This window comes from Rhea pennata, chromosome 1, assembly GCF_028389875.1.
Source record: "Rhea pennata isolate bPtePen1 chromosome 1, bPtePen1.pri, whole genome shotgun sequence".
Taxonomy (NCBI): Eukaryota; Metazoa; Chordata; class Aves; order Rheiformes; family Rheidae; genus Rhea; species Rhea pennata.
In genome coordinates, this window is record NC_084663.1 from 201,454,623 (window position 1) to 201,742,980 (window position 288,358).

At 37.9% G+C, this 288,358-nt stretch overlaps 7 protein-coding genes and 1 long non-coding RNA gene across 21 annotated transcripts in view; 4 read left to right on the forward strand and 4 right to left on the reverse strand.

Annotated features, from left to right (window-relative positions):
• The first annotated feature begins 12,910 nt into the window (after nucleotides 1-12,910).
• MMP7 (matrix metallopeptidase 7) lies at nucleotides 12,911-16,892 on the forward strand. The gene is made up of 6 exons (XM_062577667.1): nucleotides 12,911-13,053; nucleotides 13,657-13,880; nucleotides 13,994-14,142; nucleotides 15,365-15,490; nucleotides 16,005-16,166; nucleotides 16,717-16,892. Exons 1-6 carry the CDS (start codon nucleotides 12,958-12,960, stop codon nucleotides 16,737-16,739), a joined length of 780 nt encoding a protein of 259 aa, XP_062433651.1. The 5' UTR covers nucleotides 12,911-12,957; the 3' UTR covers nucleotides 16,740-16,892.
• Nucleotides 16,893-34,932: 18,040 nt separating this feature from the next.
• On the forward strand, nucleotides 34,933-52,518 carry TMEM123 (transmembrane protein 123). Of its 2 annotated transcripts, XM_062567296.1 has the most exons (6): nucleotides 34,933-35,029; nucleotides 40,804-40,869; nucleotides 45,623-45,671; nucleotides 45,708-45,898; nucleotides 47,743-47,896; nucleotides 50,488-52,518. In XM_062567296.1, exons 1-6 carry the CDS (start codon nucleotides 34,969-34,971, stop codon nucleotides 50,510-50,512), a joined length of 546 nt encoding a protein of 181 aa, XP_062423280.1. In that variant the 5' UTR covers nucleotides 34,933-34,968; the 3' UTR covers nucleotides 50,513-52,518. The 2 variants fall into 2 exon arrangements, with proteins under 2 accessions (XP_062423280.1, XP_062423279.1); XM_062567295.1 differs by having other exon boundaries at nucleotides 45,623-45,898.
• Nucleotides 52,519-59,077: 6,559 nt separating this feature from the next.
• On the reverse strand, nucleotides 59,078-69,378 carry BIRC2 (baculoviral IAP repeat containing 2). 2 transcript variants are annotated; one of them, XM_062567293.1, is made up of 9 exons: nucleotides 69,242-69,378; nucleotides 65,704-67,718; nucleotides 65,500-65,599; nucleotides 64,244-64,322; nucleotides 63,475-63,523; nucleotides 62,263-62,505; nucleotides 60,813-61,067; nucleotides 60,642-60,683; nucleotides 59,078-59,843 (listed from the first exon to the last, which is right to left on the reverse strand). In XM_062567293.1, the coding sequence occupies exons 2-9, from the start codon at nucleotides 66,575-66,577 to the stop codon at nucleotides 59,650-59,652; spliced, it is 1,836 nt and encodes a 611-aa protein (XP_062423277.1). In that variant the 5' UTR covers nucleotides 66,578-67,718; nucleotides 69,242-69,378; the 3' UTR covers nucleotides 59,078-59,649. The 2 variants fall into 2 exon arrangements, with proteins under 2 accessions (XP_062423277.1, XP_062423278.1); XM_062567294.1 differs by lacking the exon at nucleotides 69,242-69,378 and adding an exon at nucleotides 69,076-69,152.
• Nucleotides 69,379-70,292: 914 nt separating this feature from the next.
• Nucleotides 70,293-76,428, forward strand: LOC134141439 (uncharacterized). The gene is made up of 4 exons (XR_009958620.1): nucleotides 70,293-70,348; nucleotides 73,049-73,174; nucleotides 74,900-75,096; nucleotides 76,224-76,428. It is a non-coding gene; the product is annotated as an uncharacterized LOC134141439 (long non-coding RNA).
• A 24,543-nt stretch (nucleotides 76,429-100,971) lies between these two features.
• On the reverse strand, nucleotides 100,972-196,677 carry YAP1 (Yes1 associated transcriptional regulator). 8 transcript variants are annotated; one of them, XM_062567284.1, is made up of 9 exons: nucleotides 196,088-196,675; nucleotides 192,935-193,182; nucleotides 146,526-146,641; nucleotides 137,824-137,937; nucleotides 124,565-124,746; nucleotides 122,954-123,001; nucleotides 111,663-111,793; nucleotides 105,710-105,822; nucleotides 100,972-105,097 (listed from the first exon to the last, which is right to left on the reverse strand). In XM_062567284.1, exons 1-9 carry the CDS (start codon nucleotides 196,403-196,405, stop codon nucleotides 104,859-104,861), a joined length of 1,509 nt encoding a protein of 502 aa, XP_062423268.1. In that variant the 5' UTR covers nucleotides 196,406-196,675; the 3' UTR covers nucleotides 100,972-104,858. The 8 variants fall into 8 exon arrangements, with proteins under 8 accessions (XP_062423268.1, XP_062423267.1, XP_062423272.1 ...); XM_062567283.1 differs by having other exon boundaries at nucleotides 124,553-124,746; XM_062567288.1 differs by lacking the exon at nucleotides 137,824-137,937 and having other exon boundaries at nucleotides 196,088-196,677.
• A 627-nt stretch (nucleotides 196,678-197,304) lies between these two features.
• CFAP300 (cilia and flagella associated protein 300) lies at nucleotides 197,305-218,706 on the reverse strand. 5 transcript variants are annotated; one of them, XM_062577697.1, is made up of 7 exons: nucleotides 218,463-218,706; nucleotides 217,701-217,782; nucleotides 216,197-216,269; nucleotides 210,669-210,835; nucleotides 208,074-208,246; nucleotides 202,317-202,383; nucleotides 197,305-197,743 (listed from the first exon to the last, which is right to left on the reverse strand). In XM_062577697.1, exons 2-7 carry the CDS (start codon nucleotides 217,776-217,778, stop codon nucleotides 197,612-197,614), a joined length of 690 nt encoding a protein of 229 aa, XP_062433681.1. In that variant the 5' UTR covers nucleotides 217,779-217,782; nucleotides 218,463-218,706; the 3' UTR covers nucleotides 197,305-197,611. The 5 variants fall into 5 exon arrangements, with proteins under 5 accessions (XP_062433681.1, XP_062433665.1, XP_062433688.1 ...); XM_062577681.1 differs by lacking the exon at nucleotides 218,463-218,706 and adding an exon at nucleotides 218,200-218,314; XM_062577704.1 differs by lacking the exon at nucleotides 218,463-218,706 and adding an exon at nucleotides 217,984-218,024.
• A 26,744-nt stretch (nucleotides 218,707-245,450) lies between these two features.
• Nucleotides 245,451-277,754, reverse strand: CEP126 (centrosomal protein 126). Its single transcript, XM_062577725.1, has 11 exons — nucleotides 277,674-277,754; nucleotides 276,466-276,585; nucleotides 267,382-267,527; nucleotides 265,921-266,026; nucleotides 264,190-264,388; nucleotides 255,419-257,543; nucleotides 252,531-252,655; nucleotides 252,156-252,243; nucleotides 251,443-251,652; nucleotides 247,619-247,683; nucleotides 245,451-245,805 (listed from the first exon to the last, which is right to left on the reverse strand). Exons 1-11 carry the CDS (start codon nucleotides 277,745-277,747, stop codon nucleotides 245,755-245,757), a joined length of 3,309 nt encoding a protein of 1,102 aa, XP_062433709.1. The 5' UTR covers nucleotides 277,748-277,754; the 3' UTR covers nucleotides 245,451-245,754.
• Nucleotides 277,755-281,134: 3,380 nt separating this feature from the next.
• ANGPTL5 (angiopoietin like 5) overlaps nucleotides 281,135-288,358 on the forward strand; it is a 12,075-nt gene continuing 4,851 nt past the window's right edge. The window contains exons 1-5 of the mRNA XM_062577738.1: nucleotides 281,135-281,298; nucleotides 283,009-283,156; nucleotides 284,117-284,220; nucleotides 284,791-284,884; nucleotides 285,798-285,898. Of these exons, the coding sequence (XP_062433722.1) occupies nucleotides 281,200-281,298; nucleotides 283,009-283,156; nucleotides 284,117-284,220; nucleotides 284,791-284,884; nucleotides 285,798-285,898 (546 nt within the window). The 5' untranslated portion in view covers nucleotides 281,135-281,199. The remainder of the gene's footprint in view (nucleotides 281,299-283,008; nucleotides 283,157-284,116; nucleotides 284,221-284,790; nucleotides 284,885-285,797; nucleotides 285,899-288,358) is intronic.

The following is a 288,358-nucleotide window of genomic DNA, read 5'->3' on the forward strand; positions in this document are numbered from 1 at the left end:
GTCAGCCTGCAGATGTTGAACTGAATACTGAGTATTCCTTCGCATGAATGCAACTTTGAGCGTATATATAGATACATTTGTGTAGGGTCTTTCAGTGTACTAGTACCTACAGCATTGCAAAAACTGATATATGCAAGGTTCATCTGCTCAAACAAAACAGCACCTGGAAAATCCCTCTCTTGCCATTGTAGCTTAGATCTACAACTCAGACACTTGAAATTCTGGTGATCTTGCTTTTGACTCCTTAAAATCCAACATGGCACTCAGAAATGCAGCTTCAATTCTACTCCAAGGAGAGTATTAAATAAATGACTGATGTCTTTTTAACCCTGTTATTCTTAAAAGTTTGCTGTAATGGAGGTTCTGAACTCCCACTATTGTAATGCTCAGCCATTCTCACATCGGAATATTTTTCCTAACTGCCAAAGCTAAGTTTTTCTTGCTACCATAAAAGCCCAATATTTCTTCTCCTGCCTGCAGCAGACACTGAAAACTCTTCCTTCCTTCCTCTTTGCTGCTACTGCTTATGTAGATGTGGAATAACATCATATCTTTCTTCGCCCTCGCTTCTCTAGACTTAGCAGCCTCACTGCCTTGAAACTTTCCACATAGTTCAAGTCTTTAATAACGTTCTCATTGCTCACCTTTGTGCTCTCTTCACATCCCTTTCCAGATGCATGATAAGCCTCTCTTTTAAGAGACTTATCAATGCCATTTGGAGCAGAAATATGGTTTGTTTGACTTCCAGGATGATGTTTGCCTTTTTCATAAGAGCATAACATCTTTTGACTTCCATTCAGCTCATGATCAACTGTTAAGTAGTTCCCCATCCTGTATGTTAATGTGCAATATTTAACCACAAGCCCAGTACATGATTTCAGCTTAATTTTAAACCCTGTTATGCTGGGTCTTGGAGGTCAAATTACATTTTCCACCCTACATGTGTGTCATAGTCTACTTTATTGTGCACCTGCAAATTCTAAAGGCTTCACCACTTCTATTCATAACATCTCTACTTAAATTAAATGTTTGATTCAGAAATAATGGGCTTAGCTGATTTTGTTTCCTACCTCCAGTATTTAAAATAATCTTTTTGAATGGTTATATCAGTAAATCCTTATTTCTAGTATTAATAATTTATATATCCCACTAGAAAATGATATTCCTTGTGTTTATTCCAAATATGAACATATAAACAATCACAATACTAGGCAAAACTTCAACAAAACAATTATTGCCCTCTGTGCTTTCTTCAGGTGTCCTTCGGCTTCTGGCACGTCTATGCAGAATGCCAACATGAAAACCCTGTTCTCAGCCCAATATGGGAAAATAAGCCATGGAACTCAAGTTTGTTTCTAAGAAAATAAAACAAATCACTTTCAATGAGATACTAATACAAATTATCTCAATTTTTATAACATGGCCAGAATGGACTTGGCTAGATCTGTTTTGTTAAAATTTGATAGCCTAGCTAGGTCTAATATCACACCTGCTCATTTTATTTATAACTCTCACAATAGGACCTTGTTATCAGATGAAACAAGCAGTTAAATTCACAGTTCCAATCTAAGCCAAAGATTGAAGGCAGAAAAGACTAACTTCTTAACAATAACTCAGTTTAGTAATGGTCTCTAGAGAAAAAGTAATGTGCATTTGCTGGTAAAAGTCAATGCCTATTCATACAAATTCCTTCCTAGAGGGCACCTGTAGGTGGTACCTTTTGCTTGATCCTAAACGGAATTATTGCATTGGGCCAAAATTTACCCCTTCAGAACAGGACTTCTAAACTACTTAACAAAATTTGTAAGGTACTCAGCTTATTTTCTCTTTAGGCTTCAGAGTTTCCAGGGATTCCCTTTGCTCTGCTCAGCAGAAGGCAATGTAGAATGTATTCATCTCCTTGAAAGCCCAGGAGGAGCTAACACCACACATGCAGTACTCAATAGTTGCAGTAGTAGCTACTACTAAATCAAGCTCTGGTCTGGGGAAAGAGTGAGTTTACAAGCGCAGCTCTGAGTGCTACACAGCAAGCTGCCTGTGGGCACTGTGAATCATCTGCTCAACAGTGACCTGTCTAGGGGGTGATTTTGTACTCTGGGAGATTGGTCACTGCGGTACCTAACAGAGCCTAGCTTATAAAAGATGATTTGATCCCCACAAAGGATGTGAATGATATAAGCTTTTATCATTTATAAGTTCCACCAGCCTCTGCCTCAAAGTCATATTACCACACTGCATATTAACTAGATTACTCAATTTTCTAAAATTGGTGCTCTCAACATCTAAGGAACAAATATGGTTGTTTTGTGATCTCTCCCTTCAACTTGCAGAGTTGACACAGATGCAGTTTTACCAAACTTCCTCACACTTCACATGACTCCAGCAACTCCTTCTAAGGACAAATTTGCTCTAGCATAAATCTGTTATTTCACTCTTACTGACTGCAATGATCATAGACTCATTTATTGCTAAAATTTCAGTTTTACTAGTACTCAATCTTTTCATACATTGCAAAAGCACTGAACTAGGTGAATATATATTATGCCTTCTACTTCTGTGTATGTCCTTTTAGAAAGAATTGAGTCCAACTTAATCTATGTAAGATTAGCTCTCTCCCAACTGAGACTTCTCAGTAGTAATCACCTAATGAGGAAACCACAAAAATCAGCAAGTAGGCCAGAGAATGCAAAAGCCGAAAGAGAAAAAAAAGTGAAGAATCAAGTTGCAGTAACAGGCCTTTCAGTCAAGTGATTAGTAGGGTGAGAACAAATAAACTCCTGTAGAACTTTTAGGAGCAGGGTTACTGATATGCTATGCTATTAGGAGAAGGCAAGGCTGAAGCTCTATGCTAGATTTCAGTGTGTTGTCTAGATTTGTTGCAATCCTGAGTTGAACTAGATATGTTATGAGAGAGGGTGAGTGTAACAGTACCAGTTAATAGAGAAGGTTAAAACTGATCAGTCTTCCATGCTTAGTGTTCTCGGTCTCAAACAATCAGGAGAAGTGCCAGAAGCCAATATCCCTTGTTCTGGAAAAAGGACTGGGGATGCAGGGAAGGGCTAAGAGTGAGATTATCTTAGGCAAAGTTAGAGTTTGGGCTATACATGTACATATGAGGTTTTTCTCAGTACATATTCTCTTTCTTTCCTGCTTTATACTGCACTCTCTTTTCCACTTGTTATAAAACTTTTGTGTGCCACTTCTGCCATAACAGTAATAGTTTGAGATGCTGTTTCTGAGTTACAGTGGTCTTATAATAGCTATCTGCTATTATAAGATTGTTTTCTCTGTTCCACAGGGATGTACTCTCTAATTTTTAGAAGTTAATGTAACTTAAACAGGTTATTCTGTATCACATGAAAGAACTAGAGTTATAAAGGAAAGAGTCTGGAAGCTGTAAACTAGTCTGATTAAAGTTCTAATCTCACAACACACAATCTGTAAGTACATCACAGTATGTAGACTCAGCAAATCTAGCCCTGCTGAACTGTGTGGATTGCTTGTCCATCTTCATTCACCCTCAAACACACTGTGATGCTATAACTGTACTCTGCCTGCACAGTAACCATAGTGTGAGAATAAGCTGGCTGCATATTTTTAACATGTTCCATTTTTCCATGAAAATTCAGTATTTGGGCAGAATGTACCAGCTTTGGTTCTGCCTTACCTCAAGACAGTGATTTTACTCCTTGTCAAACTAGAGAGGATATGCAGTTTTGAGAAGGAGGTCTCTCATAGCCTGCTTCTAAGTCAGAGACTTTTCAGCTATCTCAGCCATTGCAAGAGCAGATTAAGCTGTCTGAGAGATCCATCTGCTAGTTTCTTCCTTTGTCCAAACCTCTCCCATCCCACAGCTATAATGGTGAAATGAAATTTTAATTATATTTTGTTTGGTAATGTTCAAAAGAGTTAGTGGCAGCAATGTAGCTTTGGTTAGTATATATAAAATAAGCAAACCTCTCCTCCCCTAAGAAGATATGTTGTAGTCTCACGGTTGCATATTGGCTAGACAGCTGCTGAAAAAGAAATATTCATTTCAAGTGGGTTGGCTTGTTAGTTCATTGAGGAAGTGGGGATAATTTCCTGATTTCTGCAAGGGCACTTTAATCACATGATAGCTAAACCAAGTGGGGCCTTTACGCAGATTAGTTTGTGGAGTTACTATGGGCAAGTCAGTATGATTTCATGAAGTTACAGCCTGAAAATAGAAGTTTCTCTTTACATAATTAATCATGATATTTTTCCATTAAATGTAGGCATGTTTAAATCATTGCCTCAGCAATATATTCTTATATATTTTCAGTCATTATAGTCTCACCATCCTTGTAGATTAGTATTATCTCAGCTGCCTAGTGTATTCACTTACTTTTTGTTCACCACATGCGTTGCCATCTGGAGGTATATTCATGACACACTTTCCATTCCACTCAATAGCATTATTCTTTATCTATTTTGCTTACTTATAAATACACATTTTACAGATTCTCCAATGGTAGAACATCTTTGTTTTTCCATTATACTTAGTTTGCAAGTTAATGTTATTCTACTGTAAACATTACAAGAGCTATCCTCCTAGTATGTACTCTGCAAAAAAAAGTAAATGAGTAATATCTCTTCTGATTTTACATTTGCTTTCGCTTCAGTTTAAATTGCCATTACAAGACAAAGTTGTAAAGAAATAAAGCCCACAGAGTTCATGAAGGTTACAGTAAAAGAATTCTGGGAAATGTCTTATTGCAACAGAGTCTGAACTCTGCAGAGGTATAAAAGACACTATAAGCTCTATATGACGGGCCACCCATCCTTTGGGTCCAAGACAAAAAATTGTCAACCATAACAGAAACAGTTGATCAAACATAGATCCAAATTATTGCATCGTAAAGACGATGCTCTAGAATCAGCACGTGAACTTCACTTTCATACAACAGCACCTAAAATTTGGCTTAGTGGGCAAATATAGAGCTGTTCTATGATCTGCTGCTGTTTTCCTCCCGGCATATATGACCTTTCTTTCCTCTTTTTTTTTTTTTTTTTTTTTTTTTTAAGACCTTTGGATTGGTATGACAAAACCAGTTTCCAGAAGCTAACTCCTGCCCATGTATTGTTGTAATTAATTTGACAGACCTCAGTAGTTTAGGTCAGACATACCAAATGAAAGTGGAATGAGTGGTTTTGTTATATCTCAGGAAACTATGTTAACAACTAAGGCAAGGAATGATACTATTTAATGAAGATTCTAATAATTCTACAAATACTGGGGTCATGAAAAATATGATGCATTTGTTCTTTTAATGACAAATTGTCATGGCAATATTGACTACGTTAACCACAAGAAGAGCCGTTCTTGTTGCAAAGAATATTTACATTATTTGACAAGTTTTTTTCTCAGTAGTTGGGAAACCATCATAATCCACAGTGCAATAGCTGTGACAGCTAATACAGTCTAACATCCTTGTGTTGTGAATTAGACAGAAAGCCCAAAGTCATTCCTCGTACTTCACCTCTCGTTTCACTGTATATTGCTGTCACATCAGCAATGAATTCAAACTAATTATAAATTACAGAAAAACTACCGTATTAAGATCATACAAAACATATGGGGTCTGATCTTTTTTCTCTTTGTTGCAGTATGGTCAAAGACAACCGCAAAAGTGATCTGTTATCACTGCTACAGAGTCAAATTCTTTCCACCCTTTACACAGCAATAAATGGCAACTACATACAGGGCAAGTCAGAATAACATCAGGGAGAGAGAGACCATGTTCAGCTAGGGAGCAAATATTAACTGGAAAAGGTAGTACGTTTATAGCAAAATATTGTGTAGTTTTCTATGCATCAGTCAGGTGAACTACACTAGTTTCCTCCTCCACTTAGGTTATACAAAAATGTAAACTTACCTTATGTAAAAACGCAAACTGTGAGGCTACTGTAAAGTTTTGGAACACAGAGTCAGGACTAGAGAGTCTTCCTTTAATGTGTAATCCTCTTTTGTTGCACATTAATACAAAGAATTATAAAGGATTAAAGTGCACAAAAGTTTGTTGTTCCAGACCTGTGGTCAGCCATCAATTAGTCAACAATTATAATTGTCTTCAGAGAAAATGTAATGACATCAAGTTGATTTTGAAGGGCTGGGACGCTGGGTGTGCCTCTGTTAGCATTCCACTTCAGATCAGGAGTGCGCATTTGAAACTAGTCTCCCAGCCGTCTCCACTCTTCACACTTTGGTTCACACTGGGGAGCAGTCTGGGCATGAGCAAACTGGCAAAGGCAAACCTTTTGAATGGTACTAAGCCAGAAAGTGCACCTACCCACTGATGGACATTCAGCCTGCTGGACCAGGCGTGGAGCTGTTGGGAGTAACCCTGAGAGGTGTCCAGGCCTCAGTACCCTCTGGTTCACCCTCCAGATCCACTCTCATTGCATCAGTTAGGCAGACTTTTGGCAACCCAAAATTGTGACACAAAATTTCCTCTTCCTTTTTTTGGCCTGAAAGAGCTCGAAAACCTACCTACATCCTGCTTCAGATGCCCCATGTGCTTCCTAGTTCTGGCTAGTGGCATTCTCAGAGAGGGCAAAAACATAAAAAAATGGGGTTTAGAACAAAGAAAAATGAGAAGAAAGAGAGAGGAACAAGGTCAGTGCTTCATTTGAGTAATGCCTTATCTGAAGTGGAGTCACTGCCTTGTAAAAGGCTAGAGGTTGTATTTACAGGAAATGATGAAATGACATTTAAACACTAATTTTTAGATAAAAATCCCAGTACCTTCCAAGTATGTAGATTAATGTACTTATTTAGCTTTTAACAAATTAGATACCATCAAATTACTGCTAAAGCCAATTGCAACACCAGAAGGTCCCTAATTAACATATACATTTCATATACTATTGTAACATACTCATTTGTCAAATCTTCTGGAGGCAGAAGTAGCTCTGAAGCACGGGTAAACTGTTAAATAATTTTGAGAGGAGATCTTCGGAGGAAAAAAAAACAAACTGAAATGTAGAAAAGTAGGAAGGTGGAAAGATGGAAGACCTAAACTAAACAACAAAAAAGAAATCACAAAGAAAATTCCAAAAGAAAGGTGAAAGGATGTTCCAGTGCTCTACAAATAACCATGACACAACAGGACAAGAATGTCATAATGTGAACTGTAATATGCTTTGTTTTCATAAAGAAAATTCTTTTAACAGCAAATTAAAGATCAGAATTGCTTTTAAATTATATATCCATCATAACAGACTGAAGAGAAATGTTAACAGGTCTTGTGGCTATATCAGTTTGTATTTCTTCTCTCAGTTTTGAGGAAAAATCTAGAATAAATGCATTGCAGATGGAGTCATGAGCACGTCTATTAAAACATGCTGAAATTATAAGAATATTTTTTACAACTAAGGATGACCATCTGTGAGTGAGAATTATCATACTTCAGGTGTCTTTAAGTAACTATACTCATCAGCTAACTAATCAGCTAAATGTTTTCCTGATAGATAATGACAAGATCAGTAGGCAGCTACATGTCCAAATAACCCAGTCTATTTTAGGAATCTAGTCAGAAGTGTTGTATCTCAATCTCAAAGAAACAGAGAGAAACATATTTCTAACAAATAGGACAAAAGTAGTAAAACTTACTGGGAAATGGTTTTCATGTCTCCTGAAGTTTTTCAATGTCAAAGTCAAAATCTCAAACTGTTTTGAAACAAATAATCTAAAAAATGATTTTTAAATTAGGTTAAATGAAATTGTTTGCTTCAGCTTTTATATTGCTCTCTTTTTTTTTCGTCAGTGAACAAATTCTGAAGCAAGTAGTTGTTTTAAACTGGAAAAAGTAATCCTTTTTTTGGTAATGTCAAAATTGATTATTTTGGCAACTTCAAAAGATATTTTGCCACACTGCCTCTGGCCTCCAAGACCTGGGAAACATGAGGGTACATCTTACCAGTAAAAACAGAGAAATTTATATTCTTAGTCACCAGACTTTCTGTCCCACTGAGTGGGGCAACCACAGTTTCCTTAGTCTTTCTTTTGCTGCCAATATACTTATTGCCCTTCACATCATCACTAGTTTCAACTCCAGCTGTGTTTTAACTTTCATAATTCCACCCCAGCATGCTTGGACAAAATGTTTAAATAGCCCATCCCCACGTCTATTCTCTGTGGGCTTTCTTTTTTGCATTTGAGATCACTCATGAGTTTCCCACTGAAGCAGGCTGGCTTTCTTCCATGCCTGCTTGAACTTTCACACATCAGAGTGGAGCCCCATGGCTAAGTCCAATCTCACTCAATGGATTCAGACATAAACAAACTTTAGATTGAATTCAAATCTCAGGGTTACTCTCCCCATCACAGGCCCATGCCTTTGATGCTGCTGCATAACAGACAGTTTGTGTAAAACACAGCAGAATAATATGCCCTCCCAAGAAATAAGACTATACTTCAAGAGAATCAGAATAGTATAGATGGCTACGCCATCTCAGCACTTTTTGTTGGTATGTGATTGAATGGACTTCACTGATTTTCTAAAATTTCCTCTCTGCCCTTTCCATGTGTTTGTGATTTGCTTAGTCACTTGGAATCCGGTTGAGCAACCACTCAGGCTGGTGAGCAGTTACATGAACAACTGTTCTACTAAATTTTAGTGAGACTGTTTGACTCACTCTTTACCACTTGACAGCAAGCAGTCCTTTTTTGGCTATGCAATTTTTCAATAGTGCCAAAACCAAAATGCACCATTCTGCAAAACTCAGCATAATTTGCTTTTTGTGAAATGAGGCTGCAGCTTCTGGTCTAGGAAAGAATATAATGTCTTGCTGTCTCTACTCTGTCTTTCAAACCTTGACCTCAGTCATCATGCAAGCCCAAGCTCACTGTGCTGTCCTGATCAGATATGGATATGAGCAGATCTCCAGGAAAAGCATCAGACATTGACTGTTCCTTAATTTGGGTTGCTGTAAATCTTTATGTTTACTGTGTATAGCCGGGTGTAGAATGCCTCTCCATACTACCAGAAGGTACTCTGTCTGCCCTTGAAACACCATTAGATGACCAGGATGACTAATCTCAGTCTGTTTTGCATGGGACTCTGCTTACCACAGAGATTTGCTGTGGGACTTCAAAGTCCTCTGAGGTTGTATTAGTCCAGGTACTAAGTTAAAGGGTTTCTACATGAAAGAATACGGTTTTGACAGGACAAGACATCCACAGGGCTTTAGATTGTGTCTTGATCCCATCTTTCAAAGGTAGTGTTGAGTCAGATTTGAATGAATGTGGACAACAAGCTAAAGAAAGGTAGTTCACACATGAAAGATAACTATATGAGGTTATGTCATTGCTCCTGTTCCTGGCTAGGTTTGGCTCTATACCGCAGTGAAATGCAGCTGACCAACCTTTTATTCTTTTCCTTTCCCTCCATCCTATGTCTTGGCTTCTGGAGGAAGGAAGGAGTGCATATACTCAAAGGTTGTATCTTATGACTTCAATTTAAATTGAATAAAGAAAATTACTCATATGAAAAATTCTGATAGATCCATACGTGTCTGTCACCTGAAGGAAAGAGAGAATCCTGATCCATGGCATTAATCAAGGAAGTAGACATGAATGATGTTAGACCTAGCACAGGCAAATAACATTTACAGGAATGCAATTTCCCTTGTCGCTTATTGCTCAAGATGATTAATGTAAAAACTTATATCTATATTTACATAATTTTCCCAAGCAATTTCCCAATTAAACCATTCTAGATACAAAGCTGTTAATGCAATGTAACTGTAGACACCATAAGGGAATGGTTAAACCCACAGGTTGAGATATATTAAGCCTGACTGATTAATTATTAGCAACTGCAGTGTGATAGTTCTTGTAACACTGTTTGCGCTGAGCTTAAAGATCTAATCCCTTCCTCAGGCTTTTTCTTCCATAAGGCTGTGGGGCATGAGGTGTATCCAGTAGGGAAATGGCTCAGCACACTTGGATGCAGCCAAGGAGGAGGGAGGAGCTGGACTGCAGCTCTGCAGGGACGGACTGACAGCTGGCCAGCACCTGGCCTCAGGGTCACAGCAGCTGCCTCAGGCTGAAAATTTTGAGTTTTCCTCCCTCGGGCAGTCTATGAAAGGGATATATAGCCCAGAATTTAATATGGATTTGGAACCCCTGGCTCCTTCGAAGAGAACTCCCAGAGGGGTATAATCTAGGGAAATGGCACACACAAACCATGGAGATGTGCCTCCATCTACTGTCTAGGTCCCAGCCAAGAAAAACAGCCAGTAATAATCATCACAGGACTCCAGATTTGTGTTGCTCAGAGGCAGTTTTGTATTCAAAAGCATGGAGCTGAGATAAGAAGAACGAAGGCTCATTCTTTGCAAAAAACAGAAAGTTCAGGTTCTGAAGCAGGTTGTGCCTCATTGGGACTAGCCTCAAGCAACTGCCGTGTCAAAGAAGATTTCAATCTGCAGAAATATTTTCCAGGTTCAAATTTTTTTTTTCAGTCGAGATAAATATCCAGATAATAAAGCAGAGGAGATTGGACATCTTAGAGATGATAAGCCAGAACTACCTAGTTTAGTAGGTGCTCAAATACAATATTGCCTAATTCACAGACGATACAAACAAAGTAATTCCCAGGAATTTTGGCCATTCCTTTTGCTTGTTATTCACAAAGACATTTGAGCAACTCTTGACTTGCAATAAAAGGCTAACTCGCCTGTTGGCTTCATTCAGGTTGGCCAGAATCCAGTTAAGCATCCTGTCCGAGTCAAATGACCAGCAAACAATGATCATTCACCACTGAATCATTCCATTCTACTTCACTTTTTCATTCTGCTTTGAGAACAAAATTGCTTGTGTCCAAAAGAGGCTCAGGTTTTAGTTTCTATGCCCATGTGCAGTTTTCTCTAGACCATAAAGGCTTTTGGATCCTCATAGGACAGTTTGATTAAGCATCCTTATTCACAGCAGGATTACCCTCCTCAGAAAATGTCAAGTTGTAAAATTTCAGTGGCAATATTGTGAATTTTCTTCATAGAATTTTACAGCATGGAGCACTTTTATGTTCATTGTGGCAACCCCTGTTATTAAATATCTGTAACAACTTTTTTTCTGACTTTTCTTGAGCTTTCTCTACATTTTTGCTACACAGACAATATTTTTTCACATAGGGATAGGTTCTTTGCTGAAGACGAATGATGTGACTATAATGTTTGGACAAGAAATTATTTGTCATTCCAGATCAAGGAAAAAAAGTAAAGTCTGGAAAATTTCACACACATAAGATATTTGAAGATTAACATTCATTTCATTTTGCTATTGATCTTTTTATTAGAATTACTCGTTTCCATTGATTTTGAACCAAAAGAAATGAAATTTATTTTCAATGAAAGATTTTGATTTAACATCTTAATGTTAATCTCTTTTCTGCAAAAACAGAGGGGAGCTGACAAATTCCCAGCAAAAAATACAATGCAACATGGTGTCCTTTCTCAGCAACCTTTAGTGCTTACATGGAGTTCTTCTTTCCAGCTTTGCTCATGGCCCAGTTAAAGAAACTGAGTTGCTCAATACTCTGTCAGCTGAAATGGAGCTGTGGTGGCCTTCAAATTCCTCTAACAACTTCCTGTAGGCCTATCAAAAATATACAAAAATGACCACATTAGGGGTATCTGGGCTGGTTCTGATATTTAAACAAAGCCTTATACCTTTGATGACTATGTGATATATTACTTCTGTTCTGCATGATTGGTAGCATCATGGTATAAATCATGTCTGAAAGCAAAAGTCTTTTCTTCACATCAAACAGAAGTAGGCTTGACTTAAGCCAGTAATCTAAAAACTCTTCCACACATGCTCAACTATACCCATGTGAGCTATCCTAATATAAGAAACAGTCACAGTCTATTCCCAGTTATGTACCCTTTCCTTTGAGGGTAATATTGTCACAAAACTGCACATTCTGAAAGAAATCATAATCCAAGCTTGGGGCTGATGTTTCCAGTCCTCAAAAAATATCACTTCCAGTGGTGTTTGGTGGGGTGCAGTTGAGATTAGTTTTTGTCTCAGGGGACCAGGGAGGTTCTGGCTGCCCAGTTCAGCCCTGGTTTACTCCCTCAGTGCTTTGTGGAGCTCCAGCAGGTTGTACTGGTACAACTGAAGGTGGATGGCATCACATTATTTAGGATAAGCCCCCCCTTCTTTTTTCCTGGTGGATTTCCCACATTGTTGTAAGCTATGATTTATATCCATTGTCTAATGTAAAGAGAATCTCCTCAAAGGCCATCTCATTTAGGATGAAAGGCATAAAGGCTTCCCACAACCTCCTATTTCTAATGGTACATTTAAAGAGCTCCTCTTCTGATCTCACTGAAATCAGCATAAATCTCTTTAACACCAGTGAACTAGATTTCCTGGAGCAACAGGATTCCTGACAACAGAATTTGAGTCGAAAATTTAGCTAGACAGTCTTATGCAAGCTCCCTAAGAAATGCCAGTTGTTTGGAAGACATAACTCTTCCATCTATCTCATCTCGTCATCTGCATAAACCAATACAGGCAGACTGTCTGGCCAAATAGTTGTTTTAAAATGTCTTTGTGTATAAAGAACTTTGGAGGAAGTGCAGTAAGAATAGATTGTACAGTAACTATTGATGAAGCTACAGAAAGTGAACTTCCCTATACCCCTGTGGTTTCACTGCTGGAATAATAAGAAAACAGAGAGCCAAAGCTGGCTGCTAGCTGTGACATGACATCAACAGGGAAGTTAACAGAAAGATTTGTTTAGCATAATTTCATTTACCTCTTAGAATAATGATGCCATTACAATATCACCACCAAAAAAATGAGTCATGTACATGATTGCCACATGCAGCTCTCAGGATTTATATAAGCATTACAGCTGTGGTCTTGGGAGACAGCAGATTGAACACTTTCGGCTTCTGCAAGGGTCATTTGCAAGGCTAAGCACTATGCAATACTTCTTACTTTGTGCTGCCCTTCTCCTACCTCAGAGTCTTACTTTTCCAACACAGTCATGGAGCTCCACAGATTTGGAGAATATAAAGGTATGTTACCAGTGGGACAACATAGCTGTATTGTGAATAATCTTTTTTTTTTTTTTTTTTTTTTTGGTATTTGACCTAATTACTACATTCCTTTCATGTTTGTTTATATTATCTTATCTTACATTAACAGAACAATTACAGATACAGTCATAAACTTTGCAAAAGTGACAGAAAACAATTTAAAGTTGCTGTCTGGTTTAGACTCCCTAAATCTCATTTGCAAAAGAAGACAAGTTCCAAACTAGTAAATTAAGAAATTAAGAGAGGCATGTCATTTTTAAAACATCTCAGAAACATTACACATACTACTTTGGAAGGCTGTGGATATGAATGCTCAGTAAATTGCATTTACTTAAAAGATTGCTCTCTTACAAAGCCTTCATGTTATTGCCTTGTTATTGACTTTGTTGTTGTTGTTGTTTGTATACATGTTACTCTATAATACAGAGAGAGAATATTTAGTAAATCTAAATTGGAAGAAAAAATATAGATAAAACTAGCAATGATTGCAGGACTATGAAACAACACAATCAAATATAAAATGCAATTACTGAAAGATCACAGCGATACATATTGACTTTTACTTTCCTTTTCTTCTTTCAGACATATCTCGATAAGTTCTTTCCACTTCTTAGAAAAACAGATAGCCAAAGCTTAGAAGAAAGGATTAAAACAATGCAGAGGTTTTTCCACCTGGCTGTAACTGGAACATTAAATACAGAAACAAGGGAAATAATGAACCAGCCCCGATGTGGAGTCCCTGATATAGCAGATTACAAAACATTTCCTGGAAATCCAAGATGGAGAAACAAGCATTTGACTTACAGGTTTGTGATGTTTCAGGTTTTATAGGAAAAGGGGTTGTTTAGTATCCAACTATGAGGGGTTCCTTCATACTTAAATGCCTAAATGGCATTAATTTGTTTCTTTTTGCTGCCAGGATTGTTAATTATACACCTGATTTACCCAAAGCAAAGGTGGATGAAGCAATAAGTAAAGCTTTCATGGTATGGAGTGATGTGACTCCACTGCAGTTCAAAAGAGTTTATCAGGGATATGCAGACATTGTGATCGGATTTGCACGTCGTGGTGAGACTACTTCTGTTATTTTTAAAATACAATGGTCCATATTTGATTTACAGCATGCATTTTGCAAAATGCAAAAGCTCACTTGTGATCCAAAGTAATACACAGATGAGGACATACCTTTCTCTTGTGTCTGGCATCTAAGCTAACTGAATTTAGCCAAGCTAAAAGCCTACTGACTCAACAAGTCAGCTTGGCTGACTTATTCTCTAGATCCATTAACTATATGTACTAGATCTCTGTTGAGTATAAGGGAAAATAGGACACCTTGCTCACATGCAGACAACTGCAAGCAAATGCTGAAGTCCCTGCTTCATTCATTTGAAGCATATTATATTGCCATGAAAATTCTGCTAGCATGCCAGTCAAAGTGAAAAAGGATCCTGCAAGCTGGAATAGGCTTTAATCCCTCTTGTCATGCACTGAGACAAGATCTCTTTTGCCTGTGTTAACCCTGCCCCAAGGGGTTGTCATGCCCACTGGTCCATCCATGAGGTGTAGGGGAAAGACACAAAATGGTATTCAAACCCCCAAATATATCTGAATTGAATCAGCCAGATGGGTCTCCTAAAGGGGAAAGGGAATTTTCTAAAGTAGGTACAAATATTTTATCCTGTCAGCTTTTGCACTCAAGGTACGAAATGATAACATCCCACATACATTATCACATGAGTACAGAATAGAGCCTACCCCTAGGCTGGAGAACAAATGAACTCAGCTCTTTAGTAACATGGTTATCTATCCAAAATTTCTGACTTCCACTAAAATCAGTGCAAGTGTGGGTGTTTACAACTAAAGCTGCCTAGCACCTTCCAACAGTGAAAACTTTTAAGTCCCTTTACCATTATCAAGCCTTAAGTATTGTTGCTGAAATAATTGCTTAATGCTGTCTCAAAAACATATTTCTGGAAAAGGTTCAGAAAAATTGTTCAGTGTTTTTGAATCACATACAAAATGAGGCATATTTCAAAAGGGAAAAATAGTAAATAATTATGCAAGTAAGCCTGCATTATCATATGTAAGTTTTGAACTTCAGTCATGAACTTGGGGAGTGTTTCCTAATCCTTGCTCCTTGATTTTAAAATCTTAACTTTCTGCTACCATAGGAAACTTTTTAAAAGAATAGTAATATACAACTAATGCAAACAAGTGATATACACCAAACTGCTAATTTAAACATTACAACCGATACCATCTGATGACATTTCTTTCTTTTCAAATGCAGAGCATGGTGATGGAAGTCCTTTTGATGGAAGAGGTAACACATTAGCTCATGCGTTTGCACCTGGAACTGGGCTAGGTGGAGATGCTCATTTTGATGAAGATGAAATGTGGTCAGAATACAATCAAGGTAAAACCCATATGCGTATATGAGAAATGGGAGAGCAAATACATATATCACAAGAACACAACCATAGCAAATGCTTTCCACAACATTTCATGTATTTCAGTACCAACATTTCTTTCTTTCTTTTCAACTCTATTTCTGAAGTGCTTGTGCTTCTTTAGCAGCTACGTAATGTCTGTTCTGTTGCGATTTTAAAGCACTTTTCAAGGGCTAAACAAGTACTATAACCCTCTGTTTTCAACATAAAGTATGAAAAGGTACAATGACTGTCTTGTGGGAATAAAGTTGGCTAAGACGACAGCTGAAAAGAGACTTAGGGTCTTTGCATGCCTACTCATGCAGTGTTTTTATTAAAATATTACAATTAAATAGGAAAGTCTTGTAAAAACCTAACAAAACTCCATAGTTTCATTCCAAGGGAATGAAAGGTGCAAATTCTCCTGCTTATTCAGAATCTCCGTATGCTAAAAAGTAATGCCATGTCTTTAACATTGTTTTCTATGCTTCTGTGCTGTAGGAGTCAATTTGTTCCTTGTTGCTGCTCATGAATTGGGCCATTCCTTGGGACTTGCCCACTCAAATGTCCGTGGTGCTCTGATGTACCCTATATATTCATATGAGAACCCGAAAACCTTCCAGCTTTCAGAGGATGATAAGCGAGGAATTCAGAAGTTATATGGTAAATTCACGATGAGATTTGATTTTGAAAATATAACCTGCTGGGGTACAGCTTTCACTACTCTCCCTGACTGCAAGGGCCTCCTCATATTACACAAATCAAGTAAGAAGGGAAAACTTGGGAAAAAAAAAAAAACATTCTGATACACTCTATCCACTATCATCTCCATACTGCAGCTCATGGAGCAGCAGTGCAGACAGCCTGGCACATTGACTTCCTCCACAGCTGTACACTGCAGAACAAATTCTGTGCACCTTGCTCAGTAAATGAGCCATTTAAATGAGTGGGGCTGAGTAATATGTTGCTCCCTAGGAAAATGAGAGATACTGTCCCACTCACCAGATCAATGGCACAGCTCAGGGAATGTAGAAACTTCTCAGCATTAGCAATGGGGTAGAACTGGAACTGACCCTGAGGTGCAGATTTTGCCAGGGGTACTTTTCTTTAAGCATTACCTTCCTCGGTGCATGCAAGAGGAAAACAATGAGGATAAAATATAGTTTTCTGAAATGTCCCTTTCCAGTTTATGTTTTATGTTTCTTTCCAACAGGGCGCAAGTCTGCAAACTCTTGAAGATAATATTTCAAAAAACAAAGAATTCACATTTAATACTTGTAGATGTTCCAAAAATATTTTACTCTTCTGGATAATCAAGGAGAAGCTCTTGAACTGCACATTATGTCCCTGAATTTTTACACAGACTTATTTACCCTTCATACAATTTGATTTGATAATTAAAAAAAAAAAGAAAAAAAAAGAAAAAAAAAAAAAAGCTTGGATATTCTGTTGTCTGATGTATTTTCTTGGGGATGGCATTTCACTGGTGGATTAAATGACTCCTGCACATGCAATACAGACAGACAAATATCCTTCTGAATAAAGGCTTGGGCACCTAAAGGGCCTGTGTACATCTACTGCTAGAATTACAAATTGTGCTCCTGACCCATGGTTCCCATGTGTGCCCTGTTCCTTTCCAGTCCCTGCTGATGTCTCCCCAGAATCTCAGGGAAGGAGAGTGAATTAGAGCTCCAGGCCTGCTAGATGAAAGCAGTTTATTTTTTATTCCAGGAAGAAAAAAAACTCTTATTCTAGTCCACCCGTCCTAATAATACTGGATACTCTCTCTTCGGTTGTTTGGGTGGAACTCAAGAGTTCACTTTCCCTATAGTAAGAACCCGACAATCAGTATTTCCATCAATGTGATATGCTAAAGAATTTGCTAGTGGAAAGGTTTGGGGAGAGAGAAATGGTTAGAAAAAAAATATTCTTAATGCAAGAAACAACACTAGGTGGTGGGATGACTTACTTTAGTCATCCTGCTGATTGACACATCCAGCATGTCAAGAACATGTAAGCACAGGGTATGAAGTGCAGCTCCTTCCTTCCCCTCAGAAAGGTTTTTCACCTCCTGTGAGAGAGAAGTTTGAAAATAATCCCATCAGTTACTATCCACATTTTCTCCACAGAGAGCACAGGTCTCCCAAGGTAGGAGAAAAATAGTCCCAGACCTAGCAGAGAGTCAGATTCCAGACTGCAGTAAAGGCTATGCAGAATGAGACTAGTGAGATCCACTGCCTGTTTGGATGATCAGCCAACTTAGTTAACTTGTGTCTCAGAAATACCAAGTGCTCATTGGACCCAGTTCTGTTTTCACAACACCACAAGAAATGTCAAGAACTATGTTCTTCAGCGGAGTTATATGCAATTATAGTGCTTACAGGGCAGCACAACTTGCACAAGGGTGAGGAGGAGCCACTTTGGGATTTCTGTACATCTTTCTCCTCCCCTCAGCAGCAGCACTTCCCCGGGCCCTGTCAGGGCTTGATGGCTCATGGTAAGGATGGGAAGCTGGAGCCCAGGCAGATTGTCTATCAGCCCACAGGATTTCCATACCCTCCCAAAGCAGTTCTCACATACCACCATCACACAGGAAGATGAACACTAGTTTTACAGCTGCTTCCAAAGGCAGTATTAGCAGATTGCATAACAGAGGAAAGGGTATATTTTGTCACAGATCCATGCTTCCAAGTTAAAGGATAGGCCTGAAAAAAACAAATGACCATAACAGTGTGTAATGAGCTGGAGGAGTCCTGGAAGAAGATGCAATGCTGACAGAAAGTATCCTGCTCTTTTAGCCTAGGACTCCACAGAGAATGTAGCACAAAACACAGACACACCAAGATCTTTATTAAGCTTAAGTCTGCACTGTGCCACTCAGTAGCACTTCTCAAATAGAAAACAGCCATAGGAGACAGACTTGATCATAGGAAAGACTGTGTAAGACACTAGGAAGACTCACTGCTAAGAACACAAGAGATCCTGCATGAGGTGCCATACTGAAAAGCAACAAAGGCATGAGAACAAGCACTTGCCTGGAAGGAGCAGATTCATTTTCTATTGTACAATTAATTTCCATATGAACTGAGAAGAATGGGCTAGGAAGACTGTCTTGACGGTGAGACTCATCTGACAGTCAGCCTTCAGTGAGCACATGAGCTGACCAGTCTGCAACAGGACCAGCACAAGTTGGAGCAGGTTAATTTTGTGTCTTGAAGGAGGCATCTCTGACAGGCAGCACAGCCTGGCTGCCATCTCCAAAGCATGTGAAATACAGCAGGGCACAGAAGGCAATGGTACCACTGATGAGCTGTCCTGCATCTCTCGCAGAGTTTTTGCTGTGCTCCATCTGCATACAGAACCTCTCCTTTGAGAAAACAGCTGCTGCTGGCACACTTCATGTCCAACACACTCCTTACTCTGCTTCCTAAATGATGGGAGAGACAGCCAAGGAAAAGAGATGGAACTCAGTCTTTTGGAACAATGAAACTTACACACATCAAAAGAATAGGAAACACCTGGCTGGGGCAACCTACAGGTTGGGATAAGAAAAGGAGAAGATGGTCCACGCAGTCTTTCCTGTTTCTGTCTCTTAGGACTCTCTTTGCTGTCCTGTGAGAGGGTGGGTGCAGTATTTGCGGGTCTCAAGGCACTTAGAAACACTCAGCATGAGGCTGGGCCCCCCTCTGGCTCACCAGCCCAATGCTGTTCGCTCTAGAAGAGGAGGCACCGCTCCCTGCAGCCAGACCCGCTGACTCATCAGTGGGAAGCTCCAGCCTTCATCAAAGGGAGCATCCCAAGAACATTACTGTTCACTTTAAGCACTTTTAACTGTAACTGAACTATGCAATATCTGCTTCCATCTAGTGGTACAGCTCTGCAAACTCTGTACTGGCTCCACACCCTTTTGTAATATACATTTTATCAGTTTACAAGCCCACAGCAGTTCAAAGAATACATATCACCATTAGGGGAAATCAGGGACAAGGACAATGCTAGCAAGGAGCTGCTCCTCTTCCTTCTTCACTTCATTCTATTACATTCAGTGTAGATTTTTATATGATATCTTAGGACATATCTGAGGACCTTTAATTGTATTCAGTTTAAATTATTTGTTTTTGAAATTATTATTTATTTAAATAATATCTGCTATTTGGAAAGCATGATGTCTCCTTCTTCTTTGCCACAAAAGGAGAAACGAGTAATCAAATAGTATTTTGTTTGGATAAGGCTTTGATTTTTTGTTTGGCTGCACTACTGCCCTGTTAAATAAAAAAGATGGCCAAACATAGGTTTTCTATTCCAGGTAGTACAATGAGCAGCAAACAAACTCTGGCTTGGGAAAGAAAAGTGGTGACATTTATGACGGTCCTTTGACCATCAACATAGAAAGAATAAGCTTTACTCTTACTGTAAGAAAGTCAGGGTTCCTATCATAGAGCTTTTATTGGAATGAATTTAATGAGTTATTTGGGTATCTTGAGCTTACTCCATCAAACATGGAGTGAAACTCCGAGACTACTAAGTTGATGTACTCGTGATCAGAATTCTATACAGGAGGTGCATAGAGCCTGTAGGTAAAAATTAGCTGTAATTACTTAAAGATTAGTTTTAATTCATATTATGTTAATATTCCATCTAACTAGAACTAGTATCTGCTGTGTAATCAAAGACTAAGTCAAAATGTGTATGTTTGGAGAACTTTAATTGTACCACTTATTAATCGTTTTGTTCTTAGAAGCATTTTTCAGTAAATTTGTCATGTACAAATTTATATATACAGACCTATGTACAGTGATTTATATCAATTTATATTGATTAGAATAAATTGAAACAAAATCACAAGTTATTTTATTCTTTTGAAAAGAGGACAGGGCTAAGCTCCATCTCTTTCATTAAACAGATTTTAAATATTTATTATTTTAAAAGCATTTGAAGCTATTGATCACTGAAGGCATCAAAAGAAGTGATGAAGTCTACAGTTTCCTACACTATATATATATATTCCTATAGTTTCCATTTTACTTAAAGCACTAGTAATTTCCATAGTTTAAGTACATTCATGACTTAATCATGACTCCCGGTGGAGGTTCTTATTAATCTCCGAGAGTTTTCTAGTCACAACTTTCACCTTTTGTTCACTTTAATCTCTCTAAATAACTTCTCTCCTTCTTCTAAATATTTCTTTAGTTACTGCTTCTAGCATTATCTCCTCTTCTCATTAATGACAGTAACAATTTTTGGCTATACTGGAGTAATGCACATTCAAATGTGACTTCAGACATTTCTTTTAGTCTACTAGGATACTCAGTGAAGGAGAATCATCTTTAATCCAGAGCTTCCCTGTGAAATGGGTGGTACTGTGTCTCTGAAATTAGTTTCATTTGAAACTCTAGAAATTAAAACATTTCAGGGAGGTATGGGAGATTAAATTAGGCATAAAGGTGCCTTCATTTACCTTTTGATTTAATTTAATAATTTTCCCAACCTATGAAAAAGGGAAGTAGTGGTGAAAAAAGCATAAAGACAGAGTATCATGGATGGAGACAGCTGTCACACTACGAAATACACCTGGTTCATGTTCTCAGCTACAGGATGATGGTGCTCCAACACATGAAGTGACAGCTAAGTCCAGCTCTAAATTACATAGTAATTTTCAACTCTTTTCATTTTCTGTATCTCCATGCTTGAGATTATATTATGAACAGTGTATGTTTCCAGAACTTCATTTCACTTTTCAATTAGATATTTCTGCACACGGTATTAATAGCGATATTCAATAAAACTTTTCTAATTTAATTCTTGAGCAGATTTTCAAGTTTAGTATCAAATTATTTTAAGCTAAGTAGTGGGAAATTGATATTAGCGCTCATTTTTAAAAGGGAGTGGGCATTCAGCAGAGGAGCCGGTCAATACAAATCCATGTTCCAAAAGGTATCTGTAATCAGAACATTTTCATTACTGAATTCATTCTGAAATTTGTGCTTTTAAATATTTTTTAAAATTATTGCCCTAGCTGATACTAAACTGCATTTGCACAAATAATAACATATGTCATGCTGTCATACCTTGAGGTTTGACTGTGTCAACAAATCTGATTACATGTATAGATATTAGTTGAAATCTGATTACATGTATAGATATTAGTTGTTCATATATAATAACTGAAAATGTAACTAAAAATATATGATGATTTTACTAGGCAGATGTCCTTCACTGGTTGACAAATTACATATTTTAAAACTCTAATCAGAAACCAATTTAAATGTTTGGTACAAGCAGAATTCAACGTATTTATTTTCCTCACGCAGTCTGCTTCTGAGTTAAGAAAATTAGGTTTAACATTTGTAGTTCTCTGTTGAAGCAGGTCTATGCTTCATTTTCAATTATATATAATAAAAATTCACAATATTGTTACTCTTTTTGTCCCAAACAATTAAACAATATTTGTGGTCCTATACTAATTTGTGGTCTTGCAAGACTCCACAGACTTAGTATAAGACCACAAATATTGTTTTAGAGAAAATCTTACCTGCTTTTCTACCTTAAATCTTACCTACCTTAAATCTAACCTGCTTTTCCAAGCTTCTCTGCAATCAGTACACTAACTAAATACTCTCTCTTACACTTCTTTTACAAGATTATTTTACCAACCTACCTCTCCCTACCTTCACCTGACTATTTAATAACTCTGACTTATCTCACCACTTTCTCAACACTTCTTTTTCTTTCACATTCACACATAAGGGGATGTATCCAGGGCCCTTTTTCCTCCTCAACTGAAAAATAAAAATATGTTTGCCTCTGTTGACTGCTATTCCTAAGAAGAGAGACAAAGCTACTACTGCAGCAGCCTGTCACCCAAGAGGCATTCAGAGCCAGGAGAAGCCTTGCCATCAGACTACTCGGCTCCCACTCCAGGTCTGCGCGGGAGCTAGGCTTTGCACAATGGCTCCTATTGTTTCCACTTTTCTTTTGCAGTGGGGATTAATTACTGCACACAGTAGATGAAGGCTAGGGACACCCACTAATAACAGGGGAATGAGATCTCCAGAAAATAAATTTAATGACATCAGCATCAGAATTTTCAGCCTTAGTTATATAAAGCTGCTGCAGGTAAAAAGCTGACAGATACATGATGGGAAAGAGCTGATGAGCTACAAAAGAATGAACTATGCCCTGTTGCAGTACCATCCTCTTGGCTCTCCCTCAATAGTGTTAGCTGGAAATTTCACCCGATCTGAACATGCTTTTTTTCTCTGTTTTTACAAAATTCTATCTTAGACACTTCAACAAATCTCACCTCAGACAGGATGTTCTCAGTGGTATGATGCTTTCAGTTTCAGCAATGTCAGTCTGAAGTAACAGCATTGACGTCAATGGAGCTATTTTGGATGTATTTATAAGAGTAAAAATGTTAGCAAAGGACTAGAGAAAATATTATCTGTTTTGATTATTGCTACAGCAGGAACTAGAAGCCAGAGAACTCCAGATAATCACTGCTTGTTGGAAAAGGCTGAGGAAAATTACTGGTGGTGGGTAGAATTGTTAATGTTTTCTATCAGCTCTATAAATAAAGTTCATGGAGAAAAAACAAGAAGCATAGATAAAAGCAACAGCTGATCAGGGATACAGGAAAATATGGAAGCTCTTCTATATCAGAAAAACAGAAAACTACAGTTCAGGGAGACTTCAAATGAGGAAAGAGGTACTTTTTTGCACAGCAAATATCCCAGTTGTGGAATTTACTTACATAGGGCACTGTGGAGGTCCAAATTATAAATGGATCTGGAAAGGTCTTATGTAGGATAAAGGCTATTAAACATGAAGGCCTAGTGGCAAATGGCAGCTCACCAAGTACCTATCTTACTGATCAGCAAAGGAAGGATCAGTGTAAACTCATTCAGTTCTTTTATACTACAAATCTGGCTATAGGTGAAAGGAAACACACTTTGTCTGCAAAGTCAAAAATTGTTAATGTAACAGAAATTTTAGCAGTCTAATCAAAAAGTTACTATTATTCCAAATTAAATTATTCCAGAAAAAAGAAAGCAAAAGAAAGAAAAGAATACTAATGTAAAATAGTCTCAATAATAACACAGTTAAAATGTTCGTGCACATACTTCCTATACTTACCCTTTCCCTGCTGTTGTGCTCCCCCTTGCCTGGGTCCTTTGGACCCCAAGGTTGCTAGCATCAGTCTGAGGGTAGCGTTACAGTAAGTTAGCACTGTCAAAGGCTTTCAGCAGAATGCCCATGGTGCTAATGCTGATAGTTTCTTTCTCTTGACCCGAGGTGCCACTTGTGGCTATTTTTATATTTTTGTTAACACACTTTCATATTTTGATGTTTCTTCATTGGTCTGTAACTATGCATTATATCAAAATGCACTATGTACGGTGATTTCATTTATGCCAGACTTTTGATCTTTGTTCTTTTTATTACCCTGTAATACTGGTCTTGCCCAGTTCCCAAGGCAAGACCAGTCTGTTTCTTTAACAGACTGTTGGTGAGCAGCTTATAGCCTGGGGTGTCTGGTGTTATCCTTTGCCCCTTTTCTTATCATGCTTGCATTCCTCTGCACTGTATCCTGTGTTCCCCCTTTTGGGCCTCTGCTATCATACCTTATCTGTATTGCTCTATACTACACCATTATGGTAGGGTCACAAATACTTCATGCTACACAGAATAACTCCTTGTAACTGCTAACTATATAAAATAAACCACACACTTTTACAAAGATAAGCAAAAGTAAAACAAATTAGGCAACAGCCACCTGGCCATTAGAAAAAATATCCTGTTAGAGCTCAGTAAACCAAAACAAAGCTTCAGGCAGGCAAAAACAGGTTCATACAACGTTCGACAAGTCCTAAGGCTCTGTAGAATTACCAGCAGTGGCTGTGCTGTATTTAAAGGGCTAGAGTTTCTAATCCTGCTTTCCTGTGGTTCCACTACTTACCATGGCAGACATGACCAAAGGTTAGACGGTCCTGACCCCAATTGCTAGTCTCACCTTGCAACTTTCATACAGAAAGTAGAGTGTACAGAGAGACCTAGAGGTCCTGTGGCAGCCAGCCTTGGAAAAAGGTACCAACTATAGCACTGGTTAGATTATTGGTACAGCATACCTGCTCCTATAAACCAAATAAAATGTTTTCCAGTATTAGTAGATGTAAGGTACATGGATATTCTCCAGAGAAATGGCTTCTAAGTATTTACTATTTCCCTCAGAAATAGTAAATCAGTTATCTCCTTTATCAAGGAGATAAAACAAAACATCTGCCCCAATGACATTTCAGAAGACAGAAGTTGCAGCAGCACAGCAGGATAAACAGGGAGGAGATTTGGTACTGCCTCTTTGACAACACTGCTCCCCAAATACGTGTGCCTATATATCAAGCAAAGCCAGCAAAGATAAGGAAAAATATTCACAAACCTTTCTATGGAAAAAAAAAAAACATTTCTATATCCATGAAACTGAGTTTCCCACCACTGTTCTGATACATTAAAAGACAAGAATAGCTGACTTACACATCAGCTTGAACTAAGGAGTACATCCTTCTTTACTTTTCACTGTTTTTCCCAAATTCAGGCTTTTGCCAGGAAGCATATGGTTACAGCACAGGCTCCAGTGGCAGGTAGCCTGGCAGGCTACGTGGAGGAGACACAAAGCAGCTAGCTCCCGCATCCCCAGGAGCAAGAGAGGGTGGTGGCAGTGGAGGGACTCTGACTGCCGCTGAAACGTCAGAGCCAAAGAATGGTTTCTGTCTTTTAACAGCTCATTCACAGCTTGACTCTGCCAAAACTACTTACATCAACTGTTGCCTCACAGTCATAAAAAACAGTGGGCCAACTGCCTTCATGGTAGGAGGTATCCTAACAAGGGGATGGATCACCTTCAGAAATGGAGACTGATAAATGTAATTCACCTCTAAACTCAAATGCCAAAGAGTAGATGATTTTTTTTTAATTTTCCAGACAGCAAACACTGATGAGGGAAGACCAAAAGGAGACAAGGAGACTGAGATAATGCAAAAGAGGCCAGTCACAGGCTTCAGTAATACCATGTCAGGTAAACAAGAAAAAAATGAGACCAACAAGCAGAGGACTAAAACTGTTACGCTGGAAATCTAGGCTTGACATGTGAACAAAATAATAAACGGTTTGGTTATGCCATCACTCTGGTCCATTTGAGGATCTTAAAAAGCATGTTGGGAAAAATGCCTAGGGAAAGCCATGGAGAGCTTCAGGCTCTTCACCACTGAGCTCGAGGCCAGGTATTGTTCTTGCCAGTGGCATGGGACAGCAGAACCGTGGCCAGCAGGTCTGCGGCTAGGTACACTGCAGGTCCTCCTGCATCCACCATCTGCCTCCCCCTCTGCTGCAGGAGTGGGCCATGCAGTCAGCTCTCACCAGATCAAGGCTGACTAGTGAGCATGGAGACTTCACCATACTAAACAGAGAGCAACCAGCTGCCAAGGCCAGCGTGCCATCCCAGAGCACCTACTCAGAGCTATCCAGCTTCTTGGACTCTGATACCACCAGCAAAAGCAGCTTGCCTCACCTCTCTTTACTGAGCATAATAATAATGATTTATTATTACTTTATTATTGTTCATTGCAATGTTACTATATTTACTATCTCCTCAACTTCTCCAGGACTGATTGTAAAAAAAAAAGAAAAAGTAGTAATCATCATGTTGATCAACATACTACTCAGCAGGGGAACAGAAGCACAATTGTTTTACAAAAATATACTACACTGTAACATACAGAGAGCAACATGCTTTAATAAAGTGTACTCTGTACACTTCTGTTTCTATTCTAAACTATTTCCTGTTTCTCTTTTAATCTTATGATTTCTACTCAGTGAAAACCCTTGATGGCATTGATTTTTTAGCAGGTTTGCTATGGGGTTGGGTCAATGTCTCTGGAAGGAGGACCTCTTCATGTGTTTTTTTTTTTTTTTTTTTTTTTTTTTTTTTTGTATGGTGATCATATTTAACTTTCACAGATCACAGAATCATAGAATGGTTGAGGTTGGAAGAAACCACTGGAGATCATCTAGTCCAGACTCCTGCTCAAGTAAAGTCACTTGGAGTATGTTCCCAGGACCCTGTCCAGACGGCTTTTAAATATATCCAAGGATGGAGAATCCACCACCTCTCTGAACAACTTGTTCCAATGTTCAGTCACCCTCACAGTAAGGACTTTTTCCTCATGCTGACAAAGAGCTTCTTGTGTTTCAGTTTTTGCCTGTGTTTCTCATCTTATCACTGGGCATCACTGAGAAGAGTCTGGTCCCATCCTCTCTACACACTCCCTTCAGATGCTTCATATTGATAAGATCCTCCCTTAGCCTCCTTTAGGTTGAACACTCCCAGCTCTCTCAGCCTTTCCTCATATGAGAGATACTCCAGTCCCTTCGTCATCTTACTAGCTTGTCACAGGACTCACTCCAGAAGCTCCATGTCTCTCTCGAACTGCGGAGCCCAGAACTGGATACAATACTCCAGATGTGGCCTCCCAGGGTTGAGGAGAGGGGAAGGATCATCTCCTTCAAGAGCATCTCTGTCAATGCTCTTCTTAATGCCCCCAGGAGACCATTGGCCTTCTTGGCTGCAAGAGCACATTGCTGGCTCATGGTCAACTTGTCATCCACCAGGACCTCCATGTCCTTCTCTGCAGAGCTGCTTTCCAGCAGGTCAGTCCCCAGTCCATACTGGTGCATAAGGTTACTCCTCCTAGGTGCAGGACCCTGTACTTGCCTTTCTTGAACTTCATGAGGTTCCTCTCCGCCCAGCTCTCCAGCCTCTCCAGGTCTCTCTGAATGGCAGCACAGCCCTCTGATGTATCAGCCACTCCTCCCAGCTTGGTATCACCAGCAAACTTGTTGAGGAGGCACTCTGTCCCTTCATCCAGATCATAACTTTCTGGAACATCTGTTTCATAAAGATCAACACAACAACCTGTTCATAAATGGCCTATATGAACATGTAAGAAAAACAAAAAGAACAAAGGATCCTTCTCTTTTCTGAACAGGCTGAGAAACGAGGGCTTAAGCACAAGCATGCACTCTTCAAGTGCTAGACCTCAGCCACAATACGAATACAAACAGGTGAATGCTGCCTGCGAACTACCTGGCCAGTGCCAGGGCACAAGCCCCTTCTATCTCATGATGCTAAACACACAAACTGACGAGTTCTCAAGGAAATCACATCACTTCCAGCAATGGATACACACCATTACCAGTATCACTCCACTTGACTGTATGCTTCCCTGGTACAGTCCTTTTAAAAAAGTATGCCTCTTAGCATCTGTTTAAATTGCATCAAGTGAATGTGATTTAAAGCAGTTGATTTCTGGGAACCCTCTATTTCCACACAAAACTTCTATACGTGCCTTCCAGAGGCATGATGGGACTCCTTAGTATTTTTTAATAAAGAAAGATTTCTGGCCTAGAATTACAATTACATGATAAGAACAAAAGGTATCTGCATGTATTAGTCCCTTGTCAAATATCATAAAACAGGGAATTCGTTCTGGGCTCCCCAGTACAAGAGAGACATGGAGCTACTGGAGATTCCAGCGTAGGGCTACGAAGATGATCAGAGGGCTGGAGCACCTGCCCTATGAGGAACGGCTGCGAGAGCTGGGCCTCTTCAGCCTGGGGAAGAGAAGACTGAGGGGGGATCTGATCAATGTGTACAAGTATCTGAAGGGAGGGGTCAAGGGGACGAGGACAAACTCTTTTCAGTTGTCCCATGTGACAGGACAAGAGGCAATGGGCAGAAACTGAAGCACAGGAAGTTCCGCCTGAGCGTGAGGGGGAATTTCTTCCCTGTGAGAGTGACAGAGCACTGGCACAGGTTGCCCAGAGAGGTTGTGGAGTCTCCTTCTCTGGAGATGTTCAAGGCCCGCCTGGATGCAACTCTGTCTAACATGCTCTAGGTGCCCCTGCTGAGCAGGGGAGGGTGGACTAGATGACTCCAGAGGTCCCTTCCAACCTTACTGACTCTATGATTCTATGATCATATGAATTCCTTATTCCCTGGGAGGGAATAAGGCAAATTCCTCAGAAGATATGATTGGAAATACTTGGTTTTAAAGTTTATCTAGAAGCATAAGTGTATTCCAATGATAAATGTACCAAAAGATCAGTCTACACTGAGAAAAGTTACATTCTTTGGTGATATCAAATAGAAATGGCCTGAACAAAATAGAGGAAGACAAATTAATCTCTGACTCACATCTGTTTAAGTCCAGAAAACCTCCAGTGACATATTTAAAGTCATCCTGGATTTAACTAGATATCATAGAGTAAGATTTAGCCCATCCTACTGATAATAAAAGCAATACTTCCTAAACTTTTTATTCTGTATTTTGAAGTATTTGCATGGATTTTTTTTGGTGTATTCATACATACTCACTACAATCAAATACATCATATTCCCTACCATTCTTACTTTTTCAAAAGACTAACATATTATAAACAGCTCTATTTCAGAGAAAAAGGAAAACTATCACATAGATCTTTTTAATTCATATGAGCAGGAAACTATGACTCACTAAAACTTCTGCAATTGTGAAACCTATTGCAGTCACCAAAAAGAAACTTTGATTGATTTTGAGATTGTTCATCTAGTCTTCTGCGTCAGCTTAAGGAAAATTAAGGATGCTTAAGTATTTCTGGATAAGATGCTTTTTCTCCTCGTATTTTTTAATAGAAAGCACTCTAAAATAAGGCTCCAAGACTCAGATTGAATTTTAGACATTCAATTTTAAAAGCCTACTCTTCTTACAACACATATATAGTTCTTTTTAAATTTTTTACTACCTGTGTGGCTTCTGGCTAAATAGGCAAAAAGGGGATTCTTTTCTAGAACTATGTTTATTTCTTTACATATGAGCCAATAATTAACAATTTCTAACAGAAAAGTTCACAAACACAAAAATTCTAGTTTCTTATATTAAAGAATGCCATGCACTACAGTAAATTATCTCAAACATTAGTGCCAAATACTCTGTTGCTGTATTTGTGTTAAATTCATTCCTCTGGTGCAAAGATATTGGCATGAATGCATGAAAAGACACATTTTCATCTTTTTAAAAATTGTATTTCTGCTCATCTCAGAGAATGTTCTGTAATGGCCAAATTTTTCTGCAGTACTGAGAGCTATGTTAATATCTATTGCTTTAAGTGCCTTCTCTTTCCATGTATATGGACTATGCCTATATGTAAGTTTAAATCAGATCTCAGAAGCTAGTTGGGGTTAGTTAGCCTTAATCAACAGTAGGAAAGACATGCCCAAGGGGTAACTACCAAATACTGAAGGAAGCAGTATCGTCCTTTTCCAATGGGTAAAACTCCCTGCCTCGGTGCAACTGATGCTCAGCTGCCCCAAGTGCTGCAATACTGGGGGTCCACATGGGTCCAGAGGTTCTGTAATGGGTTCTGTAATGGATTAGGGGTCATTGTTTTTCAATCCTGTTGATCTGGCCAGGCTCCAAATGAGCTACTAACCATTGGATCATTGAAACCCACCTGAAGTCCCATTTGGATTTTTTTTTTTTTTTTTTTTTTTTTTTTTTTGGGGGGGGTACTATTTCCTGGTTCACACTGCTACAAATAGTCATTGTATTATCTCTGCAATGGGGCTGCATTGCACCTTGCAAGGGGAACCCGTTGAATGTTGCCATTTCTGCAACAGGAGAAAAGTGAGAGGTAAGTCATTTTACTGGGGATCTTAAACTCCCACTCACCACCACAATATGAGTGCACTTTCACTGTAAACTGAATATTCAAAATAAGAAGTCCACTACACTTGATTTTCATAAAGAGTTTTGATCCTTGTGGGAAAACAGCTATAACAGATTGAAGCATTGTATTTTTACCATTAAATAATCCATTCAAATTAGGCCAGTGATGACTGAAAGTTTTTTTCCTTTTGATAATCAGCACATTATATGAAAGAAGCCAGCTGTTGCAGTCAATTTCTTACTCATCAGAGTGCAAAATAACAGATAAAAGTGGCTAAGAACTAAAACAGATATGGTGTCTGAATTACCTGTCAATATGTAATCAAGACTCCTGAGCACCCTCTGCAGCAGCTTACATGCTGCTCCGTGGTGGAAGGGCTCTATGTGCCAGGAATGCGATTCTGGCATTTCTCACCGGGACTTGCTTCAAATCTCTGAACAATCACAGTATTCCATTTATTATCTGCATGCAAAATTAAGCCCTAGGCACACTCATACATATACATGGGAGATATAACAATATATGGTTTTAGTACAAAATTTCATGTATGAGCTAGCATCGCAAATTTTGAAAATACCAATGTCACCAAGAGGCCCACACCTACAAAGAGCACATTACATTACAACAATTGAATATCTGGTGTATAGATTGGAAAATCCAAGTCTACCCAGGAATAGAAATTTCATAGAATTAAGGCTTTTCAAGCAATGATGTCCACAGATCTTTCTAATTGAAATACTTAAATTATGGCTGCTTTTCATCACAGCTTTTTCCTTTTGGCCAATACAGATCTCAAGAAGATGCCACTGTGCATTCAAAAGGTGCTGGTGCTTCATGTGGGAACAGCTGTCCAGCAAAAACTGGCTAACCCTGTTAGTGCCAATGCAATTAAAAAATTTCTTCCTTATTCTTGTTTTAAAAATATAAAAGAAGAAACTCGAATGCAGATATGCTAACACTGACTAAATGGGTTGCCATTTTGGTCCCCCTTACCCTTATCAACCTTCAGGGCAGCTTTCTGTAGGGCTTAGGTAATAATCTTGCAGTGCCAGGAAGCATGAGTTAAACTTACTTTAGCCAGTATTTCAGCAGAACAGGTTGCATGTTCCTGAACAGAAGTACTTTGCTTAGCTAGTAATATTGCTGTAACTCTGGTATCTATGGATATAAAAGCAGCAAGATTTGTAAAGCTAGTTGTCATCTATTATATTTGGAATAAAACATTTTGGGGGAGAGGAATAGAAAACTTTTCACAAGTCTGATCTAGGCACAGCAGAGTGGAATGACTGTTCTGAGTACAACCTAAATTAAATTACTAAGATGTCTTGAGAGAGGAAGTTGGTTAACAAAGCATGTTAACTGGGAGAGATGACACGCCTATAGAAGTGAATGCCTGTGGAACAGCAATGGTTTAATAATTCATGGGATTTAGGGAAAACTATAATGGTCATAAAACTTTTATTGAGTAAATATTCAGAGAACTTCTACTTCCCAAGTTCATCTTTGAAGCTATGTTGTAAGTCATTTTCCTTGTTTCAACTTGTTCTGTCCTCTCCTTATTGTCTTTGTAAGTTAGCTATGCTCTGTAGTTGTTCTTTGGCTTTGCCTACACCACCTCCACAAAAGCGTTTTCATGTTTCATGGACAACGTGGATCTGAGATGCATAGACGTAGGATCCATGCATTTTGATGATTCAGTTTGGGGATTTTTATTTGTAATACTTATACAGATGTTCTAGCACTCATACATCTATCTCACTAACATAGGAGAATCTTTACCAACCAATCAAGGACATTCCTCTGAGAGGTCTGCCTGTATCTTTGAAAGAGCTGCCTAAATGTCAGTACCCTGAGTACACTAACAGGCCTTAATTGCCCCGACCATCTTCACTTTGCATCTCCATCCACTCACTGATTCACGAGCTCCATTTCAGCCCACACCTGGACCTTCAGTCTTTGCCAGAGCCATACGGTAGGTGTGCCTTGTGCCCAGTCTACCTTAGTCACAGGTTTTCATGGACAGACTCCAGACTTAAAATGTGGGAGCCTTGTCTCCAGTACAGTCTTTTTTATCAATGTTGTCATAGTCTTGTTTTCAACCCATCTCGTGCTGTTCTCAAATGGACAGTGTCCTGGATGGACACTGGATCAGACTCATCACCTTGCTTTGTTTAAGACTGCTGGTGGACCTTGCCACTGTTACCACCCTGGCCCTACTCAGGTCCTGCAGGATGCACCCTGGTCAGTTAGGATGCTGCTCCTGCCTATGCTGCAGTCATCCTCTGGTCCAGCTCATCCTCCTTACAGGGTAATCTTCCTCTTGCTGCTCTCTGACACTGAATACCACATACAAATTTAGAAAAACATAAACATTTCCTCACCAACCCTATTTTTATGCAGAAATCTACATGGGAAATCATTAATTATACTATATACTGAAAGGAGATTACAACTTTCACTAAATATTCCCAGAATGTTATCTTTTCATCAGCATACACATGAACAACTCCCAGCCACCCTAGATATACTGTCAAAAATACACTTCCCACAGAACAACAAATACCAAAGGGAACATGATAATGCCAAAGCAATAAATACAATACTTTCCAAAACACCAAAGTTAAGGGCCCATACTACTTTTAAACACACCTTAGTTTCTGCTAACTCATCACTCTTCTACTGGAATTACCTACCTACCTACCTACCTACTTACTTCTAACTCTGTTTCACAAGTCTAGGACTTTTATTTCCACATATTTTAACTACTCTTTTCCCACAGACAGACAAGTATGTGGTTATTCCCAAAAGAAATTGCTTCCATTCTGCTCTAAGCCTGATGCTTGTTGGAATGGTGTTAGAGCTGAAGGAGAACTTTGCTACCTCATGACTTACACACTTCTTTACAAGCTTTGTAGCTGATTTCACAGTTAATGATATATAAGACTTTCCCAAAGGCATAGGGAAACTTCAAAATACTTCTGTCTTTAATTCTGGTTACCTAACAGCATAAAACACAAGCAGAGACTACATAATTATCAGTACCTTTTAAATGGAGTGTGAACAGTATGACACAACCTCAGCCATAATCTTATGAAGGGAACAGTGAGCCCTTGTCAAAAAGAAAGTATTGCTAAACAAATACTATTCAGATCAATATTATTAACAAGGAGAATAAACGTACTCACTCTTGAAGCTCTAGAATAAGATTTTTAAATGGTATTTAGAAAATTGTTTCATGTTAAAAAGTGTGAGAGATGTTTGCATGTAGTTTTGTCTTTTTTGTTAGTATTCAATATCCCTAGAGCTTAGCTTGTTTCCACTGATGCATGCATCCATACATATTTGCTATTCCAGCATCATCTCTTTGTACCTATTGTGAAAGTATAATTTTTTCCACTTACTATCTCTTCAGGCTTATATTTCCTCTGTCTAGATACCGCAATACTTTGCTGTTCTGTCATCTTTTTAACACACAGGTTACTGTAAAACTAATACACAGACTTCTGCACAGCAGGTAACAGCAGCCCTAGTCCTACAGCGAGCTTTGGCAGGGTGAGCCCTGGCTCCTGCGAGCGGCTCATTTGCAATATCCTCACATCAGCACATGTAAAATCCCTTTGCTTTTCTCAGAAGCATGAGAAGAAGTGCAAGCTTTTTGGTGAACAGTAGGATTAATAGTCCCAATTTCCTATAAATTTGTCTTTACTTGGCCATCTATTTTCCCCCAAACCTGTAACTTAAATTAGGTTTCAGAGAAACACCTCTGCTACTCCTAAAATGTAGCTGAAACTGGCCAACAAGCTCAACAACTATGGTTGGGACAGACAAAAAAGCTACACAAAGGAACAGGTATCCAGAGCAGAAGCTTCACTGATAACTACACTTAAATCATCCTGTCATGTATCTGCTGTATCTTCCCCGTACCCATGGCTTTTTTGAAGCACAGCTCAGTGTAACCCATGGCTACCGGACATCTCCATGCCCAGTTACACGCCCTTCGACACAAGCCTGGCTCTTCCAACTAGTCCCTTGCTTGGTGAAGCACTGGGAGAGGCAGATACAACTGAATTTACATTCAGAGTGGCCTGTGCCTCATGAACCACCGCCTCTACTGTTAATGAAGCCTCTCCTGTGAAAAGACCAGTACGACACAGGCATGACACAGGGCAGTGAAAATCTGGAGAAAGAGCGATAGCAGAAAAGGAGGCAGGTATTTGAAACCACACCCGATTTTTTTTTAAGACATAAATAATTCTGATGATTTTTAAAGAAATGATAGAAAACAGCTCAGAGAGTGAAAAGGGCGTAAGTGGGGAAAAACAAAAACAAACGAGCTGCCTTATGATCCCTGAGAGAATCTATCCGGACCGCTCGGGAATCGCTCGAGGCTTCCCGGCCTCTGCGTGGAGCTCTAACAAGCCTCCCCGCGGCCGTACGGCCCTTTTTTAATTTATTCTTTCTTCCAGTCACCGCATGCGGCGGCCTCGCGGCCCCGGCAGCGCACCGAGCCCCGCGCCCGGCGCCGTTGGCGCAGGCGCCGGCGGGGGGCGGGGCGAGACGGGGCCGCCCGGGCCTCGCGCCAGGGGCGGTGCTGGCCGGCGGCCCCGCCCCGCGCAGGCCCCGCCCCGCGCGCCGCGGTGGCCCCGCCCCGCGCCGCCCCGCGCGGCGGCTCCGCACCCGCGCACCGGCGGCGAGCGCGGCCGCCATGAGGCTCCCCGGCGGCGCGCGGCGGGTGGCAGCGCTGCTGCTCGCCGCCGCCTCCTTGTGTGAGTACGGGCCGCGGCGGGAAGGAGCGGGGGGCGCGGGCTGCGGTGTGCGCTCGCGCCGCGCCTCCTGGCCGCGGGCGGCCTCCGTGCGCTGTCGCTCGGCTCGGGGGAGCCCGGAGCGGGCTGGTAACCGCCCAAGCGCGCGGAAGGGGAGGCCGAGCTGCCGGAGCCGCCCGCTGCGGGGGGCGGAGCGCCCCACGCGGCGTTTCACGGCTCTGCTTGGCGAAGAGGCCCGGAGATGGAGACCAACATTAACTTGGCGTAAGAAATGCGGAGGAATATCAAGCAAGCCAGCAGTGTTAATACCCCGTTGTTTAGTTTGGTGAAGCTACAATATAAATTGATATGAAAAAGGAAAATGAGAAACGTAAACAGCTTCTCAATTTCCGTATACAAAAAGCAACTTTTGGGGAGGGAGAAACTTATTCATAGCCTGCTGTATTAATATATTATAACCTCCATTTTACGACAGAATATTGACATTTTACTTGATGCAAAATCGGCCTAATTTGTCTTTATAATGGTGCTGCCTGATAACGTGTTCTGGTTTTACGCAGCATACAGTAAGCGCTATAGTAAGGTGCACTGATCTACAGCATAGGAAAATGATCGGAGAGGCAATGGAAAGACTCCTGGGACAGGGTTAATCGCATCTGACTTGAGGCAGTCCAGTGTAGCCATCTGTCTGCAAACTTGTTGTGGAGACTCCCTTTGTAGTAAGTTGAATTGTGACCTTTTAAGGCTAAGGTCAGTGTATTTATTTAACTACCGACTTTAGGATGAGACAGGCTAACCCTCTAGAAGTAGCTGTTTCTCCACTTTGGATGGATACACTTGGTTAAATGAAGGCTATTGTGGAAACTTAACGTTCAGGTCAGGCGCTCGTGCTTATTTTAGGTCAGACTCCTTAATACAGTATGTTGAAATACAGACTTCAGATTTAGACTGCAGTAAAAAATGCATTATTCATTTAAGTCTGAATTTTCAGTTAGTCATAGAATAGCCTTTATGTTATATGTTCTGATTTTTGATTTTTTTATTCTATTTTTTTATATAATTGTGTTTGCATCTTTGTTTCTGCCACTTTATTCAGAAACTTCTGAAAACCACTGCTGAGGTTTATATTGGTTTCAGCATGAGTTAGTGATTCACTAATTAACGCTACAGGAGAAAGTGTGAAATGCATCAAATACTATGAATTGCAAAAAGTGAGAATGACAGTAGATTTGTCCTCATTGTAGATCTTTGGGCTGACTGGTTATTCCAGTGCAATCCTGTTCTTTTCCTCTGCTACTAGGTTTATCTATATGTGTCAAACAAGTCTGTGGAAGAAATATTACCAAAATGTTATGGTTTACAAAAAGTCCTTCCTTGCCACTGTGTAAAATCCAGCTGGCTTCATGACATCTGAGAAAGGAAGGAGAATCACTGCTTCCCAGCAGGAGAGTCCCTGCCCCCTATCCTATTCTGTTCAGCAAAGATCTGGCAGCATCTTCCAGGAACTTACCTATGTACAAAGTTACTCATGTATACCAAAATGACTTGCAATACTAAAAATGAGCAGCAGTATCAGCCTCCAGACCAGTCACCCAGAACTAGAAACAGGCATGGCATTTCAATTTCAGCATATATCCTTACTTCCCTTAGATTCTTGGGTGACAGCAAAAGGCAACATTGTTCTTAGTCTCAGATTGACCAGGTTGAGAATCAAATACCTTCATCCATGTTGTTTCAACTTCTGTGTAATTATGTGTTTGTATTCCCTCTGTAAGACTGTGAGGTAGGTTTCACAATGTTAAGCCATGGAGACCTGTGTGAAGAGCTGCTAAGATAATTTTGCCTGATTTCTGTAATAGGCTAAAGCAATAACCTTCTTGGTAGCTAAAGAATGTCACTTTAAAAATAGGTACCAAATGCCTTTGTTAAAGCAAAAAGCAAAGAAGTACAGAGTTTTTGGATGATAGGGTCTTTGATTTATAGTTTGTAAAAATTGTCTAGCTAATATTATAGTAGATTTGGCATTGGGGATTGCTTTTGTTTTAATCTCCAGAATTTGGGTTTCATCCATTCCTACTGGGAAGAGCAAATACTTGAGACTGTCTGTGGGATGGTCGCATTCATATGTCTACTTTAAATTCTCTGATTTACCCATTCCAACCTCATCGTTTACTCATTTGGATTGCATAGAGGTAACTGTGTAAGTCAGAGATCTCTCTGAAGCACTGTGTGCTGTCAGGTTCTCTGTACTTTTTGTACTTAAAAAAAAAAAACACAGAAACAGACTGACTTTGGGATGAAACTCATCTACTTGCCTGCTCTACATCAAACTTGAAAAGAGAAGGTTATCAGATAGAATTTAATATGTGACTTTTGAAATGTCACCAAAATGAATGTCTAAAATTGCTTTGGAAAATGAACTTATTTATCAACACCTCTCTGTAGCGCTATGTTTAGTTAGACTAGACATAAAGCCTGACACAAGTACTTACAAATTTGTTTATCTTAATGGTGAATGCAGGAGTGGGCAAATTGACTTTTGCCGCATGCTAGGAATTGAATGATTAGTACAACTAGCTCATTAACATGTGGCTATCCTCCCTGTTCTGATATGGAGGACAGCAATTTGGAATATGCATGAGCTGGAGAGAACATATTTCTAACTTTGCAGGTTCATGGATGTTATTCAGTACGTTGATTCTTGCAGGATCTGATAAAATTTAAGATTTTGTCTTGTTCATTTTCAACATGTATCAGAGCTAGCTGTATCTCATTTACCTTGCATCTCTGTTTATCACAGCCACAACTCTTTTTATATCTGAATGACACTTCTGAAATGATTTCTAGGAATGATTTGTGGGCTTTTTACATGTTAAGCTGGAAGAACTGGACAATTTTGTCCCTTCTGAAAGTTCATTTATCCAAATTAGCATTGATTGATTTTTAAATCAGGTTGTCTCAAGCTCACGATCATTTATGCACTAGTAAAACAAACCCACGGACGGGCCATGTGGGTGTTCATCGGAGCAGCGCTGAACCGTTCTACAGGAAGCACACTTGCCTTCAGATACGCCCCTGGCTGACCACAAGCAGTTCTGTTTTTTAGCTGCATCTGCACCTAGCATTAATGAAGGAAAGCATCAGGCTGCCTGACAGAAGTGTTGTTTATCCCCTCCCTGTTCTCTCTCGGTGTTTGGGGCTTGGGTACGTTGTTTTAACTTGGAGATTTCCTTTGTTCAGTTCTGTTTCACCGGGAAAAGTGAACAGCAGTCCCTCCTTCCCCCCGGCCGATCATGATGGGAGCAAGCAACACCGCAGAGTTTCTCCAATTTAAGATTACAAGGCCTGGCTTTGTGGCTAATCTTGGGCCCCAGAGAGCTTTATCTCTGCTCGTGCTCGGAAACCTCCATTTTGTAGTCACCTGCCAGGTTTCTTCCCCACCTCCCTTCTGTCACATGCTCTAGCATAGGCATAGGACTGATTTGGGTCAGTCAAGACTTCTGATCCTTGCACTGCCCTCCTCTGGTTTAGAGGAAAAGAGTTGTGTGAGAAGCTTTGCCCTTTGTTGTAGGTGATGCTGATCCTGTTACTACTTAAGAAAGGTGCTAGATTTTGTACTTCTGACTTCTTTGTTGGCCAGGTCTGCTGTCAGCTCCAGAAAGGGGAGAACTTGGGATACTGATTAGGAGGAAGGTAAAGCTGAGGATGGGAGGGAGTTACTGTTTGTTTAATGGTTGGATAGTGCAACAGTTACTGTCATTTTTAATGTGCTAAAAGCAGACTGTTATAGTACCATGCTGTTACCTTGTCATTACATCTAACTCTTGTCCACAGTAATTTAGTCATTTGCAGTCTCTACATCCGCTTAGGTACCCTGAGCAACAGTGTATTACTACTTTGCAGAGTGAGAAAAGAAATAAAATGGAGAAAGTATATATGTAGAACCAGAAATATTTGCAAACATCAATTTAAAAGAAAAATACCAGCTCAAGAAGTCTGCTAGACTGTTGGCTTCAGTGTTGTTGAGAAGAATGCAAAGCACTTGTTCAGCTGATTTTTGATGTGAAAAAGGATTCCAGGTCCACAATCTGTGTTCATTGATACAGTACAGGTTTATTTTATAGCATAAGAGAAAATTTTGACTGCCTTAAGCTTCACAATCTTAAGTACTGTGTGGTATTTAAGCCATCCATGTGAAGAGCACATTCTTAAGACACTTTTTTCTCTGTACTCCTTCACTCCTCTCGTTTGCTGTTGATGAACAAGTGGGATATATATCAAATACTCTGCTCATTGACTCACTATACCTGTGCTAATTGCATCACCAACTCGCACCTAAATTCCTAGCAGTGCACATGGCTTCGCTACTCCTGGATGAGCATGCAGCCTGCATCCAGATGCGTTCCCAAGACCACAGAAATAAGCACTCGAAACTTGGGGAAAACCCAAAGCTGTATTCTGGTTACAGCATTGTGCCAGTATGGAGAAGGTTCAGCCCCACGCACATCCATGGCTTATGCTGCTGTAAAAGTCAATATAGCTGAGAAAAGAGTTTGGCATTTATTGTGCAGTTGTTTCTCCAAGGCAATCTAATCTGCAACTTAATATCCCAGGTTGTTGTTAAACATGAGCTTGCTGATAACATACATGCAGGTTCAAAGAGGATTGACATAACTTTGTTCCAACAGACTTTTTCTTGGTGTTAAGAACAGCAGATCTGTTCAAAGGAGGTATGCCTGCTTCATGTTTGTTGTGATGTTGCTATTCCTCTTGTCTCAGAGGTTATGCACTTTGCTTTCTAGCCATGATGAAAAGCTATAGAACTGCTATTGCTAGGTACCCAGCACTGGCAATATGGGAGGGTGTCCTGAGAGACCAGGGACTTCAGAGAAAAGAATAGTTGCAGAATGGGCATAGAGCAGGAGATAGAAGGGTGTGAGCAGTGGCACTATCAAGAATAGGAGTCATGGAACAGGCCAGCAGATCTGTGCAGGGAGAAAGAGACCATTAAGGTGTAAGAAATATTGAATAGGGATACAGTGATGAGGGCAGAAGTGAGGTTGGGAAGTGGCCTGAGAACTTAGAAATAACATGAAAAGGGAGGGAAAAGCAGAACTGGAATAGTAGAAGTGAAAGAAAGGAGGGAAGGACAAAACAGTTTTTTAAACTGAAAACTGAAACCCATTTTTTTAAAACTGAAACCTAGTTTGTATTAAAAATGTCTTTTGAACTAGATACATTCATAGAGCCTTTTTGTGTAGGGACAGCATAAGCCCACAGGAAGGGGCTACACAGTATCAGCCCATGTGTACTTCACGTCACTGTGATATGCTCCTAGTATGAGCCCCGTCTGTAACAGAAGTGCAGCAAAAGGGAAAGGGAGAAAGGCAATTGAGGAGCAGGAAACAAAACTGAAATAGAGAAATAAAAAATAGAAAAAATCCACAATGCATAAGCAGATCAAGAAGATAGATGAGTATTTGGCTGTTACAGCAACTGAAAGCTGAAGAGAGCAAAGAGAAAGATGTAGAAAAGATCAGATATAGACCATTTGGATAGCACTGTGCATACAGTACATACCATGTTCCTGCTGCACTGAAATCTGGAAGCATTTTGCAGAGGGAAAAATCCATCTGCTTTGGACCAGTGTATTCTCTGTTCCATTCTCAGTTGTAGCTTGCACACTTGGATATCCTGAGGAGGGTATTGTGCTTCAATTATAGTATGTTAAAAATGACATAAGTAATTCTTTTCATATTTTCTTTTTGTCTTTGAAGGTATTAATTGTTCACCCAGTCTTGCTGTTGCCTCAACCACACAGTTTACAGCACCATCTATAGCAGGTATGTATCTGTTCATTTGTCCACTACTATGAACCTAGAAGCTGGTTCCAAATTACAGCAAATTCTAAAGAAATGTGGATCAAAAATGAGTATTTGAGAGAAACATTACTGTTTTAGGAGACTGGAAGGCAACATGTAAAATAACTCAAAAATGAAATCCTACTGTTTTTCAAGTAAGTATAGCAGAGCTAGGGCAATCTGTCAGTGATATTTTTGCCTTGTTCTGATGCTACCATTTTTCTTTCACACCTTGGCAAAAGAATTGTTAGTATGAAAGATTGTTAAGGCAGTGCTGTTGCAGTTATGATGCTCCAGCATAATATGTTTACAAAACACATCTTTGTAGAAAGAAGCAGTAGTTTTATTAGATCAACTAGTAGAGTTCGAAAGCAGATTTTTAATCTGACACACAGTTCTTCCGCTTGAAGAACTGGCTGTGTCAGTGTGAGATTATTTAAAAAAAAAAAAAAAAAAAGGAAAATGAGAAATTGGTTTTCTGAAAGAGCTTGTAGAAGCATATTTTACCACATTAGTGAAGACTGAATAAGAATTAATACCATGCAGGTGTTCAGTCTGATGCACAGATAAATGGTTGTATCTGAGAGTGGAAGAGAAGAAAAACTAGTTCCATGCATGAATTGGGTCCCTTTTGTACTAGGAGCTGTATAAAAAGAGAGCAAGAATATTGTGCCTATCCAAAGATACTTTGCATATTTGTGGTGTTTTATACTGACCGTAAGATCCCACCTATGTCATTACATTTCCAGCTCACCTCTCACTGTATGTTTCTATAGTCTCCAGATTGCCTCTGAGCCACTATGTTTAGCTCGTGATTCATTCAAGAATAAAGTATTGTTTATTAAAAAAAAAAATAAGAAAAGAAAAAAAACCTCACCAAAAACCTCTGGAAAGCAAGGAAATGGTGCATATTTTTATTTCATTGTGTGCACTATACCAGTTCAGACATGTCTAACTGGTAGAGCGGAGAGGTGAGATTTTTGTATCCTCTTGCTGCCTTAGTATTTTCCCCACGTTTGAAGCCATTGTTAAACACAAATGTGGTATCCACCCTTCAAATAGTTTGAGTCTCAAGTTAATTGCAGAGTAAAAGAAAGCTTTACTCTTTCAAGGTAATAATAGTAAAAATAATAAAAATATGCCAGAGCCCTTTACTATTAGGCACTCTACCAACTTAACACAAAATGATATGCCTTACCTCACACAATTAGATTCACATCCTTCTTTTTTTTTAATTAAAAACCTTATAGATTTTAAGACAACTAGTTTGATCATGTCTTGACCCAGTAAAGATTACTGAATTTATGTACTTAATTCTTCTTGAAGAATTTTTTTGTTTTTGCTGGGGGGATGGGGAATCTTTTTCTGGCAGAAATAAAACTGTGTCTGGTATTTTGTAGGAAAATGCTTTTCCATCAAAAGGAGAAGATATATGTATTATAGGAAGAACATCCAATAATCATTATTTTATATATAAACGTGGTGCTTATAATTGTGTATGAGGTTTGAGTTGCTTGTTTTGCTCCTTCTTGATGGGTTATAACATAAGGGAATATTGCATGACTCTAATAATTCCTAGTTTGATAGAATATAGCATAACTATTTGAACACAGGTAACATAAAAAGTAGAGTAACTTTTTTTTAATGAAGTATCATAGTTCAGATCTATGTTACTGACATGTATCCTTTTTAAATAATAGAAATTAACTTGGGCAGTCTGGGTATGTTTAACACGATGTTTGATGAAGCCCAGCTAGCCTTTTGGGGGCAAAGTAATTAGGGAAGTAAAAGGCAAAAGGACAGATGTTGCTAGCAAATGTTCTTTCATCTTGAGTCTGGCAGAATACCACAGGTAAGATTTTTCAAAGTCAGAGAAGAACAGATTGGTGCCGAATTCATGTCAGCTTCCCTCATTCCTCAGATACCTCTTAATGCCTCCCACTGATGTTTTGAAATGATTGGTGCTAAGTACATTGCAAAAGATAAGTCTGTAGAAAAGTAACCAGCCTTTACTTTTAATATAAATGTTACATCATTAAGTGCTGTAATATTACTAACATAAGAAAGAAGGGTCAATAGTAGGAAAGAGAGAAATAGTAATGTGCAATTCTGCTGAAACTCTTTTATGCTAATAGCTTGGTATTTTTTGTGCTGACTCAGTTTTCTATATAGTGGTTTGATGCTCATGGTATAAGTACTACTTTCTGTAATATCACTCATTAACGTTACACCTGGAAGCATTAGCTGTTATATTGCTTAGAAACATGAGCCACTTTGACACTTAGAAATCATGGCTTCTAAAAAGCTTATGATTAGTTGACACTTGAATTCAAATTTGTCTTTTTTTTTTCCTCTTGGTATCTTTAATATAAGAAATGTTGTTACCTCTGATGTGTGATCTTTGTCTCATGTAATTGTGGACGGTTTGCCTATAGACATCCATATCTTACCTTTTTCCTACAATGAGGAGTCATTTGATATTTATAAATAATTGTGCCTTTGAATAGTTTGTCTGTCAGTATTAAAATGTGCCCTGAATTTTATTTGATGTATTTTACACATGCTTCATAGAGGAACTGAATTTCCTAGTTGTAACAAGGTAAGCACATGAGTGTAGTACTCCAACTGTTCCATCTCAATGCATGTTTCTTTCAGAGTGTTTCCTAGGGTTATATCAAAATACAATGATAACATTAAAGAGTGAGGAGATAAATAATGCTTACTAAGGGAACTATAATGGCTTTTTTCAGTAGTTCAGTAGAAGTACTGAATGTCTCAGAAAACTGTGGTTTCTACCAGTTCCTTTCTGATGGCTTGCATTGTCTTATTGTTATTTGTTTTTGATGTTCACATCTGTACTGGAAACAGTGATTCTTATATTTTTAGTGAAGACATCATTCTGCGTATGGCTTCTCACATTTTAAACCGTACTTTTAGGAAGATCATTCTATAGAAGCATTTTAGATACTGTACAAAAAAAAAAAAAAAAGCAGAAATTGTATATTAAGTTTACTGATGAAACTAGTTTTTCTTTATTTATTCTAGTTTTACACAATTTCAAGAAAACATGGGTATAATCAGACATTTGAATGACATGAAGTAAAAATCTAATCCAAAAATTAGAACTTTGAAAATGAAAAGCCATTGTGGTATGTAAAGCTTAATCCATATCCTGTGAGGTTATAGAAATAATACAGAAGTAGACAGCAGCAAAGGGAGCTTGTCCTCATAAAATTTGTCTGTATATAAAAGTGACTCATCTGCTTAGAGAAATTTGAGTTACATAACCTGTTTATGTGTCTTGTTAATTCCTTCTTGGAAGAACACTTAGAAACAGTTAGTTGTTCTTAAGATCATTCTAGCTGGTTACCTTTAATTAAGGTTTTATGGATTTTGTTATAAATATCAATCCTGTATATTAGTGCTCTTGGATTTTTATCTTACAATATTCTTATGCTGAACAGTTCATAATTTCTTTAAGTGAGGAGGGAAGGAAAAATGTTAGGTAAAAGCAGAATAAAAGTTAAAAGCATTTGGTTTCAACCGAGCTTTTGAAACAGGATTACATTCTTTGTTTTAATCTTGGCAAGATAGTCCACTAATAAACAAATTATGTAAGCTAGCAGCTTTGCTTTAGTTGAGCTTCCGCCAGGTGTGAAGACCTTTTGAACCTTAAGTTTAATATCTGTTCGTTGAGGGTGTTCTTCTGTGTCTCCATAAGTGCATGCAGTAAGACAGAAAAACTATTTTGTAAATATAAATCTCAGCAAAATACCCATCTCTCGGACACACTCACGAAGCTATTTGTTCTCTTCAGGAACATGTTAAGTGTCTAATTAATTCATGAGCTAAAGCGCTCTCCTAAGCTCAGATCAGAATTTGTGGTTCACAGACCCCTTTTTAACATTTATATGAAACACTGTGTTCACTTTTAGCCACTGTTCTGTTCCAATGGGACAAAATTTGATCACAAAGTTTTGTCTGATAGGTTTAGTATCTATGCAGCCTCGGTAAAGTCAGTGTTTTGTTCAAAAGGAAATTAAAGATTAAATCATGACTAGAATTTTGTTGGGAGAGAGGAAGTTTACATGCACAATCTATTCTTATTAAAACAGATTGGTTATCTGAAAAGCTGGATGCTTCATAATAAATTATTCTTCATCCAGAGTTTTATCTCATTTTAACATATTTTAAATTAGGTGCAGTTCTGTGGAACTCAATAATGCTATCCAAAAAAACTAACATTTGTAAAAAGTGGAACTTTTTGTTTAATGATAATGGATTTATTTTTTAAAAAAACAGATATTATGCAGTTTTTCTTTACAATGTTTTCTTAGAACCATTCTTAACCTTGAGCCCTAGAAATCAGAGGTTAGATCTTTTCAAAGGAAAGGCACCAGAGAAGAATTTGTATTCCAGCCTGGATATCCATGTAATAACAAATTCATTGCTACTGTCTCTTTCTGCTTGGGTATGATAAATGTAATATACCATTCTAGGAGAATACTTGGAAATTTCATTTCTGTAAGGAAAAAAAATGCCTAGGCTCGTTTACAAGAAGCTTACGATCTGCATTACTAAGAAGTCGCTATTCTGTGAAAAACTGTTATATTCTATGAGTCAAATCAAACAAATTATGTCTTAATGTCTTAAACATTTTCAAATTTTTTGTTTTATGTATAATTATGTATTATATTCTTCTATATGATGTCACTTTGCTATACAAATTTTACAGGTACCCTCCCAACTACCACGCAGCCCACCAACACCACAGAGCCCGCCAGTGCTACGCAGCCCGCCAGTGCTACGCAGCCCGCCAATGCTACGCAGCCCGCCAATGCTACACAGCCCACGAATGCTACACAGCCCACCAACAGCACTGTATCTGCCCCCACTACTACTCAGTCCATCAAAACCAGCAAGATAATAGCGTCAACCACGGTTTCATCAGTCACGTCTTCACAGCTCAACATTACAGAGACCACTTCCAGATTTTATACTTCTGTAACAGGTATGTTCACATTTCAGGAAGCTCATAAAGACTTAAATATATGTTGACGTGCATGTTGCACAGTTTTAGAATTGTTTGTTTTACAGTAGTTTAGCAAAGAAAGAAGGTATTTGCGTGCTGAAACATGAGAGTAAGTTTTTATTTACTGATGTAGCTAAATAAATGCTCCACGTACTTAATAAGGGTTCACTTAAACTAAGTGACCTGGTGTATTTAGAAATAAAAATGTGATCTTAACCAGCAGCTACCAGCAAAGAGATTAGTGATGTTAAGAGAAAGACTGTTAAGACTTTGTGATAATAAATACAACTTTTGTTATTTCTTCACTTCTCCCTTCCACAGCTTACTTGAACTCATGTTTAATACTTCCTTTTTGATGACAGAGACCGAATATAAGACCTATGGCTGAAAATAAAAGTTCTTCCTCTGGCTTAGCAGAGAGATCTGTTAGCCAAATTTGTAGCAACATTATGATGATAATGAATCCTTCCTGCTGGAGGATAGAATGTGACTATGAATGAGTCATGCTTTAGGTAAAAATTATCAAATACAGTTATAACTGTAAACATCTCCTTGCTGATAGCTTCTTGTTCAGACCACTTCATACTTTCACATCTAAATAGATCAGATTGCTCACATTTAAATGAAGTCATATTAGATGAGTTCAGCTCTCATTAGCAGAACATTAATTGGTAATAAAGCTTTCCTTGTGGCAAGTACAAATAGAGACAGGCACAAACTGTGTGTTTTGGTGGGAATTTGTAGCAGATAAAAACAGTTTTAAGATGGAATTTGCCTGGGTAACAGTTAATACTGTAGAGTAATACAGCTGCATACATGATACCTATGGCAGCATCTGATCTTCAGGGGAAATCCGACTGTGTTGGGCTGAAAAGCTGATATCGGTCTAGCTGCTCGTGCCTGGAGAGTGAGGGTACAATTCCATAAGACAAGGTGAACCAATCCAACAGCCCATCACCATCAAAAATGTTTTATTCCCTTTGCACTATACTGACTAACTTAAATGATTGTTGGACTCTTCTCTGTGCTGATTCAATGTACTAATCTGACCAAAAGCATTTTTTTTTTTTGCTTGGTTGATTTCAGGCCAAGTTGTTGACTTAAATCAGCTCAGGGAAGGTCTGAAAAACACAAAAGCACTAGAACTGGCATAAGAAGGGCAGGAGCTGCATGAGTGGAAGGCATAGAAAGTAAAGGGAAAAAGTGGCAGGGGAAAGAAGGAGGTGGAGAGGAGAAGTGACAATCTCGGTCTTGCAGAGACAGCATGCAGCTGGATCAGCTGCTCGTAAAACCACCATCCTTTGGATTGATGCTGGATACAGGAATCACACAGTTGTCAACCAGCTCCTAAAGAAAATCAGTGATAAGAATAATATGCTGAACAAGAATCCAACCTTAGGAGTAAGACTTAAGTTATGATAAACGTGGTCTTACCGTTCCATTATAGTAGACCTCCAGCTTTATGGATGGTACAAGTTCTTACTATATTATTCTTTGTGTCCCTTGCCAGATTTATTACTAGTTACATCAAAGGAGTTGATTGCCAATTGAATTTTTAGCAGTTGTTCCACATAGTGGGGAAGGATTCTTCGTTCCCGTGTCTTTGTTTGTTATATGTGCCATAGTCACCAAAATCTGGCATATAGAAACTTAGCTTTAGGTTTCTGTACTTTTGGCTCAGTATTTTGGCAGTTGATGTATGTAAATTTGTCCAATTGAGTCTGTTAGATAATGTGTCAATGGGGGAGGACATGATAAAAAGGAGTCCTTTGAAACAAAATTTGCAAGCTGCAAAAAAAACTTGTTTTTTTTCTTCTTTTCAGCTGCACCAAAATCTGAGGCTGTCATAGCCAAAACCTCCAGATTTGATGCGGGCAGTTTCATAGGTGGCATTGTGCTGACACTTGGAATCCTAGTTATTCTCTACATTGGATGCAAAACATACCACTCTAGAAGAGGCATTCAGTACAGAACCATGTAAGTTTTAGACAGATACTCTTCTGTCAATTTATTACTTTCTTGAGGGGAACAAGGGCAACCAAAACAAGGAGAACAAACTCTGGAAAAAAAAATATTTGTTATTTTTTTTCCAATGTAGTGAAAGGTTTTATTGTGATATTTTGTCTTTTAGCCCTTCAGCTGTTCATTATTATTCACGTGCCTCTATTCTGTATGGGCTTTTCCTCTGATCTGTTATATAATAGATCCTTTCTTACACTCTTGTACTTCAGCTAATGCAAGTTCATGTACTATAGTTTTGTTTGTTTTCTTTATTTATTTCTTTGGCTTGTTCGGTTCTCCTTTCCACCCCATATTCCATTACAGGACTCCCTTCTTCCCCATGCCAGCTTATTGTGAGGTTAAGCTTTAGCCTAGAGTCTATAATAGATGTGGATGCCTTCTTCTCTATAGCATATTTGACAAAAGAATTGCTGTCCCACAACTAAGGTGTCTCTTACATCCTGATTTGTTGTGTGATATACACAAGATTTCTTCATGGCTGAGTGTTTGCTTCCATGAAGCCTGATGGCAGAAGGACTTCTTATATATGCATGCATGCATATTTTCATCCTTACTGTTTGCTAGCACTATAAATACTTCTGCCTACATCAGTGCCCTTCATGTGCTGATTGTTCACAACAATTTTTGTGAATTATTTGTTACGTTTGCAAGATATGTATTACTGGCACTACTTCCTGGACTCCACTTAGCTATTTATCTCTGACATTTCCCCCTTGCTATTAATTTTCTAAATAGCTGTATTTTCTATTACCTAAATGACGTCATACTGGAACTCCTTTACTATCTCTCTTTTATACTACCTTTTACCTGCCTCAAAGCCTGATTTGAGCAGGTGATTTTGAAAACAGATATTTAATATTCCATTTTCTTAAGCCACTTTTGTTCAACTGATTCGTTTATTTATTATTATGGAAAACATTGAAATTGATATTTTTAAAGCACAGTATTTGATTATGGTCAGTATATAAACTGAAACTTTTGTCCTGCCTTGCAGTGTAAGCAGGCCAGTTGGTTGATTTCTAGTATTTAGTTTTTCTTGTTATCTTGCTTGCAACTCCAGAAACCTGGCCATGAAATTGTATGTACTCAATCTACGTTCAGTACATTTACAAGTCCATGAAACTAGAGGTAGAATTCATTTAACTGAATATAGATATATGCATCTAAACTAGTCATTTCATATCATTTATGTCACCCTAAAATAGATGCTGAAAATATGCAAGATGAATCAGCCTACCCATGCATGTTTGTCTTCATCAGCTATGAAGGCAGATAAAGTCTTAGAACAGAAGTCTATGATGTAAGTGTCTAAAGGTATGAGCTGGATACCTCCTTAGGTCACTTTTTATTCGGACTAAACCAGTGACTTTCAACCTTCTTTGAACTGCAGACTGCTAATATTTTTTCTGTGAAGTGTAGGTCCCTGAAAGCCTATTGAGAGTAGGTTTGCTTTTCTTAGTTATCATGTTAAAATCCCTTAGAAGTTGTCTATGAGCTTCAGACAGTCTGTAGACTACAGGTTGAAAACCCCTGGATTAAATATATTCCTTAAGTGTTTTCCCAAGTGGACTGAAACTAAGGATACATCCACCAACTTCTTCCAGACAACTGATCTCTCTCAATTATGATATGAGATTATTGGTGGGGGGTTCTGTCTTGAATATCGTTCTTCCTTTTGGAGCATCTTAGTAATATAACTGGTCTCTTTCTCTCCTGCAGTATTAACTTCTGATAGTACAGGACCAGTCAGACATTTTAGTTTCTTAATGTATATCACTTCCATTATAATGAAAGCTACTACTTCAAGGGACTAAGGAAATACTAATTGCTGTTTAGCTTATTATCCTACTGTTTTGCTGCAAAGTTATTTCTTTTGCCATTCATACTCAGCTCTACTCTGCTTTCTTCCAGGCTTGCCTCCTTGTCTCAAGTTAAGAATTGGAATTTCTTAAAACTAGGTTGCTTTTCTTTCCCCTTTTTGAGTATTATCCATCCCAGTTGAAGAAGTTTATTTTAACTGAGGTGATGTCATTGGACTTGCTGAGTGTTCAGGTCTTCTGGTTTTAATCCATCTTTGAACTCTTACTTGCTGGTCATGGAATTGAGCAAGTTCCTGCCGCATAACTTTGCTAACAGTAGTACTTGAACAGATATTATAGAGGTGAGATTAACAGTATCTTTTAAACAAAAGGACTGGTAGCTGAACTTGTCAGCTGGCTTTGATTAGCTGGTACTACTGGATATAGGCAGGAAAAGGTAGGATTAAAATGCCTCAGGAACAGCTGTTCTAAACATACCTCCTTGAATACAATATGAAAGTCAAAATGTTCATTAGGCTAGTTAGCCTTAAGGAGCGTTGACAAAGTTGCCTTGTTCTTCAGGCTTCCCTCAGAGAGAGCTGCAACTCTCAACTGTGTGTACTTAGCACTTACAGCAAAAGAGTCTTTATTCATGCGATAACCTTCTTAGCAGCAACTGAATGGCTGTCGTCTCATGTTGACTGTTGCTTTCACTGCAGAACATTAATTACTGTGTTTCTGTTACAGTGATGAACATGATGCCATCATTTAAAGAGACTTCAGGGAAGACAGTGATGGAAACCCAACCTGTCACAGCTGTTGTAACTTATGCAAAGAGTTTCTTTTACAGAAATGATCACAGTCTGTAAAGCTGTTTGTGGGTCTGATCTTGCAGAATGCTGAGAATCTCTTAAGCATTCCTGATTTTTTGCATTGGCTTTGAAAAGAGCAGGAGGAACTTGGCACTTTGTAGAAATAGGTTTTTTTTCCTCCAGTATTTGTAATCAAATTTAAGAAACACACACAGTGTCATTTAAAGATATGCAGACTTGTGTGAGATACTAAATCACTAGCAGAATGGTAACATAATTAAAATTCTAAGTAAGCTCAATTACAGACTACACTGGATTTATAGGAATATGTGAGCAATAATTAGAATGGTATGCTAAATAAATTAAGTAAATTTAAGTCCCATTTAAGACCAAGCATAGATGTTTGCAAGTAAAACAAGAGTGTTTCTTCCTACTCTTTTGTATTAAATTCTATTTATTTTAAGTTTGATGTTAACTTGAAGAAATTTTGGATCTCAAACAATTAAGTTAATTTTAAGCTAGTAGAGGGACATAGTGTGCTAACTGTATAGAAGATGATAATGAACACCTGTATTTAAAACTTCAGTCATTAGCTCACTGATCTGCAGAGACTTTGCTTAACACTGTACACAATGAAAGTAGCTGCAGGAACCTTAGACAGATTGGAGATATCCATCCACAAAAGAATATTTGTCTCTAAATGATCTTGATAGGAAAACAGACTATATACAATCCTTAGCTTCTTCGATATAGCATGTCCTACTGTTGTGTTCAAGATAAAGTCAAAAGCAAAAATAGTAATAATTGCACCCATCATGAATATGGAGAGTTCTGCTAAAAATAGCTCTTGGTTGAATGTAGCCATCATTTCACTGTTGTTGTTATGAGGAAGCTGTGTTGAGTGTTTTTGCATGTGTTTAAGCATTGAAAGTTACCCAAACAGAAAATCTAGAGGATATCATTTTAAAAGAATATAGTTGCCTGCATTTTTACAACTATTTTCATGACCTCGCACTGCTGCACACATGTACAGGGGCCTGGTCAAAAGCCCACTGAAGGCAGCAGTGGCTCCCAAGGGCTTTTGGAGTAAGTTCTAAGTACTCTTGGAAACAGCTGTGCTGCTGCTTGCCTTGCCACTCTTGCATTTACACTAGGGTAAACCTACTGACCTCAGTAGATGGTCTCTTGATTTACACTGGTGTTAAGAAAATTAGAATTAGGCTGGAAAAAAATACAGATCTGAATCTCCCTTAAGTTAGCGAGTGATTGTTTAGTCCTTCTCCATTTCCTTTTGTGGCCATCTCTCAGGTAAAGAGTGCTGGTTTTCTGGGATTTGCCCTCCTGGCTATTGCTGGCAGAAGAGGGAGAACAGGGAGGTGGTGACAGCTGGGGAAGGTCAGGAAGGGAACTGTGCATGCGGGGCAGGCAGCTGTCTGGGGTGAATGCATCAGGGGAAATAAATGCAGCTCTGGCACTGATTACTTTTTTGTTAAGCCACAGTTTATTCTTTTCAAGACTTGCACTTTCATGAACCTTTAACATTGCTCTGTGATTTGTTTTTTGTCTTTTTTGTATAGAGTAATAAAACCTTTCTGTCAGAGGCACAGCAAACTTCAGCAAACTCTAGTTTATCTGAGCTCATTGGTTCATTGCTTTATCCAGTAGCACAACAACTCATGCAAAACTGGGGTTGCATGACTACTTTGTTCTTTTTTTTTTTTTAATAAGATTGAAGATATGGAGTAGTGAATGATTTGATGCAAATAGTGTGTGTACAATTTTCTTTAGTTTCACTGTTTTGGGGAAAACTGCTGTTTTTAATTTAAACAGTTTGGAAATAATTGTTCCATAGAACTAGTTTCTTACTTTCTTCGTAGAAATTAGAGTATTAAGTGCAACTAAGTAGAGTTACTGGGACTGTCTCACCTCTATTGTACAGATAAATAAAATGAAGCTTTTGCAGTTACTTGTATCAGTTTGGGTTTAATTTTTATTTTTAAAATGTTTTTATAATTAATTCCCTCAAACACTTCCACAACTGAAAATACCAAATAAGATGTTCACTATCTACCTTTTAAGTCATAACCATAGCATTTTTTGTCTAATGCTGGTAGTTTGAAACATTTTGTAATCTCATCACTATGTTAAAGTGAAACTGTTAATGCAAATGCAAGGTTAGTAAGATGTTAAGAAAGTAAATGAAACTGTAACTGTTTGTTTGAATCAGATGAGTAAGACTGTTGTGGTACAATACAGTAAAAAGCTATGTACATATTTAGGCCTCAAACCTGAAAGTTGCTCTATAGAGATAGACCTGAATTTGGCAGTTCCACACAAGCACAGGAACTGACTGTATTAAATAGCACTCAAATTCTGATGATTCTAGTTAAGTTACTGCCTGAAACAACTAAAATATTGTCACTGCTTAGTTTCTGTACGGAAGGAGTATTTCAAAGAATTTGCAGCAGGAATACAGAAATTTTAGACCAGCTCTTTTCTTGTATTTTGCCCCAGTATTTGTCTAAGCTAGCTCCATCACAGGCAAGTGTTATATAATCCTTTTATACAATAACCTCAGTACCTCCTTATGGAAGTCTCTTCCAGGTCTTTAGGCTGCTGATCACCAGGGAGGTAATTTCCATCATAAGTTTGTGTTTATACTCATTTTGTGCAAAAAATAATATTTTAGCTAAAATAGGTCCTCCCCTTACACTACGGTCAGAGTCCTTCAGCTGTTCCTTAACTAAGCAAGAGTACAGAGCCCTTCTTTACAGTATAAATGAAGTTTCCTGCTTTGACTCTTTGTAGTTCTCTAGAGAGAATTGCACATTTTTTCCTAGACTTACTCAATGGTGCCTGTACAACACTGAGAACCCCTCTGGTGCCATATCGTGGAACTGCATTTATAATGTCATCATTTAAGCCCGTCAGCATCTGGTTGACAATCACAGTTCTTTAACACTTCATACAGTCTCTGTAAGTATATGTAATCCTTAAAATTCAGGCTCTTGAGCATCATACTAAAATTGGTCTCTTTATTACTTCAGTCCTGGAAACTCATCCACTAGTTACAAAACATTATAACAGATTCATGAGACAATCTTAGGTTACCTAGGGTAGTAATGAAAATTAAGCAAGATCAGTCTCAAATCCCAATCTCAAGACTTCTGTATTCTGTCTCCCTCCTGCATAGTTTGGGTTTTGGTTTTGTTTTTTTTGTCCATGCCTGTAACTCTCTTTCACCCTGTACTCCAGTACAGATTTGCAGCTCTTCCAGCTTAATTTTTCCATGAGGTCATGTATCAGAGGCTCCAAAGCAGTCCAGAAATACTATGCTGCTATATTAACTCAGAAAAGTTATTAACAAAGTAAGATCATATTATTCTGATAATCTCTAACAACTTGCCCCTTCTCTTTAAACCTACTTTGATAACTCTCTTCTTTTTTGCTCAGACTGTTAAAAACCCTTGCAGATTCATGCCACTTTAAGTTTTTTTCTGCAGGCATGACATTCCTGGCATGCTTTATTTAAAAAAAAAAAAAAAAACAACAACAAAATGGTATTGCTATAGATCAGATATTGCTAAAAACAACTAGAACAAATTATCAGAGACCAAGAATTTGCATAGATGATTTAGGTAAGAGCTGTGATATAGAAGCAGAAGAATCCAAGTGGGTCGGCGTAGGATATCAGTGTTCTCTAGGCTGAATCTCTAAAGGACTCCTCACTAACTTTCAATCAAGATGGCAGTTTTACTAAAGAGGTGAAATTAATCTTCAGTATCAGGTCATTCCTGTTCATGTCAAATTCAGTAACTCTGAAAATGGGAAGACTAAAAGGGACGCTAAGTTCTGGGTGCCTTTGAAGCATCCTTTTGTTTTAGGAGACCACAAGGGAATACACATTCTCCCTCTCATTCTCCAGGTGTTTGTCTATTATTAGTCATCCCCTTCCCCACAGGAAGTTTAAAACAGCTTAGAGTGGTGGTGCATCTGTACAGCACTGAGATGAAAGGTGCTTCTAAGATGTTAAGCTACATAATTCAGTTTAACTACTTGAAGTTGCTTTCATTCTTGACTTGCCCTTTGATCAAAGGGCATCAGTAAGTTAAACTAAGCAAATCAAAGGAGGAGTTTTTTCTTCTAAAGTGTTATTTCTAACTTAAAGGAAACAAGCTAGAAGCCTCTGGCAAGTCTCTGCTCCAGCATTTCTTCTAAAGAAGATCACTAGGCCAAAACTAGATGCGAAGGCTGCTGCTAGAATGTTCCTTAGTGTACAAACAAGTTCATGGTATGTACTTAGAGGCAAATTACCTTTTGAAGAGCTATTTTGACCTTTTCTTTTCTGAAAGTAGTACAGCAGAATCCACTCTTACTCATCTTGTATGAGGAAGCGAAACTCCACAAAATACTCCAGACTGGCTTTGAAGGGCCCCAAGCCAACAGTAGTAAGCGATAAAGCTGCACTGGAACTCCAGTGAGTTAATCATTTGCTGAAGGGGGAGGGGGGAAGCACACACACACACACAAAAAAAAAAAAAAAAAAAAAAAAAAAAAGAAGAAGATTTAGCATTTTTTTCCAGGAAGTTTATTCCCTTCTCAAGTAACTGCTGGAGCAAATGTGACCAATAATCCTGTTATAACTGGTTCAACAGACCAAAAGAACAGAGAATACCTTGTCTTTTTCAGAGAACATTCACATACCTGGAATGGGGCATTTTGTAAACAGCTAAAAGTAAGAAAATTGAGTGTGCAGGTTCAGTCCATCTGTGACATGAAATACAACACTGCATACCCCAGAAACACTATACTAGAGTTGCCACAAGGAATAGCTTAAGGCAGATAAATACACGAGTTTCATCTGTCCCTTTTTTGAGGTCTTGGAAGGGGAGGCTGAAAGCTTAAGAATCAAATTCTGAGAACATGGCACTGTGGAGTTACTAAACAGCAACTAATGTTTTCAGTCACTGCAAAACAGTACAAAGGTGGGTGGGTTTTTGGCTTTAATTGCACTAATGCAGTTCTAGATACTTCATACATGGCCATTCATTTCTGCAAAGAAAAGCAGGGCTGTCATGATCATCTGTTAGTCTAATCACTCATGGATACTAGGATTGCAATGCTGCCTTCATTTGAAGTCTTCAGGCCTCTTGGTCAATGCTCAAAAGTGAACTGAGAGGAAATACATACATTCAGTTAAGAAACAGGAAAAGGCAAAAAGGCATCATTATCATACAGCTTCTCAGCAACTGCATCACGAAACATGCAGAATAGCTTCACAAGCAGCAGCTATCTTGCAGCATCTCAGACCAGTATCAGAAACTGCAGCTTCTCTGAGCTAGGTTCTTTGCAGATACAGGTAGCATCACTCAAGTAAAGGATTTGCTGATTGCAGTAAGCAGAAACTATTGCCTATCATCCTACAAGAAGTCTGACTATTGAATTAAAGTGATAAAGATTCTTTCTTGTAAGCAATGCAAACGCACTAGCTGCCAGCTCAGGACAAGCAGCAGGCTTGGAAGCCTGACATTTGAAAAGTCGAGTTCAGCAGCAGAGCTACAAAGGAAGTTGGGGGGTGGGGAAAGTGTTTAACACTATTAGAAGACTCTATACAACAGGTCACTGAAAGTTTAATTGAGAATAAACTGTTCCCCTTGTTACTGTATCAGCACTGCCAAAAAAATACTGCTCTTAAGCATTTCCAAAGCTTTGACTCAACTTTTAGAGGAGATGTACACAGCATGAAATGCGAACAACATGGTCAGCAAGTTCATAAAAGCAGCAGTCATTTGATCTTCCTCAAGTATTACTTAACATTTTGCCAAGGTTCTATCTGCAATGCAGTTCAGACAAGTGATTTTATGCTTTTTTTGTGATAGCACTGAAGACTGTAACTACAAGCCTGCAGTATTACAGATCAGTGCAACCACAACTGACTGAAGGGGCAGGGGGGTAGAAAGCAGTAACCTAGATGTGTGGGTGCATCACTCATCCATGACACTAGATTAGTCTTCCTGCCAAAGTGTTGTCAGAAAATGTTTACCTAGTAGTTTCTAAAGTTCTTCCACTTCTCAGAGTTGTGTCAGGTACCTGACACAGGTGGCTGGTGCCATTTTCAAATCTCTAGTACATTCAAAACATTTACCACCCCATCCTGCCAGATATATCACAGGTCCTGTGAGATGCCCTCAGATATCAGACACTGGACACCTATGTTTGAGTACCTGAATTACTCTCTCAGTTTCTGAAGCTATGCATGTCCTGCCATCTGACCTATGTAGTTACCACAGTGTTTGAAGGAAAAAAAAAAAAAAAAAAAGTGGCCCCACATGGTTTAGATGAACATGCACAGCTTAGAACATTTGTCTCCTGCTACATCTTTGCTATGTTTAAACAAGGGCTATTCCTCAGTCCCATATTCAGACTTGCATGCTAAGACACATTCTAGAACTTTTGAGGTGATCCTGACCTCTCCACCTCCCCCTGCAGAATTTCACCTTAATCTACAGAAAGCACACTTGGTTCTTCTATTGTTTTTGAACATCAAATTTCAAGACATGTACCTTAGTCCCTATCAAGCTTTTAATCTTTGAACATAAAGTTGTTACACAGGACAAGAAAGCCTTGAGAAACACTTCAAAACAGGAAAAGTAAAGAGGTATTAATCAAAGCTGTTTAAAACAGCTTGCTAGGTTTGAAGCATTTACATTTTTAATAGGAAAAAATAAAGGGACGTGTACATAAAGCTGCAGATAAGAAAAAAAAAGACTGTCATTTAAAAGAATTACAGAAGGTTAATCTACAGTTAAAAGTCAAGAATCTTATGTACTATATATTATAGAGTATTTAAATAACTATGCTATCAGCTAATACATAGGATTAAACACAGAACTACAGAAGATATGGAAGAACAGATGAAGCCAAGAATGTTGTTAAATTCACATGAAAAGTATTTAAGAGTAAAGAATCCAGATGCATTCCCCTCCCAAGACAAAGCAAAGCTATTTCAAAGCTATCATCTCCAGTACTACTTTGAAAGGTATTCTAGCCCAAGAGGTACTGCACAGAAACACAGGACAAAGACAGATAACTTGAATGTATGTTTTTTCCCCTTGGCACAATCACCCTCAGCATTTCAGCCATTTAGGTTATTACTAATGGAAGCATCCAATAAATGCTAACAAATCAGTGTCTCAATCACACAATTAACTCAATAGTAAATTTTTTGGCCCATTTGGCTAGCCCTGAAGTTTGATTCAATCCTGTGGCTGAAACTATACTAGAAATAAAACATACTGTTAATTCCAAAGACAATTTAAATTCCAAGCCTAGTGGACAGATTTTCCAAGATGGCAGGGAATTAAACTAGGAGACTCAAAACATTCTTTTACAGACTTAGAGACTTGTTAAATTATATTTCAAATGTATACTAGGAAAGATACATACAGATGCCAAACACCCCTATAATGGAAATTTGTTTGCTAGTGACAAAGCACTAACTTCACTTAGTATGGGCTCTAAATTTAACACTCAGCAACATTACACAAGGACAAGTCCCAATATCCAGTCAAATTATACAGCCTACAAAAGTTCACTCCAAATTACATACTTAACCTTCATGCAAATAGGGTGCTTTTTCTAAAAAAATTAAGACCCATACAGGTAGGAACTACATATGAAGTGATAAGAGCCAGTTACATACACACAACTTGCAAGTGACACAGCCTGAAGCCTTACAAATAATATATTCTCGAGTTTGATAAGAAGATGCTAAGACACCAAAATAACGTTAAAAACATCTTATCTGTGGCCAGTCTGAAGACTGAGTGGTCTACACTTGAGTTAAGCATATGACTGAGGAAGACTGACTTCAAAAGATACACAAGTTGAAAACACTACAAGACTTGATGGCTTAAATACTGCCAGGATGGCTGCAAAGTGGAAATCCTACAGAATTATCCATGAACACACTCTCCATAGGTATCCATTTCGCAGACCCTGTGATACAAAAGCAAGGGTAAAGCAGAAGTCAACCACTAAAAAGCCACTAGATTACCAGCTTGCAAAACAAAATCAAGACTTCAGAGGGGGCTGGAAGATCATACTATTAAAAATGTACAATCATTGTAAAGTTTCAAATGCAGAAAAGCAGCTTTTACATTTTAATCCTTAGCATGAAGGTTTTAATTGCTGCATAGCTGTGCTATGCCTTGTTCCTAAGGTCAAGGAAACCATTGCTCAGCCAGGATTTCTGTTCTCTAAAAATCAGGCAGGAGAGTACCCAACATTGTTATTCTTACTTCTTTTAATAGTAAGAGTCTGAGGCCCCTAATTTGCCAAAGGGAGTCACCAAGCACCAAGAAGTCCACTCCCCTGTTCAAAACTAATAGAACACTTAAGCAGAATTAAAATTCTTATGCTTCTGTTAAAGTTAAAAACCTATGTCAGGAAAACAGCAGTTACTAGTTGCTTACAGCCTACAGAGAAAAGCCAACAATAGGAACAACTGAAAACACGCACACTCATTTGAAAAGTGAAATATTTTAATTCCGTCTTCATATAAACTATTATTAATACATATTACACAGATATAAACATAATTTTTAAAAAAAATCTTGCTGCTCTTGCAATGGTTAACCTATCTTTCCTCCCCCAATGCCACAAGAAAGCCAACTCAGAACCAGAATCGTAGCTGAAGTTTACTATTAATAAACAAGCTATTATTTCCTCACATCTATGTGGAAGGGAACTCATGAGAACTGGTATGCCAAGTTCTATTTTTAGGAACTTGATCAGAAAATACTTTATTCAAATTGTCATAAAGGCATACTTATGGAACTGCTTTACCTATTTCAGAGAGGAGAGTTACTGAAAACTTCACCTTACTATTAGTTCTACATACAGAAGTCATCTTTGGCAAGGAGGAACTAGTATATGCATAATGACAATATAGTTTACTAGTATACAACTGTGTTATGGCAGATGATTAATCAACTACTTATCACAGTTTTCCATTAAGACACTGGTGGCTTAAACTTCAGCACTTGGACAACAGCAGGAACACAGGTGTTATTTTGCAAGTGAGAGTCTCCCTTCCTTATGAAAGGAATGTACGTACTGTACCCTTGATTGTCCCCCTGCAAATAGGGCATTTCCTAAGGGAAGGCGCGCATTCTTTGCACACCACTAAGTGACCACATGGAATAAAAACAATGGAAACTTCTTTGTCCATGCAAACTTTACATGTTCTTTCTTCTTGTAATCTTCTTAATTGTTCTTCCATAGGTAAACCTGGAAAAAAAAAGTGATTTAACATTTTAGAAGCTTGAATACCTGCACGTTGATTAGAAAGTGGTCAAATTCCATGCCAATGGCACACCTTCCTTCCTAGGTGTATTCAGTAATAGACTGCAGTGAGAATAAGCACATTTTCCAGAGCTAGGAAAAGTGACATGCAAGGAACCACCTAGTCCTTACTTCCCACTTCTGTAAGACTGAAGAAGCCCCTCAGGAACTGGAGGCCAGCTATAGCTCTTGAGGCTAAGGTCTGCATTTCAGCATATACCGTACTTTTCTTATGTGGATATTAGAAGCACAAGTACAGTCTGATTAGTGGAAGTCAGCTATAGGCAGTCTAACATATTAAGCTTCAAATACATTTATCCTACAAGAGTGAGAAAAGACAAGCAAACTCAAATCCATGGCTGACAAGTTTTGCCCATCTAGCTGTTGGCCCAGCTAGATTTTAGGATACCCACAGTCTACATTGGAAAAAGTAAAGATCTCCACAGAATGCCTAAATGAGAGCTTGTACTCAGAATTAGAGTACGTGAATTCAAGCTTCAGGAAGCTCTCCTTTCTTAGTGCTCAAGCATTTGCCTATGGCAAAGACCATACCTTACAACAGATACACATTTGCAGGTCTGCTATGCACTTAACTTATACAGATTAAGCTCAGCTTACCAAAGCAAAAGTTAGGGATGAGGTGAAGCTTAAAATTAATTTCTCACCCCAAGAGGGTTTTGTTTAAGAATGGCAGCTATTGTCCTACAATAGCCTTTCAAAGTAAGAAAGCAGAATTAAAGATACCTGAAACATCTTCTGTGGGAATGTACTTCACACTCTTCTCCACTAAAATAAGAGGAAAAGAACACTTAGTCATTTGGCAAGACTATATTCCAACAGAATCCATTTTTTCATCTTTATCAAAGTCTAATCTGCATTGTCAGAGCAGTCTAAACTGACACACTTGAGACATACCAAATAAATCTCTGTAGAGTAAAGGGTCACAGTCTCGTAGACAGTTTCTGAATATGCTGGCTGCTGCATTTCCTTTCACTAAAACTGTATCTATCAACTCCCTTGCTTGCAATGGTGTCTGAGTCTTTTGCTTAATAACATCATGCTCAAGTTCAGTTATTGCTTTAGCCGATAGTAAACTCCCAAGGATTGGAAGTACACATGTCAAGCGTTGAAATAAAGCCATTCGATTTTTCCGGATTAAGGACAAATCATCTGAAATAGAAAGCAGATTAGATGTTCATTAGGAATGCAGTACTCCAAGTTACATTTTTACTAACAACAACTGACACTTAAGTTTTTTAAACTTTTCACTTATTATATATCATCAATAAAAACCTCAGTTTCACTAGTATTTACATGCAAGAATGAACTTCAGAAAAACCACATAGCAGTTTTTGGAAATGAAGCCCTTTCAGTGAAAGCCTGTGTTCCCCTCTCTAAATGAAGGCTTGAGAGGATCTTGTCTAACTTCACATCCAACAAAAGCTGTATTCTCTGCAGAACTAGAAGAAAAAAGCAAGAAGCCTCTGTGTAAGACCACAGCTAACTTGCCAAAAACTAGTAGGGTAACTTCAGCCAGTGGCAGCCAAAAGCATTACTGAAACAGTTAGAAAAAACTTTCTTTTAAAAGCGTCCCGAAACAATTACTTGCAAAAAAAACAGAGGTATGCACAACTACAAAACTCAATTTGTGGAGGGTTTTTCCCTTCCAAAAATTCAAACAAGAACATCTCATGAAGGTTTAATGGTCAAACCCATATCCATTTCTGTTGACAGAATACAAGTGTAGGAAAGCAGACATTTAATTCAATTGTAAATGAGAAGTTTCATTACTGCTTCAGACTCAAAAATTTGGATTTTTAAGCATTGAAACAGGACCATTTACATGGTCTTAAAAAATACAGAATGTTAAAGATGCATCAAGTAATGAATGTTAAATAGCTAATCTACATGGTTATAAGTTGAATAGAGAAGCTGATCTCCTGTCACCTTACAGGAGACATTTATGAAAGTTTTCCAGGAGGCGAGTATGTTATGTTAGCTCAGCGCCATAAGAAGGAGCAAGCTTGTCAAAAGTGTGTTAAGTAAAGTCTTTGTTTCATCTATTTTTGATTAACTGCAATAAAGGCACACAGGAAAAAAAAAAAAAAAAAAAAAAAAGGAAAAAAAGGGACTTTGTTCCTGTGGAGAGAATCAAGTGAGTCTAAACACCCGGCACCTGTATGAACCATCCTCCTCAAAACAAAATACCAGACTGATCTATTTCCATGCAGATACCTGAACAATCCTTTTACAGAAGTTCATCCTAGTAGCCAATAAATTAAATCACTTAGTGAATAACAATTATAAGAGGTCAAAAGCAGATGTATACAAGCCACTCCTGGTTTTATTCATGCCTTATGTGTACCTGATGCCACTTCTTCAGACTGCCTTTCTTTCTCTTCTTCCCTCTTCTCATCTTCAGCAGTGAGGAGATCAGACACAAGGTCATTAACAGTCTTGTAGTTTTCTCCAGTCGCCAAGATTTTACTTTGCACTGTTTGCTTTATTAGCCTTCTACTAAATCCCATCTCCAAGGCAGCATTAACCACAGGTGTGTTCATCATGATTGCATCTTCCGAATGACTTTCTCCAGGTTCAAAATGAATAACTAATCAAAGAAAAGCAATACTAAGTTTAAAAAAAAAAGAATGTACACAATGCAAGTCAAACACATTCAACATTGTCTACACACACACACACTCATTTTTAATCCTAGGTATTGTGCAAGTTCAACGGTTAAACAGGCCTTTTCAGTAGCCAGTTTTAAATGGAAGCCAGCCACTTGGATTCAACTGAGTTGAACGCATGATAAGCCTTTATCAGTGCTAAGCCTTCACTAAAAGTCAAGGATAAACCAGAAAAGACAGAATTCCATTGTGTCTTAGGTGTTTTTTTATTATTAGAAATAGTCAGAAAATTTCTAACTTCAGCCTTGAAAAAGTTCTCTTTTAGTATCTGGCAACTCAAATTAAGAGCTTGTTACACAAACAGAACTGTTCTATTTCAGCTCTTGATCAAAATTTTCCATTCAATTTATTAACCACCAGGCACACGAGACTGAGTACGTTTCAGTGGTTACAGCACATGCTGATCTGCAGCAGTGAGTCACTCTTTGGTAGTTTATTGCCACCTCAGCTAGGCTTCCACTCTCGGAAGGGAACACAGAAAGGCTTCACTTAACCAGCTTTCCCTGACCACTGCAGCTCAGCATATTTGCTCAACTATGCACCTAAAATGGATTCCCATGATGTGCATGACATGCTTCACCATTGCGGAGCAAGTGCTCCACAAAGTTCAAGTCCTTAGCTCACTTTAGCAAATGCCAATTGGACTTGTTTTGCTTAACCCAACCAAACTTTGCTTAACCTAACAAAATAAACACAGCAGATGGCAACCCTTCAAGCTTCCTGAAAGTCTGTTCATATAACAATGCTAAAGCTACATAATTGCTAAAGAACAATACTGCTGTTTCCAAGAAACTCAGTTGATAGAGTAAATTTTGGATAGCCAAATAGGAAGTTTGAAAAGACATTTTCAAACTTCCTATGCACTTTGCAAGTTATATTAATATACATACTTGGAGGATCAACATTTTCATCCACAGGTGTATCAGAGGTCGACAACAGCTGTTGAACATAATGGAATTACATTAGTGTCAAAGTATCCCTTTCCTCTCTACACACCTTTCTACATTTCTTCTCATCAAGAATGCCAAGCTTTTTATCTGAATAGTATCTGTCAAGTATTTTGCACATACCTACACAAGTCTAACAGTTTGTGTAATACAAAACCAATATAACTGGTGCTGACTTCTATGAAGAGAAGCTTTTCTGAGTCACTCAGTTTCCTTTTATCAGAAGAGCTACGGTTAAAAATAGGGGGAGCAGAGAAGACAGCACAGGGAATTAAGAGATGTCTGGGGCTGACTTTTGAAATAACATTTACTGGTCTTCATTACTCACTGGAACTTACATAAATAAGAACTTCCCTCTCCTGACAAGGGGACTGGAAGGCTTTCATTGCCCCATAATGAGCAGTACAAGGTTTGTCTTTAAATGATAGAATGCTGTAACCCTTATATTACTATAACACTATACCACCCACTTTAAACTATCAATTCTCACAAAACACTTTCTGTGACTAATTATGTACAGGGTATGTTCTAATGCTCCAACTCCATTAGGCTTAGCTCAGTATTAATTTCATTTTTCTAAAAGGATTATTTACCCAGACACCTACTACCCACATATGCAAAGATTAGGCAGAAGGCTGCACCCAACTCCCCAAAACAATACATTACTCTTAGTAGCTGTTTGATTTTTTCCAGTTTGAAAAGTAAAGTTTACCTGTTCAAGAAGATGGGGGAACCTTGCCTGAATTTGACTTACAAATTCTCTTCCTTTCACATGAAGTAGATATTCACACCTAAAAGATTAACAAGTGCACTAGATTTTACTTTCTAGTTCCAAGAATAAACAATAATAAACACCTTACAATAACAAAACATAATTTAAATACATGCTCATCTTCCTTTACTGAAGCAGAAGAGTTCTCTGCATTGGAAGCATGAAGCAGCCTAGTGCTGGACAACACTCCAATAAAGCTCTTGTGATGTTCAGCAACCCACAACCTTAGGTATATAAAGGCAGCAGTTAACATTCTACTACCACCTCTGCTTGAAACAGCCTAACAAGAGAAGCAACCACGCCAGCTTTACTACAGACTGTATGATAAAGTGACTGTTTCACTTGCATGATCTCGCCATTTTATCTCCTACACAAGTCATTCAAAAGAGTACATAAAATGACATCACCATCAAAACAATATCTGCTTCATTAATGCAGATTTCTCTTAAGTATGTTTACTGACAGGTACAACACAGAAGGAAATAAAGATTTTTTTATTTACATACATCACGTAACTCAGTAAGAGATGATAAATTACTTAAAAGATCTATAGTTTGAAGAATTACTATTAGCTTTCTTGAAATGAAATTAAATGCAACTATTTGTCATTAACATAGGTGGAGATTTCCATAGACAGATAGCAATTATGTATGCAATGACTATTTAATTACAGGGAATTGTATTCAAAGTTGTCTGCCATTTTTTCCAATACATATATTAAAAACAGGAGCTTCTCCTTCACAAGCCCTTCTGTACCCAGAAGGCTAAACCAGATCAGCAAAATGCCAGTTTCAGGAGTATTCAGCATGGGTGCAGAACCAGATCAGTGAAGTTCAAAGTTTGTTTTGCTGCACTTCTCAGCAGCTTTTGCTCCACTCACCCCCCCTTTCTGATTTCTCGAAGTGTGCTCATCAGCAATGCAACAACACTTGCCAGCAAAGACTTGGGGGTGTGCACAGCTTATGAAGTGGAGAGCATTAAGTATCATGCTTAATAAAGAAATATTTTAATTGAGATGAATTTTACACTTCAGTACTTTTAGACAGAAAAGCATGAAATAAACTCTTCATTTGAGTGTATTTGTACATGATACGGTGAAGTTAAAAGAAAACAAACTAAGTGCTATACAGTATACATCAGTCAAAGGTAAGTTTTATTTAAGCAGTGAGACTGTAAGAAGCATTTTTGCAAGTTACCTTGGAAACCACTTTGCATGCTCAATCCATGGATTATCTCCAGATTCCCAGCACCTTAAACCACCATCACAGCAAAAACACTTGACGTCATCATTGCGCCCTTTTGAAGGAAAATAAAGTATCTAGCAAACATTCACAGAAGTTATTTTTAAAACAAATGTTGACATGACAACATGAATTATATCAGAGGTCAGCTTTTCTTACCTACATAATAAAAACCAGCATCTGCAAGCTGTTTAGGCTGAACTGGAATTCTAGTTGGCCAGTTTATGAATGTTTTAACACGTGCTTCATGGGTTTGCATGCTCACATTAGAAACATTGAAGTTTAGTTGGTCTCGAGTGAGATTTTCCACAAAAGGACAGCTAGGAAAGTGTCTTCGATGCTCTGATATGGCGTTATCTTTCGGTTCCCAGTTACTCAGTTCACCACCACAGGTAAAACAAGCAACTTTGTCTGCTGTCCCCAGGTAATAAAATCCAGCCTTTGCCAGATCAGTTGGTGACAGAAATGTCAGGGGCCATGAGTGAAAAGTGCGTAGTCTAGCATCTTCTGTGCTCATGGATGGACTGTGAAGCTTCAGTCTCAAACATGAGAGGTCTTCAACAGCCCTAGTAGTTATGGGGTCTTGAGGAAAACTAGAAAAAGAGCCGCTGAAATAGCCAACCTGCTCTAAGCTTGGAGTAAAGTTCATGGAATGTAGAGATGGCAATAAACTGTTGGTGACCAGAGGCGAAAACGCAGAATGAGAGGAGAATCCAAGGTTGTTAGCTGAAATTAAGTTCTGAATAAAACTGCAGCTAGGATAGAAGTGTTTATGTTTTTCCATAGCATTATCTCCTGGCTGCCAGTTGTCCAACATTAAGCCACAACAGAAACACTTAACTGTGTCTTTCAAACCAGTGTAATAAAACCCAGCCCGGGCAAGACTCCGTTCTGACACTGGCACATTAACAGGGAAAGTAGAAAACGTGGACATCCGGTAGAGTTCACAGGATAAGTCATACTTCAGTTCATCACACAGAGTGCTATGCTTCATCATGTTAGCCAAGAAAGGGCTATTTTCCATTATGTTCATAATGGATTGTTTTTGGAAGAATGGGACAAGTCTTCCTCTGGGAGGTAGTTGTGTGCATTAAAGGTAATTCTGAGTAACCCCTACCTACACAAAAGTAACAACCTGAAAGTGAAGTATTTTGATGTGCAACTTTGAATGCACAAATAAAAACTGTTAATCATACAACTAATTCTGTTTAAATACTGAGCATGCTCTCCTTTCCTTTTTGACACGTTCTCCGTACTTCTTGACAAATTGGAAATAACTTTTGCACTGACAGCATTTTTTCTTGAATTATCTGCAAATACTTTCCTTGCACTATATATTTGGGAGAACAGTATCAATTAGCCAGGCTGGTAGAGGTAGGGTCCAGAGATGGAAAAACCTCAGATGAGTTTATCAAAATCCTTCATCCATAAAGAAACTAAAACAGGGGGCAACCAAATCAACAATTTTGACTAAAACACATTAATTTAAAAACTATTTCAACCCAGAGATCCGATAAATATGCAGCTCATACCTGTAAAGACTTTAGTTTGCAAATCTCGTTAGAAGGTTGAAACTGTGTGTCAAGCTCAAAAGGCATTAAAAAAAAAAAGCCCCTGAATATCACCCAATATAGTTGTTAATATCAGACTGCCAAGAAACCCTGACTTCTGCATATTACATTCAAAATTAAGACTAAAAAAGTCCATTTATATTTAACCTTGCATATATCAAGAATCCAGCTACAAGATAAATAAATCCTGTACACTATCACTGACAAGGATGAACTGTTTTAAGCAACAGGCTTGAAACAGCCCCAGGCTTTTTGACCTATAGCATTCTCAGCACATTTCAGTTTTAACCTGGTGTCTTAGTTACAGGTATACAGTTATCATATTTAACAGAGATAAACTGGTTTATATTGAGACATTCTAATGTTCTATGTTGATTAATTATATTTTTTCTGTATGCCATGTTTATAAAGTGAACAGAATCCTCAAATAAAATAACCTTTAATGTTTTAGTTTCTTTATTTGTGCACAAAACTACCTCCCAGAGTTCAGACTGAAGTCCCTTCTAAGGGGCCTACACCTCCATATTGATATTGGCTGTTCACAAGAAGAAATTTTAAGTATCTGTAGTTTCAATCATTTAATTCCTTTGGGCAGAACACAACCTGCAAGGAAGAAAAAAAAGTGTTTCAAAATACACAGCAGAAGTATATATGATATTGCTGTAACAGAAGATACAGAAATTGAAACACTAAACTCGCAAAGCAAAAAGAGCTAGAAAATTTAAAGGAGTAAGCATTACATACTTCCTTATGCAGTGGAATTCACACACCTAATTGATTTACTATTAGCACACATGCAAGACTTCACCCCACAAGCTGAAGTGTTTGATAGATGAATCAGGCTGCCTGTTCACAAACTGTATCCGGGTAATTAAAGGTAAGATCTAGTACTGACAAAGTTACATCTCTTTAGATTGGATTTGTTGTACAACAGCCTGCAAGCTTAAAGACAATTTAAACAGATTTTAAAATTTGATTTTTAGAACTGATTTAAGTTAAGGCTACTGTAATTTCTTATTTAATCTAATACAGTGATACCTAAGGAGTGTAGGACATCAGTGAAATTCTGAACTTGTTCAGAGTTCTTAAATTAAGAGCCTTTTTTTTAAAGCAGTATATTCTGAAGAATCAGCTTCTAAAAAGTTCTTCCAGGAAAGACTCAAAACAGATATACTTTTCATAATGACATAACCCTAAAAAACACCTACAGGAGAACAGTAAAGCATATCCTCATTTCAATAGCTCTTAGTAAATCTGTGCTTAATATGGTCATACTACAACTACTTTTTTAACCATTGAGAAAACGGATTAAAATATTACACTAAATCAGTCCTTTAACACAGTTGTTAGGACTGGGGTATCAGATGTGAAGAAATCAGTCCAAAAAGTTACACTAAGTCTCCATGCTGGTCAAAAGTCAGGAACTTCGAAGAAAATAGCAGAAACGTCAGCACACAGAGACCCTGACAAACCCAACAGAAATAGGATGGTTTAAATCTGACATCCTGAGACAGTCTTATCTGCCAAACACTCTTAATAACATCCTCTACAACAACCCTGAGTATCTTTGATATTTACAGTTATCCAGCCTCTCTCAATCTCGTTACATTTTTTTCCTCATTACTACGTGGTGACACTGAGCAGATCTTTAATTCCAGATATCTAGTGTTTACTTAAAAAAAACAACCTGCAGTTTCCACGTTTCCAAATAGCTGTTTGGTACCACTCTGCCTCCGCATGGCAGGTCAGGCGGACCGGGTTTCCCCCCGCCCCGGGCAGCCTCCACCTGTTGTTTACAGCTCCGCAGCCGGCCCCAGCAAACCGCCGCCGCCCTCAAGGCGCGCCGGGCCCTCAGCCACCGCCGGCCCCCAGGGGCCGCGGCCCAAACCCGCTCCCAGGCGGGCTGAGGGCCCCTGGCCGCTTCCACCACGTCCCCCAAGCGCCTCTGGCCACCCCCTACCGCCAACAGCCGCTGTAGCGCCTCAGGAAGCCGCCGGCATGACGCAGCCCGCCGCGGAGAAGCGACCGCCGCCCGGGAAGGAGCCTCGCCGCTTGCCCCTTCCCCCCCCCCCCCCCCAAGCCAGCTCGCTCCTGGCCGCGCAGCGCCGCGCTCCCCGCTGACTCACACTCCCCGCGCAGGCTCCGCAGTAGCCGAGGCGCCAGCGAGCCCCAGTCTATAAACGGCGCGGAGAGGGGGCGCCGCCCCCGGCCGGGGAAACTCCGGCGGCGGAGGGAGCGCAGCGCCGTGCCCCGAAGCCGCGGCCGCCCTGCAGCGCATGCGCGGCCACGCGGAGGCGGGGCTTCAACGGTCGGCGTCGCCGCGCGCTGCCGCTCTGTGCGTAGACGTCTCTAGCGGTCGGCGTCGTCGCGCGCGCGGCCCCTGTGCGCGCGGCCGCGGTTAACGGTCGGCGTCATCGCGCTGCCCCGCGGGCCGAGAGCGCTGCGGCGGCCGGGCCCAGCGGCTCCCCGTGGGGATAAGGGCTCTCCCTTCTGGGGAGACTCGTTCTGTTCCCCTTGGAGTGAGCTCCGAGGTCTCTGGCGAGGCGGACTTAACTCGGGGGAGCGGGGGGGTGTTTAGCCTCAGTGCCCCCTTGCTCATTCGAGTAGCAGCAATGAGTAAGGGTCTAGCCTGCCGCCGCAGTTGGCGGGAACGCTAGGTGCTTTCCGGCGCGCAGGGGAAACCCGCGGGGCGCGGGCATCCCCGCGCCGCCCGGCACAAGGGGAATTCCGGCCGCGGCTTCCGGGCGCCGCGCCTTGGCCTGCGCCCAGCCCGGGCCTGCGCCGTCAGTCAAAGAGCTCTGTTTTCCCGGCGGTGACTCCTTTATCTGTGTCCTGAGCCTCTGTCCTTCCCAAAAAGGACTTGTCTGATCAGTTACCAGTGGAAAAAAAGCACAGTTACTTTCAGGACAGCATGTCCTAGCAGAATGGGGGCCTTGCTTTGCGGCCAGCCCTTTGCTAACAGAGCTGTCCTAGCAGAAGTCTGTACAGATCTATCTCATCAGTAGGATTTTGCTACCTCCCTATGTTGGGTGGAGGAGGGGAAGCAAACAGGTCTTGCATCCACACTGCAATTTTTACTTTTCTCCTTTATGCTAGCATAAGACAGAAGTTGCTTAACTATGTTTCCCATTACAGGTTGCACTGTAGCATGTGAGAGGGGAGGCATTGTGACCAATTACAGATTTCAGTCAACCAAATCATAGGGGAAGAAGAGGAGGACTATAAATAAGAATGTAAATTTCCACTGGAATCATTTAAGGCGTTATGTGTGCATGCAGAAATCTGAAAAAAACTTCCTCAGAGGGTCCAGAATACAGTCTGGACTTAAAATCTCCCAACAGAATCACAATTTCACTTTTCCTATAAAGAAAAAGAGCAAATGCAAGATGAGAAAGCCCCACTTCGTGCATGTATGAGCAGAGAATGACAGTAGGGTGTTTACACAACTGGGAATAGAAGACTAAAAATGAAGGAAGTGTAACTGAACAGCGCATTATGACACTAAAGGGTAATTTTTTGTTACAGACTGTTCCAGTAAAATGAATTTACAAAAGACTCACTCATAAGTGTTCTTTCAGGTTTCCTGTCATACTTGATACCATTGGTCATTGTCAAATTCCAAATATCTACCTGAATAAGATAGCACTATAACACCATTTAACTTCTCTTTGCCTAATTGTTAGCATAGAAAAATTATTTGTTTTGACAGTTAAACATACATGCACACAATCTTCTTCTAAAAGTTTGAAATTGTTACCAGATCACTGTTGAGTCATTTTAAGGAAGCTTGATACTGAGAAGGCAACACTAAAAGTTGAAATACTGAGTCAGATTCCCAAATACCTTATCTGAAGAGTTATGGAGGAGTGTGGGACTTGAAGTTCACTGGACTTAGGCCTATTTAATATTGCATAAGGAAATGAGCTCTGTGTATGAGTGCATGGCTGTAATTGCAGGCAAACATTTGCTTTTATGGAGCAAGGTGATAGTATTCCCAGCTTCAGGACTTCAATAGGAATCTCTGAAGAAAGCAAAATTGTCCTTATGTTATAGATTATGAAGCTTCTTACTTTTTACCGTGCATTCTCTCAAAGTTAATTAATTCAGTGTTCCTCCTTAACTCTATTCCTCCGTTCTGCCACTCCACCCATAGCCACATACCTGCCTTTTGCCCCTGTGTACACTTTGACCTCCTCCCAGTTTGGCATTACCAGCTGCTCTTTCCTTCCCTCTGAGGCCTCAAGGCAGGGAGTTTCAGGCCACTTCATATTGTGAGGAGGAGGAAGGGAGAGGAAGGAACAAAAAGAGGCTAAAATTCCAGGATAATATATAATATATAATAGCAGGAAAAGGGGTGTAGCTGCTCTGAGCTGCCAAGCTCTTTCTGATTCCTTCATCTCTGTGAAAATAGTAGCAACTTCCCCAGTTCTCCATTCCCAATAGTGACTTTGTCTTTCATGAAAAAGAGATATGAAGGCCTTATATAGCAGCAGTGATGGATGGTACTTTCTCAGAAGGCCATGAAGTAAGAAAGTAACAAAATGTTTCTTGGACAGAACTGAAATTCTCAAGGACCATACACTTCCTTCAACATGCTGACTCTGGCTTTGACATGGAACCAAAATAACTCTGCAGAGGAAGGGAGAGAGGAGAGTAGTCATGTTCTGATTGTACCCAAGTTGAAAGCAGAAGGCATATGATTTGGCTTTGGTTCTCTGTCTGATGCTCAGACTGCTCTGTGGAAGTGATCCTTATTCCAGCCTATTCAGCTGTTACATCAAATTTCAAAGATCAAAAACTTAGCCTAAAAAACAGATTTATAAACTAAGACAAGATACTGTACTTTGCAGACTCTGCTCTGGAAAGGGGGAAGGGAGGTTGTATTCAGATCAAGTTCTCCTCAACCAAAGGAAATTTTACTTTATCTTAGAGTCCCATATAATGACAGAGGTCACAGTGCTATTAAAAGTGTGACTATCACATTACCAGTGTTTATCAAGATAAGCTTGATGACATTACTGACTGAAACAGCGAAGGTGAAAGAGCAAATTTCTGGAGGTTAAGGTGGAACATAGTTACCCTGCAGCATGAGTACCAATAATAAATAGGATAGATAGCACTGATATCTGAAAGTATCTGGAACAATTGCAAAGTCTAGAAGACTTCCCTAAGCAGACTGTGGAAGGTCAGTCCTGTGATCCTTCTCGGATGCTGTGATCCTTCTCAGATGCCCCCTCCAATTTCCCATCTTCCATAGTAATGAAACATCCCGCTTTAATGGTACCTCTGTAACACACCCCTTAATGTCTCTGAAGGAGGAGAGAGAAGAACAAAGGACATTGCTATTTGCCTTTCCAGTGCTACTGCCTTTCTCTGTTGTGTACTAAGTAGGTTCCTGTTCTTTCCAGATCTTCGTAAGAAAGAATAGCAGCTAGAATCTTTAAGTGTAATACAATGTTTAATCAGACTATTTGAAGATTGAAGTAGAATAGAAGATTAGCAGTTAAATCTTATATCCCTTCTGAAGCTGGAACCCCCGAGGTGATAGCATCAGGCAGACCTCTCAATTAAGGCACACAGCACATTGTGCAGACCTTATCTGTAGTGAGGCCCTTTTGTCTTTAAAGCTCTTACAGGATTTTCTTAGAAGAAAACAATTGTATTTGTCATTCCTAGTGTTGAGCAAAATGTTCACATAAGAATACACTGCTTCACTTTTAGGTAAAGACAAGGACATGCAAGTGATATAGTCATTGGACCTACAAGCTCCTCCATTATGATTAGGTGGCTAATTGTTCGACAGGGAGCCATGCAACTCAGTGAACAGAGAAATGGAGTCTCCTTTTGTACCACAAATCTAAACCCACGTATAAAACTTTGTACCCATATTTAAAAATAAAAAGAGTTGTCTGGCTAATTCTCACATTTTTCAGGTAGCGAAAGGTATCAAAAGGAGCCATGGAGCATCATCTAGCAGCTGCGCTGATGCTATTTATTTTGAATTTTGGAGGTATTGACAGTTCATTGGTAGCATCAACCCCCTTTCTGGCAGTAAAGAGGTAGGCAACTTCTGTTAAATCAATCTAAGGTGGTAATTAGCATCCCAGATAAAATTGGTGAACAAATTTTATTTGGAAGATGTGACTCATCTACTCTTTCAGGACATCATCCTCTATCAGGAGGATAATGAACAAAGAAACAGGAAAAATATGTTAAGGAAAACTTAGGGAAAGCGAACTTGAGACAGAAAATATCTGTAGATGAAGCTGAAGTACCTATTTATTTTAAAAATGAAACCAACTCCAAGAGCAGAGTAATTCAGACTTCTTGCTGACAGGAGATAAACTTTTGATAATTTGTGCAGATGCAAACTATTTCACACTTAGTTCTGATTACACACAGCATCTACATGTAGACTAGCAATATCTATGTTTCTCATTTTTTAATGAGACTTCTGTAATTGCATTTGAGAATATAGCAAAAATGGGTAAATATCATATAACTGCTTAAAAAGAACAGATACCATCATATTAAGACATTAAGGGCATCCATGACTCATAATCTAAATGTTCAAGAAAAAAAACCCTGCATCTTGTAGCTCCCTTACTGAAGGTCAGTACATGCACAATGTGGAAAGTTTCCATTAGCTTTGCACCCAGAGAGTTTTGTTTTACATATCCTCCTACGCAAAGGATCACAAGTACAAATGTTAAACTTTAAATCTGTTGTGGATTTTCTTTTCTCAGATTTAATGGTCAGAGAAATTCTCACACAAGCCATAATTAGCCTCAAGAATATAGCAAAACCATACTGAATAAGTTGAGGCTTATGAATCAGTCAGGAACTTTCTTGCATTAGTATTTATTTGGAGTTTTAAAAAGAGTTGGAATGATTGAAGGAAAATCTTGGCAAATGTCAAGTTCAGTTTTCTTTTTAGATTTGACAGTGTGCTTGCTTTTCCATGTTCTCTGCTTTTAGGAAGATAATTTTTTTTCTGCTAATGGTATAATAAACATTATATTCAGCAGGGGAGAGGAACATGAAAAATGCCAAAATGGAGATGATTGGACTAAAATAAGCCATATCTGGGTGGAAAGAAGACCACATACATATCAAGAAAATCAAAGGGCTACTGTTCAGCTGCATCAATTTGTTTAAATTCAGAGCTTCAAATCCTTGGTTCTTCCAAAGGAACTATCTTTCAAAAAGTTGCTTATTTTGACTCAAAGTTATTTCCCACTGTCACAGAAAGAAAATTTATTTAAAACTACCACTTATATCCCTCACTCCCCATCATCTCTCTGCAAATATTAGATCCTTCCTAAGGTGTCTAATTCACTTAAGTTGAACTAGTTATTGCTATTCACATTCTTAAGAAATGTTAAAGAATCTGTTGTGCTAGTACTCCTTCAATTTAAGGGGTGTCTGATGTGACCCCATTTTACTTCCTGAGTACTAAGGTAGAGGTGTATTATTAAGGCTCTTTGGTTTAGTAAGATGGTTTATGAATCATACCAAATATGGTTATATTATACTTTACTATGAGTTTGAATCATAGCTGTGATGAGTGTTTCATTTAAAAGGACAGTCATGTCTTCAGAGGTTACAGATACAAAGTGGAGTTTCCACATTGCAAATGTCACATAAGTACATGGGAACTCACTAAGATCCAAAAGGCTACATGCAAAGAGGAATTAAAGCTTTATATTGTCACATGCAATGTATGAAATATAAGTAATTGCCACATGAAATACACCTTTATTATTATTTTGTGTACTTTTCAGGAGAGAGAGACTGAGACCCTTTTCAGCTCAGGGAGCACTGTCCTAAAGATCGCTGAAATCAAAGAATGTGAAAAAGAAGGAACAAAATAAGATTCCTCTATCCCAACATTGTATGAAGTTAAAGAAGCAGAAAAAAATACCCCATTACTAACACACAAAAGGAGTAAGAACATATTTGTCTCCAAAAGGAAAATCTGGTAAGTTATTCTTGTACAACATCTGGAAGATTAGGCTTCAGTCTCTCAGGCTTTAAGATGCCATTATTTTACAAAATGTTAATGTCATAAATAGACATAACATGTATTTTATCCTGCTCTGAAAATAAGGAACATATTAAGAAAAGACAAGACCACCACTGCTAACATTCAAGATGCTATTCTCTGTTCAGACTAGGCAGTAGTGGGGATTAAATTACTGTCTAGGGACTGGCATAAAGGAAACCAGCATGTCTTAATATCAAATGTTTTGAAGCCTGAAATGCACAGGATCATTTATAGCAACAGCTGCACTTTGAGAAATGCAAATGCAAGCGCTCAAATGGAGTACCTTGGGTTTTAATACTGACTTTCTTGCCACTTTCTTATTACTTCCTTATTTTATTTTAGAGAAGGATAACTTTCAAGTTATCTCAAAGGTCTTCCTAATACAGTTTGAATGGGTATTTAACTATGAACATGGTTTGTATCTGAGCTTTATCAAATACATTCTGTAGGTCTCCGGAGTGCTGTTTCCTTCACTTGGACACTCAATTTTAATAAGCATAAAAGAGGCTACTATGAAAATATATCCAAAAGTAAGTAGGTATTCCTCTGAAAGAATATATAGTAGTTTGCAATTTACTCAGGACTATTGGAATTTCTCTGTTTTCTGTGGATATGTTTTTGGTTTCTCATTTGGAAACAGTTGCAGTAGCCAGTTCATAAGGTTACTGGTTCTGAATTTGCATTTCTCAATATGCAGGCAGTCACTATAAAAGATATGGAGTGTTTCAGACATTAGCTATTATGACAGTGATTTCCCTTCTATTGATTTCTATGAAGTAATTCAGTTAAAAAATAATGTATTTTGAAGTGAAGCATTACATAAACGTATGAAGCTGTTCACTCTTGAAACCAACACATGTAGATTTTCTGGCCAAGACTTTGTAGACTGAAATGCGAATACTGTTCTTCTGTTTTCATCTTTTCAGAGCTCCCTTTCCCTTTCCAGTTATTTGCTTTCTAGCCAACACTAACCTTTTGCACGCAGAAAATCCAAATCAGTAAGTATGTTTATGTCATATCCTTGTTTCAAACTTTGTTTTATATCTTTTGTTTACACACAGGTACTCTTCAACTGACAAGTAGTCAGCTGCATCATTTGCAAGTTGTCGGACCTCCTGCATGACAGCAAGTTTGCCCAGTCCCAGCAAGAAACACTGTGTTTTTTTTTCAGAGGCAAAGATAAGCCTCTAAACTCATTGTAAACCCCTGAGACTTTGCTCAGTAAACAGTGCAACAAAAGACAAGCCCCTGCAAAGCAGTGTGTGTTTGTCTTCCGAATTATAACACTATGATGACAGGCACTACAGAAAGGTACAGGAGACGCATGCTACAGCAACTCTGAAAACAAAAAGAGCTGTTGACTAGGAAAATTCTTAGGAAATACCAAAATCACAGGTGCAGAATTTTAATTTCATGCAAGAGAAGGACAAAGGTACCAGTGATGCAATTAGCAAGTGAGCGATCCATGTGATAAAAGGCAATGAGCAATAAGATAGATACATACATCTGAGCTGATCAGTCTTCGTAGTCAAATGGAAAGAAAAGAGTCCTTTTAGGTTGTGTTTTTCACTGAATCCTGAAACAGTCACTGCAAATGGGTTACATGAACCATCCCGAGGTACCTTTTTTACCTTGTTCATTGTAAAGGAGGTAACAGCATTAACTTGTTAGTGAACCTATTCTGAGTCTATTAGGACAGATAGCAGGAAAAAAAAATCTGTTTTTAATCTTAAGTTTCTGTAACACTGTAGGAGACTAACATAACTAATACCGGTGCTCTAGGGAAAAAAAAGATACGGCTGATCTACATGCTTTTCAGTGTGTGGTTATATGTATTGAAGGCAGGAACCTAACAATTGCTAGGGTGAACCAGATATGTGGTCTGTTTAGTGTATTCTGCTGCAGTTTCCGGGACTAGGCAACTCAGAAAACAGTATAAGAAATTCTACAGCAGGAAGTTATAAGCAAACAGGATCAATGGATTTGAGAATATGTTTATTTTGCATGATCTCTGTCAATTTTCATTTTTTTTTTCCGTCGAGGACATGATTAGCTCAAACTGCAAAGAAATGAAACTAGATTTTCCACCTCTGGGGGAGGGGATCAGAACAAACAAGCTACATTTTTTTTAACTGCCCTGCTTTGTGTTTTGTGTTTTTTTTTTTTTTTGTTTTGTTTTAGAAGATAATCTGGGAAAGGTCAATGCTTTCCTGGAATGATTAAACAGAATGAACTATGGCAATAACATATTTCTAGTAGGACACCAAAAATTATCTGTAAAGATAGTTTTTGACATGATAGTTTATGACATGGATTGATTTGAGGTTGGACTGGATGGGCTGCTCCTCTCTGTTCTTCTGACATTGCTGTCCCCACTGCTTTTCCGGTTTGGCTCTATCAGGCAAATCTGCAGTAATCGGAAAGAGGAAGTACAATATGTCCCTTGTTCGTCTCCCTCCCCTCTGCGATAAGCAAATACGTGACTTTCCTTATCTGTCTTAGAGCTGAGGAATACCTGAATCTGCAACATTAGTTTTCTCTTTTGCCACATTTCATTTTTATTCTCTAAGGAAAAACTGAAGGAATTTACAGAAAAAAGAGAGGTAAAACCAACACTGGAAGTGCTCTCAAAATCTTACTGGTGTATTAATTCCTTCTTTCCTTCATTATAGTCATAAAGCACCTCATCATAGTGCGTTATAAATAGGTCACATGAATTATGGTAAAAAGAGCCTATTTCTCTCCACTAGCTCTTAAGGGAACCATGGTGACCAGCTCCAAAGTGGGAGCTAGCGGCTCACCCCCAGCTTGCCTGCACTGGAGGCAAAAATAAATGACACTCATCAACTGTCACGCTTTGAGTGTGGAACCCTGTTGCCTGCCTACTGTGGTCATTGTATCCTGTGCATCAGCAACAGCTCTGCAATCTCAACCTCGTTCTGTGCTCCTGACAAGCAAACTGCAACTGGTGCCTGCTGTTCCGGCTTCCAGCCTGGGCAAGAAGACAGAGTGATAAACGGCTCATCAGGAGGGCGGCCCTGCTGAAGAGCACAGAACTGTTTCGCACATCAGGATTTTGGAAAGCTAAGCAGTCTCCTGGCTGTTTTCAGTCACGCAGAAACTTTTAGCTTTTGACACGCTTACAAAGTGCAACACAGTGCCAAATTTCACAAGACAAGTAGTTGATCTAATCAAAATGATCTGGCTATTCCCACCAAGGAGTACATTTTCCAGAGCATGATCTATCATGCAGCATGACAGTAGCGTTTTATTGCCAAATAGGCTTCAGCAAAAATTTAAGTTAGGTTTCAGAGTGCTTTCTGGGGAACAAGCTTTCCAAGGAGGCAGGAAGTTTGGCAAGATTCCTCTCAAAGTTTGTGGGAATCAGCTTCTGAGGCTACAGGGATCTGAGCATTCATGAAATGAAGGTGGATCTCCCCAGTCTGCGGAGCCAAGGATTCAGAGGACAGAGGCACGCCACTGTTTCAGAGCCGGGGCTGGGGGAGGTTTCCTGTGAACATCTACTTTTCCAGCAGAAGTGCAGTCAATTGGGAGTGGCCATCCTTGTAGTTCCTCAGTGGTAGCTGTCATCATCTCAAAATCTACAGACCATACACATCCATGGAAATATGCTGTAAGGAGAAAGCAGTGATGCAGCCATGTGCTCACCCCTCCACCTTCACCCCAGCACTACTCTTGCCCTTTAAGCCCTCATCCCAGTGGCTGTGGTGGCCGTGAGGACGCCTGCCCTCTCTTGGCCCTGTAAGGCCTGGCCCTGGCCTGCAGACAGAAAGAAGGAAGTTTGACTTGTCAACCCCAAGAAAACAGGCCTGCCCCATCCTATCTGTCCTAACTGAGATCCATTCAACCAGCCCACACTTCAGGTTTGCAAGGTCTCTGTGTACGCAGGGCCCTGCCCATCCGTGTCTGCATCAGGACCCTGCTGCACAAGCAGAGCCATGGCTCATCTGAAGACATAGTTGCTAGGCAGCCCACAAACTGCAAGGATTCCTGGCTAACTGGTTCCCAGAAGCAGCCTGCTACTGCTTCTGGGACCAGCCATGGCAGACCGCAGACGTTGCATGACTCGTTACACCCACAGGCATCGCTGCTATTACGCAACATGCAGACAGCTGCTCATGTGCCTGGCACATGGTCATGCTGCTGGAGCATGTGTTGGCTCTCAGCCTTTTCACATAGCTTGAATTTAAACAGTTAAGCCTCCAATGCATACCTAAGCTATAGATTATGCTGTTAACCCCCCCGCCCCCCGCCAGCACTGCTCCTGATGGCAGGAAGATGATAGGCTAAAAACTGATATGAATAAGAAAAACAAAGTACTATGCTGGCTTCAAAGAATTAATTGTCCATGTGCTGGTGAGTGCTGGGGATCTATAGTTTTTGTTTTTGTTTTTTTTTCATATAATCAGAGTTTAGAGATACTATTACAATTGTCTGCACAGAGCTGTATTGCAAAATTACTGCTATAAATGTAATCACATAACATGATAGATAGTTTCCTCTCACTAATTTTTAACTCCATTGCTGTTCAGAGATTCTTTTATTTCAAATATACTGAAATTTCCCTGAGCTACCTGGCATTTTATGCATGTTAATTCTGAGAGTTAGAATACTTTTCTAGTTGCTCAAATTCTGATCCTTCTCTCTTCCCTCAGGGGATGGGCTCTGCACTGGATGCTAGGCTCAGGCTGGTCGTCCCTGAGTGTAACAGGCAACTCCCTAGCAACGCAGATTTCAGGCAGGCTGAATTTCCCTCTGAAGTAGCTTCTCTAATCACCTAGGGAGCCTAGTTCCTGACTAAGAAGCCTCAGAAAGAACCTCTAGCTTCAAGGCCCTTTTCTTGAGCCAGGCATCACTATCTGGTCCTTATCTTGGCTATACACTCTGAGCCGCTCTGCCACATTTAGTCTACATGGAGAAGGCAAGAAAGGTGGGAAACTTTCTAACTGCCAGTTCATCTGTCTTTAGATGTTTTTAAGTAGCACCCAGAACACACAGCCCTTTATAGCAGGACATATCACAAACTAATTTAAAAGTAAGGGCATTTTGTTTTTAGTGGCACAAACTGGTTGTAAAGTAACTTAATCTGTAGGAGTTGCATGTTCCAAAGTGAATTGTGTTTTTTCATCTATATTTTTCATATCAGTCCATTAACAGAAAAATTATTTTCTCCACAAACTTTGCATTATACAACTATCCTTTTTGGTCGGCCCTTTCTGAAAACAAAAATAATTTTTATATCTACATTATCCTATTTACTTTTTCAAAAAAAAGCACACAGAATTGCTAATTAATTAAATTATAATCAACCTTCAAGAGAAAGATTGTGAGCTTGCTAATCTCTTACTGTGTAATTAGGCATGACGGATCTTTTGTGTCGCTTATCTCCATTGCGTTTAAAACAAGAATGGCTGAAGAGCCAAAATACACAGCTATAGAGCGAGAGAAACTAATTAGGTTCGCCAGCTATTGAATTTGCAGGGGTAGTTCTTTAAAGCAGGGTTTTGAACATCCCCTTAAGAGACCAGACACAGCTTGACTCACTGCAGTGAGAGCAAATGCCAAAAAGGCTGGTGTTGTTTTAGCACCACCGAGTGGACAAATAAGAGAAAAAAAAAGTTCATTTTTGATACACTGTGACCCCCAGGTCTTTGCGCAAGCAGAGAGGTACAGCCAAGTCTCTGTGCCCAGCTCTGCGTCCACCGGCGCCTGCAGCACACACTGCCCCACTCTGTGAACCTCACTGCTTTCCAAATCTGTCCTGCTATGGCATCTTTTCAGGAGCAATCTGGTGGTAACAGTCTAGTTATGAAAATACCCTGTACATTCATTTATTCTCTGCAAAAGAGTCTGAAGTACCTCAACAGTCCTGTAGTTCTTATTAATGGATTAATTGGTGCAGCTTCAACCAAATTCTTGTCATCTGGAGTCCTTTAATATCTCAAGAAACTTTCATGTGCCTCACCATGCACATGTACCTCATCATGTGCCTGTTGCCAGCAGGTCGAGGGAGGTGATCCTGCCCCTCTCCTCAGCCCTGGTGAGGCCTCATCTCCAGTTCTGGGCTCCCCAGTCCAAGAGAGACATGGAGCTACTGGAGAGGGTCCAGCGTAGGGCTACGAAGATGGTCAGAGGGCTGGAGCATTTCTCCTGTGAGGAACGGCTGCGAGAGCTGGGCCTCTTTAGCCTGGGGAAGAGAAGACTGAGGGGGGATCTGATCAATGTGTACAAGTACCTGAAGGGAGGGTGTCAAGGGGATGGGGACAAACTCTTTTCAGTCGTCCCGTGTGACAGGACAAGAGGCAGTGGGCAGAAATTGAAGCACAGGAAGTTCTGCCTGACCGTGATGGGGAATTTCTTCCCTGTGAGAGTGACGGAGCACTGGAGCAGGTTGCCCAGAGAGGCTGTGGAGTCTCCTTCTCTGGAGATCTTCAAGGCCCGCCTGGACACAACCCTGTCTACCATGCTCTAGGTGCCCCTGCTGAGCAGGGGAGTTGGACTAGATGATCTCCAGAGGTCCCTTCCAGCCTTACTGATTCTGTGATTCTGTAATCACTAAATGAGCCTTTTTGGTTATGCTTGGACATGGTCCTGGAGTCTGAAAGCTCATTTAAGAGAACATTACATCTGTAAATATAAACATAATATCTGTAATAAACAAGTATAACAAGATAAAAGCAAACATAAAATCTGTAATTTGTAATACAGGATTTCATTTGTCTCAGAAATAGCTCAGACACTGTTACAATTTTCTGCAAGTATCTAAAATCCTTAGCAGCGTATGTTTAGATCCATCGTACAAAGCTTGCAGTTGAGCATCTGTAATACTGCTGCTCTCTTTGCTCACTTTTGGATGAAAGTCTTGGACTAGTGCATTCCTGTTTGTGCAGGAATGTTCAGATGTCTTAGAGAAAAAGGTCACACATTTGTCCCACTCTCTTAAAAGTTTTTATGAATCATCTACCTTTATTGAAATCAGTGCCTTATTACATAAATGAGTGAGTTGCTCCCTAAACCACAGGAAAAAAAAAACTTAGTGTAATGTAAAAAATACCTGAACTGTTCTACATTTCTTTGCACAGTAACTCTTGTAGGTGGCTGGTGATTGGTCAACTTCCTTCTGTCTTTCTCACACTGTTCAAAATGGAGCTATGAAGACATGAAGCGGCTGTAACTATAGTTGACTGATTTCCTCTAGTACTAAATAGTGCCAGTTTATTAAACTAGATAAAAACTACAGTCATTCCCCCCACCTATATTTTCTGTACTTCCGTGTAATACTTCTGCCTAAAGCTTTTGCCAGCTCAGTCTCTTGTGACCTATCTGTTATGGATCTATTATTTGGATTACACTAGAGTCCTTTGTGCTACTCCAAAAAATGCACAGGATCTCTCTGTCCTGAGGAATTTACAGCCTGCCTAGATAAGACAGTGAGAAAATGAAAGCTTGGTTTGCTTTCAAACCACACAGCCACTCAGCAGGACTGTTGCAATGGCTTGTAAGTAAGTATGCAAGGGAAGATCCAAGTTATGGGCTGTGTGTCCTCTGTTACAGAACTGATGAAAAGTAGTCAAAGCTGACTCCTTCTGAAAAGTGTATCTGAGTATTGATAGGAAGAATGACAGTTTTTGGCATTATGCCAAGTTATCCTATAATCTAGTAGCCTAGACACATTTAGGGTTATGCTGGTTTTAAGCCTTCAGAGTTAGCGGGAAGTTCATATCAGGTCTCCCATGTCCCAGGTGCATGAGCTGGGCATGGGCTCAGCACCAGGCATAGCGTAAGTGCTCTACGTGGGTGCTGCAGCAGTTTGTGGGGCTGGACACCTGAACATTCTGAGATGCACAAATTTCTCCAAATCAGTAGTGTTATGGAATAAGTTTGTCAGACCCTATCTGACTTGTCCACATACCCTATCTGACAACTCCTACCACCTTCTCTCTTTATTCTAACAGATCTTTCTTGTAAGGAATGAATTCCGTCCTGTCAAACAGCTTAGTATCAAGTGGGTCTTGCTCTACATGCTGGCAGTTTTGGATCTCTCTGAGATCATCTGAGTCCTCCTAAATATTGCATATTGGCAGAGTGGGTGCCAAACACGATGTACAGCTTACATGCCACCTGGGAGCTGCCTTAAAGTCTGGCTTTGCAATGTTCTGTTTGTAGGCACATAAATCATCTTTTACGTCTGGTTCTCAACATCTGAGACACCTATTATCAAGCTTGTTTAGAAAGTATATTTGATCTAAGTTGTGGTTGGAGCTCAGTGTCTGCATTTTGTCTCTCACCATTCTCCCTTGCCCAGCTGTTTGTGTAAACAAACCTGCTGCTGCCTGATCTGCTCAGCAGTTTCACAGCTCCGCATCTGTGACCTTGCAATTCCCAGGCCTCCCCTGGAACAAGGCTGATTAAAAGAGAGCTTGTACTACCTCACAGCTGTCTCAGTATTTCACAGTGATGGGAAAGTGAATACAGAAAACTAGCACTATATATTCATTTGAATACAATAAAGATAGTGTTCAAGCTCTCACAGCTGTGGCAATGACATTAAGGAAACTAAAGAGTTTATCTGATGATTTTCATAGTAGGAGCATAAAAACTTTAAAAAGCACAGGTACCATATATTGCTCAGGTCTCTCATCCCTGTTGTTACGTGGTTGTCTCAAGTCCCCAGCCTGACTTATAAATCAGAGTACTTTTTAGAGGTGTAGCAATGTGTTTTATTTCCCAGCTGAACTGCAAAAGAAATACAGCCGAGGTGGCTTGGCCTGGCTGACTCAGCAGCCCCAGCCATCTCCCTGCACCTGCCCTCCCTCTGCCGTCTTGCTTGTTGCACTGTCCCCCCTGACCTGCTCTGGACTCTTGGCCTCTCTAGGAGGCACCGATTCACCGTCCTTCTCCAGAGCTAATGGCTACCACAGCCTGCAGAGTTGTTTCTCACAATTACCATCCAATATTTGGGTAACAAAAAACAGATATGGAAAAGGAACAAGATGAGACACAACAGACAGCTTCCCACACTCATTTGTATCATTTATATTCGTGTCACATCACATCCCTCTAATATGGTGTACTGCCTACTGTCCACCCGAGTACATACACCTTCTCCAGAACACAGGGAATGAAGGTAAATCATGGAAGACCAGTTTTGAATCATACAATGTATAAAGAAATAAAACTTTGAAATTCCTACAATTTTCTGATAGCTCAATCACAGTTACTTTTACATGGACTTCTGCAGACTCTCTCTGGGGCTGAATTCAGTAGCTGTGTGGAAGCAATATATTTCTTTAGTGCAACACGTTTCATTTTCTCAAGGCTGTTGGGATAAGGGAGGATTTTTGCTAATACAAAATCGAGAAAATTCAGTTGATTAGTAGACTGCATGTGGAGCCTGCTATCCAAGTGTAATAGACATTTTCAAGATAAATGTTTAACCTATGTATTACATAGAACAGTTCACATCCTGGCAAGGAAAATGAGATTTTCTTAAGGTAACAGAGGCAGTCATTGCTATTCAACTGCTGGTCAATAGCTAGTAGTTGGATAACTGAACATCAGAGAGTTTCATGATCATTGAGAAGAAGCTAAGTGTGTAGGTAACATATCTTTAATTAAACTCGTCTGAAACATATAGATGCAAAAACTAGGGGCTCATAAGGTCCTACGTGTGAAATGCCTTGAGTTACCATAAAGTTGTCCCTGGATTTTGTTTTATGAAGAAGCTTATGCTCTAAATTGAGTAACCATCAAATCAGGGAAGCCCCACAGCCTGCGCTATGCAAAACATCAAGTTAGATTAACAAAGCTGTGTCCTGGATTTACAGCTGAAAAACAGCTGAATCCTTCCTACAACCGACTGGGCACAATTCTGATCTGCTGCAAATCTAAGAGCTGACTGAGCAAGTCAACCTGTGAATTCTTTATACTGCTTGGTGAGCAATATACTCTAATAAATACGCCATTCATAGCTATAAGTTTATTTTTAAGGTTATATCTAGTATATCATATTAGTACAAATGAAATGCAAACAGCTTTCACAGATGTGGGGAATGATTATATATAGTTATATATGGTTATCTCTTTTTTATCTGGCTTTATTTGAATCTTGTTTCTTATGCTAAGCTGAAAGTTAGTACTTCTCCCTTGTTTCTCACATGCTGCAGTGTCAGCAGTTAAAAATAAGCAATCATCAAAAATAGGCAGTAAGCATCTATTAATACTTCTGATTTTGGGAACTGACTCAATTTTAGTAAAGTTCTCTTTTCAAGATGGAACTATTCTAGTCTAAGATGTCCACTGCTTTTGCCAATTGATTTTTTTTCCTCTAATTTAAGTAATGGTTCTTACAAGCCTTGTATTAGAGATTGAAATATGAAAATGGCAGTAAGTCACCAGTTTATGTGCCCACTTTCATGATCAGGTCATAGCCTTTTTGTCAAGTGTCCAGAAAAACTCACTGGGATGTGTCAATAGTGCTAATGCATTCAGGTTTACATGTATTTGTAGATTTGCCATCTTTTTATAATACTTTTAAAAATAAAACTCAAATATTCTAAAATTAAGTTGAATAAACTATTTCAGAGCTAAATACTAGCAGAATGAGGACAAAAGTAAGAGAAAAAGACAAGGGAACTCAGATATCTGTTTAACAGAAAGCTGAAATTAGAGAGCTGATAGACTACAAGAACACTGTTCCAGATGGCAGGAACTGCAGAGGAAGAAGAGCATGATTGTATGAAGCAATGAAAGGAACCTAATGATTGATGAAGTAGGATGAGAAACACACTCTCCAAGGCACGCATCCAATTCTTCAGGTTACGTAAAATTATCTTTACCATTTATGCACTTCCCTCTTTTACCGGGTGATGCACATTACAGATAGAGTTGGTAGTGCTGCTTGTAATTACCATTGCCTGACAGTTCTCGTTATATGATCCTGCTTTCGGTTGCTCATAAGTTTGTTAAATGTTACTCATCCAGGCTGAAATGTTCTCTGCCAAGTATCAGCCTCAGGCTGATTCTTTCCCCCTCCATTTTCTTTTAGGAGGAGGAGAAGAGGAGGGCAGTTTCAGTAAAAATGGCCCTGTGGTTTTCAAGGCAAGATTAGGCAACCATTCTTTTGAGCAAGAGCTTGAAATTTGGCAAAAGGTGGGAGGTCACGCTGATGCCAGAAGATACAGCCAAGTTATGTGTTTTTAAAAAATCTCAGCTCACTTATTTTAGCAGAGGCTGTCAGCTTAGCAGATGCATTTGCAGAGGGCTGTGTTGGCACAGGGCATGCTCTGTCCCCTGCCAGCTCCAGGGCCCCAGTGCGGCTGTCCATGCAGGGCAGTAGTGCCAGCATGGTGGTGCTAGTGCCCCCGACCACCCCAGGCCACCGAGTGGGAAGGCAGCACATCTGCCCCAGCTCCTGCACAGCGTGGAGGAAGCCGACTGATGGGCTGCAGCAGAGGCTGGGGAGGCTCATAGTGGGGCTGGAGGTGGGAATGCTGAATTAGTGGCAGAAAGACTGAATTAGAAACCATGATGAAATAAGGAATTAGAAAGCTAAATACCAGAGACCCAGGCTAGTAAAGAGCCCAAGACCAGAGGTAGGGTGACTGGCAGGACAGGAGGAGAAGGGTAGTCAGGAGAAGAAGGAAGGAGAACAGAAGGAAGAAAAAAATCCTAGTGACAGCAAGCATGTGGTCCTTTCCACAGCCAAGGTCACCCTGTTTCTCTATTATTAGCAGAAATGGGGAAGTCTACTAGCTGACGTAGTTCTTACTGTGGTCAGGGGCTCATGCACAGGATGAAAAGCTATTACTTCTCTTACTTGGTTAGATGTACAGCTACAGTATCTCCACGAGGGAAGTGCACTAGTGCATCTCACTGGCGGAGAACCGCAGCTTGGGACAGGGCAGACTTCTCTGCTGTCTGTCACACCCTCTGTCCTGTAATGCTGTGACCTAGATGAGGAGCAAGGCATGGTGCACAGCCAGACTGGCTGTCTCTCTTTTCCTGTTCTTGCTGCTTGGTGCAGAAGAAAGAGCAGCTGTTGCCAGGCTGGGCTGCATTAAGGGCCTAATACCACATGTTGCTACAGACTCTGAAGCATAACACAAAGGAATAACTTAGAGAGAGGCAAAAAGAAGCAATAGCCACAAATGGTATCATTACTCATACGTCCTAGTGACCTGTCTTCTCCCAGCCAAGTCTTCTCTCACACTCCTACCAGCTCCTGAGCCCGATGTTTTCAGCACTCATAACTGTAAACCTTCACCCCAGACATGCCAGCATGCCCACATGCTGCACCTCAACATCCTCTCAATGCCGTTGCCCCCCCCATGACCAGTATCACAGAGCCCTCTGATGCCCACGATCACCTCAATATCGCAGCATCCTCCCAATAAGTCTCAGTCCCAGGGACAGCACTCTGGAGCCCTTCTAGCCCTCGTTTTAATCCTGGTGCTCTGCAGCCTGTGCACCTTCATGCCTCAGTTCTCCCCACATCACCAGGCACTCTGATCACCTTCGGGGATATCCGTATCAACGCAATCAACTGTTTCTACATCAGTTCCCTTGTCCCTGGGGCCACCTAAGTCTCCAAGGATTAGTTTCCAGTATCTTCCTACACCCCTCTCCAGCTTCCTTCTCCTCTCAAGAGCAATGTGAGAAAATCCCTCACTGGAGAAGAAACACTGTGCTTTTTCACCTTCTCTAGCCAATTCAGTCCCGAGGGGTCAGATTCTTCCCGGCTAACCTTAGACACCTACATCCAAGCAAATGATCTTCAACTTCCTTCACAGTTAATGGAAAGAAACAGACACTTTGGGGGAACCATTCATCTAACTCAGTTTAGACATTTATTAGGTACCCCAGAAGCACCCATTTCTCTCTAAACTGTAAAAGGAGTTAAGGATTACTAGCTCAGTTTAGATATGTCCCTTGTTGACATCTAACATTTGTTGAGATGATTCCGCTCCAAACAATATCGTTTATTTATTCTTATTTCTTCATTTGTGCTCAGTGATAGTCTTTATTTTCCTTCAAAATAGTGCTACAAGTTTACAGGCAAAGCACACTGCATCGTCGCTTGATCAAGTAAGCATGGCTCAGGAACAGCAATCTTGAGATTTGACCCAATCGTTGCCATCAGCATGCAGCAATATCACCTAGTGGTAAGAGATTGGATCTCAAATTACAGTGTAAAAATGAGTTTATAACACACTGCTAGGTACAAAGCATTATTGAAAGGCAGGAATAAGAGAAAGGTCCAGTAATTATTTTTCTAACAAAAAATAACCATTTCCACTCTTGTTCCTAGAAAGCATTGACCTTGACTAAGTGTTATTTAGAACAAATTGAAGTAACATCTTTTGTTAAGGTCAGTACGTTCCAGTGTGATTGTCTTGATCACAATGAGATGAAAGTCGTAGAGACCAGAAGAGAGAACAGCAGCATGCACAGGATAAATACACTGTGTGCGTGTATCTTGGATTCTCTGTGCAGTTTTCTGCCACAAAAATGAATTGTAGGTAGAAATGGTAAGCTCCAAAAAAAGGCAACAGGGACACCAAGGTTTGTGACCTTGTTGATCTGAATGAGAATTTCAGTTGACTCTGAATAGTCATTTTCAAAGTTTTTGAATAGTAGAAAACTCTAAAATAAATTTCATTGTGCAATGAAAAACAAAAATTGGAAATAACAATATCCTTCAAAAATTAATCTTGGCTCCTGGCTCCTTTATGTACTACAGGATGGCTGCTTAGTCAGGGAATATTGTCAGAATGTACTTCTGTAGGGAAAATGATTTGTAGCTATATTTATTTGAGGACTATATAATAATGAATAAGTATAAAGAATGTATATGAGACGCCAGCATAGGACTGCCTGGCAACCTTCAGTATGTCATTTCCGTGGCTGCTGGAGCTGGCAATCTTAACATAGTTCTTTGCATAGCATAAGTTATAAACCAAATAATCCTGAGGTAAGACTTTCACCGTACGCATGTTACTGAATGTATTTGTTTTTCAATTCCTTTGAAGTCCCAAGTACGGTCAGAGTGCTAAAGTTTCAGTCAATATGATTTTTCATACTGAAAATCTTCTTTGTTTAGTTTAAAACAGAAGTGTCACATCTCCCCCTTGCGATGACTGGGGCAATGGCTTTCACAGGGACATCAAAAACTATTAAAACTGTTCAAGGTCTCATCAAAATTTCCACAGCTAGACAATGCCGTCCAGAAGCACTGAGTCACTGCCACGTCCAGGGCCAAACTCCCTGTGGGCCGACAAAAGACATAGTTATCTCTTGGACTTTTCTCTTTCTCTGCAGTGATTTACTAGGCGACGTTGTCCTGAACAAACACTGCCACGACCACATCCTGTAGCCGAGAAGGGAACCGTGCGGGAGCAGGAACGTAAAGCAAACACGGCCTCTGCGGGCTCAGCGTTGACTCGTTATCACGGCAGGACGCTGCTCCTGGACGCATATCATCCGCTCTCCGAGGGGGAAGGCAAACAAAGCGCTTCGGCGCTGTCGGAGGATCTTTCTCCCCTTTTTATACGAGCAGACAGTGCTTTACCTGGGAGTTGAGGAGTTGATGGACCTCCTAACAAGCTCCAGAAGTTCATTCCCCCTCTGTCTTCTTCAAACATGAGGGAATAGCAGGAGGGGGAGGAGAACAATTTTAGAGACATGCAGCAACTGAAGATCCAGTTTAAGTTACCAGGAAGATTTCTTAATTATCCGCTATGGCAGAGCAAAATACAATTATCAAAGGATTGGTTAATCTGTCATAAAAAACTCAGTGGACCCTAGGCTTTTCTTTATATCAGTACAACTGGCCTTTTGTTTTTAGGACCGACACGTGAAAGTTCTAATGATTAAAAAATAAAGTATCCATGTTAAATTTGTAAGTATGCTCCATAAACAAAATAAAAATAGCTTAGGAGGCTAGAATCATTCCAAACCAAGCACAACCTAAAAATAATAAAGCTGAAGTTAAATTTAACAGAAATCAAATATATTAAGATCCAGAAAATCATAAACTAAAAAAAAATATTTACTCTGACTTTTTAAAAAGTTATTTCAGGATCATAAACAGCTACTACTCAGATTTGTACTGAGCTGGGATTTTCTGGATGTCTTATTTATGTGTTTTCCTCTATTTGAGAATCTGGCCTTTAGAAGTGTTTAAGGTTGGATGTGTATGAAAAAACAAAGCATTTTAAAATGGACATTACCAATTTTTATGGCTAGACTTTTTTTTCCAGGAGGCAAAGGATTGAGGACAACAGAAATTCTTCAATCTAAGACAGAGTCAGTTTTGGTATAAAAATTTCATTATTCAGCTGCAACTCTCTCATGCAGGGCAGTGCTCAGTTTTTGAACTAGGAAATTTCTACTGCCATCTACTTCCCCACTGCTAAAAGCAGCGTTCAAGTGCACAGACCTTTGCTTAAAGCTCCTCTGATCTTCCAAACCTCAGTAGGGTGGTACTCAGGCTGTCCATTTTGAGCACATGCTGCTCAATTACCCTTTTAAAATTAATTTGTGTTGTTGCTGTCAATTCTCTTGGGTGCTCATCAGAGCACCCAAGTTTCTGAGTCGCTGTTGAGGTGGTTGTGTTCACATTTGGGTCCCCGATTCAGTGGATACATTAGCTAACACAACTACGTGTGATACCTTTCCTTTCCCTTTTGTAATTGAGCAGCTGGTGTGAACTCCATCTCTTCCGAAGTTAGACATCAAGTATTTCCTTCGTTCCTGGGAGATGACTTTTATTCATCCCTTCATTTGCCATAAAGAGTCTTCTCACGTGAGCAGCACCGAAGGCACGAGACTGCCTAACCAGCAGGAGCTCATCGGGCCTCAGCGGAGCCCGGCAGAGCCGCCTGTCCCTGCCCGCTGCCGGGAGGTGCGCAGCACGCGCATCCCGGCGGAGAGGCAGGCGGTTCAAAACGGACCGGCACCATAAGCACGTGGGTTGGTTTTGGATTGCTCCTAGATCCTTTAGCCCAGAGGTGGATGTTACAGTGCAACGGGAAGGTTAAAGATAGGAAAGCGTTTATCAAGCAAAACCGAATTTGGGTCGCTGAAGGCCCCACGCGCGGTTCTGTGATTTACTTTAGGCTGGAAGCGACGTTTGGAGTTCGCTGTCACGGCTCTTAATCACGTTGTGTGGAGTGCCAAGATTATTTAAAACTGAAGCAGACCCGTATCATCCGCCTGTTTAGGACCGGTGTGATTTACTCAACCACTCAAGAAACCTGTGGTCTGCGCTTCTCCTCCTCTGAGCCGTGCTGGTAAAGGCAGGGGGCCGTCCCAGAGGCAGTTTCTGCAGATACCAACCCCAGCTATTCAATTACCTTGTTCAGATCCAAGAGCAAGGAGCAGCTCGGAGGCATTACATCGATTGCTTTCTAGAGGCTCATTTGCCTGTGTGATTAGATAGCTGTTAACACTGTACAGCGTCATGGTGGGGGACAACTTTCATCAGGTCATCCTTCTTTCTTCATCAGTTCAAAAGCTTCACTTCCATGAAAATAGTATAAGATGTACCTATACAGAAAAAAAAATCCAGTATGATAAGAAAATACTTTTGTTGATGAGAAAAAAAAAATACAGCTAAATGGGAAAATCACTTTTGGAAGATTTACCTTCCACTGCCCCTTCATCTCTGCTTTAAGACAAAAAATAATAACAACTAAAAAAAAGATGGCAGGTTTTTAAGACAGAAAAATTAAATCAGAACTAAAATAACAATTATCTATTTTCAATTTATTGCATACCAATAATTCTTTTAACTGGCTCTATATTTTCTTTTATCCATCCATTTGCTGAAACGATGCACTTGAGTTCGGTTTGTCTTAAGTTTTAAATATGGTCATGCTCTAAGAATTGATCTGTTCCCTAGGAGTGGGATTTGTATATATTTTTGACACCTGGCCATCACGGTCTCTACTAAAGAATCACTCTAAGGATAAGTTAGTGATTTATCTGTAAGCGATGAAGAGACTGCACTGAACGGACGAACCAAACAACTTACCTTTCAGCAGAAACTTCTTGCGGTAGCTTTTCAAGATGAGTAAAATTCATGGGGAATAACAAATTAATGGCTGTGCTTTCACTGATGTAATTGTATTGGGCATGACTGGATAGTTAGTTACTGCTGAAACAACTATTGTGAAGATGCAATACTGACTGCAGCCTTCTGCTCCCATCTTTTCACTAGAGAGCAAAGTTTTAATGGGTTAGAGAGTGTCATGGAAGCAGCTAACGAACATCCTGGGGAGATTATTTTCAGTGATTGTACTATATTTGATAATCCATTTCTGTATCTGTGATCTGACTTGGCAACCTGTTGCTTCTACTTTTCATAGAAAAAAAGTGCATAGTAGCTAAAGCAATACATACTCAAGCCGGCCTTTGGTACAAACTGAGAGGTGCCTGGCCTACACGAGAAGGGGAAAGGCATGCCAGAGCTTAATTTTAAATTTTTATTCTCCATATCAAGGAAGCAACCAAACCAGTGCGTAATATAGATCATTCTCAGGCTTCGTAATTGCCGGCCTCATGCATAGGCCAGGTATAACATCAGTAGTAACCTCAGGATGATGGTATATTGCCCTCTGTGCAAGATTTAAGCACATGTTAAGCAGTTCTCTGCTGGCTTGACTCAAATGCCACTGGAAGGGAACAATCTGTTCCCATCTCTCCATCCAAAAATAGAAGAGGGAGAGACGTTACTTCTTCAAGCATTTGCCAAAATGATAAGGGAGACCAACAGAAATCGCTTCCAGCTCCAGCCCCCTGCTCTGAGCTCACCAAAATGCTGCTCTACCTAATGCAGTGCCAACACCGCTGATCCCAAGTGCCCCATCCATCCCACCCAGAGCCAGGGAGAAGCAGCAATTTCAACTTGTCCCTATTTTAAAATAGAACTATGTGAGGAAAAAATGCTAATAAACTTACAAAGGAAGTGACAAGCTCTTTGATGGTCTCAAGTAGCTTGGCATGCCTGGGCTTGAAATTCCCCTGCTCGCACGTTGCTCGCTGTGCGTTTAGTTCACTGAAGTACGTCTTCAGGGAGGAGCTGTCTCCTGAAAGCTGCAAGATATATTGCTTCCTCTCTCCCTAATCAGCTGTGCAGCAGCACAAATTTAGAAACAAAAGGCAGCGCAGCAGTACCAGCAAATAGGTTTAGAGCACATTAAAACATGTTTTGGAAAAGTCAGAACAGGTCGTGCGTGTCTCCAACTCAGCCAGAACTGGCAGACCCTGAGCAAACTAGTAAATGACTTGCGTGCATTTGGCACCTTTCATCATGAGCAAGCCGGAAGTATTTTACTTAATATGAGTTATCGCCTACCCACCCGTGAAAGAGGCACCTGTGGACTGCATGCTGCACAAGCCAGGTGGTACACAAGCATCTTCAAGAGGCAAGTGAGGACGATCTCCTCTATTCAAAAATGCAGGAGGAATTTGGGTGGGCATAGAATCAGCCAAGCTGAAATTTAGCCAGAAAAAGAGTGTATGAAATAGTCCTTGCTTGGCAGTAAGTACAATGAATTATTTAATGACCCTGAGCCAAATTCAGAGCATTTCATCTTGGTGAAATTATTCCAGAGTCCCAAATAGATCTATATCCCCCAAATTCTCTTTCAAGTCTCCTATAATTTGTTTATTTAAAGGTGGTATTGCAAATAGCGAAAAGTCAGCTACAAGGAAGTCATTTTTCCTCAACAGAGAAAAAAAAAAATATAATAAAGAGAGAGTTTTGAGGTGTAGAGAAAAAAAGAAAAACACCACTCCCTTAGAAGAAATATATGCCAGTAAACAAGTGATGCTGTAAGTCTGCAGGCCATAATTTTTTACCACACCGCACTGCACTGGAGAATGTACAAAAGACTGTTCCATTACAAAAGACCACACACTTCTTATGCTGGATTTTTTCCCCTCTTACCCAGTTTGATGCTTTTGTTTTTGCCAAGATTGGTATCTAGGCTAAGCTTCAAGCTCATCAGTATTTCCCTTAGTTTCAGCCAAAAATACATCTTTTTCCACAAAGGCTGGATGATTTTCAAGATGATTTTACTTCTCTGCAGGAGGTTTTTCTCCTACTAAGTGGGAACTGTGCTCAATCTTTCGTATCTTGGCCACACTCAAACTCTTCTAGCTCAGTTAATTCACAGACAAATTGAACACATGCAGTACATTTACTCAGAAGACAGATAGCACTAAAGTGCCCTTTTCCACACTGGAAACATTTTGTCCAGTTTAGTAAAGCGGTCAAACTTAATTAAAGTATGTAAGTATTTCCAATAGAAGAAAAGAGCAGGTACTAAAAGACTTCTTAAGCAGAGAAAGGACCAACAGATGGAAACCAAAACTGGACAAATGTAAACAGCAAGTAAGGTTTTTTCCATTTTTAAACGGTCAGGGTGAATAATCATTGGAACAAATTACCAAAGGAAGTGGTAGATCTTGGTAGATCCCCATTCTTGACACGTGAGTCAAAGCTGCCTGTTTCTGAAGTGTTTACCTTAGCTAGAGACAGAAACATCAGGGGTTACTGGTCGAAATGTGGACATAGAACGGGTCCACTGATCTTCAACTTTATGAACCCAAGTTTTCCAGCTCAGTGCTTAAACTCCAGCAACAGCCCACAATTCTTTGAAAATATGAATGGAAGGGAAACTCAGGGGTCATCTGGACAAGCCACCTACTACAAGGCAGGTTCAGCTCTATCTTATTTCTGAGAGCCATTTGTCTAGCTTGTTCTTTGAAACCTCTCCTGATGGAGATACTAAAACCCCTACAGGCACTACAACTGATTGCACCCCTAACCTTAAAGGTTTTCCTAATCTTAGTTTATCTTAAAAGTGAGCTTTTCTCTACATAACTGTCCCAACTACTCCAAACTTCTCCTCTTTCATTTTCTCCTTGACTTCTGATCATCATCATTACTCTTCCCTGACTCATCTTCTGTAGGTCCACAACTTTCTTGAAATGTTATGTCCAAAAAGTGCACCAGCAGTCCAGCTGCTCACTAATACTAGCTAGGGCAGATTGGTTTTTTGTCTATTTTTGGTTATATTCATGTTTGTGTACCTCATGAGAGCATATGCATTTTTATAACAAAAATAGAGAAATCAGTCAATTTTGTGCTGTTCTCTTGAATCACAAAAACAATTTCACCTTCTGAGCCACCAGTTCTCCATCTTCTATTCCTCTTAACCGAGCATCTCTGAATACATACTCATCTCTCTGTCCTTACTGGTTTACCTCCCTTTTGTCCAGTCACTTCCCAGTCTTGTCTTTTAGCATGCTCAAAGCACCTGTAGTTTTTGTGCAGTATTTCTAAACACAGTTCAGAAATTACTCAAAAGTATTTATATATATATATATATATATATATATATATATATATATATATATATATATATATATATATATACACACACATAGAACAAAATTTCCTATTGAGATATCAGAGCATTTGAATAACAAGGTAAGTATATCATACATTTTTAACAGTTGACTCAAAGGGGAAAAAAGAGGAGCTGAAAGAGTAGCCATGAAAGTCAGTGGCAGAATCAGCTAAAGCACTCAGTTTGTCTATTATGGGATACAAAAATCTCTTCTTTGTTCCAGTAGCAGACTAGATCCTATGCAAGCACAGCACCCAGCCCAAAGGGCAGATACAAAACATAAGGGCAAAGCTTCTGACTCAAAATGCACATTGGATCAGCTTCAAATCCCTAGACATCAGCTTGTCCTGTTATATTCCAGTGCTACTGTTCCACCAAAAAGTGTTTAATAAGAGTTGTGGCACAGAAATAGTTATACTCAAGCATGGAATAAATCCACATGTTAATACATTTTAAAATAGTCTAGGCCCACACATGAAGACAGCTTAAATCTTCAAAAACAAAAGAAACCTCAGCAACTGTCATGGGATCTTGGGGATAGGGAAGTAATCCAAAAACATCTTAATGTCTGTTTAAAAGGAATAACTCAAGCAAGTAGTGGAGTATGTGCTGTGTGCCAGTGGAACACAAAGCTCGGCTGCATCAGGCACCCATTAGAGGTTTAATCCCTGTTAAGAGTGAACATCTTACTCCGTAGCGTGCTAGTTCTCTGTCTCCTTAGGCACACACGTACGTGTCTGCAAATGTGTGTGTGTGTGTGTGTGTGTGTGTGTGTGTGTGTGTGTGTGCTTGTGTGCGCACACACATGGCTGTGCAAGTACAGAATGTGCATACACTGAGATGCACAGCCTGGATCACGCATTGGACTCGAAGGTAATCTACAGGGTCAGACAAATCTGAAATCAACTTCCCTTTATCACACTGCCACAGCATAAACACAACGGGGTGTACGATATCAGAGGGAAAGGGCTAGCAACCCATCTTCTCTTTTTCCTAGGTGCCTTTAAGTACCAAATAGCTAAACTAACTTGCATATGGGGCACTGTGGCTATTTTAGATTGGTTTCTTGAGAGGTTCTATAGCTGAATAGCGTGTGTGTTCATGCTCCCTCCCATTATTTATTTCCTTTTTAATTATGGTTGAAAGGTTCCCAAATAGCACCTCAAATCCTGAAGATTTGAATATAAGCAAGTCAAAGAGACTTCATAATCAGGATGACACTCTAATTACTTTTTTCCTTATGAATGAGACCAAACATCATAATGCTCATGAAAACATGAATTGCCTTTAGACAGGAAATTAGTGTTATATAAAATATGTGCATGCATGTGTGTGTACAAATGCATGCAGTATTACTCCGTCTGTGTGTATATGTATAATGACTGAAGACTTTTTTCAGCCTTCAAACTCAGAATCAATAGAAGATACTTTTACACCTAAAGATTACTTTAGTTTTGCAGAAAGAAGGCTGGATAAAACTCAGTATGCAAGCTGGATCTGAAGGTTTTGGCTAAATAGCTAAAACCTGAGGACTTAGGCACAAAAATTAATAGAGAATGACAAGCTGGTACATATTAGTCTATTGGTGGTAACTGTATGCTTTTATCAGCAAATACAAGGTAATTCAAGATAATTTTGTCTTGAGTCAGCTCATCTTTCCCACCGGCACACAGGCCAGTGAGAACTATCAGTTGATATACACTTACTTTACAGGAACGTATTTGTGGGTTTATTAGACAGGATAGGATGTGTATCTCACACTTGATGGCAAAAATCATATCCTTATGTCTTGGTGATACCACCCAGTTAAAGACCCCAACAACAGCAGCGATTTAGAATATAGGAGTAGGAAGCACCTAAAAACCACTTTACCTTCAAAGCACTTCGCAAACATTAATTAACATTTCAGTGCTCCCAGGAAACAAGCAAAACCATGCCATCTTGCTTTCCTGTGAAATGGTAAAACACCTTGCCTAAGGCTAAGCAGAAAGTCAGATGTGCCATTACAAGGTGGGAGTCCTGTACTCAACCAGAGCACACCTAACATTGCATTTTAAAAAGCATTTTTAGCCTTTGTTTCATTTGTCACCAATGGACTCGCTTTGATAACATGGCCATCTGTTAAAAGTTAGCAGCACTAAAAATAAAATGCAAACAAATGTGAAACCAGCTCAAATAAAGCAACAAGTCCACTAGATGCCTTCACTTCATTAGAAGCAAGACAGTTCTAAGAGCAACTAAGAATCTCTGCCCTAACACAGCAAGACAGATCTGCTTCCTTCTGATTTTCATGGCCTTCATCAGACTTCACTATTTTATTTCCAGCATGTCCATAAAACAAAATCTGTATGTCACAACAGCAAACTTCACCTGAGAAGAGTTTATAGTTATGACGAACCTGACCTCACCATGGATTTTCACGTAAAACAGTAAGAACAGTTTGCTTTCCAAGCCAGGGCCAGTACAGAGATTAACTCACATGTTGATATTACTACTTGGCTATCAGGTTTTCTAGCATTTTCGCCATGAAGCTGCAAAGAGAAATTTCAGTTTCTCAGTGATCTACTGGTGCACATCCCATCTGGAGAAAAATTATCTTCACAAAGTTACCAAATTTAACTTGTTCAGTGCCCAAAAAGGCTGCGAGTTAAATGCCCGTGGGTCAAGGTCCTTTCTACTTGGATAAGAATCTAGAGAATGCTAAGATTAATGATCTCCTTGTCTCTCTCTGTTTTAAACTGGAACCAGATGCATTTTTCAATACCTATTTTAATAAATGTTTTTGGAGAAGACCTCTGGGCTATTTATCACTGTAAGCTCTGCTTTCTCTGAGCATCACTGTGTGCGCAAAAAGCTGTTTTGATCTTGCAGTTGAGAAATGAAAGATCCTGAAAGGTTGTAACAAGAGCAAAGACCTTTTAAAGAGAATCACACAATTAAGAAAAAAAAAATCACAAAGAGTTTTAAAAATAGTGGTATATAAATCTAAAAGACAGGGCTTTAAAGCAGTTGCTCATCAACTGGGGATGGGGAAAAAAGTGGTGGCAAGGGAGACAAAAAAAAAAAAAAAAAGAAAAAAAGAAAAGAAAAAGAAAAAGAAATCATGCTGCCGCATGGAAGGTTTTAGTTAGTCTAATAGTTGTCAACATCTTTTGTTGACACTAAGCCAGTCACGCAAGCCCCTGTACAGCAAGTGTAAGCCTGTAAAACAGGTTCTACTTCTGTTAATAACTTTTTTGACTAAGCAGATATTCTAGCACCTTGTAGCCAGCAAATCACAGGTTGAAAGTCACTGGTGTAATCAGAAGGCATCTCATAGCTCTTACCATTTGCTCTGAGGTATCACTATTTGAATCATACAACTTCTTTAAAGTGTGGGCTTGGGGTTTTGTCACAGATACGACCAGGATCTCTTTTTAGCCCAAACTATGAGCTTTGAAAGTCCGGAGTTGCAGCTGGACCTCTTGGAGTCACACTGTTCATCAGTGGGTGGCAGATATGAGAAGATTATGCCATCAAGCGAAGGCTGAAAAAGTCTGTCCGTCAAGAAAACTAAGACAACTGTGTTTGTGTGTCTAATGTAATTATGAGTGAAAGACTGAATAAAAATGTCAGCTTTAAAAATCACCATTAGCATCATTTTGAAAGAGTGCTACTTGGGCATGCCTAGCTGGCACAGTGGCACTGGACTGGAGAAGACTCTGTGCTGGCCGAGTCTGCCACTGAGCTCCCAGTAACGAAGAAAGCAAGCTGACCTTTTCTAGGCTCTGGGAAGTTCAACTGGAGTAAGCATTCACCATCACTCAAAGGAACTTGCTTACCAAAAATCTATCCTGTAAGAGTAGCTGCGTAGCATGTTTGGATTCAGACTGCAATTTCTGCTTTATGCTACATACCTTGAAGAGCATGACAGGTGAATACCATTGGGAGGAACGCTTTCCTCCTTTACGGATGAACTGCACGTAGCACTACAGCTCCCAGTCTTGAGCAAAGCCTTTAGGTGTTATAACAAAACTAGTAGATGGCTGATACAATAAATAATTTAGAAATACTAAAGGGAGGAGCTAGAGGAGGAAAAGGCATTCCAGGTGGGAAGTATCCTCCCATTTTGATGGAGCTCTGTTTCGTTATTACATGATTGATAAGTGAGACAGCCTCTCGGGCTACTCTTGCCCGTTCAAGTCTTTTTGTAAAAGGAAAAAAGACAGGAAAACATGATACAATAACCTTGCTCCTCATATTCTTATGCAAGACAGTTTAATATACAAAATTCTATAATCTGACTGACCTTTATTCCCATATAGAGGAGAAGACACCAAGTACTGGGTATGATATGCTGGTACAAAGTTCTGCCCTACATTTTAAAGACAAGTTGATTCTTCCGTTACTGTTGGCTTTACCATTTCATCCAGGTCAGCAAAAAGTTCTTACGTGGCACAGATGCCTTCCTATTTTAATGACATCCAAATAACTTTATTGTTAACAAATGGCGATAAAATGGGACAAGCAGCACATTGTAAGTGTTCTTCAGAAAAATATAAACTATGGAGGAACTGATGTGGTAACTGAAACTGATGTGCCTATGCTGCCTCAGAATGAACCTCCAGAGCTAGAGAAACTAGACACATTGCAGCCTGATCTCAAATAATTATTTGTTAACGATCCAAGGCGATTTTTTTTTTTTTGGACACTCTCCTGTACATTAGCATAGGGAAGACTCAAAGCCTCCTTGGAAGCACACGTTTTCTGGCTTAGTAAAACCAATACTTCTTATTTATAACCAGGTGTTGAAAACATTTAAAAAAGAATTCCCAAGCGAATCTGGAAGACCTGGACCTGATATCCTGCTTTGCTGTAATACAGCCTACTTAGGGCTGCCTCAGAAGGTCACTCATACTTCAACTACTGCAATATGTCACCACCTTATAAATGGCAGATAGTGATATCAGCATACAAAATTGGTGCCTTGTCATGCTTTGGCACTGGCTTTCCACTCCCAGGGGCAAGGTACAATGGGTTGGGTTTAAATTTATAAAGATCTGAATGACTAAACAGAGTTTCTGCCTTTTATTCAAGGGTTCATAGCTGATGGAAGCATAGGGCTCTGAACCTTAACTAAGGAGACACTCAATTTTACAGGGTTGAGGCATTTCAATGCTGAACACTAGCACCTCTGGAACTGCTAAAATGCAAATACTGTAAGACTTCAGCCATCAAGAATTGCACTGCATAAAAAAATAATAATAAAAAAGAATTTCTCTTCCAGAGAAAGTCAACATTAAAGAATTGCACCAAAACTTTTAAACTAAAAGCTTCAGAACATTTTCAAGGTATGTCATTACATATTTCACAATTCATAAGTCAAAACTTGGAAATGAAAATAGCATCTCTTTATTGATAGTCTGCCACAAATCATTGTATAAGCTTGGAGTTAGCCAAAAGTATCTGCCATGTGGGAAGATTCTGAACACTGCAAACATATCTGCAATAAAGTGGATGCTTTCTTATAGTAGGTAACAGATTTTCTGTTACCAGTTTGCAATATACTGCCATATGCAGTAAAAGTTACTTTGCTGTATTAACAGTATTGTTCTACACAAACTACACGAGACTCAAGAGAGTCATTTTCTCTTCAACATTGCAAACGCACTTAAGATGTATACTTTAAAGTTAAGCCTCCACTGACTTCAGTGGGACTCCTCTGTCTTATAGTTAAGCTTGTACACAATGTTTGCAGGACCAGAGTTTATGATTACAAAAACTGCTACACGGGGGTGAGGTGAGAACAGACAAACTAAGACAGGAATTCCAACAACTCAATGCATCCATCTTACTGAAGGAAATCAGTATCTATACATATTATTGAATGTTAAAAACAAACAAAGATGTTTAAGCACAAAGTATATATTTATACCAAATAAAACAACTGAAAAAGTATTACATAAAGAAAAATAATGTAACAGAATGTACTTAAGTACCTAACTTACAGTCATGCTCATATCTAAAAAAGTAACATTGGTAACTAATATATATAATTTTTGTCAAGGGTGCATTTAAGAGTTCTCTAACATATAACATTCTAAATGTGGAGAGTATTTTTTCCAAGATACAAAAAACAAATTACTTTACACAGGCATGCCTGCTAATTTGTATAAAAAACATGCTTGTAAGTGAAAAGGTCACTTTAGTACTAATTTATCAGAGGTGTGAAAGCTATGTCGTGTTAATCATGTTGAAATTGTCTCTTCTCCTTTTGCATTGGTGAGCGCCAACACTGAATGGTACAATATTTGATCCATATGGTTTACTGACACTGCAACCTGTTTCCAAGCAGTAGCCCTGCCCAGATGTTGAACAGCACAGTACTGTACAGCTCCATCTGTCTTCTGCATGTAGTGTATTTATAACTAAAAGCTATTACAATTATTACAATGATTTGTTTCAATATATACATCAGTATAAAATACTACCCAAAACACTTTCGCATTTCAAACAATTTTAACCACTTCATCAAACAATGCATTTGCAGAAAACAAACAAAAAAAATCCAAATTAATGTCGATTGCCAACAATACAGCATCTCTATGGTATGTTTCCTAACAAAAGAACGGAAATGTATTAAAATCAATTAAAATAAGTATCACAAAACTGAATTACTGTTAGAGCAGTTCAAGGATTCCCAGTTTGTCAGTATCTACCCTAAGCAGTGCTACCCAAATACAGTATAAGCCATTTAGTGTTTCTACAATGAGAAGAAAACATTCAAATATTAAAGCTGTGACAAACACACAAAAGCAAGGAAATAAAATTTGTTCTATACTCATCTTTATTGTACCTTGGTACAGCATGTCAGTTTGCACTCAGTGCATTATGTGCTATTATACCTAGATACAGCTGGGGAAGACGACTGAAATGGACACAATTCTGAATTTCCTTGCTGTTGTGGTTTTATGTCAGACCATTCAAGTTATATTTAACAGCTTAGTGTCATTTTTTTCCTGAAGGGAAGAAGAGGGAATTCATAATGAAACTGTAAAAACGCTACTAAAATCCCTATCTTGGACACAATATACTGCTTTAAGAGCTACCGTGTCATTGCACAATATAAGTGGCCTATTAATCACTGAATTACTGGTGTAGCAGAACATATTTGTCATTGTGGATGTGTTTTGATTACTGGTGTTTAAAAACCTGCCTGTATTCTAGTACAAGCCACAGACAGTTTTGCTTATTTCAAATACTAAAATACTTATGTAAAGTAGTAACTGTACATACAGAGTGGCAAATTTCAAATCTCTGCTTCTGCTGCTTCAGTTTTTAATAAGAGACTCTTATTTCCATTTTTAATGCCTTATTCTAAAACATATCTGTCTCTGAAGCACAAAAAATTTTCAAGTTATAGTAATGGGTTATTTTTTGTTTTACTGATTCCTAAATTGAAAAATAAACAATTCCTTTAAAAAAAATCCCCCCCCCCTTCTCTGAAGAAGTCCCTGCTAGCTGAGATTTTTCCAAAACCAAGCTTCACACTTTCACACAATATCTTTACAGCCTTGTTAAACACCCTTGAAAATAAGGGCTCATGCTGGGAATGGTGACAGGCCCTTAATTATAGAGGTGCTAACCGGTGACACCATTTTTCATCAGAAAAAAAATAAAAAACTCACAAAACTTCTTAGCTTATATTGAAAGTTTGATTCATGCTCATTTTGTTCATTTAAAAATACTCTTTGGAAATGGTGTCAGCTCCTGCAGACAACTTAGTGATACATCTTTTCCTGTTAAAATAAAGATAACTCATATTCACCTCTACCCCATGCTAAGCTCTACTACTAATATACATGTCATTACCTGCTCATGTCACCATCTAACACATATCTTTGCAGTCTTCTACATATACTGCCCAGGGCTTATTTTTCACCAAACAGAACTTGATAACTATTTTACTGAAGAGTTTGAATGAGCATTTTTTAAAAAGTGTTCCATCCTTGTCACTGCAATGCAGAGTGAAAGTAATAGTTTAAACTATTTTTCCATGCCATGAAACTTAAGAGAAGCTTTCAGTAAGGTTTTCTTCCATGAAGGATTTTAAAATCTAAATTCACTTAGGTATCAAAACTGAAATCAAGAAGAGAGATTAGATGCATCTGTCATTTTAAAACAATTTCTGCTACTTCAAAATGCATTTAAAAATTGTACATACCATACTAAGGATCCTAAGTTTTATACTGCTGCAATCAGATTCTAATTCAAAATTCTTGCAAATAAACATGAAAAATAAGCCACTGGTCATGAATTCTAATGATTACATTCAAAGCTAGCCTTTAAAAAATAAAAATGTTACAGGCAAAACATACTGTTTTATGTACTCACTAGCTTATTAGGCTACAATAGGCATGTTTTAGGTATAAAAAAGTAGACAATTCAAATTTAAATAAGACTGTGTGAAATCAGAAAAAAACCCTTAGATTTCACTATTAAAAAAAGGAACACCTATAATTACTTCCCATCCTACAGCTACAGTTAAAATAACTAACAAAAATAATCGAACTATTTCTGACAAACAAAAGTTAGGCTAGAATACGTGGCAACAATCAAAGTTCATATATGTTTCTATGTAAAATGACTCATGATTTACTATAACATAAAATATGACACACACAAGAGCACTTTGTGACTAATGAAAGAGCTATTAGTAGAAACACTTAATGTCAAACAGTCTTCAGCCCTCCTTTAAGTCATATTTCCAAATCAATATTGACTTCTTTTGACCAGATATATCATTTTTGGCTTGTCACCCCAGTAATGTCATGTTTTACCACTTGCCACAGGCAGCAGGAGACAACTAGCTGAGCAAACTACAAGCAGTGACATGCAGAAATTAACTCGCAAAAATCTGAGTACTTAGATAAAATAATATGCAAGCGCACACTAGGACAAAAGGAATGGCATTCGTCATCCAAATAGGCTCATCATCCCTCCCCACCCCCCTTGAACAGTAGTTGCAACAGCAATAGAGAAAGATCAAGAAGATGTCTGTTCTTCAGAGTCAACTGTGGAAAAAAGTCAGCAATATATAACAGCAGCGATGGACAAGGAAGAGCAAAACGAAAGAATCTTGTTGAATATTTGTTCATTTACTTTTTCTGAACACAAGCCAAAGTGTGCCACACTGGCTTGTTCTGAACTTCAGATACAGGTGTCCTATTCTCCTTAGATCCTTCACAGATTTAGAATTCAGTCTCCCTGAGGCCTCTATAACCAAGTAAGAAAACTCTCTTTATCTAGCTTGGTGGCTGCCAAGACAGATTCCATGTCATTAAGGATGTCAGAGCTCAAAGCCTCTTGCAGACTTGGCATCAGTTCTTCTCCTTCTATATTCATCCCATCTCCTTCCAGTGTCCCAAGGTCCACATTCGTCCCTGGAATGGCTTCAAGGTAGTCTGGGAAACGGTTCTGATGGGATGGTATGTTACTTTGGCTGATGCTGTCACCTAGTCATAACACAAAGTAAAATGGATATTAAACACATTGGGAGTACCAAACCTGTAATCTACCAGGGCAAATAGTTAAAAAATAAATAAATAAATAAATAATCCTGTCTCTCTCACATCATACAAGCAATCGGATTCACAGAAGTCTATCCCAAATATCGAAGATGACTTGACTGCAGAGGCACAAAGAACATGTCTTTATTTCAACTTCTTCCATTTACTGACTCTAATCTCTATTAATCCTTGATGTTATTTATCTTTTTTGGTTATTTTTATATTTAAAAGGAAAAGACAACATTGATGAGTCCTGTGTCGTTTTGAAGCAATATTACATATCAGTACTGGATAAGGTAGCGAACAAATGAACATTCAAATTCCATGTAGCTACAGAAGTGATATTATTTATGAACCCCCCCGAATAGAATTTAATACACATATATTCGTCACAAATCCAATTATAACATTTCTGTTATAAAAACAGAAGAAGGTAAAACAATGGGAGGAGTACTACCACTTCTCAGAATTGCCTGTTTTCATTGCAAAGGGGCTGAGCATTCAATGGACACAAACATTTTTGGAAAACATGCATTAAGAATGTAAACAAAAACAAACCTGTATCCATCTCATCAACACTGTTCAGAAAGTCATCGGGGGTTCTGGGTACACTATAACTGCTCATGCTAAGTCCACTGTCTGTGCTTTCATCTCTGGAGTGGTATGTTCCACTATAACAGAAGAAAAGCAGCAAAAAATGAGGGTAGAGTATTGAGGAAAAAAAGAGTAAGTTAAAATGATTAGACATATGTTTTAGAAGAAATTTGAGGGCTTTGATGGCATTGCTATCACAAGAAATGCTGTATTCTAATTAAAAGCTGAAGCCTTTGTCTGTGTGAGACACTTGTTTTTTTTATGCAGGCTTTTTCCAACTAAGACCATATTATTTAAGTTCAATTTAACTTGATGAGAACATACTTAAGCAGCTTTAAAAAGTGCCTACCAAAGCTTTGCATTATTTTAAAATCAGTTTCACATAAACCCACAGCTAAAAACTGTTACAAATATATTACAAATAGTCCCTAATGATTATAAAACTTCATAATGGTGTAGCATTTCACACTTTTATACAGATAAAAAAAATATGCATGTTAATGTCCTGTTACTTAATCATCCACTAAAATGTATTTTTAGTTCTCTGCTGTTATAAATAGGAGTTAAGAGTTGGAACTACTTTAGCAGTTCTTCAATTGCTTCCCACTGTTGCATTACTACTCGTTCAGCTTTACATGTCATGGCAAGAGAGCCCCAATATAAATCAAATACTGGTACAGAAGCCATCCTGTAAACAAACTCTGCTCTGAATGGTCTTGTTGACAGAACAGTTAACAAAAAGGATGGTAAGAGGCTTTATATACATTAGCTTTCATTATTGCCATCTCTACCACTGGAACAAGCAAAACCAAGACCACCACAGTGGGAAATTTAGAAGACCCCTCCAGCCAACAAAAAGCAAGCCAGCCAAATGACCAACAGCAACCAGTGCACTGGGGGGAATCCCATTTCTAGCTGACTTCCTTATAAGTTAGATGAACTATTTCTCTACAAGTAGAGCAATAACAACAAAAAAAATGCAAGACTGCAAGTCATTATCTTGACTAATTATTTTCAAAATCCTTTTTTTAAATTACTTGTTACACAAACAAGACAGATAGGCACAAGTCTGCAAGTCTTATGCTCCGATAGCCAAAGATGAGAGCAATCACATTGGACAAAATGGTTCTTAGCATAAGCAGCTGCATAAACACTACCTTATCTCCCCTCTCCCCCCACAACTACTATTAGCAAGCTTCACAATGCATTTTCAAATCTATTTCTTCAGTTACGGGAGCATTCACTGAGAATCCTTATCATTTTCCATCTTGAACATGAAATGAAGTTCAGTTTCATGTACAGCTCAAATTAGCACCTGAAGATACACTGATCCTTCTTGTAATGTGCTCATGATATGTATAACCATAAACCTTGTGTTAAGTATAAAGAATCAAACACAAGACAGCTGAACAGCTGTTCAACACTGGATGCAAGTAAAATGCCATCAAACCATGAATACATAGATCAGATTTCACAAGGTCATTTTTGCATAGTATCACTGCACATTTGATAACCACCCAGTATATTATACCTTTTTTTCTTAATTCTGCAGAAGTCATATTCAACAAAGTAACTATTAAAAACTTCTGTTAAAAATGCTCTTTCACTTTCTGAGGTGAAATGCTAAAACCAGAACTGGAACTGAGATGTCAGTCTAGCTGAGGTTTTTTGGCTGCTGCTATCACACTTCAAATGGCCGATACTTCTCTTTCTTCAAATCACTCCTTAACACACACTTACTTCCTCTGCCCTTCAACATAAGATACCTTCATTTAACAGTCACACCACCCAAAGTCATTGCATGCAACTTAACAGCATTATCCAAGTTAGAGTCAATGCTTCTTAAAGAAAAGCTTGTTAAAAATTATGCATATACAAAAGAAAAAAAAAAGCACAATTTAGAATTTAAACAGAGTATTATCACTACTACCAATATACAATAGACAGAAATATATAAACAGAGTGGTAAATCAGAAGGTGAAACAGCCTAATAAGGATCACACTGCTGAATGCCCCATTTTAAAAATACAATATACCACAAATCATAAATACTAAAGACACGGGCAAAAGATTTACTGGATAAATTAAGATACCACTGTACATCTTCTCAAACTGCTCTAAACCAGCATGGTTTCCTGATACTCTTTGGATGTTCTTTTTACATAAGCAGTGGAAAATATTCAAACTACTTCAACTCTGGATCCAGCTTTGGCACCCAAAATTAGAAAGACTGTTTCATCAGGGAATTTATGTAGTTTATAAAGAGAGGAGCATTGCTGGAGGTCTGAAATTTAGTGTAAGGGACACTGAGGAGATCTCTGGGGCAAAACTATTGCACTGTTTTATCTGGTACAGAGACAGCTACTCATATCCACAAATGTCCTTTTAGAAGTCCCCTTTCCATTAGCAATATGCAATAAAATGCAGTGATATACAGAATATTATCTGGAAGAGGACAATGCTCAAAGCAAAATGCATATTGAACTGAAGTCAGACACAGATTTTCAGGATTTTGTTTGGGGTAAGATCTACCAAAAAAAAGGCATGGTTAACCATTTGCAACTGGGCAAATTGTAACTGCGCTTTACAGTAAATAGCCCTTGCTAATTATCAATCAAGTAAAAAACTTGAATTTGTCCCTTTGGCTTTCTCTTCATTTCTAACTCACAGAATCACGCAGCAGTTCAGGCTGGAAGGGATCTTCAGAGATATCTACTCCAACACCCCTGCTCAAGCAGGTCACCTAGAGCACACTGCCCAGGATTGTGTCCAGATGGCTTCTGACTGTTTCCAAGGATAGAGACGCCTCAAATTCTCTAGGCAACCTGTTATAGGGATCAATCACTGTCACACTTAAGTTTTTCCTTATATTCAGACAGAACTTCCTGTAAGGTCACCCCTCAGTCTTTTCTCTTCCAGGCTGAATACTCCCAGTTCTCTCAGCCTTTCCTCTCATGAGAGATGCTCCAGTCCCTTCATCACCTTAGTAGCTCCTCACTGGACTCGCTCCAGTAGCGCCACGTCTCTCCTGTATTGGAGACCTCAGAACTGGACACAGTATTCCAGGTGTGGCCTCACCAGGGCTGAATAGAGGCAAAAGATTACCTCCCTCAACTTGTTGGCAATATTCTTCCTAACGCATTTCAGGACACCACTGATCTTCTTGGCCACAGGCGCACGTTGCTGGCTTACGGTCAAACTGTCCACCAGGATTCTCAGGTCCTTCTCATAGCTGCTTTCCAGTAAGTCAGTCCCCAGCCTGTACTTGTGCATGGGGTTGTTTCTCCCTAGGTGTAGGGATCTGCACTTGCCTTTCTTGAACTTCATGAGGTTCCTCTCTGCTCATCTCTCTAGTCTGTCAAGGTCTCTGTGAACGGCAGCACAGCCCACTGGTGTGTCAGCCACTCCTCCTCATTTTGTATCATCAAACTTGCTGAGGGTGTACTCTGTCCCATTTTCCAGGTCACTGATAAATAGGTTGAACAGGACTGGACCCAGTATTGACTCCTAGGGTACCCCACTTGCTGGTGTCAGGCATCTAGCTAGATTTTGTGCCACTGATCATAATCCTCTGAGCTCTGCCATTCAGCCAGTGAGCCAATACACCTCACTGTCTGCTCATCTAGCCCGTAGCTAAAGATTCATCATTTTACATTTTGTGTGTATAGACACAACACAGAGAAATTACATTAGCCCACTTCTAGAATATTTGGCATGTGAGTGAATACAGTGGCACCTGAAACCAAAAGCTGCATTTCTTTCTCATCAAAAAACAAGTTTTGAAGATGTAGGGATACTACATCATTTAAAAGCACATCATGAAATACAATCACATACCGTGTGATGCCAAAAGCTATCCAGAAATTCAAGCTAGTACATTACTCCACACATCAAGGCTGTCCTATTCTCTCTACAGAGGCTCCTTTCAGGTGAACAGGTCAGTTTTAAGATCCCTTGTCCCTTCTGTTCCTTGGTAGAAGGTCAGCATGGGTAAGGATCACACAAGACTCCAGAGTAGATTCCATGGAGAACACTCTCCCTCTAACAAAAATGAGGTCTTCAAATCAGATTTGTCTGTGTAGGAGATAACCTTCCTGAAGGACAAACCCCAAACTTTGAAACAGTAATTACTTCCTTTGGGAGTTTAATCACATACACCACTATCTTCTTCTCAAAAGGCAAGGTCTACTTGTTGATTTGGCTTTCTCTGATACATACAAAGCACTGGGTACCTTGAGAAAGAACCTTTCTCTGTCCCCCAAAACATTAGCATATGCAACAATTTTGTCTGTGTCGGGAGAGAAAGAATCTACTTGTTACAGATGTTATTTACATCACCTGAACTACTAGAACGACTAGACTCCATTGGCAAGAGAGTACAAGATCATATCCTCTGCCTTGACTGAATTTTACTTGTTTTGAGAATTAGAATGAGGATAGAGCATAAAGACAGATGGAGAAGTCTCCTGGAAAAGGCAGAAAATTAAGCAAAGGTAAGCTAAACTGACAAAATACCAGCAACTGGAAAGGTTACATACACTGAAAGTACATCCTTAGGGATGAAAAACCTAAATGTGAGAGAGAGCAATACTCAAGTTATTTAAAAAAAAACACAGGAAGTGATTTCACAATTGCACAAAAGGTAGTAAAAGACAGTAACAGTTCTGACTATCTAAAATTACGACAGGTATCTAAGCTTGCCCAATTGTAAAATCACGCAAACTCTAAAATCATGTGGACCTCTTACCTTACAAGTAGGTTTCAAACCATATTGATAGCAAAAATCATGAAAATTATGACTTACATGTAAGGACAATGAAGAATCTTAAGTCTTTTTCATGAATATAATAATGTACCATCAAAGAAAAGGATGAATATATTGTTATAATTCCTGGGCACTAACAACAGGCATCCTAAAGCCAGGCTAACATTTCAAGGTAATACAGGAAAGTAATGCAGAACTCTGGTCTGAATATATAATTTCTCTCTCTTACATAAGGGGTTATTGAGTTGTTATCAGTTTAGAGTGCTGACACAATAGTTCGATGAACTACTACAAAATTAACTACTTTAACACCACCACCACCACCTCCAAAAGAATCCCTTAAAGTGACTGAATTTCAACTGCTTTATACTCTGGAGTAGATTTTAATTCCCTTAATTAAAAAAAAATACACGGTTCATAGATTTGATGCTTTTATCAATTTGATCTTTGTCTTTTTTCCAGTTGCTACACAGAAAATATGGATGTGACCTATCTCAAGCTGCAGCAGTTTGTCCAAAATTGAAATAGTTACTGTGAACCATTTGCAAGCTGTTATTACAACAGTATTTCCAACAAAACAAACACTCCTTAAGGAAAAAGTTACTCAAATAACATGAGTCTATATTGTAAGAATTGTAACTCTTGAATTAAGAGAAGTACTTTAAATAATACAGCATTTAAAAGAAAACATGCTACTATTTGCAGACCTAACATTAGCTTAGCAATATTTTGACTATGTTAAATACCTGAAGTAAAGGGGAGGGGTGAAGGCAGACACTTTACAATGAACCTCAAGGTGTAGTTCTGAATGTGCCTCACAGTTCGTTTGATCTCATAGCAAGCTATTCACAAATTCTTCTGAGTCAGTAATTTGAAATGACTGTTAGTCAACAGATTATGCATAGGCAAACATTATGCAGAGCAAACATGTTATGACTTTGAATAAAAAACTTTCCTACAAGCCTGAACAGACTACTTCCTCCCACAGGAGACAGCTTTTAATCCTCAACTTTTACTAGACTTGCCATTTAAGGAAAGATTCATTTACAGCTGTGGCTTTTGGCACAGACAGATGTTCAAAATAAACTATTACATGTACTGAACAGAATCTTAAATCAATTTTTTTCCCCTCCTGTAGCTACTCCTACAAACCTGTTAAGAAAGGGATCAGAACTATTTGTAGTCATTGTTCTCAGTTCCTGAGACATTCCAGGAGATGACACGGGATTTTGAGAACCACCATCTTGTTCCATTGTTGGAAGCTGGCTACGGAGAGCCAATTCCTAAAAATGGGAGAGGAGGGAAAAAAAAAAAAAAAAAAAAAAAAAAAAAGATCATGTTAGACACTCAAATGCACTTTTCAAATACACAAAATGTGACATTATAGGGTAATTGATGCTTTGTTGTTTCCAGTTACCAAATTTAAAGAGAAATAAGTTTCTGAAGACAAAGTAAGAATTTTCACTGACTTCAGTGAAAAAAAGTTCATCCTGTCATGCCTAGTATTACTTCACTGTAAATATGTATATAAGTATTTTTATGTTTACATACATATGTTCCAGTTTACTTTACTTTTGCTAAGTCTTTTCTTAAGGTCAAAAAGAGAGCTGTCAATACTTTCTGACCCCTAAGATATAGCTGACTGTCTCTTTTTTCCCCATTCCTTATAGAGTCTGATTAGTTCTGATTTCCTGCTTATTCATTCAGCAAAGTTTAAGAGTCCTTCCTTAAAAGCTCCTGTTCAATCCTCCTTTTCTGAGGTAAGCATTTTGACATTTCTGATTGATTAAATCAGTGATTTCTTCCATCTACAAATCTTTAAAATCTTCAAATCCATAGCAATTTCTTAGGAAAACTAAGAGAGCCTGCCCTTTTGAAGTTAAGAATCTCAGACTACACATATATTTTTTATTTATCTTACTGTGAAACAAATAGAAGCAATGTATAACCATTTGATTCATGAATATAAAAATTTTACCATCACTTTTTAACGTAAAGCACACAAAACTAAAAGTAGATGGAGCTAAGAGGTAAGCAAATGTTCGTATTACCTCCCCTGCCCCCTTCTCCATCTTTCTAAAGGAGGTAATATATGAGCAGCACACATGAAAAATATACTGATTTTTCTGAAGCAACTCTCCTAGATCATAAATGGCTCACCAAGTCTGTGTTTTGTTAATATAGAAATTAGTAAAGAAATCTATTGACTAGCTTGTGATCACTATTCGGGGTATATTATTTTCTATCTCTGCTTAGGAAGATACTCTTTTAATACACAATACTCAAGATTTCTCACTTTTAAAATTAGAGGTCTTCATTCATTCTCAAATATTAACCTGAAGACCACTGCAGTTTTTCAAAATACAGAAATAAACATTTCTCCACTCCCCACTCTCCAATTCTCCTCCAAAGAGATTTCATTTTAAAAAGTCTGAGGTAATTTTCTTTTCCAGTAGATTGTACAAAACACACAATGCTTCCCTACCACCTGTCTTCTTTTCTAAATTGCACGTGCTTCATTCACATTCTTGTGGATTATTATTCCACATATTCCTTTAATACCAAGTTTCATATCTTGCACTGGAAGTTTTTCTCACTCCAGGTGCTCTCCCGCAAGGAGTGCATGAATGTACCAACTTTCTTTTTGTTCTTTTTTTTTTTACCCCCATCAGCCTCATCCAACTATCTATCCCAAGTAAATACAGTCTTTTCATTCAGATTATGCAGAGGCAAACATGCCATGTTCTAATATCATAAAATTCCTTCCCCTCATCTTCAGATAATAGAAATGGATAAAAGGTGCATAACTTCCTATAGGCTCATTCATATGACTTTTTTTTCTTATGAATTAGAAATTAGTGCAGAATACAGAAAGATTAGTTTACAAGCTTTATTAGTCACATCAGCCTTGATCCAAGAAGTGCCTGACATCTATCTGATATACAAGTGAAATTACATTTATAGTAAGAGGGGAACAGAAAGAAAAAAAAAAAAAAAGAGGGGAACAGAAAGGGTCCAGGAATGCTTCCCAAATGGCGATCTGAGGAAAGCCTTTAAAACATCCAACCAAGAGAGGACTTAAGAACTGCTCTTTCATCACATATGTTATGCCCTTCCTTTGGAGGTCAGGAGAAATCCTCCAAATGTTACCTGAGCCTTCCCTTCTCTGAATAAATTCCTTTATGTGATACAGCTACTTTCAGTTAATTACAGTTTACTATTTTCCCATTGAAAAGGAGGAAAAAAAAAACACTTTATTTTGCATCACTACTTTTAGATTCTTCTCATCTGTGAGTTCACACTTGGCAACCTTCTTCCTGGAGTATGGCAGAGTTCCCTTCTTCACTGTGACATTAGAGCAGTCAGTTAACAGCCCCCTTGGTTCCTATATTCCTACAATTGCCTAGATGTGGTAAGAATTCTCTGGCCTTTCCTCTTTCTTTAGTCTCCCCATTGCATTTTTGTTTCCTCAGGCTACAGTCCCTGACCAGGAAACAGGGAGAAGAGGCCACAAGTGCCACTAGGCTGCAGAAGAACCTTAATCAGAGACCAGTACCCCGAAGAGCTATGCCAATGCGAACCCAGTTGGAGTCCCTTCTGTCCACAGAGACACTATCTCTTGTTGAAAGGACCTGATCTACCACACCATCAGCATTGCCTAGTGATCTCAGAGTTGGAAAAACAAGCAAATAAACAATCAAAAAACCCCCACAAACAAATCAACCCCCCCCCCAAACAACAAAAAACTCATCACACAGGTCCCCTTTTCAAGGGCTACTGCTGATCTTTCTTGCACCACAGTGGAAGCAGGAAAGAAGCAAATTTCTCCTCTGTATCCTAAACTTAAAGGTGAAGAAAAAGAAATTAGTACTTCTACACAATACATATAGAAAAAGAGAAGATTACCTGTTGTATTTTCTAAATACTTGAAAGGCAGGAGTGACTGAATGAAGTTTTGTCAATATATGATCTTAAAAAGCATGGTAAAGATAAATATAGCTCAGATAGTGGCCAACTATAAAACACAATCACATTTCACCAAAAATACACACAAACCAGGAGAGAGAATTATTTTGCCTATTCTTAGGTGTGTATGCTCATCTACAAATGAAGTAAGTCTAGCATCAGTGCTAGTATCAGTTCAAGAACAAACACTGCCAAAAATGAAAATTGTAACTTTTTGCATTAATGCTACTTATTCAAAGCAGGAAGAACTACAGAATCTTCCACTAGGAAGAATGTTATCCCTGACTCACTTAAGCAACAAATTTATATCAACCTTACCAGTCTGAAAAAGGAATTACCAAAATACACAAGCTGTTGAGAAACAAATGCAGTGATTTTTAATAACTTACAGACTTCCAGGTCACTCATCCCATGTTCAGCTTAAGTTTTCAAAACTACTCTTTTCAGAGCACTTTGCTTTTACCTTCAACACACTTTTGAGGAAAGACAGACTCTCTCGTGCTGCTCATGTGTCATACTCTTACTGTGTTAAACAAATGACATGCTGCTCGACTTGAACTGTCTTTTGGTAAATTTACTTTAAAAGGCCAATTATTACTTTTCTGTCCCTAAATACCGCTCAACTATCAAACTTTCCACTGGCTTTCTTGGAATAGGAGAGAGCTAGCAGAGGAAAGAGGACTGCTACAGCTCTAGGCACTTTATCTGCACAACCTTTTTCTTCACTTTAAATATTTATGTTCTTGTTTGAGAAACACAAAGTTATAGCATACGTAGAAAAGAAACAGAGAAAACGCATGGACAGACAGATGAGGACAAGTGAATTCAGAAATGGAGTCACACAATTAATGAAGAGTAGGGGAAAACAAATCATTTGGGGTTGCAATCATGAAAACCAGTAAAATTAATGTAAGAGGAGGTACTACTGATGGAGTGAGAGTTAACTCTATTGTACACAGTTGGCATTGAACTCACTTTTATGTACCATCTTCTGTGTATCTGTGAATAAAAGATTCTCAGCAACCACCGATAGCCCCCTATCTGCAAGAGCAGATAATGCAGCATAAATTGGAATGGACATTTGTAGATAGTCTGGCCTCTTGTCTGGCTTTGCAGTCCTCTTGCTGTGCCACTGCTCCATACTCCGCTTGCTACCTGCCTGCCTGTGCCCCAAAGCACTGTGCCTTGCGCGCCTTGAGAGCACCTGTGAGACAGGTATGTATGAAAAGGGGTCAGCCATCATGAAGGCCATGCAGGCAGAGGCAGCCTACTGGCAGCTACCCATTTCTGTCTGCATCCAGTAAAGTTGTTATTCAAGACCATCCCATACTCAACTAAACATGACTCATCTCTTCTGCTGACCAATTGCTTTAGCAGTACTTCTGGCCTTGAGGGAAAAAAAAAAAAAAAAAAAAACACTCCACACTTTAAAACCAATTTTCCTTACAACTCTTTTTTGTATCTTAACTGTGATAGATTTACATACTAAATGCAGTGAAAGAGTGAAAGGATGATATGAAAGGTTACGGTTACACTCTGCTCTAAGGTCTCTGCTCTCCGCTGTGCACCCTCCATACTTCTTAGCCCGGGGTTTGGGTTTGTCCCAACCAGGCTGCACATCGTGAATCCTGGGTTCTTTGCAAGGAGTGCAGGGGCTGCATAAAGAAGGATCCACAATGTTCCTGGAGGCAGCAGTTAGGCCAAACAAGGGACTAGGACTTCAAGTCAGACCACATAGTGCCCCTTCTCCTTGGGCAGGCTGAGGCCAATTCACAGCTCCTGGAAGGAGGGAAGCAGGCTGCACTAGCCCAGGAGGACAGGCTAAGATGCACAAGTTTTTAGTGACCAAGTTTTCCAACTGAAAGCAGCAGCAGTGACTCTTGCTACTTGCCACAGCGAGCTACAACTCCTATTCAAACACAAAAGGTATCCTAAAACAACTAGGGACATTGAAAGCAAATGCAATGAATGCAGGAGATTATAGACATTCTGTCAGAGTAAATTGAAAGATCTACATTCCCAAGACAGTGATAAAATTGCTTTGCCAATCTGTGCAAACTAGGTGCTGCTAGTGAAATTGGAGCGTTTGAATCTCCTGATCAGTCATGTAACCCAAATGTCTTTCTACTGTGTAACTTCCAGCTTCTACTGCTCAACATTTTCCACTTAAATTAGAATATGAAAATGCAATATAAATACTACAGCTTTTGCCACACAAACTAATAAAGTTTAACTCAAATCTATTGTTTTCAGTAAAGAATAAAGTTATATGCTATTTCAGAAATCAAAGAACATTTAAAGTACTGCGTTCTCAAGAAGACTGAAGAACTGTAATGTTGCTTTTAGAGTAAAGTAACAGAAATTCACATTTTGTATATTTTTATGTTAGCCAACATAGCCTTCTCCCCCCAAATCTAGCCACACCTGACTTCCTTTCACTAATGTATGACTATTTATGTACAGCTGTCTTTGCATTTTCTGGGCACTCTTTAATAATACCATAGAGTGCCACTCATAAGAAATAAAAGTTTTAAGCAATAATTAGGTCAAGAAACTACTTTATCATTTCTTAAGAACATCTAATTCTGAGCAATTTTCAGTGCTTTGACAAAACTTATGGCTATATTTAACAGAATTTAAAGGCAGCAGATTGAGAGTCAGGGCAGAGTAGGGTGCATGCTTTGACTTCTTAGCCATTGTGGGTTACAATGCCATTTCCAAGGGGACAATTCCACAGTTACTTTACATTGACAATTATAGGAGGCCTTTGCATATTCCTACCCCTTTCCTGAGCTGGTACTACCATTTGTATGGCTGTTCACTGAGACAAATCAGAAAATTGACTGAACTGAAAGAAAGTTTCTCTGATAGCTACACTTTTATGATCTTGCACTGTCTTGAATGCAGTGCATTATGATCTTGCACTGTCTTGAATGCAGTGCAGCCATGGAAATGTTTTGGCTACTAGACTGTGAAGAACAATGATTGGACAAATCCTGTTCTGCTGCCTTAAATAATAAGGCAATTTATTTTTATTGAAAGCTGAGAGTACTAATCTTCTGCAGGCCAATTTGCCAGTTTGCCTACCAGAGCTCTCTATCATTTTATTAAGAAACAAACATTTTGCTAAAAAAACACCACACAACTCCTTAATCCATCTTCAGCTCCAGTTTAGGCTGGTTCTACGCAGATCATCAAATATTGTATTGAATTAGTTTCTAGAGCCATGGCACAGCATTCTCCATTGCACAGGTGCACTGCCATACGTATAAGCACTGTGGGACTCTAACCAGGCTCTGTGCAACTGGTGCACAGCAAAAGGCAGGTATTTGAGACTGAGAATCTGAATTAACCTCTAGCTACATAAAATACAAGTACTTTCCTAGAAGCAGATGTTTCTAAGAATACAGACAATAGGCTAAAATTTGTTATTATAAGCTGTATTTAGTGCCACCAATCACAAAAGTTACTTCATTAACTGCAGAGTCTTTTAGAAGGTAGTCCAGTGAATGACAACAGCTTGTTGCCTATTGGAATAAAATATTCCTGCTAACAGTAAAATACAAACAATTTAATGTTTTCTGACAACTTACTGATTTTGAGGAGTAAGAAATCGGTTACAATTTCTGTTCATTGTGTAAAAGCAACATTAACACAGAACACAACCCAAGAGGACAAAGCAAGACTTGTTATTAATAAGAAGAGCTATCAAGTGAACAAAACAAAACAGAAGGAAGGCTACAATAATTACTTTACTAAAATCAGAGAGTTTAGATATTACTTGAGATATTAGTAAAACAAAACTTCAATCAAAAGCAAAGTTTTTAAAATGAAAACCTTTGTTGCAAGGACTCTTCATTGCATCTCTTCTCAAAGCTTTTTGCATAATGGATCTCTTCCAAATGATAAGACCCATTGCAGACTGTAATCCATATCAAATGCCAAAGAATCAAGCAAAAAAAACCCACAGGAAAATGCGGCTAAGGAATTTGCTGTGTATCACTGATTTGATTTTCCTCTTGCACCCTTTAAATGTAATTACTCAAAAATGTTTCTAGATACCAGAGGCCATATGCTCAGTGGTCAAGAAAGCCCAAACACTGACACGTGCAAATTATAATTTAGTGAAAACAAACTGCAAGTCATTTTTATCTCATTAATCTATGTTGGCTTCAGATTAATGTATGGAGGGGAAGGGGAAGAAGAGTCAAGGGACAACGCTGTTAGGGATTCGTTAATAGTAAAAGTGATCAGTGTGTACCATTTGGACCGAGATGCAAACACAAGTATATCTGGTTATGAAAAAAATAAAGTATATGAAAGGCACAGCAGTCAATCTGAAATGCACCAACATTCCTGTATACAGTCTGGATCTTTCTTTAAACCATGAAACATCTTCCTAGATCAAGGCAGTACTGCACTCCAGTTCATTCCCTGGCAAAAAAACCCACAAGTCAGCACAATAATGCTGAATATCATATATACATTTACACTACTAGTTCATTTTTCTAATAACGTTTAACACAGGAAAAAAAAATTCAGAGTCCTCAGTAATATTACCCACTTCACTAACACCACAGAAGTTGCCTGCAGAGTTTGAGAGTACTTATTTTTAATGCTGCCTTACTTGCTTTCTAGTAAGAAGAATATTATAAATGAAAAATACCCGAACACAGAGTATGCACAAAGTGACCTAAGAAATCTTTTATTGACAAATTAATAATAATATCCTGTGAAATTAGTATCTTCCCCTCTATCTCAAGATTTTTCCTAACACTGAAAAAAAAATCTGCTCGACTAAGATGATGAAAGATGTCAAAAATCAGCTAAAATGAACTTAAAAATATCACAGGACACTGAAATAACCTTTCAAAAAGATTAATTATTTAGCACTGAAGGTGCTTATAATTTATGCAGATAAGAGCAAAGATGAAAAAAAAAAAAAAGATTCAGTAAGTAGGATACGTCTTTGCATATCTTATCTGGAAACTCTTCCCTGTTCATAATACCACTCTGAAGTTAATAAAAAACAAGCCTGGGGGACCAGGACAGAGAATCAAAGTATTTCACTATTATTATTACTATTGATAATAATAATAAACACAAATCCACACATTCCAAGTATGTAGGAGTACAAAGAAAGCAGCACAGAGATAACAGAAAGGTAAATCAGAAAGCAGAACCAGGCAGAGGGGAAAGGAAGAAATAGGACAGCACCTGGCTCTACACGACAAGGACCTAATTTCATTGCTAGAGGAAAGCAGCAAATGCTGAAAGGGCAAACATATACACAGGAGCTATGGAGTGAACTGTTGTGTAATAAGCTGACCTTAGTAGCAAGCACGCTATTATCAGCTGCGGACAAATTAAAAAACAAAAAACCCAAGAAGAACATTTCCAGCTTTAGCACAAGAAAGTAGTCTGCACAACATCTTAGAATAAGGCCATGAGTACTTCAACATTATTTGCTTCTCTTTTTCTACCGGATACTGCAAGGAATCTGTTATTCAATATCCAGCCAAGTTTGAAATTTATATAACAGCTGGCTTAAGTTGAATTTAGATTTTTTTTTAAAAAAACAATTAGATGGTGAATGTAGGTAAAGGGAAGAAGAGATGGGGAGAAAGACGGTAGGTATTTTTCCTTCAAATACCTTTGATTTATACATTTTTAGAATTATGAGAAAATATGCCCTAATTAAAGCCTTTTACAGGATTTATTACAAAAGATGAAGCTGAGCAACTGATCAATCTTTCAAGGAAGAAAGGCCTTTGAGCGTTAGAAACACTAAAGAAAGACTATGAAATCACAACATAAAGATAAAATTTGGCAGGGACACAACTTCTGCCCAGCACCAAGAAACATGATCAAGAACATCAACACAATGCTGGCACCGAATCCAGGTTACGTTGACAAACACGTCAAGAAGGAAGAGGAAGCTGGACTAGATGCAGATGTTGGACTAGACGACCTCCGCTGATCTCTTCCAACCTACTAGATTCTATGATGAAGAAAACTTCAGAGATCCAGTTGAAAAGTTAAGGAACATTTTTCAGTATTTATCCATATAAAAGAGATGCTTCACGAGAGATGAGCTTCAAGAATTCTGATATTAGATGATTTACGTACTTTACGGAAAAAAGACCTTGACAATATCCTCCCAAAGTAGACTTAACCTTCTTAGAATTAAGAACACTGAACATTTCTTAAAGATTTTATTTTTTATCATTAAGACTACCTCTACATGTTGGCTAGAAGTTTTAAATGTCTGTTTTAACAAATGTTAATTTGTCTGTCAAATACAAATTTATTATCATAAAAGCAGGTAATTTCTCTCAAGTTGAGGAATTTTATTCAAAAAGGAAGGAAAGGACCTGACAAGAAGAATTTGACCGAAGAAGTTTTACTTCCCTCTACAGATTTTTCCAGATTCAGTAGATTGACTAGATATCAGTTCAATCAATCTAGATTCTCTAGATTGACTGTGATGTAGATATTGGGACTTCAAAAACAGTACCATTAGAAAGCACACGCGACTCTAAAACCTCATAAGACCTCAAGAAGCATTCAGAGAACAATTTCCAAAATCAGTTTTCTAAATACCTTCTTCCATATGTGGCTGGTCACAACTTTCAATACAGTGACACATTAAAGTACAGAAGTAAAAATGCATTTAGATGATACTACAGGAATAATCTAGTATTATAAAACTTTGAAGTTGACACGGTTGCCCACCTTTCTATCTATTAGATCACTCAAGCACAACTTGGCTCATTACTGACTGCAGACTGATTCCCCAGTCAGGTGAATATACAGGCAAGTCAGGTAAGAAGCCAGTTTAAATATAACTGGAATCTTGAATGGTTACCATCCCACACAATAAAGCAAGGGAGATCACTGCATACATGTGTAATCGATTATTCCTGAGTCCCTATAATTGCACTCTGCAACAGGATCCCTTGAGTTTTTGCAGCTTTTTAGTGCTTTAAGCCAAAATTTCAAGTAAATATGTAATGATACCAATGATTTTTATTATTTGCTGCCTATTTATGAGTTGTCAACAGGAAGTAGACATTATTGTGAAAGAAGGAACAAAAGTAAGATTACAGCTTCAGACATACAAGAAAACATAGAATACAATTTGGGCTAAAGCATTCAATAGGAAAAGCATCCCTTCTGAATAACCTAGTTGTGGTAGAAGAAGAGGTGATTTGAACTGGAGTGGAGGAGTGTATTTCTCTGTTTATCTCCTTGTACGTCAGCAATTCTTAACAGTTTTTCCTCCTTCTTTGTAATAGGATCTAATACTGATTGATAACAGCAACACCTGGCTAACACTCTTTAAATGAATCAAATACCTGGTTATTGATTGCATCTTAGTTAAAGTGGTTACATTTTAGAGCTGTCCTGATATTGCCAAATTGGAAAGTATTCTTCCAGAGTGCCAGTACTACTTTTAAAGTTTGAGGTTCCTATTTCTGAAGACCATCTTCTCAAGAGAACTAGTAATGTACAACTTCTGCACTACAATTTGATACACCAGTACTCATGGCAACAAATCACAAGATTTTATTCTTTTTTTTTTCCTCATAGTGAAGATAGTGTATTTCTTTGAAAAACAAAGTTTAATACAAGCCAAAATAAATATTGTCCCAAGAACCAACAGACTAAGAATACTGGTAGCAATAGGAAACAAGAAAATCTCTGAATCTATCCATAAATCCACTCTTTCAGGGATACAGTCAATATTCAATTTCTTAAGAGCCTGAAAGAAGTGTGTATTCAACTTTTTTTTATACTTTACATTTTGACCAATTGTCTTTTGCTCTGATCTTGTAAGGTTTCTAAAAATTGTTTCCTACAAAGAAGATGTATCTATGCAGGAACCTGCTAAATTTTCAAAACAGAATGACTACAAGTTACATACCCTTCACAAGTATCTTGTTAGTCTAACCTCTTAAAATTTGTTACATTTCATATGCCCAAAGAAAAATCATAAATACTTTCAGCAACTTTTTATTTACTGATTTACAGTTTTCTGTACAGTATCTGATTTCCAGATATCCTTCTTTAAGATCATACCTGTTCAAACAAACTGATGATAAGAACATTCATATGAACAGCATTTAGAAGTCACAAACTACTACCTTAGATATAATGGAAGGTTTGCTTTAAATACGCTTCTTGATGACATCAGGACTGGAACAGCAGTATCCTCAAGAATGCTAAATAAGAATGTTGTTTTCAATGCAGAAAAATGTGTAATGAATTCTTCATTTGCTTTTAAATATTGATACAAAGTTGTGGTAATGCTGCGCTCTTAAAAACAAATGTTAGGGTCATGACTAGAGAAGTGGTTCAAAACCTCTATGGCAGAGCTTGTTTTTAGAACGTTTTTATGTAGCAATTTTCCTCTGCTAACCTAATTTAATGCTTTCATTTGTCTAATTATGCTGAAACATCAGTTAAGAGCCTACCTGATGTTTTGGAGAATTTGCTGTGCTGGGATTGATATTCCGCAATGCCTAAGAGTAAAAAATAAGATGGATAAAAATTACTTTAGCTGCATAGTTTGGCTGTGCAGGCTGTCTTATAAACACCATCTTGTAGTATCAAGTCCCCAAGACAGGCCAGATGAGACAGGATAAGGGAGTTGAGAGACTAAAAAAAAAAATAAAGAAAAGAAAAAAGAAAAAATAAAAGAATCACGAAACAGTGAAAACTCATAGACTTACTAAGGATGCATATTGACAGAAAAGCTTAACGGCCACAGAGAACAATATGAAGGGAACTGGCTGTCACCTCATCCAAAGTTAGTCAGGTTTCTCAATGACAACTGAGGCAAGAAGAAAATTAGAAGGCCTACCTAGAAGCATGCTAGCACAGGGTAAAACATTTGTTGGTGGATTAATAGCAAAGCAGGAATAGCAGAAGCCCAGGTGCTTAAGCAGAGAGGGAAAGTCCTGATGCCCTTTTTGCAATGTACTTTTATCTGAAGTATTATAGAAAGTATTGGGCTTTAAAGATGACCCATCTTATATCAAGAGATGCTAAAGATTCCTACAATACAGGCCTTGAGTACAAAAGGGTTAAGAGGAGCCACATTCCAAGACAGAACACTGCAGGTGATGAAGAAAGGAAAACTGTCTTTGCAGATGTTTCTTCTCCTGATACAAGGCCCATCACCCAAAGTGAAAAGGGAACAGGGTAAGACTTAAAAGTTTTTCCTCAAAGAAAAGATTAGTGCTTTCTCTGGTAGCGTCAAAAACAAAGAATATCCTAAGCTACTGGCACAGACTGTAACAACCTCTTCTAAAACATTTAGATGGAAAAACTGAAGCAGAAGATTTAAATAAAGTCAAAAGGAAGTCAGAGCTGGAACTGGAAATCCAGAAATCCCAACGCCCAGCCCTACACTCCGACACTCACTATAGCTATGTACTCACTAAGTACTAGAAAAATTCTAAAAGGAATAGCTTATAGCCTAATTATGAAGTTTGAAATTCCTCACCATAAGAAAATCACAGGTTCAAAATCCAGTGTAAGTGATTCAGTTGTTCCATACTCCACTCCACTAACAAACAGATGAGATTTTAGAAACAAGGTGTCTCCTCAATGCATCAGATACAAATGTGAAAAGTACTTTGGAATCCTACAGACTGTGACACATTCTAAAAGTGAAAGACTTCTCTCCACTTAAAAGGCAGAACTAAAGCAGTTGTGGGAACCAAACTTTCTGCCTTTTTGCATGACTCAGAACTCAATGAATGTGAGATATATTCTCAAGAGGAACTTCCAATCAGATCAACAGTCCATGATGTCATCCTGATAGTAAGGAAGCCTGCTCTTTGAGAGTTTTGTTAGAGAGGAATGAGGGAGGAAAGCAAAACATTTCTGTCTAGTAAGTCGGATATTTTCACTACCAAGCTGATACCAGTAACAGAAAAAATTTAGACTGTTTCAGATCTCAAAGCTTTTTGTACAGTCACTCATTTTTAATGCTCACAGAAACAACAACTTAACCAAAACAAACAAACAAAAAAACCATAAAAAAGTAGTGGAAGTAGGTGTCTAACCTGTGGCCTCACCTGCCGAAGCAGTTCTTGATGCTTCAGTCTCAGTCTTTCCTTTTCCATCTGCAGCTGCTGGAGTCTCATCTGTTGCTGCTGATTGGAGCTATTCCCACCCATCACACCACCTTGGGGACTCTGAGGAGCCAGAGGGGGTGGCTGTTTCACTGGAGCACTTTGGCTGATTCGCTGATTCATGGCTAGGGAACCAAAACAATAAACATTTTAAAATTAAATTCAGACAAATATTTGCAAGGAAATATTATCCTTAGACAGTATATATTAAAAATTTTGTAATACATTACAAGCCATGACAATACAAAATATGCAGCTATACAATGATATTCACAGAATGTGAAATGTTATGTTCATAATCAATGCAATCATAGAATCAGTCACAGAATCATAGGATCAGTAAGGTTGGAAGGGACCTCTGGAGATCAGCTAGTCCAACCTCCCTGCTCAGCAGGGGCACCTAGAGCATGTCAGACAGGGTTGCGTCCAGGCGGGCCTCGAATATCTCCAGAGAAGGAGACTCCTCAACCTCTCTGGGCAACCTGTGCCAGAGCTCTGCCACTCTCACAGGGAAGAAATTCCCCATCACGGTCAGGCAGAACTTCCTGTGCTTCAGTTTCTGCCCATTGCCTCTTGTCCTGTCACACGGGACAACTGAAAAGCGTTTGTCCTCGTCCCCTTAACCCCTCCCTTCAGGTACTTGTACACATTGATCAGATCCCCCCTCAGTCTTCTCTTCCCCAGGCTGAAGAGGCCCAGCTCTCACAGCCATTCCTCATAGGCAGATTGTTTAGCAGTATATGTTCGTACTTCTGAAAAGAGTCAAACTCAAAATCCAAAATGGTGGTAAAATGTTTCATTTTTAATTAGAATAAGTAATTCTCTCCTCTTCTTTTTAATATACTATTCTTGACTTAGACACAAAAAATACAAATTCACTTTTCTTATTCAGGTGAATTCTTAGAACATATTGAATAACAGAACAGATCGTCTCATTTATATCCAGCTACATTTGGTTACAGGCTACCATTCCTCAATCTGTGATGCAGGTCCTGCAACAATCATTCACAGCCTTTTCACATCAAGTTGAGTGTGACAAAGTCCATTTAGAGCATCTTGAGATGAAAACTTAGAGCTAATACAGAAATGGCAGATGAATTATACAAGTAAAAATATTACCACCAACATAAGATACACATTTTGCTGATGCTTCCCCCCCCCCCTTCCCTATGAGGTATGCAATGTATCTTTTCGAGGGTGGAAAAAAAAGTGTCTTCCTATATAACTATATAACACATAATGAGAACCCATCTCCCCTTCTCTTATGAAAGCAAGATCTAAGCTGAATTTTGTTTTATAAGATAATGTATGATTGGGACCTAGCTACTTGACAGACCTGAGTTTTCCCTCACAAGAGACCAGTACGGTTAAAGTCAGCAGAGGCACTAGAGTTCTGTACTGGAACAGAGGGCTGAGAAAGGCTGAATACAGAAGGATGCTATTTTCAGGCGCTTTCAATTTTAGAATTAGCTCTCCATCCTGTTCTCTGGAACAGCCTAAATCTGCTAACATTTAAAATATGTTGCAAAACACATTTCCTGGCGCAGTAATGGGAGAGCGTTAGGGCTTATTTTTTTTCTGGGAATGAGAATTATGGTTTATGGGAACTAAGAGGAAAAGCAATGAGCTTCTTTTAGGATGATGAACTGTTTTAGTGTAAAGAAAACCCATCTGTTGTTTTAGCTTGAATGAATTCATCGTAGAACAGGATTCCTGGGATACTAACACTTTTAATTAATGTAAAAGTCAGAAGTATTATCTTATAAAGAATCTGTATCACCCTTTTCTCTTCAGCTCAACTGTGTTTTGTGTGCTCAACTAACAGCCTGTAAAGTAGAGAAGTGCCTTTCTTTTGCTCCAAGAAATTCTACATAGATTTAACCATCTCATAAAAGTAGTAAAAAGGGCTGCTGCCTCACAGTCTTGCTTCCTTTCCCTTGCCGTAACTGTTCACCAGTTCATCGTTCCACTGAGAGGTAACATATGAAGAAATACTGTATTACTTGTTGCAGTGAGAATGGAAAGTAAAAAAACAATTCCCCACCAGAAGCAGCGACAAACTTAACTCTCCAGTCTGTGCTTTTAACCATTCCTTAGATCAAGCACAGAGTCAAAACTAAACTAAACATAGTCCTATTTTCACAAGTCTAGAGTCAAAATAAAATGAAGTGTCATATGGCTAAAGTACTTTGAAATAGTCTTTTATCTTTTATGTAGTTACTTGTGAGAACTTCATACATATCATTACAAATAGGATAAAACCTCCTGCAAAGGCAGGTGAACAGATGAAGTAGGAAACATAGAAAAAGGATCCCAGTGCCAAGTAGAAGCAACAAATTGAATACACAAGGGCTGGAGAGTCGACTAGAAGTCCCATGCTGACGGGGGGGGGGGGGGGGGGGGGGGGGGGGGCGGAAATTGTAGGAATCTGAAGGAACTGTGGATAAAGCTTACAAATCAAGCAGTTGTTCTTACAAGACATCTAATACTTCATCACCAAAACTGAACTTCAGAAAGAAAGTGATTAGGATCTATCAACCAACCAGCTTTGCAACATGAACTATGACCCCCTAGGCGAGCAACAACAAGAGGTAGGACAGCTTGTTCCTCTGCTGAACAGGACACAGAAGGCTTGTAAGGCTCAAGTTATCAGAAACTGCTAAGCAGAGGTTTCAACAGCACCAACAGTTGCCCTGCAAGGACATGAATAGTGAATAGGAACTCAACTGGTCAGCCTCTGCTGGAAGACTGATGGCAGTCAGATTATCTACATTTACCAACTTAGGACAAAGTTGAAGATGGAGATAGGAGTGCTAAAGAAAGGCAGCCCACCTAGCAGCTCTCTCACAAGCTAGCCGCAACACCGCTGGTATCTGTTCCTTTCTGCCCTTCTGCCAAGAATCATACCAAGTCTGGAACCAGGACCAGCTCTTTCGCTTTTTGCATCCTATCCTATTTCACCTTGAAGGCAGAAGACGAGCGGGTTAGTAGAGAACAACAGAAAACAACAGACTTCTCCTGTTGTTAGCTAATGTAATTATTCTTGTAACTGAAGCAGAAGTCTGTGCTACACTTCAGAAGTTCCAGGATTCAAACTCTGCTATTAAACATGATGGAAGGTCAATTACAGTTGAAAGTAAAAGGGGACAAAGCTTAGATAATCATAACTACCTATGAAATCACCTGAGAAAAGAAAAAAAGCTCATTTAAGTTAAAAGCAAACTACCTCAGCAAGCTCTCAAGCCTGTAAAAATAAAGTACCCAAAACTGAAGAATTATCAATTTCTGTTTGGTTAAAAAAGCCATTTTTATAGTCTAGTCTTCAATTATATAATCATAGTTTCCAGAGCCACTGCCTCGTGCGGTTGACAGCCATGCCACATGACAGATAACCTCACACAAATTCAACAATTCCTAACTTCAGATAAAAACATACATGTAATATCATTACATATCATTCAACATGTTTTCCTGCATGCAATATGCAAGTGTCACTTCACTCTCTTCTGCTAATACACAGCTCTGGAAATAATATTCCTCTCATGCCAATTTTTTCATATTTTACATATGTGTATCTTTCTGACAACCACTTGCACTATTCCTGCCCTCTCTGTTGATCACAGAATTTACTCCACTCTACTAACTTTGCAACTTTTAAGAAACAAATCATGTTTGTCTGACACTTCTGATTTTACTCTACATCCTAGATCCCTGAAATGCCTTCTAATATGCATTTTGAAACTAATGCTTCTAACCAGAAGTCCACCTAAAATACGAGCATCACAAAATATTGCAATTTTGGTGTATACTTACTATTTACCAATAGTATATGTATAGTATATATACACCAATAGTATAAATATGTAGGGGCAGTTTCATTATACAATTATACATGAATTTCTTTGGGAACTCTTCAGAAGGTGGACCTGAGATCTAGTTTCTACATTCTTATTCATGTATCTAATTAAAAGGATTTTTTTTAAAGCATTTTACTATTTTGAGAATGCAAGTCCCAGAGATTTTCAATGGGCATGAATTTAAACTGGTCTCAGAACAGATCATGGAGATGTTTTTCATGAGAGGGAAATACTTTTAACTCTGATATTATACTAAAAGTTTGCAAATTAAAAGAGGACATAGCTAACTCAATTTTATTGACTTAACATACCCACATGAAGAATCAGTGGGGAGAAAAAAAAGCATTAGTAACACCGAATGATTTTTAGTTGTCCTGGCTGATTACACAAGTATGTTATCTTCAGGAGAAACAGAAAGAAAAATGCAATTTTCTATCATTCCCAACACAATATTTAATAAAGAGGAAAAACTAAGGTTATGGTTTTTTTGTTTGTTTTTTTGTTTTTTTTCCATCTCAATTATCCATTAGTGACTGAGGACATGATAGCAGAAATCTGCACTCTGAGGAATATGCTTATCCGTGTGATGTTATACAAGCACATTTTGTATTTTCACAGCTCATGATTTTGTGATGTTCCTTAAACCCACAGCTCATTTTAAATGCCTTGAGTTCAAAGGCAAAGAGCTTCATTTATCTGTTAGAGCTGGGACTTATCAGTTTTCTGATGCATCCTGCTCCTTACCTTCCGTGGGTATGGAAAGTATTTAGAGCAGGGGCTCTGCACCCCCCAGAGCAAGCTGCAGAGACCTCCCAGGCAGGCAAGGAACAAACAAGTCTTTGTTTCTAGAAGAGGGGGATCTGAGGCAGGAGGAGGGGCAGACAAGTTAAAAAACACAGGCAACTTAAGACAATAAAAAAAGATTTTGCAGTCCTGTAACGCAGCTAAGCCTCACAATCTGCAGAATACAGTCAATCGTAAGAGGGGCAATACGCTTTTTGAAAATTATTTGAGAGTCTGACGTATTCAGATGTTACATATTAGATGTTCTACTATCCAAAATCCACAGCAAAACGCTTGTTTTGTGCTGTGGCAGGTAATGAATACTTTACACTCACAGGAAAAAATTTAGACTACTGTCTACATTTTTAAGGAAGACAACAAAAGTGCTGAACAGTTAGTAGTAATTGGTGTTTGAGGGAAACAGTCAGCAGGTTGTTAAAAGTCAAACAGAAAAGGCCAATTCTCTCCCCAGATCCTGGGCCAGTTTAAATCGCACCTCCGGGGGCACTGACAGCGTACGGTACTGCAGCACCTTTCCCCAGGGTGGAATTACACACAGACTGCTGTAGTGCACCCTTAGCGATTAACAGACAAAGCTGAATGTGTGGTGTCTTTTCGTATTTATCATTTCACTCTTCAAAACTAAAACTGATGTTAATCTCCAAATGGAAGGCCATTATCTTTTATTTAAACAACAAAGTCCCAAATCTTGCTATGATCTGAGCAAATTACAATTCTTAAAAAAGCAAGAATTAGGTTTAAAGTAAATGAAGGCTGAAAAAGGAGCACTTTCCCCTTTCAGTTTCATTTGGGCATTAGATAGCTGTTTATGCATCAGTTTTAGCTATATCCAGGTTTCTGGATGATGTCGGTCTGTAGCACTGCAACAGAGGCAAAAAGAAATCCTTTGCTTAAATTGAGAAGAGCTGTGAAGAAAAAAAATTAGCAGCAAGATTTAAAAGAATGAGCCTCAGAAGTAATTAAAATTTGTTCCAAATAGCTTTTTTTTTTTTTTTTTTTTTTTTTTTAATGGAGATTTGGTACAAGTTTGTTGTTTAATTAGGATGCAAGGTATGTTTTTGGACTGCATTCTTTAAAACATCCTGCTATATTATTTAAAGGAAATCCAAGTTGTTCTACAATAGCAGCACTTATGACGTATCAACCTCCAAACCAGCAAAATAAAGCATTCCCATTGGTTTTCGTTTTGTTTAAAGATTAATCTGGGAGTCCTGGAGTTTAGAGTGAGAGGCAAACCTGAAACACAGACTGTTCTCCAGGCTCATCTCTGCTGTGGTAAGTGTGCCTTAGTATCATAATCAGGTAAAATACAAATTCTCACACTCCCAAGTTGAACTCTTGCTTAAACAAAAAACAAAAAAAAAAAAAATCCAATTAAAATACTAATTATTTTAAAAGCACATCCAAATTATGGCTTTATTACTTTGCATTTATCAATTATTTGTATCAAACTGAAATCAGCATTTTTCTTCTTGCTCTTCTATCTCTAAGGCCCGCCATAATTAAAAACTGGAAGTTAACACAAGCAGTTCTTAGTTTGCCATTTGCTGCTATGGGAAAAAGTTAGCTCTATGAACAACTGAACAGCATTTTACTCAGTTTAGTTTCAAATGTCAAATGTTAGTTTCAAGGGACAGTTTGGTGATGTTATACAACGACAGTAATGGTCTCAAATTGTTACATCTCTGCACTTTAGGATACATTTTTTTTTCTTTTTTTTTTCTTTTCTTTTTTTTTTCTTTTTTTTTGACTTTATCAGCTTTATCAAAAGCAATTTTATGAAGCGCTTTCCCTGAATTTTTATCAGTTTCAGAACTAAACTACTTTGGTCAGCCAGAAGAGCAAATATAAACAAGCCTTACCAGTAATGTAAATAGCTGTAAGAAACTTCTCTCTAGTGCATACATATGAACCAAAACATTTTCTATTCTTTAAAATTAGTTTTAACTTTGGATATCTAAACAATTTAAAAATACTTAAATATTTCAAAATCTACTTACAGAATAGAACTGACACATTTCTTCCTAGCAGATGACTGTAAAGGACAGATTATGAGAAGACACCTCATCCAATGCCATTTATATTTAAATACTATTAAGACAGAACAAAGCGCAAGACACTCAGTTGACCAAAATTCAGTACTTGACAGCTGAAGATCTGGTAAAACATACTTAATCTAAGTTATCTCCATTTCACATCATAGTTAAATTAGCATCCACAAGGATATTAGCTTCCAACGGTTTCATTGTTCAGTCATCACATATTACTCCCTGTGTTAACCAGGTCAAACCCCTCCCCAAACTTCTTCATAATTTTTTAAATAAAATAATATGAAAGTCATTACAAATAAAAAAAACAGGTTTTATTTCTGATTTATTCTGATTTATACTTTGTGTATATGCATGTGTACATGTGCATCTATTTTCTATTTCTACCATATGCCAATTAGAAATGATTGAGAATTACAAAATCCAATAAAAAATGTAATTTAAAACAGCAGTATACTGTCAAGAAACAGTGCAAAATTCTGCATTAAAAAAACAAATGGAAATCATTTCAAAATGACTGAACTCAAGAAAAAAAGGACAACTGACACGTCTTTCAATTTTAATTATATATGATTACCCATACCTACATTATTTACATATACTTAATATATACTTTAATCTATTTTTTTTACGTAAACACTTATGATGTATTCAAATGATGCACTTCCAATTTCCAAGGTGCATTTACAGAGACATGCAAACTACAGTGTTAGAAAATTATGGGGGTAAATGGTCCCCATAGAAGTGCAGTTTTCTTATTGTCATAGGTGTGCTAGCACGACAATGGAGATACAGGTACTTTATTCTGGCATAGAGGTCTCATTAGCAGCAATTCCCCTTTCCCATTAAAAGAACAAACAAAAGCAGCTATAAGCCCATAAAAACTTACTGCCCTCAAAAATCTTTTAATAAAAAAAGTTTTTTATTTTATTAGCATACATTGGCAATAATCGCCATAATGTAGTTTCTAAATTTATTGCAGGCAGACTTAATGATTTCTTCAGTGAACTCTGCTCGGTAAACAGAAATAAACATATACTGCTTTCATACAAATCAACTTTTCATTTTCTGATATACAATGATGAATAACTAATAAGCATTTATTGTCACTGTTGTTTTATAGGGCAACGTCCCCTACAAAAAGGGATGCTAACCAGTGAAATTTCATCTGCCTCCACAGATTCACAATGACCTGATTTTGACACAAGTCAGCATTTCACTGAATACTGATGCTGCTCAGTATGTACACATTCTTTGAAATACACAGCAAAATAACTAAGTCTTTTTCTCCATCCTCAGTGATCTCTGAAACTGTTCTTCTGGAAAAACAGGAACAGGGAAGTGAAAAAGTGAATAGCAACAGACCTTCCAGGTAAGTCAAAACCATTTAGTTTTAATGATACAGCATGGAAAGAAGATACGCCACTGAGTCTGCATATCCAAAACAACTGTAGCTTGTGTTCTCGTGTTCTGCTTTTGGGCAGAGACAGAAGATAGATCTAGAAATAATAATAAAAACCTGACAGGCCACTGTGGCAAGATAAAGCTCAAAAGCCTAACAACAGAAGTTTTCTGGACTAGTATTCCAATTCTATGATGTCCAGAAACCTGCCTTTAGTGAGGCAGGTTTAAAGAAGAGTGCTAAATGACACATTAGACAGGTGAGGGATAACACAACATTAAGGAATACTCTTTTTAATTTTCAATTCTTAAAAATTAGTAGGAGCTCCAAAAATTAAGCTTTTAAAGTGTTTTAAGTGAATTTCAAGTTTTAAGAGAAAAATGATAAATACACTTCTCAATGCATTAGAGTATTTTTGTTCTTCATAAATAATTAAGTCTCATGCCTTTTTTTTTTCTTCTGACAACTTATTGCAATGGTTCTATAGTTTGTATTTTCTTTTAGTAGTTCTGAACAAGCTCTTTGCAAGCTTAAAGGTATACTGTTCTTCAATTATGAAAGAAGGAAGCAGAAAAATGATGTGCATCCCCTATGCTCCTGCTGTTATCATCACTTTTGTTCCTCTTCTCATGGGCAGTTCAAGTAAGTACTTCCCACAGAGGCTCTGTGCACCTTTCTATAATGATGTTAAACACTCTTGCCTTGCATTCCCCCCTCATCCAAAATTCATACAGAACTTATTTAATATTAGCATAATCCCTAACTGAGAGTGCCAAAAATGAAGTTGTGGCAATGATTTCAATCTGAGGTCACATCTCTTGCTCCCTACCCTATTTGGCAGCTCCAACAGTGAAAAGAACAGAAAGAAAGAGACTGGACATGTGTAAGGCTAGTATGACCGCTAGTAACAAACCTATGAAACTGAAGTTTGGAATAATCTAACAAAAACTTGTTTTACTCCAACTCCTGCAGATTTGTCCAAATACTCTAATGGAGTGCTTGCGTGAAAACTTTAAGACTCAGGTTAACTCAGTAGAGACACCGAAATGAATCACCAGTTTCTGATGTTTTCCCACTTTTTCCAAGTTCACCATCCAGCTTTGAAATTAACAAATTAAGTATCCTCAAAGGGCAAATTATTTTTACTTGTGTTTCAAGAACCATCCTACCATCTGCAAACCGAAGTAACAGTTAAAAGCCCTTAATGCTATTTGAAGCAAAGGCCAAATCTTGGAAACTTGCAGTAATAAAGTTGGATGATTCCAAACGTTTTTTAACTGATTCTAGGAAATTAAATTTTATAGAAAAAGCAGATGTTCTCCTACTTCATCAACTCCAACTACTCAGCATGCTTAGCCGATCTACTTCCCACTGAGACATCCTTTGACTATCAAGCAATACTGGGATCTGTGAAGAATGATCAATGGACAACAGCAGACAAGGGAAGGAGCTAGTAAGAGACAAAACACTCCAAAAAGCTAGCTGACTAATTCTCTTAAGGAAGTAACCTCCAAGAAATAAACCTGTGAAGGCACTGAGGAAGGCTGGACAGCATGTTTATACCAGATGCTCTGCTAGCACAAGAAATCCTGCCGGCACAGGCCTAAGGAAGCTCCCCCAGCCCCATTCCTTTGATCCCATGTGATCTTTTATGATGGTCTGTGCTTGGCACAGGAAGATCTTCTTTTCGTATTTAGTCCTTTCCTAGATTTAAAGGATTGTCAATTCTCCTAACACAAAACTGTTCTAAAGCCACATGTATAGACTAGGAAGATCAGTATCAGAACCATGGCAAGACTTCACTGCAGTTTTAAGTGATGTAGCTGAAGACTTTGAGCCCAATTCAAATATGTTAGAACTGAGTCTGGGATAGAAGTTCTTATCTTCAGTTCGGAGCATGCAGATTTTAGACTGGCCTACTCCACTGCAGGGTATTCTGAGAGGAACCCTCATCTGATGCACTACTCTTTAAAGCCTGCTCCAAGAAAGAATTCATACCAATCTCATCCTTTTACTTTCTGTTTGAAGGCAGGAATGCAATATTCAAATAACCTTTACCAAGTAAGTGAGTAGGTGTGTTTGCCTTAAACTGATCCTCCCTTCTCCCTCTTTTCTAGCTACATTAATGAATAGCTCCCAGTACCACTGGTGGGGGGGGGGGGGTGCAAAAAACCACCACCTTCTATGCACATCTACTAGAGAAAATAAAGATGAGCATGAAGCTTCCATCTGATGAACATACAGAAAAATAAGGGCCGATTCCCTAGAATGCAGAATTCAGGAAAAAAGTGAGGGGAAACAGTCTTCACACCTTCTGTTTCTGAATACTGCAACAGAAGAGTATACTTGAATGGTATCTTCAACAGCTTTACTGTTCTCAGTGGTTTTGCAGATTTGTGAAAGAGGCAGCATCAAGAAGTGAATTTCTCCTTCATTTTCAATTAACATCAATACCATTGTATTGATCAAGAACTTAGCATTACAAAGCTGCATTGCCTATTGCTTTTTTTAAAGTTTTAATAGTCAAAATATAACAAAAACCAAGCCCTTATTTTAAAAAACACCAGGATACAAAAGGGTGTGGCAATCCTCCATAATAAACAGGATTTTCAACCCTGGCAAAACACTGAAAGGTAAACTTCTGAGTTATTCAAATTTATTTAGAGTCACAACACATATTTCTTGAGGATCTGTACATGATAAATAAACGTCAGGCATAGCAAGTTAGCTCTGTCAAACAGATTTTCTTCTTTTTACTGGAGTGGCTTAAGAGGGTCACAAGTGAGAAAGCAACAGAAATAAGATTTTGTATTTTCTTGGCTCAAATGATAAAAACATAAACCACAATACAATGCATACAACTTCAGATTTCAAGGAAAACCTACTTCAAGCTCAACAGCAGCTAGCAGCTTGTCTCTATTTGCCATCACTCTAGATCAGAAGAGTCCACATGCTTTTTTTTTTTTTTTTCCCCTTCCTCCCCTTTCCTGCCCCTTTCAGTTACACTTGAGCTCTTTGACTGAAAAGGTCTGGAACAGATTAGAAGTCCGACCACAAAATAAAGAGCCTTGGCATTTACTCAAGCCTGTCTGGGATACACATACACAGTGGGCCCAAAAAGGGAAGCTATGCAGCAAGAAACCCTGATGCAGTCTTTTGGACATTTCTAACTTCTTTCAGTTTAACTGCAGAGCCTTAACATCTCATGGAGCTTCAGTAGCTACAAGACAAGCAACTTTTATGCTTACAGATCGACGCACTATTTACAGGAGTACAAAACAGCTCTGAGAAACAAGATTCATCTCACTCATAACCTTTGTCAATTAAAGCCTTTTCCACACTCCTTTTAAATTCCAGCTGGCCTATCCAGCTCCTGTCATTCTGAACCTTAATAAGACAAAGAAAAGCAATATACATATACTGCAAGATTACTTCGGAAAATAAAATTGGCCTGCCTCTTTTCACTGCAAAAGGCAACACTGATTTTCAAAATGACTGCTTCCTTTTAAGCCTTTTCACATATTCAGTAATTGTGAAGCTGCAAATTACCCACACACTCCTCCTGCAATACACAAACAGTTCTGAAACCGGCCGGCGGGTGTCAAAGCCAACACGGACATCTGCCAAAGCTGACAATCATCAATATATATATATATATATATATATATATATATATATATATATATATATATGCCCCACCTTTGGGCTCAAGTTGCACAGTGGTTCAACCTGTCTACAAACTAGTGAGCAGTTTATAAACAGTGTGATAATTTAGTGTTTTCCATAAGAGCAAACGGATGTTTAATGAAAGCACTTAAGCCTACAAAACAAAAACACTGAAAATTCTAACAGCTGTTTCAGAAAAACAAAACAGAATAGTGACTGTTGAGTTTTGCAGCTCTGTGTTTATATGGCATTCATGGAGTTAATGCCTCTCCCAAAAGGGGCCCACAGTTGTTGTTAGGTCAACCCCTGTAAAGCTTCAAAGGCTTTGTATCCCCTCAGCCTGACCTACTCAGTGATCTGCACACTGTTTTCATTTAGTTGCACTGAATCCAAAACTAAAGCTTGAAAACCACAATGACTTTTTTTAAACTCCTACTGTTTTTTCCATAGCTGTGGAAAAATAACTAAAATCCAAATGAGTTGAAAATAGCAAGTTTGAGGGAAAACAGATCAAGGAAAAATTAATACATCTAATAAAATTTACACAGACAGGTCATGACTTCTTCCCAAAATAATGTAGCAATTCCATCTTAAATACATAAGAACAATCACTTGAATGATCCAAGGAGCTCATTCAAATGTCTCTTAATGATGCTATATTCTATTGCTATTTGTATCCACAGTGGCAGTATTGTATTGCAAAGTTTGCAACTACACTTTTATTGTAGAGAAATATTGCCAGAACATTAATGTAGAAAAATGTTGCCATAAGCCTGAAGTGTAAGTTCTATTGCATTAGATATTTACATCTAGATCTTCTGATTCCTAATTTATGTGACTATTTCTATTTCCAATATGACATAGTCTAATTAATATTCTTTACTCCTCAAAAGAAGATTAAAGTAGAAGTAACAGAACTAAATATTTCTCTCCATATTGTTTAAAACAAATTTTTTCATGATCATTACTGTGACAAGCTGGAATTACAAGCTGGTATGTTTCAACCATATTTAAAGAGCGTAAGTCGTTACTAGACAATGACCTCTTCAGGATAGCGCAAACGTAAGTAATTATTTATTTGGGAATTAAAAGGCTTTTCTTGCGTAAAATTTTGCAAGTTTAAGGGAGCTTGGACAAAATTGTCACAGACATATTGTTCCTGAATGCCACCAAGTTTAGGAATCGTATGGATTGTATGGCAAAATCCAAGCTCCTAGCATTAGAACCTTTGGTGACATGTACTACTACAGGATATATGCTAATCTTTCAGAAAAAAAAATAAATAAGATCTCTATGGTTCAAATTAAAATATATTTTAATCTTATTTAATCTTACTACAAAAAGTTTCCAAAATATGTCTGCAAAATGAAAGCTGCTAAGTGAACTGAAGCAGATCAAAAATTCTGAAGCGAGATGAACTTTTACCAAAGCGTGGGTCAAGCCTTGGGTCTAGCCAAGATGTGGTCTTGTTCTTATGGTTTATGTAGTAAATTTCTCCATCCTGGGTCATAGCTTGTTCCCATCCATCGGGGAGTGGGCCTGCAATATAGAAGGAAGGAATTCATGGCGCGCTCTTGTTTGCTCCTGTTGAAAATTGATCTAAAAAAAATTCTAACATTTTACATATATAACAGTACATGAAACAAGAGAGTTCCAAGCTCATATCTTACATTTCTGAGTTAAGGGCAAAGAAGTGGCAGGTGGGAAATCAAAGAATAGAAAGTACTTCTATCATTTTTCTTTAGGATTTGGAGTTCAATTTTGAAGAAGCTGTTAACATCCTTTTATGTACTTCTGACACTACCTTTTGCTATAGCCTTACAGTACAAAACCAGCAATAAATCAAGCCTGCCAGAATGAAACCAGCATAAAGCACCAGAAAAAAAGAGTAAGGGTAGTCTACCTTTCATGGAAAAGTTCATCTAGCGAATAGAAGCTAGCAGCAGCAAGACAACATGACAAGATTCTAAAATTATATTTTGCTCTTCCATAAGTAACTAAAAAAATTCATGACTTGTTTTCCCCTTTCCTCATACTGTAACTTGCTGTGAAAGTGTTAAAAGCTGCAACAAACAAAAACACAAACCTGAAGAGCAGGAGACAAAAAAGCGGATGGAAAAGCAAAAGTCAAAAAATAGCAGTAACAGACAGAAGGACAAAGCACTAGGAATAGCAGTGATACACCTCTATGAGCAGGAAGGCACATTCAAGGAAACCTGCATTTAGGAAATGCTGAAGTGAGACAGGTGACAGTGTTTTGGAGTCCAGTTAATGCCTAAATACAGGGTATCGACGGGTTTCTCTTATGTTCCAAACTGCAACTTCTGAGAAAATAACCTTCATTTGATACAGTCTGTGAACCACTCATTCTCATGTACATAAGATCATGTACATTCATCTGTATTTTGCTTAGTCTGAAAGCTATTCTCCAAGCTGAGTTCATCTCATTTCATTTGACAGGTGCTTTACAAATACATGTTTTAGATTCTTAGATCTACCATGTAGATAAGGACTTTAAAAATTATCTGAAATAGATACAGGAAAAATCTTACCCTTACTTCTTTAAACTTAAATACAATCTTAAGATGATGTATCAAGAGACCCACTACAAACATTAAGAATGTAAAAGAAATTAGAAGAGGACCTGCTCCAGGAAGCAAGTTAACCTTTCTTACTGCTCTTCCTCAGTGTAATATAATAAAACATTATTAACAGCCATCTAGCTATTAGATCTTCGACTAACAGACTGTTCTGTATAATGTAAGAAGCATTGTGTTAAGTATGCAGTCATTAAAATCTCACACGAGATTCAGATACACACACAAAAATTTAAATAAGCGCCTGAAGCATCTAGTATATCAAAGTACGCTAATTCCCTCAGAGTTTGTTCTGAAGTCATACTACTGTTGAAAATTTCCAATTTTAAAAGCTATTATGGGGAAAAATAGATCTGTTTGCTTAATCTCACAATATTTTCTCAAGCGAATATCAAAAAGAGTAAAATAACCATTAGACCGCATTCCAGTAATATCCCAAAGCACAATCAGAATTTCTTACGCTAATATTTGGCCCAAGAAGATGCCCTAAAAACTGTATTTCTAATCTATACTCTTACATTCTGGCCCAGAAAGCTATGCCTTTCTTGACCGAACTCATCACTCCATCAGTAGAGATACAAGTTTTCAAGTGAGGACAAACGGAGATCTAACGATCGGACATCTTCCAACACTCTGTACTCACAAGCTTTAAATACTGCATACAAAAGCACCTGGTTTTTATCAGGGGCTAGTAAGCAGGATGAGCAAAAAAAGATGAAAACACATGAAAACATTTATAAATCTTAAAATACCCACAGTATGTATAACAGGACACCTACATAGAATTCAAAGTTCAAGTTCAAAGAACCTTGTATTTTGTCATCATACCCAAAAGACCAGCCAGCTAATCATACAGATGCTGTTTTATGAAACTGAGGCACTTGCCACAAATCATCCAAGTGCAGAACTCAACAAAGAAGCAAACAGGTCCCTCAGGTGTTGCCTCAAGTTAACATCCTTGCCACTTAGACTATCTCACTACCATCTCCCACAGAGTCCTTCAAATTCAACATCCCTACGAGGTGAAGCTCAGTGAGAAAAATCTCTTCTGAACTCCAAAGCCAAAAGAACAGCTGGCTCCAGGAAAAACAAAACTAGCCTTGGGGTGTCAGTCCCTATGAACATCAAGTAAAGCACGTACTGGTCTAGCATGTTCCTTTGTAGTAAATAAGGACAAAATGCCTTTGAAGTAGAATGCCAGCAGTTGTTCAGTCCACCTACCTTTCGGAAGGATATTGCTTATTAGATTCAGTGATCTAAAGAGTATTAGCTTATTAGATAGATCCAAACCTGGGCAGGTTTCCATTTCTAAATAAAATACAACAGCTGCAGACAGGACACTAAAGATCTCTATGCTCACCTGGCTGCCACGATAGCAAGTCTTCCTTGGTAAGTGCCATCAACAGCTGCAGGAACAGACTTTCATCTATAGAGACTTTTAGCATTAAGTACTATGTTGCTTTCTTCCCTAGCCAGTAAATTGTTCTCGTCTTTCTGCTGTTGTGCCTGCACTTTGAAACGGTAGATCCAAAACTGATTAGTATTAGTTTTCTGAGAGGTGGAAAAACCAATGACTATCAGTCTGATTTTGTAACTGACTCTGAAAAATTCTGGTTTAGAAACTAGTAAGAGAGGAAATACGAAAGACCACAATGAAGGGTAGCAGAAACATTCACTCAAGAGCATCTAGGAAAATTCCTGTGCAATTATATGTTCCCTTTCCCAGAAGGTTCAATAGGAACAGAATTCTCAGTATTAACTTAAGTTTTTAAGTAGCTTAGATTATATAACCTGTATTGTTCCTTTCAGATCTGCACACTAAAAATGTCTATGATTACTTTAATCCACGTTATATAAGAACCACCAAACTGGGTCCAACCAAGAGTCCATCTAGCCTACCCATCAAGCTTTAAGGTCACAATAATCACCGAATATCATAAAAAATGGCAAACAGCATTTGCAGAAAGAGTGCCCCTCGGCAGTCTTGTGTCCAATATGTCCAATGCCAAGAAAACATGCAATAATGCACTGTGAACCAAGTTGACCTCACCTACCAGAGAAACCCCCAGCTGCTGAATAGACTTATTGCAAGGAGACTATAGTTGCTAAGTGTTAAGTGTGCTCTCATCAGTGCACTAGGGGTTCTTAAACCAGCAGTTACAAAAGGCGAAAAATGATACCCAAGAGCAAGAAGCTGCAAGGAGTGCTGCTGAATACACACTGGTTTCCCAAGCACCTACTTGCATTAGCAAGCATCAAGAGTAGAGAACCGCTGGACTCGAGTGAAATATTTCAACAACTGAAACGAAGAAGGAGGCTTACTTGTTCTGGGTGCACAGATATATTGCTGAGAGTCTACTGCCTATTTAGTAACTGTCAGACTCTGTACACTTATAAATAAAGTACTGAATGTCCAAACAAATTAAAAAACAACGTGGCTCTAAGTACTCTGCTAGCCTCCAGATACCTCAGGTGATTTCCTGAGCCAGATTCTGTCTGTTTAGTCAGGCACAAAGGATCCCTCTTTTAAGCACTTCTCCAGTCTTCCCTTTAACATTTGTAACCCACAATATCCTTGTGACAAGGTCGCCTACCAGTTCTGTTGGATGTCTCCCAGTTCAACCAAATACAATCACAGCTATAAACTTGCAATTCTGTGAAGCTACTTGTACGGGAAGAGAAGAGACTTACAGTTCACCTTGTCAGTTACTATGGTATTTTTTAAGACACTGTTATCCAAAAATTAGATTCCAATTTCCAAATGTAAATTATCTTTAGAAAAGTACTGATAAGGCATAATTTTGTAACTAACCATTTATACGGTGCTGTAATTTAGTATAAATACATGTAATTTCAAAGGTGTGCATGTGTGTATCCATTTGGCAGGTGCCTCCTCTTTTGGTGTGTTTTTTTTTTCTTTTTAAAGATACCATTTTTGCCATAAATACAGTCTTGAATTCAAAGCAGAGCTCATTGTCAGCAGATAGAAAGCAACAGAAAGAGTAACACTAAAGCAAAAATGTAACATAAATTCAAGTTATGCTGGGATACAAGTTAAATCTTAGAAATCCTTATAATTTCTGATACCTAAATGTAAAATAAATGTAAATAAAGCTGAGAAAAAGCATGAGTTTGCCACATAGAAAATGAACAAGAATTACTTTATCACTAGATTAATGCACATTATAGAATATTGTATTTAGCAATTAAGAGAACACGTATGAACAACCTAGGAAAATCAAATTCTAGTGAACTGATACAAAAAAGCACAAAAAAAAAATAAGGCAGGGGTAGTGGAGAATATTTGCTTGTGAAGTAAGAAACGAATATTACTGCCTTGGAGATACTTGGAAACTTGAGTTTCACAACAGAACATACGTAGTGTTGACCGCACACAAAACAGAATTTGTAGTATGACAGGTTACACAGAGGAGACAAAGCTGCTTCTGAAGTAAGAATCTGAAGTGAAGAGCTAGAACATGTTTTAGCTATTGGAATATTCCACCCTCCCCTTGAGAGGGAAAAAAAAAGAAAAAAAAAAAGAAAAGAAAAAAAAGAAAAAAAAGAAAAGAAAAGAAAAAAACTCCTCCCCACTACAGAACATTCATTTTCCTACCTACCTTTAACCTGGCATTACGAACTACCCGAAGAGGTACTCAAAATGACACAAGGGCTATGATTTTTCCTCTTCCCCTTAGACTGCAGTTTTGAATTGGGCTTTCTGGTGAAAGTGCACAAAGTCAGGGAATCTGCACCTAAGCTAACGTCTACGTGCAAGCAGAAGAGGCTAAAAGGAGCAGTGCAGTCAAGCACGACTCACAAGATAAAACTGTCTGGAGAAGGCCAGTATATTAATACACTGTTATTATCACTTTAATTTTATAAGAAACAGATATTGTTTATTTTCAAATTTGTAACTGCATCTTAGTAGGAATTGCATAGAACAGGTTCCTTAGTATAATGACTAACTTTATTACTATATATTTTGTTATTACTATATACTTTCTTAAAAAGAAGACAGAACTATTTTTTTTCTGCAATGCCCTTAGGGAAAAAATGATACAACACACATTAAAAATAATCAGAGCAGTTGAAATTAAACTTTATGCACTTGTTGCACACTTAGCAATAACAAGCTTGCTTTCTTTCCACTATTGACCATAAGCTTTTTCCCATATTGACTATATTTCCAATTATTTCATTTGATCGTCTTCCGTGAAATAGGATTAAACAGCAAACGTTATCTAAAGAATACCATGTTTCATACATATGGCCCCAAATATTTCAGTTGATTAAATGGAGCAAGTTTAGCAAGATTGAAACAAAAAATACCAAAAAATAAAGTTACTTTCCACAATCAATGCCCTCCTATCAAGGATGTATGCTAAAGAACACTCAAAATCGCTCATTCACAAAATTATGCTGGAAAAAATGAAGCTGTTCAGATACCTATTAACTTCCTTAAAGAAATGCAACTTGCAAAAAAGATATTCAGTGTTTCATCTAGTTTTACTTGATACAAGAGGAGGCATTTCTTAAGAAAAGCAATCTAAAAATCTCAGCATCAGCCTAAACAATATTCCTTCATTCCTGTTTTGAATTTAAACTCTTCCTTTTGACTTGTCAACCCTCCTAACACATCTTTTGGTTTTGCTCTCTTCCTGCTTCCCCTGAACTCCACTTGTTATATTTATCCATTTATCCAGAAGGGGATATTGTCTTCAATGTGTAGGCAGCAACTTTCCTAGTTGCACTCTATGCCTCCTTCTTCACTTTGTTTTCCCATTCTCAGTTCTAGCTAATGGAAATCTCCTATGGCTTTTAAGACTGCCCCTAAAAACCTGTTCTATCACAGTGCAACTTTACCCCAAAGCCCCTAAAGCAGTCGGTAATTATATACACTTGACTTGTACTAAGATTTGGAAAGTAACTCTTGATTAAGAGCCGCACTTAATCAGCGCTGTATAAGGATGAACTGTGAAGAAAGGGACACATTCTCTCTCTCATGGTATTTTGGATTTATTTATTTTTTTTTTTTTTTAACAAGTCAGTGACCTCCAGCTGTCACAATACTTAGATTTGCTTTTTTCCCCAATATCTTTCATTAAAGGTCTTCAAAGCATTAGGGCATGTTTTGTTGTCGACATTTCAAACCAGAAACTTGTGACTTATAAAGTCCCAACTTTATTTCCTAGTTCTTGGGGATAACTATCCCAATTAGAACTACTAGAATATAGTCTTATACAATGTTGCACTCAGATTTAAGTTCCACTGTGCCCACAGGATAGTTATTTCTGATCTTTCCATTTCTCTTACTTTTCAGGAAAGCCACCAAAGAAGCAAAAATTACCACAAACTCAGCTTTAAAAAGTAACAGAATCAGGCGTAAGAAACTTTACTAAAAACAAATATGCAGTCCTACTTTGAAGTTAGAACAAATCAGGTATCAAGAAAAGAATCATATACATATAAAATCATATAAAATACAAGTAGGCTCAATATTGTTTAATTCAAAGCACATGGAAGTTAAACAAAAGGAAATTAAGATAGCAGATGCATCCAAAGAGCCAGTTCTAAGCTACACCACCTCACCCGATACAAGCTTAAAAAGAAAAGAAGTCCCAGAAACACTTAACTATCAATACACAGAGAGGTTTTGATTTCTTCATGAACTCCAGAAAAGTCAGAGCACTGAAAAAATACAAGACTTTCAATTCATCTCCAATACAAATTCATTTGTGTATTTAAACATAAACATCCAATGAACTTCTGTTCAAAAAAGTTTGTTCTCTCAAGTCACAAAACAACCCACCGATCTGTTTCAACTCTATTGAAGCAAGAGTTTCATGAGCAACATGAGCAGCAAGATCAGTGTAAGAGCACTTGATCACATTTGCATCAGTCAACTTTATTAAACCCTTGATATATATTTTTAACTAATTCTTGAGTGGTAATTCTTACATTCTTTTTCCATTTTTTTCCTTTTTTTTTTTTCCTGAAGATCCTTTACTGGGATAACACTTGTAATGATATGTTTTTTTTTCCAGGTACATATAGTGTATTTTACTTCACTAACAATATTGTTTTGTCTTTTAATCCATAGTAAAATGGGGACTTTGAGAAGCCACCTTAAAACACAGAATACGTTGATATTCAAGCAAAGAGCATCTAGTTTTAATGTTAACATGAAGATAAACCAAAGGTAAGGTAGACCAAGAGAATTGTCACTTTTCTCCCATCCCCTGTTCTTCAGAAGTGTTCTTGTAAAAATGTATCATCATCTCTAGTGCAGTAAAATTCCTAGGATATATTTATAGGAAAGAAAATTACATTTTCAAATTACATAATGAAAGCTTAATTGCTGTGAATCACAAGTTCTTAAACTTGAACAGGACTCCTTCATTTGTTTCAGGATAATCCAACCTCTTGGCCTAGCCAATAAAAAATTGAGATACATTGTGATTAGCTTCCCCTCTAATACTCAGTCATGAACAGCACAGTTTGCTCATGCCCGTTAATCTTTTGGCACTGTCTGGCAGCATGTAAATTGCAGCACGAACAAGACTTTCTGAATGGACAACAAAAATGAGCACAAGACAATAACCTTAGCAAAATACAGGAACAGCAGACATACACAAAATCAGGCTGTGAAAAAATAAATAAAAAACAAAATTCAGTGACAGACAAAAGGCAACAAAGACTAAAGAAGAGTGCAGCAGTCACACTAGCATAGAATCGAATTTATCTACTTGTTTTCTGCACCATCAAGACAAGAGAGCTCTGAAAATAAGTAACAGTTTTTGCAACAACAACAAGCATACTATACTGCTGTCTAGTGATGGCCCCCACAGACTATCTGGAAAAAAAAATAAAAATAAACTCATAAACCACCACCAATTCTATACTCCAGGAAAAGACATCTGATACCCTTGGCTCACGAATAATTACCATGATACAGGATTTTGGGAATGACAGGAGAGGAAGAAGAAAAAACAAAACATCTCTGCTGCTAAACAAGACTTTTCATATGTTTGCTGTATTCACTTAGGGAAGACAGAAGAATGAGTTGTTCGTAACAAATGTTGGAGACGTAGAAGAATGCAACACCAAATCTTGTAAGTAAGCAAAGGGAGGGAGAAGAACGTTGCAAAAGCGTGACAGCTTTAAAGTGAAACAATAACAGTTTAAACACAAATCCTGTTTTCAATAAATTTAGCAGCATTTTCAAGCCAGAATAAATTAAGGTAGAACTTCTGCTTCTTTAAATGTTTAAATTATCCAATTGGGGGGGGGGGAACAAATAAAAAAAATCCCTCACAGAATTAAATGAGAAAGAATTATAATTGTTATAAAGTTTCTCATACCTCAAGCATCAGCCTCTTGCTTGATGCAACAGGCTTTTCAGATTTGAAGTTTTAAATCAGGATAACCGGAAGGACAATTATTAGATTTGGAGTCCCCCATCCCTTTCAGAATTTACAGAGATATTTCATTCGCATGATCTTTTTCATAAATATTGATTTTGCTTACCTGATGCTGAGTTCATGATGTTCTGCTGCACTGGAGGACTGGTGGGAGCTGTAACATTCATCTGGGAAAGCATGGCCTTCCTAGGATCTTGCCATGTTGTTGTCTGATCAATATGACTAAGACAAAACAAAGTCAGAGTTAGAACAGTCGCGTATTCACAACAGCGACCTGCTAGCAAAGAAAGTTTAACAACAAAAGGTTAAGCCAGCAAAGAACAGCCACATTAAAATCCAAGCACAAGATCTTTCTGGATTTTTTCCAAGCACTGCTGTAGGTCAGATTCTCAAACTCTTACTCTGGTCACCACCACTTTCTCCACAAACAGCTGCACTGAAGAGAGCTGCAGCAATGGTGAGATAAGGGTCCACATGAGTATCAGAATCTAGGTTCTCTCTAACCGGTTTAGCCCAGTTGGTCAGAGCATGATGCTGCTAATGCCAAGGTTGTGGGTTCAATCCCCGTACGGGCTACGCTGAGGGTTGGACTAGATCATCTCCAGAGGTCCCTTCCAACCTTACCATTCTATGACTCTCTCTCTATGGTTCTTGTACCATAACTTACATCTATGAAGTAAGTATTCTCTTCCCTTTTCTCTTTGATTAGCTACTTGTCATTTTTAAAGCGTCACTTCCGAATCTTTCAGACCAAGCCAGTTATGTCTGTCAAGTAAGTTGGCATGAGGAATTTTTTCAGCACCTCGGCAGCTGTAATGAGCTAATCATGAGTAATCAGCAATCCTTCTAAACTTTCTGGGTATATATCACATTCTCAAGATAGATCATTTGAGGGACTACTCCCTTCCTCTCTGATAACTGAACATCATTTCTGTGGTAAGTCACCAGCCACACTATAGTAATAACAAAAAAAGTGATGTTCAGCTGCCTTCAGTTTAATGTGAAAAGATGAGGACAGCTGGATTGCTAAGTATCTCAACTAGCCCTCTACAGAATCTAAAGACAAAAATTTTGGAGTTTGCTTTTGATCTAGTTTAATAAATTGGTAAATATATTCCACACTTTCATAAAATTATTTGTCCACCAAAAAGATAAAGCGTAATGAAAGATTACTTTGCTTTATGAGTATGTACTTATCGTGCTTTGCAAACAAGTAATGAATGCACAGGCTATTCCTCAACAAGTATCACGATATCTTGATACTGTAAGTCAAGATTGCTCTGAAAAGTACATGTAGACAAAAAATAAAACTAGTAATATGCACTAAGCTTTGACAGTAAGGCTTGTTATCAATTCAGTTAGAATTGGTATAAATTAGAAATGATAATGAAATAGAATCGTTAGTATTCAAAATATATGTCATTAAATTGGTACCATTCTTTCCTTACACTAATCATTCTCAAGGTTGCTTTTTTCTACACTACATTTCCTTCAGCAAAACTTACATTTATTGCTAGAATATAAATTATACTGGTGATCTCAGTTCAAAAATAGATACTTCAATTCATATCTCTGCCTTCTACCTGTGTCTTATGTTGTGTTGTGTGTGTATCCTGTGAGATCAATGCAAATTCACAATGAAATATCAATCCGTCTGTAAATTTTCCATATCTTCATGTTAGGATTCAAGAATTATGCAGCAACTGTTCCTTTAAAACATTTTACTTTATACATTCAAAGGGGCATGTAATTTAGACTTGGTCACATTCAGCACAGATGTTCTGAGGACATCAGTATCTTACCTCGTCATCCTGCTCTCCACTGACTGGAGAAGAACCTAACTAAATAAGCATTGCTAGTTCTGTTCTGACCAGTTTTGGGAACATATTCAAGCCTGAGGTGAATCAGGGTCCAGGAGTGCCTATCTTCTCCATCGACTATAAAGGGAACCTAAGGTAACTAGGTCAAATACACAGACATTAGAAAAGATGAATCTCAGACCTTGTTTATGTATATGCGTGACTACTGCATCCAAGAGCTCTGGTCATAAATAAAAACCTCACCCTAGGTTGAGCTGGACAAACAAAACAGAACACTGTTTCCTCCCTGCCTCTATGCCTAGCAATTTACTAAAGAAATCCTTAACTCTGATTAATTAAAATATGTTCCACTAAATTACTAAGTGTTTTCTAATTTGCTTCTTGATGTTCAGAAAGTAAACTTTTCAGAAAAAAAACAATACAACAAAACTTCTGGACATAGTTCATTATTTCGAAGAAGTGAAAGTGAACGAAGAATTTCAGAAGATCGTAAAATGGGACATTACTCAGCAGACTAACTGCTCATGTAGAATTATTTATCTCATTCAAATCATTAAAGGGACTTTCCATTATAAGTTGGAAAGCATCGCAAGTGGCTTCAAAGATGGAGTTCTATTTTAACTTACGTAACTTTTTCCCTACATGTATTTTAATCTCTCTAAACACGCATGCAAACAATTCCAGGCCAAAGAGTTACAGACATGTTCTAAAAGGTTTACAAAGTAGGTGAGAATGTCATTTGTATAAAAACACAATAGTAAACAAAGCCCTACTTTGCCTCCATGCAGCAAGTAAACCCCTTTACTACTGCAGGGCCAGTTAAAATGGTGTTACTGCCATCTTAGTTTCCACCATAAGGCTCATTTAATACAAGTAATACTAAGCAGACTGGCATCTTTGATTGCAGATGTCGTCCAACATCCAGCTCCACTGAGAAGCATCTGTTACATGCAACAAGACTTCTTTACTTCCTTTTTAGCCTATTTATTAACATAACAAGGCACAATATAATAAAGACTGACCTATATGTCTCTACACACTGGATTATACATATACTTTCATACTGTAATTGTTTTTTCTTTTCCTGTTAGTCAATTCTACAAAGCAGCGAAAGCAGGTGAAGATAATACAGACGGAAAAAGCACTGCAGCCGGTAATGCTTCACAGACTGTGTTTAAATTACAGTACCAGCCTGCGCCACTCCTCCCCTATATCTCCCATTTGTCAAGTGTGCTCAACTCAGTTCTGGGAACAGTGGAAACTATGGGAAAACACCACTTCATCCAAGATTACGCATTTATTTATTTCCATTTAACTCCCATAAAGATACTAGGAATATAAATTTATAAAACATATCCCTGTAAGATACATATTATTTTATAGCTTTATGTTATCACTATTTAAGCATTGAGTAAAAAATAAAAGGAAAAAAGTTATCTCACTGCATTACAGAATTGTATTTGCAGAGTGAACTATTGTAACAGGAAAAAAAAAAAAACATCAACTCACCAAAACAAATCTGAGTATTGGAGAGATGAATGTACCATGGAGTAAGCAATTTCAAAAGTACAGTAAATTTTATACACAAGGACAGCATTATTGGTTCCTCAAGACTGCTCAAGCATACCATGCAGAGTACGATTAACATTCGTGCAAAGTTATGAACATGGTTAACTCTTTCAGCCATCAGCTGCCAACCCTTCTCGAGCTGAGCATCACTTGAGGAGGGCCAGCATGTTCCTTCCTTCACCAGAACTCCCCAACTAGCGTTTCTCTTACAACAAAGAGCCACACAAGGAGTAAGTCTCAAAGTAAGCTGATTATTTTAAGATCATACTAATCATAAGGTTGATTCAAAATAATGCAACTCTTTGTCCTCTCCCTCTCAATTCTCTGCTTTCTGACCTACATTTCAATTCCCCCCCATCTTCACTCAAAACCCTTCTCTTCTACCTCATTCAAACTATATTCCTTGCATAAACTTGGATAAATTCCTTATTGCCCTGGTCCATATGCCAAGTTTTTTTGGTAAGGGAAACAAAGACAAAAAGACAGACAAAAAAAAAAAAAAAAAAAAAAAAAAGCCACTCCCACAACAACAGTTACAAAGTTAAAACTTTGAAATCATGCTAATCAACTTAAGGAATGCAACATTTACATGAATGAATTTTTAAAATAAATTACAGCATTAAATTAATGAAAAGAGCTCTTAATTTTGTTCAGTATCTGCAGCATTTGCAAAAGGATAACTGATCTATATGTTATAAATAATATGTATTTCTCATTATCTATATAGATATTGAAATAGGACATTCCCTAAAGGTAAAGATCTTTTCATTTGTTTTGAATAGCAGCACAGAAAAGGTCTATATGGACCACATCAACACCGCATTACCTGTTCCTCCACTGAACAGATTTTTTCCATAGCAGCTCTACTACATGCCAACTGCCTGAGTCCTCACATTCAATATCTTTATTTTTTACATAATCTGAGGCACATTTTGATAAAGCACTCTTTCCACCCACAAAAATGTTTAAAATATTAAGAACTGATTTCATATCAATAAAAACCATAAATCAATCCCTACATTTTGTATAATACCATTAAATTAAACTTAAATTCAACCTACCCCTGAACTAGAATCGCAGCTCTATACTATGAGCATGGAACAAAAGTAGTAAACAATCTTGAATTAAATCAGCACCTCTGGTATACCAAGGAATATAAAAATATTTTACTTCATAGACTAAATTCTCAACCACAAGATCTAGCTGTCTGCCATTATACATAGCTCTAGTTCATTTATGTTCAGATGAAGCAGACTCTGATACTGGGAAGAATGGTTGTTCCAAGATTCTCCAAATCAAAAAGTACTTTCAAAAAGCTATGCATTACAAAAAGAATCAACTTGCTTTTTTTTCCATGATTTTGCAATATAATACATCATTTGAAGTATTTAACTATTGACAAAAAATAACTTAAAAAAACCCCAGATGTTCTCATGTTATGTATGAAAGGACTATTACTACAGTTAAGAATTAGAATTTCTAATTGAAAAATATTTTTAGAATTAATGCAACTTATCACATGCCAGATTTGTTACATTAAATTTCTAATCAAAATTTAAATAAGTATCAAAAAAAATCCACTCAAAACCAGGGAGTAACAGATGAATACAATAAAACCATTCCTATAATCAGTGACCTTTGTGTTTTCAAGCTAGGTGTGACATGAACTGTAACACTGAATGCTATGTCAGAAACAGACTAACACAAAAGGACACTCAAAAAGTTACTCAAATCCTTCAGCGGAGGCTTTAGGAGGTACATATCCAGCTGATGTATGCAACTAGTCTTCAGCTATGAACGCTGTTTAAGGTCCCTTCAGTTTTGATATTGTTTAGTATTGCAACTGTAATGTTCTTGTTTGTGGACACTCTTCTAACAGTATGTTGAAGACTTTACTCACTCAATGCAATTCTTGCTTATTACAAAAGCGTGCTTCTTTCTTCATTTCTTTTGTCCTAACTAGCATAAAGGCATTTTATATATGGCGCTCACTAAAGTAGACTTAGTGTAAGCCTCACTCAGAATTTCAGTTCTCCTGCAACGTGATTTGGACTGAGAACTTCCCTTTCACAAGAAAGGGTCACATCTAAAAAAAGATGAAATACTACTAACCTCACCAGGTCAGAAATTGTCAGATCACTACACTGAATTGTGCAACAGAAGCGTGACCTTAGGGAAAAAAGCAAAGAACAATGTACAGACCTCACCAGTATGTTCTAATCCATCAGGACTGAAAATATATATATACATATACACACACACACACACATATATATATATGTATGTATATATATATATACACACACACACACAATGAAAGTTGGTTCCTCTGCTGGCACTAGGTGAAAACGAGCAAGTACTTCTGATCCTGAAACTACCATATATTATCTCAGAGAACCAACTTCAAGACGCTTTGCCAAATCTTCTCGAAACCTGTACTATTTCTAGGCACCTTAGGCAGGCCAAGATATCCACTGAAGACATGTTAGAAGGCAGAGAAGAAACTGCTTAACCAATCTGATAGTCTTCTGTGATGGAATGACTCGCTCAGTAGATGAGGACAGAGCAGTGGACGTTGTGTACCTTGACTTCAGCAAGGCTTTTGACACTGTCTCCCATCACATCCTCCTAGGCAAGCTCAAGAACTGTGGGTTAGATGAGTGGGCGGTGAGGTGGATTGAGAACTGGCTGAAAGGCAGAGCTCAGAGGGTTGTCATCAGTGGCATGGAGTCCAGTTGAAAGGCAGAGCTCAGAGGGTTGTCATCAGTGGCATGAAGTCTAGTTGGAGGCCTGTAGATGGTGGAGTTTTCCAGGGCTCAGTACTGGGTCCCATCCTGTTCAGCTTCTTCATCAGTGACCTGGATGAGGGGACAGAGTGCCTCCTCAGCAAGTTTGCTGATGATCCCAAGCTGGGAGGAGTGGCTGACACACCTGAGGGCTGTGCTGCCATTCACAGAGACCTGGACAGGCTGGAGAGCTGGGCAGAGAGGAACCTCCTGAGGTTCAACAAGGGCAAGTGCAGAATTCTGGACCTAGGGAAAAATAACCCCAGGCACCAGTATGGGCTGCGGGCTGACCTGCTGGAGAGCAGCTCTGCAGAGAAGGACCTGGGAATGCTGGTGGATGACAAGTTGACCATGAGCCAGCAATGTGCCCTTGTGGCCAAGAAGGCCAATGGTCTCCTGGGGTGCATTAGGAAGAGTGTGGCCAGCAGGTGGAGGGAGGTGATCCTGCCCCTCTACTCAGCCCTGGGGAGGCCTCATCTCGAGTCCTGTGTCCAGTTGTGGGCTCCCCACTACAAGAGAGACATGGAGCTGCTGGAGAGAGACCAGCATAGGGCTACAAAGATGACCAGAGGGCTGGAGCACCTGTCCTATGAAGAATGGCTGCGAGAGCTGGGCCTATTCAGCGTGGGGAAGAGAAGACTGAGGGGGGATCTGATCAATGTGTACAAGTCCCTGAAGGGAGGGTGTCAAGGGGACAGGGAAAACTCTTTTCAGTTGTCCCAAGTGACAGGACAAGAGGCAATGGGCAGAATTTGAAGCACAGGAAGTTCCGCCTGACCGTGAGGGGGAATTTCTTCCCTGTGAGAGTGACGGAACACTGGACCAGGTTGCCCAGAGAGGTTGTGGAGTCTCCTTCTCTGGAGATGTTCAAGGCCCAACTGTATGCAATCCTGTCTACCATGCTCTAGGTGCCCCTGCTGAGCGGGGAGGTTGGACTAGACCATTTCCAGAGGTCTCTTCCAACCTTACTGATTCTATGATTCTACTGCTTCAGAAAAACGGCCTCTAAGAGAGAACCCCGAATATGGCAGTCTGATCGTAGGACAGTTGTGAGAGCAACAGTCTCTACTAACTCAAGAACAGAGCTAAACAAAAATTCTTGTAAGGGCAGTAACAGCTAGAAAACCAAGATCAGCTTTCAAAGGTAGACAGGCTATGGGAAACCCACAGGCGAATCTGTCAAGGTTTGGTTGAGATATGGAACAGAGAAAAACATTGAGTAGAATCAGCCTAGGCATCTAGTGCATTTATTACCACTCTCAAAAAAATGGAGTGTAGCACACAGAGATTCCTGGGTTTTGACTAATGACGCTGTTAGGGAGACTATTAGACACAACAGAGTGGGTTCAGCTTTGCCTGAGTGCAAAAGCTGTAACATTCTTTCTGCACCCTCTTTTCTATCCTGTTCAGAGATTTCCAAGAATTGGGAAAAAGATTAAAACATGAAACTGATTTTTCAACTATATCAGCATTTTTAATTAAGGGTCGCCAGACTTAAGAGTGGTATGGTTTCTTGCAAATGGTGTAACAGAAAGCTACAGATTTATATCTTAAGTAGCACTACAATACTGTTTCAGATGATAAAAAGTTTAACTTCAAGCAGCAACAATCAAGAGAAAAGTCTGAAAGGGAAGAGAGATAGCTCTTTTGGCAACTCTCTATATCCCCAGTTGAGTACTTCAACAACATTTTCCTAAATTTGCACTGCTATTAAGCGAGTAGGTACACTCAAAACAGTTCAAGGTCCTTAAGAACTTTCCAGCTGTCTTTATAAATAAAAATTCAAAGAACGTAAGCAAATACAACAAAAACAAAAGTTGTTGATCATCCAGCAATGAAAATTCTCATTTGCAGAGAGAGATAGCATTGCACCTATTGGTTGGGAAAGCATTGTGTTTCCACTTGTCCTCTCCATATTTAGTTGAAAGGTTTATTTAAGTTTCAGCATTATTACAGCCTTTTATATATATATAACACCCAGCAACAAAATTCAGAAGCCCTTACTCTGATCTTCTCCCAGAAATGACAGAAAAGTGCCCTAAAATTCTTACCACAGTTTCTCTTCAGGGTAGTAATGCTTCCAGTCATGGCCTAACTGTTTCAAAGACATACAAAACTTCCATATCCTTATACGGCTGCAGTACCTAATATGGAGGTATTTTTGTTTGTATTATATCCTTTCTTCCAGTTGACAGCCCTTTATACCTCCATCTGAACAAAGCTGATGTTAGACTACTTGATTTACATTGCAGATGATGTCCTCACCACACCATACCACAGTCATACTGGTGATACGATGATGCACACAGCCCTATCCTACTTTCAGCTTGCAAAAGCATATCCTAAAATTAATATGCGATCATTCAGTGTGCAATCAAGTGTTGTGTCACAACTATGAGTTCATAAACTTTGAGAAAGAACATAAGCAGACTGTATTAGAAGAATGATGAGCACAAAGATCCCATTGACAGCTACATCACTAGGTGGGGAATACAGCTCCTCTGTTAATAAAGTAGCAGACAGAACTGTGCCATATACCACCTAAACACAGTCCTAGGCTGAAGATGTTCAGCAAATGGTTTGTATCTGAATTATAAGCAAGAAGAACAGGAGTCTTAAATGTGTCTGACAAGAGCCTAACTGTTGCAGAAATAGATTTTGCACAAAGTCCCTTAGAGTCAGGTAAGTTCTTTTACAAAACCCTCTGGAATTTATTCCTAAAGCGGTTCCACCTTGCAAGATGCTAAGAACCTAAGGACTCTGAGAAATTCCTGAAATCATATTCCATAAAACCATGGGCCTGACTTAAAAAAGAAGAAAGAAAGAAAGAAAAAGAAAAACACAACACTATTTCATGCAAACACAGATACAAAAAATACAACATTTAATATTATGGTATTCAAGGGCAGTCTTCATTAGCACTCGCTTACATGCAGATAGTCCAAAAAAAAGATAAATTAAGGAGTTCATTAAGCTTACTATTCTAATTATAAACATATTGCTGTTTCAGGTGGCAAAACAGTACCGTCCTTCTTTGGAAGGCACTCAAATGGCCCCCATTTCAGAAAAGCAACAGGCAGCAGACAGCATGCAGTCTAACCATACATGTATGACTAATGAAAGAGCTGAACGCATCAGATGTTCAAAGGTTTGCTAAGGTAGTCTCACTCTTATTACAACGTACTCTTAAAATGCCTGGTTTTCGTCCAAGCAAAAATGGAAGTCATAACATGTAATTATTATTTCTTTTTCTCCCATTCCTCCTCCTGCTCTACACAGAAGACTCATCTAGAAAAACAGGGCTAATATCACAACACTTAAAAAACTTCAAATTGATTCTCAAAAAGTATGATTCTTGGATTCCTATATGGACTTCCAAATTAAAATATTCCCGAGTTTCAGGGAAAAAAGAAAAAAAAAGAAAAAAAAAGAAAAAAAAAAAAAAAAAAAAAAAGGAGGACAACTTTATTTCCAAGGCCCCTCTATCTCTTAGAACTATAAGAAACAGCAGTATTACACAAACTTAAAAAGGTCCTTAGTCTTACACATTTTGTACAAGTTCAATCATTCTCTAAAATCCATAGGACTAAATACTATGATTACATTCATAAAACCAGATTTATTTAAATTTGTCCCCTCAGTTCTACAGATCAAAACCAGACTATATCGAAAAGAAACCTTCCCATCCTTCCCCTACACAAAGATAAAAAGTTTGTTTCCGGTGGCTAAGTCACTCAGTACATTTAGAATTCATACATTTCTTTCTCCTTAATTTTAAATGAAAGATATAAAGACAGCACTCAAGTGCGCAAATCTAAAGGAAGAATTGCTTCTGCCGCCATTTCAACGGAAATTACTAGACTCCTCACTTCACATTCTCCCTTACTTAGAAGGTGTGGAGAACACCTCCTCAGGATGCAACCATCTTGTCTTCTGTAGCAATAAAGACAGGATTAAACAAACACTAACTTTCACATTATTAAGGGAAGGGCAAACAATTTTCAGAGGTGATGGGCCATAGAGTCCCTTATCACTTTGTTATCCTTTTACCTCTGTGATTCTATCTCATTTCTCTCTCTCCCTAGCTAGCTCTTTAAAGGGAAACAAAGCAAGAGGAAAATCAAATGCTTTTTTTTGCATGAGCAGAATCCAAGTAATTTTACACCCCTTTCTGTACACTCTGTTTTTGGTTGCCTGAAGCTTTTCAAGTCAGAAAGGCCTGCCTAAGCATGCTGCAATAAAAGCTGCTGCAGCCAGCTGCCTCAGTTTCTAAAGGGGGTTCCTAACAATCCTGTTGAATAACCCTGAGGCTAACCAGCATCAAGGAAAACAAAATATTAAGATGAAGCGATTCTTTAGTTTGCTTCCTTATTGCTGAGTAGGAAGTCTCAGAGGGCAGTACAAACTGGTTGCTCGAGTTTTCAGACAATGATCGCTCCCACGTGGCCTTGGCAGGATGGGCTCCCACTCTAAAAAACCATTACACTGGACCTACTGTGCAAGTCAAATGCATAGCTTTTTTTTAATTGCAAACAATAAGGTAATCTGTTTTTCTTGCTATTAAAATTATTAATATTGACAACTATTTTTAGTGTATACTTCGGAACTCTCATTTCGCACCTTAAACTGATCTGCAGTTTAGGTGTTCTCAATTTTAATCACACTAATAGCCTCATGCACCATCTTTTTCTCATTTGAAATCTTCAGGAAGGCTTAGTAAACAAGAATTCCTCCCTACTTCCTTGCTCCATACATGTGTGTTCTGGTAACTGTACCCGTCTAATCTTTTTTTAAAAAACAAACAAATATTTTTCTAATCATTCAATATTTTTCCCCTTTTCACTTCTACTTCCTATATTACATTTTTCCCCCCATCCCTTTCTGGACTCCTCCTCATCTCTCAGGTAGAGCTTATTACATTTTCAGTTCAGACAAATACCATGTGCTGCTGAGGTTGGAGGCAATTATTCATGTCTATGAAGACTTTACAGATTGCCACAGAAAACGAAGAAGAAAATCTTCCAACAGCAAATTGCTGCTTGAGTTGGTACTTATGAGCTATCTGCATAGCCAACTTGCAGGCAGTCCTGTATACTCTATTTTTCACCACCAGATTATTCTTTTTCAGCCCCCATACCTCTGCTCCCTGGGAACAAATTTCTCGAGTGTCAGTGCACCAGGAGCAACAGATTTCTCAGTAACTATATACAAAATAGTGACTACAAAATATGGTTTGAAAAGTTACTTTTACTTACTCATTTAACTTGGGCTAACAAAGACAAAGCAAAGCAAAAAAGATGGGAAAAGATTAAGCTTAGTTCACACAGTTTAAAATGACAGCTATATTATATTTAAGTATATTACACATTTATTAATACTTACTTATTCCAAAAAGTGACCTAATAAATGTTTTAAATTTATTGATTTGAAATAATTCAGAAGAGGAAACTGAAGAGGAAATACAGACCCTGGAACTTGAAACTATTCACCAGTGACGAAGAGTTCAAACAGTATCATTTTTTAAAAAAAAAGTCATAATGTTAAATAAATAATGCAAAGTAAAACTAATTTTAAACTTCAAAAACCACTGAAGTCCATATGTATTATCTGTAAGAAATTTAGAACGAAAATTGTATTTTCATTTCAACTAGCAAGTACAAATTTTTATTTCTATTTTGTTATTTAATCATGCATTTTCAGAAGCGATAAAAAAATTTGAACTTTGACAGTGAACTTACCAGGAGCAAAACAAATCCTACATTCTTTCTAGAAATAAAAAATAAATATCCACGTATCCTCTAAGACTCTTCAAATCTTTATGGCAGTGCCTAAGAATGTCTTCACAAAAGAAATCATAGACGTCACAGACTGGTAAGGTTGGAAGGGACCTCTGGAGATCATCTAGTCCAACCTTTAGCATAGCCCATAGAGGGATTCAGCCTCGCGCTACGCTCTAACCAACTGAGCTAAACCTGCCCCCTATAACCTGCCTTTCCATTTATTCCGTGAAATAAACAGTAAATACCAATACCTCAACTTTCATATATTTCATCTGTAGTAAGGGCAATCTTTTCTTTCTGATTATCTTTGCTATAGAGAAAGAACTAAAAATAGTGTTTACAAATATTTATGCACAAGACTGTTCAAAAGCATATCATTTAAATTACCAACAGTTCTTAATGTACAAGTTTCTTTTATAATATATATATATATATATATAAAATATAGTTAGATATCTAACAACTTATTTTTTGTCAAAATTAACAAACACTATGTTTTATAAGTAATCTATATAATCAAAATAATGCCTGTGTAAAATTTTTATTGTAGAAACACTATGAAGTGCCCATTTAGAAAATGTTTAATCCTGTCCTTAGATGCAAAACAAAAAATGTGGATCTCAAATTTTCACTGAATTTCAGTGGGAGATTTGTAATAGGATTTATTTGCAGTTTCTTCAACTCTTCAGTAACTGAAAATTATCATCTTAACTTTGTACAAGTTAATTCCATACTTGGAATCGCTGCAACCTTCATCTACCACTTTCTAATTAGTATTCAGTCATTAGAGGATGCAGGCAAGAGAGAATATTATTTCTGCCTATGGGCATACTTCACCAAAAAAAAGCATAAAATTTATGTCCAGGATTGGATTTTAAATATTTTTTATTAATAATAAACCTCTCTGATGTAAGAAAAATATTAATACATCCAGCCCACATAAGAAAGCACAATACAAGTAATATCATTTTTTGGTTTAACAAGTTTATGAGTGTGGGTTTTTTAAAAAATGGTTAGAAACATCATTAGACTAAAGGTCCACCACCAGCGTAGTCCCTCTCCATCTTCTAACAGTCCAGCTGAGTGACTTCCCCCTCTGAAATTTTATGCTTAAATAGTTTGGGTTTTATTTTCCTCTTAGGAATGGATGCCAACTCTTGAAAGAGCTCACTTACAATGTTTGCTGACCACTAGTCAGTGCTTCCCCATAACCCATTCCTTTCTTCTACCCCCTTTCTATTCCAAATACCCCCATCAAGGTTTTTTTTTTTTTTTTTCCATTTTTACATGAAAATTTTAGAGCTAGTTTAAAAATTCCCTTGTCAGTAGGGAAGTCTTTTGGATCAGATTTAAGTCACCTTGAACTCTTGGACACATTGAGTTCCCTTAATTCCTTCTAAAATGTGTCTTCCTCTAGCTAAAAGTGAATCACTATTTTCCAGGGCTTTTTTGACCCACCCTCACCACAACTGCCACAACTGTCATGATTATTTGAATTCAGCGGCTAAAAACACCCTAAAATTATAACTGAAAGCTGCAAAATTTATTTTGCTTCTGTCTATTTGCTCAGGTTCGGCTCACTCAGTAGCTAATATGCAGAATTCCAGATACAAAACGTATTTCTTCTATAACCTGTGCTTGGAAGCTATATTGCTGCTAATCTCAGAAGTGCCAATACATACTAACATGTATCAACTATTTCAACAGCTGAGTAATAGAACATAATGTTTCTGAATTTTAAGCAGCAAATCAGAGCTAACAACAGTATTCATCTAAATTCCACGTCAGCTTCTCACAGAGCAAGCCTCTATACAGGTCTAGCAGATACACACCTGCCAGGACAAGCAGTGTGAACAGAAAATAAACGCAGAATTACAACGTTTCCACTGCAGAAACTCATTGCCACAGCAAACTTCAGATGTCAGAAGTATAAAATAGGCTAAAATGGACTACACGTATTCATGAAGAATGTGTCCACTGTTGGTCTTTTAACTCAGTAATCTAAATTACTGCCTAGATTGCTATCTCCAGACCAGAAGGTCCTAAGCCACTCCTTACAGGCAAAAAGGAGGATATACAGGGAGGGGAATGATATCGCCTGTCTTCTTTTTAAATTAATATTCCTCCAGTGTCATTTACAATTAGCCTGTAAAAATTAACTGAGCTAATACAGTGCTTTGCTGTGCCCTGCTCCAGCAGTTTTTTAATATTCTCACAAAATATTTGATCTAGCGATTTATAGTGATTTCAATAAGATATAGTGATAACAGTGATTTAAACCAATTGCTTCTAGTCACCATGTACTGAAAGCTTTTAAGACAGGTATCATTTTCTCTCATCTAGTTTGTATTTAAACAAGAAGGAAACAAACTATCCTACTCTTCAGCTCCCCACTTCTTTCATTTTGAACAGACAGGCTTGAAAATTGAATAAATTGAAAACATAAGCATCCACTTGGCTAACGCTTTCCGAGCTGCAGTTTAACACTTCACAGTTCCAAGTACTTATCCAGTAGCTTTCTTCCAGAATTTATCACTCTCTAGAAGATAAGTAACAAATACGTACTGCTTAGTGCTATCTTTAAAATTTATCCAGCAAAGATTCTGTATCACTGCACATATCATAATTTTAAACCTGATTTCAAAAATTTTAACGTACAGTTTACTTTGAAAAAAATCTATTTCCAGCAACTACGTTCTATATGTTGTTCTACAAATCAGCACATCATTATTATTACAGTAATTTATTTTCAAGAGCTTATAATCTTTTAAACACATTTTCAGAAATCTGTTTCTTCAGAAAATTGTTAAGAAACTGTTACATTCAAATAAGCAATAAATGTGACTGCTAAGGATCTGAATATATGTTCTAGAAACTATAAGAAACCTGCTTGTATACTTCATGTATATTAAAAAGAAAAAAAAAAAGTAACAGCATCACAAGGGCAGAAAATACACCAAAGACAGACAAAATAAGCATAAGGAAAGCAGCATCGAGCAGAAAAGGCCTGGGTTTAGTGGGCTCTGTTTCAGAGTCCTCACTCCTTTGTGCCTTATTTCTCCTGACCTCTGACTTGACTCCTTATATCCAGAGTTCTTCAGTATTTCAGTCTCATCCGCCTAACTGAATGGGCCTTGACTACAGTGCAGTCCGGTAAGCTAGCGGCCTATCTGGCAGCTCTCATACCTATACTATAAGGAACAGCTGCTTGGATATCAAGCATCATCCAAACAGTCAAATACCACCTTCTGTGCTGCAGCATGCACAGGGCTGGCTGGAAGCTGCTGCCGACGCTGCCTCCGCATGAGAGGAGGAGGATAAGGGCCCAGAGGGGAGACACGTTCCTCCTGCTCCCAGAACTGGGCAGGACCTGCTCTCCCCTCATTTTATCAATTCATTCAAAGGGAAAGGTGCTAGGCAGATACTCCAGGAGTAGGGTTGTCCCCTAAATACAGTAATTGCAGTGAGACCACATCACACTGTTATAGTATCAGTACACGAGACAAATCTACCAATGGAGTCATTCAACTGCATTTTACTTTCACTTAGAACTACATTTAGAAATTTATTGGTGATTATGGATTTTAAGTTAATTACTTTCTTTGATATCTTTTATCTTTCAGATATTTAATATCTTATCTGAAAAAAAAAGTCACTGTACACCTCAGATTAATGAATGTCCTGCAGGAGAAAGCTCCTGAAGAACATTTGCACAAAAATAAATAGTCTACTTGGAAAAGAGTTTTATATCCCATCTAAAACTGTGCAAGGATCTAATAAACTATTTAATTACTGAATAGCTGTAGGTATTTTCTGACACAGTAAGAATGCATTTAAATGTCTACACTTTTATAAAAATTTAAGAGCACTACTTTAAAACAATGCTATCTGAAAATATAGTTTACCTAGCTCAGTAACTGTGGAGCTGATAATGTTTGGAGATTTACTTTCAGTCATGTAAGAGAGAAGAAACAATCACTTTAAATGACTTAGGCATAGCATTAGGGGTGATTAATTTGGGAGTGGCAGAGGAAAGGATGAAACATCAAAAGAAAGCGAATGGTGGAAGTCTAAAAGGGGAAACATGACTTGCACAGGAATCTGGCATTCTGGTAAAATCAACATCTCTGAAGGAACCAAGTTCCATGAAGCAAAGCTGAAATAGCAAAGGAAGGAAGAGGCAGAAACCTGCAAGTTCACAAACTGCAGGCAGAATTCTTGCAGAGAGTGAAAGAACGCTGGGTTGACTGTCTAGGCAGAAATGTATTAGGTTGAGAGAGCAAACTTGGGGGCAGACTAACTTGAACGGAAGAATACTGCATAAAACAATAGGCAACCTCTTCTCCACTTGGGCAGAAGAAGAATGGAGAGTATTTAAGCTCAGGCGAGGCAATTAACTGCATTTGCTAAGCACGAAGTTGTCACAGAGGAGGAACAGGGCTTATCAGAGAGACTAGGAACTGTAACAGAAGGATACAGCTGCAACTGAAGGTCGGTGGACAAGAACAGCAAAACGAATATAATGAAGAAGTGATGTTAAAAGGGTAGTATAAAATTTTGGCAATGTAAAAATTCAGATTCTTTAGCTCTATGGGTCAAAACAAAACCTCATGTTTGTGAAAACAAGACCACTGATCCTTTCACTGAGGGTTTCAAATGCATTATAGACATCAATTCCAAAACACAACCACGAGCAGTAAAGCAATAAATCTCACAGGAAAAAATATAAGCCAGCTGCATACAAGAAATGTACATCTCTCAGTACTGGAATCTTTAAAAAAAAAAAAAAAAAAAAAATCATTCCGCAATTGGTTCTTCTCTTTTGAAGATCCTGCCCCAGAACACAGGAAAAGTTACTTCCCTCTCACATTGCAAACTATTAGATGAAACACTTTCACTCCAGTATCGTTTGTAACAACAAGATTTCCCTTTACTTTTGAAGAGAAGTATTTTCAAAAACTATGCAACAAAGATATCCCAAGACCCCAGAAAAATGTGTGCGCGCTCTTGTTAAGGCGGTAACGCTGTTCCCAGCACAGAGAAAGCAAGCACTGACTTAGCAGTTTTGTGTACAAAGCTGCCCATTCGCTCCTTGCTCTTCTTGTTTTTGCTTTGCTGATCAAAGCAGTTGCCAAGTTTTTCTTTACGATTACAAGGCAGGAAAAATGGCTCTCCTTGGAGAGGCCCCTTGTGAAGGTCACGAAGGTTAGCTCCACAAGCCCTGGAGTCTGCTCTGATGCTGGAGTGATTGGCTGGCTTCCCTGCAGTTACCCTGCATTTCCCCTCCTTCACAATAGTACATTGGTTATGGAAACCAAATATGAAAGAACGTGGTGGGGGAGGAAAGAATTTCTACACAGAGAGTCAATAAAAACACTCAGAAGTTTTCTACTTCTACTCTTCTGAGCAGCCTGAAAAATTCAACATTCTAAAATATCTGATCTGCTTCTGGAAAATCCAAGAAAGTTTCAGCATATACTTTTTTATACTTTTTTTTCTTCTTCTTAACTAAACCTCACAAGAAAAAGAGCAAACAATTAATGAGTTTGCTTTTTCTTACAACACAAACAAATGCTTATTGGTCTGTCTTGATCTGGAAAAAAGTTATTTCTTAAGATGTTTACTTTCTCCATCCCCGGATTTAATCAGCTGGAACCCACAGGTCACACCCTCTCAATGAAGACTGAAATAAAGCCGACTAATCAAGATTCATGTTAGTAGCACCTTCCAGCTCCTGAACACTTTCTCACTAGAGACATTTTTTAAGATTATATAAAATATATGAAAGCTTATATACAGGCACCACTCCCCTGCTACATTTAGGTCCTAAAGTTAAGTAATGAAGATACTTTGGAGTAGCCAGTAAAACAGTAAGTACACATCAGATGGTAGATCAAATACACTCCCCACTTCCTATAAATTCGATTCCCACCAATCTTGAGCCACCTGCTACTACTGAGTTTTTTTCTTAAATATTAAAAATTTAACTTACATATAACGAAAGCTCTAGCCACTCTGAACTGTTTACTCTGAAGGAACACAGGCAATATTGGTCTAAGTAGGGATAAGTGCTGTAAAACTGATACTGACAAATTTGAAGATCTTCAAAATTGAGTATCAATATCAAACATCAGAAAATATCTGCCAAATTTCGAGAACTTCAGGTTGACTGAGAACACTAGCACCATCATTTTTGTCATTTTTCTGTTCTGTTTCACTTCATTCTTTTCTTTGGTAAACTGTTCCCGCATGCCTTGCAGTAGGACAAGAATATCCAGTGAGGATTCATTCTGCAGCCAGAATAGAAAAAGAAATCTTTGAAACTGTGTGCTATACCAGTACAAATAATGATTTTCAGAGATACAGCGGGCTTATCCCCAGAGTCTGCACCAGTTCAGATTAATGACAACGAAGCAAAAACACACCCAATAGCCAAAACTAAAATGCAGCAACAAACCCCTTCTAGTAGAAAAATCTGTAGAACAACCTGAACAGACTTGAACAAACACACCACAAAATTCACTTATCTAAACTACTTGAAAAGAAGAGGGCCAAAGTGGGGAGGAAGTTGATACTTGCAATCTCTAGGTTAAAAAACAAAAGAAGTATGACAGACAATTTTGGTAAGAACTACGTGAAAGAAGACAAAGAAATGAGCTTTTTGAGAGCTTATAGTTTTGGGCCTCGATTTCCTGTCAGGTTTACCCATTTTCCAAATAAATCTTTCCAGCTCTTTAGCATTGCTTAAAAAGCTTTCTCACCATCCTGGAAATCAAGCCAGACTCCTTCCTTTCTAAAAAAGCTGTAGGTGTCTAATTTTGCCTCCAGTGCCATCACCCCCTATGCCTGGACAAGTGTAGCTAATTAAAACACACCCTTCAATGGGTTTGATGCTGAACTTACCTCTGCAGTTATTTTGGGTCCATTACGATACCGGGAATCAAAAGCACTTCCAGAACTAATCAAGTTGTACAGTTCCACTACCTAGGCATTTCACTCTTCTGGCTTAACTACTCTGAAGACTCTCCAGTATCCAGTTACAGACAGGCTCATTCTACAGCCCTCTTTTCCTATGCAAAATCAACAGGGTTCCTCTCCTTACCTGGTCATCTCTGCTCACAAAGTCTGTAGGAATACAACCCCTCTTGCATTAGAAGACAGCAACAAATGACTGACAGTGCTAAAACCCTAAAGAAACTACACCAAAAACAATAAAGTAACATTAAATAAGAAGGAATGCCACAGTTCAGATAAAAATGCAGAGGTGTAAGTGGGATTTTGACCCAGTTACTTTTGTCTTGCTAAATGTTTTTACTGGTTAGCAATAAAGTACAGGGAAAGGGCCTCCAAAATGGCCTCATCAACAAATCCAAATTCAAATGCTGAAGCAAGAGCACAAAATGGAGAAAGCCTCATGATAGTTATCATTACAAGAACCCCAACATTGTTAACAACAGCTGCACCTGATGATCATTAACAATAATCAGAGAAACATTTAGAAAAACAAAACAAAAACACTTCTCTCTACCTCTTCTGTAGCAGGGCCTTTATGTCTAACACTTGCCTGTTTTTTAGCTAACGTAAGAAGAGATACTACCTCTCCCTGCAAACCCTACCAAAGCTCTCAAGGCTCCTTGAGAGAAAGTGCAAAGGCCGGTGCACCTAACAGCTACTGAAGATTCTTCAGCTCCCATACGAATGACACTCACAGCACCTTTGGTGTGCAAGCCAGCATATGGCATAGTCACCACATTGCGTGAAACAGATTGCTTATCCTCCAAACATACTATGACAGTAATAACTCAATTCTTTCTCCTCTGACAGAAGACCAGTAAAAAGCTTAACACATGGTATTTTGCTGGCCAGCACATCTTTGACCACCTCAGTATATGACAAAATTTCCTATCTGATGTTCTGGGTTGATGCTGCCACACAGGCAAAAGCCTCATCCATGGTATCCACTATGCCAAGATTACAGCACTTCTCCTGGCTTTGCCTTCGCTACTCAAATGTTAAAACTACTTTGGTAGGAAACTTTCTTTTGTCCTCACCTACACATCAGGGGGCTCTGCTGATGTAATCACACTTTTTAAGAGGCACTTCATGACTTCTTAAGCCACTCTATCTAAAAAACATCTGGAAAAGGTAAAGCAACATCAGCTTACTGCAACTTCTGCAGTCTTACAGACAGCACAGGTAAGAAGAAAAAAATTACTTAAAATATCCAAGAGTATCAGAATCAAATAAACTAATAAATGAAAAACCAACCTTCATAAGCAGCAAGACCAGGACCCCACGCAAATTTGTAACATTGGATTAAGGCTAAAACCTAGGGCCATGTTTTTGTAAGTTTTTATGTTAAAAGTTCATATTGCAGTAATTCTTTAACGATGACACAACTTGGCCAAGGAACAGGCATGCTGTAACCAATTCCTTCTTTTTGCTCTATGTAATGCAGATGCAACTTCCAAGACAGCTACCGAAAGTAACCCTCTTCCAAAGGACATTTTAAGAAAATAATCAAGTGCTTCCTTGATATAAGACTCGGGCACGATAAAAATCTGCCTAGAGCATGTAGTACCAAATGCATACATGAACACTGAAACTATATAACAGAAAGATGTCCAGAGCTACTATCTTTCCTAGACAGTTAAAATTAGAGGAAAATTAATAAAAGCTGCCTCTATACCCCTCTTTCTCTAAATTTTAATTGAGAAGTGTTTCAAGTATGACAACTAATTTAAACATCTCATTAAGTACTTTAAGTTTTTTCTAGCTGTATGATTTATGACATAATCAAGAGCACGAGAAACTCATAATTTCTAAATTACCAAAAAAAAAAAAAAAAAAAAAAAGTAAGTTGACTACACTGAACACAAGAGGGGAAGAATACAGACAAATACAGGATATAGATCAGGACAAGCTACATTCATAATTTCTATTTCAGAAACATAGCTCAACCTGTCAAATACCGTATCTGGCCTACTCCATCACTAGAGTTAGGTCTTTAACTCAAAAAGTAACTTGTTCTAATTTTTGTCTTCAGATTATAAATACTAGTAAGCCTCACACTGCCATAAATGGTATTTCTTGAATATATACATTCTGACACCATACAAAAATGCAACTCCTAAAGATTTTCACACCAGAATGACTAAACCAAAGCAATCTCGCCACAACTTAACTGTTCACACCAGAAAAAAACCTCATACGTACCAACACAGTTTAACCTAAGCAACTAAGAACTAACCGCAAAATGCTTTTTTTCACAATGTCTTTATATTTAAAGGTATATGAGAGTACAGAAATACTCTCCAACAAAGAAGGGAAGATGGACAAGAACAAAAACACACACTAAAACATTTGCTACTAGGTAGCTTGGACTGTCTGAATGGTGAAAGTCATCCTGCTGAAATGCACTGAATTTCTGATTTTGAAGTATGAAATTCTTCTAATATAGCCAAAACCACGTTGTTTTTAAAATGTGCAGGTTGGCCACTTTGCTCTTATCTGTTTGTTGTACAATTAGTGGAAGGCTGGTGAAATCTATACTTTAAATCAAGATCAAATTCACTCATGTAAGGGTAACTTTGTACTTAACTTGTTCTGCTCCACAGAAAGCTGTTAAGACTTCCAGCAGTGTGTGTCGGGGGGGGGGAGGGAACAAGACAAGCTAGCAGCACGTAACGCTGCAAAGTACTATTTCACAAAAGATTTCATACTTTTGTCTTTGCAACTCGGAAATCTGTTCAGACACACTATGAAGCCTATCTGAAATTAGGAGTCTTGCATTGAAACCTACTTGAATGTTTGCTGCCTTTTCATTTAATGAATTTCAAAGGAATGCTCACCTGGAGCTCATACTCAATACTCAGCCCTGATAATTCTCCACCAAGGACAACAGGACTGGGAGGAAAGGTGAAAGGAGAAAGCAAAGGTGGTTTTAGTACATAGCCAAGTCCAAAACACAGAAGGCAGAAATGAACCATAGCCACCAATGAAGCTAGATCTGACATAAAAGGCATGAACTACTACAAAGACAGGGCTTCCTCAACATCCTCAACACCTTTCTGTGCTTGCTGCAGAGAAGGAATCCTTTCATTTGCTACAGTTTGAACATCACCAAAGGGCAACCAGTTTTCAGTGATCTCCTACTGAAAACTATTCAGCTTGAAGGATGCTCTGTTAAGAAAACTCAGCCAATACAATCTATATACTTTTTCTAGCTGTTAATACTTTTTTTAACGAGATAAACTGATTAGGTATTTAGAATATATTCAAGCTAATGAGGAATGTGACAGACTGGGAGCATCAGCACCACTCAAAAGGATTTTGAGTAATGGGACACAAGGTCCCATTTCTACATATGGACATATAGAAAAATAACATTCACTCAGACAACCAAGTGGAGAGACTGACCTACTTAACTTTTTTTTTTTTTTTTTTAATCCAACACTCCCTGAGTCTGTTGGAGTAGCACCCTAGCTTAAATTCTGCATCCAGCAGAGTTGATCCCCCTCCAAAAAACTAGTGAAGTGGCAGGCTGGATTATGACCCACTAATCAAGCGTATGTTTGTTATGTGAGTGCTATTTATAATGTCACATGCTGGAGCTTGTTCTCAAGCTAGCTAAACCTACATGCTTAATTGACTCAACAGACAATGTTGTATTGTCAAGACTAATCTTTTTCTACAGGCCACAGTTTCTAAATCATAAATGTATGCTTTTATACATTTCAACTGTTTTAGTAGTTCCAAAACCAGACAAACTTCAAAATAAATATATACATAAACACACACACACACACAGATCTGTATTTGCATAACTACAGTATTCATTACAGTCAATACAAGTCATCAGAAAGGCTAAGCATTTTAAAGAACATGGCTCTTTCAGACATTCAGGACAAAACGGACTAAACTAGCAAGAAAAAACCTGACACCAGACTCATTTAGCCAATACACATCATGGGATACATGAACAGCCACTCTCGCATCATACTAGCATTTGACTAAGCCATCTTCATTGCTTACTAAGTATTTGTATCCAGTTACTTCCAAAAAGGTTTTAGGAAGAAACGAATCCACTTCTTAAAGTTCAAAAAGTTGTTAATCATGAACTAATTTAAACAAAGATTACCTTCAATGTTCCAGGCAGACTGAACTGTTAACTCTTAACTGATTACTTTTTATTCATATTGATGAAAAATGCTTTCAGGAAAAAGTATATTAAAAAAAAAAACCCATGAGATCAGAATATAAAACGTTAAAGGTTTGCACAATATAAAAATTCTGTGAATCACTCCAAAGTAAAGTGAATCATGTTTTCCAACATTTGTATATCAACTATCAAAGTAACTGCTTAATTTTAGGACTTGAAGTGGTTCATTTGCTATTCATTTAGCAAGACAAATGAACTCAAGTTGTTCCATAACCTGCTTAGAAAACTGCAGTTCAGTATCTTAGCATCTACTATGCAATTTTTTTTTAATATTCCTTCCCATCCCCCAAAAACTGAGGAAGAAAAGCAGCTTATGAGAAGAACACCAGTGAATTTCAAAAGCTTTAGGAAAAAATAAAAGGAAATAATAATTAAACTATGCCAAAATTATGCCTGTAAGTGCATAAGCCTTCACCATGCTGCCAAACAGCTCTGATAAGGGCATGCAAGTCTTTAAGGAGCTGAAAGTCAGCTGTGATCTACTAGTCTAAAATTAGTTAGAAACCACCAAATTAAATACACTCAAGTTACCAAAAATAGAGACTAAAAGTCAACTAAATGCTAAAGCTATCCATTTAGGCATACACATATGTCTCTGTGTAGAAACTGGTCCTTTAGTGAGTTTATGTTTCATGTTTTTAATAGGTAATGAAGATTATCTTTGAACTTGTTCTTTTTGTTGCCAGTATCTGGAGGAGATAGTATTCAACAACAGCCATCTTTCCCTTTCAAATGATAAATGTCTGTTTTAAAGATAGCCTTTAAAATGACATATTCAAATACATGCAACTTCTTGACATCGGCTTTGCACAACTTTAATGAATGACACTGTTGAACATGTTGCATCTAGTAGACTGCTGATAAAACCTGCCATGGCTTGTGCTTCACCCTCAATTTGAGGTTCAAACCAAGCTTCTGAAAAAACAGAGGGTTAAATTAACAATCAAAATGTCTTTCCTCTAGCACTTCTCTCCTTCTTGATTTTCCGTACCAAGGAGCTGTCAGGTTTATATTCTAGAAGGATGAAATAGCTTTGTAAAAACAATGTATGACTCCCCTTAATAACAAGGGGGTCCAGAAGCCTCATAGCATGTTTTATTTTTCTGATCTTTACACAAACAGCATTATTCCACCTGACTGCAGAAATTAAAATAAAATATTGTAGATAGAATACTGCTAAATAATATAAGGAATTAAAAAAAAAAAAAAAAGGATTCCAAAAAACCAAGGCATGTTGGAAAGATGCTCTTTCATTTGCCATAAGGGCTAATGATATTTTGACAAGACTGCAATTATGCTTCTGTTACAAGAACAAATCTTGTTCTCCACGTCTTGCCAGGATAATACTGCTTTTAATTAATGCTTTTGTTGTGAAGTGTACCCTCAGGCAGTAATAAGTTTTATAATAATTTCAGTATGTAGTATACATTTCCTCACATCATTTAGTCCACAATTCTCATCACTGAACTTCATAAGGTAATGCCTAAGCCTTACTTCCCAGAATTCTTCAAAATGCTGTTAAACACTGTTGTGTCTATCAGGATACTGTCAAAACATGTCTTCAGATGTTCATTTTCCTTTGCTTCCTTCCAGAAGAGGGAACACAAATGTACTAAGTGTCCATCAGAGTGACACCACCACACAATAACTGAATTTCGTTTTAAATGTACTCAGTCTTGATTTCACTTTCTGGTATCAGTACGTAAGTCTCCTTTCTTCCTTTCCAACAGCTGATACGTGCTTTTAGCATACTGTCTTTCAAGTAGTATTAATAAGTATTGCCAAAGTACTGTGAGGCACCGATTTAGTAATCAGTAAATGAAACTGAAAATAAAATAATAATTTAAGAAGTGTCACTTTTACTCTTACAATCCACTGCATAACTCACCTCTCAAATTTGAATACTCTTGCTAAAGGAAGTTACAGACCAGAGCTTCAGCAAACAAACAGGTAATTACTGAGGCCACAGAAATCTAGACACTTATTTATCCAAAGTCTGAGACAAGCACAGTACTATGTGGGAAATCTTATGAAATCCTTGTCAAGAAAACTAGCCCTCAAATTTAATCCACTGTCTCCTTCTACCACAAATAGCTGTAAAGTAATTAACTTTTCTTTTGTTTTTGATGCTATTAATTAAAATATGACCATCTAATTAACTCCACAAGAAGGTGGGAAGTTTCAAACCAATTCTTATATGCCAGCTAAAATTGGCTTTAAAATGTGTATGAATAGCTTGCACAGACTTTGAAAAGTAAAGTCAATATGCGAGCTGTTGACCTTCCAGACTGCAGAGACCCACCTTTATCTGCTACATATATTTTTCTGACTATATTCAACAAAAGAAGTAAAGTTTGAGATCTTGCTTACATTGGCATATCCAATTTCTCTTTTGTGTTAAAGGGGTATCTATTTTGCAGTAGACACAATTCTCCAAAATGTTCAAGGACTAAAAGGAATATGAAGTTTACACCTTTAAAAGAGGGAGAACAATTAACATTAAACGTTATTTACAATTATTCTCCACTACTGCTTTAATTTTTCTAATAAACTGAATCAAATACTCTCTAGGACCTCCCAAAAGAGAAATTAATTTCAAAATCCTATTCCCATTGTATGCGTAACAAGCTTCAGGCTCTCCTGCATAGTCCTTGCATAACTTCATGAAAAATAATATTTTAATGGGACAGTATTTGATAAGAATAAGTCTACACATTTGTCAAGGAAATTCATACATTACATTATCTAGCTTATGTTAAGGAGGTCAGAGTAGGTGACAACAGTGTCTATTGCTTCTAAATTCTCTTGCTACTGCTAGAAGATGCATCCATCTAGAAGGGCATCACTTGAGTTTAAGGCCAGGTTGGACTTGTTCGTGCTACTTAAAATCTGAAGAACTAGTAAAAACAACAGTAGGCTGAATTCCAAGTTAAGTGATTTTGATATGCAAAAAGCAATCAGTGGAAGAATTCTAAGGCTTGCAACACCACAGAAGACGATTACTGAATATGAAGTCTATTTAAACAGCTTAACAACAGAAGACCATTCATACAGGCAAACAATGAAACTGAATATACATGCTTATTTTTGGAATCAAATCCACCATAACTTAGAGCTTTCGCAATCTTAACAGCCAATTTCTTCTACCATGGAGTTATTTGACCAGCAAATGACAATGACCACTGATAGGCTTAATAAAAGAAACCAAAACAAAACTATAAATAAAGATGGGAAGTCCACAATCTTTCCTTATAAGGGGTAATCGAGTTACCACAACCAATAGACATCCACTGGTTGCCTCTGAACACTGTGTTGACTGAATGATCCATCCTTTTAACTCCTGCTTTTTTTTCCTTAAGGAGGAGTTTCATTACGTTACTCAACTCCCAATATATTTCTTAGAATGAACTAAAAAATAACCTTAGAATGAAAATGGATTCATCAAACAGAAGAAGATTAAACAAAGCATTAAAATACTAGACTTCCAAGAATTAATTTTAACACAGTTAATATCAAACCACTCATTAAAGAAGCAGTGTTTAGCATCAAACCCCATTAACTTGGCTTTGGTTAACTGTACAGTCCAAAGGCTAGCAGCTTGATACAGAGCATTATTAAAGAGTAAATAAAAGTTGTGGCTCGTCTGCTGTTATTGGGTGACATCATTACTACAAGTGCTATATCCAGTGCAAATAAAATGAAAAAATAGGTCCTAATTTGGAATATAAAAGAGCATACAACTCTTGCTGAGATTTCCTCCCTCTCACTTTTCTTCTCTCAATTAGTTTTTGTCTTTTGTCACACTAATGCACAAAAAGCTACATAGAAATACAAATAGCTCAGTAAGATTATTCATAAACACGTGAAATATTGGCAAGCACACAAATTTCCAGATTAGAACTATAACACTTAGGTCTCAGGCACATCTGATAAACTCTGCTTTTGAAGCACAGAAACCTGTTGTGATACAAAAACCTCTACTATCACTAGACTTACACAACATACAGAAATCTCATATTGCTACGTCTTTCCATTCCATGGATGCATCAGTTACTAAAATTCTATACTGAATATCCTGTAAATTTTCATGACACTTATTACTAACAAGTTTGGGTGTTAAAACTCTGATTTCTGCTTAGAATAATATTTACCTTCTGATTTATATATCTGATTATGCATATATATGAGTGAATAAAAGGTTCATAGAGGAGAATACATCCTTTTGTAATAAAAATATACACTGAAACTATTTGCTCAATCATCATACAGTAGAAAAGCTAACTAAAGTATTCAAAGTTTACTTCAGTTTTACAGAAGCACAAAATGGTTGAGGTTGGAAGGGACCTCTGGAAATCATCTAGTCCAACCCCCCTGCTCAAGCAGGGGCACCTAGAGCATGGTAGACAGAGTTGCATCCAGGCGAGTTTCGAGCATCTCCAGAGGAGGAGACTCAACATCTCTGGGCAATCTGGTTCAGTGCTCTGTCACTCTCATAGGAAAGAAGTTCTTCCTCATGTTCAGGTGGAACTTCCTGGGTTTCCATTTGTGCTTGTTGCCTCTAGTCCTGTCGCTGGGCAACACTAAAAAGAGTCTGGACCTTCTCCTTGACACCCTCCCTTCAGGGACTTGTACACATTGATAAGATCCCCCCTCAGTCTTCTCTTCCCCACGCTGAATAGGCCCAGCTCTCGCAGCCATTCTTCATAGGACAGGTGCTCCAGCCCTCTGATCATCTTTGTAGCCCTATGCTGGACTCTCTCCAGCAGCTCCATGTCTCTCTTGGACTGGGGAGCCCACAACTGGACACAGGACTCGAGATGAGGCCTCACCAGGGCTGAGTAGAGGGGCAGGATCACCTCCCTCCACCTGGTAGCAACATTCTTCCCAATGCACCCCAGGAGACCATTGGCCTTCTTGGCCCCAAGGGCACATTGCTGGCTCATGGTCAATTCATCATCCACCAGCACTCCCAGGTCCTTCTCCACAGAGCTGCTCTCCAGAAGGTCAGCCCGCAGCCCATACTGGTGCCTGGGGTTATTTTTCCCTAGGTCCAGAATTCTGCACTAGCCCTAGTTGAACCTCAGGAGGTTCCTCTCTGCCCAGCTCTCCAGCCTGTCCAAGTCTCTCTGAATGGCAGCACAGCCCTCAGGTGTGTCAGCCACTCTTCCCAGCTTGGGATCATCAGCAAACTTGCTGAGGAGGCACTCTGTCCCCTCATCCAGGTCACTGATGAAGAAGCTGAACAGGATGGGACCCAGTACTGAGCCCTGGAAAACTCCACCATCTACAGGCCTCCAACTAGACTTCATGCCATTGATGACGACCCTCTGAGCTCTGCCTTTCAGCTAGTTCTCAATCCGCCTCACTATCTGTTCATCTAGCCCGCACTTCCTGAGCTTGCCTAGGAGGACGTGATGGGAGACAGTGTCAAAAGCCTTGCTGAAGTCACAGCACACAACGCCCACTGCTCTCCCCTCATCTGCCCAGCCAGTTATTCCATCATAGAAGTTTACACAATACAGTAGTTAAAACAAGTAGATCAACTGGTAGAACAAATCATAAATCAAAAAGCAGTGTATTGCAGGGAATAGCTTCAATTTTTATTCTGGTGTTTGAGACTAACCATGACTGCAGCAACTAATTACACAAAGAACCAAGAAGACATTAAAAAAGCATCAAACTTGCTATAAAATTTTTAAAATACTAAGATTTATTCACACTTAAAAGGTCTAATAGCTGAAGAAATACCAATGACACAAGCTTTAATTCTTTGTTAGTATCAGTTTCCGTAAGAATAAACCACTATTACAAATTTCTTTACTAGTAGACCTGCACTTAAATATAGTGCTTTCTTGTTTTTCCAGAACAACTGAAATTTGTCAGACATGCCCAGATTTTTCACAGTCTTACTTGATATGCCCACAGCTAGCAAAAAAAAAAAAAAAAAAAAAAAAAAAAAAGATAAACGAAACAACCTTCACCTAACAACCTGTATTTACTAAGGAAAAAGGTGGAGTGCCAAACAAGTCTATCCCTCTTCTTGAAGCTTCTAGATCAAGCCTAACTTGACTACAGGAAATACAGAGCAGCCTGCTAGTTCTGTCTCTGAAAAAAGAGTAATACACTATTATACAGGCATGCAATTATCATTTTGAACCTTCACTGCTACTTACAACTAAACTAAGGTCATCGCCTGTTCTACCGCTTTTGTAGAATAACTTTGTTTAACACACCAGAGAGAAATGAAGAAATAACAAGTCTACACAGTTTCCCTATAAATCCTCCCTCATGCAACATGCTGTATGAATTTGTACATCGCTCTACACTTCAATTTTGAAGGGAGCTGTTCTTCAAAAACTTGAAAGCCGCTCCATCTAAAACTGTGGTGTAGATCATTACAAACAAAATTGTGCGATAGCCCTTTCCTAACTAAAACTTGCACTGTTTAGGAATTTTTCTACTGATACAAACTTCTCTGCGCAAGAGCTCTGCTTGCCCAAGTATACTAACTAAACTTTTGAAGACAGGGAAGTTCTTACTCCAATTTTATATCACTTGGACCAGTAAGAGCTGAGAGTTGCAACACAGACACTACCAGAGGAGGTATGCCACATGTATATGATAGTTTCAGTGTTAAATATTCCACTCAGTGCAATATTGGTAAATATTCTGAGTTGCTTTGTTTCATTTTTAAAAATCTAAATCAGCTCGCTATTGTGAAACTTGTTTTCTCAATTTTCTTATTAGCACACTTCCATCAAATTATTACAGCATAAGGTTTTGCAGGAATCTTAAGTCACTTGTTCATTAGTTAAGCTATTTTTTTCTTGTATTTTCTGAATATCAGTTGTACAAAACCCTCACTGTTAATGGAAATTAACATTCTGATCCAGTTATTAGAAGCTGTCTACATTGAAACTTATTTCCCTTTAGATTTCAAGCCACATTAAGGGCTCTTTAGCACTTGTATGCTTAAAAACTAAAAAATTACATGGAGTGACAAAAAGCTAAGCTACCTCCCCTCCAAATTTCCCTGCAAAAAAGGAAGTTAAAGTAGAACTGGAGTTCTTTAACACTGATAAATTACAAGGAGGGGAAAAAACAGATTCTATACAAAGGCAACAAAATTTAGTCTCAAAAAAGCTTCATTAGCAAATTAGCTGTGATAGTGGAACACATGCCACACTGGCTAACAAATCAGTTCAATGTCCAAGAGGGTTAATTAAAAAAAATTCTTACTTCAGTTGGATCTGATCACACATCAAGTTCATCATCACAGCAAAATCAAATTTATGTATACTGTTAGAACTTTATGAAACCAGCCTCTAAGTATCAGCTATAGAATGCACAATGGACCACAGCAAAGTTTTATACTTCTTTTTAAAAAGAAACTACATAGTTCTAAAATAAAATTTTAAGGATGAAAATAGGTAGAAGAGTTTAAGTCAATTTTCCTGAGGATTGCAGACAATCAGCCCCCTGAATTTTAGATTAAAAAATACCTAGTGACAGCATCACTGTCACTGCTGTGACATGGGAACAGATCAACTGAAAAAAGTGACTCCTTTTCTCGAGATTCATAATAGAATTTGTATGTAAGCAAGAGAAAGTATACATATCATGCCTTTTTACTTGCTTCCTCTTGGAATAACTGGATTTAGTAATCATAATCAATTTATTTGCAGTTAACAACAGAAGGAATACTGCTTTGAATCTTGAATCAAGAATTAAAAGGCAACATTTCAATAGTTTGCTTTTAAATAATCCTACACTGTCTCTTCTGTAAATGCAGTTTTATCACTCAACTCAGCTATTATATGGCTGATCATTTGACTGACTCATTCATTAGTTGAGAGTAAGAACAGGCACTTATTAAATCTAACATATATTTACTGCTGACAATACAAATAAATCAAAGCCTGTCTAAAGCTGCCCAGGATAATACAATACAGTACCCATCTATTTATCCATAGGAAATGATAGCAGTAGGGTTCTGCATTGCAGAGAACAGTAATGAAGTAATTCTAAGAAATAAGAAGGAAAAAAAAAAAAAAAAAAAAAAAAAAAAAAAAACCCTCCAGCCCCTCCTCAAAACCCTTCACTATATCCAGAATAGTGAAACATAAAGGGTTTACTGACTCCAAAATTGAATTTGGGCCAGGAAGATACCACTATCAACAGGGTGGCGGGGAGTATCTACTGTATTCATTTACTACAGTTCTGCCAGAGGTCAAAATAATCTGTATATAATTTGTATGATCTAAAACCTCTAAGAATAAAAACCTTTAGTTTATGATTATGTGAATACTAAACTAATAATACTAGAAGCAATCAGCAGTATTTCATAACATAGTGACTTGTGCTGACTAAAAAGTAAAACTGGATTGTTAAATCAAATGGAGTGACTTCACATGCATCTCTGGTGGCAGCACTGATTAAAGAACTTAATTTACTCTGATGCATAGTTTGCCTCCTCCTTTGAGCAGTCACACTGTGAACTGGATTAGAGCACTGATCCAGCTGAAAAAATATCCCAACAAAAAATTATCTGGCTCGTCACAGAGCTACAAAGGTAACTATTCCAGTACAACAGCAATGCAGTTTGAAGATACTGCCCCAAACAAAGTCTACAAACAAGCTTAACGAATCTATCCTAGAATCAGGGGAACATTTTAAATCCCACTATACTCCATCTTCCCATGACTTTCCTTATTTCCATCCATGCACCATGATGATCTCTCCTACGACTGACTTTTTAAAAAAGTACCATTAAGGACCATGGAGTAGGACCCCAAACAAATCCAGTACTGCTGTGGATTAAACATCTGTACCTAACTATAATCATGACTACCTTGAACTGTATGCCCACTACTGCAATCAACTGTGAAGTTAAGAGTTGTACGACTTCTTTAAAAATCAAACTACATTAGAAAACAAAGGGCGCATGTTTTCCCAGTCGGCTTGTACTTTTCTCTCGTCTCCCTATCTAGTTCAAAAATCCTTAAGAACAGAACACCAAGAGCACAAATATGGAGGATGACCTCACAGACAAGCAGCAGTTTCTTCTACTTTAAACAGGATCCCTTGCTATTGTGAATTAACACACACAATAAATCATTTAAGTCATTTCATGTGCTAGTTGAAATGTGACTACTGTACTACCATACCCAATAATCTGTCAGAGCTTCAAGTAAATTAAGAATAATTGTCTAAATGTGATCCCAATACGAAGTAAAAAAATAAATAAATAAAAAAAAGACGACGACTTGCACGCACACACACACACACACATTGGGCATCTCAGGAATCCAAGTCCCCACATAAATTGTTGAACGCATGTAAGACTGCAGCAGAGCACGGCATAACCATTTGGACAACTTGTTCTAAGGTGAGATAGAAAGTAGGATCTCATCACACTACCTTACACATATGAAACAACCTAGGCAAGTTTCTGAATTAGGATTTATTTAGGATTAAAAAAAAAAAAAAAAAAAAAACCTATCTGAAGAATGGTACTCCATTTGCTTGATTAGAAGAGAAACTATAGCCAAATACAGGTGTGAGCTGCCCATCAAGAGCCATGCTAGGTGCTTGACTCCACTGCAGAAAATGTCATTTTCTGAAGAACCACAGACAACAAAGAGATCACTTCTGTAAATTTCGAAAGAAACATTTAAATGATTTAGAAAAATTTAAGAGCTGGGATTTTACTATGTCAACCTAGGATCCTAACAATCCTGAAGCTCCTATACAGAATTAATCAATCTTCACTGGTAGGAAAAAAAAAATCCATTTTTTTTTTTAAGACTGAGACAATTGCCTCTTATTAGCTGACTGACTACTAATTGTCACAGTCACATTTCAAACAGCACATTTCATCTGTCACCAGATCAAGTTAGCAATCTAAAATAACACAAATCCGAGTGCCAAATACTCTGCTTCTGGTTACTGTACTGTTTACTTACTGTCTTGACATGTAGACATATTACACAGCACAGAAAATATGGTGTAAGTATCTGTACTGGATATTAAGAGGTGAGGCACAGTACTGACAGTAACTAGCTTATAACTAAATTCAAACTAAGATATGAAATGACAATTCCAAAGCATCATTAAAAAACAAAGATTACTGGAATTACTGGAGCTAACTGAGTATATGAAGAAACATTAACTTGTCTTCCAAATACCTTGGTATGTTTAGTTCTGTAACAACCTATCCATTCAATTAAAAAAGAAAAAAAAGAAAAAAAAAAGAGAGAGAGAGAAGAAAAAAGCCCAGCCTACACATGTACTATCAGCCGTTGAGATATTTTATTCTAAAATTGAATCTCTTGGAATTTTTTTAAATGATATACACAAACATCACTTTATCACACAAACATACTTCGTTTTTGTTGGAGTAGATCCCAGACATAAGCTGGAAGAAAGTACAGAAGAACTTTTTCTTTCAAGATGAATGTACCAACAGAAGTATTTGCATCCCAAAGTTCATAAGGAATACTTCACTTCTGGAGACACAGCAAACAGCTCACCTATAACAACAGTCATTAATTTTCAAAACTTGATGACTAAATCTGATTAGGAACAGCAGGGTTTTAAGAAAACAAAGAAGTTACAGGGCAAGGATAGGCCGTAACTTGACATGAACAAACAATTAATAGTATCAAAGACAGGAGGTAGAAATCAGTAGCTTTTGCAACAGAGGCAGGCCTCCAGTCAACTTTTACAGGGGTCTACACTGGGATCTATGCTGGAAAAAGGAGAGCAGAATTATGACAAAGTCTAACAATAATATATATTTACTCATAGTCAATTGCTGACTGCAAAAAACTGCAGAAGAACCCTACTGAGTGAAGAGTCAATAAGCAGCAGAAAGAATACACCGAATATATTTTTTCAAGTTAAAGATTTAGAATAATGAATGATGTATAACATTCTGAGCCTTTCATCTGAAAAAATAACATACAAAAACTGGAAGAGACTCACAAAAGGGCTACAGGGCTGACTTAAGAAAAGCTTCTATCTCAGAAAGTTCCAGCAAGTTAGGACTCCTCAGGTTTCAAAAAAGAAAATAAAAATAAATAAAGAGGAAAAGATACTAATCTTGAGCACCACAGATAGGTATCAACTGTTCACTGTCACTTCCAAAATAAGAACCAAGCACCACTAAATGAAGCTGATGAAAACCAGGCTTAAAACAGAAAGAGTCACTTTGTGCAGTGGGTAGCAGATCAGTGAAACTCCTTGCCAAAGCATGCTGTAGAGACTAAAAGTTTGCATGGGTTGAAGAGAAGACAGGGCAACAAGCCTTGCACGAGAGAACCACCAGACAGACAGAAACCACACCTGGCTCAGAAAACTCCTGGCTCAGAAAACTTCCTGAACTGAGAGCAGCTGGAAGTTGAGAGCACTCAGGGAAAAGATTCGTAGCTGAGATAAACTCAGGAAAAGTGTTATACATGCTTGCCCTGTTCTTAGTCATCCCTAGAGGTATGCTTGTGACTACTACTGAAGAAAAGATACTGATTCAGACCTTGTCCAGGCCAAACTCTGTCTAAACTTGGTCTGAATCAGTACGGCCATATCTAGCGAGATGCAAACAGCAAGCTCCCATACAAGGACAATGCTGGAAGGGCCTAATATTTGCAAAGTTTTAAGAAGTCATGGCTGGAACATCTGCTTAGGAACTGCAGGTGAAGATTTGGGGAGAAAAACATAACATGACTCCTGCCTCACAGCTGCTAGGGTTCCTGTTTCTATCTCCACTTTGGATGCACATCATCTTCTGATTTTTTCCTTTGTGTAATTGTAATATACATATACTCTAGCTGTATTACACAAAAGATACCAAGAAGAAACAACATTGCATCACCTTTAACTCTTCATTTCAGCCTTGCGGTGTTCCCCAAAAGCCAAATATTGACTCTATAATCCACATCAGAGGTAACAGCTAACGAATTTTCAGCTGATCTGAAATGCTATGTAGAAGCATGAGCAAAGCAGCATAAGCAAAGATACTGAACCTTGACAGGTACTAATATTACCTCAAATGGTATGCAAGTGATATGCTAAACTTACTAAAGAGCTACTAGCTCTTTTTCCTAAAAAGCTACCAGTGCAAATGAAGATGAAAAGAATTGTTTTACAAAGCACAACAATGGGACAGCATCAGTTGCTACTGCACTGCAGTATACCTTCTTTTTTATACTCAACAATTTGATAAATAACTGCTTCCAGGAATGTGCATCTTAATTCTATTTTCTGCACCTCACAAAACGGGCAAAGGAGTTTAGCTGGAATTCAACAACTAGATTACATCTTGTGCAACACAGAAACGTGCTGTGTATTTACTTATTTTTACAGCACAGAAACTTCAAGGTGTATCTTGCAGTCTGACTAAATAAAAAGACAAAGGAAGTACGTGCATTCCTACTGGCATATGGTAAATGGGGCTGAATGTTTTTTCAGCAGTGGTAAGTAACTGAATGGTTATAGCATTTTAAGCTCTCTCTTTTAACTTCGTATCACAACTGCAAGCGAAGGCAGTACAGACTAAATATATTTTTATTAGAAGTAGGTGGGTGCCAGTTATTTCAGACACTTCTTAAGTAAAAGAATTATGGTACAACTGCACACACACCTTCCATGCAAAGAATTTTACAACATTATAGGCAAATTATGTGCACTTATTGGTAAAGCAAGAAGTATCAGCACCAGAATCTCCTGTGTTTCCAATATATTCCACAAAAATAAACTTGTACAGCATGCACAAAAAGAAAAGTTTAAAAGGGCTCAAACTCTCTACAGAGTATGAACTACTGTAGTATAGTTTTCTCTTTTTTTAAGCAAACTCAAATGATATTTTAGGAGGTTAGAAGATTTTTTCAAATATATTTCTTTACAAAAAAATGTATCAGTTATTGGCAATCTTCACTTCATTGCAACTCCCTCAACTATTTGATGCTAGATGTTACCTTAATTTAGAAAGTGTTCAAGATCCCATCCTCTTAGTTTCACATAGCAAGCATTTGAAGACATTTTAAAAGGGCAAAACTTGGCACAGCCAAGGGTCTACACTCCCACTCCAACAGCACTGCAGAGTGGAGGAATCAATTAAAGTTCACATGCAATGTCTAAGTTGTTCACCATCACTGCACAAACAGGATTCAAACTGCAACCCTAAGCAAAAGGCACACAAATAGCTGCACCAACAGAAACCCCCACCACCTCCCCAAACACTCACGTTCAAGCAGAGCCTTAACATCAGAAGTTGATTTCTAAATTGAATTAAGAATCATTTTTCTCCTGCAAACATTACCATGCACAACTGACATTTAATTCACTAAGCAAACAAAGAGCTGTTCAAGTTCCAGAGCAAATCTCTACAGTACAAACAACTGATCACGTCAAGACTCTCCGAACAGTGTAATAAGGAATACGCAGATTTGAATAGCAAAATAAGGTTTAAGAATATAATTAAGTTTTCCTTTGACCTTGTTAATAAGAATGCTGAAAAGTTAGGGATTAACTGTTTAAGCTAAGGTCTGTTTCACATTTTCTCTGTCTTATTCTTAGCTAGTGACTAAATTATCAGGATATTGTGAAATAGCCAACTGAATTTTTCCATTTATTAGTCATTACAGCAAAAAAAAAAAAAAAAAAAAAAAAAAAAAAAAAAAAAAGACAAAACCAAAAATCCACAACCAGATTATCACAGTTCTCTTAAGATTTCAAATTTGAAGATTGCTATCCTCTTTTATCTCATAATTATTTAGGTCCAATATCTTAAGCCTGATTTATTTCAGAGAAGATACACACAGTATTTTTAAGTTTCAAAGTAAGATTCCCATAAGAACTAAAAACTTGAAAAACCAGTTAAACTCCTCTAGCCTGCGAGCTTAAAGTGGCATACATAGGTGGAAATTAAGTGCATGGTGTTTAGGGAAAGAAGTAGAAAAATGCAGTGACCTACACTGATGATAAAATACATATGTCATCAGCAACCCAACCAAAAGCTCTATAACAACTTATCAATACACAGACTAAAAAACAGGCAGTTTTAGTTTAGTAAGGTTCACTTATGCAAAGCACTATAACCATGAAACAGTATTATTAAATGATTTCACTGGAGACTGGTAAGCATTTCAAACATTTTACAGCAGTAAATTCATCCTGACCCAAAAGACCAGCAAAACAGTCAATGGACATCTAAATCCTAATTAAAGTACAGTAATTTTTTTCCCCTTCAAACAAGCGTATGTTCTTCCTCATTAAAAAAAAAAATCCTCTAAAAACTGCCTGAAAAGCTGGGCACAGTAGATTCTTCCAAGTCCACCAACCTAGATATGAAGAAACATATTTTACATGCAGTCAGTATTTCGTATTTCAGATTACAAATGCATTTTTAAGCTAAAGACCGTGTCTTCTAAACAAAGGAAACACATGCAACTCTGTATTGTTTAGCACCCAGTCTGGTTAAATCTTAAGCGTTTCAAACAGTAAAACTCATCCCACAAAGTTTTTCACATTCTTAGTAGCCCTCACCCTAAGAAACATTTTCTTCAGTAATCTTTAATTTTATCTTTTCTTTATAACAGCCTTTCATACTTCAGACTACATCCTTGTAAGTACATCACATTTTATATCCTTAACTCCTCCAATGCTGTTTAGTCTGACTGTGACAAAAGTTTCACAAATGAAACTGAACGGCATGCAAATTGGGTATCAGTCTATCAACTATATTATCAAAAGACTCAGTAAATATGGGGGGGGGAAAAGTCTTTTACTCTACTTCTCACCATTCTAAACAGATTATATGAATGCTAGAATGAAAGTAATTACAGAGGACTTGAATGGCCAATCAAGCTTTTAAGTGAAAACAATTAACTCAGAAAAAGATTTTCTTTTTTAATGAGAAGTTCTGAGAAAATATATTTGGTATATTAAATTACAAAATTGTCACCTAGTGAGTTGAAATTTTTTCTTTACGCAAAGAATTCCATTTTGGCTATATAATCTGTTTTTTTTGTTTGCTTTCGGATAATGTTTTATTATGTCATAAATGTGTAATTTTACAACACATCCAGAAAAGGGGAAAAGTTTACTTAACATTTCATTACAATAGTTAATTAGAAATGGAAAGGCATTCTTAAAGCAGTAATACTATTTATATAAACTCCAGCTTAGTGCAGACAGACTTCCAGCAAAGCTCCCTATAAATCAGAACTCTTTGGAGATAAACTAGCAATAGTAAATGACCTTTATTTGACTTTGCTACAAAACAGTTCAGCAAAAAAGTAGGCTTCACAACCACAAAGTAATAATCAATAACTAAACTTACTGCTAACACTGATCTAAGCAACCAAACAGCAGGCCAGAGTCTCAGCAAGAGATCCAGTCTTTCAGTATGACACAGCAAAGTCTCATTAGAGAAATTAAAGCAAAGTCCAAGATTGTTTTCAAGACAGCTTTGTTTCCTTAGCAACTGGCATGACTGACATGCAGTATATGGTAAAGGTCTTACTTCACAAGGCAGCTTTAAATTATCAGCTTGACTTAACCAACAATTTAGAAAACCTAGCTATACTTGCCTGAAACACAGCCTGAAGCAGCTTAGTTTAAAACCAGCTAAAACACCAGCTGAGCAAGTCTCAGTGTTAAAACAGACTTCATGAAGCACTTCAGGAGGCCATGAAACAGTGACACAGGCTAGTCATGCACTTCAAAACACCTGTTCTCCAAAAACTCCAATTTTAATTAGCAAAAAATAGCTAACAGATACCATAACAATGACAGATTTCTCCCATGCTTTAGATTCCCATTTAAATGTTTAACAAAAAACACAAACACATTACACCTGGTAAGTTTCCAAATAGACCCTTAGATAAAACAAGTTTTAGCAAGCTATCTGTGAGAGGATGTCCTGTCATTACAGAATCACAGAATGCATCTAGCTGTTAACATTCCTATACACAGAACTGCAACTCCCAAAATTTGTTTGACCTTAATGCAAACCTCCAGGCTGTAAAATTCCCCCTGCAGATATTTCTGTCTGTCTTTCAGGACAACTGAAAGCTATTCTGATCATATCCTAGGGGCTCCCAGCAGAGGACCGCTAGTCATAGACGTTCCCTGCAAACTTTGTGCATTCGACTAAGTGAAATTTTCTTCAGAATTTACAAAAGGAAGAGACTAAATCATTTAGATTTTAGGATTTACAGAGTCTTGAGCAGCCTGTCTAAAAAACAAACAACCCCCCCAAAAAAAATCACCTTAAAAGAGGGTGCAATATTTACACAAATAGTGAAAGCTCGTGTGTCCCATCATTAAAGAATTTTACTGAATATGCATGTTTGTATGAACAAATACACTGGAATTTACCAAAATACTAAAATATAAAATTAGATGTAGAATTGTTTCAAAAGGTTAAACTAAATCTAATTACATCATCTGAATTCATTGCCAGCTATGAAGATAAACACATGCAGCGGTCTGGCCACATATAAAAAGAGGAGAAACATCTGTATTTTTGGCCAATAGCTCTCTATAGCTGTTTACCTCATTGAGGAGGGGAGAGTTTGGTTAGCTGGGAGGAAGGGGAGGATCCTACTTTAAACTAAGAGTCTGATAGAAATTGCTTGCAGCTAATATCAGACTAGTTTCAACAGTCAATCTTGTATCTCAGCCCTGAGTAACAGATCTTGTTCTCCTGCGCATCATCCAATAATTCCTTAGGTCTGATATGTGGAAATACTACTTGGGAGCAAACTAGGAACGACCATTCTGCTTTCATTTTGTATGTGACGCAATTTAGATCTGCAGTCACGTTTCAGCACATCCTTTATTTTCTCTTACATTAATTTCTCTGCAAGTCTGCTGTAAAAATGGATAAACTCAGTGAAAAATCCACTTTGCTTGCTGTGTCAACTTTTAGGAATTTGCAGCTGTTGTGCCAAAATTGTAAAAGGAAATTGAGCAAAGTGTAAATGAAGTTTTTGTATTTGGAATTTTATAGCTACTGATTTGTTTCTTTACAAAAATGAAAAGATAGGATAGTAAGAGATGAAACTTGTAAAAGTAGGCATGATTTGTGCCTCATACATCATTGATCAGAATCTAATTGCACTAACCCATTAGAAATATTCTTTTGCAAAAAATGGGGGGTGGGGGTGTAACGCCTGTCTTCTTTCAATGGAAACTCTCAAATTAACATCCTTTTTGTACTGCTTTCTATTGAGTGGCAAGCAATTTCCATGATGTGACTGATGAGTTGCAGATTATCCTATGTTACAAACCAGATGACTACAAAAAAAGAAGAAAGGAAGAAAAATCAGCTATAATAGCTATAATTCTTTGTCATCTTTAGCATTCAGAAGAGGAAAGGGGAAGGGATAAGGGAGCCCAGAAGACACTCATCCTGATTTATATCAGATTCTTGTTTGTCTTTAGAAGAGGTCAAGACCTGCGCAAACAGAAGTGGTTCCATGGTGGCACTAACTGCTCACATAGACTTCACGCTACTACTACTTTTAAGCAAACACAGCCTGACCCAATCTTTAAAAAGCAGAATAGCAGAAATATCTTCTTAAATATAAATTTTTCCTTAAACCTTATGAGAAGCCTCTTCCTATTACTGACCACAGAGACTCTAAGATTTCTCTTTGTAAAACACTAGTAAGTAAAAATCTACGTGACAATGGTAGTTTTTAGTATATTGCAATGTACTTCAAACCACAGTAAGATAAAACTGATCTTAAATTTGATCCAGGAAATATGAAAGCATTGCTGTAAAACAGTATTATATATGTAAGTATATAAAGAACACACTACACTGGCATGCTCGACAGCTAAATCGGAAATAATTTTGATCAAATCCATAAGGAAGCTGAAAGATTGTTTTATATTTTTGCCAACTGAAACAGCCATGTTCTTCCACCTTAATGAAAACAGTGCTAATACAATCTTAATTTTCCAAGTATGCCATTACTTTCTCTCTCAAGTGTATGTACTCACACCTTATTTAGATTTGTAAGAATTATATTCGTCAAGTTGTATTTTCTATAGCCAGCCTATTCTCCACTACAGCATTACTAGCTCTCAATAAAAACTCGATCTGGTGCTTTATAGAATTCATGAGAAAATTTCAGTAAGCACAGAATCAGACACTACATAGCACAAAGATTGTTTCTGTGAGATAATGAAAGGAAAAACCTTTGTGAGAAAAGGTGCAGACTATTGATCTTATGACTATTTTAATAGCCTATTAAAAATAGCAAAGGAAATGCTCACGAATATTTAAATTGATTATCTTACAATTAACTGCCACATAACATTGAGGGAAAAATACAAATTATTTTCTTCTGAAGAAAATTAATAGCAATATATTTGTAAGTAAATGAAAATATATTAATAAAAAGTACAGGTTTTTTATTTGATCTTAAGTCACATCTCTTAAACTGTTTTTTGATTTTTTTTAAATTATTTGTATTGTAGGTTATTGAATGCAAATATACTATCATTACATTCGCAGTTTTTCTTAAACAAAACAAAACCAAGCATTCAAGTACTGTGTGCTATTCTTTCCACTTATGCCCACCTACTAACCTAGCTGCAAATTCTCTTCAGAGGACTGCAGGTACACTTTCACCCTCTTCCCAGCTCAGCTTCGCTACTAAGATAGACAGGCAGGTGTCTTTCCTGTTCCTCCTCCCTTTCAAAGGCAAGGAAATCTTTAGTGTAAGTCCAGATTCAAGATGGTTTATATCAACATCATTTCACAGAACAGATTTAAAGACTATTCAGCTAAAAGGTAGAAAGAAGGTTATACGCTTAGAACTATGACCATCTTCCACTACCAAAAATCCTAACTGTAAAAAAACATATCACAGTGTGTTTGACTTAAATCATTTGAGTTAATATTTCTTTTCTTAGCTATGTTCTGAAATTGCCAGTGCCCATTTTCCCCCGCACGGATCTCAAGGATATTTTTGGGTAGAGTATTGATCTTGTGAATATTTTAATAGTCAAGAATCATCAATATAAAAACAAAATTATTTTATTGGACTTATTAAACTGAACAAATAGAAAAAATCTTCTACTGCTTGTAGTCAAACCCATCAAAAGAATTGATTGCAGTTTTGGTCTCCAATAACATAATTCTTTTAATGCCAAGTCAGCCTGAACTATTGAACCAAAAACACAAGAACTCCCATAAAATGATAATTCTGAAAATGCATTTCCCCAGTAAATTAAGGCGTATACTACAGTGACAGCAAAGTATCCAATAAACATTTTGCGCCTTGGAAAACTAAGGTTTCTTTGGCTGTAGGGGGGGAGAACATTGGGTGGTTGGGTGTGCGGGGGGCATTCTAGACAGGGATGTGAGAGAAATGCAATACTCTTGGCTTTTTTCTCCATGTATAAAATAATACTCTTGTACACACTGGGTCACGAGAGAAATTAAAAAAAACCACCCCATTACCTCAGAATGACTTGGTTTCACACTATCCAAAGTAGCACTTATCCATACCTCTTTACAAAGCACTTGAGAAGTGTGTAACAATAATCCATTTTTAAGGTTTCTGCCAGATGGGTAAACACCTCCAACACACCCACAGACACTAATGAAAACCACCTTGGCCTCCTTCAGGAAGTCATTCAACACTTCACAGAAAAAATAGGAAGTTGTTGATAAACTGGTTGCAAGAACTACTTCCTGTAGGAAAAGTAATTACAAGACTGTTTGCTGGACAATCAGTTAACTTTTCCTCACACTGCAAGATGAAAAGAGATACTGCATCACCTTTGTAGTAATTAAAAGCCTAACAGTAAGTTAAAATGACACAATGTTAATTCTAAAATCGAGCCGAAGTTTAACAGACTATTTTTCCTGCAAGTTGTTGTCTGCTACTACTATGGCATATTATCTTCTGCCCAGAGAGTGATTCAGTAGTCATTCTCCATAGTTCACTGAAATGTCAACCAGCAGCTGGCGAACAGGAAGTGGTTAAAAAGCAATGCAGATGACATCTCCACACAAACCAAGCAAGTTTTCTTTACAGCATGCTTAAGAATGGGCTAAAGTATACCACACAGCAGTGTTCTGATGACTCAGAGAGGACACTTACTAACCAGGCAAGTCTTAACTAATGAGCTCTATTTAAGTAGCAATTTCAATTAAAAAAACAAATTTAGTTTTACCAGCTGTAGCAAGCATGTCTTAACTCACTGTTCGAAATCATCTACATTTTCACTAACGGAAAGTTATACTCAAGAGTCCTACTCATAACAGTGAGATGAACATTAATGAGTGGAATTCTGTCAAATCATATGTTGGGTATTCATATATAAAGGGGTCTATTTATCTAGATGACAGGCTGATTTACAGGAACAAATCTGGATCAGACCCTACACTACTACTCTCACACTCTTTTTAGTATTTATGTATATAAAATATTTGTCTGGCCAAGTAAGTGCGTGTTTGTGCACACTCATGTACAGTTATTTGACCATATTTTCTCCCCCCACATGCTATTTTTCATCTTTACGTGAACTAATATACATGCACTGTTTGACCCACTAATTACAGACTATATTCTTTACTGTATTAAGTATAGTACTCATTTTTGTATTTTTCTGTTTGCAGTATAGTATATTATCATAACTATAACCATAAGGCTTACTGACATCTGGAAAAAATCTAATACTGTAGGTAACTATTCTGCAAAGATCCTTCTAGAGCCTGATTACCAGACTGTTCATGGAGTGGCTACAGAGCAGAGCAAATGGAAACAAAGAACAGCGCAGCCAACCCAACAAAAAATTGATTACTTGGACTAGAGACCAAAAATCTGCATATGGTAGAAGGAACCATGTTAAATGTATTTAGCATCAGGAATCTGAGTACTCGCTCAGATGTACTCACTTGGAGCAAAAGCTTAATGGATAGCCAGAGAAGATACAAGTTTTAGCAGGCTTGTAGGTATGAGATGGAACTTAACACTGAAAAAAAGCTACCATAAGCCACTTCTGAAATATAAATTCACTTTTTAAAAATAATTCTTAAATTTCTTTGAATTTCTTAGTCACACAAAGTAAACATTTTTCTTATACTTGAAGCGTATCATTTCTGTAAATCTTTATGAACCCCAATGAAGTGGATCTCACCTGTAGATAGTACTACACAATCTTTCAACAAATGTTCAAGTGTGAACAAGTGTGAACACAGCCTTCAGAATTGTCCTCATTAAACGCTCTCATACCACAGCATCACCCAAGGAAAGCCAAAAGAAAACAGCCCATTAAGCTGTTTAAAATCTCCCAAGGTCAGCATGTGACCCAGCAGGGAGAGGTTCAAAAAGTACAGCCTTTATTTTTCTTCCTAATAACCTGGTTTGTTTCCACTCCTTTCCCCTTCAAGACACATCCTTCACAGCTAGCAGCTCTTTCAATCATTTACTTTGGATGTCTGCTTGAGAACAAACGATCTTGCTCATGCAGATGAGTTTGCCAGACTTGTGTGTACTTTCCAGTCTCAGGCTCTTTATTGTTCTTGCTGAAACCTGACCCTTTGAAATGGATACCAGGACACCAAGAAAAGACAAAAAAAAAAACTTTCAGAAAAAAAGGAAAAGATTTTCTGTGGTAATAACGAAACTGTAGAAAAGCTTTCCAAGATCAAATCCTTCCCTCTGATTTCACCTGAATGCGCATAATTAAAATATCAATTTTAAGAGTGTAAAGAAATTTTGCAGCTCTTAAACAGCTACACTCTTTCTGTAAAATCTAAAGCATTAGCAAAAATAAACACTTGCGACAATGCAACTTACAAATCAAATAGTGTTCATGTTTTATAAGCTATTCTTTAAGAGCTCTCACTAGCACAGTCAAAACAAAGTTTGCTTTTCATTTCTAAACTCATTCTGTGCTTTTCTCAAGGCCCAATGAGCGAGTTTTCATACAATATAAACTTACACAGCTCCAAGTAATTCTGTTTATGTCCGCTGAAGATCTCACATTCTAGCATGTATTTGTTAAATTTCACACAAAAAATATTGCAGTTTCAACCTCTTTAGCTAATGCTCATTTCATATTCCTAACACAGAATGACAGTGTTTAAAAAGTAACTTTCAAGCTCAAATTATGCCACTGACTGCCACTTGTGTAAGCTCCTTTTGATTAAAAAAGAGAGAGAGAGAGAGAGAGAGAGAAAAGAAAAGAAAGCAAAGTGATGCTAATTTCACTATGTGAAAACATTACTGCTCTACAAACAAGGAAGTTTTAAAAGTTTGGCAATTTCCATTTTCATTGCAGACAACGTAGATTCGCTTTAAAAGCTACAAACCCAAATACTTCAATCAAATGCACGTATTACTAACAATGATGTTTTAGCAAGAAAGGTAAGAATACAGATGTTTTACTTGGCTGAAACATGTTTTATATAAATAACATACTGTGCTGCTCCTCCCTTCTCCCAGCCCTGAAAACAACATATAATGGATTATTTAGAGCCTTCCAGTTGAACAAAATATTCAAAAATATAGTCAAAATACTTGAGGGCCAATTATGTGTCTTGGTGGGCACACTTTCTGAAAAAGAGGACAGGCTCCTGCTGTGTTAGGAAACTATACAGCATAAAAGAAAATGCTCCCTGATGGATTGTGTGTCAGATGGTTGGCATGTGCAACCTCTCTTCAATTATAGAAAAGGTGATACTAATTTTACTGTGTGAAAAAACTACAGCTGTAGGAACAAAAAACAACATTAAAAGTTCTGCAATTTCCCTTTCACTGCAGGAAATGCAGATGAGTTTTAAGAGTTACAGACCCAAGTACCACAATCAAACGCATATATTAATTCATTTCCTCACAGAGTAGACAGAAATGTTTTGACTATATCCTTACACCACTTCACTTATAAAAAAAAAATCTAAGTCTTTCTGACATATTCTCACTCCAACAGCATCCAAAGTTACTGTTTTTTCATAAGTGTATCATAAAAAAAAAGGCAAAATGTATTTTGACCTGAACGAGAACTCTAGCAAGATCCAACAAATCCAACAGCCACAGTGCTGAAAAATCTCTGTGCATTTCACTAAATTTTAGTATATAATATAATGGGCAGAATTCTTCAACTAAGATAGGATAAATATTCACAAAGTCAGATACAATTTTCAGAAACAGCAGAATTGAAATTGGAGAAATACTGAAGTGGCAGGATCTCCTCTCCTACTGAAAATTAGGACTTTTAAAAATACATTATTTTAAACACACTGAATGTAACTAAAATTCAAAGATTGTAAAATGCAGAGATACAGCTAACTCAAAACATGTTTTACTTACTTAAGAAAGTATCTCTGGCCAGACGGTGTCTTAGCCATCTCCCAACCTGGTGGCAAAGGTACGTCATCAGGGATCTCAAATGAAGACTGGCGGAGATGTTGAGAAGATGGAGCTCCAGCACCAGTCACTACTCCAGAAGGTGTAAGCGTCCCTGGAGAAACAGCCCCCAGCTGCAGTGATGCTGGAGAGGAATGAGCTCGGACATGCTGAGGAGTCAGGGCTCCTGCAGTCCCTGCATCAGTGCTGGCCTGTCAGGAGTGAAATTATTTCCATTAAGACTTTTGTATTTCAGCAAAAATGCATCTGTTGGAAGACATTTCACTTTATAGGAATCTTTCAAGAGAAATGCATAAGGTGGCCATTTTAAAGTTCTGTTTGTTTTGCAGCTGCTGCTGTTCAGGAGAGCCTCAAAGCAGGTTGGTTAATTAGTGTCATAAAAGCTCTTGTATAAGTCAAAAAAATATTAACTCTAAGTATTTTCTAATTGCATTTAGTTTTATTTTGAAAATTAAGGTTCTTTCTACCTAGTAAAAGTTCAAACAAAATCATGTACCCAGTCAGAAGACCTAATACAGAACATTAATTACATAGCTCATCACTGAACTGCACCCCATTACCATTGTACCCACTTTCTGCCAGATGAGTTTATTTCCCACTATTCTTTTCAAAAGCAGGAAAGGGAACAAGGACACCCCCACACAAACACCCTCTGCACAGGTTTAAACAGTTACACAAGCAGAGCAGCAACAAAGAACTCTGCCCGCTGACACCAGGCAGTTCCAAGGGAGGAACAACTACTGAATTCTGCCATAAAGATACTATGCGAGACTGAACACAAGACTTCCTAAATCTCACACAAACTGCACTTCAAGAGTATGTGCGGCTTATAAACAGTTTGCTCATGCTTTATCCAAAGCAAAGCTTCGGCACTGTTTAACCAGTCAATCAGAATGACTCACAAAACTCCTCACCAGAAAGCTGCCAGCAGAACTTCTTCATCAGCAGATAGGTGTCCACCAGAAAACAGAAGAGCAGCTTTCAAAACTGGGTTTAAGTAATACTGATTTTTACAGATATTAACAAATTAGCTCTTTTTGCAGATACACTAGAACAACACGGACACCTATAATAAGTTGCACATATCAGCCCTTGCCACACCTCTCTGCACAATGTATTGCACCATACATGAGGCCCCATTTATGCAGTCTTACAGGGACTGACATTTCCAAGTTTCATTAAGTCTGTATACGAGCAAAAAGCTTCATATATTAAACTGGAAGTGTATTTCAAAGAACTAGCATTACATTAATAAAATGTGCAAGCTACAACTCACTTGAATTTAAGGTGCTTTTAGTGTTGAGAAACAGAAAGAAGGAATTACAGAAATCTAAAGACTTTTTTCTGTTATTTTTATGATACAAATGAACAAAAAAGGCAGCCTTAATTTAAAAGATAGTCAACAATGAAACAAGCGATTTTCTAGTTTCAGATGGATTTTTAAGTTTGTATTTTAAACGAACCATCAACTGGTACAAGGAACAATAATCCAACTAAGCTGCGTGCATTACAGATGTAGAGTAATATCCACAAGCAAGATAACACTAAGCTTAAAAGTACATGCTGTATGAGTATCATTGCATTTCAAATAAGAGAGCCATTTAGCTGCATTTACTGCATTTAACAAGACACAGCAACAAGTAGTAGATGACTGTATACCGGTGCTGGGCATAACAAAACTGTGATAAAACTTGTGCAACTTGAATAAAATCTGTGTAATAACTTTATTATTCTTCAATGGATTTCAGTATGTTATTAATCCTGATGAAACAATATGATTTTTATTCGGCAATTCAAAGATCTACAACTCAGAAGCAAACAAAACTACAGAAGCGACTCAGCCCCACCCCTTTCTATTTTGCTTTCAGTCTTACAATATAAAGGCCAGACTGATTTTCGAGTATTTGGAAAATGAATTAGCTCCTAGGCTAAGAGAGTATGCGCCAAGGTTCAGCCTGGAGTAAACTTCTGAAGCCAAGTTATAAATCCTTCAAAATAGAAGTTTAATAACGGAAATGTTGACAGACCCTTAACAACAAGAGCACCAGGCACCAGTACACAGAGCAAGTTTCACTCCTACTGGCTACATAGATAAAGTGACAATAGCCAATAATAAAACCTATTTTAAAGCTTAGCAACAGAGTTCATTACTTAATAAAAACACTCCAGTAGGCACAGCCTCTTTCCAAAAAGTTAGTAATAGCAGCCTGAACATTGATTTTTAGTCATATTTGCACCAACACTTCGGTCTTGGCACAGAAGTCACTCTGCCGAGAGATCAAACGCTGGTAGCGCCTCGGCGCTGGCCCCGTCCGACATGTCTTGCTGCGCCGGCACCGCGGGCGGCGGAGACGCGCCCCGCCGCGCGGGATGCGCGCGCCCGCCCGCCGCGCACACGCGGGACCCTCGGCGCAGCCAGGCTCGGCGGCGCCTGGGCGCAGGCGAAGCGCCGCGCCGCGGAACTCGCCCCCGACGGCGGGGACGGCTCCCGCCGCTGCCGCTGCCCCGCCCGGCGCAGCGGCGAAATGGTGGCGCGGCCACATCCATGTTGGGGGTTGGCACGGCCTCCGCAGCCCCCTCCCCCGGCACGGCCGGACGCGCGGGGGCCCCGCTCTCTCCCTCCCTCCCTCTCCCGCCCCGCGCGCAGCCCGGCCCGCAGACGGCCATGGGGCTCGCCGCCCAGCGGATGTGGGGCCGCAGGCCCCGCCGCCGCCGGCCGGGCCGGAGCCAACGGTCACCAACGGCCGCCCCGCCGCCGCTCAGCGCCCTGAGGCGCCGCACGACGCCGCCCCCTCCCCCCGCAGCGCTCTGTGGAGAACAAATAAGGCGGGGGGGGGGGGGGGGAGGAGGAGGAGGAGGGAGCAGGACTCCCCCACAGGGCGGCCCGAGGAGGAGAGCGAGCGACCCCCCTCCCGCTCCCCGAGCGCCCCGGCCTCGGCGCCCCCTCCCCGGGCTCCGCCGCGCGGGAGGGGCGGGTTCCCGCCCGCCCGCGGCCCCCTCCCCCGCACGCCTCCCCCGGGAGGAGCTCGGCGGCGGGCGGCCCGGCGCCGCCGCCCGCCCGCGGCCCGGCCCGGCCCGGCGCTCCCTCCCCCTCACCTGGCGGGAGTGGGCCTTGGGCTCGGGCGGCTTGAAGAAGGAGTCGGGCAGCTTGCGGAGCCGCATGGGCAGCGTGTGCGGCACGTTGGCGCCCTTGGGGTTCATCACGGCGTTGAAGAGCGCCTCCAAGTCGGTCTCCGAGTCGCCCCGCACATGGACGATCTGGTGCCCGGCCGGCGGCGGCCCCGCGCCCGGGGGCTGCGCCGCGCCAGCCGGGGCCCCCGACACCGCGCCCGGGGGCTGCGGCGGCGCCTGCTGCGGCGTCGCGGGCTGTGCTGCCTGCGGCGGCTGCTGTGGCTGAGGCTGCCCGGGATCCATGGCTCCGGCGGGACCCCCGGCGCTTCCCTCGCGGGGCTCGGCGACTCAGAGCCCGGATTCCCGGCCCCGCATGCCCCGCTCCCCGGGCTGCGGCTCGTCTTGCTCTCGCCGCTGTCTCTTACCCCTCAGCGGGGAAACCAACCCGGCAGCAGCAACTGGCAAAACAACTCTGAGCGTGCGGCGCTTCCCCGAGCCCGGCCCAGCCCGGCCGGCGCCTCTGTCCCGGCGGCGGAAACTAACTCACACAACACACCAAACAAAAGTTCTGAGTTACGCCCGCCCGCACCGCTCTCCGCAGCCAGCTCCGCCCCTCCTGAGCCCGCCCGCACCGTATCCGACGGAGGCAGCCTGCGCCGAGCAGCTCCCCTGCGCGCGCCCGCCCGCACCGGCGCCGCCGCGCCGCGCCGCGGGCGCAGCTCGCCGCGCCCCGCGCGCAGCCCACGGCCGGGACGCCCGTGGTCTCGCCCCCGGTGCCCCGCGGCTGCCACCGCGCCGCAGCGTGGGCCCCGGCGCCTCGCTCCGACTGTTGCCCGCCCGCACCGCGCTGACGCGAAGCCCTTCAGTGAACCAGAACTCGTGTCGTCCCCCCCTCCCCCCCGCCGCGAGTTTCATCCCGACTTCCAGGCTCGCAGCGCGCCCGCTCCGCAGGGGCGGGGAAAGAGCGGGCGGGCGGGCGGCGCGGCTCCCTGCCCCGCTCCCGGTGCCGGTGCCGCGAAGGGCGGGCCGCGGCCTGCGGCGGCCGCCGCGCTCACCTGGCGGCCCCGCGGGGGCGGCGGGCGGGCGCGCGGAGGGACCCGCGGGGCTGGCGGCTGACGCACTTTCTCCCGGTTGTGCCAGGATGTCGCTGAGGCCGGAGCCTCCCCTTCCTTGACTTCATGCGTCGCGGATCTTGAAGGAACGGAGCTGGTTCATAAGCAGGGACAAGACACGTAGAGAAATGTTTTATTAGATAACACGGAAGAGGGAAGAGGGGAGCAAAACTGCCAGGCAAACAGCTTCAGAGAGTATGCCTGTAAAAACTGTACAAAAACTATGCAAAACTTTTTTCATTAACCATATAGTAACATCTATATAAAGCACAGAACCAGAGTTTGTGAGATCAAGGAGTATGTGCTTCCTCAGAAGAGAACCACACAATTTCTACTGGAGTTCGCGTAGGAAGAAGAGCACCCCCATTTCAAACCTGGGGAACAACCAGGTTAACAACTAGGCACCAAATAAGCTTCCACCAAAACAGTGATACAAAGTATGGACGTGTCGTTTGAAAGGATCCGCAATCAAATAGGCAAATGTCTGTTCATGGCTTTTGTTTGAAGGATAACATAGGCCTTTCTCATCCTGAGAGGAAGACAAAAAAAAAAAAAAAAAAGAAAACAGTATTAAGGACAATATGGATACCAATGAGAGTATTCATGCAATCTGAATAGTCTATGAAACAGAGTATCATTCTGTTTCAGTTGTGACAATTTGTTTGATAGCATAATAGAAGAATCTCACTAGAGTTTAAGCAGTACTGTAACATCTCCATTAAGACTCTGACATTACAACACATATGTAAGTCAGTCTGTCTCTCTGAATAGTGACAATAACCTGAATGGAAATGTAAAATTAAGCATCTAAGAATGTAAGTATACAATTACAGCCTAAAATATGGATGATTAAATACATGGGGAGCCAATCATGTTTCCTCTGAAATAGGAACATATTTAGGAACTGCTATATTACTCCTAATTACTACTAGATTCACTTTTTTAAAAAGTGAAGTTGTTCTATCAATAATTCTTCACTTAACATTTGCTAATGCACCTGTTCAGTCTGAAATATTTGTATTTAAGAAAAATCATAATTTTATTTCTTACTGTTTTCAAAATGTTATTTAAATGTTTGTTTGCCAATATTCAGAAAGCACTTAAACAGAATTTAGACCCTTTACTCCAAATTTCTTATCCCCAAAACTATATTCACCTGACAACCAACACTACAAGAACTAGGCTCTTCAAATCAACATCCTGCTTCTGTGTGTGTCACTAAATGTGTCAGTCTTGGCAGGGCAGCAAAGCTGGACACCTGCTTCAAATCCTATTTGGATTCAGAAAGCAGATGTTTCCTTTTTTGACGCATTCAGTCTTGTAATTGAACATCTAACAGATGAACAAGTATGAGCAGACACCACCTTTCTTTTAAGACAGGTAACAGCTTCCTTCTGCTCCCCATCATCTTTACAGAATATTTGAAGACATGTAAGACATTCTGTTTACCAGGGGAAATTCCCATATTAAGTACAGTGTCCATTTTCTCTAGAAAAATTTTAAATTCTCAGAGTACAGAATATTCCAGATTAGAAGCATATCTCCCTCAATTCTCCTGTTCTGCTGTTGAAATTGTTCTACTTTACAGAATCCATTTTTTCTTAATCAAGGAATCATGAACACTGTAACACCCTATCTTAGTGGTTAAGGCAGTCAACTTGGAGGGAAAAGACCTCATTTCCATTTGCTGCTTCAAGGACAATTTGTGAATTTTAGCCAGTGGCTGTTACTGGCATCCAAATTTCTCTCATGTTATTTAGAACAGAATGAACTGTATACTATACGTTCTTCCTTTGAGGAATTATTCAAGACCATAAATCTTAAATTAAGATAAGCAGCTCCCTAAAGCATTGTTTAAGACAGGTAGAGATTTGATACATTTATTCTCAGCATTTTTTGAAAACGGTGAAATAGAGAAAGTTAAAAATAGTATTCTGTTTTAAGCAACACAGGATACAAGCTTTGTGGCTCCAGTTTTAAGATACCTAGCTGTCTTTGGGTACTTTGTAGGGATTCAGGTGTACGAAACACTGAATTCTCAATTTCACTAAAGAGAGCAAGTTTTAAGTTAGATTTTACAAACTACCAGCATCACAATATCTTCGGAGTTTGATCCAAAAATAACCTAACCCCATGAAAAAGGAAGAGAAGACCAACATCAAAATGTAATTGTTAGTTAAGCTGATTTTTCATTGCTATTGGAAATCCCATGTCTGCAGTCTTTAATGAATCAACCAGCATTAGTTGAGTTTTTAACTGCTTAAAAGCAGTGACAACACACTGAAACTTTGCTGGAAAAAAACAGGAAAAAAAAACCCTAAGTTTTAGTGACAAGGCATTTCAAGAAATTCCAGAATATACTAACATTGATAGCAGGAAAATAATAAATATAATCTAATTGAAATTAATGGTGGTTCTGAAATTAATTTTAGTCAGTAAAAAGGTCATGTAAAAAGAAAAACTAAACCACTTTAGAATAAACATACTGGAATTTACATAGGGTTACTCTTGTCTTTAAAGTAATAGGGCACATATCAATGAATTAAGAATTTTACCAGTTTGAACATTGGTTGACATGGAGTTGGTGTAACCCTTCATTGATTTACTGATGTCAGAGTGGGATTGTTTTAATTCATCTTTGTAGGAACACAGATAATCAGCTGATGATTTCAAGAGTACATATGTGTAACATAATGCAGAAAAATATACACCGAACATCTTTAAAAATGCATTACTTTATCAACAAGCTTTTAAAGAGACTTTGTGGATAAACTATTTATTGCAGAGATTTCTAACTGCTGTAGTTAAGACTCCTGTAAAGAAAGTTCTAAAATACCAATTAATATCCAAATACTTCAGATTTAATGAAGTTTCATTATATTCAAGCTATGAAGCTTGGAATTCAATAGAGTGGTCATATGATTTAAAATGATTTTTTTTTGTGATGCCCTGGTCCACAGAATTTTGACACTAACAGATCTACAGAAATTCGTAACTAAACCCTAATACCTTGAAATATTTAGATCAAGAGATTTTACTATTTAAACACTAAATCTGCACTAAAACTGCTTTTTAAACATACAATATCACTTTCAAAGATCAGATCAGTTTCCATTACTGATTTTGACATGCTCACAGTACTAAGATACATATCTGTGGATACAGATTTGTTAGAAAAGAGGCATGAGACACAATTTTTAGTATATTGATGAAGGCAGCCATCTTCATCTCTCTGTTTTATCTGATTTTAACAGGCTTTTTTTTTTTTTAATACTGCTTCCTTCGTAAACAAGGTCTTCTTAGCCACAGCTTAAACAAAATAAGAAGGGAGTGGGGGTGTCAGGATAAAGTTACAAATTAAAATTTAAATTCTTAATTCCTGATACCATTCCTACTTTTACAAGTATACTTGTACATTTATTTGTCAATTTATTAATCTCATTTGCAAAAAATCTGTATTCTGACTTCTCAAGTGATGCTCAAGCAACTTTCACCAGAACAGCTTCCTTCTTTCTGTGTCAGGCCGAGAGGTTACGTCCATTTCTTTCAGACACAAACTAACAAAATGAGACTCATACATTAGCACCTCCATATCAGGATTGTCTTAACACACTCTTGACTATTTACCAAATTAATTTAGAAACTGTATCTACTGCAGAAATACAGTTGTCTTCTTTAGAGGAACTCTTCCTCGAAAGCACAAGACATTTGTGCGCCAGTAAGTGCCATTCCTGTAGTTTCCAAGCAGAGCTTAGGGAGTTCTGATTCACAGAACCTTCAGAAAATCCAGACATATCTATTGCAGCCTTTCATTTTGAAGTAACCTCATGTTTTAAGTCTAAGCACGTTTTTGGGATGAACTCTTTTCTGAGAGAAGATTTTCAGGATACTCTTTAGTGGAAACCAGATCTTCAGAATTCTCCTTCACCTCACTTACTTTCAGAATCTGCAGTAAAGCCTTACTTTTCGTTGAAGGCTATAGAGATTTTCCCCTGAAGGCTACAGAGATGGCATGCTCTGTATTTACACTGGATTTTATTTTGTCCATCCACTTCTTGGTTTTCAAAACATTGCTGAAAGTTGTCTAGTTTTTTTGTTTGTTTAACTGATGATACTCAATGTATGGCAAAGACATCTAGGAGAGCTCTTAAGTAAAAGATCTGTCTAAACATAGAAGTCCGCAAAGTTGATGTGAATCTGTTATTGATCCAGAAATGTGGAGGAAAACAGTAATAACAGAAAAATACCAAGTTAGCAAGATTTCCTGTTACTGTTTTTCTTTTTCAGTTTGAAGCCTGCAGCCTAGTAAAATGAGCTAAATTGTGATACACCCATAAAGTGTTCATTTTTAGAAAACATTTCAAGTCTTCTGTGAATAACACCTAAGAGTTAAAGACAATGACCCACAGACGAACAACTGGGCTATTAGCAAGCTACAGGGAAGTTTGTGTATTCTGAAATGACATCAGCTATTTCTTTTGGAAGTGAGTACATTATCTGATGTAATTATACACTCTGGTTACTTAAGCAGAATTAGGAGTAATTCAGCCTACCATAACAATTAAATGGCAGATACACTGAATCCAGTAAACATGCAGCCCATTCTCAAGCTCATCTTTATGGTAAATGTATGATTTTGCAAGAAAAACACACATAAATGAGACTTGAAGGGAGGAGAGAAGAGGTTAGTAGCTATCTCACCATTCTGTCTCTTTTGTGTACTGAACTGCCTTGCAGTCTTTACAGAATTAGATGCAATATAGTCTATTCAGAAAATTATCTAAAAACATTTCTGAAAACAGAACTAAAAAGTCAACAGTGGGTTCTTAATCCTTACTTCTGTTTCATGTACATATACAGAGTTACTTAGACCTAGAGATACATTTTTTTCATAAACAAGTTTCTGGATAATGATCATGACTTCAAATGTAATCCAGTAAACCTATTTTTAGCGAGCTAAAAAATAAAACTTTAAGTGGTGACTATTGCTGAAGAGTTACTAAAGAGTAAAAGCAGCATGAGATCAAGGAACAAGTTCAAGAATAAAGAATGGCAACAACTATGTAAAAATAACCCTTTAAAAAAAACTTACTAGTACTTACATATGCAGACACTCTGAAGACAGTAGAAGTAATGCTTATTTCTTTTGTTTCTGGATTCTTTTGAACACTGAAATACAAGAAAATAATATAAGCTTAATACTTACACCACAGATATTTCTTTTCATTTATTTCATTTTTATTTCATTTATTATTATATATATTATATATTTATATATAATTATTTATATTATTTATATATTGTTATATTTTATTATATTCATATATTTATTTCATTTAATAAATAATCTTTGAACATATGCACCATATTCTTGCTCAAATTTTACCATATTCATGCTAATAGTTAAAATTCAGCTTGTGCCACATGGACCATGAAAAGCCATGATACTCCTAGATAACGCAGATATTGTAACATTTTACTGAAAACTATTGAATGAAAGTATATCTAGTCATCTGGGTTGGATTGGTTTCAGTTTTCAACTACTAAATCACACCAATATTACCCAAGCCTGGATGACTCCAATATAAATTTTGTACTTTGCTATATAATCAAATTGATTTAGCTAATGATTTTGTTAAAATATTTTTCTTAATTTTTACACATTTTTAGATGAAAAAAAAAAAAAAGAAACCAGATGGTATCTACTACAGACTACAAAAAGTAGCAGTAGTACTGGTAATGAAATGCAGATGATAGTTCATTTTTAATTAATATATGATTATGTTTTTAAGATCATTTTTTCCCTATCTTAGCCATCTTAGAATGCTATTATGATTATTGAATCATGATATTTATAGACTGTAGTTGTTGTGAAAACTGTTATTTCTTCTATCATTACTAATAATGGTAAGATATTATTGCAGACTGACCAGACATCTCAACACCTTCTCAACGCATATTATATTTAATTATTTTTAAATGTCTCATTTTTCCTCAGGTCTGCTTTTAAGTGATGCTTACATTTCTTCATAAATTAGATCGTGTAACTTGTACCATTGTATCTACTTTCACAGATTCCCATTTTCATTAACTCACTGTGGAATAGCTAAGCCTTATAAACTCCATCATACAGCTGTAAGAAAAGGATAGCTCAAAACTTGCCGTATCATAAACGAGTTCAATTTCTAAGAAAGGTCCCAATATAGCTGAATGGCTACAGGATGCCTGTTAAAGTCCAGTTGTATACCACAAGAGCTCCAGGTTCTCTACAACAGCAGTCCCTTATTATCACTGCTTTTGCAAAGATTTATTTTATAAGAAGAACAAACAAAACCCAAATCAACCATCATTTTTGTTGATTCGATCTCTTTACCCAGTCAAAAAATTGACTTTTTGATTTACTGATTTCATCTGCAGTGACAGTCATGTATCATTAAGTCTGTACTGTGACGCTGATCTTTCATGTAGTAAGTCAGTAATGAGGCTTCAAAATTTTTTCTTGTAACTCACATGTGGATATACTCAGCAGTAAATGAAGACAACACTATTGAAACTGGTACTGGCCCCAGTTGTCTGCCTTACCATCCCTCTAGAGATTACTGCCTTCCCAGCAGGGACAGCTCAACTGGTTCATGACTCAGCTTCTGAACCATGGCAGTTTACAGCCCAGCATATTAAGATAAACTAAAATGGATGTCCGTTTATGCTAACCTACTGAGCTGTAAACTGCAGCAGTTTAGAAGCTGTTTAACCATCTCTGCTGAGAGAATGACAACTTTCAGAACAAGGTAGAGGGGGGCTGCTCGCAGGATGACTACTTTCTAGCATATATCACCACCCTCAAAATATATCAACCTCAAAATATAAACCTCAAAATATATCAACCCTCAGATGTATTTAATTTATTCTGGCTCACATTCTTTTGTCTGAAAACTACAACTGTCTATTTCTGATTTCTTAATCTTTCTATTTATAAGATATACCTAGGATATTCCAAGGAAATGGGTGACAGAGAACAAGTCTTGATATTTATTCCATTGCCTAGAATTTGGGAAAATTTCCCCTGTGGTTAGCTTCCTACAGGTCACTTTCTAGACTGAATGTTTATTTCACATACTTTAATTTTTAGGGCAAAATAATGTATCTGCCAAAATCAGATGAGACTTTTCTTGCTGACTTGAAAGAAACCATGATTTTGCCTTTATATTTGACATACTTGTTTGGTACTTTTCCTTAAAAGTTTAGAAAAAACTAACTTGTCTTCTTGATGAGGATAATATTCCCATAAAAATACTGTTTGATCTTTCAAACTGTTATTTCCTGTACTACCAATTGAATATAGAAATTCTTTAATCATTATAATGTCTGTCTATTGTCTTTTTTTAAGGAGAACAAATTTTCTCACCATCTCTCAATTCACTTTAAGTTCTACTTATATCCTAACCTCACTGGCAATATTTTATTAGGCTTTCCAAACACAAAAAGAGCAACTCAGTGTCTTCAGATAAATTGATTTCTTACAGGAGAAAGGGTGTGTAGAAAACATGGAAGGAGAAGGGAACAGTGAGTACAAGCTACCATAGCAGCTGTCATCTTGGAGAGACATCATTAGAAAAAAAAAATCAGGCATTAAGTATAGAATTATCAGTGTAGGAGATCACAAAGATTCATTCAGTATATTTTAACTAACATATTTTGTCATGTAAATATTTTCTTTAATTTTGCCTAAACCAAAAATATACTTTACACAAGTGTTCTGAATGCTTACAACTTAAAAATTAAAACTTCAATGTAATGCAGCTTACAGATTTTTTTTTTTAATACCATAGTAACTTTTCTATGTTACTTTGCAAACAATAAGATATATCCAACAAGATTGCAATCCATGATTAAAAGAAACTAGACATAGGATAACAGTCTAGAACAGAAGAATGTAAGAAGAACAATTCAACAAGAATTTGAAGGTGGAGTGCTTGGTAGACAGAATTTACAAGACCATTACCGTCATGTGCAATAGTTTACAGCAAATAAGAGGCCATGAGTAAGTAATTCTCCTTGCTTTATTATCCAGTGTAATTTCTACAAAAATGAAGTGATATGGTGGACAGCATAGACCAGAACTTAGAAATTAAATAAGTCAAGACTATGGCATGAGAGTTCCTCACTAGAGCCACATTGCTTATCCTTTCACTGGCTTTCTCTCCTAGGAAGGTAGTAACAGAACACCACCACCACTTTGGATAAACTAGGAGCTGAGAGGAAAAACAGAAAGCAGGAGACAAATGTGATGGTGAAGGGGGAGAGAAAGCAGAGTCTGAAATGTCAAGATTGAAAGCTTTTCTGATGGGATTGTCAAGGGACTTAATATCAAGAGAGAAAGATAAAAGATCTAGTTAAATTGTGATGGGCTTTTTCAATAGCTAGTAAGCGTAAACACCATCTCCCTTGGACAGTGAGAGAATAGACATTATAGGCAAGGAAATGGAGAGGTACTTGGCAGGTGAATAGTTATATCAGGTGAAGTGAACACATGTATTTTAAAACTTTGGAGAACAGAATGAAAGCTGACAACTGGAAAAAAAAAAAACAAACAACGTAATGGACCTTGAAAGATTTTTTCCTAATATCATACAAAGGAAAGAAGAAGTAGGCATGAGAAAAAAACACAGAGGAAAAAAAAACAGAAATATGGAAGGAATCAACATGGAAAAGGTTGAGGGGATAGAAAATGCAAATCATGAAAGCAAGATGAAACTATGGCAAGATTTTGGCAGATGCAAATTTTCTATAATAAAGAATTACTTAATATACTGATCAGATTTTATTGTAGGGAAAGGAAATATGAAAGCAAAGAAGAGTGTTTCAGAACAAAGGTTTAACCTGTTTAGAAAAAAAAAAAATCAACCAAACAGTAAAAGAAAGGAAGAAAGTGAAAGAACTGATTAGATTTGGCACTTTGTCATAGGTCATTTAACAACACAAGATCAGAAACAGCTGTAATCAATGCAGAGTGAATTAAGGCCATGGATTAGAGTAGCAAACGGCTTGTTTCAAGTGCAGAGTGAACTATTTAGAAGAAAAGGGAGGGTGAGTGATGAACTGATAAATCCTTTTCTGTCATATTGTGTATTTATGAAGAATAAAGTTGATTTCTATCTAGGTATGATATTATGATAATGCCAAAAATGAAGTTTACATTAATAAGAAATCATTGGCGACAAATCATTGGTGACTAATCACAATATCCAAACTAATAAATGCAGTAATACAAGTTAGTTATTTCCAAAATTTTCTTGGAATGGTTTTATCACTCAGTTTCTCTCTTTCTCTCTCTCTTTTTCTTATTTAAGTGTAAATTATTCTACTGCTACTTTAATCATTGATTTTAAATGATTCTGGGAAACAGCATAGGACTGAATCAACTTGCACCTTGAAAAGTATGGACAATTAGAAAATCTGAAAGCTGCTTAGAGGTAATTAGTTTTGTAAGCTTCTTTGTTTAAGTATCACAAAAAAATTCCAAAAAGAGAGCCAAGTATTCTGGCTTTTATTTCAGCAAGTTACGTTTACAGAAGTGCTACAGAATTCAAGAAATACTCAAGTGAGCAGGAATCACTGGATCTGTTATTTTCACTGTATCTCTGTTCAAACATCTAAGTTTTACTCTTAAGTTTAACGAAAGACATTTTAAGAATAAACTCAGTGATGATTATATCTTACACGTTTTTTTTTAATTTGCTTGTCTTAAAATAGGAGATGAAATAACAATGGGTAATCACACCATACCAAATACAACTAAGGGAGAAAAAAATCACAATTCCTACTTTAAGTAATTTGAAGTCTTTGTATTGCACATTTCAGTGCATCCCTTAGTATTCATGTTACCAGAGTTCTTGTACTATCCCACACATCAAAGGTCTGCTTTTGTGTTCATTGTTCAACCTGATACCGTATTTCATACTATCCCCACCTATACTTACTGTAGGTGGCAAAGTTTAACACTGCTAAATTTTAGTAATATTGTTGATGAATTTTACGTTCTCATTAGCTCAGCTGGGAATGAGTCTTTGTATAACTGTTAATTACACTCCATTTCCCACTAACTGGGAAATAAGAAATTTGCAAAACAGAAAAAAAAAACAGATTTTTCTGAATTGTCATCTGTGATCAATCACCTCTAATCTCAAGCAAAAAATATATGGATTTTTTTGGAATTCATTGATTAGACTGGGCCAAAAATGTTTTAGTCAACCATGTTACGTTAACAGCCAGATTCTAATCCTTTAGCTTTACACTGCTAGTGTCATTGTACTATTTGTTGACCTGAGAATGGCAAAATCCAACTGTCTTTTAAAAAAGAATAATCAGCTAGAATAAAACATTTAAAGATCAAAAAAATCAATTAAAGTATTTCCTTTTTTTAATATTAAACAAAAAGCTTGAAAATAGTCCAAAATGATATATAGACCAAGACCAATAGTTGCAATTATATCAATGACAACTGAACACAATTGAACACAATCTAGTTCCAGTAGCATTCCATATTTTCAGTAGAAGATTACAGAAACAAAAATTTCTAAAATGGGAATGAATTATAAAATATCATTGACCATATCTGCAATACAGTAAAATGTTTTTAGTTAGGACAGTTGTCATTAAAATTGTGCCATTAAATGTCATATCTTGCCACTGAAGTGCTATCACTGTTAGAGGTTATTTTAATACTTGAACATAAATGAGCTTGAAACATCCCAATTTTCAAAGTAGTAATGCACAGCATTTATACAAATTGACACCAAGTGTCTACACACAGCACATGCATATGTAATTGTATAAAATTACTTACCAAAAACACTTACCTTACCAAGTCCTTATATAAAGCTTTTGTAGTTTCTAAGTATGGGCCAAGTACATCCTCAAACTGACAGACACTTCCTCCAAGGCAAAGATGCTTAAAAAGACAAAATAGAAACTCCTTGCGATCTGACTGACTGAATAAGTCATAATGGTCTGAATCTTCTAGAAGCAGGGCCTTATGGAACAAGAATATAAAAAAAAAAGGTAACTCAGGTATATAATATCTAAATAATTGCTTTGAGATTAAATACATACACAATACAGGTCTTTTTCTGTACATTAAACAGAGTTTATGTTCATATAAAATATAGGAAATAGGAATGGAAATAAAAAACCACTTTTCTCCAAGTAGAAATTCTTTTCCCAGCAATGCAATTAATATCATGTTAACAGTTGATTGATACAATATAAAATCTTAATAGCAGAACTATCAGCTGTCAGATTTGTGCCCACAAGAGATATGGGGAGATTCTTCAAGAGTCTTGTAATTCATTGGTTCATTATGATCATGAAACAATCAATAACCTGAAAATAATCTAGGTATATTTGGTATGTCAATCACTGCCAATTAGTTTGTCTTTGATAACTTTGACTACATCTGTTATCACACGTTCCTATGGGAATCAAGAGGCAATCGCGCATATTCACACCATTCTTGACTGCAGACGCTGTGAATGTTCCGAGCATAAGCTGGACATGCTGTTCTGCTGCCTCCATATGTCCCACCTGGCTTTTGCAACAATATTACATGAATGCAGAAGTCTCCCTAGATTAGACCCAGCACTGCCCACTGCAAGGCTAGACAGGAGTTGTTACTCAGAATACCTACGAAATGGCTGAGACACATCAGCCAAACTGCAGATACCAATACAGACAGATGCAAATGGGTCAAAGCTAGATTCAAGCTTATCACACTCCGGCCATCTTTATAACATCGCTACAGAATTAAGCAGAAAAGGGTTGGGGCAGCAACTGCTGTTGATGGCACCTCATGCATATCTCAATCCCTTTCCTGTGGGAGCAAGAGGAGAAGACATTGCAGATAGGGGAAAAAAACGAAAAGTTCTGCAGCTGAGGTCTACTCTCTATTAGTAGACTAGACAGTCGGCTGCCCCCTACAGTTTACCGTTCCAGGGTGCTGGCTAATCAACCTAAAGCTTTGAGGCAGCTTTTGGGAGATCGTGATGCCTAATTCTTTCTGCGTCTTAAGTCTTATGACTGGGAATCACATTCATTTCAAATAGATGTGAATCCTTCAACTTTCAAATGCAGACATACGCACCCCTTCCGGGGGGGGGGGGGGGAGGGGAGACAAAAAGGGACTAAAACCCTAATGACAGCTCGTTTTAAACATCACCTCTTGCTTTTGACATCAAATATACTTAATTAAAAAAAACTCAATACACCCAATTTATAAGTACATACATAGTACTTTGAACTGCTAGTCTACAAACCAAATCTGAGATTCAAATATGAGTTTGAGTTCTGTCCTTTTCCCAGAATGTCACAAGACAGACCGGTTTTTCAAGCCACATCCCGTAACCAGTGTCACTGGCTCAAATACACTGTCTTCAAAGGGTTTGCCAAGTGCAAATGAGTGCAACTCTGTAATTATTAAGTAATTCTGTTGATTATATATACAAGGAAGAGCAAAATCCAGTTCTCCCAGCCTGTGCTTTGCTAATACTAAACAAACATAAGTAATAAAAAATTGGTTGGGCTTATGAAGTCAAAAGAAACACTTAGAATGAAGACATGGTGATTAAGAAGGTGCCACTGTTCAAGAGGTTTTTTCAAAATAATCTGCTAACACCTCGACTGTAGCATACCAAACAATTTTTACCTTGCAGGCCTGTTCATAAAGTTACATTTATTTGAGCTTATGTTATCTGAAAGTGAACACTACTAAATATACGTAGTTAAAAACCATTAAAGCATAAGGGGAGACAATCATTAAAGAAGCAAATCAACAGAAAAATTATATTTCTTTTAAGTTTCCTATCATCAACCTGAACTACCTACATAGTCCTCCAAAAGACCCCTAAAACTAAGGTCGTCTTTCAGTGGTCACTTCAAAGTTATTTCCCTTTTCATAGTTTCCTCTCCTTTGTTTCAGTTCAAAGTATGTGAAGATGCCTTTCCTTAAATACCTTCACATGTGATCCTGGCCAGGAAAGCTTCAGGATGTACTTATTAAGCACTTTCAGTTTTATACACTATTTAGAACAAAGGGTGAATCTGCAGCTCAGGGTATCAGAAGAACTTTCCACTGGCACCACTTGTTTTCCCTCCTAGGCAAAAAAGGAGCTGCATTTTTTTTTCTTCCCAGGTAGTGACTACTTATGAAAAGGATGAGGAGAAGAAGCTTTTACCTTTTCCCTTCACCCAAACAGAAAAGAGAGACCAACTGAAAAATAACAATTGCATTGACACACTTGAGAACTGGAGTACCTCAGTCATTTATTTCACATGGTTATAGATCTCTATTTTTGCATTGAAAAGCACATATCAAAAGAAAAAAAAGGCTGAAAAAAGTGTCTTTACAGTACCTAACAGAGTATGAACATTTATAAGAAACTATTGAGTGCTATACTGACCTTTCTTAATTCATCAGAGATGAGAATATCATCATAATAGTCATAATAACATTTCACAATATGTCCATTTTCTCTAACAACTCCTTCTGTGTACAGACGATCAAAAAATGACATTGAAATCTGTGTACATGGCACTACTGTAGCTTCAATTTTTATCACTTTGGAACCTAGAATACAATAGGAAAGCTTCACTTCAAGTCTGTTCTGTTAAATAGAACAGGAGAATTTCCACATGCTAATGGTTTCAAAATAATTCATAATTTGCTAAAACACCAAAATAATTAACTTCTATAAATGGTTCTCTGTGGCATACTAATTAAAAATAAAAAACATTAAAGATCACATAGGTAAAACGTTTAATCACAAAGCCCCTCAAAAAACGCAAAGAAAGTTAAGAAAGAAACAAGGACAAAGAAAATATTAAATCCATCTGAATGCTACCTTACACAAAGGCTCATGCATTTGCTCCCTCTGTTGGCAATACCATCAATCAAAACAAATAATAGACTTAACACAATGTGCAACTCAACACCACACCTTAGAACATCATAATTTCACAAATTAAGCCGTAAAGAATCTGAGGAGAAAACACCACATTTGAAGTACAAAAGTCACTAACTGCTACTAACTCCTCACAAAATAAAGGAATTTAACGCTTTTTAAAAACGGACACAATTCTTTATGTTAAGTGATATATCCGTACTTTTTGTAAAGCTATTTTGTAGCTTACAAAACTACTGTAAGCTTTTTTAGCTGTATCACGTATTTCAAAATTCTACCAAAAAAAGAGTAGTCAGTGCTTCCCTGCACAAACTATGAGTGTTCTCTCTGCAGCTATTAAGTAGAGAGCACATTCTTCTGTCATTTGTCTGTTTTCTGTGCTTGCAAGTCAACAGAGGCTTGATCACCTTGCTCAGGCATAGGCATCACGTGTCACTGGAGATGGCCTGTAGTATTTTATAATACTCTGAAAAAGTCCAAACTTCACTCTAGATGGCAATATTTCAGGAACAGAAACATGTCAAAAAGGGATGTACACACTGTAATGTTTTCAAGAGCACAAATCTGTGATACTCCATTCTGATTTTAATCTTTGCAAGTATAGCATAGCCTAACATTTCTCTTCCCCTGTACTCCCCAAAATCCCTACCTAGGACTTCTCCCACACATCATTACACAGAGATCATTTATTCATGAGTTGAACAGGGCTGGCATTTCGATATCTAAACCTGGGAAATCAGTCCCACCTAGCTGATCACTCTTAAAAAAAAAAAAAAAAAAAATCTACAAATTGACTCTTTGAAAATGTGTTTGCACTTAAGCTGAAAATGCTGGCATTAAATTTTACAATTAATTTATTGGGAAAATAGGATGCAAAGAAATCAACTATAGGAAAAAGCATGCTATTTAATTGCTTGGCTTCACATTTACATGTGTGGTTACAGAAAAAGGTACCTATTATCCAAGAAATTGTACAGGACATTCTCTTAGCTGTCTACATGGTAACTATCAAAAAATAATCCAAATATAAAATAAAAATCGCAAGTCAAAACAAATATGACTTGGAGCCCCCAAACCTTAGAAAAATGTCACTAAAGGGTTTTTATTTGCTTTTACTTCCTCTCACTCCCTCACCCAAGACTCCTCTAATTTCTAGTTCTCAGTCAGACTCCCCTTCACATAAACAGAAATTTTAGGAAAGATTTAATAGGAATTGAATCAGCCCCTAACACAGGAATGATTTTGGAAAGACCTATAAATCAAAAATTGATTCAAGATTAGTAGCATCCAATGTTAAATGACCTGAAACAAAGGACGTTTAAAATTTTCCAGTTATAGAGCTCAAAGTGTAAGAAATTCAGCTATTTATAGGCTTTCACATTGTTAGGATTTTATCGGGGGTGGAAGGAAAGGAGGAGGAGGAGTCACATTCTTCTCCAAAACAAGATTTTATGAAAAAATCCATCAGTTTTAGAAAAACTGTATATGTTCTTGAATGTATACGTTCAATATACTTGTATATGTATATTGAATACATATATATTCAATAATTCAATATATTGAATTGTATATGTATGTTGAATGTATATGTTCAATATATGTATTCAACATAGGTTGAACGTGCTGGAAACTCCTATTCTCCATTCAGAGGTAAGGTTGGGAATTAGAGATTCAGAATTTCCTGGAGGAGAGTAACCAGTTCTAATAACACTGTAAAGTGAGCAATAAAATAGGCAGAAGTTATGTCTTAACAGTTCTGTGACAACTCTGTGAGTGGAAAACAAAGAACTGAGAAGTACTGAAGGAGAACTTCTTAAAACAGCTAGTTCTGCAAAATCTATAAAATGTTGCCAGTATGCTTTTAAACGAATAGGGGGAGCTAAATCTCAAATTAGATATATTTCCCCTATCTATTTGTAAGTTGTCACCTCCATATTTTAAACATGAAAACAAAAGAAAAATAGAATTTCTCTAAAGCTTAAGAAAAAAATTATACCTCAGGAAAACCTCCCGTAACCTACTATGTAAAAAACAATTAAATATAGAACACATATAATGCAAGTTTAATGATCAGGTATTAAAAAGATGATATTTAGAAGCAAAAGGTGTAGACCAACAATTTATTGGTTCAAATGACATCTAAAATTTTAGTGAATGAAAACCTGCAACAGCAGTCTAGAAAACCTGCTGACTTAATATTTTTAAACTTCATTCTAAAGACAGAAATCATTAGAACTTGAAGCACATATGACAAATAAGAGTCTTTCCTAAGCAAATACTAAACTTCTGTTTACAGGAAAAGACAGTATCCCTGTACCTTTGAAGATAACTTTTCAAGTGTTAATTGAGCTTAAGCAGATACATTCTTGCTGCCCTGAGACTGCTGACAGGTGCAAGGCCAATAATATGTCAAAGGAAAACTGCTATTTACGTTTCATTGTAGCTATTTAAAAATGCAAGACTTAATATGTAAGTTGATACGCATTAAATCATGTTTATTTTGCTGCCTTCGTTTTGGAAAAATGAGAGGAAGAGACAAGGGGGATGCTTAAAGCACATGACAGAACTATCAGGTACTCTGGGAAGCAACCAGGAAAAGGGGAAAGTATATCCCTATGACAACAGGCAAAAAATCATGGTGTGCGGAGGCGTAATAAAACAAAGTATCTGTCTAATCAAATAAAGTACTCCATCCCAGAATACTCTTTACCTAAAATGTTGTATTTCAATTCCTATTAAAGCTGGAGTCCCTTAGACAAGGTACTATTGCGGATTCTATCCGGGATTGCAGCATATGGTGGGGTGGAGGGGGCAGGAGTACAGTTTGCACACTTGGGGAACCTCAAGTTTTATGCCACTTTTTGATCTAACAGATGGAGACTGAGGACATTAGGGTCTGATAAGGTGAGAATGAGAATAAAGAGAAGAACAGTAAAGAACATCTAGATTTTAAGGAAAGGAGATAGGCAAGTAAAAGAGAAGAGGTAGAGATAAACACTAAAGTGAAACCAGGACCACTTAGATTCTAAAGAAAGATAATTTATCATTTTAGCTAGAGGAAATAATGAACTGCAGCCCGAAGAAAACAAAAGGATTATAAACACTCTAGTAAGGTAATACTACATTGATATTTTATATAATGCTGACAGCATCTTACAAAGAAGATACAGCTTTGTTGATGTGGATACATAAACATGTTCTGCCCAAGTTCACAGATAGGGAGAATAAGTTTTTTTAAGAATCTACCTATACCCCACATATCGTACTATGCATCATGAATACCTCCCCCCTGCAAAAAAAAAAGTATTTTTTGTTTGCAAGAGAATAAAATTGAATCCTAGATTATGTCATTTTCTTCAGATTTTCTAAAAAGCAAAAAAGAAAAAAAAAGCCATTTTCACAATCTTCTTGCAAGAAAAGCAACTTTTTATTAAGTTACTCCACAGTGACAAGTAAATAGCCTATGTGGATTAACTAAACATCCTAAGAAGAAAATACTGGAGTATGATCTTGTACCTCCTCCCCCTCAAAGCTTATTCTTACTATATTTTTAAAAAATGCACATGAAGACTAAGTATAGAAAAATGTGCCAACATTCCTCACCAAAAATAGGCAAAGAATGGGAAGATGAAATTTTAAGAGCAAATGGGGTATACCAGCTGTTCAGGATTTAGAGAGGAAGCCCTTCCAGTCCTCAGAATAAAATGCATTACCTTTGTGCTAATACAGACTCAGAAGAATCAGGAGTTAAGAAGCTGGGATACTTGGCAAGTGACCCTTTGCTTTTAACATGAAGTATGTAACCTACTGACCTTCCTCACATAGGGACTAGCAAGTCACAAGCTAAACAGATAGTCTAAGAAGATTCTTGCCCAAAGCAGGAAAAGGGAAAGGTTTGACCATGCTTTGAAATGTATTTATTTTCTTTTTGTTTCCCAGAATGAAAAAGTGGCACCTGATAGGAAACTCGAGATATACTTTGCATCTTCTATGTTTCAATGATTTTTACATTCCCAATACGGCATCATAGGAAAATAGATTTTGCTAGCAAAAAGGTGGCAAGCACCACAGTATACAATGGGGAACACCTACACCAATTCCAGAGTAAAAATTTAAAAGTAAGTAAATTCCCAAAGTTTACTTAAATATTTACATGCAATAAAGTTATTCACAGGCAAACTGAAAAACTAAGGGCTTCCCATAATGCCCTTTTTAGATATACCTATAAAGGAAAACTACTGTGGTGATGTGAGAGTTCTTATTATGCACAAAATCCCATTACATTATCACACACAATTTGCATAAAACTTCAACACTTTCATTTACATAATCAAAAACACAATTACAACATACTGCCACAAGCTTACGTGCTATATCTGATTGGTCTTTTTTTCCTTTAATGTGTCATCTACATCTACAGATATAACCTACTGTTTATAAGCAGTTAGATGATATGGCGACAAATGAGAAAACATCCTTATGCCATAATTACAAACAGAGCAACACAGCTCTTTTCCTGCAGCTAGATTGTTCTTGTTGCACAAATAGTGTATTTATGCAATCTCAGGAGTGTGCTCTATTTAACTTCTGCTCTCTCAACTTCAATTTTTAATAGAGCAATAATCTTCACTTTCCTCTAAGGAGCATGGCTGCATCCATAAAGAGTGTCTTTCTCCAAGTATCACCTCTGAATAAGATAGCAGTTCCATGAATACTGCCCAGTTGATTATGTCTGGATACAACATGACTATGTCAAATGGATGTTAGAGACCATTTACAAATGCTTCCAGTAGCTTGATGTATGGATCAGTACCAGGTTCAAGGGAAAAAAAGTGTAAAACTTAACTTTTTAGTAACAAAGTAAGTAAGAATCTTTCCTATTGTTTAATAAAAGAAGTCACTCTTTAAGATATTTCAATCAGATGAAGATATGGCTATATGAATTACCATTATTACAAAATGATAAGCTAGAAGAAAATAGTTATAACATAGACTTTTTCTTTAATATTAATTTATTCGAAATTTACCCAATGTAGTCCACTGTCCTGAAGCTGAGAGCAACTTTAAACTGGAGTTCACATTTTGATCTTTAAAAAATGCCTATAAAATTCAAGTAAGAGATAAGAGTTAATGAAATGAGACATAAAATAATCATACATTGCCTTTGATATTTTTAAAATAAATTATCCAATCAGTAAGTAGAACTTTTAGTTTGGATACAAAATATCATACCACCAAATTCATGTTTCTGTAACTTTGTGTAGCCAGTGCCTTTATTTATATATTCAAGATAATTTTCATTTATGTATGCAATATCTGAATTTCGAAAAGGCAGGTAAAGCTTGTAGGTGTGTAGGGACACACAAAAATGATTAAACAGGTACAGAAGAAATCCACAAGTTAATGAAGGATTGGAGAAAACGTTCCACATTAAGATTTAAAATGGTCAGTCTTATTAATTTATCAGTTTTCATTTATCTACAAAAAATGAGACATGCATAACAATTTTGGTAACTGTCAAATTTAAGATGATAGATAAGCCAATTAAGAAAGCTCACACATATACATACATATGCAGCCAGAGTGAACAATCACTGAACAAGTTGCTAGGGAAAATGACAGATTTTTCAGTTTCCGCATCACCTCTCTGGGATATAGACAGATTAAGCTGTGCAATGTAATGGTCCCTTTATTCTTAAATTAATTCTCAACTACTCAGAGTTCTTCATTTCACAGTGGTATTTTTATGTTTCTAATTCAAAAGAGAAAAGCTTGAGATGGGTAAATCGTAATACATCTTTAGTAAACTTCAATTATTTGAAATGTTTTCCAGTGAATTTCTTTAAAACATCAAGTGAATTCAGTCAGGGAATTCTGAATTCTTCTTCTGGGATAGGATCCACATAAGAAATTAAAAGAGAAAGATTCACCACTTTTAAAACTACAGATGATAGTTTTTTCCCTCTTCAAACAGATGGGGGTATTTTATTTTGCAGACAACAAAAACGTACAACATAAGTCAGCAGGGGAACTGAGTCTCAAAAAATTGAGAATTCATAATTCTAGTGTAAAATAATGGTGCACAATAAGTTCAAAAATTTTGCATTTTCAGAAAGTGGTACACATGCATGTCTAATTGCCCAGTACAGTTACTGTGACAAAGCAAGAATAGCTGTTACCAAGGGTACTAAATGTACATATTGTTTAAAAACCTATCCCTGTGTGGACTTCCCCAACATCAAATGTGGTGGCCAAGATCAGCATCCAGTTCAGACTTCCATTCTTGGGCTTGAATGACTAAATTGTTCCCTCTTAAAAGAGAGGAACATTAGTACAGACTGAAATATTTTCACTGGACAATACAGCTAATCCACAAAATAAGACTTTGAACACCACACCTAAATCACCTACTTCCAGCAAGACAGCGAGTGAACATTGCTACAATATTTTCCATTATGCAGGTTTTCAATAGCTATAATTTCATACACACACATACAGAAGTGAATTTAAATATAAAGGAATTAGAGCTACCATAACAAATTCATCCTTCAGATAGGGCTTAAATGGCTGGTCAAAACTGAATGCCTGTGCTGCAATCCTGCCTTGCATGGACCTGAAATGGAAACAGGAGATGCATTATTCTGCAGACACACTGAAAACTTGAAAACACACTCTGAAAACTTGTCTAGATACACTACGGGAAGTCCTCCTCTCCTGACAATTACACACATTTTTCTTCCTCTCTCTATCGTCCATTCTTATAATCCCCCCTGACGCCCCAAGGAGGAGTACGGGGAGCAAAACCGCTGCTTACACAGCAACGGAAGAACTTCACGAAGCTGAAATAGGTCTTGTCTAACTCTGGAAAAGGAGGATAAACGAAGATAAAACGCAGGCCAGAGGCGGGGCGCCGCTGCGCAGCGGGCGCCCTGAGGGCGCTGCCGCGGCCCCCGCAGCCCGCTCCTGCCCTCCCCCGCCACCCAGCGGGGCCGAGAAGCCCCGCACGGACCAACCGGCTCCCCCCTCCCACCATTTGAGGAGCCGGTCCTGGGTGTCCCGGTTCTCCAGGCCGGGGAAGGCTTTCTGGGGCAGGGCGCGGAAGGCGAAGCGCGCCCCGCACGGCGGCTCCCCGGCCGACATCTTCCCGCGCCGGCCGCGGCTCGGCCGTTGCCGTGGAAACGGCGCCGCGCGGGCGGGGCGCCGCCGCCCGCCGGGGCCGCGGCGCGGCCTGTCCCGCCCCGTCCCGCCCCGCGGGGCTGCTGTCGCCTCTAAAAACTTCCCAAAGCCGCTTACTGAGCATCGAGCTTCCTCCCCGCAACGCCCCGCTCCAGGCTCTAAGCCAGCAAAACTCTTTCCGAGCGGCCGACGGGAAGCCTGGCCCCGAGGGCCTGCTGAGGCGGCGGGCAGAACTGGAGCCGGGCCTGCGCCAGCCGCTCTGGCCAGCGCCCCGCCAGCGCACCTGGCCTGGGAGCAGGGCAGCGGGGCTGCTTCCTCCTCCCGGCGAGGCCAGCCGCTTCGGCGGCCCGAGGCCAGGCTTCCAGGCTTTCCGCAACAGAAAACTATTCAAGGAAAGTACATCGTTACTTAAGGAAGTTATTTTTAAAAGCCCCAGTAAAGCAAGAGATACCTTGCAAAATTTGGGGAATTTCCTGCTTTTATAAGGAAGGGGTGAAAGTTTAAGGCTGACACGCGTATTTTGCTATGTCCTTTAACAATCCACTCCCAGTCCAAAACCAGGCCTCATTTTGCTCCGAATCTTCATAAATAAATAAAGTAGTTTTCCCTTTCATCTGCTGCTTTGCTGAAACAACAGAGCAACCAGCAGATTGTTAAGCAGAAATTCCAGTAGTCCTTTTATTTGTTAGTCTCTAATTAAAAAAAGATATTTGGCTGCAGTAGAAACCAGAACATAAACACACAGAACATAGACAAAAAATCCCAGCTGAGGGAGAAAAGCAGAGAACCACGGTAAAAAAAAGTAAACATGCACCCCCATTTCATTTAAAAAGGAGTCTTAGAGAGCCCAACTGAAAGTTGGTAGCTTTGGTAACTTTCAAATCTTACAATATGATAGTCAAATATTCTGTCTTGCAAACAGAATTATATAGAGAAAATCCCAAAGAAATACATGTCATAAGTCTATTAAGAAACAATGTTTAAAAGTACCTTCTACAGAATTCATTATTACCTACATACTTGCAAAGTTTTGTAAAAAGATGCATACACCATTCGAGTGCTGTTCAGCAAATTAAATTATTTGTGGCAGCTGCACTACATTTAAATAGCCGTTCTCTATGTATTCTTTCCCCATTCTGTTTTCTTCAAGTGTTTCCCTATGCACTTGCATTTTTTTCAAAAACTTTTACATTAATCTTTAAAATGATAGAAAATAAAGACATCCTATACTTGAAGATGTTAAACTATAGTGGCAATTCAGGAGGGGATGAGCAGGAAAAAAGGTGTGCCTTTTTACTTAGTATTTAAATATAATATAAAAAGGAGACACTTGAAACATGGTTTTAGACCCTTATTCTCAGCCTGTCTCCACCTACTCCAGTACTATCCCATCTGCTAAATTCCTCTTGCTGCTAATATTACTAGCTAGAGATTAAATAGCCAAAGTGAAAGAACTGGTTTGGGCGGTGAGTGGTGTGTAGTAACAACTACCAAACACATAAATTATCGATCTGGTGTTGTGCAGACTCAAATACAGGATAAAAAATAGAGTGAAACTTTAAGTCTTGGACTTTGGGGGCAAAAAATTCCTACTGACTTTAATAAGGATTTTCTGTGATTAAAGCATTGAATCAACAAGCATATGCTTAAATCCCACTGAAATCAGGAGTGTTTAAGTGCTTTGATGAATCAGGAGTAAGGAAATGAGTAACTGTAGGACCGGCTCAGAAGGATCAGGACAGGAAGCTCTAAATTATAGAATTAATTTCTTTAATGTTATGCCATCTACCTATCTTAGTTTTATAATTCAACATTTCCTGTTTTAAACAGTTTACAATGTTATATAGGGATTCTTCATTTAAACAATGGCCTCATTATCCTCCGCTGTCATTCACAACAATATGAAGTAGACAGTGAGGCACAATACTCTTTCAAACACAATAATTTATCTTGTTTTCTGAAAAGTTCATGCTGCTAAGGATTTCATGGTCTCAAGCAAGACATTTTGAGGGAAGAAAATATTTTTTTTCTGCTGCAAAACAAAGCCTTGTAAGTACACATTATTAAGCAATAGCAGTATCTCACTTTTTTTACCAGACTTATTTTCAGTATTGTTTTGCACATATTTACTTATATGTGATTTTGAAGAGTTTTACAGCACTGAGTAAACTGTGGCCCTTAAGTGCAAAGCAAAGAAACCAGCCTTTCCATGGCAAACAAAAATCAAATTACAGAGGACCAGCCCAGCTGCACCTTTGCAGAGAACTGCATCAGTTTTTCAGGCAAAGGTCAGTTGGTGACAGATTAGCAGCCCATTGCTATTGAGAAGGGAGCAGAGCACTCGCATAGCAGCTCCTCCCTCCCTGCTGGCAGGAGTCTTCAGCATCGCTGAGGAGTAGTTAAGCTCCATGAATGAGCCCAACAGAGGAGGAAAAGGATAACTATCAGTGTACATTTGTGGCATAATTTAGTCTTTCCAGTCTTAAATACTGTAGGGAAAAAAATTGATTGAAAGTAAATTAAGGTCAAGAACCTGCAGCCTTTCTGTAATGAGGACTAGAGCCTCCCAGAATAGAAAGTTTTAAGTAATATGGTGAATGCTTGCTTAAAAAAACAAAAACAAACAAACAAACAAACAAAAAAAAGACTTAGAGATGACAACACTCAGTGGTCGGCACTTGGTGCTGATAAAAGAATCCAGACTTGCAAGTTCTCTAGAGGGATAGAAGGGGAAGAGTTGAATACTATGGAAGCCAACTGAAAATATGTACAAATTAGCAAATAGGAAAGACTATGGTGTATTTGGGTTCCCCCTTTTCTTTACCCCCATCCCTTTGTCCGAAAGTGCTGTCCTTCAGTTAAGTCCCTGTCCATGCTGGAGCCAGGCTCTGGAGCTCTCAAATACAGGCAAGCATCAACGCCTTTGCTGGTGGAAGAAAGGTTTTCTTTTAAAACACAACCAAGGAGCTCATGGTGGCTGCTTTCAGTGTTTTAAGTGACTAAAGTGCCAAACCCGCAAGAGAGAGATGTGGATTTTAGCCTCTTTCAGCTTGGGAAAAATCTAAGCTCACAGCTCTTAAGCACCTCAGTCACTCGAGGTTGATGTCCTGTTCCCCAAATTAATCTGACATTGTCCTAGCAGGCTCATTTCTGTATCACAGTGTTAGGGCCCTAAGAGAGGAGGCAACCTCTTTTCCTTGGTGATGTGGCTGCCCATGCTCAAGGCCAGCTCTGTAGTGGTGTAACCTGGGGCCTCACCACTGAAAGAAGAGCTGAGTGAGATAGAGCTATGAGAAGCCTCCTCCTCTTGGCTTGTGAGCTACATTTCAGCTCCGCCTTTGCCCACGCTTCTTGCTCCTTGCCTAAGCTACATGAATGGTGCCTGCTTATGAACCTGCCTGATTCTCAGCCTGACTTGATTTTCCACCTTGAGCTCAGACCTGTCTCATCACAATGGACTTGTCTGGTGATCTGAACTCATGGTTAAAACTGGTCACCAGCACCAGACCCACTCTGCTCTTCTGGTTCAGGTGTGGTGGGACTGCACCCTTGGCAGTGAAGACACTGCTCCTGCCAACCTTGCTGTCACCTTTGTTTTACAGCTTACCTTCTCTCATGGAGCAGCCCAATCTTGCTGCTCCATGACATACAGTATGTGGTAAAAAGATGGCTCCTTATCCTAGATTTGTCTATGTTGCCTATTTTAATTTAATCAACTCAGTGTATTTGAGTGACCGTTTCGTTAGTAACCTCTGCTTCTAACGGACTTCTGATATTTGCTGTATGTGTGTGCTACAGCCTGATACGAAGCTTCACTCAGAAGCAATGCCAAGATAGCTAATTTATAATTTGCATCATGAAAAGTATTTAGAGATATATAATAGAGAAAATATGTGACACTAAAACCTGAAAGTGAGTTTAGAGATCAAAGCAATAAGCATTACAATACCTGCATTTCCTTTGGTCCTTGAAATAGAAATGCGAGGTGCCTAAAAACACATGGTAAGAATAGAATGAGAGCAAGGAAACCAAACATGCTATGTGTGACACCATCCAGTAGAGAAATGAAGAGGACTAGTGCACTTAAATCTCATCTCGCTTTCACGACATAAATACTCCTCTTGAGTTTCACTGCCTAGACCTCTACCTTGAGTGCTGGTTTCTACACACCCTTTTTCAAGACTGGACATTGGTTACTGTTTCTTTTAAACACATCAGAAGAAAAAAGGGTTGCTAATCTGCTATTTCTCTCTCCAAGCAGTACCTGAACTGTTCATGCACACATGCAGGAATTGGGATCCCCTGTGCTTCAGCTCCATCATATGCTTCAAGAGTTCAGACCTGTATCCCCTGACTTTGAGGAATGTATGCCATAAACACACAACTTACATACATAGGTCTCATGAAGAGTTTACATACCAAAGCTTACAGATGGATCATGGTAATTCTATCTCAGAAACTGTTTCTTTATGTAGAAAATAGGATTTTACTATAGTAGTTAGAGCATATCAGCATGATTGTGTCCCTATAACTTCTTGGTTAGAAGATTTGGGAGGGAGAGGACAGGCACTGGGGCTTGTCTAAGTGCCAAAGGCTGTTTATTACTTCTATCCCCTGACTGCATGACTAATATGAAATACTGAAGTGATTTTGGATTTATGCATGCAAATTCTTCAGCAATCCTGTTTTAAACCCTTTTTTACTGATTCTAACTGTAGGATTTTTTGTTATTATTTGTACAAAGGGAAGCAATTCTGTAATCATACTGCTAGGTGTTCTGTTAGTCACACAGCAATTTTTTTTACAGCTGTATCAAGAACTAAATTTTGCCCATGGGTGTACTTCTGTCATCGTTATTTCTGATGCTCACATCTCTTCTGCTGAAAACAGATTGTATCTATATTTTTTTAACAAGTGTTTCACTCTTAAAGTGTAACTTCCTTTCTCTTCCACACACGTGAACAGAGCAATACCAGACTATGAGGTTTGTTGTTTTTCTCTGGGCAGTGATCATGTAGGAATGACCAAAGTTCTGGGCACTAGGGGTTTACTTGAGTTGCTGGAACTCAGTGTCTGCTGCCATTTGAAATGCCTTAAAGAACTCATACATCTTCATGGGGCTATCAGATAGGACACAAGACCTAAAGGAGACGTGTCCTCCAGACTGGTGGCTGGAGATCAGGTGGGACACTGACACTAGACATTAAATCAACTGAGTTGAGACCTAGGGGTGTGCTTCAGCACTGGATGCTTAATTTTAGGTGTCTATTTGTAGATGTTTACAGGTGAGCTAAGCTTCCATTATCATCAGAGGAGATCAAGGACTCAATTTAATTGCATGCAGAGGCATTTCAGATGCCTAAGGTTATTCTGCTTCTGATTTTCTGGTATGACAGCTAGAGATTGAGTCTATTGTAAGTAATGATTTATCTGCCAACCCCATAAGGAGGATACTCTGCTCTGTCTCAGATGGAACTAGATGCCCATGTGTAGGCACCTGAGTTGACTGCCAAGCCAGTACTGTCAATACAGTCTACAGAATTAGTTGAGGAAGAGTCTGCAGTAGGATGAGCTGAAGCATCACAAACTCAATTAACTTGATCTCTATTGACTGTATGAAAGCACAGGTACCTTCTGTACATGTATGCGTCTGCCCAACAGGCACCTAAAATTAGGATTCAAAGCTGAATTCCAGCTGTGGAACTGCTGGTTGAGTAGCTGAAAAAATGCACCTCTGTCTGCTATTGCAAGCCTGCCTCATCTGCCTACCCTACCCCCGCGTCTGTACATCTTATTCTCCACCTATACTCTTCATAAAGCATTTAAGACTAACATCTTCCTCACCAATATTTTGTACAACCCAGCTTAGCCCCCCATAACTGTAGTCAAATTACTGCTATCTCCTGGATCCTAGTACATGTGTACCTTCCCTCAAGTCCCTCCCATATCTGTCACATCCTACCCAATCTTAGGTTACCTTCTCCCTTCTTCTCCCCTTGACCATCAAGAATCTCTGCATCCTATGCTGATCTCTGGGCCATAGCATTCATGTCTCACCCATGGCTCCGTTATACACACCAAAGCTAGCCAATTGTTGACTATTGACTTTCACTAAAAATAGTAGTCAGAAATATCACCACTATCTTTTTCACTATTTTATTCTAAAAAGCTCTAGATACAATATTGTTTCTATATTTAAAATGATTTTTTTGCATATTTTATATTTGACTACTGAATTAAAAAAGGATTAAAGCATATTCTTATTCCAGACTCCTTGGGTACTTACTTGCTTACATTATTCACTTTGATATTCCTTGACCTTCTTTCTTCCTAAGTGGGATTTTATAGGTGCTCTGTTTTTCATTGTCAAACTTAAATTCAAAATTCGGACAACCTTGAAGAATTTACAGAGAGCGATGACCTATTTAAAGAGTTTGTCTGAGGTTTCAGATAAGCAAAGTAAAAGCTTTATTTCAAAAGGAAACTGAGTTTAGTTTTCCCTCAAGGCATATTTACAAACAGTATGTTTAGGATGACTTTGGAGAAATGTGCATGTGTTGAAATTAGCAAGCAACAGCCTACAGGAATGTTTTTACATTGAGAAGGATACTTCAGTGTCAAATCTCAATACAGTTTGACATGAATGGCTGGAAATTAGTATATTTAAGATCCATGGAGAACTTGATTTCTCCTGTGCAGTGCATGTGAGCTGAGTGTTTGCAAACATACCGCATATATGTAAGCCACACAATAATATACTTTGCTTTGATAAATTCACCTAGTTAAAAACCAGGATGGTTTCAGCTGTGGTAAAAGACAAAGACTATGAAGGGTTAAGCCTAACTGCATTTTTTTATTGTCAAGTATAGAGGGTGGAGTTATGGCAATGGGGGAAGCTATAAACATGTAAGATTTGGAATGTAGCTCTGCTGCCTAACAAGACCTCTGTCTTTGACTTAAATTTAGTCTTTTTTCAGGGCTGGCAGGCAAAGCAAGTTCTATTGCTCTTTTAAAAGCTGGGTAAGAGGTCATGTGACTGTTTTGCTTTCATAAAAATAGCTTTTATTGCAAAATCCAGTTTCCTTTGTCTACTGTTTATACTGTTTAAACAACGTTTATAAGGCGTTATAAAAAAAGGTATCCAAATGACTTCTTCCATTCAGCCTGACAGGCATCCTCCATTGCATAATCATAAATCTGAATGGAGGCCATCCAAGAGGTTAGCATATTAAACCCTGAACCAGTCTGAGAGGGTGGAGAAACTACTCTATTTTCAGCATTTGTTTACTAAAATGATGAGGTCCTTGCCGAGCTGCAGTATTTGTTCTTTGACCTTTATAAAATGCCTTATGCTTGGGTTTTATTTTAAACTGTTCAGTTTAAATTCCTATGTGCATTCTTGCTTGCTATTGTTTTTCCTAGAAAGGGTAGGAAGAGACTGTTTCCACTACAGATGATTGCTGCTTCTGGGCTTGGGAGAACTGAAACCAGTTCCCAATCTGACCACAAAGCTTCTGCTGCAGTTCAAGCAAGTACTTTAGTGCTCGGTCCACAGAGGACATCAAAGGTGACACCGTTGGGCTGAGGAGCCTACCAAGATCCAGATATGACTGTGTGATATCTCTATGCTCCCACTACAAAATGCAAAGTATCCTCTGAATACTCCCCATAATAAGCAAAAGCCACCTAAACTAGCCAACAGGAAATAGCAACAGGAGAAAGTTCATATGAGTCATGAGAACAGATGTGGGCTCTTGACTTGAGGTCTCCCTTGCCTCAATTGAAGACTCTGGCCACTAAGTCTAGACTCATTCTTGTGCTCTTCAGCCTCACAAGAATTACATTTCTGCACAAAAGAGACAGTTTCAACAGCTTACAGAGGCTTATAGAGATCAATCCTATAGTGTCCTCTGATCTGGAAGTTATAAAAGAGGATATTGGAATACACATCTCCCTTACAGGTAAAGCCCGGCTTTACCCACACAGATAAAAAGATAAAGGTAATGCAAACATTGGCCATAATGTAAACATTGTTTTGTGTAATATTCTGTTCACCAAGACAGCTCTGTGAATGCTCACTGAATCGGGCTCAGGAAGGCAGGTAAAAAAGGAAAGCACACACTATGAATCCTGATGATACTTAGATATAGGGCAGATATTTAACTGTGCCACACAGTCAAGGCTAAGGTGGTTGTAGACATGTCCAGAAAAATGAAAAAAATACCAATAAAAGGTTTTAGGAAAAAAAAATCTTGTTTCTTTGCTTTAAAAATTTCTAACCAACTGTTGCTGTCTTCCTCCACAGTTACAGACTTCCTCAGGAGCCATTAGGTTATCAGCCAATATATTTATTTATTTCCAGAGGTAATGACAATTCCTGTCATGGAAAAGGCAGGGAAACAGAGATGTTTCGTCCAGTTTGACCTACTCAAAGTGAGATTATGATTCTGTCAGATAGTCAGTAACAATGAGTTCCTTGCTAAGCATCTGGGCTTCTCTGCTGGTTTTGGAGAAGCCTGCAGGGTTTCTAGAAATCAGGAGAAAACCCAGTGCAGAGCTGAAAGTCTACAACTTGGTTTCCACAGCTTATGAAGAGGGTCATCAAGCTCTAGATTTCTTCCTCAGTGCTGGAGTCAAGCCCTTTTTAGAGTTAGAAATTTTAGGCTCTGTGAACAATAATAAGGAGCCTAGAAATCCAGATCTATTTGCACAATAGAGCTGTACTGAATTCATAGGCCAGGGAAGCCTAAGCTCCTGATTGTTCTGCCAGGTAATTCAGGTAAATGTTTAGTACTTAAATGAACTCAGGAGTGGCTTTATTCAAATTCTGTGCGAGTTTTGGCAAAGTTGGGTTTGGGTAATAGAAATGGATTTTTCTAATGAAACCCTTCTTATCCAAAACCTCTGGTTATGCAATGAATAAAATAATAGAGAATGTGACTGCTATGTTATCTTTCCAAACTCTTCTTCCTGGACCAGTTGGTGTTTTTCTTCTCTGCTGTGCAGTGTTAAATATGATCTTATGAGAGCAGTATGCCTCAGAAGCCATGCTGAAGCAATTCTTCTCCCCAGATGCAGATCCAAGTCTGCAAGGACACTGTGGGTTGCTCGTTGATGTATATGAAATGTGTGGCCTAAATCTTATGCATGTCCTCTGGGAGGAAAACAGATCACAGAGCTCACCACTTTGTCTACAGATGCCAATTAGATAAGAAGATACAGACAGTGATTTGCTTCTGTAATGTAACTGGTAGAAATAATAACTAAAAGGCTGTAGATCCACAGTAAGTGTAGCAGGATAGCATACTTTGTAAGTACATCAGATTCTTTTAAAATTCCTCCGTATATTGTCTTTCCCACCTGGTGTTTCCATCTCCTTTCTATCATTGGGTTTCACAAATCATGCTGTGTAGTTGGAATGTCAGTGTCAGTCCTGCCTCCCCTTTCACTCTGTTCTGAAGGAATCAAGATAAAAGAAATGAGCTTCTTCAGTTAGTGAAACCTTACTGTCTTGTTGAGTAAATCAAAAACTTATTCTACAATATAAGCCAGGTAAAAGTATCTCTCTCTCTCTCTTTTTTCTTTTTCTTTTTTTTTTTTTCTTTTTTTTTCTTTTTTTTTTTTTTTTACTATTCTGCCCCAAATCATGTAAGTAAAATGATATGCATTTTTTTCTTAAAGTGTTTCCAAGAATACATACATTTTATTTGGAATAATAGGAAGCAAAATTGAGCCAGACACTATAAAATTATGTTCCATTCTCTGCAAAAGAGACAGATTTGTCCTTCCTCTTTAACTGAGATGTTAAAGAATGGATAATCAGCCATTATCCCAAGACTGAAAGAGAAGTAGTAACATGTTAATACTCTCTTATGTTTCTGTTTCCAGATCCAAATTCTCCTGTCTAGAGAGAGCTTAGGCTAGTTAAGTGATTGATAAAGATTTCAACTTACAAACAAATCTTTTCAAATTCAGAAGTCCTGGCAAAAGGACATGAGGTCTTTTTCTTCTGAAGGATGCACAATTCACAGTGCCCAGTCTGGCTCCCAGATGGAGGCAATGGGATTGTGGCCATCTTCTCCAAAGTTGCAGTTGTCTTCCTAATCATGTTGACCAGCAACATTTAGAGGAATTATTTATGTAACAACAGACCAAGAGATTCTTGCCAAAAATGGACTAGTTGTGCCAGACATATTTACAATAGAAGAATTTGTAATCTGAAGGAGAGGTATTAAGAGTTTTCAAGCCTGTACTCCAAGGCACAATAAACAGGAAAAGGATAAGGTGCTTGTAATAAACCCATTGCATCCTTCAGCGCTTACAAAATCATGGTTTGAAAATGTCTAGAACAGTACCCAACCTGATGCTTCATATTCCTATCTAGAGCTCTTACACATTTCAAAAAACATTATTTAACTTTCTAGAGAGCTTATAAGGCAGACAAGCATTTCCCTATTCTATAAGAAAAGCACAAGGAGATACAAAGATTTTTCCAGAAAAACTTTTCTAGTATAACTTATTCTTGATTGACAAGTCTGAATTGGCTAGGGGGTCAGTTTTCAATTTGGTAGCCATTTCTCTTCTTTATTTTAAGTCTTTGAAAAAATTTCAGATGCTACTCCCAAAACAGTTTGTGGGAGCTTTGCCTTTTAATTCAACAACAGGAAGACTGGAGTCATACATATTATTCACATTTGAATATCTAGAGAGGCTGATACATCACTCTTGGTGGATATTTAGATTTTCAATCTTGATATATACTTTTTAAGAACATTCTTTTTAAAGTTAGATTTGGAACCACATTCAGTGTTAACGGAACAGTGAGGTATCCAAGGAATAAACAAAGGGTCTCAAGAAGCACTTTTTTATATCTGTATATTTATATCTTCTTACTTGCCATAAATTAGATCAACTGTGCCAAATATTCTGAACTGTAATTCTGACAAATCATTTGGTATAAGATATTTGATTAATCTGGAAGTAGCACAGATCATGGTAGATGTGTAAGGTGGCCCCTGCATAGAAGTATTCAGATGTTAACAGAAAAATTTAAAATACATTGGCGTCTAGTTCCCAAAGGAAATTAAAAAAGTAGTCAAGGTTAACTTCTCCCCATTCATTATGCAGTTAGCAAACAACTTAAAAAGTTGGCAAGTTCTACCTATTTCCCTCTGGGGAAAAATAAACATAAAATTAAGGCGAATGCCCTTCCTAAGATCCTGTTTATTTTGAATATCCTTATTTCAGACTTATTTTACCAAAATCAACAACATTTTGAATTCCTTCTCCTGAAACATTGATAGTAAAGCTGAACTCTTCTTGCAGCACTGCAGATTTCAATCAGAACGGACAGATTTTGCAATCTTTCACCGTATTATCAGACAAAGACCTTTGGCTAGACAGCTTCATCTGTGGGGAAGGTGCTGTTAAGAGCCCTAAATTGGCACTAAAAGGAATCAGAATTGTTTGTTCCTTTTCATCACATTGAGCATGCTGCACTCAGACTGGCTGTATTTATACTGAAGAACTGACTGGGGCCCTGAGGCACTGCCTGGCTTGTGTCCACACTATCCAGGCTCAACTCCTGCAACTGGCTTCTCTTAGAGATAACTGGAGTGATTCAAAATAGAGTCAAGGAGAGGACAAATAATTAAGCAGTGTGACAATCAGTGTCCATGCAAGAGCTCATTACCTGGTCCTCTTTCATTTAGCAATAAAAATATACCCTAAAGAAAAAAACAACCAGCTACCGTGAAAGCTTAAGAACACACAACCAGAGCAGCAGTGATGAGTCAATTAGAAGACCAAGTGTCTCTAAAGGGGTGTCACAGAAAGAAGGCTCCTACCTGGCATTCACTGCAATGTTGGTGTCTGAAGAAGCAAAACAGAAGCCTGCTTCTTAAGATCATGGTCTCAGAAATCATGGATCATGAGGAACTCTGCTGCTGCCCCTTTTACAAATATCACAGGTGACTTGATATAGGCTAGGCAACTATGCCTACCTGTATCCCAGTGCTGGTTGCCCTTCCTACATGCATGCACACACAAATACACATACGTGAGACAAAATTCGTACACACAAACATACATACATACACACATACATGTATACATGCATATACATACACACATATATATACATACAAATATATATGTATACACACACACACAGGTATATATGAATTCAAACCAGCACTGCTCTCCAGTTTATATAAAACCAGCTTGAGCTATGGCATTCAGTATACCTTTGAATTGCTGCTAAGAAATCTTCCCAACAATGGAGCCATTGATTGGGTATGGTCCTTTTAAGATGTTGCCCAGGGCTGCTGTTGAGAAGTCCGCTTTGCAGCCTGCCAGATATGTCTTTTTGTTGTGTAACACCAAGGGTGGTTTAGGACATGAGGCCATTGAGGGGCTTGCTGCAGTACTGGTTAGTCTGGGAGAAGCCAGATACAACATGAGTCACATTCATACTGTATCTTCATACAGTGTGGGGGAGGGACACTGGCACACACCATCTCTTAGTCTCTGCCTAGTTTTCCCCAGCCAAGGAGCAACTGAGCTCACTCCAGAGTGGAGATTGGGGATGAGCAAACACGTACACAGCATGGTCATTCAGGATACAAGATTTGGATGCTAAACTAGCACACATCAAAAAGAGAGTATGGATGCATCTTTTATTTACTAAATTTGAAATAGCTTCCCCCCTCCCCATGTATTAAGTATTCCATCTACAGTAACTCAAAACTTCACAGCAGAGTTTTTCAGATTCAACTGAGAAACTTATTTAGGTAACATTGAAAATGCTATCTTCTTTCCTTAAAGTATTGGAGAGCCAGTCTAGAGAGTAGGCATGTGTAATATTAAAACACCCCTCCAATTTAATTTTGAGCATACCACTGTGATATATCCTCTTCCCTTGATATGAATGCAATACTATATTGAAAATACAGCCAATTCTTTGTTATCTGTGTCCAGTTTATATGTGTTGCAGATAAACCATGCCCTGGTTATAGAGACATACAAGCTGGCTACTTAAAGACCACCTTCACTTTGGAAACCATAACCCATATTTACACGGCACTATGTCTGAGCAAATACATTTTATTGGACTCTTAAATGACCTGTATAGCTACACTCAAGGCATGTAGTAAACCAGGGCATGGACTTAGACCCAACCCTGTACTTGCCCATACATTTACTTGGTAGCAGTCTTGGCATGGTATGGCCTCTGCCATTTACTACTTTCCTAGTCCAAGCTCAGTTCAGGGGCTCACACAGTCCTCAGGCCTCTTCCCAATATGCAGTAGCAAGAAAGCATCCTATTCTAAATAGGAAGAGAGTTTAGCTGCATGGTTGCAAGTTGCACCATGCTACATGCTTTCAGAGCTAGAGATTTGGCTCTGGTTCATTTTATTTACTGGTATAGACATAGCCAGACTGAGCTACGCAGAGTCAGCTTAGTTTCTGTACACCAAGTATATAGGTGGCACCAGATGTGTTTGGAATTAGGATGAGGAGACTTCAAACTTCCTCAGCATAGGTTTAGAATCATATTCTTCATTTCCTTGTGGAATGCTAGCTCTTTAGTTACTTGGATAAAGGTGAGTTGGCTGCAAGTGAGCAAAGTTGTATCTACAGGACGTGATCTTGGCCAAAGTATGCCGCAGGGTGCACCAGTGATAGTCAGCTTCTCGTGTTATACTCTCTTTTGCAGCTGCAAAAGAGATCGTTACTTCTGCAATGTAGGCTTGAGATCTTAAAAACAAACAAACAATAAACGAACAAAACACAGTATGCCAAGAGGGAAAGGTGAAGAAAAGAAGTCAATGGACCTCTTTTGGGTCTGCCTAGGATGGCATTCATATCATTTACCTTCAAAGGTCTACACAGTGCTTATTGCTCAGCTAGTCTCTAGGCTCTCTTTCAAGTCATTAGAGAAAAATGGGCACTTTTAGAGACCGATTCCTCTGACGTATTTTAGATACGTATCTTAGGAACAGATGAGTTGTTCCTTAAAAGTGCCAATTTTTCTCCAGTTGTTGACAATGAAGCATATGACAATTATCTGCCTTCCATGATGGAACAACTGTCTGGGTAGGTGAGGGAAGAGCAGTGGACGTTGTATACCTTGACTTTAGCAAGGCTTTTGACACTGTCTCCCATCACGTCCTCCTAGGCGAGCTCAGGAATTGTGGGCTAGATGAGTGGACAGTGAGGTAGATTGAGAACTGGCTGAAAGGCAGAGCTCAGAGGGTTGTCATCAGTGGCGTGGAGTCTAGTTGGAGGCCTGTAGCTAGTGGAGTTCCCCAGGGCTCAGCACTGGGGCCAGTCTTGTTCAACTTCTTCATCAGTGACCTGGATGAAGGGACAGAGTGCCTCCTCAGCAAGTTTGCTGATGATCCCAAGCTGGGAGGAGTGGCTGATACACCAGAGGGCTGTGCTGCCATTCAGAGAGACCTGGAGAGTCTAGAGAATTGGGCAGAGAGCGAGCCTCATGAGGTTCAACAAGGGCAAGTGCAGGGTCCTGCGCCTAGGGAGAAATAACCCTTGGCACCAGCACAAGCTGGGGGCTGACCTTCTGGAGAGCAGCTCTGTGGAGAAGGACCTGGGAGTGCTGGTGGATGATGAATTGACCATGAGCCAGCAATGTGCCCTTGTGGCCAAGAAAGCCAATCGTATCCTGGGCTGCATTAGGAGGAGTGTTGCCAGCAGGTAGAGGGAGGTGATCCTGCCCCTCTACTGAGCCCTCACGAGGCCTCATCTCGAATACTGTGTCCAGTTCTGGGCTCCCCAGAACAAGAGAGACATGGAGCTACTGGAGAGAGTCCAGCAAAGGCCTACAAAGATGATTAGAGGACTGTAGCATCTGCCCTATGAGGAACGGCTGCGAGACCTGGGCCTGTTCAGCCTGGGGAAGAGAAGACTGAGGGGGGATCTTATCAATGTGTACAAGTCCCTGAAGGGAGGGTGTCAAGGGGATGGGTCCAGACTCTTTTCAGTGGTGCTAAGTGATAGGACAAGAAGCAACAGGCACAAACTGAAACATAGGAAGCTTCACTTGAGTGTGAGGAAAACTTCTTTCCTGTGAGAGTGACAAAGCACCGGACCAGGTTGCCTGGAGAGGTTGTGGAGTCTCCTTCTCTTGAGGTATTCAAAACCCATTTGGATACAATCCTGTCCAATGTGCTGTAGGTGACCCTGCTTGAGCAGGGAGGTTGGACTAGATGATCTCCAGAGGTCCCTTCCAGCCTCAACCATTCTGTGATTCTGTGATCTCAGATGTAATGTTTACCTTCATATGTACAGTAGACACTGGAAACCTCTAATTTCTCAGTCTATGCAGGTACTGTACAATCATTTTTTAACATTTTCTTGAAACTTTCTAGACATACCCCTTTACAGCAACTGTAGGCCAGTGAGGGGCAGCTTTCAGACCACATCTGAAAGTCCTGCCAGGCAGCTGAGTGGCAGCAGGTAGGGGCGCAGGCCTCAGTGGGAGGTGGGTGAGACGGTGGCTTGCTGCGCGAGGCCAGTGGTGGCCCAAGGGCTGGCCAGCTTGGTGGCCTCCCCTTCACACAGTGGACATGGACGTGGCGGGGCTTGGGCTCTGCTACACCTGCAGATTTATTACACGTTAAATCTCAGCTACTCAGCTGCCAAAGGAAACTTGAGTGGACACAGTAGTTAACTTCTTTATAGGAAACATATAAGCAGAAATTGGCCATCTGGTACCCCATATGCATGTGTAAGTACTGTCTTATTAGTGACAGAGGAGATTTGAGGAACAGGAAGAGATATGGCATCCAGTACTCTTGCTTTCTAAAATACATTAATAACTCCCCCTTCCTTAGCCCATCTCTTCTCCAGAAAAAACAAGTAACTTTTAGACTTATTATTTTTAATATACTTTGCATTTAAAGCACCTGAAGGATATTAAAATGTATTAATTATGGGCCAGATGTTGCACGCAGTGCCAAGCTAAGCTGATAGGACTGTTCAGGTCTGTAAGTGCCGTGCTCTAAAGTCACATGTTTGCACTCAGCTCTCAGGGGAAGGATACCACGGCTGACAGCTATGCACCACTGAAAAACAGAATTTTGACTGATGGAGCTGGGGAAAATCTGCGTATTTTGAAGAAGTATCTTATTTTAAAGTCTCTTCTGGCATTTATACTTTGGTATTCAGGAACTGACCTAGGCATTTCCATCAGATGCACCTTAATCTACTGCAGTTGTGTTCTGTACATTCACTGCTCTCTGTGGGGAAATGTGCTGCTCAAGAGCTGTGTTTGTACTTGGTTTAAGAATCATACTTGAGATTTTCAAGTATGTCAGAGAAATGTGGACACTTAGTTTCTATTAAAATGAAAGGGAACTTTGAATCCTGTCCCTTTGTGTGACACTAAAAACTTCTGAAACTACCTTTTAAAACTTTGGACTATTATGATAAAATTGTCCCCCAAAATTGTTTCTTTTATTATGATGAATATGTTAGATCATCTTATCTCCTTCCAAAAGGGGAGGGGGAAAGCACTTTTTAAAATGCTTTCATGGCAATATTTTTATCTTGAATTTAGATTGTTATTGAATCTACACATTTTTAACAAATGGCTGCTTAGATTTGTTGTCTCCCAATAATCCCCTTCATCTAACCTTCTAAGCAAAAGACTTTGTCCTGTATATAGTTTCTTTTTAACAGCTTTCAAATGAAATGACCAATAGGGAACCTGAAGCTAGGGAACCTGCTTTGCTGGGGCAGCCTCTTTGTTAAAATGCCATGAGCAGAAAAGGTCACTTGCAGAGAGAGGTGAAAGAATCTTTTGCTGGAAATTTTGCTGGAATAACTGAGCCTAGATAGGACCTCAGAAAATATATCTGTGAGACCTTCTGCAGGGAGATGTACTGATGTTCCTTCATGCTTCTCTAGCACTGGGTTAGAAGGGGTTTTGCTCTGTGTGGGGTCTCTTTTCCTTCATTAGTGGCAGAAGGAAAAGAATTTAGAGCTAGTCTCAATATTCCTTTTTGCATTGGATGGAGAATGGAAATGATCTATTTTCTAAACAATTTCAGCAAAACTTTCCACATACTATTCAGGCAAAGTTTGCCTTGGTGTTGTTCTCATCGTTTGGGTTGCTACAAAGGGAAACAATGCAGTTATATTTGTACAGAGTCTCTCAAACAAAATATACCCCATAGCATTCCAGGGAATTAGATAAAAGAAGACATGAGACTCAGTCTGGAGTCTGGAGACTGAGTCTGGTATAAATGACAATAAACGGTAACATCAAGTTAGCAGCAAAACATTTTCTTCAATGTGTGTGCATGAAGGATAGTTGCATTGGAAGTTAGGTGCTGAATAAGGTAATATGTTAGACCACAGCTGGGCAGGAAGCAGTTCAGTACAGCTGGCTGTGGAAATTGCAGTGTGTGCCCAAAGTGCACGATAAAAAGAACTTTCACCAAGCTCTACACCTTGCTGCAGTCTCCTGGCATCTGAGCTGCCCATACATAGCTCAGTTTGCAGCTCCTCCTCGTTTTCTCCTCCACTGCCAGCTGAAGCTTGGGTCCATCAGTCTCTGCATCTGGTCCTTGCTACCATTCTCCTTAGCTTATTGACCTTTATTGGCAATAGTTCAAAAGCACTTTGACAGAGTTTTAGTAGCTATAGTAGAACAAGCTCTCTGGTTTGTCTCTTCCTGAATTATGAAGCAGCGTTCTTTATGCTAAAGAAAGCATGAAGTGCTAGAAATCAATTGCAGTTGGATAGGAAACTTGTACGGGAGAAATCCCTTGATAGAAAATAAGATTTATGGGAAGTGTGGCTATTGTGGGAGATAAAGAATAGTTAACAACATTTCAGGGGAAAAAAAGAAGGCATAGTTCACCTTTTTCTTTTCTATTTCGCTTGACACCAAATGTTCAGCCAGAGAAAAAAGGTAAGGATTAAGGCTGACAAAGTTAGTCATAGCTTATCATTCACATATTGCCTAGAAAATGCTATCCATTGCTGTTCTAATTATTCCATATTTGGGCTGTCTGGCATTCAGTGACATGTCATTCGCAAGATAGAAAAACTGCTATTGGAGTACAGTCTGAGCTCTTCTTCTGGAAAAAACCTGCGAAACAGTGAACAGAACAGAAAAAGTGAGCAAAATGTTCTTATTTCCCCAGGATCACCAGAGCAAAGGGACATGCTGTGAAGCTGAGATAACCTGAACCGATTTTAAATCGATTAAAAGTAGGGTCATGCATACCTGGATCTCTTTGCTGTAACACTGAGGCCAAGAGTTTATTGAGAGGATGTTGCATTATTTCTTTGAATCTCCAGTAGGAATTCATCTAGAAGAACCCCAAGGGAAGAGCTAGCTAAAACCTATGCACCTTTACTGGGAGAAATATGTCTTATTTTCACAGTACAACTTCATAAATCATGAGTGCATCTGTCTGTATTCACAGCACCCCCTCTCCCCCTTGCTCCCTGCCCCATGCAGTGTTACTCTCTTTCTTTCTGCACATGATGTGACTGGTCCATGCTCTTTGCTACAGTCAATGGTATTTAACAGCAGTTTCCCGTGATGTGGAGCTAGGTGCCAACTGAAGATTTGCCTCATGTATTTTTCTGCTCTACCCCCTCACGTACTGTCAGTTGTTTAATGTATGTAAACTGGCGGCAGAGTTTGGGCTGGAGCAGCGTATTGCCTGATGTGTGCATCAGATGTCTGGAGGAACATGGCTTACAGGAGCATTACTTCAGTGATCAACATTTGACAGTGTTTAGCAGGCTCATTTCAGTGTAAGTGTATCCATACCAGCAACACCACACAAGTCGGTGCAGGTGGGACTGGTAAGTCACATGCCTCGACAAAGATAAACCGTCCGTGTTTCGCGGGAGTATGGAAAAGCGGTGATGACAACCGTGTGGCACTCACTCACTGTAAAGCCAGATGCCTCCCGTGCTCCAGATACCCTGTCCTTTAATCCCTCAGAGCTGGGCTGGCTTTGCTGGCCTCTGCGTGACTTCAGCTTTTGCCGCGGCAGGCCGAGGTAGCAGAATTGGCCTGCGGGCTCCAGAGCTGCCTCGTCTACATACCCAGCTGCTTTCTAGCACAGTGGGACTGGGGCTGGACCTCCGTTTTCTCTATGCTGGTGGTCAGGCCAAATTGCTTAGTAGCATTATTGAAACATTAATTAATGTGTTGTGCATCCTCAGCAAGAACAGGTTTTATGGCAGTGTCTTCATGACCCTTCCTTTAGCACAGAGTCTCTGGGGGCTGTGAATGGAAAGCAGCTTTCGGGATATTACGTTATTCCACCTACTAATGTTTTTTTCTGCATTAAGAGAAAATTCTTTCAGTGACTATGCATGATTTGCAAATAATAAGCAAAACTTAGCTGTGAAAAAGTATAAATACGAGAAAAGATATTTTAAGTTACATCTCCACAGATCTTTGAAGGCAATCAGCTTGAGTGAGATGTTTGATGTAGTAATCATTCTGAGTCTTATTAAGGCCAAGAAATATAAGCCATAAATAAGTGCAGATTGAGACCACTTTATATTTGACTGGATGCTTTCCTGAGAACTTCCTGACCTAAGTGTGTGACAGAAGCTTTCTTTTTTAAATAACTTTATGAATGTTTGCTGGCATGGCAAACCAAAAGAACAAGATACAATAGCTTCTTGGTATAAATCTCTGTTAATGAGATCAGAACTAGCAACCTCATTGTTCAACTCACATTCTGTCTGAACGCAATCTGCTTCTCAAATTATAAATCAGGGGCAAGACACTGTACCATTGTGTAACTCTACACCCTGGCTCTGGAATGTTTCCTAGTCACAAGAGGATTGTCATCATTTCATTACGAGAGAACTATCAAACAGGCTTGGGCCATATTTGGTCTAAAACCTCCCTCAGATGAAGCCAAATCCCCCGCGCCCCCCGCCCTATACAGCAGGGTATTTTTGTAGCAACAACACAGAAGCATGCATTATAGTAGGCCACATCCTGAATTCTAAAAATAATAGAAAAAAGTTATTATGTCTATCACTCTCATAAATGGTGTTAATTAGCAAGTATTAATAATTTGTTTATATATACATATACATATACATATATATATATCTCCATCCCTCTAGAATGGATGGATATATATATCCTATATATATATATCCCTCCCTCTAGAATATGAACACACATATGTATGATAAGACCATTGAGCTGAAAGGTTTCATTGTGCCTTTAATGGCCTTTAATGAAAGCAGCCGATCTCGGATGTGCCCATCTCAGACACTCAGGAGAAGAGACTTCACCATAGGGTGCAGATGGTGCAGTGAGTTTCAGAGATCTGAAGGAGATAATTGCTTCTGCGTTTTTATTCAGCTTTCCAACAATCCAAGTGAACGAGGAAAGCTTTACTGTATTTTTTACTGGCACAAGAACTGTCTAGGAATCCGCAAGCTCATGCTGTTCAGTTCCACTGAATCAAGGCTGTTATATCCTTACCCTAGATTTAGCTGGTCAACCAAGTCACCTTTTGCTTCTGGTAGGACTCAAGCTACAAGAATGCTCTGCAGGAAGGCAGAGAGGTTCACACATAGCACACCATGGTCTTGAACAGATTGTGCAAAAAATTTTTACTTTCAGTTTCGATGGACAAACTGAAATGAAATGAAAATGAAAGGGGAAATGGGAAATGAAAGGGGAAATAATTTCTATTGACAAGATGTAACCAAAATATTTAACTAAACCTGAAACAAAACATGTTATGTAGCTTTTGACTGATCCTTTATTAAGCTAAATTTAACCTCTAAATTTGTTCTTAAGTGTTGGATCAGTCTTCTAAATATAAACAGAAATATTTCAACTTTTCTGAATTTTTCTTCTCTTTGACCAAAACTCTTAGCTGACTTTGAAGGTTTTCACATTTTTTTTTTGTTTTTAAATAAATATTTTTATTTCAGCTTGCTCAATGGCACAGTTCTTCAATACCATTCTCCTCTCTCCTCTCCTCTCCTCTCCTCTCCTCTCCTCTCCTCTCCTCTCCTCTCCTCTCCTCTCCCTCTTTCCACTTTTCTTCTGTTTCCTTTCCTTTCCTTTCCTTTCCTTTCCTTTCCTTTCCTTTCCTTTCCTTTCCTTTCCTGTCCTGTCCTGTCCTGTCCTTTCCTGTCCTGTCCTGTCCTGTCCTGTCCTCCCCCTTCCCCCTTTCCTTCCCCCTTTCCTCTCCTTTCCTTTCCATCTGAAAGAGCATGAACTATTGGATACAGATTAAATAAAAATGTTGAATGATTCCTTCCTTCACAAAACAAAAGCAAAATAAATATATACAATAATAGCAATGTTATATGTAGAGTTGTGTCACACACTGCTGCTTCTGTCACCTGGATCATTGCCACTATTGTTTTGGGGCTAGGGTTTATATTCAATATTGAAGGAATCCTGAGGCTGTAATTTGAAATACAATTCCAGGAAAGCTGTGGAGTCCATATACTCCTGGCTCATCGCTAGTCATGTGGGGTCAAATTCACTCTGGTTGATTTCTTTCTTACAAAAGCAGTGGAGTTAGAGCAGCAATAATTTTGAGCTGATCTATTAATGAATATTATGATGAGGCTGATTAAGGATATGGGACCTCCTCAGTTTGATCCAGTAGATAGAATTATTTTGCTGTATTTGATGACAAGTGAGTCTGATTACTGCCACACACCAACATGCTTTAGACCTTGCTTCCTATATTCACTCTGCTCATATTTTGCTGATTTCTTATGTGTGTTTTCATTTTGGTTTTGTTTGCAGAATTTGACAGCATCAGTCATGTTCTCCGCCACAGCAGGAACCTTACCATGGCTCCAGCCATGCAACTGTATTAATACAGGAAAATGTAGATATTAAGGATGCCTTCTGGTCTCTAATCTTTTGATATACCTGATGTCCTAATAAGAGTGTGGTTATATAGAAAGGCAGTATTTACTCCTGTGATTTTTCCCAGTGAGAGCAAATTCACCCTGAACACACCTCTAAATACTATCAGAGTCTGCTGCTGCCTGAACTCAATGCTAGTGCAGTGTAGAGATGAGGCTGGGATAAAAATGAAAATTTGGAAATTTAGAAAGCATATAAAACCTCATCCATCCAACATATATTGAAATGGGTAATAATACTGGTTTGCACCATGCCCCTGTATCCTACTCTGTATCATGGCTATAGATGGAGACGTGTGTGTGTGTGTGTGTGTGTGTGTGTGTGTGTTTAGATAGATAGATGTCCTGAGATACAAACAGATTCTGCTATTATTCTTTGTTTTCTCCCTGCTGTTGTTCACTGCAGGGTAAAGATGTACAGCAAACTGCTAGCATCTACCAGGTGGCTGACAAGGTAAGGCTGGCTGCTGGCGCTTCGTATTCTTGCTTGTTACCTTCAACAACTTGGATAGCTTAGGTCCTTGAAGAAGGTTCCAGGCTAAAATATTCCTTGGGATTCTCACCTGCCTCTTGTTATTTTTTGATTCTGGCCTTAGGCGTTGAGTTATCATGATGCTGTCTTTTATTTTCTCCATAGTCAGCCTCTGCTACGTTGGCAAGAGCTCCTCTATGCTCAGTCAGCCTGCAGCACCTATGGCTGCTTCCACCAAGGTCAAGGCAAAGGCAAGAAGAAGAAAGGATGCGCTGTTGCCCTTCGCTAAGGGCAGCCCCTGGACCTCAGGCCCAGACTAGGAGTCTGAACCAAAAACAGATACTGGGGGACTGAGGACAGAACAGTCTCCTTCTACCTGTCCGCTGCTGCTCTCCTTCTTCACTACTCTGTCGTTCTCTGTAATTGCTATTTTCTTTTTAGAAAGAAACCCCCTTCCCCGAAACCCACACATACTCCTCTCTCAGTTTTTTATTTTTCGTCTCCGCATGTTCTGCTTCACCTGAGTTTTCCCACCTGCTATGAATGGGTTCTTCTTGCCACTCCTTCCCTTTGCATGGATCTTCCCTGTTTCATGCGTTCCCTGCCTCTTTCCCTCTCATCACCCCCTGCTACTGTGTAAAATTTGTCTCTCTTCCCTTTTCTCAGAGCTGTTCCCTATCCAGCTTCTTTCCACTTCAGCCTGACAAGTCCGAGCTCTTTAGAAACCCTCCCACTCTCCCTATTCTAGTTCCCCCTTCCATGTTGAAGATCATCTTCCTGCCTTTACAGGTTGCTGCACCAGTGCAGAAGGGGATGTTGGCAGGGGTGTTTTCATGCCCTGCAAACTCCTGACCAGGGATATAGATCATGTTAACCTCAGTCTCACCCTTTCTTCAAATCCTGGCCTCCTCTCAGCCTCGTCTGTGCCCTGGAGACTCCTTTGTCAAGGATACCTGCACCTGACTCCGCTCCGTTGCCACTTCGGGGCTAGGTTGTGCTCCCTGGTTGCTTGCTTGACGTGAGTTAGCTGACGTGTCGAAGGCAGTACCACACCACTACTGTAACTTTTCCTAGGTAGAGTAAGGCTGGAAGGGACTCACTGTTACACAGCAGATACTGACACAGAGGAGCTGTGGAACTGCCCTGTGAACTGTGCTGCAACCTTGCCCTCATTTTGCTGTGGAGCCTTACTGCTTGTCTTTCTGGTTTCCGCCGTGTTTGTTACAGTTGGGTTTGCCTGGGCATTGCAGTAATATAAATAAAATATTATGCCACGGCTATATTTCCCTTATAAAGCCATGATTTATGGATGGGCCACTTTACGCAGAGTACTGAGGCTCAAGGAGCAAATTAGACTAAGAGGGAAGTGTAAAGCAGGAAATTACTTTCCAAGGAGAGGAACACATTAACTTTCTGTGAAATGTGAAAATTAATCTTATCAATTAAAAACTAATTATGGGCTCTGGTTCCCCTGCAGGATTCCATGTGACCTGTTAAGTCTTTAGCCTTTTTCTTAAGCTATGTTTTATATCACACAGGAAAGTATAGGTACTGAGGATACATGGTTATTTTTGGAAGATGAGCATTTGAATGTGTTTCTGTAAAAACATTGAGGTGTTCTTGCACCTGAAACAACCTCTATGGGTATTCAATTAGGCTGAAAATCAGGCATGTATGTGTATATTTAAAGAAGCTTTAATTTTTTGTATTTAGGCCTGTATTAGAAAGTCATAATTTTAACTGAGTTTTCACGTTTTTCTCTCATACTAAAATTTGATTATAGAAAGAAAATAGGTCAACTGTTTTAAAAAGCAGCAAAAATTGTAGGCAGAGTTTTCAAAAGAAATCAAAGATACCTGAACGTTAATATGTCCATATTTGAACCAAGCTTATTTGGTTTAACATAGTTACTCTTTCTTCATACTTGAAAAATTAAATTAAGCCTTTTAAAATTTCTATGCAATAGAAAAGCTTGGAAACAACAATCTGAAGCATAAGCATCAACTAACAGGAAAAAAAAAAGAACTTTCTAGCTCTTCAAATCTGCTCAGTACCCAGCAGCTATCACAGAGTCACTGTAGTAACACCCATTCCCTATTTTTGAGAATCAAACTGTTTGGACACCTCAACAAGTATACTTTAGTATTCTCAAAAGAGTCAAAGTGATCTAGAACACAAGATTATTATCTTTTAGCTGAAGCCTATGACTCTAAATGAACTCTTGAAAATATTTTCCTAGAAACTTAAATGCAAGCACTTGTTTTTGAGCAATTTTAGCATGTAATTAAGAGGGGAAGCTGACTCGTGGGCTTTGCTTTCGCTACCTAAACTGATTAAGAGAGGAAGAAACTTGGTTAAGCTGGTGTTCTGCTCGCTGACTAGCAGAGTTGTTTTTAATCCATGGCCTCTGGTATTTGGACTATTTGCTTTCCCTCTCTTAATCTCTGTGGGGAAACTTTTCCTCGCTATTTAAATATTAAATTCTCACCATAGTGGAATGTTGCAGTGTACTGCATACAAACAGAGATGCAGGGACTCATTTTTTTCAGTGCAAAACAATTTTGAATTCAACTAAGAAGGCTTTTGTTCATCTGCTCTGAGGATGCATGCACATTTTCTGCTGGGAATTTCAGATATATAGATATATTTGAAAAACAAAGATCCAGTAGCTACTGAACACCTCAGAATCCTGGAGGCATGTGGGTTGCAGCTTCCCCCTTCCAGCAGTACAAACAGTAACAGCTATCATAAGAGACACCAAGTTTCTGCAATTTTGATGTTAAACGCAGTTTACATAAACAGGCCTCAGACTGAAGTCAACCCATTTAAGTGTATCCAACTTTTCCTCCCGAGGCGTTGCAAGGCCTAGCTGTAGCAGAAAGGTAGTATTGTTCCATTCTTCCAAGCATTACTTTGAGAAAAATCAATCTTCCTCTAACGTTCCTTTGTAAAACTTCAGCTGTTAACTACTTGCTACACATGCAACTAGCAGGGCTGACACGAGCAGCCAGCAGGTAGCTCTCAACCCCTGACAAACTGTCTGTTCTACTGATGGGCAGAAGCAGATGTGCTTTCTTTTGTCTTCTTTTTACAACTAGGTTGCCTCCTAAGCACACCAAAAGTACTTATTAAAGATCAGCAGACTGATCTTGGTATTATGGGGAATTACAAAGTTTTAAAAATACTTTTGTCAAACGTGACTTGATTTGCATCTTGGGAAAATGCGTTCTATTGAGAGTAATGCCTGCATCCTTCCGGGTGCATGTTTCCAAGGCTGCATGAAAAATGACTCCTCTAAGCTGCCATATGCTTTAACAAAGGCTACCGATAACGCTGAGTGTGTTTTACTTAGTGAGATTGCTGATCAAGTGTGATTCAGGTGGCTCTCTAAGGGAAATATGCTAGTGCTTAAGTCCTGAAACTGAACCCACAATTCTTCCTGTACAGATGTGAAGGGAAAATCAGACACCTAATATGAAGTTATGAATCCAGAGATTTAGTGAATTGCTTTTATTGCTTTTTGTTGCTTGCTACCAGATTTGTTGACTGATCCCATGCATTGTATATACCTTCCACAGCTTTTTGCAATGTTTATCTACTTTGTACTGAAATAGCAGAGGAAGAGCAAAAGAGAGGGAATTAAGAAGTTACTGCTCTTTAGCTATTAACTGACTTACAAATTTAGTTATTGTGCTAGTTAATTACCAAAAGGCCTTTCACCTGGAACTGTTGCAGACATAACTGCATCAAATCTGTTGACATGCTTACAGTCATGCTACAGATGAATTTAACTGAGGGACCAATGTATAATGTGCCAAACCAAGACTGCCAAGACTAATTTGCTCAATGAAGTAATCAACAACAAAGACAACTACAAGAGCGTTTAGCTCTGCAGAATGCCACTTAGACATGCTCTTAGACTGTACATGCCCTTATGCAGAAAAAGTAGTATTTGCCTCCATTTAGGTTTTTTAAACATAGAAATGGAGTCCTGATCTCCAGGTTTCTTATCTCTACTTTTCTTCATGTATGCCCTGTTATTTAGAGATTTTATAGAGTGTATTACAATGGTAAAGCCAGTTAGGGAAAAAAAAAAAAAGGTTTTGTTGATGAGCTGGCTGCATGCTTATAACTTTATGTTTCTAGAATAGTTGTTTTAGCCTAAAGCTGACATTTACATATAGATGCACAGTGACAGTGCATCTACACACCAATAGATTTTGGTTTCCTTCTAAAGCATCTTTCAATTTCAGCTTGGGTTCTTTACATGAGGAGCTGAGGAAGAACTGCTTTTCTAAGTGCAAAAATTGATAGATGTTATTGAGAAAATCTGGGGAACAGGAAGTCCAACAAATTTGAACAAATTCAGCAAGAATGCAGGAGCAGACGCCAGGAGAAATATGATATTGGGAGCATAGTCAGTTCAGAGACATCAGATGTAACTAATGAAAAAGGGCAAAAAATAGTCTGCAGTAATTTGCAATAGTCACAAATATGAAGATAAAATGTGAAACTCCATGCATTATTTACTGCTAATCAGATCACTTTTACAATATATCTTTTACAAACGTAATAGAATTTATTATCAAATCTTAAAAGAAAAGGAAGTTAGGAGATTAGTTTAAACATAATTTAAGTACGAAAATATTTGTTTTTCATTTCATTTTCATTATAGTTACAGGAAATTTATACCACCAATATAAGCATTAAAAATGTAAGGTGTTTTTATTATTTTAATATGAAGTATTTTACAATAAAGTACATAGTGTTTTTATTATTTTAATATGAAGTATTTTACAGTAAAGTACATAATAAAGTATAATTATCTTAAAATTGTTTACCAGTCACTGACATTGAGTTACTGTTTTCATCTTTATCTTGCTGCTTGTTTTATAGTGTCAAATCATATATAATTTACATATAAAGTACATAAGGCTGCAATCCCTTGGAACAGCTTTTTTTTTTATGACAATGTCAGTATCTCCTCTGCAATTGCCATCAACTTATAGCAGATGCACTCTACTTCTGCTGTGAGTATATTGTAGTGTTCACAAAAGGGGCAGATACATTCTATAATAAAATAGAGAATGATAACATATATACATATATGTATAAATGTGATTATAACATACAATTCAGAAAAAATCATTTGACAATATCATGTGATCTATTTTCCATTATATAAACAATTGTTCACCTTATTTGGATTTAGAGGTTGGTATTACAGAGTACAATGTCATTCATACGAAATACAAATAGGAGAAAGTAGGAGAACTAAAGCAGGAGATCATGTCAAATGATTTAAACATTAAAAATACAATGGCTTCTCATAGCACAAAATTTGACAAAATCTCAGTCATCTATACCTTTTCTGCAGGTAGGAACTTGTTTGAGAAATGCTCACTCTTATCATCAAGAACAATTCTAGGCCCATGCCTGAGATCTGAATCTGTGGCTCTAGCTAGATACCTGTTTAAATGTTTAAACATATACTTGTAGGGAAAGAAGGGTTTTAAATGTCCATCAGTGAACTGATAGTGCCAGAAACTGGACAGTCTGAGTAATGTCTAGTGTTTATTTCTTACTCATGCAACAAAAATCTTGTAGATGAAGAATTAGAAGGGGAAAAGCTTTCTCACAGACTAGTCTGACTAGAAGAACCCAGGAAAATGAAATGGCAGCAGGTACAGCTATAAATCCTTTTTGTTTTTTATTTATTTATTTTTTGAAGTAGGATAGGTTACGAAGAAAGCCACAAAGAAACCCACAGGCTCAAAAATGCTTTAATAATACTTAGTTAGACTCAATAAAGGTAACTATGCTACACTAATTGCTGAAGAATACAAAATTTACAAGTTATTTCACTATAAAGAATTAAATTTTCAAGACAGGAGGCAGAAAGAGCAAGCTGAGGTCCCAAGTCACACACAATACTACAGCTAATAGGTACAGAGCTAATGGATGTGCTCTGTATTCTTTTCACACTCCCACTTCAAAAACAGGCAATCATTTGGAATTTGGGGTCATGAATATTGGGGTTTTTCCACCTCAAGCTCTGGGCAAAAGCCTTCTGAATAATGAGTATCTTCTCTAACATTTTGGGTAACAATTGAACCAAAAAAAGAACTATGTGAAGTATATGGTAATTTATCTCTATTTTTTTCCTAAGGATGTGTGTGTGTGTGCATATATATATATACATGTATGTACTTACATACATACATAGTAATGGAAGACACTGGTAATAAAAGAATTGTAAACACTAACTTCTGAATTATAAACTGATAATTTGAAGTATAAATTTTGAGGAGAGGATTGGGGGCAGAGGGAAGGGACATCCTTCTGCCTTTTCTGTACTCCAAGTATCCTGATACTTTTGTTTCAAAGTGACAGAATCCAGAATATATGAAACAAAATACAAACAGAGAGGAAAAGTAGTACCTATTTCTTATAGAACATAGTATATCTGCAAGTCTAAGTGACAATTCACTGTATTACCAATTACTTCATGGACTACCATGCATCATTCCGCTTTCTTTCTTTAGGAAGAACATAATTATGAGCTCTGTGTAGTTCAAATGACCCTACTAAATTACTACTCCTTGAAGGTTCTTAGAACCTACTGGGCTTTTCAGGTGTCTTCAGGTTCCAAGGGCAACTGAAGCCAAACAACAAGACAGTCTGTTATAAACTGTCAAAACCTGATCACAATGCTATAAAGTTTATTAGTAGATCCTGGTTTACATAAATGGAAATCTGAAAATCTAAAAAGCCATTTAAACAGACTAATGTCAATAATTTCAATTATATTTTTACTATAAAATAATCCAGAAGGTCAGCTAATAGCAACTAAAGCTGAGCACAATTAAGTTAAAATTCTTACCAAAGGGGCGATTATCTGCAAAACACTTGAAGTAGACATATTTCTCATAATGGCTTCTTGTACATCTAAAAATATCATAAAATTATAGCATTACTATTATTTAAACAAAATACTAGAGAAGAATTATGATTTGCAGTCAAATATTCAGCAGAAAAATTCCTGAAGACTGTGGAAATGTAGTTTAATAGCACTGTTCATGTTTTCCTCTGCTAACAGCTGTTAAATTATACATCATATATCATATCTGTATTTTTGAAATTTACAAGTGGATATTATTATCTGAACAAAACATATAGTAACTATAAAGAGATCTAAAGGTAGAGAAAAGAATTCCAGGTACTCAGAGCTGGCAACAAAAATTTCAGACTTAGATTGCTTTGTGACTAACCATTACTCATTAAAAATTACTACTATGAAAGTTTTAGTCAATTAATTTAATATTATGTAAAAGCAAAACCAAAAGGGGATCAAAATGTTCACAGTTTATCAAAACTGAGCTTCTCCATCAAGAATGATTTTAGCCATGTAAGCCCAGCCAGAACATAGTCACTTTTTCAGAAATGTAATTTGATAAAATAAGGTATCACATCCAAAATGGATTGCTTCCACATGCTCCTTAGATCAAGGTATCACTGAACTAATGTCACTTGGATGGATGCTTCAACCTAATGTGCAGAACTGTAACTTTATAGCTTATAAAGGGGAACTGCTAATAAGAGTTGACCAAACTGGCTCCTGAAAGGTCTTCTCTTCCCTCTTGCAGCCAAGAAAGGCCTGAAGGCAGCGAGGGGTTCTACCAGCCCCTGTAACATCCAGTAAGACTGGGTGAGATAGACCAAAGGAGGCACAATAGCCTTCCATTTAATTCTCTTTCCACACTGCATGTAGCTAAGACAAAAGGGGAACTGATATAATGTTGTGTGATGAACTTCATGTATAATTTGTAGCAGTATGGAAAGTTAGTACATAGTAAGTCTACCTGTAAAATTTCACAGCTTCTTATTACCAATTTTAATTCCAAAATAATTAAGAAAGCTAAGTAAATATATAAATTTATAATGTGTATTGTCTTAATTTTTTTTTTCAATTATATCATTTGCAATCAGCTATCTTCTATAGTTCCTTTGTATTTTAATATTCCTTACACATTTTTCTTATACTTCTCACATTGTTTTTCTTTCACACTTTGTAAACTCTAGCTTTACTGCTTCCAGTTCCTTTGCTGTTTTTATCTTTACCTCTCTTTTTTTTGGTCCTTTCTCTGTCATTTATGCAGTAATTTATTTTCCATTTTCTTGTATTTCTTTCTTAATATCTCCTGTCTAACCTGAGCACATCATACTAAAACTCCTCACCTGCAAAAGAAGGAATTCTTTTCTTTTATTTGCCTGGAAGCAATAACCATGAGCTATAAGGTAATGAAGTTTTGAACCACTGTTTGACAGAAATGTGAAAGTTGTTGCAGAGAGTTTCTAAGTGACTGCAAAGTTCTTTTATCCTGCTGTTTCAGTCTAGGGAAAACTGAAGCCTTTTTCTCCAAAGTCAGGCAATCCACCATTTGACGTAGGAAGATATGGATAGTGTGCAAGAGCTTAACAGCCTAAAACATGCCTCAGTTTAGTTTAAATCCAGTCCATAGGAACTATTTAAAAGTGTGAGGGTGGAAGAGAATTTGGGTAAACTGACCATGAAATGATGCAGTTGACAATTTCTAGGGAAAGAAGTGATATAGCAAAATAACACCAACATTTCATAGGAAACATATCCAAGGAAAAAGGAAAATTAAGGAGCGCTGGCACTTCCATAAACAGTATATATGGCAAGCAGAAGTTATGCCGCTGGTATGAAAAGTTAGGATGTCCAGTAAAGAAGTCCACAAGGGCTAAACCACAAGTTCTCCATTAATTTCAAATACACGATGAAGCATTAAAAATGCAGAAACTATGTCAAACTACCGATAATTTGTACAAAAGACCTGTGTGACCATATAGGTCAAAGTAAACATGAAACAGTAGATACAGTAGCAAAAGACTCAAAAAGTCACTCCACATGCATGTTTGCTGAAATAAGATGACCAATGAAAATGTTCTTCTCTTCACAATTTTTATCTCCAATGAGTAGTGAGCCAACAAGTACAGACTTTTCTCCACATTCTTCACCAAAATGCCTACTGTGATCAGGCAGTTCATATAATTATCACCAGTATAAAGCAGGTAAAAAAAAATCACAGAGTCACTGAATAGTTTGGGTTGGAAGGGACCGCTGGAAATCATCAGTCTGGCATAGAGAGAGGGTAGGTAGGGAATTAGGGAATATTCAAGTAAGTTAGACATTTTAAAAATATTTGGGCAAATGATATTCACCTAAACATTCAGAGCTGGCTGTAGCAAGCTCAGAACTTTACTCATCGTCTTTTAGAATTTGTTGAGAAGAGGTACATTCTAAAAGACTGGAAAATGAAAAGCCATTCACTATAAATTAAAAAAAAAAGTTGAGGATACAAACCAGTCAATTCAACTGAATTTGCAAAAAGTACTGGAACATATAATCAAACAATTTAAAAGTATTATAAGATAATAAATAATGGTCAAGAACTAAATTTGCCAAGAATACTCTATAAAATCATTCCAATTTTCTTCTAGAACAGCTTAAAAAGTTTTGATAAGCCCTTTGCCACTGTCTTACATTCTTGTGAGAAGTCTAGGAAGGCTTAATGTAGATCCACGCCAAGAAATCTTTTCTTCTGGATAGTCGAATGGGCTTTTGAACACTTTTGATGTCAACTCATTAATATGCATGGAATGTTATTTGCAAACAGTGTGAAAAGATATCTGATCCACAGTCATGGGCTGCATGCAATGAAATTGCCATCCATATTCTCATAGACTTTAGAGTTTTCAAGCCTGACCCAAAAGAAACTTGTAGAAATGTGTGCAAAATTGATGGCAAAGAGCATTAAAATAGTATCTATCAGTGGTTCATTGTCACACTGCAAGTAGGATCTTCCTGCAGTCTGTATCTGGCATCATTTAGCATTCACATTAATGATGTGAATGACAGCATAGAAGATAAGTATATTAAATCTGCAGACACTACCAAGCTTGAATAGGCTGCAAATCTGTTTGAAACTACAGTTCCAAAGCTTTTGTGATTGTAAGAAAGACAAAAGATATTGTGATGTATAAAAAGAAGAATAAGACAACTGAAGTGCTGTGTTCAGTTCTGGGTATATCTTAAGAAAGAAATGAGTTAAATGGAGAGAGTCCAGAGAATAATAATAAGACCAGAGGTCAATAAGACAATTAGAGGTCTAAAATTACCAATGGGGAAAAGCTGAAATAAAAGGGAAAATATTATAAGCTTTCAAATGCATAAAAAACAGATACAAAAAGGATGTTTTTTAAGTCCACTGTAATTAGGACAAAAATAATTGTTACATCAAAATTTAGGATAGATAAACGTTGAAACAGATTCCTAAGTGAAACTGGAATCTTTATCTCTGTACACTTTAAAGAACAATTTTGACAGACATCTCTCAGAAACAACAGCTACAGTTGGGCTGATCTAGTTTCTGAAAGTGTCCTCCAGTCATACTTTTCAATGATTTTTGACTAAGGCCAAGTTGCAATTATTTTTAATGAATTTCTATTGACAATAAGAAGGGTTTCATGATTTTGTTTCTACTGTTTACTAAAGAATAAAATGCAATGAGATGAAAAAACTATTCTATCCAGAGAATTCATGTTTTTAATCCAAACTAACCAATGAGAACAAAATACAAAGTTAATCACTTGATGTAGAATCCTATTTATTATCAAGCTTACTTTGTAGCCTCTGATTGAGGTGATCAAGAGACTGGAAAATCTTCTGTTCTTCTATTGAAAGTGCACTCATGCCTAGACACTGAGCCTTGTTAAGAAGCAAGGGTTGTTTGGCTGGTTGCGCACTTTCCATAGCTGCGAGGATTTCATCTTCTGCACATGATGTACTAGCTAGTTTTTCTGCCATAAGAAACTGAACTGTGCTCTCTGAAACTAAAGAGATTACAAGGGTAACTTTTCAAATGAGAAGAGTTCATGACATTTAAATATACTACTTGCTTTCATGACTATATGTCTGCAAAACACATAAAATTCACATTAAACGAACAAAGAGGTGGCAAAGTCAAGAAGCAACATCCGTAAGAAAATGGTATAGTTAAGATCACTGCTACATCTTACAATGGCGTGACACCACAGCAAGTTATAACAACTTTATTAATATATAATGATAGTAACCAACACCTGTCCGTGTTACTATAATATAGTTAAATACAAAGCAAGAAGGATTGAAATTTGACTATATTTCATAATGCTTTTAGAAAACCATTGATATCACGATATACAGTGCTACTCATACACTTCTATGAAAAAAATAGGTCTACACAACAAACTACACTTTCTTAGAATCACTGATGCCAAAAACACAAGGGATGTTACGTAGCAGATATATTAGGTCACTATTTTACCTATAACAAGGACCTGAAGTGTTACTATACCTTCATTAGATTCATAGGTGTTATTCATATATTGTACTGGCTCAAACGCAGATTGAACAGGACTCAGCTGGACAAAATATATTGAATTCTATTAAAATATTATAAGAATATTTTAATGCAATTTAAGATAACTGTAATACTTTTTGAACATTTTTATTATTTCATACTACTAAATGTAATATTTTCAACTGCAAAAATATGAGCATATACTAATACAGTGTTTGTGTTCTAGTTGGTGTTATTATCTTTATTAACAGTGTCAGAAAGCTGACTAAGCATCAAAATTCTCTGATATAAAACAAAACTTTGATATTCCTGAAACTTTTTCCATTTTGGGGATTAATAATCTTTGTTTTCATAGTATCTAATATTTACCTGTGTACAGTGAGTAGGCTTCCATCTTCTAGAGGATATATTTTGTCTTCTTCCTTCTAAAAAAGCTCTCTGTCTATTTTTACAGCTGTCAGAAAACTGTTTTTGTCTTCTAACAGGAACAACACCTTAAAAGAGATGCAGACAAAAACAAGCCAAAAGCGTCTAAACACATGATAAAGACACTAGTAACAAAACTACTAATAGTGGGTAAATTCTTCTGACCAAATTTAGGTGTTTATGTTGTATAAGTTTACTTGTGATCTCTCTGAGTTTTTTTATTGTTAAAGGAGATTAACAGGCACTTCTAAGGTATATTTCATTTCATTTCATATTAGTGTGGGGATATCAAGTCCATATGATTAGTTTGTATGTAGACATTTATAAGCAGGTTAGGTGAAACCCCACTTTGAATCCTAGATAATCAAGATGGCTTATATAGAGTAAGATGCCCCCTGGTCTTAGAAAATAAGAGGGAAATTAGTAGACAGTCTTTTAGTGAATTTTATCATTTGTAGAAGTAGTAATTCATTCATCCTAGAAGCAGATTTGAAACTATTCATCAGGCTGCAACCATCAATAGTAACATGGTTCACATTAGCTTTGGTAGGTTGCTATTTAGTTATATATGAATTATTGTAATGTGACTCACCATGCTGAGTGTCACATGAAATGGAAAGGAAATGTGATCATGTAATATTGGCTATGGAGGAGCATTTAAAAAGAAGCAAAGAACCCCCTTGCTATATTAGTAATCATACAGTGATTTTCTGAAAAAATGAAATCTGAAGTTAATCTGTTGGTGTGCATCAACATTTAATTTAAGTAGTATGCAAGACCTGCCTATGCCTATCTGTGCCTATGAAAAGACTCCATTGGGAAGTTTAAGACAAAAACTTAGCAAGTAATAGTATCTTTAAGGCCATGAGATACTGAGTAGTCTACCTTGTTTAACTCTGAGAATGTGAAGTAGTGCCATGTTTGTCACAGGCTAAATGTTAAACACATTTTAAAAGCATTTTACTGGCACCAAAGAACTTAAAATAATTTTAGTATCCAGCTACAGAGAATAATACATGCCGGCCAGAAAATACACCATTGAAGCCTGGAATCCCATTTAAAGGAAGATTCTTATGTACAATAACTTTATTTTATTAATCTTGTTCCAACTTACTCTTCTTTCAGCATACATTGCAACAGATCACATTTTTTATAGTTTCCTCACAGACCTTATTGAACCCTGTAATATTGCTACAACAGATAATTCACTCAAGAAGAACAATGCAGCATTCAGTCTCTCTTAGCAAGTGCTTCAGGTCAAAGACTGTGATGCTCTCTGTGCATGTAGAGGCAATAGCACAAGCAATAGCAAGTCGTTAAGAGTTATCTAGAGCATTTAACATAAAGACGACTTACAAACCACAACATACCTAAGCAGATACTGAAAAAGAGCCACTCAAATTATAAAAGGATGTTACTCAGCTCTTCCTCTACAAGAATTTGAGCTACCTAACACTGGAAATGTAGTTTTAAAAGTTGCAGTGAAGACAGTATGTGCAGTGGGCACATGCCCAAGTTTGGACCACTAAACTTTGTATCACTAGTTTGATATCCAAATGAGGACATAAACAGGCAAGTATCTCTGCTGGAGGCATCATGCATGGTAGCACAATGCTCCATCTTAATTTATTTCCATGTAAAATCAAATAAGTAAATTTAACACAGCTTAAGTTCATCTTTTTTTTTTTCATCTTAAACTAGAATGGACAAGCAGATTAAACTTTGTATTTCTTCTACCTCCTTTAGGCCAAGGATATTCAAATACCCCTGTTTGTTTCCAACAGAACTGTTCCAAAATACTTGGTAGTTAAAACTATGCATCTACTGGAAATAAAACTAGAAATGCACTTTTTAAATTATGGAAATTATTCATCGTGCTAGAAAGTATCTTTGAGCTGCATGACTGATCCTCAGGATGATCACAGTATGTTCAGAAGTTCGGGATGCTGCTCATGGATAAGTAGGGTTTACAGTTTCAGGAGCTCTGCCTCCACCAGGAAGGAAACCACTGGACAACTCTTGTAGTATAAATTACAAGCAAAAGGATGCCATCATTGCCTGAAGGCAAAGATGTGTAGCTAGGCAGCAGAGGAGAAGTAAAACAAATCAAAAAGTTTGAAACATAGTTTGAAATGTAAAAAACAGGAGGAGATTAAGGTTTGTTCTCCTGAACTTTCTGAGGGATCTCTCCTTTATCTTGCCAACAACTCTGCACCATAATGTTTCCAAGATTATTTTTAACAAAATGAGGTATTGGTCCTAAAATTTATTTAAATTCTTTAAAAATCAGACATATTCTACAGTAAAACAACATTTTTCTCGTAGGGACTTCTTTCATTATTAAATTTAAATCTACAATATATTTGATTATTAGCTGTATTAATGAGACTAAATCCTAACAATTTTGGACATTTACGATGTCATAATTTAAAAAACATATTAGATCTACTTTTCTTTCACTCTCAGGTGGCAGTGAATGTCAGATTGCAGGCTACAGCTCCTAGTCACCTTGTAAAACTTTCTCAAATAAACTTACTCTCTTCTTTATATGTCATTATTGAACAACCTGCCACATCTGCTCATTAGTTAAGAATACAATCCCAGGGAAAATACCCTGTTCTCAATCAATACTGTGTAGAATTTATAAAAATGGGAATCTATAGAAACCAATAGAATATAAATAATAATGACAAGTTAAATGTTGTTCATACTGGCTGCATGGTGATGAACAGAGAGCTAAATGTCTTAAATGAAAAAAAAAGTGATATAATTTTAAAAGACTTTGTTCTGAACATCCCCCAGCTCCAAACCCAGAAACAAATGATTCTTACCAGTAGCACACTCTTTCTGAGCTACAGCATTATACACTTCCTGCCATGAGGTACTTGTTTTTTCATCTGTTTGGATACGATCTAGATGTACTTCATTTTCTGCATGAATAGGTCTTCTTTTAGTGCAGGTTACTACTGAACAGTTTTGACAGGCACTCGCCTGAATGCTATTTACAGAACAAACGTTTTTTGTCAAAGGTTTGTATTTGGACTTGCTACAGCATGGTGTAGATAACATCACAGTGGCCAAGTCAGAAGTACAAGTAAAACTCTTACTATTTTTTGTAATGTTTCTATTTAAAACCTGATCTTCTAACAAAACATGTCGTTCATTTAAATAGTTACTACTGGTATTGGTAGTTTGAAGATTTGAAGAATGCAATGGTTGACACTCAAAGTTGGCTACATTTTCACCAGTTCTGGTTCCTGGCATAGGTGTAGGTGGTGGTTGAGGTGCTAAAATTTTCTCTTGAGCTTTTAAAATTTTGTTGGCTTCAGTAGCAGACTGTGGATGGATTATAGTGCCTATTCTATTCTTGGGCATAACATGTGCCTGGGCTCTTGGCTGTCTAGTTATCTTTGCCTTATTTTTGTGTTGATTACCTGCCTGAATTTTAGAATTGCTAATACTTACAGGGGAGTTAATTTCTTCACCTTTTGATACCATCCAAGCTGGTTTAGCAAAATAGGATCCAGCAGACATGACAGTATTCAAAGACATACAGGCTTTTTCTGATTCTCCAGCATTAACACTTGCTTTTGGTATCTGAGAATACTCCTGATGATTTTTTGTACACACTGAATTTGAAGGGTGAGCAGCAATACTTAAATTAGTCTTAGGAGCATTACTTGTAGTTTGAACACACTGCTGCTGTGCAGAGGGTAATTCACTGGTATTCTCTTCATTACATTTTTCTTTATTTTCTATTATTACATGGTGAGTTTGATCAAACCATCTTAGGTTTCCATTGTTTTTTTCATTTTCTGCATTCTTCTTTTTCATTTTTGCCAGTTCCAAACTGTCTCTGAGAGAAGACACAGGTTGAGTTCCAAAACGGATCCTGCGGTTCATATCAAAGGCTTTGAAATGACTATGCTCATATTTAGATTCTTTCTTTAAGATACTTTTAAATAATTCTGCTTCTTTTTTCTCATGAATATTGTTTTTCAGGTTTCTGTGTTGTGCAAAAATGTCAGAACTGAACTCTGTACCAGACAATAGAGACATAGTTTCAATTATATTTCCCTTTTCTTCTTTATTCTTCACTTGCTTAGCATTGCACAGAATGGAAGCATTTTGTATGTCTTGAAATACAGGTGATCTTGGATTAATGTTATCAATATATTTCATATTTTCTTCTTTTGTTTCTGCCATTTTGCCTAAAAGATTTTTTAAAAACACTGTATTGGTGTTTTTGTCCTTTTGTGAAATATTAGCTGAGCAAGAAGTGCTGCTAATGTCAGTGGAACACTTCTGATTAGGAAATAAAATTACAGATGTTGCAATAGGTTGATAGGAGGTTTGTACAGATACACTTCTTCTCTGTGGGGTCACTTCAAAACTCTGATCGTGTATCAAATCCTGAACTCCTTCCCCTGAAATGGCCCAGGCTTTGCTAGGTTTGAATACAGGATTACCAGTGGACAATACACCCGCCATTTCAGAAGACAGACAGTTTTTTTCTTTTATATTTTTCAGAAAAGTAAATGGATTATTTATAGGGTGTTCGTGCTTATCAGAGGCAGAGACCTTTGTTGGTTGTTGTTCTGACCTGCAAGATATAGATGATTCCTCTTCTGAATTGTTTATATGTTCAGCAGGAGTTAGAACATTATGTTTAGCTGAAGAATCATGAATAGGCAAGTTCTGGTCGTTTTGGGACTCTACATTTCTCAGACAATTATTTAAATGCCTATTTTTAGAAGAATTATTCTCATCTGTATAAAGTAAACCAGTATTTCTAATCTGTGATTTCTCTGGATTATTCAGGGCACAGTCACACTGTGTAGTCAAAGATGATTCACTCGGTGTTACGTAATTTCCATTTTGTTCTCCAGCTTCAAGACTGTCCAGGCTTGACAGGCTTTCAGAACTGGCTACTTTCTTGACTTCTTGATGAAAATTCTGAAATACAGACATAAAACAAGACTGTTAAATCTTTTTTTTTTTCATTGAGTAGTTTTTTATTAATGAGAGCTTAGGGTAAAATAAAATCAAGTTTGCAACTTGTGTTTTTAAGGCTTTCGGTCATAGCAACATGAATGTTTCCATCAACTCAAATCATAGCTGTGCACAACTGCCAAAAAGGTAAACAAACAAGCAAGCAAGCAAAGTGGCCTATGGAACAAATTCTGAGGAATATGCTGTAGAGTTCAGCAAAATTAATTCTAAATTTTACATTAATTCTACAATATCACAAAAGAATAAGATTTAGAGAGTCTAAAGAGGACTGCTGTTTCTGAGTTACCATATGACACAGGAAAGTTCTTGTGCTCTAACATGAAAGGGAATTTAAAAAATGAAGGAGAATCCATGAAAACATAAGTTTGATATTGGATCTGCCCCAAACTGGAATTTTTCTATAATACTAGACTGAATATGTTTATCGTAATAAAAAGTGGCACAAGTGATTAAGATTTGCATCTTGTCATGACAAACATGGAAAACAGTTCTCGGCTATCATAATTATAATACCTCATTCTTTTTTACTGTTCTGGAAGAAGAAAATACTGTCTGATCTATAAGGTTAGATCAAGTTTAAAAGGTACACAAGAGTTCCATCCACTTCGTCAGCCTCTTTGTGCAACATGAATTCAGTGATCATAAGAAGGTCAGGCACCATCTGAAGCAAGTGTGGTGCCTTTAAGTGTGCATGTATTATGCAGATATTTTCATTACTAATACTGCACCACCCAAACAGTGAGATGCCTGACATGGTTGGAAAATATACACTTTTTAAAATGAGAGGTTTGAAAATACAGATAAAACATCAGGGAAAACTTGTTTTCTGTCTCTCTCTCCCTCTCTGCTGTTAAATTCACTTCCACATGACAGAGCAGCTAAGAGATTTTAGAATGAATGTTAGAGAGTATTCTGGTGAAAAAATAAGAGAAGCTGTATTGGATATATGAAACAACCACAACTTTTTTTTTTTTTTGACAAGTTACTTTAAAGTTTCATGTAGCAAGATCTGTTAAGCTAGGTAAGTGATTACATATCCTTTGGCAATTACAAAAATAGAATTATTTTTTTAAAAAAACTTACTAAGGAAGACATAAAACAATTAATAAGAGCATATTTTCATATTAAAATTCATTCTAATAACATTTTTGTACCATAATATTGCATAGTGTATAGCTGTACAAATATTTAGAATTGCAAAATAAAATGCTTACTGAGTCCTAAAGGACTTTTTATGGTTAAATTACATCTTATCTTGCACTAAATGTTCAGATGTTGGTACAGACTTCTATTATAGTTATGATCTGAGATAAAGAAACCAAATACAAGAACAAAGAACCAAGTGTAGGCAAAGATCCCTTTAGGGAACATTTTCAAACAAAGGCTACACAAACTAGTATCTTTCTAATAGAAAAGAATAAATAATGCTTTGTTAGTTATTTATTAACCTTTATATTTAGCTAAATTATATTGTTAACCTCTGCTTGAACCTGATCAAAGAAGGAGAAGGCATATGCTTGAAGTTTTCTATATCAAGCCAAATTTAAGAATTAACTCTGAAATTATCAAATGAGAAAAAACAAGAAGACATGGGTGCTAAGTCTTATTTTTTGTCTAAACTGGAAATTATACTTGTTTAACTAAGCATGTGTTTCTAAAAAAGACTCAGTTAAATACAGGAAGATTTTTCTTAAGACTATTACATTGATTTAAAAACTGTTCTAGAGTAGGTTGGTTTGAACTAGTAAATCTGAAGGATGCAAGGAAAACTGCAACTTTTAAAAACAAAAGCAGTGCTATCTAGTTTTGTTGCAGGTTGAAAATAGATTTGATCCTTCATTACATATAATTTTACTCTTTTGGTAAAACAAAACATCACGAGGACTAAATATTTCTGCTGATGCATCCTCCAGAAAATAAGTTAGGAACTAAGATAAGAGAAAGAAGGATTACTGATTTATACCCATTGTTATTATTATCATTAACTAATACTCTGTTTAACCCTCTAAAGAATTTGTGGAGGTCTAGGATTACTATAGAGAAGCTTCTTTATTTCCTGGAAGCTGTGTTTACCAGCACACCTACCAACACCACTGTCTTTTATAGGCTAACTCCTAGATGCTGGCTCTTAGCATCCCTACTGCAGGTGCCAGCATCTAGGCTAAACAAAGAATTAAGCCCCTGAAACTGAATTCATAATGATATTTATTAAATCACTAAGTTGGAGCCTTGAGCATCACAATGTATAAGTCACTTTGTGTCTAGCTTGTTAATAAACAACTTTTCTTAAAGCAGTCACCATCTAGTCTGCAAATTTAAGAGATGGAGCCATAAAAAATAGAATGAGACTGCATAATTGAAAACTGTCATAAGGCAAAAACATAAAGGAAAAATAAGCTTGAATATGCAATATTAATTCTGGAGCCCCTTAATTTTCAATTAATAAAATAATCATTTCAATGTTATCTGTAGAATGTGATGATATAATTTAATTAGCAAATTCACAGTTATTTACCAATCTCTTGTTATATTCAATGCCATTTTGGTTATTCCAGAAAGGAAGAAGAGAGATCAGGTAAAAAAAAAAGATATATATATATATATATAACCATTTATATTTCCTTGGAATTTACAGATTGTAGGAGAAAAACAAGGTAATGATGTTTTAAACACATATTTTGTAAATAAATTTATTTCCAGACAATAATTCAGAGACAGAAATCAAAGGGGAATAATTCTCGGATTTTTTTTTCCACTTTAAGGCAAAGAAATAATCCCCTCTCAGAGCAATGGCTAAAGTCTTAATAGGGAGACTTAAATCCCTGAAATGATCCTTCCTGGAAAATCTTTCCAACCAAGTCTGATTTATGGGGAAAGAATAATTGATGAAGGAAAGTATTTCTTCATCTTCTAGAAAACTCAAAATCTACCTTCCTGGATTATTCTGATTCAGATTTTAAGGTAAAATACACAAATTGGACAAAGTTTTATAAAAGCATTTTTTGACAGTGTAAATATTATCACAAAGGTAGCATAATTTTGCAAATGATGCCACTTTGTCTTGTGCACTGCAGAGCAGCAACAAAGGCAGAAAGTGGTTGACAGTTTTACCTGAGGAAATCTTAAATCAGTTATATAAATCCTTTTTTAATATTATTTATATTTATATATGTAATATTAGAAATATTCTTTAGAAATAAGCTTATCTAGTGAGACAGTTTCACATAATAGTCAACATTCTCTGCATGTTTCATTAATCTAATCACGTATTTTCCAAAAATTTAGTGATTTACTCTCTTTTAGTACTACAAATCACTTTAAACAGCTATAAAGTATGGTAAAAATAATTTAGTGCATAGATACGTGCATGCGTGTAGATGATGCTTGTAATACCAAGAATTCTGAGAAACGATACTTGCGTTCCCGCCCTTCTTTATAAATACTGAAGTATTTTATGCCAAGTGGAACAGCATGCATTGAAAGACCAGTATGGAGTACATCAATGGTTGTACAATATCTTGAAACAGGAATTTAAACTTGGCTTTCTGTTTCTCAACTTAGAGAAGGGATTTCAACTCAGATTTCACAGATTCCATTTGAAAGCCCTAATTATCATTTTATAAAGGAAGAGAAAAATATGATCCCCATGTTGTAAACTATACCTATTTCCTCTTGTAAATTAGCTCTTCCTTCCAAGAATTTTGTTTAAAAAGCCAAAAGACAGCGATAAAAATGTTCAGTCAATCTAATTCAATCATAATTTATTTTGCTGGAAGAGCATAAAGCATTGGACTGACCAAAAATTTCTTTCTGTGCCACTAAATTAAAGAGATGATGAAAAGAAAAATACAATGTATGAATAATATTAATCCTTGACACAGTTGAGCCATTTAAATGGAAATTTTCTAAATTATTCAATGCAACACAGCTGCCAGAAATGGAGAATTTCAACTCAGATAGTTAACGTTTGGAAAAATGGTAAGAAATTGAAAGTAAAGTCATTCGGTGAAAAGCACTTCAGCTACAGACAGTGCTATCAGCTCCACCTTAAAGATTTTATTTATGCCTATAATAAAATTAGAAAAGGACTGTGTAGTAAAACCGTTGCTTCTGAATGAAGTTAACAATACTAAGATCTTCCAAATGGAGCATATTTATGGACATATAGCAAATGGTGATTTGATGCACCACTGAATTTGGTTTCATGGCTCAATCCTAACTGTTGCATAAAATAGAAGTCTATCGCTCCCAATATCTTAAGCACAAGGATTTTGGAAAATAGTAGAAGGGTCACTAAAAGCCTTGACTTAAAGATACAAATCTTTAGGGGTGGAAAGTAGGGAACACAACAAGATCTAGTGGTAAGGGTCTACATGGAACTTTATTGCTCTGTAGAAAAGAATTTTAGGAATCTTTATAATCCTGTTGGGCCTGTAAAAACAGAAACAAAGAGAGGTCAGTCAAAGGATGTCGATGGATTGTTAGACTGCAAAGCATGTGCACAGAGGAATATTTTGAAGTTAGTTTCAGAAAGACAAGTGCTGATGAATTGACTTTGGACAACAGATGGTTACATGACTATTGAAGCCCATTCACATCAGTAACATTAGTAAATGTATTACATTGTCCCTAAAAGTCACAAAGCATATGCACACCAGTAGAATCCAAGTATTAAACCTTGAAACTCAGACCTCAGAATAATGACAAGAGCTTTCCTGATGATAATTTTTCTAACTGGAGTCCAAAGCATGTAATTCAAGAAACAAACTCCAAACGTTTCAAGTATAAATATTTATAATTTGAAAGTATTTATCACAGGGAAGAAGCTGAGCAACCCCTAGTGGTAGCAGCAAAATAAATTCTAGGGAAAAGAAGGCAAAAAAAATTTTACAGAACCCAAAGCATTTTCAAAACTTCATTAAATCTTATAAACAAAAATTCTTGTATTATATGCAGTATTCACAAATGATTATCGTCAAACTTAGAGGAAAAGGTCATACATAATTCAAGGCAGTTTTTTTCCATAGAATTCAAATAGAATGTGATGATTTGTTTGGCGAAATATAGTACCTCACAGTCTTATGGTATAGTAAGTTTTTTTTTTTTTTAACTATTGTATAATTAAAGATAATTGATTCAAAGAGTTTGCTTTTTTTTCCCTATAATTCTAAGATATCCTAATGCAGCTACTTCCAAGCTCAGCATCATCATTGAAGGAGGGACTTGCAAACACTATACTATACACTATAACTAAAATACTATAACTATAGTATTGAAAAAAGTAGAATTTTCTATATTTTGTTTGAAAGTAGCTACTTATAGTTCAGTTTTACAAGCATCACTGTCTTCCCTGAGTGGACATTCCCTCTTCCATCTTTTAGGCTTGGAAATAAGAATGAATACAAACCGACAAACTTGCCACAACAAATTGCATTTACAATCTCTTCAACCTTAATGAAATTTACTCTCATAGAACGAGATTTTCTCTATTATTGAGAGTTCTCAAGATTCTCGTGAATACCCATTTGAACAAATCAGGTACAAAGGCAAATATACATATTGATATTTTCAGGCATATCAAAGAACTCAAAATATGATACGTGACTGCATACAGTCCTTCAAAATTTATTTGTGCAGAGATGTAGAGTCAAAGTCCTCTACTGAGCTCATAGCTATACATGTCACCAATGTAAAGAGATGATGCTTCACTGTGCTAAGGTCATTTCAGACACCAATAGCCCAGGAGAATAATATTCTAGAAATATGAGAGTAAGTGTTTGCAGAAGATACAGTATTGAATACTGTATTTCCAATATCAAAGATGACATTGACTAATGTAATGTTTCACACTTAAAAGTACAGTTTAAAGAAATCACCTAGGAGCTCTGTTCTTGATTTTCACTGAGTTTCTAAGGTGAATTTTTAAACTGATTTGGATATAGAAGTTAGTTTAGGTCTGAAGTTAAGGAGTACTCCAGGGTTGTTACTATGGACATAGTTACTATGTTACTATACACCTGCATCTATTTCAAAGAGGACAAAAAAGGACATAGAATTTCATAAAATTTGAAGTCAATGCCTAAGAAATCACTACACATTACTAAAAAAGAAAAAAAAGAAAAGAAAAGAAAAGAAAAAAAAAGAAAAAAGAAAAAAGAAAAAAGAAAAAGAAAAAACCTACCATAACTGTAGTTTTAGAACATTTTGAGCTGCATTGTAGTAATCAGTGAAACAGGAACTTAAATGTGGATTGCAAGTAGCCAATTTAAGGTTAGATCTAGCACAAGACTTCTGAAATACAGTTAATGGCCAGCTATTTTAGGTTTACAGAAAGAAAGATAACATGAGAGGTATCTTTGTGGAATTTGTGAAATTCTATGCTGAAATGACCCTACAATTTTAAGGAATTTTGATTTCTAATTGAAATACTTTTAAAACTTACTCTAAACGATCTATTAGGAGGGCACAGGCAATGTGCCCTCAGATGCTCATGGACCTCAGTGTCTAATGGACCTTTAGTTTTTATTGTGCTCAGGAAACTTTCTGTTACATTTAAGAATTGTTAGGAATCGCATGAAAAAGAGCATACCTCCAAGTTGCTGAAATGCTGTTTTTCAAGGAGCTGTTGCATTTCTTTCAGATTTTTCTGGAAGAGAAGCTGATTACAATCCATGTTTGTTCTACTGCTCTCCTGCATCATTTTATCACAAGCAACCATTGCTGAAATCTGCTTCTGATGGAAATAACCGTTTCTAGATGCTGATGAGGATGAAGTGTCATCTGTGGTACTTGATGCAAGGAAGTAACTTATTACTTTGACTTATTGCTATGCACAAACTATACACTCTCAAATATGTTCCCTTCAAAAAGTATACAGCATCAATAATGCCTGGTAATTAAATGATAGCTAAACAATATGTAACTACAGGTGATGCTGTTAGTACTGTCTAAAGTTAAAACTGTCCAACATTTTCCACTTTAAATCTTCGTTTCCAATATTTGTAAATTATCAGACTTTTCTGATTGTGTAGTTGGGTGACTGCCTCAAGCTGAATTATTCTGGAAAATGTCAGCCAACAGTTTGCTCATTTTCACAAATGGAACAAGGAGGATTTTTTTTTTTAATAAGCAAAATGGCCTTTATCTTTCCATAAGGTTGGCTCATTTAGAGCATGACTACATACTGTTGCTCTCAGATATTCCTTTACTTCAGATGGCAAGAAGGTTCTGTATTACCTGAAGAGCTCAACTCCACTGACAACCTGTAATGTCAGTAATGTGGGACATTAAAGAATCTATATTTGCGATCTGAAAAAAAATGAGTATCTACTACAGCTGTGTACTGTGGTCAAGGTGAGCCAAAAAGGTCAAGACTGAGGAAACCACAGGTTTCTACAGGCTAAGAGTTAGCAAGAACTATGAGGCTGGTTGACACTCAGGAATTAAAGAAACCTAGAAGCATGTCAAGTCAAATGACAAAGAAAATGTGCAAACAGAGGCTGAAAAAACAGGGAGTCTGTAACAAGATATGGTCAAGAATGAATAGCAGACAGAGTTGGAACAGAATTGGTAAGATCATTAGGAACAGGAACTAAGGTTTAGAAAATGAAGCAAGAACTAGGTATCAAGGATGACAAAAGCAAGAAACAAGTTGCTTTAATCAAGAAGAAAGGCAAGTAGGAAAATAAAAAGAAGAGAAAGAAAAACACAACACACCAGCTTGTAGGCTAATCAAGCCTTAGTCTCTTGGAAGTAAATCTATTACAGGTTGAAAAAAGAATGGAATCAAAATTGCATGTGATATAAACTGAAATTACAGAGGAAATTGTAATTAGGAAATAAATGAGTGTTCAGATTCTTATAGAGGATGAGAAATTGAACAGGACCATGGGATGAATATACAAGCTAAAATATCCTCGAATGTCAAAAGGAAAAAAAAAAAAAAAAAAAAAAAAAGGCACGAGAAGAAGCAAATTATCCAGATAGAATACTTTATACCTCATAGAACAGATGGCTTGATAACCACGCCAATCTGAGTGAAGCTATACCTGAACAGGGACAAGGTTAGCCCTGACTATTCCCAGATCTCCACTGAAGCTCTGAAAGGAATGGCTTGTGTCAACTCCTTTTCCACTTTGTCTAATAGACCCAAACAACTTAATGATGTCTCATAATATTTTAATTAGAACAGTTCAAAAAAGTGCTTTTTTTGCTGCTACAGAGATCATCTAAAATCTTAAAGAGAGTAAAAATCTGCTGTTTATTGAATACACTAAGCAATTTACTTCTTTTGATCATCAGAGTAAAGAGAAATGCTTACCTGAAGTAGGTTTTGTTTCTAGTAGGTGAGCAAAATCCTCGTGTTAAAACTGATCCTTTAATTTGGTCCAGAGCTGCTTCTAACTGAAGGAACACTTTTGTCTGGACTAGACGTATTAGAATAGAAGATGAAATAGGAAAAAAATATTTTAAAAGTTATAATATCTTACCATAAATGTTTTAAGATTCTTAAGTTTGGGACCCTAAATCCAGACTAAGTTAAAATAAACTGAATGGTTTGAACTTCAGAAATGCTGAAACATCTCAGGCTCTCTCTCTCTCAAAAAAAAAGCCATTCTATTTAAGTGCTTACAGTAACACATGGATTCAACAATTTTGATATTTATTTTTAGACCACGTTATTGAAAAAGCAAGCAGTTGAAAACACAGCACCAACTTTATTTTTACATCATGATTATGCTCATGTAATAAGCCAAAATTATGGCTTTTAGGTATTTTACAGAGGCCAAATTGTGACTTAATAACCGAATCAGTGGAAAAAGAGTCTAGACAGGCACAAATTGTTGCCTCTTACAGATAAGGAAAGGTAAGGTAGAAAGTGGTAAAAGCAGAATTGCTATAAAGAAAATCCAAGAGAGAAAAATGTGATCTGATGTATTGCTAAATAGTCTGGGATGTTAGCAAAGCTATGAAGAAGCCCTGAAATAGTACCATTCTATTTTGTTTTTTCAATCTGACATTTGATCTTCAAGTCAGAGACATTACCTCACAGTTGGCACAACTGCAGTTGGGAGAGTAAATCTGTTAAAGAGTATTTAAGTAATGTACCATATCTTAAGAGTTTCAACACTGGAAAGTTGACTGGAAATCAGACTTGGCTGAAGCTTTTAAAATCTCCTGCCAGTCTACGCTGATTCCAACTAAGAAGGCAGGAACTCAGCTGAAGCGATCACTACTTCCCAGTAGGGTTAAAACAGCTTATAAAGCTGACCAATTCTGTAGAAGTTATATAATACATTAATATATTCTAAGACTGCTTTTACTTAATAATAAACAAAATACTCATTCCTGAATGTTTCATGTTCCAATGAGTGATCATGATATTATCCTAATAAGTTTTCACTGACCTTATAACACCTTATGCACAGCTGTGAAAATACAGTATTATAACCAATAAGCACATTGCAATGAAAAAAAGTGGAGGAGAGGGAAAAAAAAAAGGAAGCTGCGACATCCCTGGGAGCTGATTACATACTGTGATTAGCATATAAGGAAATAGGTCATAATACAATTTTTAGAGCAGAAGTTGAGGTTTTTTATTCCTTCTACCCAATTTGTAGTAAATATCAGGTCTGAGCTTCTTGTCAGTTATGCTTTGCTTATACTAATGAATTCAATTGATTTGAGTAAAGTTAATTGTTCAATTTTGCCTCAATTACATTTTGTTGATAACCAGACAAATGCATGCATCACAAATAATTTTGCATTTTAATTTACAAACCTGTTTTCTTTTGCTGAAAAAAAGGGACATGAGCACGTTGGAATTTTTCAGTTGCTTCCTGAAGTTTAACTTTCCTTTGCTGCAGAACTTGCTCTCTAAGTCTTTGCTCTTTTTCTTTCTCTTGCTTCCATCGTTCTTGAAGGGCTCTGTATTTTAAAAGCAAATGTAGATGATACCTGGGTTTTCTAATTACACTAACAGAAATAGCTTTAACATATTTGCTTATTATCTTGTAATTTTAGTACAAAAGCTTACTTCTCTGCAAATTACATGCTGTAAAGTTCTGCACAGCTGGATTTTTAGGGTTTGTCTGAAACTAAACAAGACAGTACATGACAAAGAAGAGACATACCATAATCATTTTATCTCCTTAGCTTTAATCAGAGATTTGATGCCTTCTTATACATGAACTAACACATAGATTCAATCATTTCTTGTTGCCAACATCACTTTCACCACACTCCTTACAATACCAGGCAAATTTGTCACAGTGGACAAATCAATAGGAAGGTGAAGCACAAATGCTGTGTGTGCTTGCTTTTCAGGAGCTGCAGGGAAAAAGTAACAGTTTAAAAGTTATGATTCAGAAATAGCACAATGGAATTAGACCTTCACCTATAAATATATAAAAGTCTGTATCAGCTTCCAACTGTTGAGAAACTTCCTGAAAGATGATCAGATTAGCAGCACAAAACTGAAAAAAACAGTAACTTGAAGCTACCCTTCATGACTGACAAAACCAGTTATTAATAGTAGCATATGCTAAAAATGTGTCCTTCTGCTGGCCAGAAAGCAAGCCGAGTTCTAATCTAAAACAACCATTGTCACCAAAGCTTTCCTGCTGTAGGCACAACTTGGTGAAGCTATGTGGAATTTTTATTCCAGCTGACAGAAGCATTAACTTTTGCTGAGAAAATTAAACTGCATGCTTGAGTGAAATATACCCTCTACCAGAAAAACTACTGGCACAGTGCCTAGGTGGGCAAAGTAATATTTAAGTATGTTGAATTTCTAAAAAGTCTGCAAGTTGAACTTCTAAAAAGTCTTCTGTGCAAGGATCACAGCAACTGGAAGCTTCCAGTGTTTAAAGTTTTCTGTATGTTAGAAATATTATCTAACTGGTCACTAGTACACTAAGCAGGATCCTACTTCAAGCCAAGATTAATGGTAAAGAAGGTAGTAAATTTTAGCTGGAGCATCTTTGTTTTTCTCATCGCATTAAGATACCTTTTCATATCTTTAACAACTTGTAGTTGTTTCATAGAACTTGTTGCTTAATGGAGCATAGGTGCTACTTAACAGTGCTACTCCACAACTCTAGCTATTTTATTTATTCTTCTATTTTTAGGGAAAAAGTTCACACTGGAACATTCAGCTTTACCCTCCCTAATTCCTCTTTCAAAGTACTGACTGATCACCTGTAAAAACAAACAAAAACTAATTTGAAATAGGTACCTTTTATTTTTTAAAGTCTAAAGGCCATAATTATACACTAGTAAAAAACAGGAAAAGTGCCAACAATAATTCCCAAATACACACTTTTGTGGGTATATGGGTTAATCCTCTTGGAAGCCAAAGTGTAACAAGACACAAAAATAAATCACTTTCACTCTTTTGAAAATTCACATATGCATGGTTATCAGAATGCATAGCTAAACTGCTTCCCTATTTTATGGACAAACTATTGTGCTTGATCAATAGACAATATATATAGAAAACAAAAAAGTGAAAATGCAGTATAAACAGATTTTATGCAGCTATTCAAATCTTACATTATAAAGACTACATATCTGCATTTCTGGCATGGTGACAACTGTACAAGATTAGAAGTTCACCATAGAACTTCTCTCCATACCATAAGGGAAAACAGATAATATGACCTTCTTCTCTCCTCTTGACTGCCACTAACATGTGTACCTCCACATAGTTATGGAATTAAATCTTTACACCTCCCACACAATCAATGTTAAACTCAAGATAGACAATGGAGCATCATATAGAAAGATAAAAGCAAGAATAGAGACAAAAAGTACAAAATGATACACCGCTTTACTAATATATATAGCATTCTGGACCAATGTTTTTCTAATCAGAATTTAGCTATCTAAAACTCCATAAATTATTACAGAATCTGTATGAGAATGATAAGGTATTTTCTGCTCGTTTGAGATAGTAAATAACAAAATAAACCACCCTAAACTGTACCACGGTATGCATAGCTTAATTGGAAGTTTTAATATATCCCTTCATCTACTGGAAAAGGGAAACTTAAATTTGAACTTTAATAAGGAAATTAGCAAATGTAGATGAAAGTTTTTTTTAAAAAATATTTACTCCCTAGAGGTCCTACCCCAATATACCTTGCACAAACTAAGTTTTACAGACTGTGAAGACGCATCATTAACTTTCAAATGAACGCAATGAACGGGAAATAAGCACTTTAATTTCTAGTCTTTATTCTGCTTCAGCACCTTTGCTCCAACTCTTCTGAAGTAGCAGAAGCAATGAGGAAGAGAAATAGTCACGCCAGCTATCTCCAGGTGCCCAAATTATAAGTCTTGCCCTACATAGAAGAAGCAAGAAAACAGGTAGCCTGATTCACTGTTTGGAGGACCCTAATTAGGACCTTGCTCTGAATTGCTAAAAAGCTTACTTAATATTTCAGCCATGCTGCAAGATCTTGTTTTTGTCATTTAATCAAACAAGTGTGCTATTGTTTGTAATAAATGTGTCTTTATTACTCAGATTAAGAATGGTTCTGCAAATTGAATATGCTTTCATAATTTTTAGAGAAATTCTTCATACTGAATCTTTTCCCTTCTGCCTGGACCATACATCATGCTGACAGATCTTCAGATACAAACCAGACAATGGCCTAAAAGTGTAATAAAAATTATGTCTTGCTGTAACATAAAAATACTTATTATTCATTACTAAACAATACAGATTATTTTCAAGCAAATAATTGTTTTAAATCATTTACAGTTTATGCCATAGAAAAATAGTATACTGAAATTACATTACATTCATACTATAGGAAAAAGTTAAAGAAAAAATGGATAGTATATCTTATTTCATTATTTTGATTATGTATCATAGCAATACAGTCTAATTCACATAACACGATCCAAATACTGAACATTTGCAAATTTGTTTGTCAGAAAATAGGATAGTTGTCTTGAGGCACAAGGTGAAGACAGACAAGCAGTTATCCAAATATAGAAAGAATTTGCAGAGAAATATATCCACATGAAATGCCCTCGTACAATTCAATTAAAATTTCACAAGCGTATTAATTGTTAGTACACAACTGAAGTTTCAGAAATAGAGCTAAAATTCATTATAAACTTTTAGTATTCCAATATTTTGCTCAAGCTAAAATCTGCTATAGAAATCTGCAATATTTAACATCTTCATCCTGACTGAAAGTATAGGAAAATAACAATAGAGAAAACAGATTGGCTCATCCTGGAAAGTATTTTAAAAATATTCTTCTCCATCCCTTGAATCTTTTTAAGAAGCAACTCAGGAAGGACTTTATTTGAACTACAGTTGTTAAATTCGTCCATGTGGGAAATTCTACAACTTTGCACCTGGAGTAATTCCAGAGAATATCACCAAAAAGGAAAGAATAAATTCTGACAGAGCCCTTCACTATTTATTTTTTAAAACAAATTTAGAGTGTGGAGTAAAGTATACACTTTTCCACATTCCTAATATCTAGAATATAAAAAGACTCTTGTTCCATATTGCTGGAAATGAGCAAATCCAAATGCTGATGCAAGAGGTCTTTCTCACCACAGCTCATCATGATCATTGTTTTGTTTGGATTAAGCCAGGAGGGGGAAGAAAGCACCTTATTTTAAATGTAAGAACATGCATTAAAGACATTCAATGCAGCCTGCATCATTAACTTCTTGATCTCACAGAATGTAAATTGCAACACTCACCTGAGTTATGTAAAATAAATAATTTTACAAATGCACAATAGCACCTTACAGAAAAACAGTTAAAACAAATGTTAGTTCATCCACTCTCCTTAAACCAGCAGCTAGGGTTTAGATCACAGATATTATATTGGCAAAAGAATAAGACTTAAAGATGGGGAGTTAGCAGAAGTATTTCCTGACTGATGTTTTTTTAACCTAGTTTTTCTGCCTACTATAAACAATCCAGCAGAGCAGCAATTTTGCAATGGCTGCCAAAGTGTTTATAGCAAATTTGTAATATGAAACTTAAAAGATTCAGCAGTTTCACATATGCATACATTATGTAGAAGGTATTCTTATTCTAAAACCAGTAGATTAACCAGATGGTGGAACTATTTCCTGATTAATTTTATTAAATTATCTCTATGGTAAAGTTATGGATGCTACATTCTCAGGTGGACTAAATGCTTATTATTACCTTAGATAAAAATTAAAAAAATAACATATATAGTGCACATCAAATGCCAAAAAAATAACCTTTTGATACTGAGTTGATATTATCCATTAGGATGAAATTATCTATCATCTTAGTGTTTGCAAACTAGCACATAGAAATTTTTAAAATATGGAATCTTTTTTTATCTTTACTTAATGATTACAGCAAGATCAAGAAAAGGCCATAAGATGGTGTTATGCTCAAAATCTTTCTTATAGGCAAAGAGTAAAGATGCCTTGCATCCTTTAAAAAGTCTGCTTAGGTTGCTCATAAATCAATTCTTTACTTTAAGTGAGATATTTGCCAGGGCCATAGGAATACACATTAACTAGATTCATGGTCTTCTCTAATTACCTGATAATCCTCAATATTAGAAATAATACAGTTTGAGTTGTTACACAGTTTCTAACCTCTGTTCTTCTGGGTCCTGAGGCTGCTAGTTTCATTCTGGTAACAGGGAGTTATGACAAAGTGTCAGCATCTGGAGTCCTTTTTTGGAAGGAGTGTGATGTTCACATTCATTATTTCTTCCTCATTCTAGGACCCACTTGGAGTCGCTTTTATATGTTTGCTAACACACTTTTATATCTCTGCTCCTACTTCGTTGGTCTGAAGCTCCACGTTACGTTAGAACTTTTATGTATGTTAGATGCTATTTCTTTGTTCTCTTTGCTATCCCTAAAACCAATTTTGCCCAGTTCTAGGTCTGCATTTCTTTAACTGACCATTGGTGAGTTATTTATAGGTGTGGGGGCCCCCAGTGCCAGTCTCTTATCATGCCATGCCTGTACTCCTTTATGCCGCATCCTGTGTCTCCACTCCTCAAGGCCTCTGCTATCGTATCAGGCCTATGTTTCTCTACAGTACATCATTGTGTTAGAGTCATAAATATCTCATTCTACAGAGAGTAACTGCTTGTTACTGCTATCTGTATAAAACTATAGTTCTACCACACAAAGATAAACAAAAGCAAAATAAATTAGCTACAGACACCTGGTCAATTAGAGGAATTGCTGTCACAGCTAAACCAAGTAAATCAAAGCTACAGGCAGGTCAAGAAAAGTTCAGACACAGCAAGCTGAGAAGCCGAAGTCCTGAGGCCCTACAAACGCCGCACAAAGCCTGTGGCCCGTTACTAGCAATGGCTGTGTTGTATTACAGGTCTACAGGGTTACACTGACCGCTACTTGCGGTCTCGTTCTAAGACAGAAAACAATACTACATTCATACAATTTACCCTTTCTATTTAATGAATGTTAAAGTTTTTCTTCCATTTCTGGCATTAGACTATTTTTCATTCTGTATCAACAACATTGATAAATAATTTAAAGAGCTTCTATTAAATAATAAGTGATAATCAGCCAGTAGGTGGAGCACATATATTGAAAATAAACTATTTTTGAAAAAAGTATCAGTAATGTAAGTAGATTGAAAACTGATATACTTAACTGAGAAAACACTTCCTTTCCCAATTACAGCAGATAGTTTTAAGTATTTGGATTTCAAGGTAATTCAGACAGTTGACTGTAAGGTTTACTTAAAAATGCATACAGATAATCGTAATAAGACATATTCCGTTTACAAAACCTACTACCTACCTAAAACCAGTAACATTACAGTACAGCAGGATACAGATTTTGCAATGAGTAAGTTCAATGGGATGGCTACAGTTCCCAGCAAATCTGCAGCTGGTGTTTCAATAGTACTGAGGTATACAAACCCAAAATATAATATCTTATTCATTTATATCATGTATGTTCTTAGTCACCACCTCTTATTTCTGTAATGTTGTTATTTAAACAAAATATTTTTGTGAGCTACTGCCCCAGAGTATATTATTTTTCAAGCTGACTTTGAAACTGCAGAATTATGCATTAGTGAGGTAATGAAAGAATTGAATTCACTGATATTCAGGCAATTTGTATAAGGACATAAAGATAATTAGTAAACCTTGTTCATTACAGTTAAGTACTGTTAAAACTAAAGAATTGGGTCGGTATAGGAAATGTAAAGAAGTTGCTTCATGACATCTGATAAGATATGAATATGGTTCCCTTTAAGTATTTCCTGTAGTTCGTTTTAAATATTCATTTGGAAAAGATCTGTAACTTAAATTACTAAGACTTTGCTTTCCAAAGCTATACCTGTTATTTCTTGTGCAGGTGATGTTTTTGTCCTTTACTAATAAACTAATTAACTGAGCGCATCTTATCAGAAGCTGAGTATTTTTAATGCTGAAATTGCTCTATATTAGAGATACTGACAACAGAGTAATATATTATTGTCTTGGAGAATGTCATTATGAGTACATTCAGAAAAGGTTGAAAACAAAAGACTTCAACTTTCCAAGCTCTCTCTATATATGGAGCTTAAAGGGCAGTAAGGGCTATCAGAGTTGCAATCAAGCTTGGTATATAACTTGTACTTACCAGGTAAGCTGGTGGCAAATAGTTCTTCAAAAGGCGTCAGGAAAAAAACAAAACAAAAAGACATACAAGTTTTCCTCCACAATGCAATACAAACTAAATGAACTTAAATGACACAAAAGACTGAGAACAGCCTGGAACTGAGCTCCAGCTTCCCTAGACCTATTTACTGAAGGAAACTCATTACTATTATTTTTCAGCAGGGATTTTTCTAAATTTAAAGTTAGAAGAATAAAACGGATAGTCATATTTTGCAGTACGTGACTGTCCACTCCACAATTTGGAAAAACTAAAAACCCAAACAAACAATTTCAGATTTGAAGTTATAAAACAGCAGTGCCAAATATAACTTCTGATACATGCCTGTAAGCTCTATCAAGGATAATTTAGGGTGCAGCTAGGTACATATCTGGACTATGAGCAAGTAATGCTACCCTTAAGAAATTATCATCACAGCTAACAACTTTACGTGTTTATTCTTAAAAGTAGTGGATCTTGGCTCCTGCACAGATCTGAGGCATGACTTGATTCACTGCCTATCTACATAACTGTCAGGAAAAAATATTTGATTTCAAACAACTTTTATTTCCAAGTTACTTTCTTGTATATATACAGTGAGCCTAAATTTGTTAATTTTATTTCACAGGTTATTAACATTGTATGCACCTTCTCTCTTCCTAACTTTAGACAACTCATTTTCAGCTATTACGGGAAGAATTGTCACCACACACTTCCATCTGAACTGCTTATTATACTTGTAATTATGTTATTATGCCATTCTCAATTATCACAAATGGGAACAATTTCATTTTATGATCACCATACCTAAAATTAACTGGCTCACCTGCATAACGTAGATTTATACTATGTTTTCTAAGGCTACAATGAAATTCATATGGAAGTGTATTTATACATCCACAAATATCAGTTTGATTATACCAATCCAGCAAAAATATGCAGACTGCCTAGTGTTTGCTTTTACATTATAGTACAGTATTTCACAACCAGAAATGTGATAAACAGCATTCATCTAATATGCATGGTGTTGCAATGACACCATTCAAAAAAAAAAAAAAAAAAAAAAAAAAAAAAAAAAAAGGACATTTTATCTTTAAGCCGAGATTCAGCTTATTATTATCTGCAAAAGTTGTAGGTTATATACTGTCTTTAATCCGTCCCAGGTGATTACACTTCCTCTTTCATTTTTCTCTATATTTTAAAATATTTGCTGACAGCATGCTATATCAGGCTATTGTTAGGCTAAGAGGGCAGTATAAACAGTATCTATTGCTTCTTTTATGAGTTACCATTGTATTTCAATTGTGAACATTGTATAACAAATCAGCTGATGGGAACTGTGGGGTATGAGCATTTCAGAGTCAACACAAGGCAGAAGAAGCTGCTCTGAGGCTTGCTCTGAACTGTCTCAGAGAAGAAACCATTTGTCTCTACATTACACAGAGCCTGGTTGCTAGATTTATGTGACAGTATCATCTGAGTGCTTGGGAAGAGCCCTCTGTGTCTGTTAAACAATTTACAACACTTCACTGAAATGTTTCAGGATACAATTTATTTAATCCATTTGTCACAGAGTATTTTATTGCTTTGTATTTGAAATGTATGTAGAAAGGCAGAATACTCAAATCTCCCTTTAAAATGTTAATATATTTTAATATAAATAAATAATTTTTAAAAACATTTTTAATATAACAGTAACTTCAGTACAAATATATTTTGGTACTAAAAAGTCTTAGTTTTGAGTTCATTAGAAAGGACGTATACAAAGGCTCACCACATAGGAGAGTCACACAACCAAAAGTGCATATACTTCAGCAGACAATGATAACTGGAGACTGCCCGCCAGTTACTCTCATGTAAGTGAAGTATCTGCATTGTTTGTTACACACTTGTGGAAACTAATAAAAATTTGAAGAAAATACTAAAAATGCAGGTCAGAGCCACAAAATAAAAGCACTGCTAATTTTTATTCTAAACCATAAATGTGGCTACAGGGAGTTTAAAAAAAGCAATGAGTAACTCTGAATATTGTGCTTTTTGTATGCTCTATAGCAAGAAATTAGATTAGTGAAACCTTAAGGCCTAGAGTCTTTTGGAACAAAACAGTAATGGTATTTAACAGACTATTTGGATATGCAAATCACAGAAATACATTGAGCTGTTTCAAAGTTTTGACTCCATTCTTGACAGTCTTACACCGAAGAACGTTACTTACTTCCTTCTTCTGTTTGTCTCTTTAAAATATTCTTGTGCCCTCCTCCGACATATTTTTTGATCTTCTTTCAGTGCCTGACGTTCTTCTTCTAAATCTCGTTCCAGCTGAAACTTTAAAGATCTGTCCCCCATATTGTGTTAAGGACAATGAAAACTGTATCAAATATCTCTCTCAAAAAAAAAAGTATAATATGACTGAGTATTTATGATATACCTCTTTGGGAAAGGACAAACTTTATTAATGAGATACCAAATGCTGCTATGCTTTTCAACCAATTACACGACAGTTGGTCCCATAAATATATATTATGGTAGCTCTTGTTTATCTAGAAAAAAATTAATTGCATCTTACTGCTATTTACAGTGACTTTAACAAACACCAGAGGCTTTGCATTCATCATTTATGATACCAGCAGATGAACTCTCACCTTTATTATGTTTATTTGATGATACATCTTTCCGTTATCGTCCAAATTTGTGACATACAGGCGCATTCATCACAGGGAAAGTCTGTCCGAATACAGGCCTCACCCCAGTTTTAAAGGGTTAACTGAAATGCATTAGTATCACTAGATTAAACAGCGCTCCATGCAGTAAGTACAGGCAGAGCTTAGAACTTTTGCCAGTATTAAATCATTACTTACATCCAAGTAAGGAAACACGGATTCTGGTATTAGGATGGCAAATGTTCCTTCAAATGGCAGTGTCTTTAAGAAGAAGAAAAACACACAAACAAAAAATTGCTAGGAGGTCTGCCACTCAGATTTGCCCGTGGTTTAGAAAGCAGCGTACAGTGAGTTTTCTTCCAGGCGTTCGCTGCAGGGACACCGGACGGACGGAACACCAGCGCCCGCCCTGCCGTGGCGCCCGGCGCCCGCGGCCCGTGAGCGCGGCACCGGGCGCGCCCCCGGCGTGCTGGGAACCGGCAGGGCCCCTCGGGGACATTCACGGGGTCCGACAGGGAGAGGAGCAGCTTTAACGTTTCGACTGACCCCGTAAAGCAGATTTTTTTTTAACGACTTGCGGAGAGAGCGGAGAAGGGGGCACCCCCCTCCCCGCCCCGGGGCGCCGCTCCGGCCTGCGGGCTCGCCCCCGCACCGGGGACGCTGCCCCTCTCCGGGCGGCCACCCGGCTCGGGCCTGCCGGGCCCGCTGCCCGCCGCCCGCCCCCGAGCGCGCCCCGGCCGCGGCCGCATACGCGGAAGGATACGCGGAGCCGCCGCTGCGAGACGCGGTGTCGCGGCAGCCGCTGGCCAGGTTTCGACCCTTCCTGCCGGGCTCCATTCAGCGCCGCGGGGCCGGGGCCGGGGCCGGGGCCGGGGCCGCGCGCCGCGGTCGGGGCCGAGCGCGGGGCCGCCCCTCGCGGCCGCCCGCTGCGCCGCCACCTCGGCAACCAGGGACGCCGCTTCCCTCGCAACGGCGGAGGGGGCGGGACCTAATGTGGGGCGTGGCCTAGGCGGAGGGGGCGTGGCTTCCGCCGGGCGGGCGCGGCCGGGCGGGGGAGGGGAAGGTGCTGAGGGGAGGTGTGAGCGGAACGGCCGGTGCTCGGCGTGGCAGCAGGCGTGAAGGGCTCGGCGGGTAGGGCTGGGCGGGCCGCGGAGGCTCTCCTCGGAGCGTGAGCGCGTCTCTGAGTGGTTTTGCAGGACAAACAAAAGGCTTTCCTGGCCCTGTTGTCATTTGCGGGTCTGCAGAGCTCTGTATGGATGTGTCTTAATGCAGTAAATTAAGGCTGTGACTTGGAATTAGCAACTTTTTTTTTTTTTTAGAGCGTGCAGAAATCACAATAAAAAAAGTAAAATATGTATATTAGTTGTCAGTTAAAAAACTTAATGCAAAATAAAAAAATGTAAATTGTTCTAAGCTTTTTTTTTTTTTTTTTTTTTTTTTTTTTTTTTTGAGGTTTCCTCAGGCAAAGCAGAGTTTGTTGTCCTGGGATATTGCCATGTCTGGGATGAGTTGTCAGCACAAGGCTAAATGCCTTAGTTATTTCCTGGCCAGACATTTCTTTGTTGTTGTATTTGAGGTTTAAACTAATTCTTGTCTTTTTCACTGTGCAGCTGTTCCATGTCTTTGACTAGGAGGGTAAAAATAGCGCTCTGCACTTGTGAAACGCTTCTGTCGCAGCCCCCCAACACACTTGTAACAGCTTGTAAGGCAAGTGTTACAGTCAAGACCACTGAGGCTCGGATCACTAAACATGCTTAATATTTGTAACATCCCAGTTTCGCAGTTGAGAAGAAGACTCTGAAATGGAAGTCTTTCATCTCCAGTTAAGGATACCAGCCCCAAATTCCCCTCTTCACCTCATCTGAACTCACTTTTCAGTGTCACAGGGAGAAGACTAGTTACTGCTGTATTTCCTCTAGGTGGTACTTTCCATTTTCTTTCAGACCTGCAGAACCATTTTAAATCCCACATTTCCACTGTTTCATTTAGGATGCAGTAGAAGGCTTTATCAGTATCAAGACCTGATCCCCCAGGCAGGATTATAGTGGAGCTGTGGAATTTGAGCCTATGTCACACCTAGGAAGACTCAAATTCATGGTCATCTTGAGCCTGGCAGAATTGGAAATTTTTATCTTCTCCAGTGCACCTCCCACCTTCATCTTAGAAGCTTCTGAAGTTTAGGATTAAAAATAGTCTTTATATAGCTTCTTTTTTTTGTTTTTGTTTTTGTTTTTTTTTCTTTTTTACTTCTTCATAACTCTTTTAGGTTTATTAAATGTCTGTCCTGCTGAATAATCTTGCATCTTTCCATTTGTGGGATGAGAAGGTGACTAGCTGAGGACTATATATTCCATAACTCTGTGGTTATTCTGGGACAGGAAGCAGCCTGATCTCATGTGGTTGCAAAATGGAAGGTCCCACTCTGACAACTGACTTCAAAGAAGTTTCATAAATTTTTGTGTGGGCTAGAGATTGATATTTCAGTGAAGGACAAAGATCAGTTCCTAAATCTTTGTAAAATAGATTTTAACTTGATTAGAAATCTTGAAGTAAAGGCTGGAGCAGAACTATGCTGCTACAGAAACACATTTTCTTTCTTTTTGTTCTGCTATAGCACTTTACCTCATATCTTTCTTTCCTCCAAGCTTCAGGTTAACTGAAGGCCACTGCATGGGGTGAGGAGAGGTAAGGAGTTCAGTCAAAGTTCTGACATTTTAAGCACTTCTTCCTAACATTTGGTTCTTTTTTCTTATTTCTATGTACAGAAAGAAGAAAAAAAGTGGTATTTCCCCCTTAATGTTTTGTATGGGTAGCCATGAAAATCCTTCTACTTTCCTACCTCCCTGTCAGTGTACTTTTGAATCATAGTCTGCATCTTTTTATGAGAGTATCAGTTGGTGCACTATTACATTCTAGTGTTTGTTATTTTGGGAAAATATAACATGCTGTGAAGTACTTTAGAACAAATTAAAAAATTGATCTTGTGAGATACCAAACCTGTTATTAATTTCACAGGCAGTAGAATGTACTCCTCTCAGGAAGAAGTCAGGTGCAGATGCTCCATATCTTTCTGATGTTCTTTTCCAAAGAAAACATTAGATTATAAAAATGGATTAAAAACTGAATTTAAAACTGGATTGACTCTCCTCTCTCAACTGCTTTCAAATCTCATTGTGGTAGAGGCTATTTTCTGAGTATTCTGACTTCAGACAGGCATAGAGATGAATGCCAGTATCAAGACAAATTTAGAATATTGTCTGACTGCATAAGTGTAAGGTGATGTTGAACACTGTATTCTGGCTATTCATTAGACAGTATATCTCCCAGTAACATGTCAGAAGTTGAAGTTTCAGTTACTTGGCAAATCACACACAAATTCTCAAATGTATATGAGTAGTTGAAAATCTGTTGGATTTTTATGAACTTTCAAAATAATTTGTTTTTTGGTTGATCAAACTGGAGAAATATCAGATCCAGTTTTTTAAGATAGAGCTGTAAGGGCCCAATACATATTTTTAATTCAGGATTGTGAACTACATGTTTAATTTTCTTCCTTTAACCAGAGGAAGAAACCAGAGGGTTTTCTTGTACTCTGATGTTTTTCAGAGGTAAAATTCAATGTATTTGACTGATTGTCCTACTCTCAGTAGCTCTATGCTTGAAGATGTGCTGCAGTGAGACCAAGATACTGCTGGTTTGATTGTCCCATCTGTAAACTATTTTCAACATAACACATAGTATTATTTTAAAGTAATAATTTTTCAGTTTTCTATTTGGAATTTGCTTTTAGGCCATATCCTGAAATTGTGCCCACAGCTGGATCTAGTGCACTACCACCAGACCAATGTAAACAGCTTCATTTTAGTTATAAAAACCTTTATACAAAGATGAAAACATTGATTAATACTTTCAACTAGCACACACTAGCCTAGACTCAATACATATATATATATATATATATATACACACATACACATACACACACACCAATGCACAGAAATAGCATATAAGAAGATCTGACACAATCTTATCACTATAAAAATATTTCTTGATGAGTCATATAAAGATAATAAGCAGTAATTCCTTTCAGGTTAAAAGCAGTGCAGTATATAAAATCTACTGTGTAACTGGAATGTGTTTTATTAAACGCAGGCATTAAAGGAGTGATGTGTTGGCTGCTCTTTGTGCTGTTCACATTCCCAAATAGTTAGCTCAGGACCTCAGAGAGTGCAGTTCTTTCCACAGAAATTCAAAACCCGTCAAAGCGTTTGCATTTCTTCAAGTAAAAGATGATTCTCCTTAGGATAACCTCATTTATTTGTCTCAGTATTTTTTTGTTCAGCTGGGGAGAGACTGCGATGGGTATTGTCAAACCTTGTTCCTCTAAGGTAAGATTTTCAGTTCTATTGTTAGCTAAGATAAGGAATGTAACTGAATAGTTTCTCAGAACAGTGACAGGTGTTTTTAAAATGTAGGTTGCTTTATTCAGGATAGATATGAAAATATACAAGAATCAGGTATTTTCAGATAGAAGAAGCTGCATTGGAATTGTAGAAATTCCTTGTATATGAAGCAGATCATTTTTGTCATAATGTCCTTTATTCACAGCTCAGTTGTTAGGCCGTATTTTTATCTCACTTGCATCGGTGTAAACCCAGAGCAACTCTATTGTCTTTGGCAGTGTCACAGTTTTTCTTGTGTTGCTAAGGTCAGATTTAATTGTCTACTTCATATCTACTCTTTCAAAAAACAAATATTGATCTAAAATATTTGCTTGACAGTATTTAATTGAACATCTGGAGAGTAGCTGTGATAAAGCCCTGGAACAAAACTTATTTCAAATGTTCTATTTGTAAGTTGCAAATGTTTATTTATAACTCTTATAGAAATGTTATTCCTTTATTTTGTGCTTATTTCGAACTTAGAGAAACCTACTCTTTAAATTCTCTAGCATTTTTTTGAAAAACAAGATGCAACTAAATAATAATTAAGAATTTTTTTGTAAAATCTCCTTGTTAACATTTTTCTGTATTTTCTACTTTCATTTTTTAAAAGCAAAAATCAGGAAAGAACTGTTCAGTGCTGTGCCAGTGTAGTGCCAATACCAGAAAGAGAATCTGAAGCAGAAAATGAGAACAAGTATGTTAAAGATGCAATCAAGTCCAATAATTTTTCTTTTTCATTAAAGTCTGTTTTCAGGGGTCCTATTTACATCTGAAAATACTGTGTACAAACAGTGTACAGTGCCTTGCAGAGATTATGTAATTAAAAAAACAAAAGATTCAAATCAAAATATGTTTCGTAATGTTTTCTACAGTGGCACATGTTTCAGGAATTACTTTTAGCATTTGTTTATGTGATGAGTCAGGGAAATTCCTTTATTTCTTATACAGATTTGTCACATGGCATTGTGGAAGAAAAAAAATACTAAAATATGCAAATATTATTTTAAAACAAGAGGTGTAGTAGTTTGAAACTACTTATACCACTGTTTTTATTATTACTATTTCATATGACGGTATCCCTGTGAACATGATATTCTTTCCTCTACAAAAGCATTTAAGATTTTTTTTTTTTTTAATTTCAGTTTGTCTGCAAGTCTGCTTGGGAGGACGTGGGTGCATAGATTAAAACCAGGTGCAAATATTTCCAGTAGAACTATGTTGATGATATGTAGAAAATGCAAAAGCCTGCTCCTTTCCAGTGAAAATAACTTTGTTAGCATTTGAGATGTCTGTTGGTTATGGTGATACCTAAAATGGGAGCTTCCTAAATAAAAGTGTTTGCATTTCAGGCCTCCACTTTACAGTGCTCAGAGTTAGAATATTTTACCAGTACTTTCAAAACTTACGGAGGTTACGCTTTACCTCTGACATACCCTTGTGAGTTATGCCTAAAGAGAAGACATCCAACAGGATGCAGTCCTACAGCTGTGTAATTTTAGCTCTGTCAATTATTGCTTGATAATTTTTTTTTTTTAATTAAAAGAAGTTTCAAAGGAGGATCCATGGAGTAATCTGCTTCATTTTGGCAGACTGAGCAATTTTATTTATGTTTTATGATCAATTTATTTCCCCCTCCGTTGTTTGGTACAACAGGGCACAAGGAATGTTGGAGCTGTGGAAGGACTACTCAAGGCAGAAGAGAAAAATAAATCTGCAGATATTTCAAAACAAAAAGAACAATGCCTTGTACCATGTGATGTTCAAGCTAAAATTTTACGAGGGGAAAAACATTACATGTGCAGTATGTATTCATAAAGAATACTCTCAACGACAAGCTGTGCAATGCTGTGCTGTGTAATGCTTTGCTATGCTATGCTATGCTGTGCTAATTTACCTTTAACGTGACAGTCTTTGACCCAGCTGCTCAGGCTGAGAATTGGTTAAAATAAATGTGCAGTGTAGGCAGCTGAGGGGCCAAAGGTAAAGTATAATTATGCTAGCCTCTCTTTATAATCACTGGAGGCAAATCCAAGCAGCAGCTCAGCACACCTAAGTCTTTGTTCTCCTCTGAATGTCTGTAGCTCTCTCCATTGGAGAGAAAGAGTGGGATATCTGTCCTTCATTTAGGCATCATAGTTAGATGCTTGAAATTAAGTGGGAGGAAATCTCTAATTCAGCCTGCCTTCTACAGATGCCTATATAGAAAATGTGTCAGTATTCTCTATTCACTGCCTTGACAAAATACTCAGCAAGTGATGTAAACAGCATTGGGATATTTTGTCAAAAGTCTTGTCTTTCCCATATATCTTTTAATATGTATTAATTACTTCTCAAGCTTACTTTTTGTATTTTTAGTATCAGGGCAAAATCCAGGACCATGAGTATAAATAGCAAAGCAAATGATCGAAATACAGGATGACAGAAAACCTAATGTATCTATCTTTTGCCATTTGCATTTGTATTTCTGTGGTACCTATTAACTGGTTATCCAAGTAGCCCAAGGATAAGATGAAATTCTGCTTTGTAGAGCCAAATCTTCAGAAGAATCATCATGTCTTCACTGCAGCCAGTGAGTCTGAGGTTCCAAGCATATTTGGATTTAATCTGTGGTCTCTGTACTACTTAGGTGTCACTTTTAGGCATCCTGAAGTTAAACACCTTTAGTATTCTCTTAGATACCATAAATAAGCATGCCACTTATTCAGTAAAGAATGCTTCTAAATTTATGTTAACAAAGTGGATGAACATACTTCTTTTAAAGGAAATCTGCAGAACTCTCTTGTTGAATATGCAAGAAGTACAAAAAAAATGATAAGAAACATGATGGATGATCAACAGTCTTCTTTGGATTACCTTTCTAATCAGGTACATTTTTTATTTATCATATGAATTTTTATTTAGTTAGCACTACAGTTACTGTCTAACTGTCTAACTGGAGAAAATTAAGCATTTATAGAGTTATTGGAACAGTAGAATTAGGTCGTTAGTACCTGTCCTTTGTACTTTAGGTAGGGTATGAGTGTGGTTTCTACAAAGAGTGATTAGCACCACTTGGTACTTAACTTGGTAGCAAACATGACAGTAAGACAACTGACAGCCCATTTCTACACATTGTTTGCTATATGTAATCCTGTTCTATTTGTGCAAATGACATGTATTATATTACCATTAAATTTGATAATGTTTTACAAACACCACACAATCAGCAGAGATAAAAATCCTTAATCAAACTGAAGGAGTTTTCTTGAATTAAATTGGATTGTGCCTTAAAATGATGCATGCAAAAATAAAAACTCAAACCCATTCGTATATTAAAGTTATGACTCACACGTCGCAAAAATAAACTACAGATTATATTTATCTAGGAGTCAAAATCTTTAGAATTCAAAATTTCTCTTTGCAGTCTATTTAAAGATCTTTTATTTGAACTTGCAGGTGAATGAACTGATGAACAGACTACTTCTTTTGAATGCAGAAGTTTTAAGAAAGCATTTAGATCCACTTCCTTACAAAGCAGTTCAATCTCATGGTAAGCTTTTTTCCCATTTAGTGTTGATATTTTTGCTTTTTATCTTTGTAAGTATCTTGACAAAGAACTAATTAAAAGCAAAAGTAAACAATGATTACGTTTTCAGCATTTATTATGTGTGAATATGCACACATAAACTTTGGAAAATCTCACTGAAAGCAATACTTTAAATCACTTGGAACCTGATAATTCTAGGCATTCTTTTTAAAAAAACTGTTGATTTTTATACAAAATACCTAGTATGATCATCAGTTCATAAGTATTCTGATGTTTCTAAATACTACTTTCTTTTGTAATAAAATAAAGTGTACTTATGATTTGCAAAATCCTTCTTCAAAATGGGATGGAAGCCACGTGTACACTGAACTAACTTTCAGTTAATCTTTGCAGTGTCAGCTCAACTAAAGGAAATATTACCTATAAGCAGCCCTATTGGCATTAGAAACTGCTTGCTTATATATGTTTAACAAGGATCTAACTTAACAGTTGGAAGCAAAGGGTTTTTTATATATACAAATGATGTAAAGACTTTTACAACTTTAAATACGAGTGTTTGCAAGAAGCAATCGTCCTTCTCCAGGTTAAATGTCTTTTTACTCAGTAAGAGTGTTACCCAAATAAGAATAAGATCTATAAAATAAGACCCAGATATATGATCTTTATGACCTGTATAGTGTCAGTTAAGATTAGAAGGAACTTTCTCTATACCAATTCCTATTTATGCTTCTTTCTGAGTTTGATGGAGTTGTGAGAATTTATGATAAAATATGATTTAAAACTTTTTGTGATAAAAATGCACTTTGAGATTATTCATGCATTCCCAATAAAATTCATCCTCTCTGGGCTTAACCTATATTTACTTTTTTTCCAAATATTCTGGCTAACAAACTTCATCAAACATTTTGTTCTCTAGGATTGGATTGCACTGATATTAAAGATATCGTGGGTTCAGTTTCAAAAACTCCAAGTGGTCTGTATATTATCCATCCAGAAGGATCAAATTATCCTTTTGAGGTAATAAATTTATCTTACATAATAGTAAAAATTTGCTTGAAAATATTCATTATAGTTTATTTAACACATATAAGGTACTTTCCTTGACTATTTCTCCACACATGAATAAGAAGTGTATTGTCATCCAAATATGTCTGCTTTTATTATAATTTTGAAGACTTTCTCAGTTTCTACCAAGAAATTTTTAGAAATTAGCTAACTTTATAGTTTTTCTTTGTATATAACAAAGGGTGAATCCCTTTATCCCCAGACAATCGGAACCCTACAAAGTACTACAAAAAAGGGCTTGAACTTGTTATGAAAAGGCTTCAGAAGTATGTTACGACCTGAAAAGAAAAAGAAAAAAAAATAAACAAACTTGATTCTTCCCCCAACAGAGGACATACTGTTTGCACAATATAGGGAGCTTGGAGAAAAGATCTATAACTCACCAGTAACTTCCTTCAAGGCAAGGGAGAGGCGAAGGTCAATACAAGCATTAACCAAACAATCATTAACAGAATGAAGAAAATGCAGTCTGCCTCACCCACAGTTGAACCATAGCACAAAATGCATTTGTTTCAGAATTTCTTCTGGATTGAGGAGCTTGTCTTTGATGGAGGGGGATCCTGTTGAGGAGAAGGATACTCATACTTCATACAAATTACTTTTACTGAGAGATAATCTGACTAACCTCTGTGAGAAAAGTGATTTCTTGGTCCACTTGTAGTTTTTAGCAGATATATCTGAAATGATAAGGTTCCTTTCACCTCAAAAGTATTTTTGACACTTCCACATTTAAAGTTAGTGCCAGTCTCTAAAGCACTGAGAATCAGTTATATGAGAGGAAAAGGTCCTTAAGGAGAACAAGAAACAAAATGAAAAGTCATAAGAATTTGATTAAAATCATTGAATAACAATAAAGAATATTATTTTAAGAAAACTGATTAGTCCAAATCCTTCCATACGTTGAAGCATAAAAAGAGTACAAGGAAAATGGCAGATGAACAAAAGAATCACGACATTAATACACAGACTATTAATCATGCATTTTAAGGAGCGGATAGCCAAGAGTTTTGGAAGGTTTGAAAACTATCTAAATAACAAAAACACACAGAGGCAGAATACTGTAGTAGAAAACTAAAAAAAAAAAAAAAAAAAAAAAAAAAAAACAGAAAAGAAGGCCAGCATGAAATAATTTATTTCAATGATTACTCTTTCATTAGTGAAAAATAAACTACCCCTTAAATGTAATTAAAACTAAATTTTAGCCTTAGAATCATTTGCATAAAGGTATCAGATGAATGAAGACAGCTATTTAGCAAATTTGATCCTGTCTTCATGTTTTCGTGTTTGAAACCTCATATTTTCTAAAGTGAGCTCAGATTTGGATGCCATTTGGATGCTAATTTAAACCTGAATTCCAGGAGCTGTAAGAATATCTAGTTTCAGCCAGAGCTGCAGGTTCTCATCTCAGAAAATTTGTCCCAAGTGGGCTTCTGTGTGAGCATTCAAACATGAGGTAATTAAAAACAATTTCACTTCTGGAAGAATGAATTGTGATCACTTTCTGAAACATTCTTGATGAGTAAATATAAACCAACGATTTTTTGCAGTAAGTCAGAGAAAGCAAACGATTGGTTGGAAATATGCTTCATTATGCACACTAAAGATGGAAAGGAAAGAAATATTCAGTAGAGATATCCTCATGCCCATTTAATTTAAATTGTACCTGGCACAGTCACACCCCTCGTACCTTGCACAATATGGGGTATACAGCAAGCTGCAACGTTTATAAAATATTATAAAGCTTTCAAAAAGAAAAGCCACAGCATCATTTCCAGCATATAAGAGATTAACAAACTATACAGCAATGGCTGTTCTTACATACCTACTCATGTAAACATACAGCAGCCAAGTAAGAATGTGCCATATCAAAGTAATTGGCTGATAACCTTTCATGTACAGCCAAATCTGATCCTTTCAAGAGATATCAACACTCCCATTGATTTATATTGGATCAGAGTTGGATGTTGTGACCAAGCTGGCTCTTGTTTGTATTTCTTACACTCACTGAGAGGAGTAGCCAAGCATGCAATCATCTTCTCAAGACATGGATGAGACAGTGGGATTGTTTTTAATTTGTTTTAGGTATTTGTATCTAAGTATTAATTCTGGAACCATATGTATTTCTTTTTATTCCAGTCCCACACTCCTTGGGTGATTGAAATTACCATGTGATACTCCTGGGAGTACAGCCCATCATCTTCCAGTTGTTCTTGCAGGCACATGATCCTTTCTGTCATTCATTCAGATATTTGTGCTGCAAGGGCTGTTCAAAGCATCCATGACATTGAGTTATTTAAGAATCCAAGATTTCCCAAGTTGTATGACATCACATTGTAGCTCTGTACTGGTTGAGGAAATCTCTAGCTCAAACAGTCTAACAAGAATATAAAAGAAAATAATGCAGTTTGACAG

Coding starts and splice junctions, on each gene's coding strand:
- BIRC2 (XM_062567293.1), bottom strand. CDS start 66,577: ATGAACATAATGGAAAATAGCCCTTTCTTGGCTAACATGATGAAGCAT. Junction 65,600..65,703: donor TGCTGGTTTTTATTATGTAG/GTAAGAAAAGCT, acceptor TTCCTTCAAAAG/GGCGCAATGATGACGTCAAG. Junction 59,844..60,641: donor TCCCACAGAAGATGTTTCAG/GTATCTTTAATT, acceptor TTTTTTTTCCAG/GTTTACCTATGGAAGAACAA.
- CFAP300 (XM_062577681.1), bottom strand. CDS start 218,309: ATGTCGGCCGGGGAGCCGCCGTGCGGGGCGCGCTTCGCCTTCCGCGCC. Junction 210,836..216,196: donor AGGACAGTGGACTACATTGG/GTAAATTTCGAA, acceptor ATTGTATTCTAG/GTTCCAAAGTGATAAAAATT. Junction 208,247..210,668: donor TCTCTGATGAATTAAGAAAG/GTCAGTATAGCA, acceptor TTGTTCCATAAG/GCCCTGCTTCTAGAAGATTC.
- MMP7 (XM_062577667.1), top strand. CDS start 12,958: ATGCAATACTTCTTACTTTGTGCTGCCCTTCTCCTACCTCAGAGTCTT. Junction 13,881..13,993: donor AACAAGCATTTGACTTACAG/GTTTGTGATGTT, acceptor TTTTGCTGCCAG/GATTGTTAATTATACACCTG. Junction 14,143..15,364: donor GATCGGATTTGCACGTCGTG/GTGAGACTACTT, acceptor TTTCAAATGCAG/AGCATGGTGATGGAAGTCCT.
- TMEM123 (XM_062567295.1), top strand. CDS start 34,969: ATGAGGCTCCCCGGCGGCGCGCGGCGGGTGGCAGCGCTGCTGCTCGCC. Junction 40,870..45,622: donor TACAGCACCATCTATAGCAG/GTATGTATCTGT, acceptor CAAATTTTACAG/GTACCCTCCCAACTACCACG. Junction 45,899..47,742: donor ATTTTATACTTCTGTAACAG/GTATGTTCACAT, acceptor TCTTCTTTTCAG/CTGCACCAAAATCTGAGGCT.
- CEP126 (XM_062577725.1), bottom strand. CDS start 277,747: ATGGAGCCCGGCAGGAAGGGTCGAAACCTGGCCAGCGGCTGCCGCGAC. Junction 267,528..276,465: donor GAGACAAACAGAAGAAGGAA/GTAAGTAACGTT, acceptor TTTAAAATACAG/AGCCCTTCAAGAACGATGGA. Junction 257,544..264,189: donor AGCATTTCAGCAACTTGGAG/GTATGCTCTTTT, acceptor TCTGTATTTCAG/AATTTTCATCAAGAAGTCAA.
- YAP1 (XM_062567283.1), bottom strand. CDS start 196,405: ATGGATCCCGGGCAGCCTCAGCCACAGCAGCCGCCGCAGGCAGCACAG. Junction 193,183..196,087: donor CCAAGGCCCACTCCCGCCAG/GTGAGGGGGAGG, acceptor CACTCCTGACAG/GCCAGCACTGATGCAGGGAC. Junction 124,747..137,823: donor AAGGCTTGACCCACGCTTTG/GTAAAAGTTCAT, acceptor TTGGTTCCCTAG/CCATGAATCAGCGAATCAGC.